General features: G+C 35.3%; 1 protein-coding gene and 1 pseudogene across 3 annotated transcripts; both read right to left on the reverse strand.

Moving 5' to 3' along the window:
* Positions 1-24,248: 24,248 nt before the first annotated feature.
* TRIM9 (tripartite motif containing 9) lies at positions 24,249-184,851 on the reverse strand. Of its 3 annotated transcripts, XM_072629826.1 has the most exons (13): positions 183,733-184,851; positions 119,759-119,854; positions 106,187-106,309; positions 89,307-89,417; positions 85,578-85,731; positions 81,515-81,672; positions 71,388-71,526; positions 35,755-35,943; positions 33,156-33,197; positions 32,613-32,636; positions 31,447-31,750; positions 28,772-28,934; positions 24,249-26,665 (listed from the first exon to the last, which is right to left on the reverse strand). In XM_072629826.1, the coding sequence occupies exons 1-13, from the start codon at positions 184,552-184,554 to the stop codon at positions 26,603-26,605; spliced, it is 2,388 nt and encodes a 795-aa protein (XP_072485927.1). In that variant the 5' UTR covers positions 184,555-184,851; the 3' UTR covers positions 24,249-26,602. The 3 variants fall into 3 exon arrangements, with proteins under 3 accessions (XP_072485927.1, XP_072485925.1, XP_072485926.1); XM_072629824.1 differs by lacking the exons at positions 32,613-32,636; positions 33,156-33,197 and having other exon boundaries at positions 183,733-184,850; XM_072629825.1 differs by lacking the exons at positions 24,249-26,665; positions 28,772-28,934; positions 31,447-31,750; positions 32,613-32,636 and having other exon boundaries at positions 33,118-33,197; positions 183,733-184,845.
* LOC140525655 (zinc finger protein 410 pseudogene) lies at positions 96,108-97,839 on the reverse strand (annotated as a pseudogene).
* Positions 184,852-275,599: the final 90,748 nt, after the last annotated feature.

Genomic DNA, 275,599 nt, shown 5'->3' on the forward strand with positions numbered 1-275,599 from the left:
GTTCATGATGTCTCTGATGGGCACAAGCAATTGTATATGTTAGGAGGCAAAGGCAATATTCTCCATTGTTACTAAGCCCAAAGGAGAGAGCCTTCCATTGTCTAGTTCTGTTCTTTCCAAGTTTCAGATAATTCAGCAGATTCATAACCCCTACAAAAGAATTACATAGATGAAGATCTAATTTGCCCTATTTCTCAAGGCTTTCTCACATGTCAGTGATACTGCTCCCACTGTGAGGACTTATCAGGACTCCAAGTCCTTCATTCTTTTGCTGTAACAGATGAAGTCACTTGGTGAACTTAAGGAACCAATTCCTTAAGAAACAAGTTATCTTAGCTGAAAGGACTCTCAGAGGAGTCAAAGCCCTAATGCTTGGACTAGAGGTTTTAACTCCCACATTGTCACAATCTTTTCATTTTTTAATATTCTGAACTTGACAAACACTAACAAAAAGAGTATTTCTACATATAAGCAATAGAAAAAAGATTTTTACATGACACTAAAAATCTATGCCATATACATCTTGCCCATGTTTCTTCTTTTTAAATGTTTTTTATTGATTGTTTCATTTTCTTATATCAATCATGACAATATCCCATGTATCCCTCTCTCTTACCTTGACTAAGAGCCATCTCATAGGATTTCTTTCATCCTCTACCATAAACCCAATCCAGGACATGCCCCTTCAGTTGCTTTGCTCAGTCTTTTAAAAATAAATCCCCAATTCTCATTTGTTACTTTTTCTCCTTCAGGGATTTGTCTGTTAGTTCCTTTCTCCTGCTTTTTTCTGGTTACATAATTTCTTTCCTCTCTTTTTTCCTCTCATTGTGCCAGGTAGATTTCCTCTTAATCTCTTCCCCTTCAGTTAGTCCTGATCATTAGTGCTCTTAAAAATTTTTTCATTTTTTGTGCCCCTTTGTTGTTTTTTTTTTTTCACTTTCTTCCTTACCCAAATTTTCTTTCTGTTTACTCTGAATCAGGGGTGGGGAAGCTGTGGCCTTGAGGCCACATGTGGTCTTCTAGGTTTTTGACCGAGCCTGGGTTTTACAGAAGAAATCCTTTTATTAAGGGAATTTGTGCTTGAAGGTTAGATTCAGTCAAAGGGGTCTATTTGAGGACCTAGTAGGCCCCTGTGACCTTATGGCTGCAGGTTACCCACCCCTGCTGGACCCTCATTCCCTGATTCATGAGCCCTATAATCACCTTATCTCTCTCTTTTCTCTTTATTATTCATGCAATCAAAGATTCCAAGTTATCCACTCTAGCCTCTACCTTTTAGGGCCTTTCCATTACTGCCTTATGGAATTTGCCCCATGGATTTCCCTTTTCCATTGTGCCTCTCTCATCATAATTCCAACTATTGGAGGTGTCAGGAGGACACTTCCCAATGGTACAACACCTCCCCACTTCCACTAATCTATACTTTCTCTTATTGACTATCCCCCCCCATGTTTGCTTGGAAATCTGCCTGGGTCCATGCTTTTCCACTTCTCAAGGGAAGGTTTTAGGGGTTTCATCTTCCCTCCTCCTAGGACAAGTAGACTTTTCAAGCACAAATTCCCTGGGCCACATCCAATGTAAGATCCTCACCTTCCTTCATGGGGAGCATAAATGTATAGGAGCAATGATTAGTGGAACCCTCGCCCATCTCCAAATTAAGACCTTCTCCCTTTCCTCCCTTTTCCAAGCTCCCTTCTCCCTTACCAAAATCCCCTGTGTCTATTCTTTTTTTCTGAGATGACAGAAGTCACTTTTTGCTAAATTTGATTTGACTCTAATAAATCACTTACTCCTCTTCATCCTCCTCTTTCATCCCCCTTCCATATACCCTCCCATGTTGTAATGTAGTCCTACAAAATAAGCATTTACCTGTGAGCAAGGTGTCACCAGATTGTGTTCATAATGTGCCCTGTCCACCTCTTCAGTTACTTCTACAAGATTTCTGAATTCACCATATGTCCTTGTTTATATTTAGAAAGAAGTCTCTCAGTGGTCTTTCTGTTGTCTCTTCTACGGTTATTGTCTACATTTATTCACTCTTCAGGCATTTCTGTTTGTTTGTTTTTTCTTTTGATGACTTGCACAATTTATTCATGAATTGAACAGTTAAATTTCAATGTATCTTGAACTTTTTTTCGTGGGTGAGAGAGACTAAGTATGAGCTTTTGAATTTGAAATTCATTTCTACTTTCATAAGTTCTTTATTTTGGTGTTTTTGAAATTTATTATTTTATTGCATTTTGAATGCTGAAATATCTTCCTTTTGCCCTCCCAACCTCTCATTAGAGACCAACATTTGACACATCTACACACATATATACGTATGTACAATGTATGTATGTTTATGTATGAAATCATATAATGCATACTTTCATATATTACCTCTTTAATTGGAGTTGAATAGTATCTTCCTTTATGTGTCCTTTGTAATTGATATGAATATTCATATTACTCAGAATAACTTGGTCATTCACAGTTACTCTTTGAACAATATTGCTGTTACTGTATACAGTGTTCCCTTGGCTCTGCTCATTTTGACCATCGCTATTTCATGTAAGTCTTTTCATGTTTTTTACTTTTCTTTTTTTGAAAAATTTTAAATTCATTTAAACTTAAATGCAAAATAAGAAAAAAAGAACATTTCCATGTACATGGTATAACACTAGAGAGGATTCATTATATAACAATAAGTTTCCATTTTAAGAAAACCTATGCGATAAGCACTACACTTTGTTTTCAAAGCTACCTAGCTTTTCTTTGCTTCCTTGTAGGTTTTTTCTCTGCTGCGTATTTATTCTATTTTCTGCTCCCCCAAAGAAGGTTACAATATGAGCATTTTATATGAATATATCCCTGATTTCTTCATCCAAAAACTGCCTGTTTTTATCCTTTGACCTTTTATCAATTGGGGAATGACTTATATTCTCATAAATTTGACAAAAGTCTGTTAATAATGCCCCCTGTCCAGCTATCCTGTCCCAAATTTCTACATTAACCTTGTCTCCCTTGTACATCTAGAAAATTCTCTTACTGGACTCTCTGTTGTCATTCTGTCACTGTCTTCATTTATTCACTTCTCTCATGTTTCTGTTGTTTGGGTTGTTAGAGATGCAAATAATCTCTTCAATTGTAATTTTCTTTCTAAAAGTGCTTCCAGCTCTTATTAACGAATGGTGATCTTTCATTCTGTTATGCTCAGATTATCACTCTGAGCTGTATCCTGAGCTCCAATGTTCATCAGAACACATGATTCCCTTCCCTTCTCCTATTTCTAGGGAGTATAGGATAATAATAGTCTTGTATTACTTAAATCTCCTTTTCTTTTTTTTTAAAGGATTTTCCCCTGGTGGATTGTTAAACTTGTTTCTGAATCGAATTGTTAAATTTTATCACTCTTTCTTTTGAATTTTGCTTCAACTTCCTCTAATAAGGCTATGTTTCTCAGAACTGAACCAAAAGTTTAAAAGCAAGAGCCATTCCTAATTAATTGCTTTAACCACCAACTAAGTGGTTAAAGGATATAAAAAGGCAGTTTTCAGAAGAAGAAATCAAAGCTATCAGTACTCAAAAAGAAATGCTCTAAATAAGCAATAATTAGAGAAATGCAAATTAAAACAACTCTGAGATACCACATCACATCTCTCAGATTGGCTAATCTGCCAGAAAATGAAAATTATGTGCTGGAAGGGATGTAAAGGAATAGGGATACTAATGTATTCTAAGTGGAGTTGTAAACTGGTACAACCATTCTGGAGAACAATTTGGAACTATGACCAAAGTGCTATAAACTGGGCATACTTTTTGATCAAAAAATATCACCTTAGGTCTGTATCCCAAAGAGGTCAAAGAAAAAGGAAAAGGACTTATATGCACAAAAATGTTTATAGCAGTTCTTTTTGTGGTGGTCAACAACTGGAAATTGAGGAGATGCCCATTAACCAGCAAATGGCTGAACAAGTTGTGTTATATTGTTGTGACAGAATACTATTATGCTATAAGAAATGATGAAGTGGGATTGTTTCAGAAAAAAAACACTAGAAAGATACATGAGCTGATGCAAAGTGAAATGAACAAAGCAGGAGAATATTGTACACAATAATAGTAACATTATAACAATCAACTGTGGAATACTTAGATACTCTAACCAATTCAATGATCCAAGACAATTCCAAATGATGAAAAATGCTATATCTTCAGAGAGAGAACTGAAGAACTCTGAGTGTAGACTGACACATTCATTTTTCACTTTAATTTTCTTCCATTTTTGCAACATGTCTAATATGAAATATGTTTTGCATGACTTCACAGGAATAATTGGTATCATATTACTTGCCTTCATAATGAATGGGGAGTATCTGGAAGGAGCAAAATAATTTAAAATTCCAATTTTTTGAAAAATGAATGTCAAAGTATAATTAAATTATAAACTTATATTAATATATTAAATGATAGATCATACACTTATAAATTAAAAAATAATTAGCACATTTTATTGATGCTATTGTAGTAACTTTTCATAAGAGAGCTAATGAGTTTTGTTTTATTTTGAGTTCATGATTTTTAGCCCACTTATCTGATGAGGAACCCCTTTGTTTGGAAAGGAGAAAGCCTTGGCTTTGGCCTTAGTCTGCATCTAGATCTCTCCCCTCTTGGAAAGAGAGGGCCTTTCAAACTTCAAAGTGCTTAAAGAACTTTGGATTTTCTATCCTCTCATCAGTATCATATCCTTCTGACACAGCAGTGTCTGCATCAGGAGCTGAGAACAGGCTAATAGTGATATGGAAACAGGTTCAAAGCTCCATAAGTAGCCCAAGAGGGAAAAAAAATCTCTTACCATTCCTAAAGGGAAATTCTTGACACTCCATGGAGGAGAGAAAAGGACTTCCAGCAATCAGGAGCTATGAGTTTTCTCTTTGTCATATGTTCTCTCTAAGCTACTTTCCTGTGGACTCTACCTTCCATAATATGTAACTTACCAGTCTTGATTTAATTTTTAAAAGTGATTATCCAATCTGATTATTTGCTTCTCATTTTTATTTTATTTATGTTTTCTATTGTTCCATTACATGTTTTTCCACATTTTATATGTATTTTCTCCTTCCTCTTCACTCCTTCCTATAAAATGCACAATAACAAAAGAAAATGAAAGCAAAACCCCATAACAAATATTTGTAATTCATTAAAACAAACCTCCACATTTTCCATGTCAAAAACATATCTATCTATGTATCTGTGTATCTATCTATGTATCTATCTATGTATCTGTCTATGTATCTATGTATCATCTATCTATGTATCTATGTATCTATGTATCTATGTATCTATGTATCTATCTATGTATCTATCTATCTATCTATCTATCTATCTATCTATCTATCTATCTATCTATCTATCTATCTATCTATCTATAATAGGGAATTGGTACATGCTCAGCTAATGCAAATAACCAACATGAGAGAAATTAAGAAGCCTGCTTGTAATGATACATAATGGAAATAAATGCCTTGGAAATAGAGTGGAACATTAGTATTCTTTAACTCCTTGTCAGCTATCTTCGTAGTGAATAGAATGCTCTTTGGCTGCAGTGGCATTAAAAAAAAAACGCTAGCAACCAGAACCTCAGCTATTTTTTTTTTTTTGATGCTATGCTCTTAGTTTTTTCTTTATTGACAATGTCTATTGAGAGATAATGCTATAAAAGAAAAGGTCATAAGCTTTCTCCCCTCTGAGGTCATGTGGTCCTGTGAAATGGACTTCATTCTTTACCCTCTGAAGGCAGGTGGCAGAGTGGATAGAGAGCCAGGTATGAAATCAGAAAGACTCATTATCATGAGTTCAAATCTAGCCTCAGATACTAAATAGCTGTGTGATCCTGGGCAAGTCACTTAACCTTGTTTGTCTCAGTTCCCTCATCTGTAAAATGAGCTAGACAAGGAAATGGCAAACTACTCCAGTGTATTTGTGAAGAAAGCCCCAAACAGGGTCACAAAGAGTCAGATATGACTGAAATGACTGAACAATACCCTTAGCCTCTACTCTTGTTCTTTTCTGTTTTAAGGTGAAGGAATTACAGAGCAACCATCCTGTAATCTAGTTGTTTTGAGATTTGAGTTTTGCAGCCACCTCAACACTGATATAGCAGGGAACCAAGAATGGCCTTTGAGATCCAGTCCATTGGTAGCTGAGATGAGCACTCATCCAGCACTCGTACTACATTTGGACATGAACATAGTAAGACTAAAGATATATGGATACTGAGTTAAGTTTGAGCCCACTTTCCTTAGAAACTAAGGGGCATGATGGAGAATATGCCCTTAAGTGTTGGGGGCAAATATTTGTGCTTTGTAATTTCTATATCTTTAAAGTAATTATCCCTTTTTCTTAGCTAATTTATGTTAAGTGGTTAAAAGGAACTAAGATGCTACTCCTGGGAATTAACAATGGGGGAAGGTGAGAGGAAAACATAGTAGGTAGGGGCATGAACCAATGTCAGTTGAGAAGAGAATACTCTAAATTTTCAAGAGTCAGATTTAAACTTCTCTGCTCTAGATAATGCACTGGATTATATTCAACTATATTGGTATGTCATCACTCTAGCAAAAAGTGGGTAGTGTACTTCAGCTTAAATTCTCTAGAATCATGGTTTGTCATTGTGTTGTTCAGAGGCTTAAATTCCTTTAAAGTTTCTTTTCTCAAAAATATTATTGTTATTGAATTTTATTAATTTTTAAATACAATTATCTTACCCACTTAAGATACCTAGAATGAAAATGTGATCAGCTGGTTATTTCTATCATTTCCTCCTCTTTTCAGCTTGTCTTTCCTTTCCATCTTCATTTTATGATTCACCCTTATAAGTGAATTTTATTTTGTTTGTGACTATTTCCTCTCCAAATCAGTCTTCCTTTTCAAGTACCCCACTCTTTTCTATTCCTGCTCATTTTCCTGTTGAATTTAATATGTTTTTTTCATCAAATGTGTTGTGCATGTTGTGTGTGTTCAATCTTCTTTTACCCCATTTAGATATAAAGTGAGATTCATGAGATGATACCCACTTCCATCATCTTACTTCCATGTTTGTATATTCTTGTAGCATACCATAATTATGAAAAATAAAGTTCTTCCCTTTTCTTCATTTCTTCTTTATTTTATTCTTTATTCCATATTTTCATTGCTCTCTAACAATCAACAAAGTAAATTAAACTGCAAGGTCTTGTCATTGTCTTTCTTTCCTCTTTGACCCTTTAAGACAGTGGGGTACTGAAGGTGCAACTCTTTCTCCCATAATTAACACTTGATCAAATTTTAATCACTCAAATTTCTCAAAAACATTTACATTTAGAGCTTTCTGTTTCTTCTTGTATTTGTATTTACATTTAGAGGTGTCTGTTTCTTCCTGTATTTGTATTTCAAATATTCTATGAAGCTCTGGTCTTTTCATCAGAAATGCTCAAGTATCTTCTGTTCTATTAAAGATCTAAATTTTCCTCTTTAGAATTACACTTGGCAATAAGCTGATGCAGGTCAGACCAGACTCAGGACCATTCCCTGATAGTTGAGAATAAATATTAGAACAAAATGAAATACTCATAGTAGATCTGAGAGTTAGCAAAGAGAGGTTTACTTAGATGTATCAAGGGAAGTATATCCAACAAATATGTTCAATGTGGACACTATGTTGATCTGGATGAGTACAAGTACTTGCCTCTGTGTTGCTCACAAATTGGCCCTCCAAAACACACCAGTTGTTAAATCATTTCATTGTGTCTTTAAGATCATGATTTCATCTCTGCCTGAATTGATATAATCACAGAAGGCACCTCCATTGAATCAGGCAACGAACGTGACTAATTTTCATTGCACATGCAAGATATACTTATATCTGACACATATGTTAGGTACAAACATGTCTTTTATTGAATCACAGAATCAGTCAGTTGAGAGATGATTGGTTAGTGTCAAAGAAAATCCTACAAATGTTTGAATAAATCCTTAATCAACTATTGAGTGCTGATAGAATCAGAGGGTTAGGGTTAGATTCAGTTAGGGTTAGAATTAGAACCCTAACCCTAAATCTGATTCTAACTCCAATAGGGTTTGCATCATCCTATGAAAATAAATGTCCTTGTTAAAAATCAACAGATAAAGTGAGGGATTTTAGGATGGTGGAGAAATGGGCATGTTTGTGTGCAGTAACAATCAATATACAGAAAGAGACTGAAGATTAGTGAGTTCAGACAGAGAGAATGTTTTTATATTTGTTCTTATGCTTTTGGCATAAATATTTCTTTGTAAAAATTAATTTGATTGTTAAATGGTCAAATAGAACTGGGTCATAGAGGACACTTAAAACTGGGGAAACAAATTGGTTGGGGTTTGATCCAGTGACAGAGGCTCCTATTTTATCCTCCCTGTGCAAGTCCTTCCATTCTGCTTTCTCCCACTCCCCCCTCTCATTAGAGATTTAAAAAATACTCTCCTTTCTCTATTTGCTTATGGAGATGGTACATCTAGTTTCTGCCTCTTATCTCTTCTCTTCCTGTTTGCTTATTTAACCCTTTGTGTTGTCCTTTCCTCACAATGTATTGATTCACATTTAGGACACCACAGGATTTAGTGTGTTGAGTATTCATTCAATTTTTCTTCATTCTCTTTTCCTAAAAAATTAATTTACCCTTAACTTTTGTCCCATGATAATCTCTCTTTCTTTCTTATTTTATTCCTTCCCTCAAAACAGCAACAATCACAAAAATTCTTAAGCACAAACGAATTGATTTCATTTATGAATGCTTTTGAGAAGAATGCGTAGGTATTGTTTTTCTGTTTAATTTCAATTTCTTATTTTTCTGGATATTTTTGCTTCAAATGTGATAAATCATTTCTTTTTATGGATGTTTTCTTATTAAGAAAATTTATTTTATTTTCTTTCTCTCAATAATCTGGATTTTCTTTTGTTTAGGTTGCTATTTTTCTAGATTTCTTTCATTCCTCTTTTTAATTGTGTTGTTTTTTTATTTTTATTACTCATGTGTCAGCTTTCACTCTGAACCAGCAGAGTTTTACAGATAACTAACAGACCTAGCTATTGTGTACTGGAGTTCAACCTGTCAACAAGTCTGGAGACTGTAAGACCTAGTACATGTTAGCAGCAATCAGATTGTGCCCCAGGGGATTAGACTGCTTGCTTTGATAGGCATGAACAATCAGAAAAGACTATACAAGGACGAAGTGGGTGCATTTTGAGAAAGGTGAGATAATATGTGTCCTATCAGAGTCCTGATGTCATCAGGTGTCATAGAGAAAGTTAAATAAAGCATAGGGCCTAAAAGTAGTTTTGTGATATTTTGACAAACCTGAATAATGATATAAGTAGTGGTGATTGCATTCTCTCTTCCTACTCCCTTGCCATCTATGGAATTAATGATCTGATTTTCTCAGCACTGGCAGCTAAGGATAGAGTGTAGATAGCAATGGTAATAGAAAAGAAATATTGGATGCTAAGTGGGGCAGGTTGACCATTGAGACAACCTCCACTTCTTAGAATGAAGAAATCAGACTAAACCTGGAGAATGTGATTGCCCCTTTAGGGACTGAGGAGAATTTTGTTATGATTTTGCTGTCTTTCTTCCCTTTCCTTCTTTCTGAAAGGACAGATATTTAAATCTTGGGTTTTCTGTTTTGTCTTTTTTTTTTTTTTTGGAAAATTTTCATTTGCTGTTTTAGATGTTAAAGCCAGCTTTATCTAAGATCAAGTTAAATTCATTTTGAGATGCGTACCTTTAATCATGTACAGGGATTGCAAATAGGTGAAGGCATTAAGACAACTAGCTTGAATATAAAAGGATGTGTGTGTGTGTGTGTGTGTGTGTGTGTGTGTGTGTGTGTGTGTGTGTGTGTGTGTATATCTTAGGGACTTACCCTATCCTACTGATGAGACCTGGATTCTTATCCACGGGCTCCTATCTATGACGATTCTTATTAATAAGCTCCTCAAAGTAGGAGAGAAAGGAGTCCACACAGAACCAAGGACTCCTAGACTTTGTGAAACTGTTTGTGGGTTGCAATATTGACAGTCATGGTATGGAATTTCTTGCCCAAGAGGGCAAGATCAATGATGATTGTCGTAGCTATAGGAACAACAACAGCGATAATGCCAATTAGGCAGAGACCAACAGAGATCTGGCAACTGACTATATGATTGGCCTTGGGCATATCATTCAAGGCCTCTGGCAGCTCTTGAAACTCTAGGTCTATGGATCAGAAAACCTCAGATAAAGGTATGATGCAGTGAGGGAAATGAGACATGAGGGTTTTTTTTTTGGTAGGGAGAGAGGGAGCCAAGGAAGCTTGCAAGGGAAATGAAAAAGAAAAGGGCAGTAAGTGTAAATACCCTACTCTTTGACTCATATTTGCTTTCATCTTCCAAGACTTGGTCTATATTGGAAAGGGAAGAAAGAGACAGAACACAGGTAACTGTCTAGATTCTCAGATTCTGGGATAGATATCTTTGGAAAGAAATTCTTTCTGGTCTTCATCCTTGTCTGAGAGGTAAGATAAGGAAAATTCTGACTAGCCAGGTCATATTATACATGGGTTCAGTCATTGTGGTTCATTTTTTTTCAGTGGTTTCTGACTCTTTGAATTGCATTTTGGGATTTTCTTAGCAAAGACACTGGAGTAGTTTGTCATTCCTTTCTCTAACTCATTTTACGGATGAGGAAACTGAGGCCAACAGGGTTAAGTGACTTGCCCAGGAACACACAGCTAGTAAATGTCTGAGACCAGATTTGAACTCAGGAAGAGAAGTCTTCCAGACTCTAAGGCCAGCACTCTATACACTGTGCTACCTAGTTTTCCCATTAAATATGGGTAATTTAGGCCAAAATCTCTAGACCCTAATACAAAGAAGAATAGGATGGAGAGGAATGGAATGGTGACCAAAGAGAAAGTTAATCTCCTCACCTAACCCATAGGTAGGAGACAGGTAAGACAGAGGAATGATCAGCACCAGCCCTTTTCTGTTGGGAGGGGATGGTGGCATTGTAGATCAAAGATTTCAAAGATATCTTTGACCTACAGTAAAAACAGTTATTTACATGTGTATTCAAAAAGTCTTGAAATTTCTTTTCTTTTTTCAATTCACATGTCAAGTATTTAGTTTTTAGATTAACCAAGGTCTTCTTGGTTACTTTTAATTCTTATTCTATGTTTGCATCCTCTGTCTTAAATACTAGCTTCTTTGGCTTATAGAGAATTATTGATATCATTTTTAAATTATTGCCTTTTACATTTCCTTAGCCAAAATTTCTCTAACTTTTGTATTTTGTGCTCCAAATCTTTTATTCTTTCTCTTGAAAGTCTGTTTCTTTAGACCAGTTATCCATCATACTTTTAAAGTTCTGCATGCTGTTTTTAATACTCTGCTTTGATGTGACTTTCTCCTTTCCAATGTCAGCTCTATAGTTAGCTAAATCAGTTGCACGCTTTACTCTTGAAACCCTTTCTCCATATATACATATAATATTACATATATACACATGTACTTATTATATGGAATATATGTCTATGTACATATATATAATATGTGTATATATGTGTGTTTATTACATGTATATGTAATATGTATATGTATGTGTGTATATGTGTCTATGTTCTTTTTTCTTTGTTTCATTCCTGTATCATGAATTTTTTTATTGGATATTTCAATCTGTGTCTCCTGGAGACATTTCAGACTCAATACATTCAAAACAAAGCTCACTGATTCCCCATCCCCCCCAAATCCACCCTTCTCTAGAAGTTCTCTCTTCTGTGGAAGATACTATTATTTCTACAGTCTCTCAAGCTCATTACCTTAGCATTGTCTTTGACTTCTCACTCTCCTCATTTTATGGCAAAAGTTTTTCCTCTTAAAGAAAAGGGAGACAGTTCCATGCAAGTATTATAGGCAGAAGCCAAAGAAGCATGTTTTCAGAAAGTAGGGGCAGAATTGTTAAACTTAATCAGAAACATGAAGATATAAGTGCTATTCATTAGCACTGAGTGCTATTATGTCATATAGAAAAAGTACTACTCAAAGAATAAAGGATGAGAAGAGGGAAGGGAAAAGGGGGAGAAGACAGAAAAGAAAAGGGAAAGAGATTGAGAATATTATCAATAATTGATTCAGGATTCAATGAAGCCTATGATATGGATATAATTCACCTCATATATTATTTATTTCTTTTACTGAAAAATGAAAGTGGCAAATACCTTTTAAGGGCATGTATCCCCCAGTTTAATGTCTCTCTTGATATTGATCACCGGAAGATTGTTGGACAAAGTTATGTTTCTTATTGTGTTTACCAAGGAATTTTGGGTCATCTTGACATGATATATCTTCTTGCTTCCAGAAAACTTTAAAGCTGTACTTTGCTCTGAATCTGGTACTATAATTAATAGACAATAGACATTTTTGTTTAGTTGTTTCAGTCATGTCTGACTCTTCCTTACCCCATTTAAGGTTTTCTTGGCAAAGATACTGGACATAGCAGAATCTCCTATCCTCAACATCTCTCTCTCTTTTTATTTATTTATTTTTATTTTTATTTTTATTTTTATTTTTTGCTGTTGTTGTGTTGTGAAAGTTAGCTCATTCTGGACCATTGCCAAAAGCTCTTGTTTTCTCTTCTGCAGCTACCATAGTAATTTTTCCACAAATGAAGTTCTGATCATGTCACCTACCTCCGCATTTAATAAATTCTGTTTTCTCTCTATTATTATTAGTTTCAAGTATAAGCTCATATGTTTTGTATTTAAAATTCTTTACAACTTGGCCCCTTCCTTACTTTCTGGCTTGTTACACATTACTCCTATACATATTATCTTCTCTTTAGCCATATCGACCTACTTACGGTTCCTCATATAGGAAATTCTATCTCCTATTGCTCAGTTTTCCACCTGGTTAAACCTCATTCCTGGAATGCTCTTAATGTTTTCCTTCACCTTTCAGAATCCCTGTTTTCTTTAAGACTTTCCCCATGAAAACCTTTCAAATTCTTCATGACTGCTATTTTGTCCCCTGAAGTCTTCTTTTCTTCAGCCATATATCCAATAGAAATTCACGTCATAAAATATTCAAGATACATACAGGATTCTTCTGGAGACAGCTCAAAGCAAATGGTCATCCAACCTTTATATAAACCCAGCTATTTCCCATGGCTGCTCACTCCCCTTTGGAGAGGGGGGTGCTATTAAGGAGAGCTGATTGTTAAATTTTAAGTGTGAAAATTTATGCCTTTGAAATTGGCAAACTACACATCAGGGCTTGATTTATTGTTTTTTTGCTTCCTAGACTTAAGAAAATGTTAATAATAGAGATTAAATAAACAGCAACAAAAAATACTTGGTTCAAGTGCCATCTTCTGTGCAGGACATTTGCTGGCCTTTACAGATGCTAGTTCCTTTTACTCCAAGGTTACTTTGACCTTTTATGTGTGTTAAATATACTTACAAGTGTATATGAAATACAGTGAACCATTTCATATTTCAATAGTATTCTGAAAGGGGAAGAAAATGAAAATTGGGGGAAGAAAATGAAAACTGTGCAAAGAAAATGGATAAAGATTCACTTGTGAAGAAACCATCTTTCAGATAAATGTTTAGCAAAGGCACAGACTGTGTAGAGCACCAGATAGAGAACTGTTTTTCAGATTAATGTATTGAGGGGACCTACCTGATGGAAGATCAATGGCTAATTATGGCTGTAGGATATTGTGGTATAACTGCTCATTTGAATATGACTACTTTTAGAGTTTCAAGGCTCACAGCTGACAAATTTACAAATCAAGTAAATTTGAAATTTACAAATCAAGTTTAGGGGGACTGTGGGAGCATTTTGTAAGGATTGCTGGGTTCATACCTAACACAAGGTCAATTTCTTAAGCTTTAATCAATAAGATAAAAATGAGTCATTGATTACCAGGCAGCTCTGCTATGAGGCATGGGAAGATATAAAAAGACAGAAGCTTTGAGAAGAAGCTATGGAAAGAGTTGGAAACAGCAAAGTGAACTGAGTGCAGGAAGAGATGTGAGAAGCTGGGATCACAGAATTTAGAATCTTACACTTCAGACAGATCATTCTTCAGTTGTTTTGTTAGGAGCTTGTTGAGGAAGAGAGTTTTTACTTTGCAAAGTTAACTGGAGAAAAGCTGTTGCATATGCTGGAAGTTCATTGAAAGACAGCTAAATCTTGCTGCTGTGTGAACAGCTAGTGGGGTTTGTTTTTCTCTAGTGTCTTCTACAACCTGAGAGAGGAGTGAGGGAATTGAGGGGATTACGACAGCAAGTGGTTAATTGTTGGTACTGGGTGAACCACATTGACTTCATCTTGTCAGTTCTGGAGTTAGTTTAGTTTCTATGAAGTTATATGCCTAGCCCAATTTCTGTCTTGTGAGAAAACTATTCAGTTGTGATAACTGGAAGTGTGAGGAATGATTAAAACTGTTATTTCCACAGAAATGATGTAATATATGACATGATATCTAGGGGATCCATGCATACCAGAAACTCTTTTGACTTGCAGCAAATGCAGGAAAATAAATTGATTGCAGAAGTCACTAACAGCATGGACTAGTACTAGATTATCTTCTAACATAAGAAGAGGGACAATCGAGAGATATAACAGAGAAATTTGTTTCCATAAATTCAAAATAACAATCAGCAGAATAGGAGACATAGTGAATTATGTCTCACACAGAAGATAACAGACAGGGCAAGGATCCAACTGATTTTTATCATGTTTTGGGGTTAGAAGTCAGCTAAGTAGAGTAAAAGTTGTCTTGCTTGGAATGCTTGTGTACAATAAGCTTATGAATATCAATTTCTCCTCTGTGAAGGTTAAAGCTTCATTTCAATGGTCATACAACGTATGTAGAAGGAGAGGGGAGAAGACATGAGTGGAAACTATGTAGTAGGTGTATTGGAAAGTTGTACTTTCTGTATTACCTAGACAATGGGGAGGCAGGGGAGGGACTTTCTGGTCAGGCATAGGTTTTAAAGACTTACCTTTGTTTCTGGAGGGTGTGTCTATCCAAGGAGACACTTGGCACTGCAGTCGCATTAATAAATTTATTTCTTTCATCTTCACCCCTCCTGAGCTTGATTTTTCTTATTTCTCACAGAAGAAAAACATATTGCATTTTTTTGAACTTTGTCCTGCATAGCTGGAAAAATGGACCACCTCTACATGCTGCTTAGAAATCCTTAACTAAGTACCTGGGTTATGCTGACCAGAAACCCACTCAGATCTGAAGATTGATACCAAGAGTTTTCTCACAGTTGTATATCTCAAGTAACCTATATGTCTTATCTGACAACTGTCATGTACTGATCAATCAGTTATTGTTTTCATGTTCCTTTGACTGTTTACAAAAGCCTGTAGGGGCAGCTAGGTGGTACAGTGGATAGAGCACCAGTGCAGGAGTCAGAAAGACCTCAGTTCAAATTTCACCTGAAGCACTTGACACTTACTAGCTGTGTGACGTTGGGCAAGTCACTTAACCCCAATTGCTTCATCCTAGGTCATCTTCAGTCATCCTGATGAATATCTGGTCACTGGATTCAGGTGGCTCTGGAGGAGAAGTGAGGCTGGTGACCTGCACAGCCCTCCCTCCCTCAAAACAAAGTCAAGTGTAAGTCTTGTCATCATTTCTCTGATGGCATGGTCTTCTTCAGCAGTGAAGGACAAACACAGAAACACCTGGGAGGAGAGGGAGGATCTGTTTATAGACACTTCTTTTCCTGATTTCTGGGAAACGTACCTGTTCACTCTTCCCCTTCCAACTTGGAAATTTCCTAATCTTTCATCCAATTAAAAATCAGATTACCGAATGTTGTATTGCTTCTTTTTAATTAATTGGCCTCATTTGATCAATTATTTTTAATGTGTAAAAGTTTGTCTCCTTCTGTATTAGGGGTCCAGGCCTAAGCTGAGAAGGTCTGGTATATTTGTTAGGCAATTGGCACGCATTGCTTAATAAATTGATAAGTTCAGAAGACAGAACCTTTGTTTTCCCATCATTTCATCTTTTACCTGCCACAAGAGAGCTTTCAGAGATCCTTGTGTTGTTCTCTGATGCTTTCTCTGGTTTGAAGAAGAGATGAAGAAGGGGGAAAGACAAACTTCATATCTATCCATTTTACTCTTTTTGAGAAGAGACCTGGATATGATTGAAAAAGCAGAATCCAGTCAGCAGATCTAAGGAGCTTAAGGGAATTGCTTATCACTAAAAGATTATAGCAGTTTTTCTCAGTACCCTGTTCATGTGTCTGTGAATGAGAAGAGTTTGTTACTAATTCCTCAATTGTAGAGTAGAAAGGAACTGTAACCTTGAAGGAGATAAAAAAGAACAGAAGGAAAGAAACAACTTCATGGGATGTAGATTGTTCCTGGAAGGATCAAGAACATAAAGACCCACGGTCCAAAGTTGTGAGTTGTCTCTAGACAATGTGTTTCCTCACTTAGGTATTTCTCTAGTAAATATTTATAGGTGTATACCCACTATCCCTTATAGATGCTGGATGGATCAGTAGGAGAATGTCACCCAGGTTTGTGGGTGGACAGTGATTTTCCTTATATTGAGATAAAGTTATGGTTGTTTCTGCTTTTGCCTTCTGAGCAAATGCTATCCTTCCATCCTTTTCCCCTTATTAATGCAGATGTGCTTATGTTCATATTTAAAATTTAATGATGTCCTGATGACTGATTTTATTTAGATGGGAGTGGCAGCAGAAGTTCTGGAGGCACAATGGTGAATAGTAAGAGTACATCTGTCCCATACCAGTGTTACCCTTAGGACTCTAAAGAGAGAGAGTAGTGAGTCATAGTGGTATGGTATACTCCCAAGCCATCCCAACAAACCCCAGATATGGCAGAATGAATTTAGGTTGGCTGAGTGAGCCAGCCCAGAGAGTAACAATGAAGAATGATCACTGAGTTACATTTACATGCTCTCTTCCTTGTTAGATTCCTGAGGGCATGACTCTTGTGGGAAAATTTTATTGCATTGTTTGAACCTAACCCTACATGACTGAGAGATCAGACATCATTTATGTGGAAATCTCTGGAAAGTATGCTGCCAAGGTAAGTGAACTTATCCAAAGCATTCAAAATTTTTCCATTTACTCTAACCAGTGGTTCCATGTATGGATGGTGTCATGCTGACTGGTAGAGAACCTGTGTTTTCTTGGTTCTAATTATTGGGTCAAAATTAGCACAAACAGCAAAGAATCAATCCATACTTCATTGCATCTCAGTCTCAGAGGCTGCATTGAATCCATGAATAAAAAGTCATGCATCAACTCTTCCTCTATTTTAGTTTTGTCTTATACACTTTTCTAGTTAATTTACTATCAGTGATGTCATTGACCTTAATTCTGTTTTCATCTTTGTTGAAGACATCTGACAACATTGCTGAAAATGTCATGCTAAAAACATGGGAGCAAGTCCACTGTCCTGCTTCACTATACTGGAGACTGGGAAAAATGTGAAACATTTTCTATTATCCAGAACCTGGGCAAGCATGCTGTCATGAAACAGTTGTACAATACTCATGAACTTCTCTGGGAAACCAAATTTTGGCATAATTTTCCACAAGGCCTCACAACTCATAAGATCAAAGGCCTTGGTCAGATTGATGAATGTTGTGTACAGATCTCTGTTCTGCTCCTGGTATTTCTCCTGGAGTTGTTAAACAGCAAACACCATAGCAACCATTCATTGACCATTTCTGAAGCCCCAGTGGCTCTTGGGTAGATGAACATCTTCCAGGTGAAGGATTAATCTATTAGAGAGTACTCTATCAATAACCTTGTTAGAGCAACCAAGCAATGACTAAGAGAGAGACCCCTTTGTGGTTGTTCCAGGAGAATGTATTTCCCTTTCCTTTCTAGAGAGGGACAATGGAGGTATCCTTGAACTCCTGGGGGATAACTTCCTCTTGGCCTATAACCTAGAAGATTTCAGTCAACTTTTGTATGAACAGTAGACACCCTGTCTTGTAAATCTCAGCTGGAGTAGGTACTTTGCCATATAAGAGCAGCCTGAAGGCATGCAAAAGATTTTCTTTAGTTGAAAGTTTGACTAAAGAGGGATTGGCTTCAACCTGAGGTGTACAGTCAATTATTTTAGCATTGATTGATCATGGTCTGTTGAGAACACTATGGAAGTATTCAGCCCATTTCCTTATCATTATCGATGTGGCTCCATCAGCAGTGTGTTATTGAGATGTACCACAGGACTTTGGCCCCATAAATAGCCTTCAGGGCATCATAAATATGCTTTGGATTGCTACTATCATGGTGACACCAAATTTCATGTATCTTCTGACTGAGCCGAGAATCCTATGTCTCTCTAAGCTTCACTTGCAGTTTACTTTCAATGGAGTTAAATGCTGCCTTCTTAGAGATGGATAAATCATCTTGCTGTAAACCCTGTGGAGTTTCATTTTTCATTTAGCAGCTTCTGAACCAGTCTTGATATTTGTGAATGTTCTGTCCCAGATGAGTAAATGTGATTCTGTACACCAAATCTCTGAAAGCCACCTACTCCTTTTCAGCTCTACTGTGGACAACCACGTGTTGACTCAGCTTTATCTCCAAGTTAGTAACAGGCTGTTCTTGCTCTAATCTGTTGACATTAAGTCATTTTGTACTTATCTTACCGTGGGGCAACTGCTTTTGTTGAATGCAAATGTTTAGATTTGAGAAGATAAATCCACGATAAGTCCAGCTCTCTGTGCTACTCATCTCTTTGTCACTTTCACATCCTGTCCATCTCTTTTTCTTACAATGACATAGTCTATTAAATATCAATGTTTGCTGTGAGGATGTATCCATGAAATTTTATTGTGTTTATGTAAACAGAAGACAGTGTTGGTGATGAGGTCATACGATGCACAGGTCTTTAGTAGTCAATGACCATTGCTGTGGATGTTTCTAACTCTGTTTCTCCCAAAGACTCCCTGCCATGTCTAATAGTATGCACCTACTCTGGTATAAAAGTCACTCAGAATTATAAGCTTGTCTTCTTTTGGCACATTAATGATGAGGGTCTCCAGGTCTTTATGAAATTTGTCTTTGACTTTTTTTCAAATTATTCCCCTTTAAGGCTTTTCTATATAATCAAAGAGCAGTTGCTTAAGTAGTCACAACTGATGTTAAATTGGGAGAGGTATTTGAGTGCATTTTAATTTTGTGGAAATCACTAGATAGAGGCAATATGGTATAGCTGATGGACAGTTGGCCCTTATGTAGGGAAGATCTGAATGCAAGTTCCATCTATAACACATAATGGTAAGGAGGGCTCCTGGCACCTCTCTAAGACTTTAATTTGCAAAATGGTTGCTGATATGAAGTCATAGAAGGAGTTTCTTCACTTATCATTAACCACCACAAAACCCCTTATAATATTGTGGTGAAAGCAACACTGTTGCAATTATTTGAAGATATGGTATTATTTGTTTGTGCTGTGTTTGTCTTTTGTTGCTGAAGAAGACCATGCCGTCAGAGAAATAATGACATGACTTGCACTTGACTTTGTTTTGAGTGAGGGAGGGCTGTGCAGGTCACCAGCCTCACTTCTCCTCCAGAGCCATCTGAATCCAGTGACCAGATATTCATCAGGATGACTGGAGATGACCCAGGATGCACTGGGAGACCTTGGGCCCTTTAGGCCAAGGTCTTTGCAGGTACCCATTTAGGGTGAGGTAATGCCCATTCATTGAATAGGCCTGTTTAAGAAGTAGCTAGGCATGGAACCTTAGCATTTAGGGGAATGACTAAACAAATTGTGATACATGAATGTAATGGGATATTAGTGAATTGTAAGAATGACAAATAGGCAGAGTTAAAAAAAATGCTAAGCCTCATATGAAATTGTGCAGAATGAAGTAGTCAGGGACAATAAAATAATATCTAGACTAAAACAACATGAGTGGATAAAATAATAAAGTGAAACTGATAGTTGGATAATTTTTATAGAAGCTTCAATAGCTTCTCTTGAAGAGTCTGCTATATACACAGATACATTTACTGTCTCTTTAAGAAGCAGAAATATTAAATACATCCTTTTTAGATCACAATGCAATAAAAATTACATTCAATAAGACACCATGGAAACACAGATTAAAACTAACTTGTGACTAAACAACCTAATCACAGAAACAATCAATAATTTCATCAGAGAATGACAATAATGAGACAACTATAGGATGCAGCAAAAACAAATTTATATTTCTAAATGATTATGTCAACAAAATAGAGAAAAAGCAGACCAATGAATTGTGCATGTAATTTTAAAAGCTAGAAAAAGAACAAATTAAAAATCCCTGATTAAACTCTAAATTGGAAATTCTAAAAATTAAAGGTGATATTAAAAAAATTGAAGGTCAGAAAGCCATTGAATTAATAAATTAAACTAGGAGTTGGTCTTATCAAAAAGAATAAAGTTAACAAATCATTGGTTAATATAATTTTTAAAAAGAGAGAAGAAAACCAAGTCACTAGTATTAAAAATGAAAAGGGTGAATATGCCCCCAGTGAAGAAGAAATCAAAACAATTGTATGAACTTATTTTAACCCAATTATATGCCAATAAATTTAACAATTTAAGTGAAATGGAAGAACATTTACAAAAATATAAATTGCTTAGATTAACAGAAGAGAAAATAGACTGTCTAAATAAACCTATTTTGGAAAAAGAAATTGAACAGGTCATTTTCCTAAGGAAAAAGTATTAGGACCAGATGAATTTATGAATGAATTCTACCAAACATTTAAAGATCAAATAATTCCAATATTAAATAATTTGAAGTAATCAGTAAAGAAGGAGTTCTATCAAACTCCTTCATGAAACAAATATGGTACTGACACCTAGACCAAGAAGACCAAAAATAAAGAAAATTGTAGACCAATCTTATTAATGAATATAGATGAAAAAACTCCTAAATAAAAAACTAGCTAGGGGACTACAACAATATATTACAATGATTATACATTGTGACCAACTCGGATTTATTCCAGGAATGCAGAAATGGCTTAACATAAGGAGAACTATTAGCATAATTGATTATATCAATAACAAAATTTTAAGGGATTATATGATTCTAGCAATAGATCCAGAAAAAGTTTTTTTTTTTTTATAAAATACAACACTCTTTTCTATTAAAAAAAAACACTTGAAAGCAAAGATATAAATGGATTTTTCCTTAAAATGATAAGAAGCATCTACCTAAAACAATCAACAAGGATTATTTGTAATGGGGATAAGCTAGAAGCTTTCCCAATAAGATCATGAGTTAAACAAGGATACTCATTGGCACCAATATCATTCAATATTGTATTAGAAATCTTGGTAAAAGCAAGAAGACAAGAACATTTCTTGAATATCATAAATACTCAAATTGACTACAAAGGATCTATGAAGGAAGATGCTATCCAGAGAAAGAACTGATAAATAGAAGTATGTAGAGTATGATTTTATAGACATATTTGCGTCTAAAGGTAGCCTTCTCTAGGGCAGGGTGGGAAGGGAGATAGAAAAAAATATAAAAAGTGTGCAGCAGAGAGCAAAAGAAATTTTAGGACACACAAAAAAGCAGTGTAGCTTTGAAAACAAAATATAGTACTTATGACATAGTTTTTTTTTAAGTAAGCATTGTGAAAGGGAAATTCATGGTTTTATAGTGAATCCTCTTTTTATGTTGTGCTGTGTACAGGAAATGTTCTTTTTTTGGCTGTATGTATTTAAGTTCAAAATGAATAAAAAAATTAAAAAGAAGGAACAGAATCTTGGATACTGCAGTTATCTTTCTATGAAGTTGAAGGAAGAGAGTTTAATCGTCATTTTAGAGAGACTGATGACTGCGATGATAGAAGAAATGACAGAGAAAAAGGACTACAAGAATTTATTTCCTAAAAGAACTGAATTCAATCCCTACCTAAGAAAAAACAAAAAGGGTTCTTGATAATAGATTTTAAGTGATATCTATCTATCTATCTAAGCTACACACACATACAAATATGTGTGTGTATAGTTATATATATATGTGTACGGGCGTCTGTGTATATATATGTATATATAGACACACATATATAACTGAATATTGACATTGTGTTTCTGTTTAAGAAGTCCACAATTGTAGTGATGATTAAAGTTGACTTCAGTTAACTTTTGTAGAACTGACATTTAAAAATTGTTATTACATTATTTATGTCTTTGCTTTTCCCCTTGTTTATTAAACTGTTAATAAATGACTGTAGTTAGAAACAGATGTTTTCCTTGGAGATTGGAGGATTTGACATAGAAAAATGAGCAAATGTTTATGGGAAATGAGTTTTGTGTAGTTTATTAAATAAATGATAATTCATAACCTGAGGTATGTTCTCAGAGCTAATTGATTAATGAGGATATTGCAATTTTAGCAATTAGTTTGGAAGTATTCAAATATCCCCTTTTGATTAGATTAGAATCCAGGACAAGAATGAATAAGGACAATTTGCAAGGAGATAGGGAGAGGAGAAAGAGAGAAGGAAATGGTAATCACTTTACCTAGTTTATCTTGATAGGATATATCTAGGATGGTAACCCCTTGTTGTGTTCATTTTCCAAGAAGACCATGACATCAGAGAAATGATGATATGACTTGCACTTGACTTTTGAGTGAGAGAGGGCTGTGCAAAATCACCAGCCTCACTTTCTCTGCCTGAGTCATCTGGATCCAGTGACCAGAAAGATATTCATCAGGATGACTGGAAATGGTCTAAGAAGCAGTGGGAGACCTTGGCCCCTTTAGGCTAAGAGCCTATTCAGGTACTCACTTAGGATGAGGTAACGCCCATTCAGTGAATAGGCCTGTTTAAGAAGGAGTGAGGGGACGGCCCCTTTAATGAGCAAAAGAAAAAATAATTAAATGAAGCGGGAAGGGATACAGCAACAGTTACTACTGATAATCACTCAAGCCAGGAGGATGGGACATATATTCATAAATTAATGTGCCACAAAAAGGCACCAATAAAAATAGATAAAATAAAAAATGAGAAAACAGAATAAAATATTTATCTTATAAAGACAGAAGTAGGCTTGAAAACTTGTCAACTGAAGTTCAGTGTAATGGACATCTGTTTTCTGAGGTGAAATGAAGTGTTCCTTAAATACAGACTCATTAGTTCATTACTGATGTCAACAGTATTTAAATAATAGAAGATAGAGGATTAGCCCTCATGTAAAGCAAAGATGTAAGGCAAAGAAAACTGGGAGTCTAAAGGTAGAAATCTGCTGTAATTTTGTGGTTACCATTTTCTTATTGGGTAAAAAACATTAGCAGGACTATTAAGGATCTTATATCACTTTAGCATAGATTTCACAGTCGATATGGAAATTAATGAGGTTAATAACAGTAGTGGGATTGCTTAAGGTAAATTGAATTTAGAAGAAGCTTGAGGGCAAGACCCATACTTTAATTGGCATGGGTTTATAAACCTGTGAAGGAAAAATGGAATTTTCCCCCTAATACAGTACACCTAGTACTGAACCTCTTATTGATGAACCTTTGATTGTATCACCTATGAGTTAGACTTGATTGTGTTTCTGGTTTTTACCTGATCCATTTTTGAACAGATTTGCTGCCTCAAGTTCCACAGCCTCAGATATGGATCTTGGCTTTCATTTGAAATATCGCTACTACATGACCCTTTGAGTTCTCAGACATATCTATTACCACAAACTCACTATGCTCATACTATGTTTATAGCTTGTGCCAGAACATGCTGAAATAGAAGATTTTTTCCCCACTGTAGCTAACCTATGCCCAGTTCCACCAAGGAAAGAGCACCAGATCAATAAAGAGAGGGCTTTATCTCATTTGGCATAAAAAAATATAATTGGAAAGTATTTTTTTTAAGGTTGTGGATGGGGTAGTCAGTGTCAGGTGCATGAGCTACAGAATTATGAATGTGTTCTATTTCTCCATACACACTGTTCCATGTGTGGGCTAGTATAAATCATAAATCAGCTGGTAGAACTTGAGATAACAACTGTTTCAAAGAATACTAGACTCTTAATGTTAGAAGGGCTCTTAGTGGCCATGTAGTTCAACCTGTACTTGAGAAAGTATCCCTGAAATAAAAATATTCATTGTTAGAGCTTTGGCATACTTCCAATGACACATTTTTCAGTTCAGATATTACTTTAAGAGAGGATAAACACAGACCAATAAACTAAATAAACATTCATTGCTCTCTCATAAAAGTTATTTATTGGAACAGTAAGTGTGATAGTTTCTTAATACAGCAGCTATGCGCAGCTACAAACACGATACAACATAAACCATGTGTTAAGTGGACTAGAAATCTAATTAGCAGAAACAATTCCATAGAGAGCTAACAGTCACTATGAGTCTATAGTGGTCCAGCCATTGAGATTCATTGGAAATTAAAACAGATATCAAACTAGTGTTGTCCTGCAACAGAGTTTTTCTGTAGCGAAGAAAAACTGAAATGGATGTAAACAAAATAGCACCCATTCAATACATTAGGTCAATTTAAACTTGAAGAACAATGTAACAGGTAAAAAGTGAATGTTAAAAGTGGTTATTTACAGCCATTTTTTCTATAACACCAATGTGTTAGCTATCTTCATTGTTGCCATTTCCCCCATTTGAATCCATTACTGACTGAATGTGATACATTGGCAAATAAATCATTGTATAACTAAACATGACTTTTTTCCTATTTCTTAAAGTTTGTCTAACGTTTTATGAAATGAAGAAAACCAAAGAAATGTCATTGCAAATATCATGCAATTAATTCTAAACAGAAATAGCTAGAGTTAACATTCTGGAGTCGTACGTAACAAGAGTCCATTTTTTTCCTCCCTAGTTAGATTCCTCCCAGAAAGTTAAGTTGTGAGCGAAAGCAAAGTAAACTAAAATTTTTATTTATAGTAGGCAAGGGAAATGGGTACAAGTATAATGTCAAAAAAGCAAATTCCTGAGAACGTGATTACCATGGATTACAATTTGAGATATTCTATGGGGAATGTGAATTTACTACGGATGGACTGTGGATGATGTTAAAAGATCCTTAACTGGCAAATTCCCACCAACAGAAACCATAAGGGGTGCCCTCACAGAGCTTTTATTTTAAGGCTGGACTTTCTTTGCCCTTTTGACATATTGGAGTACCAATATCATTTGGATCAGAGAAAGACTCCATGATACATAGTAGCACAGTTCCAGTGGGGGCATAATAAGTGACAGAAGAACTGAAAATACATGTATGACCTATCATGGTAGCAGTTATTGCTATCCTATTGTAGAGACATTAATGAAAGTTTGATTTAACTTTAGTCACATTCTGCTGATATCATGTGCCATCAACAAGAAATTAGACTGGCTTCAAAGCCTGACTAGTTGTTCTAATTACAAGGTTCTGGACCATTGTAAAGCTTAATTTTTATATGGGTGGTATTGTTGTGCTAATTTATAGCAAAATCAGTTAGTCCTGACTTTTGGAACAATCTTAGAGTTCAAGGTAAGCAGCACTAAGCGTACTCTCAAAGTAAAAGTAGGGTCAGGAGACCCTAACACTAAGCATGCTAGGGGCCCTCTCAGGGCACTGCTTTGTGAAAAGAGAGACCCTGAGAAACTATTTCCCCCAGGGTGGAGGTGAGGGTAGTTACTTCAGGAGAGAGCTTTGTGGAAAAAGAAGCCCTAGATACTATTGGAATGATGCCCTATGAAGGAGCAACAGAGCCCATATGGAGAGATACCAGGATACCACAAGGAAAATATTGGGAAGGTCATTGGACAACTGGATTATCTGGGCAGGAAGAACTTACCTTGTCTGTGTCAACCAGTGGAACAAAGCAAGCTATCTGGTAGGTTCCTAGTTTAACTACTTATTATTCCTGTATGCAGAAGGAGCAATGGTATTATTTAAAAAAAAAAATTGAAATGTAATAAATTTTAAAATTGCAACAATTGAAAATTATTTGTAATTTTTGCCCCTTCTGAATATCAAAGCCCTGGGAAAATATCCAGGTCACCCTTCATTGATTCATAGTTACCTTGTCCAAGTTAGCTCAATAGAGAACAAACTAGCCACATCTTCAAAATTTCTTTTAAAGTCATTCTTCCTTATAGTATAGCATTGCTTGAGGAAAAACTTGGGAAAAATAAACATGAACATTTCTCTCTTATCATGGCAACATTATCATGAAGAGGAAATAGCTCACCCCAATTAAAGCCCCAATGAAAGAACAAAAAACCTAAAATTAGACACAGAGTAACACTGAAGTATATCTAGGTATATTATTGATCAGTAGAGCTAAACACCAAAGCCAATGCAGACATGTTAACATTGGAGATACTGAGAGGATACATGGCAGAGTTATAGAATACAAAGAATGTAGAAGACCAGCTTTATTCTTCCAACTTCTCTCTGATATTAACAGCCTGTGAACTGTCCAGTTTTTTCCCCTTACTGTCATCAGGTCTGATCTTGAATAAATTTAGCAACTTTCAACTAAGGATGAACAAAGGCAGCTGGCTTCTGAGCAGGGCTCTTGTTATGCTATTGATGCCCTGCTGGAGTAGAAGTCAGGTACAGGCAGTCCAGTATGAAGTGTTACCTACAACAAGAATATGGTCAGCAAATTGTAACCTTCTCCCCCTTGCCTTCTCTGCCCTCTGACATAGTAAGAAACCTTGTGACTTTCTTCTTTGATGTTGGTTCTCAGGGAAACAAAAAATCATCGGATTAAGGCAAGAATTCTAAATTTTTCCCATCTGCTTCTCAACCTCCTTCCTGTTCTAAATCTTCTGGTGGAAATTTGGTTGCAGACAGTGAAAGTCAATCTGCATGTTTAATGGAAATACCCCTTAGAGTCAGGAGAATGTAGCTAAAGGCAGCTCTGAATCCTCTATTTCTTATGTCTGGAAGCTGAATGGATGGGTTGGGAAAACTTTATACTTCAGAATGTTTACTAATTTTAAATATTCCTAGAGGGTATTCTCAAGCTATGCCAAGCCTTTCTATTTACGTTTAGGTACATTAGTACACACTATTAACCTTCACATAAACTTATTTATTTAATTCTTACCCAGCTTGGTTATATTAATATTTAAGTTCCTTTTGAGGACAGCTATGTGACACAATGGATAGAGTGCTGGGCCTGGCATCAGGAAGACTTCTCTTTATGAATTCAAATTTGTCCTCAGACACTTACTAGGTGTGTGACATTTAACTCTATTTGCCTCAGTTTCCTCATTTGTAAAATGAGCTGGAGAACAAATGGCAAGAAAACTCCAAATGGGTTTTTGGAAGTGTCAGATATGACTGAAAAATGACTGAACAACCAAGTTCCTTTTTAGATCTAAAATTCTGTAAGTTAATGGGGTCATAGCCCATTGGAAATCTAGATTGAGTTTGTTCAGAACTGCTTTGTGTATTGCTCTGATTCTATTTTTCTCATCTTTGTGAAGGTTGATCTTCCTTCATTATCTTTAGGTTATAAGAAAAACTCTCATCTCAGGAAAGAATCTTGAAAACCAGAGGAGAATCACAGAACCACAGAATTTCAAACTTGGAAGGACTGTTAGCAATCATTTCAGCTAACTTAGATATTAACAACTATTCTCTCTACAAAATACCTGACAAGCGGTCAGCTGATCTTTGCTTAAAAGATCTTCAATGCAATGGGAACCCACTACTCCTAGGACAAGTCATTTTTGGATAGCCTTAATTGTTAGGACATTTTTTCATTATATCAGGTCTAAATTTGTTTCTTTATCACATCCCCCTTGCTCTTGATTATGTCTTCTAGGACCAATATTTAGCTCAGCATTTTTTCCTTTATGAACAATTAGAGGGTAAGTGGAAATTGTGGCAGGAGATCTTAGATGTGTAGTATGCTGAAGACTTGCCAAGACATTTTTTTTTCCTCATCAGGGCTATAGGAAGCAACTGGAGGTTCAGAGTAATTGAATCAGTGCATTCTCCTTGCCCCAATGTAATTAGCCAGAATATTTAGGAACACCAGAGGAAATAGAGCTGAAATATTTGCTTCAATATGATGAGATCACAAGCATAGGGATAATTCTATATATCTCTGTGGGTTTATGGTTATAATTAGCTTATGCTGCTCCAGAACCCACTCACAGCATCCAATAAAATAGAGGTATGTAAACTGTAGCTTATGGCTGAATATATGATTGTAATGTCTGTGATCACTGCTTTTCTCTTGTCCCACATGATACCCAAGGGCAGACACTAAAAAACGGTACTTCACATTAAAGAGAGTAATGAGCACATAGACCACTGGATGCTTCTTATACAATTGTTTCCATTCCTCCTAAAAATATACTCCCACTCCTTAAGAATTAGATTCAGCATCCTTCATTGACCTGATCCAGGCATCTGCCCCACCTATTTCTTTCTCTGTCTCTTTCCCATTTGACTATTTGTGATAGGGAGGGATAATATCTCTACAAAGCAACATCAGACTCTATAGTCAGAACCAACTACACTTTCAGTTCCACCACTTCACTCTACACCTCATCCATCCCCCCTGCCCTGTCTTTGTAATCCTCCTCCAGTCTTACAACCACATCCCTCTCCTCACCATCCCTCCCTGTGGTCTTTCATTTTAATGCTATGAATTTTACCCTAAGACCATGAGCCTTTGAAACTTCTACAATGAAAATATTTTGTCCATCTGTAGGGGCAAAATACTTACCTGTACATTCCTGTTCAGGCTGACAGCAGGAAAGAACAGACCCTCCATATTCTCAAAGGCAACAGGACCTTGCTGATCCTCGTTGATTGAAAATGATAAGGTTTTCCTATTTAAGTCGAGAAGGACTCCAATTGTGGCTCCCTTTGTTATCCCCCCCTCAGTTCTGTGGGAAAAGAAAATAATTGGGATGGCAGATCAAATTAAATTTTTACTCAGTTATAAATTTGAAAGACTATACCATTTCCAAACATAATTAATGAACAATGGCTTCTCTCTTTTGCTGCTTCTTAGTGTTAACAAGTAAAACAAACACCAATGGCTAAAAAAAAATATTCTGACTCACCAGAGATAAGATTCTTTTCTTATGCTGTACAATAGATTTTCTTTATTAATTTCCCTGTTTTGGTATCACACAATCATAGAAATTTTGAGCTTGACATACTTTGATAAGTATGTGGTCCAATATTTCACAGGTAAAGAAACTGAGATCTCATCAAGTCATACATTTGGTTAGCAGCACAGTCTGGATTAGAACCCATATCTCTTGACAGTAAGTCTATAGGTTTTTTCACAGTACAGTGCTGTCCTGATTTAATAACTAAAATACATATACATAAATAAAAGCGAAAACAAAATAGAAATCTAAGACAAGTCTGAAAAATATGCACAAGGAATTATGTCTTGGATCTCTTGGTGCACGTAACATTGAAAGATTCTTCTTGAAAGAGACTCAATCATTTAAAAAAAAGAATTTGAATTAAGTTGTTTTAATCAATTTATAATATCATGGACTCTCAGACTCTGATTCTCTTGTCTAAGAAAATACCTAAACTGGATGAAAATGCTTAAACTGCAGCAATCCCAGGGAACTTGGAGACAAAATAACATGTGTAAAAAAATCTGTCATGTACTTTAGTCAGTAGTCTCAAAAATAAAATTAAACAAAATTTATCATATTTGTTCCTCCCACACACACCTTTTATGGTCTGGCTATATGGAACTTCAGAAGAAAAATACAAATGTAAGAGCTATAAAAGATCCCTTTTTCTTTTCTCTCTCCTCCACATATAGAATTAAGACTGTATGGCCATTGTATAGGCAGTCATTTTTACAAAATTCAGAAATTATTAATTATACACAATTCTACAATGACAACACAAGTTAGATGTTGTTTGTGCCCAAGATATCTATTTTTTTTTAAAAAAGTTAATCTGAATGGTGTGATAGATTGTGTTATTATTTATCCCTTCACTTCTAAATAAAGAATATAAAAAGGGACGCTGAGTATGATACACATGTGATATCCTTCTGGTCTGGGCTCTGATAGTCATATGGCAGGGTCATTGCTCCAAATATAATTTGGGGCAGGGGGCTTATATCCCTGATCTGAAATCCAGTGTATATCTGGCAGAAATTATCTAAGAACTCAACCTATATGACACTGGATAATGCAAAATTGAGTTGATCAAAGTAACAGAAAATCTCTAAGGGAAAAAAAAGACTGTAAATCCAAGCTACAAGAAGAGAAGGACACACTGAACTAGGCCACTGGACGACTAATGTTTCCTACTGCAACATCCAATTAGGGAGAATGCCATCATCCTACCATTACTTAATTCTTTTCTTTTCTTAAAGATGGACTTTTTAAAAATTACCATATAAATTGATGGATATTTGCCCAAGCAGGTTCTGAATGAGATCAGAGTCTGTGAAAGTTACTTATCCATCCTAGGAAGTTTAAGAAATATAACTTTAGAAGTAAAAAGAGTTAAAAGTTAAGAAGGATGTCAGAGAAAATTAATCCTTATTGCAAAAATTGCAAAATAAATTTTTATCATATATACAATGCATTTACTTGGAAAGACTAGAAAACGCAAGAGAATTTTCTCTAAAACCTGGCAACTCTTAAACATAATATGGTGCTCAAATACAGTATTAAGAAATGACATCTATTAATTCATCATTGCCTATTTTAGTCCTATGAACAACCTGCACACCAAAGTTTCCAGCTTCTTCCTATCTGTCACAAGAAACAGTGAGATGTTTCCAGTTCTTAGCCTAATACATTAGGTATTAAAGAAAGAATTCATGGTTCCATAGATAGGTAAAAATAGGTTCACCAGGATAAACACTCCAGGACAAACCATCCAGTTTCCTATTAAATTAGTTATTTAACTTGCATTATAGTGAACTTTCAGATGGCAAAGGTGTAGTGCAGTAACTTGTATAATCACTAAGTTGCTATTTTCTTCATGAAACCTAGCTTAATGTCCTTGCACCTACAAACTGTCTCTCCTTTTCTGAATCTCTTTGCCTACTGTTTGCTTCTCATGCACATTTCCAACTTAAAGTTATTTGTGTTCATGGTTCTTTTGCTATAAGAATATAAGAGCATCAAGGGCAGAAAGTTCATTTTAATTTGTTTCACATCCCCAGGACTTAGCATATTGCCTTATATACACAAGGCATTAAGTAAATGTGTGTTGAATTAAATTAAAAAACAAGCTTTTTGTTCCAAAAGCTAAACCCTTTGTATATCCATTACACCTGTGCTGGCTTGGTTTTGCAAGAGCAAGGGGAAAGAGTGAAGAAGAACTATGACTGTGGTTCTTATTTTCTTACTAGAAGTTCAACATGAAGGCTTGACTTTCAGCAAGTTGGCTGCCAAAGGGTACCTGTTGGTATGTGAGTTGTTGTGCATGAACCAGCTCCGATTATTGTCCACATACATCGCCCAAGCCTTGTCATCCTTTCCTAGCATCATATCTTTCATAACATCAATGCAGGCCACACCAAAAGCAGGATCTGGATGGTTGTCATATCGATCAACTGTCAGCTCCCAGTAATGGACTCCCTTAGAGAAGCCGGTCTTTCCTAGCACAACCCGATCATCATAGCTACTACAGGTCACAGTCAGGTTGTCATTGGAGAAGATAATGTCAGAGTGTGCAGAGCCAGGGTCAAATGCAAACCAGGCAACTGGGAAAAAACACAAAGGGAATCTAGTTATCAAGAGTGAACCAGTGACTACAGTCTATTAAAAATGTCTAGGCAGGATGAGGACCTTTATGTCTAGGTACCTTGCCACTGGGTAGGTAGAAAGCTTCTAGGGCCAGAAAAGATAAAACACTGAATATGCCCAAGTGGTGGCCACTTGCTTCATGTAGGATAAGACTCAAAGAACCAAATAACTGTCTTAGTAGGGTATGTCTTTGGCAAAGGGTCTTCTTGCCCAGATTACACTCCCAACTTAGTGAACCAGAAGTGGAGTGGCATCAATTACAGAAAAAAATGCCTTCCTTCATCTGGAGACTGTCAAAACAATACCACCAGGAAGAAAAGGGGGTTGAACTAAGGTGATAATGTGCAAGGGAAAGTGGGAAGTCTAAAATATGGAATTCTCTATGGAGGAAGGATAATAGAAAAATGGTCAATATACTGCTCAGTATAACTGATTAAAGTTTAATTGTTTTTGGCTCTACTAAAAAACTGAAAAGTTGCTCAACAAGATCAGTGTTTATGAGTTCAATTTTCATGAATAACTAAGAATTGGCAACAGGGCAGAAATGACATGAATTTCTTCACAGCATAATTTGACAATTTGTTCTCTAAGTCTCGGACATATAATAATTTATAGAAGTACTGGCCTTTTAGACATTAAGGGTAGATAAAATAGCATGTTAGCACCAGTGATTGTGCTCCAAGTTTTAATTCCTAAATACTATCTTAAAAATAACACACTTTACACAGACTTATTCACTGATCTATTGAACCTCTTTATAGGAAACTCACATGCACTTAGATTTCTGCACTTTTTAACAGAACATAAGTTATTTCATACCTGCCACCATTTTTTTAATGTCTACTGTTGTCATTCCAAATGAGTGGCATGAAGGAAAGAAACAGGAAGTAAAATAGTCATTTGTAAGAAAAGTCATATGTTTTATGAGCATTTGCAATAATGTTGGATGATTCTTTGTTACTATAAGGCACTACACAAATTTCAGCTATTATTACTATTTCCTTTTGGTGGGACTACGTTACTTTGGAGACAAGAGAGAACATTTTTGAAAATAGTCAGTACAAAATCATACAAAACATAACTTTTGGGGTGGTTTGTGTTATCTGTAAATTTCAATAAAAAAGGATTCTGTGTTAATGTATAAGAAAACTAGAAGAAATTGGACTTTTTTTCTGGTGAAGCATAAAAAATAGAGCTGGATTATTTTCATAAAAAGAATTCGAAAGATTGGTGTAATGGAATCTTAAGAATGATTACTCAGTTCTCTTGAATTAAAGTAAGTATCCATTTACTCTGTGAAGAAAACTGATGAACACGACAAATAAACTAAAAATAAAACTTAGTTATAATAAATATACTTGCCCAGTTGAGAGTAAGGTGCTGATTGTGTCTCAAAACTGCATCCTATAAAGAAATACTATATTACATACATCAAAAATAAGAAAAACTAACCAGTCTTAAAGTTATTCATATACACTAGTGAACAACATTCCGAATAACGTTAATATGTCTGTGATTCATTCAAAATCAGAAACCTTCCCTTTCTCCACTTCTTGCACAAGTTTACTAGATAATTTTGCTCTGTGAAATCTGTGATATACTTTTGCATGATACATTCTTATCATTCAATAATCTTCTTTCAATCTTTTTGCAATTATGTAGTTAAAAACCTCATCATTCTATCCTCTACCACTTCTTTATGAATTTCCCATGTTAAGAAGCTTACCTAAATAAAAAGGGGAAAAGAAGACTATCTTGCATGAAATGGAGAAATTTTGTAGTTTACAACTATTCTGTCACAGTATGGCTCTTAACTCATGCTATGCAGATCAACATAGTTATGCTAAACTACTGCTATGATTTAGGTCTATGTTCAATTTTACTAAAATCTCTAGATAGTAATACACCTTATATTACTGTACATCCACATATCTATCATTTAAGTAATATGCTGTTTATTATTATTAAAATCATTTTAAAGTAAAGAGATATTTTGAAAGCCGCATTCTTTTTTGATGTCAAAGATATTTTATACCTAGCTATATAGAGACCTGTAGTATAGAGGGTTATCTATGAAATACACCTATGCTACTTCAATCATGAATCATTCCACTGCTTTCCAGAAAAGATTACAACACGCTTTCCTAACCTTATTCTCATTAGACCCAAAATTTGAGATGGCACCAGAAGAGCCTTGTAAATTTGGCTTTAAATTGGAATTATGAGAAAGGAAATCTAATACTTCCCCATACCTACTCAAAAAAGAGTAATAAAAACTGCTCTCTAACAACATTTTTGAAGGAAGATATATGAGGACTGAATTAATAGGAAAACATCATTAGAATATTTGTTTAAAGTACCTTGCTCTTGTTATAAACTTAAAAATTAGGAAGTTGCTTTGTCATGTATAACATTCAATGAGAGGAAGTCCAAGGCTGAGTTGCGACTAGAATTTAAAGAATGTAACCCTACTTTTGATTAGTATCTTGCTAGAATAAAATAGAAATAATCCATCCATTTATATTTCATTCTTAGTTTCAATTTAAAGCTGCCTAAATTCCTATCTGTTAATTAGGGCCCAGTGAGTGTAATAAAGCTAACTTTTTTTCGAATTGAATTTATAATTGAAATTTCTAATTTAATTCTAATTGAACTTTTTCTAATTAATTTTTTTTTTCTAATTGAACTTCTTTTTGCACTTATTTCTAGCTGTAACAGTTATGTAGGCTCTACTCAGGGTTTTTTGTGTTTGTTTTTAATTAATTATGCTTATATATATTTACTTTCAAAACAGAAGTTCTAAAAGGTATTTTATTTTAAGCACAACACAAAAGAGTTACAATTCAATTATGTAACTATTAGAGTACTATTAAATATACCCTCCGATCAACTCAAACCACAGGGCCTTTTATTCTTAAGACATATATATTATAATAACTGTGACACATGGGAAAAATTCAGTACCAAAGCATATTTAAAAGTATACAGAGAGAAACATAAAAGAAAGTAAAGGCCATGCTTAATAAAGCTTGAAGTCCTTGAATATCTTTTAGACTGACATGACATGCTCTTCTTCATTTCTCTATATGGGTGATGAAACAAAAGGAAAAGAAATCTTTGGAAATATGCAATGTGTAAAAATGTTCATCCATGATTATAAAATAACTCTGAAGAAATTAAGTATGTGTGGTGCTTGGACAAATTTTCTATTTTCTACTTGTTGGGCTGATCCCAGCAAAGTGAAAACCTACGTCTGGTAGCAATTCAAGCAAAATGAGCTTGAATCGGTCTTAACTTGCCTTGATGACATGTGAAGCAAGAGGCAGTTAGATTATTAGACTTTGTGGATTTATCTTATTCTGTTTTTTAAAGGTTCATTTCTTTAAACTGAGAAAGTACTCTCATGCTAGCAGATAATGTTTTCAAATTTTAGATCTTTTCTCCCTAATTTCCAGGATATAGTCTGCTGGTATCTCTCAAGCCTTTGTTTAAATAAGCCCATCATGGCCAGATGTGCTGATCTACTCTCAGACACAAACGTCTTCCAGGATTCAGAAGCTGCATACCTTTAGAATGTTTCCCTAGTCTTATGGAAGTAGATGGTGCTAGTGCTATGTCATGATATGCTATGACAGAATGGATAATTCATGACAGTGTTAACAAAAAGAATAATTTGTGAGCAGAAAGTGTGAATGTGAGCAAAAGGAACACTTTTATTGATGTGGAGGGCTTATTTATTAATGTCGTTCTACATGAAGAGCAGCTCAAATGACTTAGTTGTTACATCACACAGACACAACACAAAATGTTATTATCCAAATCCTCTTCACCCTAGAAGCAGCCACAGACACAGAGAATAATTACTCCCTTGTAATGTACATGTGAATGTCAAGAACTAAGTAAGATATTTCAGAATAAAGGCACAAAGATGAAGAGGAAACATCAGATGTGCTCAGCTCACCTGGTACATTCAGAGACTGTAAAGAAGAATGCAAACTCAGCTGGTGGGATGAGGATCGGATGTCAAAACAGGATCTTCCAGAAAAGTTAGGTTGTAGATTAAGGGTTGATGAGAAAGGACTCATCCTACGAAGCTGTAATCTTTCTGAAGGAGACGGAAAAGGGAGGGTCTGCTCTTCAGAATCTGTGTCTAAATGTAAATCAATGTAAAATAGATATCAGAAATCTGCCACCTATTTGCATAGTCTTACCAATGCTTTAACAATTACACTAGCACAAGGCCTGACCAATGGGAAAGGGGTGCTACATGTCCCCTCCCTAAAAAATGGGGTTTGGAACAAGAACAAAGTAGAGGAGATCTTTACAAATTGAGAGAGACAGAGAGAAAGAGAGAAAGAGAGAGGGAGGGAGGGAGAGAGAGAGAGAGAGAGAGAGAGAGAGAGAGAGAGAGAGAGAGAGAGAGAGAGAGAGAGAGAGAAACAGATTAACAGGGACAAACAGAGAGAGAGAAGATATGAAAGAAGATATGAATATATTCATGGATATATGTGTATCCTTGCTTTTTTCCTTCCTCTGACATTTCAAATAAGACGAATTTTATTCTTCCAAAATGTTAAGTAGTAATCAGTTAGTAAATTTCTCTTTTGCCATTAAATATTATTCATGTTGAAGTTTACTCTTGAAAGTAAATCTTGCTAGGTGATAAAAGGGCTATTAAAGCCTTATCCTAGATGATTGGCAGTTACTCTTAGACAATAAAATTCTTTTCATAAGTTTTTGCATAAGTGATGGTGATAATTAGGGATCATCTGCATGACCATAATTTTCCTTTTCCTTCTTAACATGTATTTCTTTTAAGAAATGATTTTCCTTGAAATATATATTCAGATTTTTTTTCTGCAACATACAGCAAAACATCCTCAAAGCTTTGGTTTTTGTGTGGGAGGGCTGATGTTAAACACAAGTGGCTCAGAGAAGAAAATACTTGGTTGACCTGCTGTTCGGTAAAGGAAACTGGATCCTTGTTTTGTCCTATAAAGTTATGTTTAGATCCTGGAAATTTCAATTAACCTCTTTATGACTATAAAAATAAATTGACCTCACAAGACATAATATGGGTCACTTATAAAATGCCTGTAAACTATATAAAGGATACGTTCAGGGGCATGCTGGCAAATGTTTAATATCTAGCTCTCTGAAAGATAAGTACGCACAACAAATTTAAGTTGAATTTACATTATAATCATTTTCCATTACTTTTTAAAATATAGACACTCAATAAAATAATAAATCAAGCCCTGATTTATAACATTTGCTTATTTTTGCGGTATAAATGATTACACAGAACATTTAACAGCTGACTCTTGTGAGATGGTACAAGTTGGCTACACACCACTGGGTATGTTATTGATTCAATGAAGAAGCATTGTAGAAGTACTAAGTCAATGTAAGGATATTCTTAATTATCTGTCCTGTGCAAATAGAACAGCTAGTGGATTGATTTTCCTAAATTTCAAAAAGAGAAATGTATCATGTTCAAACAGGCACTTATACCAGGTCATTTAATACTACTAGTTGTAGTGCAAGAAGCTGGTCATAAGTTAACTCTTCATCATGTTTGTCTTTGAATTTCATTTTAGAGGGAATAGAAATTATGGGATACAATTGGTTTCTTATACATTTTCAGTTCAAAAACTTCCATTTTGGGGGCTATGGACATTTTAATTTTTTCTGTTTAGAGTTGACATTTTCAACATTGAGATGGTCACTTTTTTCACTATGATAGTCTGTGACTGCTTGATATTTAATAGACAGAGTAGAGATGGTAAATGTGTCCATCTCTAGGAGTCATTTTGAATTAAGAACAGGCAAAAGTGCTGCTTATCAGTCTGATTCCAGCAAAGTAAAAAACCTATATCTAGAGTCATTACAGGCAAAATGACCTTAAGTCTGTCACAACTTGTATTCATGGCAAGTGAACCAAGAAACAGTTAGATTATCAGACCTTGTGGATTGTAATTCCTTAATTATTTTATCTTTTTTTAGTTTGTCATAGGATTTTTCTTTTAACTGAGAAAGTACTGTTGAATTCATTTCTGTGGAAGATTTTAAAAACTGTGATAAAATAATTTAAATGCTTACTTAAGCATTTATTTTATTTTGAACAGTTTATAGCTATATTTATCAAATGCTATATAATACTATTTTCATTATTAAATAAATTAAAAGTGTTTTTCATCTAATAAGAATCTGCTGGGCATTATAGATTTCATAATACATTGGCAGTTGATTTGTTTTTCTTAAAGGTAAAGTTGCTTTAAAATATGAGGGAAAGAACACAAGGTAGAATTCATTTTCAATAATTCTGAATTTTGGCCCAATCTTCAGAAAAATAAGTTGAATTGTTTGATGAAAAAAATTTATAGTGGTTCCATCAAACCCAATTATAATTTCACTTAACTATTTCATTCTCACCAATAGGAAAGATTTCAATGAAAAAACTTCTTTCTGGGCTAGAAAATGTAATGATGTATGGCTTGGCACTTTGCTAGTTTTGTCTATGGATTTTGCTGCCATGCTTTAGTTGTCTTCTCCCTCTGTGTGCTCCTTCTCCCACTGAGGAGTTCCTCCCAGAACCTCCATTTTTAAGAAAGTGCTGAGATCTACCATGCTTCATTTTTTGGACTTTGCCACAGTACCCCTCAGTCCCATGAACATGACACCACCCCCCCGTTGAGCTCCCTTTTATATATTGTCTTCCCCTGTAAAGATTTGAGCTTCTTGATAGCTGTTCAGTCATTTTTCAACCATGTCTGACTTTTCATGACCCCATTTAGGATTTTCTTGGCAAAGATACTACAGTAGTTTGCCATTTCCTTCTCTGCCTCATTTTACAGATAAGGAAATGGAGGCAAACAGGTTGAATGACTTGTCCAGAGTAACAAAACTGGTGTCTGGAGCCAGATTTGAACTCATGAAGATGAGTTTGTAACTCAGGTCTTTTCATTCTATCTACTTTGCCACCTGGCTCCCTTAACTGTAGGAGCTCTCTTTATTTTTACTTGGATTAGTATCTGTAGTGCCTGGTTCAGTGCCTGTCACATAGTAACATTTAATAAATGCTTGTTAACTTGAATTGACTTGCCATAATCTTACCATATAATTTTCTTGGTGGCAACCTCATTTCCCAGGTTTTAGCTCTTAAGCATCTGTTCTTCTCAGATAAACTTCTTAGTACATATCATTTTACCAACCCTTTCCCATTCTTGGGTCTTCTCTCATTGTATGCCCTATAGCTGGTACGTCATTTCCCAACAGCTTGTCAAGTTCTTGCTCATTTTTTAACTAAAGCAACAACTAAAATCGCATCTCTTCCACAAAGCCTTCATTTGCTAATTAGGAGACATGGAATGTCTAAACTAGAGTTACTTATACTAATGAAGAAACAGGACGAAACTAAAAGCATTTTTTAAAACTAATTTGATGTATGTTTTGCATAGGGATTTTTTTTAAAAATAGAAGTATTCTGATTATAATTCTCTCCACATATATCACCAAATAAACTGAAATATAGAGAAGGTACCTTCAAAATTGATAACTTCTTGGCCAAAGCTAAGCTATATGCTCTCAATTTTATGTTCCCTAGCAGAATACATTTTGAAGTAGTGCACCAACATTTCAGGTCACTGATAAACATCTAAGTTCCTTTTTCATTAGAAAATTATTGTCAATTTACTATGTTATTAGAGTTAAGGGGCAGGTAGGTGGTGCAGTGGATAGAGCACTGGGTCTAGGATCAGGAAGATCTGAGTTAAATCTAGTCTCAGGCACTTACTAGTTGTGTGACCCTAGACAAGTCACTTAACCTTTAGTTGCCTCAGTTCCTTATCTGTAAAATGAGAACACACTGGTGAAGGAAATGGCAAACCATTGTAGTATTCTTTGAGTCATGTGGAGTCAGACATGACTGAATGACTAAACAACAAGAATAAGAGACAGGAAAACAACTCCTTAAGAAGATTCTCATCATGCTGTTTGTCATGTCCTAATATGGTCCAGACTTTGTTGCACAATTCTTGAATATTCTTTTATAAATGTATGTAACATACATTCAAAAACTGTAAAATGTATTAATAATGGAAATTAATTTCCAAATTTTAAATTGTATATTTAGCTACCTAAGCACCTGATTTAGTGTTTTACACATGTCAGAGGGTTATTAAATTATTCATGATACTGGTAAATGCAATATTTTGTCAATCTGATCCTTCTTTTTATTGGGTATATAAGCTTCTGGAAGTGTGTAGTGTAGATGCAAGAGTAGTGATCAGGAGAATAAATTACTCCTTTTTGGTTGGCATCTACTCTTACATGGGCATAGCCACTTTCTCCCATCTCTTTTGTCATAAACCTTTCTTTATGGTCAATATCTTCAGTTCCACCCCTGGGTATAGGGAGAGGGATAGTTTTCCTTAAACCTGTGTGGGACTTCAGAAAATTCCTAAAGCAATTGTCCCCAGAAGAGATAACTCAGAAATTTTCTCACAGGGAAATATTTAGGTTCAGGTGCGCCTTGGTTAATTTGATCAAGAATCTCTACCTCCAGGTCCTCAGTTGAAGCCCTTTGACTGAATCCAAACTTCACAGAACAAATCCTCTTAATAAAAGGATTTGTTCTGTAAAATTTGGATTCGGTCAAAATGTTGCACCAAAGGACCTAGAAGGTCACTTGTAGCCTCAAGCCTTCAGGTTCCCCATCCCTGGCTCTAGATCCATTGGGTCAGTCTGGGCATTGGGAAGTTATAAAATATAAATCAATAGAACTATCTTAAGCAACTAGATCTATGCCTTTGTACTGGGAAAATTCCTAGCAATTAAGTCTCTCTTCTTAGGTACATAATGACTCATTTACCTCCTTCCTAACTGCATTTATTAACAAAGAGAATACATATATAAATTAGTATAGTAATGCAATTATATGGTGTTAAAGAAAGTTTCATTTAAAGTAAAAGACAAAATAGAAATCAAACAAACTCTTAATGAAGAAGAATTGGTAAAGTAGATTCATTTCTACATATGAGTGAAATAATAAGGTGTGGGGAGAAGAGTCAGGAGATGGGAGCTTTGAATTTATAGGGTTGTATCTCTATAGAATTATAACCACATGACTTATGTGAAGTTCCAATCACACAGTCCTGATAAGAATATCAATGCACTCTTCTTGCTTTCCTGCTTCATATTTCAATGTCACTGAAGGTGTGGAAGAGGCAGGTAGCAGCCCCTGCTTCCAATCATGTTGCTGGTGACCCTTTGGCACCGATGGAGTTCTTCAACTCTTCTCCTCCATGCATTTGTTCACTTATACCCTTTTACCAAGCTTCAGATCTTCCTCTTCTTTAGAATGAAAGTGAGAAAAACTGCCCTTTCAAAAACACCCTCCAAGACTGGAGTAGATGTATATTGGGGGATTCCTTTATGACAGTAAATGTTGATCTTAAATGTCCTACTCTATACCAGCATTTTTCTTGATTTTAAACCATAAGACCCCCTCCCTCCCAATTTTTATTTGAAATCCAAAGGACTGAGTTCAAGTACTAGCTCTGCTAAATTTTAATCTTGGATGATTTATTTAATTTCCCTGAGCTTTGGTTTTCCTATCTACAAAATGTAAATTTGAGAGTAGGTATACTCTAAGGTCCATGTCAAATAAAAATGACAATTCCATTTTCTATAGTTATTTGTTTGTGCTGTTCTGTCATGTCTGACTCTTCAAGACCCCATGGACTACACTGTCTATTGAGTTTTCTTGACAAAGATGTTGAAGTTGTTTGCAGTTTCCTTCTCTTGCTGATAAAGGCAAACAAAAGTTAAGTGACTTGCATGGTGACACATAGCTAGTCTGAAGTCAGATTTGAACTCAGGTCCTCTCAACTCCAGGCTCAACACTCTATCTAGTGAACTACCTAGTTGCCTCCAGCAGCTAATAACAAGATTATTATTATAAATAAATATAAATTATAAATACCAATCAATTTTTTTTCTGAGTTAAGTGAGGAAGAGCAAATATAGAAGTTGTTTTTTCTTACCAAAAATGGAATGATGATGCCCCCTCCCCCTCCTATTCTTGCACTTGAAACCAAAAACTTAATAAATTTATCAGCAGTTGGGTACTAGCCAAATGTGGAGGTTGGAATCCTGGCACAGTAAAATTAGATTTTTCAGTAAGACTTGCCCAAGTTATTTTAAAGTCCAGCTGTAGGAGAACAATTAAAGATGCTTTTGTCAGAAATTTGACAGAAAACAGGGGAACAAATAAATAAGTAGTCCTTGAAATGACTTAAAATATCCCTGAAAAGACAAAAATATACTAATGGACACACAATGTACAGCAAAAAGCATCATTTGTAAAAATAACTTTGTCAAATAGTGACAGAAATTGCAATTTGGGAAATGGCAGAAAAATGAGTATTTTGATTATTTCTTTTTTAAGCAATTAATAAAAGACCTCTTGCCAACCATGATAGAGCTTGTATTCTATCACTGAGTCCACTGAACAATATTATTTATTATTGCAGAACACATTTCCCTAGTAGCACACCTATCCCTACTTTCATTATTTTTGTTTAAAAGCACTTTTACAATCACTTAGATCTGACATCTCACATTCATCCTTAACACAATCCTGAACACTCCTACCCCCATACTAAATCAGTTTCCAAGTCCTTTACATCCATTCTCTTCTTTTCTCTTCACTTACATTGCTCCCACCCTAGTTCAGATCCTCATCACTTCTCAATTATAATGTTGCACTGGCCTCCTAAGTTGTCTCTCCTCTCCATTTTTTCCCTTCTGCAATCCAAATTGCCTAAGTAATTTTCCTAAACTTCCAGTTTGATGTTGTTTCTTAAATGTTCCCAAAGTTTCATTGGTTCTGTTGCATCTAGGGTGAAATATAAACTCCTCTGTCATTTAAAGCTTTTCACAATTTGACTCAAAAATATAGTTCCTTTTTCTCTTTCTTTGACTTTTATGGGTTGGTTATACTCCCAGTTGTGGTTTTGCTAAGTCCGAGGTTATGCACAAGTTACAGAATTTTGTGATATAGTTTCAAATGGTTTTTGAGAATAGTTTAATCAATTCATCCAATCTTTTACTTGTCATTTTCTATTGACAGTTTTAGGTGTGTAAAATAACTGGAACCTCAATGATTGTAATTCGAATTTTTCTTATTATGATTTTCATGTTTATGGATAGCTAGCCTTTCTTTTGAGAATCATTTGTCCCTATTTTTATCTGTTTGTCTACTGGAAAATAATTCTTTGTTCAGTCAAATATTTGTTGAATACCTATTATACGTTTAGCACTAAGGATACAAAGAAAGATAAAAAAAATAGAAAAAAGTCCCTGCTCGAGTTCATTTTCTAATGTGACAACTTACAAACCATTATGTAGAAACTAAATTTATACAGGTAATTTGGGGGTAAATCAACAGAGGCACGACCTTTAAGGAGGATGGGGGAATGCTTCTGATAGAAAGTGCGATGTTATCTCAGACTCAAAGGCAGCATGGGAAGCTTCCCTGGAAGTGGAGAAGGAAGAGAATTTCAGTTATATTGGATAGCTGTGGAAATGTCCAGAGTTGGAAGATGGGTTGTCTTATACAAAGAATAGCAAAGGGGCTAGTGTCAGAGTATGTGGAGGGGAGTAAGATTTAAGAAGATTGAAAAGGTAGAAACTAAGTAACTTATAAAGGGCTAAATAGAGGATCTTATATTTCATCCTAGAGGTAACATGGAGGCATTAGAGTTTGATGAATAAGGGGATATTGTACTCAGATCTTTGCTTCAGATGGCTACCCAAGAGTAGAAAGGCATGGAATGTGGAATGACTGAGACGAAAAGATCAACCAACAGGCTAGTCTAATAATTCTGGCACAATGTGATGAGGGTATGCACCAATGTAGTGGCAGTGTCCCTGGAGACAAGGGAGCATATACAAGAGATTTTAGGAAGGTAGAATAGATAGGACTTGGCAAAATATTGGATATGGGGGGGATGTGAAAGAAAGTGAGGCACTGAGAATGACATCTTGGTTGTGAGTTTGAATGACTGAGAGGATGGTAGTACATTCAGTAATACTAGGGAAATTAGGTTGTGTTTTGGGGAAAAAGATATTGAGTTCAATTTCAACATTTTCATTTTAAGATATCTAATAACATTTAATATAAACTAGATAGTAGGAGATATAAGATCATAGTTCAGGAGAGAAGTCAGTGATGAATGTGATTATAATCTGCATAGAGGTGACATTTGAAACCAAGGATGTTGCTGACATCTTCAAATAATATAGAGGGAGAAAGGCCTAGGACAGACCCCTCAAAATTAGAGGGCATGGTCTAAATGAATAGAGGGAAGAAAATAGAGAAGAGAATGACTTTCTTTTGGATCTTATGAATCGAAATATCTTGGACATGAGATAATTTGTCATAGACATATGTGCAAAGGGTGAGGCTTGGCTAGGTATATGAGAAGAGAAGAGGACCACGTGGAGCTGAATTGGTTCACCAAGGAGTCAAGATGGGGAGATGGTTTGGGAGAGAAGGGACCAAGGGGCTAAAGTTTATAGTAAGGATAATGGTAGGGTTATGTAAGGAAAGGCAGAGGAAGAGGTGAAAATTCTCTTATGGTTGGATAAGAGGTTTTAAGAATTCTTCCACACTGAGGTAGTACATTTGTGAATAAAGGCAAGATTGTAGACATAGTCCACAATTTGTGGACTGAGGTGCGAAGGAGAAGTAGCTCAAGGGAGGAGAGTAGGCTGAGGAGCTGAGTGGTTAGGGTATTTGAGGGAGAATCAATAAGTATATTAGAGTCTCCTAGTATGAGGGTATGTGGCAGAAGAGAGAAAAATTGTAGGCTAGGTATCAAACTCATTGAGGAAAGAAGGTGAATGACTCAGAAGGCTCTAGATTAAGGGGTAGATATAGATAATATGAATTTCAAAGAAAGAGCTTAGAGAGTGAAGAAGGAAAGGGGGGAACCTGGAAATGGCAACGGGGGGCAAGGACCATTCCAACTTCCTCACCTAGACCAACTGGCTGAAGAGAAAGAGTGAAGGTACAGCCAGTACAAGGATGGGTTGCCATAGTGTCTGTGTCATCAGGGGAAAGCCAGGTTTCAGTTAGAGCTAGTAAAAAGAAGTAGTGGGAGAGAAATAGATTTAAGATGAAGGGAAGTTTGTTGCTATCATAATGTTTCTATTATATTTATAGTGATTTGAGACTTCCATTACCTGCTGGGAACTGCAAGTATCCTGAGGAAAAGCTAACAGGGGCCTGGCTAGGCATCCTCAATCAGCCCCAAAGCAACCACTTCCATCAGTAGCAGCACATAACCATTTTCATCTCTTGCTGCCAGCTCAGTCTCTGAAGTGGATTGTGAGGAACCTCTGGTATATAAAAGAGCAATCCTTTGACCTCTCACATCTTGCTGTGCCTATCCTTGAAAGGTAGAAAAGTGACATCCTTCACCCAATAATGATCGTTCTCACACCTTTCATATCCCAGTGACTCTGAACTTCTATGGGTTAACATCCAAAATCTATTTCACATCCTCTACCACCTAAATCTTTATCCTCAACCCCACCTCTACTCCCATACTCCTAACCCAACATTTCATCCTAAATCCACCCAGCCCTTCTGTGTCCTCTGTAATGTTGTTCCGGAAGCAACAGATTTCTCTTCACATTAAATCCTTTTCCCTCCCTTTCCTTCTATCTACTGGAGCTTACTGAAATGTAGCTTCCCCCTTCCCCTGATGACCCAGCCTCTCTGGCCACACTTTCCAGTAGTAGTTGCACCTTTACTCATTCTCCTCAGCTCACTGGTGAAGGAAAGGAAAAAGGAGGAAAAGGAAAAGAAGGTAACACCATCCTGCCAGTTCCTCAAACTCATAATGTAGTCATCCCCTTGTATTCCTATATCTCACCTCCCATATTCAGTCTGTTGTCAAAGCTTAGATTTCACTTTTGCATCATCTCTCCTAAATACGTCCTTCTCTCCTCTGACACTGGCACCATTGTAATACAGGTCTTTATCACTTCATGGCTGGATTATTGCACTAGTTGGATCTGCCTGCCACAAGTACCATCTGACTACAATTCCAGTCTCCATTCAGCCACTAAAGTGAGGGTCTGATCACGTCAGTAAACTCCACTGGCTTCTCATTGCCTCCAGGAGTAAACACAAAATGCTGTTTGGCATTTAAAGTCCTTTATAACCTGTCCCACTCCTACCTTTCCAGTTCTCACAGACTTCATTCCCTGATAGATGTATTCACTTCAGTGACCTTGGTTTCCTTGCTGTTCCAGGACCAATTTGTGCCATCTCTGAGACCCGAGTGTTTTTTTCTAGCTATCCTCCATGCCTGGAACACTAGTCTTCTTCCATTCCAACTACTGCTCACTCCCAATTAAAATGTCACCTTCTACAAGAAGGCTTCTCAATCCCTCTTAAATCCAGTGCTGTCCCTTTTAGTTATTTCCATTTATCCTGGAGGTAGCTTCCTTTGTATATATTTGTTTGCGTGTTGTCTCCCCCGTTAGACTGTAAACTCCTTGAGGGAAGAGATGGTGTTTTGCCTCATTTTGTCTTCTCTGTGCTTAGCAATCTGTCCGGTACATAATGCTTAATAAGTGCTGATTAATTTATTAGTATGTAATAGTCATATAATATTTGTATTTTTTTTCTGATCTGCTGCTCTAGAATTTGTTTAGAGTCATTTTTTATGGACTATGGGGGGAAGGCTAGAGCAGGTTCATCCTTCTACTCTGCCATCTTGGCTCCACCCCCATATTTTCTGATCTTAATGAGCACTAAATTAAATGAGCATTTCATGGACATTGTAAGAGTATATTCTATGTCAGACTGTGAATCTCATATATAGCACTTGTTTTTCCTTTTTAAACAATTACATAATTAATCCAACATGTGACTTTCAATAATTCATCTTATATAGATAATATTTTTCAAATTGAAGGAAAACTCAATTTTTTCTTTAGCTTATTTTTTTGTATATTATAGATAGAATCATGTGATTATCATCATTGTAATTATTAATATTTTTATATTGTATTATAATTTTCCTGATATTGAACCAGTCTGCACTCTTATTATTACTCCAACATATCAATCTGTTGCCAAAGCCTAGATTTCTCCATTGCATCATCTCTCCTCAGTGCCCCCTTCTCTACTTTGACACTGACATCATTCTAATACAGATCTTCAACCCTTCATACCTGGATAATATTCTATTTAATATCTTTATATTTTATTCGTTGGAGATACTATTCTTTTAGTTTTCATTCTGTCTTTCTCTCTCCTTAGTTTAGGGATTAGGACTATATTTGCCTTGAACAATTTGTTTGGTGGAATATTTTATTTTCTTATTTTTTGCAAATAATTTCTATGTCAGAATTAATTATTATTTAAATGTTTTCTAGAATTCACTTGTAGATTCACCTGATTCTATAATCTTTTTCTCTGGGAATTGTTTTGAGTTTTCAATTTCTTTTTCTGAGACTAAGTTATTTAACATCATTGTTTTTTATTCTTTCTATTTAGAAAGAATATTTTTGAAAATATCCACTAATTTCACTTATTAGGTTTTTTTAAAGCACAAATAAAACAAATAGTTTCTAATAATTAGTTGTGAATTATTTTTAATTTTTTTGTATTTGCAATTTGATTTTCCTCTGTTTTTTCCGATCTTCTACCTCCTTCTTTTCAATCAGGTTGATTGTGAGTCTTCTCAGAGAACCAGATTTTGTTTTGATTATCATTTCTATAGTCATTTTGGATTTCAATTTGACCATTTCTCTTCTAATTTTCAATATTTCCTCTACTGTATTTTTCATTTATTTATTGGTTTTCTAAATTTTAAATGTATAATCAGTTCTCAACTCAGAGCTCTCCTTGTCTACTTTGTTGGTATATGCTTTTAAGGATTTTATTTTCTCCTGGAGAACTATTTTATCTGCATCCCAGCAATTTTGGTATCTTGTTTCATTACTATAATTTTCTTTCTCATAATTATTAATTATTTCTAAGATTTGGTCTTTACCTACTCATTATTTAGAATTTCAACGTCAAATCTCTATTTGGTCTATATTTTTATGAGCTCTTCCTTAACTGGTTACTATTTTTTATTATGTTATAGCATGCATAGAAAGCTTTTACACTTTCTGCTTTTCAAAAACAGCTTTTTGCAATATCTTTGTGCCCTAAAACACAATTCATTTTTGTAAGAGTTGTACATGGCTCTGAGAAGTACTTATATTTTTTAGTGGTTTCATTTAGATACCATTAGTCTTTTTAGCTTTTATTTCTCTAAGACTTTGTTCAATTTTTTATCTTTCCTTTTGCTTTTCTTTCTGTTCCATTTGCTCAAAGTTGTATTACTGTGTCTTCTTTTATTTAAATTACTTTTCCTTTTATGAGTTTAGATTATAAGGTACTTGAAATATATGTTGAAATTTATATTGGTTTGTTGTCTATGATCTCTTTCAGAAAAATGTATTTTTTTGTAAAGCTCTATTTTTGTTTTTTTCTCTAATAGCATTATTGCTACTCCTTTCTTTCATGCACTTGAAACATAATAAATTTTGTTTCAGACCCTCATTTTTACTTTGTTTTTAAAATGTGTTTCTTGCAATTAGATTATAAACAGGTTATTGCTCTCTTAACCCTTATTTCTTTCTTTCCCACTTAATTGGTTTACTTAATCTACTCATATTTAAAATTTTGAAATTTAGTTTTAGTTTCATTGAATTCTCTTTTCTCTCTCTGTTGATGATTAGGTTCGGGTTTGAAGGGTATCCCACTTAGAGTTACATCTTGAGCTTATGACATAGTTAGAATTCCATCCTCTTCTGTGGTTTCTGGTGAGTACCAGATTTTCTTAGGGGATACAAAATAGTCTTGTGTTATTTGAAATTTCTTTCATTTGTATTTGATGGTCTTTTCCCTGGTTGCTTAAAGAATTTCTTGCTTTTCCTTGGAATTGTTAAATTCATCCATTATATATCTTGGAGTTTGTACTGTAAGGATTACTTTTCTAGAGGCAATCAATGGATTTTTTTTATTCGATTAATTTATTTTTCAGTTACTCACTTTAATTGAAAAAGAAAAGCAAAATTTCTACCACAAATGTGTGTAATAAATTAAAACAAATTTCTTCAGTGACCATGTCCTAAAAAAAATTTCATTCTGTATTCTGAATCAATCTGCTTTCTGTCAGAGAATAAGCAGAATGCATCATTATAAGTCTTCTCAAATCATGGTTAGTCATTTTGTTGATCAGAGTTTTAAAATTCCTTCAAAGTTATTTTTCATCACAATAATGTTATTTTATAAGTTGTTTTCTTCTTTCTGTTCACTTCACTTTTTATCATTTCATATAAGAATTCTTATGTTTCTCTGAAACTATCCCCTCCATTATTTCTTTTAGCACAACACTTTTGCATCACATTCATTTAGTCTAAGTTCAACTATTCCCCTGGTGGGTAGGTACCTTCTATTTCCATTTCTTTGCCACAACAAAATGAGTTGCTATAAATATCTTTGTTCATATGTATCCTTTTCTACTGTTTTTCTGTTTCTTTGGGGAATAGACCAGGAATAGTTCAAAAATACTTTCCAGAATGAATGAACTAGTTTACAGTTCCACCAATAGTGTGTTAATGTGCCTGTTTTCCACAGCCCTTTCAAGCTTTGTTATTTTCTTTTTTTATGTCAATTGTGTGAATCTGATGGATATGAGGTAGAACCTCAGAATTTTTGAAGTTTATATTTATCTAATTATTAATGCTGTAATTATTAGAACATTTGTAAGACTATTGATACCTTGGATTTCTTCTTCTGAAAACTGCCTGTTTATATTCTTTGACCATATGCCAACTGGGAAATTACTCTTACTCTTAAAAATTTGAATCAGCTCCTCAAAGAAGCTCAAATCTAGCACACTGTATGTCTTTTAAATGAGCCCTTCACCACAGAAACTTATTGAAAAGTTTTTCCCCCCTTTACATGATTCTCATCTAAATTTAACTATATTTTATTTATACCAAAACTTTAAAAATTTTACATAATTAAATTGTCCATTTTACTTACTGTGATCTTCTCTCTCTCTCTCTCTCTCTCTCTCTCTCTCTGTATATATATATATATATATATATATATATATAGTATCCCAAAACTTTATTGCCTCTAATAAATCTTATAGGACCATAACCTTTCAACTCAGTATTGAACTCGTTTTTTCTGCTCACTTATAACATTTTGTCTTTGACTTGAAAGCTCTGGATTTTTGCTATACTGTTCCTGGGCATTTTATTCTGGAGTTTCTTTAAGGAGGTTAGTAACAATAACCAATATTTATATGGTATATATATGTATATATATATAACATTTATATAGTATATACAATATTTTTATAATATGTATATAATATTTATGTAGTACATATAGTAGATTCTTTACAAATATGGTCTCTTTTTATCCTCACAACAACACTGGGAGGCAGGTACTATTATGTTCTTCACTTTACAATTGAGGAAGCTGAAGCAAACAGAGATTAAGTGACTTGCCCAAGGTCACAAAGCTAGTAAATTTCTGAGAACAGATTTCAACTCAGATTTTTCTGACTTAGCCAAGCACTTTATTCACTATGCCACCAGATAGTCTTGCAGATATAACAGGTAAATTTGTTCTGTTTTCATTTTATCCTCAAATTTTAAGAGATCTGAATAGTTTTCTTTTATGATTTCTTGATATATGATATCTAGGTTGGTTTTTTTGGTGGGGTATTGGTAGTGGGGAAGGAATCATGCCCTTTAGGTATTTTAGCCATCTTTAATTTTTCTCTACTGGACCTGTTTCCTAGATCAGTTGGTTTCAGTGTGAGATGCCATACATATTCTGTTCCTATTTTCCCTAGGCTTTTGACTTTAATATTACTCTTCTCATGGATTCATTAGCTTCTATTTAGTTATTCCTAATTGTCAGGGAGTTTGTTTCAAGGTAAGGTATTATACCTCTTCTTTCAAGCTGCTAATTTTCATTCCAATTCTTTTTTCCATAGCTCTCACTTCTTTTTGTATTTTCCCCCTATTATCATGATTTGATTTTTAAAATAATTTTAAACTCTTAAAAAACCCTCCTCCATCTCTTATGGGAATTCTACTTAAACTTGTGTTCAATGTTTATTTTTATTGGAGACTATTTAAGATGTTTTATTATGATTCCCTTCTTCTGTTTGTGCCTTGAACATCTTTGTCACCATAATAACTCTTTATATAGGGAATTTTTATTTTTTCATTTTTTTATTCTACTTACTGACTTTAGGATAGGATCTGTGTATTTCAGGAGCCACTGGGTTAGCTTAGGCTGCTTTTTCTTTGACCTTTCTGCTGCTTTTTTGTGGGGTAGTCTTTTTTTTAAGCAGCATCTCAGGGACATATCAGGCTGGGGACCTGTAAGTTTTTACTCTTCCTAAAATGGTCTCATACAATGCAAAGTTTGATCACTGCCTTCCTAGAATTCTGTAAGTTCTTGATTTAAATTTGGATCTGAACCAAGTGGACTTTTCCCAAAGTTGGAATTCCAATAAACTTCTGCTGGTCTCAACCAACTATACAGGTTCAGAATAACAGAACTGGAGACTCATCTTTATTATGGGGTTCTTGCCTTGATTATTCTCCTGTAGGAATCATACAAAGACCTAGAACTGAGACATCACTTGCTGCTTGCTCATAAAATTGTTCCTCATGCTGTACGCAACCTGACTGCGCACTATGGAATGCTGTCCCTAAGCCTAGGTTCCTTCCTCAATCTGACGTGGATGTGTGATGCAGAAAATTGAGTCACAAAGTAGCCAGTTGGCCTCTGATTGGATCTTTTTATGCCCTGGTGTTAGCCTGTGCTGGAATACTATACTAACCCTACATAATTCACTTGACCCTGTCTTCAAAGTCTGCAGATCTCTCTGTCTCATTTTTGCCAATCTATGGCTAGAAAAATGATTTGTTGTGGTTTTTAAACTATTTTCTGTTTAGGATGTGGCCTGGTACACTTCCTGGATCTTTTTGAAAGAGGTGTGGGGGAAAACTGGATTGCATTTCTTCCTGCTAATCAGACACCTTGACTCTACCCTCTCTGCTTGTGGATTCTTTAGACTGACAGTCTTCTGTGTTCAGAAGTTCTGTGCAATTTTCCTACATTATTCCTTACTTCATGGTGTTCAGATTTTTTGACTTCAAACATTCTTTATTGGAGACCTATGGTCCCCTAAATTTTCTCTATCCTTGTTGTCATTGAGATTTATGGGTTTTTCTTCCTTAGAGAACACATTCTATTAACAGTGTTGCTTTTGGATTCTCTCCTTCCATATTGTTCTTCTCTTACATATATTTGTTTTCCCAATCATTTGTTCTTTCTTTTGCTTCTTTAGAAAGACTCACCACTACCAACTCAAGTTTACCTACTATCCCAAATATTTCTGCTGTGCAGGAAATAAATTCTGATTTCAGAATTCTTATTTGTCTCTTACACCATTTGGGTCAAGTACCAAATCACTTGAGAATCCATGGGATCATCTGCCTCATTGGGTAGTGGCTTAATTCCTTGAACTAATTTCCTTGTACCAATATTTCCCTTGAGGAAATAGGATTAATTTAAGATGCCCTTGTTTCTTCTGTTTTAATATCTTCTTTGCTTATTTTTTCCTGCTTGTATTCAATATTTTTAATGGAGTTTTTTTCTCTTTAGAACTTTGGTAATTTTATTCTACATGTTGGTCATGTATTGATTTAGAGTTTATCTTGTGTGAGATGCTTCTTTAAACCTAACTTCTGCCAGACTTCTGTTCAGTTTTCCCAGTGGTTCTTATCAAATACTAATTCCTTACTCCAGGAACTGGGTATTGGGCTTTATTGAATGCTAGACTAGAAAGTCTGCTTCTAGATGTTGAGTAACAATTCTTTCCTGCTAATTAACCAATATTTTATCTGGTACTACATTATTTTGATGATTAGTGTATTGTAGTATTGTTTTAGATCTAGATTGTCATGACATCAACAAGATGCAGGACTACAAATTTTCTCCAATCCTCACAAATCCCTAACATAAGAATTATGAGTGAGAGATAAAGTGAGTACATACTGATGACACAGCATGATAAATTACATTATATACAAATAGGAAATTACATCAGAACAATAGAAATGGGATGAGTTCATAATCAAACAAGAGATATAGGAGATTGCCAAAGATAAAATGCTTTTTCCAATGTCCTCAAGGGTCCAATAGAAAGTTAAGTAGCATACAAAAAAGTCTAGAAATGGATTTGTTCTGTTTTGTTGGTTTTAAGGGTGAAATGAAAAGGGAAGGAAAAGTGGATATATTGGAGAAGAAATGAAGAAGGGAAAGAGATTACTATTTCATATAATTTAGGTCTTCATATAATTTAAATTTACAAATATATGGAAAAGTTCAGAAGGGAGAAGGTATATCAAACATTTTTTCTGACTAAGACAAAAGTGAATTTATCGTTTATACACATTCATGAAAAAAAATTAATTTAGTTGGAATGGGAAGAGGGGGATGAGAGATTAAGAAGATAGAGTTGGGATGGAAATAGTTACAAGAAAAAGAAACTTAAACTTCAGAGAGTATATCATGAAGAGGGCTAAAAAAATTGGAGAAAGAAAGTATGAGAGCCAGGGATTTGAGTCTAGTTTTGGTGAAGGGAAGAGAGGAAGATGAATAGAAAAAGACCAATTCAAATATAACTTAATAGTATTCATCAGATTCCTTTTGTTTCATCCCTTTCATTTTCTTTCCTTTGGTTTCATCTTCTTTTCAAAAGAGTAGAGGAGAAAAGGAGGAAGGACATGCAAGATGGAAGGAAATGTGCAACTTAAAAATCACAACCATAAACATAAATGAGATGAACTCATCCAAAGATGGATGTGGATATCAGAAAGGCTTATAAGGAAATTCCAACATGTGATGTTTGGAAGAAACATTTCAAAGAAGCAAAAATTCTTGCACATAGTTAAGAGGGTTGGAGCAGCATTTATTTTGCCTCAAATAAATGCAAATTAGCAAGGGGTATCAATTAAGAGCTCCAAAAAGGAATAGTCAAACAGGATATGATTAAAAGAAAAAAGCATGGAAACTACATTATGCTTAGTAGCACCACAGATGATGAAATTACATCCATTCTCTCTCTCTCTCTCTCTTTCTCTCTCTCTCTCTCTCATCTTTATCTGTCAAAAAACATATGTACATAGAAACATCCACACATGTGCCAAATGTTGTATAGATATTAAGAAATACATAAAGGAAATACATAAAGCAAATTGAATTGAATTATAATAAAAATAACAAATTTCTAACAATTGGAGGTCTCAATTTACCCATTTTAACATAGAAAAATTCAACAAAATGTTAACATGAAGGAACTTAGGGATTGGAAGGGAATATTTTAAGAAGTTTTATGTGATAGACCTCTCAGGATTGTTGAATGGGATTAGATGATAACAAGCATATTTCTTAGTTTTTCAAGGTGAATTTTACAAAAATTGACCATGTGCCAGATTAGAAAAACTCATAAACAAATACAAAATCAAAAAATAATAATTTTTTACCAACAACATCACAATAAAAATTATAATCAACAAACACCATTTGAAGAATGCATTTAAATCCAAATAGAGATTAAATTCATCCTAAAGAATATGTAGTTCAAAGAAAAAATTCATGCAAAATAGAAATAAGTTCATCAAACAAAGTAGCAATAATGAGACAAGGCCTACCTTGCCTGTGACTTTCCATTATACATCAGGAAGATACTCTCTTGGATCATCTACAACTCCACAGGGCTTACATTACCCTGACCTGAGTACCCTCCAGGCAGCACACATTCCTTCATTCCTCAGATGCTTTCTGTCACTCACTAGTTCCTCAACTCTTATTCCATATGAATTAGTGCTTCTCATTGTCAAAGCAAACTTCTCTACATGTGTAAGTGTTCTCATTACATCCTGTCTTCTCCAGAAGATTTCCTCCTTTGTCATCCCTTGAATAGTCTGTCACTAATTTTTAATTTCTTTCTAACTACTGGCTATTTCTCTACTGCTTACAAACACACTTGTATCTACCACATCCTCAAAAAAAAAATCCCCCACAAACCTATTTGCTCTATCCAACCCCACATCTTAGATATGTATTCTGCATTTTATGTATTATAGGATGAAATTTCTTTAAAAGGCCATATACAATAGATGCTTCCATTTCCTGTCTCAATTTCTTCTTAACTCTTTGCAATCTGACTTTTGATTTCATCATTCACCCGAAATTGCTCTCTCCAAATTTACTAATGATCTCTTAATTGTCAAATATAATGACCATTTCTCTATCCTTATCCTTCTTGAACCTCTATACAACCTTTGATACTTCTGATTACCCATTCTTGTCCCTGATACTCTCCAGTAGTATTTCTTCTTTCTAGGTGTTCACCACACTGCTCCTCTCCTGGTTCTCCTCCTAACTGTGTGACCACTCCTCTGCTTCCTTTTCTCAATTTTCACGCAATCCATGCATGATGAGTCATGTCTGCTAATAGTCAGGGTCTTCTAAGGCTGTCATAAGCCCTCTTCTCTTTTCTCTCTAGAACTATTCATTTGGTGATCTCATCACCTCCTGTGATTTCAATTATCATATCTATGCATAAAATTTTCAGTTCCATTTGTCCAGTCCTTAACTGTCTCTTCATTTCAATCTTACATCTCTACCTGACTTCTATACATCTCCAAGTGGACGTTCCATAGAGATCTTAAACTGTACATGTCCAAACTGAACTCACTGTCTTTCTACCAAAACTATCTTTTCTTCCTAGCTTACACATTATTTTTGAGGATACTGCCCTTCTCCCAGTTACCCAAGATCACAATCAAAGTGTCATCATAGATTCTTCAGTCTCTTTCACCTCCCATAGTTAATCAGTGGTCACACCCTGTTTGGCTCTTTTTTTTTTTTTTTTTTAACCTTTGTAGCATCTCTTAGATATGGTCATTTCTCTTCTGTGAAACCAAAACCACCCTGGTTTAGGTCCTTATCACCTCACATCTGAACAATAGCCAGTTGGTTTCCATGCCTCAAGTCTTTGAGTCTCTACTCTAATCCAATCTCTTCTCAGCCGTCAAGCTGATCTTCCTAAAATGATAATAAATAATCAGTAAATGTAAAACCCTCTGTGATTTTCAAAGATCAAATTTGCTCTTTATTTCTTTAAGGAGCACTTTATAGTTGAATCTATGCAAATCTTTTATATATTTTGGGAGGCTGATCGCAAGTTACTTTACGGATTCTGTACTTATTTGTAGTGAGATTTTCCTTTCTGTTATTACTTCTTTTATTAGTTAACATTACATAAAAATTTGCTGACTTTTGAGGACTTATTTAGCAGCCTGAAACTTTGCTGAAGTTATTTATTGTCTTAGTATCTTTTTTTATTCTCTGGGATTTTCCAAATAACTATCATATTATCAGCAAAGATAGTGTTATCTCCTCTTAACCTATATCTAATTTTAAAATGTCTTACTCTGGTCTTATTCTATTGCTACCATTTCCAGAACTACATCAAGTAATAATGTAGAGAGCGGGTATCCTTGTTTCACTCCCCTATTCATTGGAAATGATTCCAGTGTGTCCCCATTGTAAATGGTGCTTGCTTTTTGTCTTAGATATATGCTTTTATGATATTATAAAGATCCTTCAATGCCTGTACTTTTAGGGTTTTTTTAAAAAAAATATAAAAATGTTGGGCTTTGTTAAAGGTTTATTCTAGATCTATTGAGATGACCCTGGTGTTTTGGATGTTTTAGTTTTCTAATATGATTAATTATATCGCTTGTTTTCTTAATGTTGAAGTATTCTTGCATGCCTGACATAAATCCCACTCAGTCATAAAAATGATTTCTTGGATAAATCACTGTGTGCATGTGCATTAATTATATTGTTCTATAATTTTCTTTCTGTCTTTTATCCTTCCCTGCTTTAAGTATTAGGGCTATATTTGTCTCCTAAAAGGAGTCTGGTAGGGTGCTTTATTTCTCAGTTTTTGGGAATAATTTTTTAAAGTATAGGTACTAACTGTTCTTTAAAAGTTTGATAGAATTCTCCTTTGAATCAATCAGGACCAAAGGTTCCCTCCCTTCCCCAACCCTGCCATAGTAGCTCCTTTACAGCTAAATCTACTTCCTTTTCTGGGACTAGATTTTTGAAGATATCTATCTGGTTTTCTGATTTTTGGGGTATTTTAAATTTTTGAAAGTATTCCTCTATTTCTTTCATGTTTTTTATTTTGTGAGCATATAATATTATGTCCTGATTGTTCTCTTTATTTCTTCTGGGTTTGCTAGGATTTCACTTACTTCATTTGCTGTTTTATTGACTTAATTTTATGTTTTCTTTTTAATTAGATAAGTTAAGGATTTATCAATTTTATTAGTCTTTTCACAGAACCATTTTTTAGTTTACTTATCATTTCTATGGCTTTTTTGGTCCAATTTACCTATTTTTCCTCCGGTTTTTAGTATCTTCTATCTTTGTGCTTATTTTACGTTTGCTTATTTGTTGATTTTCTAATTTAAAAATACATATTTAATTCACTAATCCTCTCTTTTTCTATTTTTTCAATACAAATTTATAAAGATATTATATCATTTTTGTTTGCAGTCCCTGAATCAATTTCTATTTTGATTGCATTATGATCTGTAAAGAATATGTTAACTATTTCTGCCTATTTACATTTGTTTGCAAAATATCTATTCTCTAATATATGATCAATTTTTATAAAAGTTTCCTGTAATGAAGAGAAATATATATATATAATATGTGTATATATACATATGTATGTATATGTATATATACAGCATGCATCTATCTATCTATCTATCTATCTATCTGTCTGTCTGTCTGTCTGTCTGTCTGTCTGTCTGTCTATCTACCTCTATTCTTTTACTGTCCTATTTAGAGGATGCCATAAATCTTTGAACTCTGCCTTCTTCAGAAACTTATTCAGTTCCATTTCCCCTCTTGTTTATCTTTCTATTAGACTTATCCTAACCTGATAGAGGAATATCAAAGTATGCCGTCTCTATTGTCTTACTCTCCATGTCTTCTTGAAACTCAGATGTTTCCCTTATAAATTTGGATGCTAAAGCATTTGAAGGGTTTAAGTATGTTACTGATTTTGGTTTATTGTTTAACATAATATGGTTTCTTTCTAATTCTGTAAATATTTGCTTTTGCTCTCCTCCTGCTTGTTTTTTATTCACTTGATGCATAGTAAAATTTTCCAGTCCTCCCAATTTTGTTGATCTCTTTGCTTTTTAAATATGTTTCTTTTATCATAAAAAGGGGAAGAATCTATGTGCACAAAAATATTTGTAACAGCTCTTTTTGTGTTGGCAAGGAATAAGAAATTGAAGGAATGCCCATCAATTGGGCAATGGCTAAACAAATTGTGGTGTATGAATGTAATAGAATACTACTGTGCTGTAAGAAATGATCAGCAGGTAGATTTCAGAAGAAACTTGGAAAGACTTACATGAAAAATGCTGAATGAATTAAGCAGAACTAAGACAACATTATAACAGTAATAGCAATACTCTATAATCTTAGCTATTTTCAGCAATATGATGATCAAGGACAATTCCAAAAGACTTATGAAGGAAAATGCTGTCTGCTTCCAAAGGAAGAACTGATGGAGTCTGAATGCAAAGCATGATATTTTCACTTTATTTTTTGTTTTTCTTTTTGTTCTGTTTCTTCTTATATAACTTGACTAATATGGAAATATGTTTTGCATGATTGCATATATATGTATACAACATATCAAATTGCTTACTGTCATAGGGAGGAGGGAAGGAAAAGAGGGAGGGAGAAAATTTGGAACTCAAAATTTTATAAAAAACAAATGTTCAAAATTTTCTTTACACATAATTGGAAAAAAATACATTTAAAATGTTTCTTTTAAGGCACAAATTGTAGAGTTTTTCCTCCTCGTATGATCTGTCACTTTTTTCTTTAATTGTATTGTTAATCCATTCACACTTAAAGTTATGTTAGATATATTTTTTCCTCCTTTTGTCTCTAACTTTTTTTTAAAGTTTTAACTCTTTTCCTCTTTTGCTATAAATTTGGTATTAAATTCCTTTCAGTTACTTTAATCTTTTTGAAGGTGGCCCTGTTTTCACTGGATTTCTTCCTCATACTTCCAATGACTTCTTGTTTTTTACTCCTTTCCCTTTAGGGCTTTGTTATGAGTTCCTTTTTCTCTTCTGCTTTTATCTGATTATATATTTCTTCTCCTTCTTAAGCCCCTCCCCAATTATTCAAATGGATTTCCCATTCCTCTTATCCCCTTCAACTATTACTCTGTGCTCTCCTCCCTTTTAATGCACCTTCCCATGTTGTAATGTAGTTTCTCCCCAAAACAACAACATTGCTTCACCTGTAGGCAAGGTGTTGCCCAGTTCTGTCTATAATGCCCCCATCTACCTCTTCACTCTTAACTTCTACCAGATTTCCAACTTCAACTCTGTCTCTTTATGTACATTTAAAAATAGGTCTCTTACTGTTCTCTATTGTCACTCTGCTGTTGTTGCTGTCTTTGTCGGCTGCATTTATTCAGACTTCATGGATTTCTGTTGTTTGGGGTGTTAGAAAAGTAAAGAATATCTTCAGTTATGGTTTTCTTTCTAGAAAAGTTTCAAGTTATTCTTATTATTGAATGTTTTTTCCATACATGGTTAAAGCTCAGCTTTGCATAACTCTGCAATACATCCTGAGCTCCATTTTTCCATTACACCTTAGAGTACATTATTCCATTCTCATCTCTTTTTTTTTGGTGTGAGCATAATAGTTTTGCATTAGTTGAATGTCTTTTCCTTTGTATGTCAAAGTTTTTCTCCTGATGCTTTGCAGAACTTGCAGTTCTACATCTATGATATCCTACCTTCTACAGAGTGATCCTTTTTCATTTTCCCAATACTTTTTTTCCCCATACCCCTGCATAATATTCAGAAAAAGAAAGAGATCATGGAAGTTTAGATATATCATTATAAAGTCTGAAGTATCATTTAAAAAAAAAACTGAAATGTACTCCTGAACCATTGTTTTTTTCAAGGTATCGTGGAACTTTCTGAAGATTATATGTACTTCTGTATTATGGACTACATTTTATCCTGTAGACCCAGGAAGCCCCTGCATAAATAAAAAAAAACCCTTCAGGATGAAGATCTACTCTAAAAATTGGTATCTCCTGGCTCTTCATACAAGATTTTTTTAAGTCTAAGCTTCCTTTTTACTGAAATAGTGTGAAATTTACTAAAGAAAAATGAATGAAGCCAATGTCTATTGGTAAGCCACTTCACTTTTTCTTCTGTAACCCTAGGTTAATGAGCACCATTATCACTGGGGTGTGAATGACCATCTGAGTCTTTGGATGACCTCCCAAGGAGCTTAGAGTCTCTTGATTGTTTCACTAGGAAAGGGAATCTTGGGGACCAGAATGCTGGCAGGCTTTGAGAGCTCAGTGACTTTTGAGGAAGACTTTTGCCCAAGTTTGAGGATGACAGACACAACACATCAACACCTCATCTAAACCAGTGAGTAAAAGAAGAGAAGACAAGTTTCTGTGACAGGAGCGGACTAGAGCAGAAATCAGGCTGAAGAGCTGTTAGCAATTACGGCAATCAATGAGAGAAATTTCAGTCACCAGCTCCTTTTCCCTCATGCATGAGATTACCTTAGGTATAAATCCCACAGTAGTCTTCCAAATAATATTTGCATGTTTATTTATGTCTTTGTATTATTTGATAATTCTAATAAACTGCATGACCACTAATAATCTTTTGTTTAAACCCATAAAGTCAAGGTTTGAGTTTGAAAAATGGAACTTCACCTATGGGAGAAGATATTTAACTGGTTGGGGTGAGGGATGAAGTTATTAATGAGTGTTTATGATATTTTGGAAATTTCAGAGGATATTCTAAGACATTTTCCCTAGAATACCTTTGAATTCTGAGAGATTAAGAATTAATGAGACAATACAGTTATACTTGTGGGGGAGACACTATTGTAGCTTTCCTTGAGAAGACATGATATATGGTGGTATCTTATACACTGATTCCACAAGGAAGGTCTGACAAATATTCTGAAAACGTAGCAAACTATATAAAGATGTATCCACTAGTAACAAACCAATTCCAAGAATTACAAATAAGTTTATATTCCTGAAGACAAGAAATAAATATGTCTTCCAAATTATCTGATGCAAATCAGTGAGGTACTAACTCTAATGCTCTAATTCATTAGAAAGAGAAGCTGCAGCTCCTCTGCCCACTGGGAACATGATTTGAATCTGAATTCCTATTGCTTTATGGAGAAGTGAGAGGGGTTTCCAGGCCAAAGAATTACCACTTCTCTGCTGGGCCAATTAACAGCTTCAATGAACTGAGCCATATAAATGGTAACATTTTTGCTCTGTTTCATTTTCTCATGGGAACTGAAATTGGAGAAAACAAGATTATACTGTTCAAGTCAGAGAGAAAGAAAAATAGAAAAATGTGGATAGCTTACAAATTCTTTTAAATAAGTTTTTGGTTTTATGAACTCACACAGATATTGAGCTCAAGAACTCTGAGTACTGACGAATTATTACAGATATTTTGTAATATAGTTTTCATAGTTGTACCTGTTTTGCAAAGAAATCTGTCCAGTGGCTACCCTTTAACCAACTCTTTCAGATGCACCAGTGTCAATGTATCTGATGACAGTGAATATATACAAAACAAAACAAAAAAGTTCAAATATTTCTGTTCCTTGTGATCATTAAGTTTTAACTCATTAAAAAAATCAAACAATGAAAAACAGTTCAGTAAAGACAACAGATATCAATCAAATCTAATATATAAATAATTTTACAAACATAATCTCACATTTTCATAAAGAAGGGAGGAAGGTACACATTCCTGTCTCTTTTGGGGGGGTCAAGCTTAGTCACTATAATCATATAGCATTTAATTGCTATTATTTTATTGATAGGGAGAAGTGATATAAAAAATAAAGGACTGCCCTGAAAGTCAAGAAAATTTTAAATATTGTCTGTGTAATCTCAGGCAAGTCACTTAACATCAGTTCCTTAGGCAACTTTACAGCCATAAATGGAAGAGACTGTACCAGTTTCCCTTATTAGAGGCAGTTTCCTAAATTAATGAAATCACAAGTCCAATCCTTCTCCCCTTTTCTTTCCATTTATATTATTGAGGTCATCGAGTATAGTTTTTCTGATTCACCTCACTTTACATGGGTTCATGTAAGTTTTTTTGTGTTTATTTATAATCATTATATATTATACAAATCTGGTATATACAGATATGCATATATGACTTATTACATGAAATAATATTTTACTATATGTACCTACCACAATTTGTTTCATCATTGATATTCACCTACATTTTCCACTTTTCGCTGCCATAAATACTTTGACTTATTTGGAGTATATGCTAAGTAGTTAAATCTTTGGGTCAGTAGTGAAAATTTCTACTTCAAAATCATCATTCTAATTTGGTTGTTGGATAGTCACAACTCTTATAAAACTGACTACTCCCATTTTTATCATCTTAATTTGATGAATGTGAGATAAAACTTCAATTATTTTAATATGGATTTCTCTTATTTTTAGTGATTCAGAACATTCTTTCCTATGGTAGTTAATAGCTTATAATTCTCTTGAAAATTATTGTTCATATTCTGTGACCACTTATCCATTGGGAAAATGACCATATTTTTATTACTTCACTTTCTAAGAGACATTTGAAAAAAATGTTTTTCCCAATTGACTACTTCCTTTGTATACTAGTTGAACTTACTTTTTCATGTGGAAGGCTTTTGGTTTCATGCAATTGAAATAATCTCTTTTATCTTTTGTGATCACTCCTATCTCTTGTTAAAGAAATAACCTTCCAGTCATAGCTGTGAAAGGTACCTGCTCTAATTCTTTTCGATTTTTCATTCTTAAGGGATATGGCATAAGCAGCTAGTCTAAACCTAATTTCTTTCAAAATGTTCTCTAGTTTTCCCAGTAACTTTTGTTAATTAGGGCGTTCTTCCACACCTCCTCTCCCACTGAAATGCCCTTCAGCAAAATCCCCCTTTCCTTTCACCTGCTAGAGTGAGAACTTCCCTTTTGTAATGTTTGATTTCAGCCCTTCCCTTTGCAAAGTCCTCCTTAATTTTTAGCTTCCCTCCTCTGTGTACAGACTGTAGGAATCATTGTACCTTTATTGCATAGCCATGGACTTTGTAGGACAGCATAATTTATACTCCTGTCTCCTATCTTCACATTTATGCAACCATCCATCTTGCAACTGTCCCACAAAGGGCAGTGAGAGCTTGTAGAGAGGTTAAGGTGTTTAATCCATTTTGATCCTTTAACAAATTTCTTTCCTTGTCCTGAAAATCTATTCATCCCTTAGCAAACTCCAACTTTTCATTACTCCCAACATGTCTTCTACTCATGTGCTGCTAAGGGGACCTGTGGGAAGTCAAACAAATATTCTGATTGGGTATACTATCCATTTATGATTTCTGATCTCAAATGGGCCTTCACTGCAGCAAGGCATTATTTTCCTCTTCCCTACTTGATTTTCTATGCCCCTCTCCACAGAATCTGTTCTCAGCTTTCTCTTTTCTCCTGAAGCTTCTCTCTCCTCCACCTTCCCCACCTTCACAGGATCTTACCTCATTACTGAGAAAAAAAATGAGGTCATTCAAAATGATTTCCTCTTCTCTCCTTATCTTCTTCATCTCAGAATCCTTTGACTTCATCTTCTACTCTCTTCTCCTTTCCTTTAGTCCATGGGGTGGGGAACCTGCAACCCCAGGCTACATGTGGCCCTTTAGGTATTCAAGTGTGGCCTTTTGACTGAATTCAAACTTCACAAGATTCAGTCAAAAGGTCACACTTGGGGACCAACAGACCACATGTGGCCTGGAGGCTGCAGGTTCCCCACCCCTGCTCTAGTCTCTGATAAGGAAGTAACCAACTTCTTTATGTTTGACCTTGCTTCCATCCCCTCCTGTCTTCTCCAGTAAACTTCATCTTTAATTATCAGTCTTTCTCTGTCTACTAATTACTACATTTCTGACTTCAGATATACCCATGTCTCCCACATCCTGAAAAAATATCAAACAACAAAATAAAACAAAAGAAACCAAAAATTAACATTTTATTACATACCAATATCCCCTCAAGCCATTGTCATATAGCACTCCTTCCCTTTTCAGCCAAACTCTTAGAGGAATTATTATTGCCTCACTTCCTCTCTTCGTACTCTCTCCTCAACTTTTGTAATATGGCTTCTGACCCTATTACTCAAATGAATTTCTCTCTCTAACTCAATGATACTTTAATTGCCCAACATATTACTTCCCCTCCTCAGTTATCATCCTTTATGACCTATTTTCTGCATTTGACTGTTGACCTCACTCTCCTAGGTATTCTCTCTTTTTGGGTTTTCATGACAGTACTCCCTCCTAAAGCAGGGTGATATGATGGATAAAGAGCTAACATTAGGCTCAGAGAGCCCCAGATCCAGTTTATGCCACTGAAACATACTGACTGTGTCACCCTAGGCAAGTCACTTAACCTTTGAATGCTCTAGGCAACTATCTAAAAGTATAAGTTGTGGAGAATTTGGCAACCTGTATTGGTAGAGGCAATTTTCTGAACCAGGAGTTCCCTTTATTAATGAAATCATAGGTCTAGTCACCATCTTGATGTCTTCTCCCTCTTGGTTCTACTAGTACAGCAGGATCACTCCTTAGTTTACCTTGTTGTCTCATCATCCATATCATGCCCTCTGTCTCCCTCATGGCCCCATTTTACTTTTCGTAATTTCTCTTAATGACCTCATCAATTTTCATATGTTTAATGACTTTATTTGTGCCTATAATTCCCACATCTAAATATTCATCCCTACTGTCTCTTCTGAGCTCTTTTCCCACATGATCTATTATACATTTTCATGTTCTAGATGTTCTAGAAATACCTCAAACTCTACATGTTCAAAACAGAATTCATTATCTTTTACACTTAATCCTTCCCTTGAATTTCCTTATTTCTATCAAGAGTGCTATAATCATTATAGTCTCCAAGGTTTCTAACTTCTGTGTTATACTTCATTTCTCTCAGTCCAAATATCCAGGCTCAAATTTTTTAATTCTACCGCAACAATATCTCTTAGATTTCATATAGTTGATAGCTAATGACCCGAAATATTGCATTTAATCTCTCTGCCTTATTTCATTCTATTCCAATTCATCCTTTATATAGACCTTGCCACACTATTTAGTAAATTTCGGTTGCTCCCTGCTATTTCTAGTACAACATATCAACCTCTCTATTTAACTTTTAATGTCTTTCACAACCTGGACCCAACCTATCATTATAGCATGATTATATATTGCTCCCCATCCTGCCCAGTATGATCCAGCCAAAATAGTCTTCTCTCTGTTTTTCACACAAAGGTCTTAATCTCTTGTCTCTATGCCAATTCCTGTGCCTGGAATGCATTCCCTTTTTATACCCATCCATACAGAATCTTTTCCTTCCTTGAAGATTTAGCTCCTACTCATGAAGCTTTTCTGGATTCCCCCAAATACAAATGTTGTCCCTCCTTGACTACTTTGTTGTTAGGCAAGCTAGATGGTACAATGAATTGAGTGGCAGACTTGGCAGCAAGAAAACCTTTGTTTAAATACTGCCTTAGACCCCATAGTGTCTAAGTCATAGTACCTTCCAGGGTTTATATAAAAAGAAATAACATATGTAAAGTATTTTGCAAACCTTAACTCACAATATAATTGCTACTTTGTTTGTTTTTATTTATTCTATATCTACTTATATGTGTATTTCTTCTTTACAATATGTCCCAAAAGTCTTAGTGTAATTAAAAAAATTTAATACATAAAATTGCCCAAAGAATTTTGGAATTATCTGAATGATACAAGATCCATGAGGAAAAAATTGTTTCACTTTTTATCTTTAAATGTATGCCAGTGGCTACCATATTTTCTCACACATAATAAGTGGTGAGTACTTATTGCTTGAGCTCAACTGCCACTTCTTATTTCTTCATACCCTCAGGTGCTAATATCCACCTCCTCCACTGGTTTCTATTTACCTTTTACATATTTATATTTCCCTATGGTGTGCATATTGTTTCAATAGAATATGAGCTTCTTGAGAGTGAGATCTATTTCATTTTTCTCTGTATCCCCAGCTTCTAGAACAATAACTGGCACAAGTATTAATAAATACTTGTTGAAGGAGTTATTTTAATCTTTGTGCATACTATCTTCAAGGTAAGCTTCTTTAGTTTACATAGTCACCCTCATGTTTCTAGATTCAATTTTTTTCTCCTAATCTATTAATTTGTGATTCTTTTAAAAAATTCTGTATTGAGAGTTCTAATTTCTGCTTTAGGCAGCTAAGTTGCACAATAAATAAGAGTGTTGAGCCTGCAATCAAGAAGACTGGAGTTCAAGTCTAGTCTAAGTCATTTAATAACTGTATGGCTAGGACAAGTAACTTAACTTCATCTATAAAATTGAAATAATAATAGTTCTTACCTACCACAGTTGTTTTGAGGATAAAATGAGAAAATATAAAATGCTTTGTAAATCTTAAAGAGTTATATAAATGCTAGCTATTACTATTAGTTAACAGTTGTAGTACAAAACAATTTCTTTTTTATAGATTTCATTTTCCTTTCAACAATTCTGGAATTTGTTCCATACACTCTATTGTTTCCGTAAGATCTTGTTTTTCATCAGGCATTCTCATTATTATATATATTCAAAGTCTTATTCTCATTGAGGTTTTATTTATTACATATTCTAGTTTTAGAATCCTTTTGTTTATATAGTTCCTTATGTGCTATCATTCACTTTCATTCCCATTCCCCTTCCCCTTTTGCTTGTAGCTAGATTCCAGAGACTTAGCTATAATCCTGACAGCCCTCTTCCCTTCAGGAATATAACCTAGGTCAGATGTAGGTCCCTGTACTTTCTAGAAGGACAAAACTGATCCTAGTTGGGTGCCAGTTCACTCTTCTTCAGCTTTGATAAAATTGCCACAGATACCCGGATTGATTCCTCCCTCTACTCTCTTTTTACATGTGGCTAGAGTCTGTGTTTCTTGTGAAATGGGAGGGGGGAGGTGATCCATGAAGAGTCACTGACATGTACCCTCTACAAGCCTGTAAGGTTTTTTTCCTACTTCTTTCAGGAGTGAATGGAGGCGGTTTGGGGATGGGTTTTGAGTGAACACCTTAAGTATTCGGATTCTCAAGTGGTAATTTGAGAAGAATTTTACCTTTTCATGAACTTGTCTACTTTTTTATATTTAGTTATAATAACTCCAGAACTTTATAATGTCCTTTTAGCTGAAAAGCTGAAGTGGTTTTTTGGGAAAGTGACTACTCTATCATTTTTCTAGTCACATGACCTTGGAGATTCTTTTTCATTTCTTGGCCTAAACTGATAACCATCTGCTACCAACAGCTTACATAATACTTACAAAATCTTTTAGGGAACCTGAGAATAGAACTTCTGTAAATGAAAAATGAAAATGTCAGTGTATATTTTAGTGAATGTTAGCACAAAATGATTTCTGTATAAAATTAAAATTATTTTCACTTGTTTTTTTTTTCAGATAACCAAAGTAGGAAGCTACTAAAAATAATATCTTAAAGACAGGCTCAGATAGGTACATAAAAATTATAGGAAAAAAATAGTGAGGATTAGAAATATAAACATGAATTCTTTTAACTTTGATTATAATTTACAACATTTTTGTAACCTTACTCATTTTTGCCTTCAAAAATCAGATTCATGATTATTTTGATAATCATATTATTAGTATTCTTTGATATTATTAGTATTATTAGTACTAATAATATTATTAGTGTTCTTTCATATCTGGCTACTTAGTCTCTCACTGCAGGGGTAGAAACCTCAAGCTAAGAAAAGGATGTTTTTTTTCTGTCTAGGCAAGTGGTAGCACTAATGGATAGAACATTGGCCCTGGAGTCATTAAGACAAATTCAAATCTGGCCTCAGACACTGGCCACCTGTGTGACACTGGATAAATCACTTCATCTCTATTTGCCTTAGTTTCATCATCTGTAGCATGAGGTTAATCATAATACCAACTTCCTAGGATTGATGTGAAGACCAAATGTAATGCTTAGCTCAGTAAAGTAAATACTACATAAATGTTGGCTATTACTATTATGTTGTTGTTATGACTAGAGTATAGTGATGACAAGTGATTAAAATTCATTTAAAATGCTTGTAAATAAAATTTAGACTTACTGTAAGTAGTATTTACAATGTAAATATCATAATTTTTGAAATCAGTTACCTATTCAGAGGAATTTGCAAGATAATATATATGTGGGGCAATGTTCATAAGCTTATAACCTACAAGAAAAGAGAAACACAAAGAAAACTAACAAGATATAAGAAAATTAATTAAAAAATATGGAACACCATTAAAATAGCAAGTCTCATCTAATAAATTTTTCTTCATTGACCTCTGAAAGTAATATTAAAAACCCAATTTTGTTGACTTTTACTTTTATAGCAATTTGTCTTTATCAAGGCTTTTTTCTAATCACTTACCAAGTATTCTCAATTCCACATTTACCTTATGATTCAAAGCCCTATCCCCTAAGTCTCCTTTCCCTGGTATGAGTCATCTTACTACTCTCTGATCTTACTGATTAAAGTCTTTCATTAAGATTCATTTGTAATGTTGCAATTACAATGTATTGCAATAAACTAATTGATTTCCCACTTCCAAATCTCTCCTAGTTCCTATCCATTTACTATTCTCTTTTGACATACTATTCTCTCATTTGACATTTGACATTCTTATATATATAATAGATATAGCCATATCTTAAGTGGTCCTCTATTTTCTAAGTAAACTTAAGTTCTTTTCCTTGGAATTCAAGACCCTTCACAATATGATGTAACTTCCCTCAGCCTTGTCTTTCCAGTCATAGCTCATATTATTCTCCTTCATGCACTGTTATGCCATGGCCAGACTTGATTAACTCTCTGTCCGCTAAACAGTCCTGACATTTTTTACCTGTGTACTCTTTATTCATGCTATTTATTATCATTATTTCTTCAATGCTACCTACTGCCTAAAGCTCAAATTAATTGCTATTTATTCCATGGAGTCTTCTCTGACACCCTTCCTCCATTATCAATGACATGGAACTCATATAGAATTTGGCATTGAACCTCCATATTGTACCTATTATGTAATATTACGCGTTATAGTTTTCTGTATTTGTTTCTTTCCCCTCAGTAAAACTGTAAGCTCCACATGTGTCAAGGACTCATGTTATTTAAAGTTCTTTATCTTCCCCAAACCTAGTTGCAGGAGGATTTTGAAATCTTACTACTGGAATTTTTCTGGTTTAATTTTTCTAAAATATGCTTTTTAAAGTTACAACTTACCTTGCTGTGAGTGTTACTATGGGAAGAGGAAAAGGGAAAAAGACACAGAACAGACCAAGATTCTCATGAAAGTATACATGTGACTTTTATTTTATTATAGGAAATATGACTTATGTGGAGTAATAACTATAGGGTTATAGAATTTTCTTTATATTTCTATAGTTGTAGAAACCGTGCAAGTTTAAAATTCAGGACATTTATTTTACTTTACAGTTCCTTCACTTCATTAGATATCTCATGGAAAGCATCCCTCTATCTGTTACTATGTTACATAATTTTAAAATCGAAATATACAGAATTAGACACATTATCATTATTATTAAAATAAAGTGAATATCTGCTTCTTGATATTATATTTTGAAAAGGGAATCTTAAGTGTTCCACCTGTCATATTAATAAAGTTTTGATATTTCTGGTGGACTTTTGGGCCATATTTTATGATGAATAGAAATAGTTTTCCAAGGAGTCTGATGGTATGTAATAGCAGCCTCATAGTAAATTCTTTCCATCATTTGTCTTTTTTTCTCTTTGCTAGTCAGTTGGTTTAAAGACATAAATTAAGGCAGCTGTTTTGAGATTCTTCAAAGGGCAGTTAGAATAACTTCTTTCAGAATTTTAAAGAATCAGACAAAACATCAATATATCTCTTTAAGAATTAAAGCATTTACTCTAAAATTAATAGCTCTGTCCAGGAGAGAAAACTATGTTTCCAAAATTGCAACTTTATCCGTGTAGAAATTATGAAAATGTGGCCCAAAGTGTTTCTAAACATCAACACAATTTACATGATATTTGCAGTTATTTCCCTACCAAATAAGCATCTTTAAAACACATAATAGGGTTATTCTTACAAACATAATTCTCAATGTTCCAGGACCATACATTACCAAATAAAATTGAGAAAAACAATGCTCTGGAAAACATAAAAAGGGAGACATGAAAGCTAAAGTGATGTTACTTCTATGCGGTAAAACTTCATTTGGATGGTTTGAAAAAATGCTTTGACATTGATGGCAGTCTCTAAACCTTCACATGAGTTTTATGACATGCTTTTAAAATAAAATGTATAACAAAATGCTTAAGATAATAGGACTGGCCATCAGATTCAAGGTTGTTTTCTGAGCTTGATATACTGTGTGGTATGAGCTATACAAGAAAGAGGAGAATGTTTCCTGGATTTGGAAGGTAGTGCAATTATCACTTTAAATCAAACAGGAGACAAAGATGGAGATGATGAGGTAATATAGCCTCACTCTTCTCTTTCTATGTGGTACTTCCAGGTAAGTCTATTTCTCATGTGAATGTGATTACTTTTACATGAGAAAGTGGAGCATCCCAGTGCTGCTACATAGAATACGAACTCTTCCTGAATGCCACGTTCTAACAAAGCATGCTTTTACCTAAAGTCCACTAAGCAAAAAACACACAACAACAACAATAATGAAAACAAAGCAACAAACAACTCCCATCCCCGTAACACTGTTGAGAATATTCTACAGGTTGTGTTAAGGAAATAGCACGAGCTACAGAGATATTTAAAAACATCTGAACACAATTTAGAAATGTGCTTGTCTTTTGGTCATGGGAGCTTGTTCCAAAGCCTAATGATGAGAGGAGCACATTTGAAAACGCATTTCTTTAGAGTATTAATCTAGAGTTCTTTGAACATATCTATCCCTATCTCTAGCTATCATCTCTCTTTCTGTCTCTATCTCTATCTACCTTTTAAAATTGATTGGAATTGTTTAAATGCAAACTCTGAGCAGCAGACTTTCACATTTTAATGCTACATATTTATTCAAAGTATCAGAAAAGTAACAACTTTGTGACAAAATATATAGGTTAAGCCAAAAAAAACCCAAACCTTTTAGTAATATGGGCAATGGTAGTGTTTGTTTAGGGGCTTTGGCAGTAATTTTAGACGCTATACAGTTCTTGTTCTGAGGGGTACTGCTGAAGTGCCTTACCCTCAGATGTCTGAAGGACCAAGGTCTTGCTGTATTGGCTGACTCCTGTTTTGTTAAAGGCTTTGACTCGAGCACTGTATGTGCTGTTGAAGTGAAGACCATCCACGGTGCACATTGTTTCCTTTCCAACATACACCTCCTGATTAAAAAAAAGAGAAAGATCATATTTTAATATATAATTCATTTTTCAGTTTTCAACATTCACTTCCACAGAAATTTGAATTCCAAATTTTCTCTCCATCTCTCCCCACTCCCCACTCCAGGACAGCACCCACCCCATTCACCCCTTCCCCCAGGCTGTCCTACCTTGTATCATCTCCCCCCCCTTCCATCTCCCTCCCCTCTGTTTTCCTGTAGGGCTAAATAGATTTCTATACCCCATTGCCTGTACAGCTTGTTTCCCAGTTGCACGCAAAAACAATTTTTAACATTCAGCATTTTAATACCAACATTTTTAGGATAAGAGTTTTGAGACTTTTAAATGAGATCTGTGATGACAGGATAAGCTTATTATTATTATTTTACTTGAAATTTTTTGAACGCTCTATAGCATCTCTTTGGAATAACACTATGCCTCTTGCATATAAGACATGGTACTGTTTCAATAGGAAGGGAAGGTTTGCATTACAATTATGACTGCTATCAATGATATTTGATAAGATGTCAATGTCTTCTAAAATATATTCTTGACTGATACAGTGGTGACCAAGAGCTCAGCATGTTATCAAGGAATAGTAATGGCTTCTGACAAAATAGAACAGGAGGACATTTGACAAAACAATTACACCATGTTAAAGGTAAAGATGAAACCCACTTGTCCAGAACATATCTTCCGGATAAAGTATGCTATTTAAAAAAAAAAACAAAACTTTACCTTGCCAGAATTCTCTTCCCATTTCATGCTTTCCTCTGTCTAGTCAAATTGAATCATTCTTTGTCCTCAGATAAATCTTGTATTTTCCCACCTCTGAATCTTTATACATACTTTATTATTCTTGATTATATCCCTTCCTATCCCTTCCTCCTAACCACAACTCCCCACTGTTAAAATGCTATTAATCCTTTAAAATCCAACTCATGACAGAGCCAGGAGAACATCACACACAGTAACAGCAATGTTGTGCGATGACCAACTTTGATAGACTTGGCTCTTCTCAGCTGTGTCCTATACAGGGTTAAAATCAGCGGGAAAACATGGTTACGGCATATAAATTTCAATGAGCAGGAATTGGGAAATTCTAAATTAAAGGCTAATCTTATGACTTATCCCCAGGAAAAAAACTACCAAAGAAAGCTCTATTTACTTCTAGCAAAATTCAGCATGTTATATCAATGTTGTCATTTTCATTAACATAGTTTTTCAGTGTTTATATGATTGTTCTTTGACATATTCATTTGTTTAGGAAATGATTATTTGGTATCCTTTGGGGTCTGAATCTTTTTTCTTATTTTTACCTATTTTCTTATATTTGATTTCTGATATGCTTAATATTTCCACCTTTCTGGATTTATCTATGAGTCCTATATGCCCTAGAACATGACAATATTTGTAAAGGTGCTCTATGATTATAAAACATAGGTATATTCTCTAAGATTCCCAATGAACAATCACCGTATGTCTAGCAAATAATTTTTCCAATATTCTATTAAAATCTATAATTCCCTTTTGTTTGATCAAGTTCTGAAAAAGAAATGTTAGTCTCCTACAATTTGACCAAACAGAAGAGAATTACACATTTTAATAGAATATTGCTATGCTATTTGATATGCTTATATTTAATAGTGATGTTTTTCATTATCTACCTTCATTTCAACTAAAAAAACATTTACTATGTGTGTATTAAGTGCTAGGCTCTGGGAATACAATGTCAAAATGAAAAGGTCTTTTCTCCTAAGGAGTTTATTTTCTAGGGACTGCGGGCAGGGATTAGGGTAGGAGTTATACAACATAAATAAATTCAAAATAAGTAAAAAATAATTATGAAGTCATTTTAAGATAGAGCACTAATGACTGAGAACATTAGAAAAGATCTCACTTGAAACGAGATTTGAGGGGATGAGGGGTTCTATGAGGAAGAAATAAGAGACATGAGACAGTATGGTAGAAAAGAGCACTACTTCTAGAGTCCAAAAACATTGGATCAAATCTCACCTCTGATAGTACTTGTGTGACATTGGCCAAACTACTTAACCTTAATGGGCCTCATTTTCCTTATCTCTAAAATGGGGGAGAAGTAAGTTGTACTAGTTGATAATTGAAGTTCCTTCTAGTTCTAAATCTATTATATTATGAACTCAAGTTGAATTGTTGTGCACAGAAAAAGAAAACCTAATAGTCCAATTTGACTGGAATAGAGTATTTTAAGGGTCTTACAAAATAAAATTATGGAGGATTTTAATGTCCTACTTTGGAATTTGTGTTGTTTAACCTAGAGGCAATAGGGAGCTAATGATTTTTTTCCAATAGGGAGATTGATGTAGCCCGGTCTGTATTATAGGAAAATCACTTTGGAGTTTAGAAGAAGAAAGGGAGAGACTGGAGTCACTGAGACCAGTTGTAAGGCTGTTGTTATTTATCTTCCATTTTTTAAAAATAACCAATGACATCATGGGGTGACTGGTGTGTGAATTGGATTTAAGTGAGTCAGAGTGGCACAAAGTCTTCTGCCTCACTCTCTCTTCTAGAATCACTGAAGTCTAGTGGCAGGACAAAAGTCAAGATGACCGGTGAAGGCCAAAGATGCAATGGAGAACCTTGGCATTTTATTATCTGACCAAACTCTAAGCACTCCACAGCACCTGTTTTAGCTGCCTCCGTAGCCAATGGAGCAGCTTGTTCTTATGTGCCCATTCGGCCAGGGAAGTCTTCATATACTTTGGGGTAGACATCCCTTAACTCATTGAAGGGTTGAGGCCTATTGGTGATCCTCAACCTGGTTTAGCCAGGGTTGTAGTCATTGTGCATGCTACAGTTTCTTGGAGCCACAGGTGAAAGTTGTGTGCTAAGTAGACACTAAAGGTGGATGAGAAGCCTTGAGAAGGGTTTGGCAAGCCCTCAAGATTCTAGTCCTCCTTGAATACCCCATAGACCACTATTACAATAGTCCAGGCAAGAGGTAATCAGAGCCTAATCTATAAAGAGGCTTTGTGAGTAGAGAACAGAGGACAGATACGAGAGATACTGAGAAAGCATCAACCATACTTGGCAACTAATTCCACGTAAACAGAATCTAATTTGCCTGGTTTTCTGTCTTGATGTTATTTATTAAATTACCCTAAAACCATGGTCACAATTTCAGCTTTTTTTCATTGTGATGAAGTATGATAAATCATAATGATCCCTTCACATATTTTGACATCTTTGAATGTTTCTTGTAAGTAATGAATTGTTAAGTTCTGTTTCCTAATTCATTTTATAATGCTTTTATATTTTATAATGACTTCAGTATATTGCTTCCAGTTTACAACTCTTGTTAGATTTTATGTCTACCAAATCTTAGAGTGTTACTATAGCATCCCCTGTGGAGTACTCCCAACTTGGTATTCACAGTCATAACATGAGTTCCCAGAGTTCAAGTGTTTCTACTATTCTAATATAACCCATGAATTTAAACTCTTGTGTCTGTGTCTAATGAACCCCTACTGGTATGCTTTCCATTATCAGTCAATAGATATAATTAACTCACAGCAAGGACATTTACTAAGATATCACAATAAATATAGTTGCCACAAAAACACCCTAACACAACACCTTGGTTTCCCAATGTCCTTGAGAAGAATGGGCATAAAGTGAGTTAAAATGGGAATAAATCACATGTGAAGGGAAAATATAGGGTTAAGGAAATTCACAAATCTAACCCTGTAGGTCCTAGAAATAATTTTGTCTACTGAGTCCCTTCTGCAGCTCAATTCAATTGTTGAGGCTAGGCTCCTTTTGAGTCTATATCTGGCTGCCTTCTCTACTATTAGAGGAGATGCTCCTTAAAACTGGTTCTGGAAGCTTTGCTGTTCTCCAACATCTGGATGAAATATCTCCTTCTAGGGAAGTAGCTCCACTATTTGATATCATGGCCAAGAAGTGGAAAGTAGGGGAAGAAATTCTCTCCTCCCCTTCTTCCAAGTGGTAAAAAACTGGGTTCTTTCTTGCCTGCTGGCTCTTTCTTTAGCTCTCTTGAACCAACAAACTGTCAAATTGTAAAATTTAAGAATCATATCAAAGGATGGTCAATTATTTTTCATTAAGTCAGAGAGGTGTCATATTGTAAACATTTATAAAAGGAAAAGATTTTTATACTTATTAACACATTGTCATTCATCTGTGAATACACTACAGCAGCTGACCAATTCCTTCCCCTAACAACTTCTATTGCATCAAAAAAAAGCTTCCTAGTGTTGAAATATCCCAAGTCCAGAAAGAGGAAATAAAAAAGAAGGTTGAAAAACCTGATCTCAAACCTGATGCAAAAACATAGTATGGTAGAGATAGGGGACGTCAATCATCCAGTTATCGGCTAGACCCTTCTCTATGTGGCATGGAGAAGCAATAATTTCTTAACATACTTTAGTGATAATTTCAACTATCAAAAGATGAAAGAATCAACAAGGAGAAATTCTATTCTGGATCAAATTCTTAGTCAAAGGAGGAAGAAACATTACTGAGATGGAAATTATGGGAGCCTTAGGAGAACTGACCACTCTATCCTAACGTTTATGATAAGAGAAGGGATAGCCCCAGCGTCGTCTGTCATACACCCTAGATTTAGGGAAAGCAGATTTAAAAGAAGTGAGAGGAAAGATATTATGGACTAAAATGCTTCAAGGGAAGTCTGCTCGGTGGGCAAGAAAGATCCACAAGAATGGTGTTCTGAAGGTGCAAAGGAAAACAATTCTAATAAAGAACAAAGTGAGATTTTTTAAAACATAGCAAGGGAATTTAACAACAAATTTAGATTTTAAAAAGAAAATTTATAGTATATACATGTAAGATCCAGTAACACAGAATGACTCTGAGGGTGGGATAGCCCTGCAAAAATAGTATATAGAAATAATAAAGCTTAGAATGGGCTAAGGCTCTTAAGGGAAGGTCAGAACAACAATGCTATTTATTTACTATACTGAGGGGGAAAGGAGAAGAGATATTTGATTGAAATAATTGCAAATGACAATAGGAAGAAGGCAGATATGTTCAATTTTTACTTTTGTTTCTCTACAAAGAAGAATGATATTTATACCTGAAATGATAGTTAGAATATGACCAAAGAGAAGTGGATAACAAAGCAAGGAAAAAACTCCATCTAACTGCCGTATTAGTCACATGGCTAAGAAAAACTTCATCCTTGGATCCAAAATGACTTGGAAATTTGGGATGGCTTGACCACTCTCAGTAATATTAGAGAGATTGTGGAAAATGGGAGAGATACAACAAGATTGAAGAAAAGCAAACATTGTTCCACTTTTCAAACAAGGAAAGAACAGAATCTGAAAACATTAAGTTGGGCAGCTTGACTTTAATTCCAGAAATAATTATAAAACAAATCATGAAAGAGATGGCAAGAGAATATATAGAAAGGGAAGCAGCTATTATAGATTTCATCAAGAACAAATCTTGCCAAATTAACATTTCCTTTTTTGGGATATACTAAATTAACAGATGAAGGAAGTGCTGTAGAAATACTTTATATAGATTTTAGCAAAGGATTTGATAAATATCTCATGTTATTTTTGGAGACAATATGAGTTAGACATGTAATACAATCATAGGGAATCAAACCTGTTAGATGGCTATACTCAAAGAGTAGTTGTTAACTGCACAATATCAATGAGTCAGTTTTCTAGTAGAGCACCCTAGGGATCTGTGCTTGGTCTTACTCAATTTAACATTTTTATCAATGACTTGGATGAAAGCCTAAATGGCATGTAAGCTCATCATATTTGAAAATAATGTAAAGCTGTGAAGGATAGATAACAGTGAATCTTAGAATTTGAATATAAAAAGATCTTGACAGTCTAGAGTATTGGGTTGAATCTAAGGAAATTGAATTAAAGATAAATATAAGACCTTGCATTTTGATACCAAAAAGAAACCAAACTTCACAAGGATAAGATAGGGGAGTCATAGATAGCAGTTTTGAAAAGGATCTGAGATTTTCCATTCACTGTAAGCTCAAGATGAGCCAGCAGTTAGATATGGCAGCCAAAAAATAAATGTAATCTTGGGCATAGAGGAGCATAACTTCCAGGAATAGGGAAGTGACAATTCCACTGTGTGTTGTCCTCATCAGACCTCATATGGAGTTTTGCGTTCAGTTAGGGACACTATAGTTTAGTTTTTGGAAGGACCCCACAGTTCATTTTTCTGGAGATTGTCCAGATGATGAAGGGACTTGAGTTCATGTCATGTAAACATCAATTAAAGAAACTGGCTGTGTTTAGCCCTCAGTAGGGAAGACTCCAGGAAAAATACAATTATTTGAAAAGATTATATTAGAAGAAGGGACTAGGCTTGTTTTATTTTCTTGTGTTGAGGGCAAAACCGATAGCAAGGAGTGGAAGCTGCTAAGATGCAAGTTTAGGTTTGATGTTTGGAAAAATTTCTTAACAACTACAGTTATCACAAAGTCAAATGGGCTACTTAGGGAGGTGTAGACTGATCCCTATTTAGAGTCTTCAATCAGAAACTAGATGATTACTTGTCCAGTGTGTTATGGGAGGGATTCCTCTTGTGTTGGGTTGCATTAGATGGCCACTAAGGTCCTTTTCAATTCTCAATATTTGTGATTCTTCTTTTGTTATAGAATAGCAATATTTTATTATATTCATTTACCATATATTTTTTTTTTTAGTAATTCATCAGTTTTTTCCACTATTTTGTTTATAGTTCTTTCCTATTACAAAACTTCTGCTATTTTGATATATAGAATTTCTTTATATCTCCAGTTTTCTTTTTAGAATATATGCCTAGCAGTAGTAGCTTTGGGTCAAAGAATATTTTAATCTTTTTTTAAAAAGCATAATTCAGGATTGTTTTCCAGAAAGTTTGGATCAATTCATTGGTCCTGCAATAGTGTGGATCATCTTTCTACAACTTTTCTAATATTAACTATTCCTATTTTTATTATCTTTGCCATTTTGTTGAGAATGAAATGAAAACTCAAAATTGTTTTGATTTTCATTTCTCCCATTATTAGTGCTTTGGAGTAGTCTTCCTAAAAATTGTTTCTAGATGGCAATTTTTCTTCTGGTAAGTTTGGATTAGAGTTGGCCTCATAGAGCATGATTAGGAATAGGGCTGCACCTTTGTTCTGGCTATCTTTTCATCAAAGTTGTATTTTGGCTTATTGTACCACCAGAAATTTCTTTTTGGTCTTCATGTACCATCTTCTCATCCTATCTGATCATTGAATACCTGCCAACTCAATAGGTTTTACATCTTTTGTTCTTCTTTCCTTTTGAATATGTGGCCTGGGATGTCTACAGATTTTCCTATATTTTGTATGGTGGGAAGAGAGGGTTTCTTCTTCTCTCCCCCTGGCAGCCATTGTTACTACCCATATATGGCAACAAGTCTGCTGACCTAGACGAGCCAGAGACTAGATTTCAAGTTTTTGGCTGCCTACTCCTCTTTGAGAGTAATCCTAAGAGATGGACTTTTCAAATATAATAGCTATCTTGGGAGATCAAGAATTCCTGAGTTTGTGCTAATTGGAAGGAAAAAGCATTTTTTTTGTAAGTATAGCCTTCTTAGAGAAGATGACCAGTAAGAGGACAATAAACCCTAGCCATGATCTGGTTTGTCTGAAGATATGGAACTGAAGTAAATGCTTTCAGTAAGTACAGAGCTGAGGTAAAGACAAGATGTCTGTTGAACAGTCCCACAAAATATATAATATTTTAGGCATCAACCTCCTAGGAAAATAGAATAAAAGTGATGGTTTACCATTTTAAATTTTTGTCAGATAAAGTGAAAATATGAATATTTTGTGTTTAGACATGTCTTTTGTGGTTAATGCAATTAATAACTCTCCTAATTCACTTATAGGTGATCTACCTATGACATTTAGTTCCTTTCTAGAGGGGATCCTGTTTTTTCTCTTTTGGGGAGGCCCTAGATGTGAGCCAAACCTAAGTTTGGTTTAAGTAATTGTCCTTAGAGTTCTGCTGTGGAGTGGGATGAGAAAGTAATTGAGTCAGGGGCACATAAGAAGAGCTTGACTCTCATTTTGTAGTCAGGCTTCCCAGGATAGAACCAAGTTGACAAGAGCCCAGAACTGGAATCTGAGAGAGTATACTTCACCCTCCCCACTACTCCCCAGTTATAACCAGAATAAATAATGAGGAACCTTGTTCTAGGTAGGGATAATTTTTGAGCAAATGCATGGAGATGGGAAGAAACAAAACATATATGGGGACAGTAAATAGGTCAGTTTGATAAGGAGGCATGAGGGTGAGAATGAGCACTCATTAAGCATCTACTATGTGCTGTACTAAGCCATGTTCTAAGTGCTTTTATAGATAGTAATACATTTGATCTTCAAAACAGTGCTGAGAGGTTCCCTTTTGATAGTTGAGGAAACAGAGGCAAATAGAATCACTTGACTATGATTACACAGCTAGTAAGCATCTGAGGCTAGATTTGATCCTAGGTCTTCCTCACTCCAGGTTCATTTCTCTGTCCTACTCTATTCTATCTCTGTGCCACCTAGCTGCCTCAGTAAAACAGAAGACTCAGAAGAAGTAAAAGAGAGGCAGGAATAAAAAATATATACTCTATAATGTTCTTTTGTAGAACTCTCAGACATCTCTTCATTTGCCACTAGCTGCTCTGCTTGATTTTGACTCTACTGTCATTTCATCACGCCCCACCCAGAATAAGCACATCACTAGGGCAAATTCATCAGCATGGACATTGATTTAGCTTTACTTCTTACGTCTAATCGGTGCCCTTATTTGTTTCTGTCTTTCTTATTAGAAGGCTGCAAGGAATAGCAAAAATCAATTCCATAGACTCCCTTTAAAAAGAACTCAAAATCCTAGACACCTCTTCATTGACTACCAGCAGCTCTGCCTCATTTTGATTCAATCATTTTCATCATGCTTTTCACCATCTCACCCCTCACAGGTTATACTTTGGCACCATTCCCTTCAGTTTTCTTTTCTCTATGTTTCCTCCCCTAAACTTAGACTGTTCCTTGAGGGCAGTTATTGTCTTTATTATTTTTGTTTATATCTCTAGTACTTAGCACAGTACTTGATACAGAGTGAATGCTTGCTAAATATTTATTTTAGTTTATAATATAGGAGTTGTAGATTATGTAGATGATTGGCAAATACTGAAAGTTTTTAAGGAGAGGAGTGGTATGATGAAATTTGTGTTTTAGAAATATTAATCTGGCAAAAAGTGTATGAGATAGACAACAGAAGACTAGACAGATGGAGACTGGCTGGGAAAATATTACATTTATTTTTCACGAGATTAAAAAGGGTCCCAGGGACATTGCGTGAAAGAAATGATAGCACTTGGTAACTGGATGTACAGGCTTAGAGAGAAGAAGAACTTGAAGATATTTTTGAGTTTCTGACTTTGAATGGAATAATAGTTGATAGAAAGCAAGAAGCTGGAGAGAAGGGTAGAGCAAGGATAATTTCCAACTTAAACATGTTGAGTTTGAAGTGATGTTCAGGATGTAGAGAAACAGAGAAAATGAGAGATGATAAATGCATACTTTAGATAATCCACCAAATTTTCTACTAGAATAGTAGTGATCACTGAGCCTTTTAGTACATAAAGATGAAAAGAGAAATTCACATTTTAAAATACTTTAAGGTTTACAAATTGTTTGCCTTTTGACAGCCTCTTAAGAATGTAGTGAAATCATTATGATGCTCATTTATTAATGAGGAGCTAAACGTTCAGCGAAGTAAAATGACTTGCCTAGGGCCCTACATTGGAGCAATGTCACATGATCTCAAATCCAGGTCCTTTGATTCCAGGACCAGTGCTCTCAGCAACAATCCACATTGCCCAATAACTGCCCAATTATTTTAAAAATAACTTTAAAAGTTATGACTTCCCTCACTTACAACATGCAATTAGAAAACCAAATAAACAAGGTAGATTCTTTACTTACTCTAAACTGACCACCATTTCCATCATCCAGTTCCAGAATATATCCTTCTGCCATCACTGGTGATAAAGGTGGCTGTTTCCATGACAATGTAGCACTGTTGTTGTGTGTGCAACAATCTTCCAACTGTAGAAGAGGCGCTGCTGGCACTGGAGAGGAAGCTAAACACAAATGAGTGTAACCCTGGCTGTTTTAATTGTCAAATAATAATTGCATTTCTTAACTTAAGTACAAACATTTCAACAAATGGTTGAATACTCCACAACTTAAAAAATAAACTAGAGAGCAACAGCAAGTTGACGCAGAATGGTGAGAGTGTTTCCTGTGTTACTATGCTCTCTTTAAGCCGTGTTCAGTAATATTAACTATATTAGAAATTAAAACTGGCAAGATAATTATTAATTCCTTAAAATGACAGTAATAAACTTATTACATGCTAATATAAATAATGTATTTTTGAAAAATAACTTTGTAGTTTCCAAAACAAAAAATTGTGAGAAAAATAACATTGTTTTACATATTTTTGCATAGTTCTTTAATGTCTGATTTAATAGAAGACATCTGAAGTCTCATACTGCAGCTGAATTCAATCTATCATAATATGTTATCTTGGTTCAAGTGTATGCAACAAATATGGTCTCACACAAATATGTAGTTGAGAAAAGGAAGAGTTTTTTTAATGGCCAACTAACTTCATGGTATTGTTTTGAAAATAGTTTTAGCCTCATAGAATCCTGAAAAAGGTCTAAGGGACCCTCCAAGGGTCTGTGGACCACACTTCAAGAAACTGTCCTAAACACATCATATCATTCATTTTAAAAAAAAGGGTATATTCTAAACTTATTATATCATTCATTAAAAGACAAAGGCCAAAGTGAAAGGATCAGAACCAGGAGACCTTTGTACACAGCAACAACCACAGTGTGCAAGGAATTTTTCTGGTAAACTTAGTACTTCATTGCAATGCAAGGACTAAAAAATTCCTGAACTACTCTTGAGGCAAAATGCCTTCCACACCCAGAGAAAGAACGATGGAATTGGATCACAGAATGAAGCAGATCATTTTCTTTTGTATTATGTTTTGTTTTGTTTTATGGTTTCTTTCATTCATTTTAATTCTTCTATGCAACATGACTAAGGTGCAAATGTATTTAATAGGAATGGATGTGTAGAATCTATATAAGATTGTACATCGTCTCAGGGAGGTAGTGGGGAGGGAGGGGTAAAGGAGAGGGAGGGAGTGGAAAAAAATCTAAGATATATGGAAGTGACTGTAGAACACTAAAAATAAATAAAATAATTTAATAAAAAAAAGACAAATGCCAATAAGACTTTAGAAAAGCATGAGAAGACTTAGATGGATTGATACAAAGTAAACAAGGAAAAATAATATACACATTGACTATAGTAGTGTGAATGGAAATAACAAGAACAAAACCCCAAACTGTAAGTAGTATGCAGAGATGGGAAACTGTGGGTGTGGAACACTGCATATACTATTGGACTCAATTTTACTGAACTGCTTTTCTCTTTCTTTCATTTTTTCTCTTGTTATAAAGAAGGGCTTGCCGATTATGTGATATGTCCATATATGCAGAAATAAAAGAGTAGGTTAAAAACAAATGACAGAAGTAGAATTTAGCAGATTTTTTTAAAAAAGAAAAATCCACCAGGAAATGATTGTTACATAATGCATGTTGAGGGACATGATCTATTTTGTAATTCAACATTTTCAACCATCTATGCATTGGGATGAAGTTTCTGGGCACATTGTTACTTGCTACTTCCACTCCCTTTCCATCCAAGTGACTTCTTTTCCCCTTGAGGGATACGATGTTTATATTGATTGCTTTTTTTTTTTTTACCTAAATAAAAGTTTATGCTGGAGCTGGACCAGTGGTAGTACGAATACTCAGGACTCTGTACTCTTCTAATGATGGAGTTAAGAAGGTCACCTATGAATACTTTGGTACAGTAATAAGGACTTGCTATGATATAAGATTCAATTTCTCAAATCTCAAAGGGGACAGCCATTCTAAGGAATTGGTAAGAAGAGCAAGATAATGACCTTAGGTAAGAAATGTCATCTTTCTGGGCCTCCATGACTTCATCTGAAACATGAAAAAGTTGGACTAGGTAATGTCTAAACTCCCAATGTTTTATCGTTTATTGGCCAGTTAAAAGTAATCTATCCCACTTGAGAAGTCTTGACACTTTGTTTAAACTTCTTTTGAACTTATCTCATTTTATTTATTATTACAGTTAATGAGTACTGTTATTAATGTTATGATTGTTTTTTTATTGCAGTAAAAATTGGTCTATTTGCTTTATATATGCTTTAATTTTTTTGTTTTTAATTTGCTTTTAATATGCTTTAGCTAAAAATAGCGTGAAATCTAATAAATTTAATAAGATGTTGAAAGCATACAGACAAAATGTATTGACAAGATGAGGATTTTCCCGAAAAACAAATGCCTTTAAATAAAAATAAACTTTTAAAAGTCTGTGATATCAAAATGATTTTGAGCACCATAATTGCTTGTAGAATTGCTAAGCCTAAAAAGACTCATTTAATAGAGAAAAGTATCAGTGCTATTTGTAGCTCTTGATGATGAAACAATGATTGGCAAGCAAAATAGCCTAAATGGTTCCACTCACAGATATTGAAATGACAAGGGGAATTGTTCATATCTGAAGACCTATGTAATTGATTAACTGACATCTTCCTTTTTTTTGCATTTCAAGTGGATAAATGAACAGATATAGGTAAAGATGAGCATTTGATTATATCCTACTATACGTTAAAGTTATTGGGGAAGATTTAATACTTAGTAAACCTATCAATAACAAAGCAACATAAAGATACATTTTATTATAATTGATGGAATTTAAAAATAAAACAATAATGTAGGAAAATTCTGTTGGTCTCTATAGTAACAGACTTTAATTAGCATTTGAATAAACTGATGGTCTACAATCACTACTTTAAAATATGTCCTTTGATGAAACTTGGAAAAATTGAATGCTTTATAATCACTTGTATTTAGAAATATTAGTGAGGAGCTATATTTAGTCTCTTAAATTGTTGCAAAAACAATCAACTTTATTAAAATATTCCAAAAAAGAAAGTCCTTTGCAAAATTTTAAGACAATATTCGTGCAGAGTCCAGACCATTTCTATATTACTGCAAAGCACATTGGTTTTCTCTTGCTCAAATGAAAATGTTCTATATTGATTGTTCTGAGAAAATCAGATAGAGGTGAGTGACATTTGGGAGGAGGGGTTAGAAAAGGGAGATGTCGTAATAAAGTCTGGAAACCATTGCCTTGTCTCAAATATCTTCTCCCCCCAAAGTTAATCATGTGTCAATTTACCTTCTATTTAGGCTATACTTTTCCTTCCATTTTTAAAAGAAGCTGTTAAAATGCCTTGCCAAACATAGCCGAGAGCTACATTTCTTTGAAACATCCATGTTACATGCTCAAAGACAGTTCTCTAAGTCTCTCTCCATTAATGAGTGTGCAGCACTTACTCTTTATCCCTGGGTTCAAGTTTTAGCCTTTTCTGCAACAAATAGGTAATTGGATTATACAGGTTTTCTGTTTTGCAATACTATGTTGCAATGCATTATCAGCCATCAAGAATATAATTCCAAAACCATTTTAGAGATTAGGAGAAAAATGTCACATGAGAGCTATCTGAGTATCAGAGAGCCAGATTAAACATATAAAACTACTCAGCTTCAATGTGCTCATCCTTCTTTTTTGGAAAGGACCATGACATCAGAGAAATGATGACATGACTTGCATTTGACTTTGTTTTGAGTGAGGGAGAGCTGTGCAAGGTCACCAGCCTCACTTTCTCCTCCTGAGCCATTTACATGACAAAAGAAGACACTGTGCAAATCTTCTTAGAAGGCTAGATTTGTAGTAGCCTACTAAATTAATTTGCATGTTTGTATTCCCTAAAATTACTTGTATTTGGGGTTCTAGACCTCAACACAATTACATAAGCAACAATATCTACATAAGATATTCTTTTACTTATTTGAATATAAATACTTACTTTTCACTTGTACAAAGTCAAGTTGATGGATGGACTGCAGCAGAGGTGTGTTGTCTAGATTCAAATCAAAGTCTGTTGTCATCCTTGGCGTAAGAGTCCCTTTTCCCCATTGATCCTCAGTCAAGTGCACTCTTCTAATGAGTGCATCAGAAATCTAATCACATTAAAGATTGTGTGAGAGATTACACTGGGAAATAGAATAGTTTCCAAATGAGTTATATCGTTACCTTGAAAAAAAGTGAGGTTGCTGAAATGGTCTTTACCCAATATCAAAGTTTCTTGATACATTTCTGAATGTCCCTATATTTAGAGCTAAATTTACATTTAGTCATAGGCAAAGTGGGTGGAAATTAATTTTGGTATAAATAATTGCTAAATTATTGGTAAATATTGGTAAATAAATAATTGGTATAAATGATGCATATGATGTATATTCAGCTCTACTTGCTGGGTTATGCAATTCTTTCTGATCTTACTATCTTAATGGAACCAGTACCACTATAATAGGTGATGTATAATCCACTGCATGTGAATGACCAGCTAGTCTCTGTCTTATATTAAGAAATGACATTGCCCTCTCTTTAGAATACTAAAATGATGGGTGTTAGAAAATGACAAGAAATCGTGAGTTAATTATATTCAGCAAAATATAATTTCTAACATCTTAAAAATAAAATCTGTGAAATGACTATCATTTAACAGACCAGAAACCAAACACTAGAAGACTTAATTCCTTGGAATCCTACCCTGGGCCCCCATTGTCCTTATTGGTCTTTGCTTTCCTTCACCCAGTACATCTAGAACTGGATTTCTTCAGGCTTCACTTTTCTTTCTGGCCATCTTCTTACCAAATGCTGTGCTGTCATGAACATATACACCCCTTGCCATGTCATGGGTCCATGATTCAAATCAATGTGTACCTTTCCTGTACCTATACTTGTACTTGTACCTCATTCCACTCATTATCCTTGTAACTTTCTAAATATTCCCTGACCAATACTCACATATATGTAGCCTGTTTTTTGAATAATGAAGGCAAGGAATTATTCAACAAACAATTATTAAATGCTTACTATGTGCTAGGTGCCTTGCTAACTGCTGAAGATACTGTTTCTGCTTTTATATTTTCATCCACAGAACTTAGCCTGGGTCTTGGAACACAGTGAGGGCTTACTAGGTGCTTTCTCTTTTATGTATTCAATACGGATCTTTCCTTTTTCCTGTATATCGTATTCATTTACTTTCCATTGTTACTCTGTTTCTTAATTTAGTATTTTTATTTGAAAATGGCTTACTTAGCAACCAACGGACTTTGGCTCTTTAAGTGTAATCAATTTTAAATTATTATATTTAATTAAAATTTGGCCTTGAGTAACAGAAAAAAAATCAAAGATATTAATGTAGGGAACAATAAACTATCAAGATATGAGTCACATTGGCCTAGTGGGAAGAACAATAAATTTAGTACTTCAAGACTCAGCTCTGATATCTAAGTCATGTGACCAGGGAAGTCACTTAATTTCCCTACATCTCATTTTACTCATCTAAAATAGTAATAATGATGTCTTTTGAGATTTTTGTGATCAGGGAAGAAACAGTCTTGGAAGGATTAGAAGAATTTCCAATAATCAGGGGCTTTCCTTGGGAGAATATGGGACCTTGAGGAGAAAGAACTCCTATACCTCTTCCCCCATTCTTCTGTAGAAATGCCAAGATTTGAAGCCACTTTCTTGGGTAAACAGAGACAGAGAGACATAGACTGACAGTCAACAAAGATCTTCTCCTCTCATAATTCTACACTCTATCTTAAGTACTTCTCTTGTGCACTTATGTATTACTGTGCATTCCTGTTCCACTATAGTACTTCCTCCTCACTTCCATTTCTAAATCTTCCTTCAAAGCTCAACTCAAATGCTACTTTGAGCTCTTTACTGATCCCCAAATGGCTAGTATTCTTGTCAGTTATCTTGTCTTTATTGTGTATGTATATATCTATATAATATGTGTGTATATATACACACATACACACAAACACACATATATAATATTTTCTTATATGTTTGAATATGTTCATTTCCACGCATGCCACCCAATCTCCTGGATCTGTACCTTGGCTGTCCTCCATAACTGCACATAGGAACAGAATTGCTAGTTTTCTTCAAAATTCATCTCAACCTCAACTTTCTATAGCAATTATCTCCAAATCATATCAAAGGCTAGTGCCTTTCCAAGATTACTTTGTATTTGTTTTGTATGGATCTTGAATGTACCTTTATATGTACATTATATCTTTTCCATCTGAATGTAAATTCCTTGAGACAAGAAACTATTTCACTTTTGTCGCTGTTTTCTCCTGTGTCTAGCACAATGTTAGCACACAGTAATAAAAGTTTGTTGTTTTAAGTGAAGGGTTTTGAAAAATGCAATAGCACTATGTACATGTGAATTATTAATAATTACTACTACTTTATACAGTTGTTTTTCTCACAGTGACCCTGATTGGGGTAGATAGCACAGATCTTAGTTGTTGTTCCCTTTTTATGAATGAGGAAAATGAAGCATAGAGGGAAAGAAAAGGAGTAAGCATTTATATAACACCTATTATATTCCAGGCACTGTATTAAAATCTTTAAAAATATTATCTCATTTTAACTTGGGAGGACAGTTGCTGTTACTGTCACCATTTGAGGGTTGAAGAAGCTAAGACAAGCAGAGATCAAGTTTCTTACCCAATACCACAAAACTGGTAAATACCTGAGGCTGTTTTGGGGCTCAAGCCTTCCTGACTCCCAGCTCAGTACTTTTCCCACTGTGCTACCTAGCTACTTCTAAATAGAAAACAGGAATTAAATAACTTCCCAAGAGTCATACAACTAGTAACTTTTAAACCTGGAACTTGAAGCCTACTTACTTATTCCCAACACTCCATTATATTTCCATTATATTATCTTTCTAATAGTTTTTTTTATTATTACTTTTCAAACTACCAAGTATTTACTGATTGGCCAGAAAATTGGCACTGAGAAAGTAAATTAATGTGCAGTTATTTTGATTTTTTCCTTTGATAAAACCATTCTAGCTAGATTCATTGATTGATATAAAAAACTCCAATTCTTCTAAAAAAGAAACCTCCCTCTTCTTATGAGCCACTGTTCAATTCTTTTATTTTTATATCAGTTCCCTGGTGTCTAAAATGAAAGGGTTAGACTAGATGACCTCTAAAATCCCTACACTTTCTGAAATACTGTAACATCAGTTTCAATAGCCAGAAACTTTCATTGATATTACTTATATTGTTATTGCTAATACAAAACTTTAAAATTCTGAACAGCGACAACTTAAAATTCATTCCTGGATAGTCTATGAAGAGAGAAGGGGTTGAAATGTTCTGGAGAGACTGTTAATAGTGATTATTGGGAAGAAATTGAAAAGACAGAGATAATGGCATAGAGAAGACTGATGTATGATGTATGATGGGCTTATGAGGTTTTTTTTTCTTTTTTCAATGAAACTCAGCAAGTATCATGCCATGTAATATTCTTTACAAGTAATAGCATTTGGTAATGATTTTCTGGTAGCTGGGTAATTTCATTGTAGGAAAATTACAAAATGAGATAGTGTGATGGTGGATTTATGTATTTCTTGGATTAGATTAGATGAAGCTTGAATTACTAGACCTAGTCCTTTGAAACATTCAGCATCTAAAAAACCAAAGAAGTCCACACTCACCTGCAAAAAGCCACTGGGGTCATTTTCCTTGATCACCTCCAGGCAGTACTCCATGAGACCAGTAGTCTGCCTCAACTTCACTGTGCAGTGAGATATCTGATCTCGTACAACCTACAAGGCAAGTTAATGTTCCCAAACAGTTAAAAACTATAGCAGATTCAGTGCTGAAGTATGAGGATTCTGGATTAGTGGTTCATTGTCGCTGACACAGTCCCTGGTGAATAGAAATATGAGGAACAATTGGTCGTCTCTGGCCACTCATTTCATTTAGCAAGAACAAGTGCACCAAAAGGACGAAGACATATTCTTTGCTCCATGGGACGTGACTCAATTAGAACTCAAGTCATAGGAAGTAGTCACGAAACTCAATTTAGCTCCACATGATGGTCCTCCCACCATTCCTACACATACTCCATGGAATATACTTTTAAAACAATCCTCTAACACCCATGGATTAGAAAAAGAAAAGCTAATGTTTATTGATTGTATTTCTACCTATACAAAATATTTTGCATCCATCTTTTTTTTCAGTTATTGTTTAACCAGAATAAAAAAAAAAGCAGAAGCTGTAATCATGTAATATCAGTTTCAATAGCCAGAAACTTTCATTGCTATTATTTACATTGTTATTCCTAATACAAAACTTTAGGATTCTGAACAGAGACAACTTAATATTCGTTCCAGGGTAGTCTGTGAAGAGAGAGGGAGGTGAACTGTTCTGGAGAAGCTTCTGATAGTGATCATTGGGAAGAAATTGAGAAGACAGAGATAAAGACACAGAGAAGACTGAATTTAACCTTTGTACTGTTAATAAGTAATGAAAAAGACAGTTGAGATACTTTGGCTACAATCTTGAGCTATGAATGGTAGGACTATTTTCCAGAAGTTGGGAGAAATCAAGAATAATAGTTACTATTCTAGGTAACTACGGCTGTGAGCTTTGTCACAGCTAAGATATTTTGAATAATTGTTTCTATTAAAAGTAATCACTACATGTTCCATTTCTCTCTTCTATGACTTATGTGTCTGTATATGTATCTGTATATGGAAATATAAATTACTTTGACACCCCTTTGGCTTCTATCTTTGGAATGTCAAATAATGAATCAGATTTTATCAGGCAATGTTAATATTAACAGAAGAGGATAGACTTTTAGTTAACTAAAATTTGCAGGAGAAATTACCCTGAGTCCTAAATAATGAAAGGAGAGAAAAAATTATTATAATAACATGATTGACTGGTTGTTATCCTTCATTTCTAAAGAAGATTAAAATAACATCACTATGTTGGAGTCAAGATACAATGTGTCCAACTGTGAGTGATCAAACCGATAGAAGCTTAGAATGCTTTATGACAGATCTGGCAGAAATAGTTCCTATGAACATTTGGAGTGAAAGTGTCCTATATCACACAGTCAATTCCAAATTTCTTCAGAAACACCTTGAGAGTGTCCTATTGTTTCTTCTGACCACTATGTGAGTGCTTGTCATGAATGAGTTCTCTGTAAAGTAGTGTTTAAGCAAATACACATTTGATATCCAAATAATATGGTCAGCTCCTCTAAGTTGTGCTTTATTCAGGAGACTTTGAATGCCTGACAGTTTAGCTAGAGAAAGGACCTCAGTGACTGGTACCTGACATTGCTAGTGATCTTCAGAATCTTCCGAAGAGAATTCAAATGAAAGTGATTTAATTTCCTAGCATGGCACTATTTCTAGATTTTACAAGCATATAACAATGAGATCAGCAGCTCTGTAGACCTTCAGTTTGGTAGGCAGTCTAATATCTCTTCTTTCCCACACTTTTCTTTGGAGTCTCCCAAACACTGAACTAGCTCTGGCAATGTGCACATCAATCACATCACCTATGTGTACATCCCTAGAAAGAATACTGCTAAGGTAACTGAATTTATCCAGCCTTCAAATTTTTCCTTTTGCTGTAACTGATAGTTCCATATATGGATGATGTGATGCTGACTGGTGAACAACCTGTGTTTTCTTGATATTAATTGTTAAGCCAAAATGAGCACAAATAGCAGAAAATCAAATCATATTTTATTGCATCTCAGCTTCAGAGGTTATACTGAGTGTGCAATCAACTGTTAACAAAAAATTCATGCACCAACTCTCCCTTCACTTTTGTCTTGGCTTGTAGCATTTTCAAATTAAATAATTTACTAGCTGACCTTTGTGTTTGTCCTCACTTAAGGTTTCTGACAACCTTGCTGAAAACATCATTTAAAAAACATTGGAGCAAACACTCCATTGGTGACTGGGAAAGCATGAGAGCATCATCCATTGTGCAGAACCCAGGCAGGCATGCTGTCATGAAATTGACATACAATACTGATGAAATTCTCTAGGCAACAAAATTCTGACATAATTTCCCACAAGCGCACATAACTGACAGTAACAAAGGCCTTGGTCAGATTAATGAATATTGAATACAGAGTTCTGTTCTGCTCCTGACATTTCTCCTGAAGTTTTTGGGCAACAAATGCTATATTGACTATTCCTCAGTCCTTTCTGAAGTCACACTGACCTTCAGGTAGATTGCTATCTTCCAGGTAAAGGATCAGCCTATTAAGGAGGACTCCAGTAACAATCTTGCCATTAGTGAGTAAGAGAGAGAACCTCTTGTGTCTGTCACAGGACAGTCTATTTCCTTTACTGTTATAGAGATGGACAATGGAGATATCCTTGAACTCCTGGGAATTACCTCCTCTTGCCATATAATCTGGAAAATTTCAGTCAGCTTTTGTATGAGCAGCAGACCTCCTGCCTTGTAAATCTCAACTGGAATACAATTAGCACCAGGTGCTTTGCCACATCAGAGGAGTCCAATGGCATTCAAAACCTCTTCTTCAGTGGCAAACTCAGCTAGAGAGGGATTGACTGTAATGTGAGGTATATGGTCAATGACTTCAGCATTGATTGATGTTAGTCTGTTGAGAACTATGAAAGTGTTAATCCCATCTCTCTAGGATCGTGGCCTTATCACTAATCAATGTGACTCCATCAACACCCAGTAGCTGAGATGCATCATATGTCGTTGGCCCATAAATATCTTTCAGGGCATCATAAAAGTACGTTGTAATATTACTATCAACGTAGAAGTGAATTTCATCTGCCTTTTTACTGAGCCAAGAATCTTATGTTTCTCTAAGCTTTCCTTGCACTTTACTTTTGATGGAGCTAAATGCAACTTTCTTGGAGATGGATGAACTATCTTGTTGGTAAACTTTGTGGAATTCTCATTTTTCATTTAGCAGCTTCTGAATTTCCCCATTTTTGTTAAATCAGTCTTAATGTTTGTGAATATTCTGATCATGATTGATAAATGTGGTGTTGTATACCAAATCTCTAAAAATTGCCCTCTCCTTTTCTGCTCCACTATTGCCAACTGTGTGTGGACTGAGCTTTTCTTCCAAATTAGCAACAAACCATGTTAGAAGATATGCTTTAGTCTGACAATATGTTTTCTAGTAATCATCTTTCCTCGGGGCCTTCACTTTTGTTCAATGCAAATATTTAGCTTGGAAAGGATAAGTCTGTGGTCAGTCCAGCATTCTGCATCACACGTTGCTTTCATCACTCTCATTCCCTGTCTGTCTCTTCTCCTCACAATGGCATAGTCTATTAAATGCCACTGTTTGCTGTGGGGGTAAATCTAGAAAGTTTTATTGCATTTAGGTGAATGGAAGGCAGTGTTGGTGATGAAAAGGTCATGAGATGCATGAGTCTTCAGTAATAAATGACCATTGCTGTTGCTGTTTCCAGTTCCATTTCTCTCAAGGACTCTCTGACATATCTGGTGATCTGTGCCTACACTTGCATTAAAATCACCCAGAATTATAAATTTGTCCTCTTTGGAAGATTGACGATGAGGTTCTCCAGTTCTTCATAAAATTTTTCTTTAACATGATCAGGGATTGTCATGGTTGGAGCATATACTCTGATGAAGGTGGTGTGATGTTTCCCTGTAAGTGACAATCATATTGTCATTCATTCCTTTTGGTAGGCATGCAAGTTTTTTGACTAGATTAGTTTTGATTGCAAAACCTATGCTAGCTTCACTGAACTCCCTTTCACTCTGGCCATTCTGGAAAAACATGAATCCAACTACAGCTTTGGTAAGAAGAGCCTTCTCTTGCCACCCTTGTTTCACTCAGGATTGCTATTTGGATGTAATATCTGCTGAGTTCTTTTGCAAAAAGAGCTGTTCTTCTTTCATGTCAACTGGATTTTGTGTTGTTAATAAGAATGCACATATTCCATGTGCTTATGGAGAGTGGAGTCATCTTTGTAGATGTTTTTGTATTTTGTGTGTGTGTGTTTCTATCACAAGATGGGATCCCTGACTGCCACAGCAAGCAAGGCAGGATTGGGTAAAGCAGACAATATTTAGCGTGCCTTTTCTAGCCCCTTTCTCACAACAGAAAGTGAGCAGTGTGGCCTTTAAAAGACTTCTTAGTTACCCAGGGGGTTCTGAATTGTACTGCTGCTTCCACTGAGAAGACAGTCCTGTGACCAGAGTCACTTGTATGGAGAGTTGTGACTACTGCTTCCAGTGTATTTACACCTGCTTCTTCATCATTTGCCTGTTGCCACAGGACTTTGTAACAGGTAAAAATTTTAAAATAGTATGGGTGATAACTTTTGTTTCATTAGATTTAGTGAGGCAGTCCTCCAGGGCCATCACAGTCCAGATTCAAGACAGAGCCAAGATGCCTGGTGACGGCTTGAGATATAGGGGATGATCTTGGTGTCTTCAATGTCTAACCAAGTTCTATATGCTCCATGGTGTCTGCTTCAGATACCTCCATGGCCAATTGGAACAAATTGTTCTCAACTGCCCATTCCACCAGGGGATGTCTTCACATTCTTTGGGTGGACACCCCCTTATCTCACTGAAGGATTTGAGACCCATTAGTTACATTCAATCTGGTTTAATCCCTCTGCCAAAAGAGTTTACTGAGGTGTGGCCACTGCTACACATGCTAAAGCTTCTTGGGGTCACAAGTGAGAGTCGGGTGGATCAGATTGACACTAAATATGAAAAGCAGTCCTCAGTGCTCACTAGGCCTCACACCAGAGGTTCTAGTCTTCCCTGAACATGCCCTACACCCCAGAGTAAGAAATAAGAAGATTTTAAGGTAGGAGGAGGCTAGGTTATGAAGTGCTTTGAATGCCAAAAAAGAGAATTTTGTATTTCTTCCTGGAAGCAACAGAAAGCCAGTCAAGTTTATTGGGGAGGGGGGAGGTGACATGATCATATTTGGTTTTAAGAAAATCACTTCAGTGACTAATAGAGAATAGATTGGAGTGAGGAAGAGAATTGAGGTAGGCAGACCTACCAGCAGGCTATCTTGATAGCCCAGACATGAGGTGACAAAGTTCTGCATCAGGGTGGTTGGCCAGGAATGAGGTAATGAGGGTTTGCAGAGGATGGAAGGGACTGTGTTGAAGATATTTTTGCAAAGGTGACAGCGTGGATATGGTGGGGGTGGGAGGGAAGGGTGATGAGAGGTATTAAGAAATCCTAGGTTGCAAGCCTGAGGGACTAGATAGTGTTGCCCTCTACACTAATAGGGAAGTTAGGAGCAGGGAAGGGTTTAGGGGAAAGATAATGATTTCTGTTTTGGATATATTGAGTTTAAGATGTTTAATGGACATCCAGTTTGAGAGGTCTGAAAGGCAGTTGGAGATGTGAGATTGAAGGTCAGGAGAAAAATTGAGGCAAGATAGGTATATCTGAGAGTCGCCAGCATAGAAACTGTAATTAAATCAATAGGAACTGATAAGATCATAAAGGGAAGGAATATAGAGAAAGAAGAGGAGAAGAACTCTGAGAGACACCTATGCTTAGAAAGCATGATCTGGAGGAGAATTCAACAAAGGAGACAGAAAGAATGGTCAGATAGGTAGGTGGAGAAGCAGGAGAGTGGAGTCTCAAAAAAGAGAAAGAAAAGAGATGATTAAAGAGGAGAGTATCAAAGAAGAGAGAGTGACCAACAGTGTCAGAGACTGCAGAGGTGGCAAGGAAAATGTGTATTGAGAAAATGACATTGGGTTTGGCAACTAAAGGTCCATTAGTAACTTTGGAGAGAGCAATTTCAGTGGAATAATAAGATCAGCGGCCAGATTGTAGGGGTTAAAGAAGAGATTGAGGGGGAAAAAATGGAAGCACCTATTGTAACCTTCCTTTGGAGGAATTTAGCTACAAAGGACAGAGAAGAAATAGGGCATTATTAACAAGGGTATTAGTAGAAAACAAGCAGGTATTTACAATTAAATATTTTTAGGCTGTTGGTTTGTTTATTTAAATATAAAACAAATGAAGCTCGTCATCTGATTTTTAAATTAAAAATCTTCTTTAACATTCTACCATAAGCTTAAAAACTAAGAAAACAGTATGGGGCTAAGTGACCAAGTGCAGGTGGGTAGGAGAAGATGGCATATCAGCCCTAGAGCCAAGGCGGATTCATGCAAACTTTATATTTGTAGCCCAGTAGAGGGAAAACTCCTGCTAAGTGACCAAAATGAAGGTCACTTAAAATTGATAACAGCCCTTCCCCCAAAGCAACAAGGTATCTTGAAATCTCAGCTTCCTGGAGTTTTGTCATCTCATAGGTGGAAGTGTATCCATCCACATGAAAAGATAGCTGAGGCAGGATGGAAAAAAAAAGTCTTCCTCCAAACAACAGTAATATCCCACGTTAGCCGATGCTTCTAAATCAAATTCGCCTTCAGAAGTCAGCCCCAAAATGCAATGGGAGAAGGAGAGACAGTTACCCAGTTCATATTCAGTGCTTTATTCCTCCTCTGCATCAGATGGTAAGTGTGAAGAAGCCCCAAAGTGATGATCACTCCCACATTCATTCTGTGTGCAAGGGGAAGATGAATGAGGGCCAAAATCATAGCCTTCATCACAATTTCATTTTGGTTCAGTCAGACCATAACTTAAAAGTTTCCTGTACTCCCATGTATGCTCTTGGGACTCCAGCATATAGCTAGTTCTTCCAAGAATCAGCACTTGTTCTGAGGTTCATTTTTCTCATATACCACCTTGCTTTAGTAACTCCTGTAGATTTACTGTAATAAGGCAGAAACCTTATATGACTGTCTCCCAGTAGACATGGGCACCAGGTGATGTGACTGTGGTAGAACCACTTCTGGTGCTGAAGACAAGGAACATGAAGCTCCTTCAACAAGCAACTCTTCCTCTACTCCCAGGGTGGTGTTAGTATCTGGTAGGTGCAAGGACTCTACCCCAAGGCTGGACTGTGAGTTTAAAGACACCATGTACTGAAGCTTCCTCAAGCAAACTGCTACCTATTAGTGGCTTAGCTGTTTGCTCTCACTCTCGATTTCCTGTTGCTCCCATCCTTGACTGATGTTTCATCACGTGCACATTCTGGTTCCCACTCTGAGGGAAGGTTCTTATACAAACTTGGCACTTATGCCTGAGTGAACCAAGAGATGCTTCTGAAGGCTGGAGTACTCAGCAAAGGAATGGCCACAGCCTTCAGCCTCACACATGAATGACTTCTCACCTGTGTAGATCCGAAGGTGGTTCTTCAGATTTCCAGTATTGGTGAACTGCTTGCCACATCCCAGCTCAGGACACACAAAGGGTTTGTGAGTTCTCATGTGTACTTTTAGTCTTTGAAGCACATAAAAGTTTTTCCTACAGCCTTCAGTAGGGCAAATAAAAAGTGTGGTCATTCCTATGGGTTTTTAGGTGGTATTTGAAATGTGCTGGCCACACAAATGTCTGATCACAGTCCTCAGCTGTGTACTGGAGCCTTTTTCTCCTCCTGAGGAAGGTGAGAGAGGGACCCAGAGTCTTTAGACTGCCCATCACCTGAACCAAGGTGAACATTTTCCCCATTGCTACTGGCTTTGGCACTCTGTGCTATCTGTGCCCAAGTAGCAGCAATCAGACTGTCATGTGCCAACTCTTGAACCTGAATGAACCATGGCATGCTGCTGTCAGCACTATCACTGGAGAGAAAGCCATTCCCAGAGTCCTCTGCTTCATCCAGGACAAATACTAAGTGCTCAGCTGAAGAGCCCAGACCTGCTCTTGTTAGGTTAAGAAGGATAAAAGAACTGCTGTTACTTGGCTGAAAGTCTTGCATCAAGCTAGGAGACTGACAAAATTTGGGGCACTTCTATACAGTGTGTCCTTATTTCCTCCCCATCAGGGCCCAGGTTCACTGGAAGGCTTCTCAACACAGTGGAGGAAGGGACCTCCTTACAGGAGTTGGAAGGATTTGGAGTATCATCTGGTAACATGAGTCAGCTGCATTCTGAGGTCTCAGTAACAGGAATCAGGGACACACAAGTGGTATCTTTAGGTTCAGACTGCACCAGACCCTGTCCCAATGGTGTGAACGTATTCTGAACAAACTGGACCAGCAGCTCTGGTTTGGTCTCTAACTCATCCGATAACATTGATTCAGCTTCCAAATTCTGTAACTGTTAAGGGGAATTATAAAGCTCAATTCAGACTGAAGGACCACCTCCTGCTATATTCATATTCCCCAGCAGAGTATAATGATCATCTCTAGCTAAGTTGCTCTGGACAGTTTATCAATTTAGCCTGGACTGGCTGCAGAAAATCCCCGTTCTCACCTTCTCATCCTGAGAGGCCAGCAGTCCCAGACCCTGAGTCGCTCTACTGGCCTGCAAATATAAAATTTACATAAATCCCCGTTGGCCCCAGGGCTGAGAAGATATCTTCTCCTACCCACCTTCACTTGGTCACTTTGCCTCATTCTGCTTTCTTAGTTTCTAAAACTTATGGTAGAATATTAAAGAAGATTTTTAATTTAAAATCAGATAAGCTTTATTTGTTTTATCTTTAAATAAACAAACCAACAGCCTAAAAAAAATTTAATTGTAAATACCTGCTTGTTCCCTACTAATACCTTGTTAATAATGCCCTCTATTAATATACAGATGACTCACATAAAAATGTAATTAAATTTTGACTGTAGATAATTTCTTTGCAATTTATGGAAAGATGTAAGAAATACAAAATTCAATTATTCTAGTTTGTTGGTTTTGATGAGGAAGAGAAAATTACTGCCTGAAATGCTCTTCTCCAATAAGAATTCTCCTTCGTCAGTCTTTGAAAATCATTCAAGACCCCTTAAAAGTTATAACAGAAATAACTGTGTTCAGTGATCCTCTGACCATAAACATCAGATGCGGTATAACACAGGGAGATAGATACATGCTTGTCACTGTGATGGAGAGGATATAGTGCAGAATCTAAGTTGAAGAATCCCCTAAAGAAGGTGAATTTCTTCAGAAGCTTCTGTGTATGAAATTGTTATGGTTTCATTATGCCCTAGAGCAATGCAAAGCATCTCCCACAATACATACCTGCTACTGCCCAGTTCTTTATTCCCATCCTCCTCAACCCACTCACAAGCACATCTCAACAAAATACAATCCGCTTATTCCTCTGTGACCTCTGGAATGCCTGTTCTATAGGCAACAAACTTATTTTCATCTTAAATCTTTTCTTTTCCCTCTCCTTCCATATTCTGTTTCTCACTGAGACCTGCCTCCTAATGACACAGATTTCCTTTTTTGTTCCACTTACCAGTATTTTATTTTTTCGAATTCCATGTAAAGGTAGTTTTCAACATTCACTTTTATAAGATTTTGATTTCGAAATTTTTTCTCCCTCCCTTTTTCCCCTTCCCCCTCCCCCAAACAAAAAGAAATCTGATATAGGCTGCACATGTACAATCATATTGAACATATTTCCATTAGTCATGTTATGAAAGCAGTATCAGAAGAAAAGGGAAAAACCACAAGAAAGAAAAACACAACAAAAAAGAGAAAATAGTCTGCTTTGATCTGCATTCAGACTTCACAGTTCTTTCTCTGGATGTGGATAGCTTTTCCTAAAATGAATCTTTTGAAATTGTCTTAGGTCATTGTACTGCTGAGAAGAGCTAAGTCTATCAAAGTTGGTCATCACACTATGTTGCTTCTACCGTGTACAATGTTCCACTGGTCCTGTTCAGTTCACTCACATCAGTTCATGTAAGTCTGTCCAGGTTGTTCTGAAATTCCCTTGCACATCATTTCTTATAGCACAATAGTATTCCATTACATTCATATACCACAAGTTGTTCAGTCATTCCTCAAATGATGAGTATCCCCTCAATTTCCAATTCTTGGCCACCACAAAAAGACTTGCTATAAATATGTTTGTACATGTGACACAGACTTCCTACCTATCCTTTTCAGCACTGGTACTTCACTTATTTCCCTCAACTCACTGATCAGTGTGGTGGAGAGTTGGAATACTCCTTTGTCCCCAATGCCTTTTTCAAGTTCTTCCCTTTACCATCAACACTCAGTTACCTTTCCTCCCTTGAAGTCCCTTTATGTCACATCTCCCACTCAATCAAAATCCTGGCAAAAGATGGGGACCTGGAGGATGATCCCCTTCTTTCCTCAATGAGTTTAGCACCTGGCTCACAATCTTTCTCTTTTTCAACTCCTGCCCTCAAACTAGGATCTACAACATACACATTGATACTTATTCAAACACTACAACTTCTCAGTTCCTCAACATACTCATTTTCCATGTTCTACAACATGCCACCTCAGTGACACATGAAATTAAGTTTTGAAATTATGGTCATATCTTTGATGTTGCCATCATTCACAAAGGTGCCACCACCATGTTTAGGAAAACTGAAATTCCCTTAACTAATCACAAACTACTGGCTTTCTGGCTTTCTATTTTCCCATATAAATCCCTATCCTTTGTCCATACCATGATTTCCATTCCACAAACTTCCAAGTCTCTTCTGAGCTATTTATTATCCCTGTGCTAGTCACATTTTCCTCCTTTCCTCATTTTGACTCATTCTCTTCTCTTGAGTCATGTGCTTCCTTACATTGTCCCAAAATGTGCCCTACTAAGCCTCAGCCTTGACTCACTCCCACCATCTGCTACCTTAACTTCTACATTCATTTTGCTAAATGAAGGGGGAGAAAATCACTCAACTGTTCTAACTGGTCCCACTCCATATTTATGTTACGTAGTCCAAATGGGCCGTCACTGTTGCTTTGCAATCCTACCCTCTCTATCTCACTATCCCACTAGCTACATCTGTTCTTCTAAACTTTTTTCAGACTTCTACAAACCTCCCATGGGTCCCCCTCCTCCCACTCTCAACAGAACCTTGACTCATATTTTACTAAGAAAAAAGACCATTTTCTGAGGGCTCCTCTCCTCCTCCTCATCTCCTATTACTCCAAAACCTTTTGTCACCAACTCTTCCTTCACCCATCTCACAAAAAGAGGCAGCCCTTCTCCTTGCCAAGACAAACTCCTTTGCCTGAACAAATGATCCTATTCCATTCCATCTTTTCCAGAAGATTGTCCCCTGTATCATCCCCATTCTCTCACTTACCTTCGATTTCTCCTGGTCTCTTGGCTACCTCTTCACTACATACATGCAAGCCCATATCTCTTCCATCCTCAACAACCCTCACTTAATCCTTTCATCCCTACTATCATTTCATTTCTCTTTTGCCTTTTGTGACTAAACTCCTTGAGAAGATTGTCTATAAGTATCTCTACTTCCTGTCTTCTTGTTCTCCTCTCTACAGTCTAACTTCTGTCCTGATGATTCAATCCAAACTTCTATTTCTAAACTTTCCAATGATCTCTTAGGTGCCAAATTCAATTGCCTTTTTTCAATATTCATCTTTCTGAACTTCTTTGCAGCTGTTAATAATAATAATGAATCAGATAACACTTATGGCTATTATGTGCCAGGCTCTCAGCTTTGCTTTACAAATATTACCTTATTTAATCCTCACAACAAACCTGGGAGGAGGGGTGCTATTATTACCCCCATTTTGTTGAGGAAACTGAGGCACACAGGTTAAGTGACTTGCCCAAGGTCATACAGCTAGTTAGTATCTGAGGCTGGATTTGAACACAAGTCTTCTTGACTTCAGCACCAGCGCTCTATCTCCTATGGCACCTCACTGCTCTTGACATTATCAATAACCTGTTTCTCCCTGATACTCTCTTTTTTATAGGTTTTTGGGACACTACCCTTTCTTAGTTCTCTTCTTACCTTCTGACTGGTAATTAATCTCCTTTGGTGGACCTTTTTCTAAGTCATACCCACTAACCATGGTTATCTTCTAGAGCTTTGATCTGGGACCTCTTCACTTCCTTCCTGTAAACAAACCTTTTAGGTGATCTCATTAAGTCCCATGACAAAAAAATATCATGTTATTATAATAGTATTAGTGAGAAGTCTTGTGGGTGAAATTTTCTGGTGGTCATGTGAGTGGAGACAAAGGGATAGATATAAATGATGTTGGGGGGGGTTAGGATGACAGAACTTGACAACAGATTGAATACTGGAGGCGAGAATGAGGGAAGACTCAAACATGACATCAAGGTCTTGAATCTGGATGATTGGATGATACCACTCTCTTCAGAAAAATAAAGAAGTTTGGGAGGAAATATTGAGTTCTGTTTGGGATATATTCAGTTTCAGATGGAGATATGCAACAGGTGATGAAAGACCAGAGAAGAGGGTTGGGATTAGGTCTGGATCTTGGGCTCACAAAGTTAGCAACTGAATTCATGGGATCGCTAGGCTAGTACACATATCCAAGGAATATCCAGTTTGAGGTGCCTAATAGAGAGTTGGAAAGTAGGAGAAGGAAAGAGGTTAGGCATGAAGAAGCAGAATTGGGAATCACTCATATAAAGATAATACTTGAATCCTTGGGAGATGATGAATCATCAAATAAAATAGTGTTATGAGAAAAGAAAGTAGAAGACAGAGCCTTGGGGGACACCCACAATTAGGAGACATGGCCTGCTAGATTCAGCAAAAGAGACAGAGAAGGAATAATCAGATAGAAACCTTGAAGATAGTGGTGTCATGAAAACCTAGAAAGAGGAGAGTATCCAGGACATGAGAGTAAAAATGTCAAAAATGCAGACAGGTCAAGATTTAGAGAAAAGGCTATTAGATCTGACAATTAACAGAATATTGGTTGTTTTGGAGACAAGAGTTTCAGTAGGATCATGAGATCAGAAGCTACACTGAAGACATAGGAAGAAAGTAGGAGGAGAGAAAGTGGAGCCACTGACTGTAGACAGATTTCTCAAAGAATTTACACATAAAAGAGAAAAGATGTGGGAGATATGCCAGCATTAGACATGGAACAATTGAAGCTAAATGAGAGAGTAGGAATTATAGCAGGGACAATCTTCTGAAGAAAGTGGGATGAAATAGGATCACTTGTGCATGTAAATGAGTTTACTTTGACAAGGAGAAGTCTCACTTCTTCATGTTAGATGAGGTGAAGGAGGAGTTAGTAGGATAAGGCAATCCCAACTAAGTTTGAAGAGAGGTACTTGTTTGTAGTCTAATTTCACCTTCTTTACAGAAAAGCATACTATGCACCTGTGTATTTAGGCATATTGTTAGGAATTACATACGCAATTTTTAAAAGTAGAAAAATGAGAGTACAAAAAATGGAATATGAACATATGTAATTCTATTAACGTTACATGTTACTACTGAGCAAGAAATTTTTCTTTAACTTCATATATCTATAAAATCCACTCCCTTCACTGAAGGGTATTGATAATAAAAGTTGAATTTGTTTTTAACTTATTCATTTTTAATGGTACTCAATCATCTCAATATTCTAATGACCACTTGTCATAATATCCTGAAAGTTGCTCACTGGTAAGAGGATTTAGCTGGGCTTTCAAATCCCTTTTCATAACAAGACTAGAGTTTTATTGTAGCCAAAAATAAGTGAATGGAATGACTTCTCTATTATATTAGAATTTTGGTTTCAGAACACTGACATAGTTCAGAGTCAACTAAGGTTGCCTTATTATTTATAATAATTTAGCAAATAATCTCCAACTAGAAGCCAGAAACAAATGGTTTTCCAGCTAATGATGATGAAGAGTTGTATCATAGTATAGGAATGGAAATAAAATAAGACTAACCATAAACCATGGCATAAAAGAATCAACTGGTAATCATTATTAGTAACTATGAACTGATTTACACTAGAACTATTTGTGGTAGTTTTCATTTCAAGCAGCAAAGATTAGAACAGAAGCATACCATTCTTCCTCCCCGACAGCTGCATTGATTGCATTACCATCACGGATGGCTAGTTTGAAAATACCCAGTTCTGTTACATTAAACTACCTTCCTAGTCAAAGGAGTTAATCAGAAATCTCTATTGCTTGTTTTCCAGATTTGTTGTTTTAAAATATTGATCCCATATTCTTCATTAGACTGAAAAGTCATTTCATAATTTCTCACTCTGACATCTATGTTAAGGAGTTTTAGGACTCTAGTTGAAAAAAACCCATCATTTCAAATGTATTTTAATGTACCTATATTTTCTGTAAAGTATCCAGTCACTGTTCCTATGAATATCTAATTTTAGAGATTTAAACATTGAAATATTGGATCATAAACCAGAAAATGGAAGCCTGAAATCAATGAAGATCTCAAAAAGTCATTGGTTCTTTCACTCTCAGCAAATTAGTCAGCCTTTAGTGCTTATAGGAACTGTGGTAATCATACAGATACAAAGAGAGGAAAAATACGGTACAGTCCACACCCTCAATAAACTCCTATTCTGTTATGTTTGTTCAACAACCATGTACAAATATATATAGTATAAATGAAAGAAGGACCACTAAGACATATGGAATAGGATTTTTAAAATTATTTTTGATTTGCAAGTCAGAGTCCTTTAGTTCTCAGGATTCTAGGGAATTACCTGTTCTATGGCTCACAAGGGATTTGACTAAAGTGAGATTATCCAGGTCCTATCCTTCAGATCACTATGAAGATATATGACAAAGTATATCCCAATGAGATCAAATAAGAAGAAAATGGCCTATATGTATAGAAATATTTGTAACAGTTTTTTTTTTTGTGGTGGCAAAGAATTAGAAATTGAAGGGATACATATCAGTGGGAATAGCTGATCAAGTTATTGCATATGATTAGGATAGAATATTATTGTACCATAAGAAATTATGAAGGAGATATTTTCACAGAAACCTGGGAAGGTTTGTATGGACTGATGAAGTGAGTTACTCTTCTGTTTCTCAGAAGAGTAACTCACATGATAATCACAGTACTGTGAAAACAAACAGCTTTGAAAGATTAAGGGACTCTGATCAGTGGAACTACCAGCCACAGTTACTAAAGACTGTGAAATATACTATCTACCATCTAAAAGAGATCAGGAAAAAAAATCAGGAAAAAAAAGATCAGGAGGACACACGATTAAGGTAATAATATGTTTTATTTGATTCTACAGGTTTATAATAAAGGTGTTTTATTTTTTTCTTTCTTACTAGAGACTAAGGGAGACTGATTCAAAAATAAAATGAAATTTAATTTATAAGGAAACGTTACTATCAACTTAGAAAATGATGAAGATTGTCATCCTTGATCTGAGCCACATACCTTTATCTGTAATCATTGGAAGACCTAATTTCTATCTTTCAAATTTCTTTCAAAATTTGGAAGCATACACTTTTACCCTCTCTTTTCAGAGATTATCTGAAATTTCTCCTGAACAATTTCTCCTGTTATTCTCTTGGACAAAATATAAAAACAGCTCAATGGAAGAGCTCAGACTGGCATGACAGGATTTTCATGTATTTGGGTGGCCTACTCACAACATCCCTAAGTAATTGACTGATATTTTCTTGGTACCATTTGTACCACATAGCCTCTAATCTACAATTCTGAATGAGCTCTCACAATGACTAAACCACAATGCATAGAAGCACATGAGTAAATTTTGTCATCACAAAATTACTTTCTTTTCATATTGCAAATGATACAAGTTCATGGATATGTTGTTCATCCTTCATTTTTGAAGGACACAATAAAGTGATGTCTTGACTCCTGCATGAATTGGATTTAAGTGAGGCAGAGTTTCACAAAGTCATCAGCCTCACTCTTTCCCAAAGTCCTTAAAGTCTAATGGCAAGACAAAAGTCAAGATGCCTGGTGATGGCCTGGGATGCAGGCGATGACCTTGGTTTCTTTAATGCCTGATCACACTCTAAACCCTCCACAGTGTCTGCTTCAGGTGCCTTTGTGGCAATTGAAACAAATTGTTCCCATCTGCCCATTCTTTTTGAGGAAGTCTTCATATGCTTGGGCTAGACACCCTCCTAACTCACATATGCATTGTTAGGCTATCTGATGAGATGGTGTACCTGGTGTGGGTACTGCACTGCTACAGCTTTTTGGAGCCACAGATGAGAGTTGGATGGCAGGTAAATAGCAAAGTGGGTGAACAGCCCTAAAAATGGCTCACCAAGCCCCCACACCAGAGGTGCTAGTCCTTGAACACCTCATGAACCCCATGGAAATTGTTGTATCTTGAAAAACTTCAGGTTTACTTTGGAGGAAAAAGTCTTAAGAAACAGAAGTGAGAAAAGTTGGAATATTATTCTCTCTGTGGATGAACCAGAGCTTATAAAAGAAATGCTTTTCTTTTCCTTTCTCTATTATTAATTCTACTGTGTAACATAAACACAAGACAAAATCAGCAGCTACTTAATTACAGATATTTATCACAAGTATTGAACTTTTCTTGGAAGCAGGAAATTCTTTTGTTCATTTTTCTTTTTTCCCAGTATGAATACAAATCACATATGTGCTTATTTTCTTTGATTCATTATTTCTGGAAACCAGAGGGTGTCCTGAAATCCTCTCAGAACAGTGATAAAATATCCCACCCATTCTGACTAGGATCCAACTTGTTTCCTTTCTTTTCTTTTCTCAGATGTCAGTACTCACCTTTAGCTTGTGTTCATGTTCCTTGTTGACTCGGGAAAGTAGCTGAGCTTTTCTTCTGTTAAGAGCATCGATGAGAGCATCACACTGGGCTACCAGGCAGGCTTCAAATTCAACACTGTTCTCCTGTACAAAAGACAAACAAATACATCACAGAAATGAGAGTCTAAAATCTCATCCATACTCTAAGAAAAGTGGCAGAAATAAAACTCTTTGATCCCTATAATTTGTCAAAATGTTTATTAAAGAGAATGAAAAAATATTTTTGAATACAATTCATTTAGATAGGTATATGTGTATATGCTTTATATATATTTTGTATATATGGCTGGTTGGTTGTTGTCCTTCATCTTCGAAGAGGTACAAAATGACATCACCACGATAAAGTGAAATTTCAGTGTGTCCGACTATGGCTGATCAGACCAATACAAGCTTGGAATGCTCTACCACAGGTTGGGCACAGATAGTCCATGTGAATATTTGGGTGGATATTCCACATTTGCACATCCTATGTTTACTTTGTGCTGTCTCAATTCTGCTTTACTCAAAGAGCACAGCACCTTTTCTGATGTGGATATGCCATGCTGAGCAGTCCTGTGCCAGTGTCTCCCATGTTGCACAGTCAAATCCGAAATTCTTGAGAGTATCTTTATATCACTTCTTCTGACCACCATGTAATCACCTGCTCCATGTGAGTTCTCTATAAAATAGTCTTTTTGGCAAGTGCACATTTTGCATTCGAACAACAAGGCCAGCCCATTGGAGTTGCACCCTCTGAAGAATAGTGTGAATACTTGTCAGTTCAGCTTACACGTAGACTTCAGTATCTGGTACCTTATCCTGCCAGGTGATCCTCAGAATCTTCCTAAAGGCAGTTCAAATGGAAGTGATTCAGTTTCCTGGCATGGTGCTGGTAAACTGTCCATGTTTCCACAACAATGAGATCAACACAATAGCTCTGTAGACCTTCAGTTTGGTAGTCAATTTAATACCTTTTCTCTCCCAAACTTTTCTTTGGATCCTTCCAAACACTGAGCTAGATCTGGCAATGCGTGCATCAACCTCATTGTCAATGTGTACATCCCTGGAAAGTATGCTACCAAGGTAAGTGAACTTATCCACAGCATTCAAAACTTCTCTATTTGTTGTAACCGATAGTTCCACTTATAGATGGTGTGGTGGTGGATGATGGAGCACCTGTGTTTTCTTGGTGTTAATTATTAGGCCAAAATTAGCACAGGCAGCAGAGAACTGATCCACACTTTGTTGCATCTCAGCTGTAGAGGTTGCATTGAGTGCACAATCATCTACAAACAGAAAATCATGCACCAACACTCACTCCTCTTTGGTCTTGGCTCGTAGCCTTTTCAAATCGAAGGACTTACCATCAGTATGGCAGTTGACCTTGATGCCATGTTTATCCTCATTGAAAGCATTTGACAACATGACTAAAAACATCATGCTGAAAAGCATGGGAGCAAGCACACAGCTCTGTTTCACTCCATTGGTGACTGGGAAGGCATGAGATAATTGTCCATTATCCAGAACCTGGGTAAACATTCCATCATGAAATTGATGTACAATATTGATGAACTTCTCCAGGAAGCCAAATTTTGACATAAAACAGTGTCAAAGGCCTCAGTCAGATCTACAAACATTGTGTACGACCTCTGTTCTGCTCCTGGCATTTCTCCTGGAGTTGTTGGGCACCACACACCATATCAACTGTTCCTCAGCCTTTTCTGAAGTCATACTGGCTCTCAGGTAGATGAACATCTTCCAGGTGAAGGATCAGCCTATTAAGAAGGACTCTAGCAAGAATTTTGTCAGCAATGACTAAGACAGAGACTCCCCCTGTGATTGTTGCAGGACAACCGATTCCCTTTACTTTTATAGAGATGGACAATGGAGACATCCTTGAACTCCATATAACCTGAAAAATTTCAGTCAGCTTTTGTATGAGCAATGGTCCCCCTACCTTGTAAATCTCAATTGGAATATAATCAGCACCAGGTGTTTTGCCACATGAAAGGAGCCTAATGACCCGCAAAGCGTCTTCTTCAGTTGGAATTTGAGCTAAGGAGGGATTGATATCAACCTGAGGTAAATGCTCAATGGCCTCAGAATTGATTGATGATGGTCTGTTGAGAACACTATGGAATTGTTCAGTCCATCTCTCTAGGATCATGTCCTTATCACTAATCAATGTGACTCCATCAGCAATGAGTTGTTGTGATGCACCACAGGGTTTTGGTCCATAAGTAGCTTTCAGGGAATCATAAAAGAGCTTTGCGTTGTTACTATCAGCATATGTGCATATATACACACATATGTGTACATATGTATACACACACAAATATATCTCTCTACTACACATGTTTTAAGATCTTTCAGTCTATAAAAAAACCTTCACCTAAAGTCAATTATTGAGGTAATTAATTGGTATTAATATCAGCAACAAAATACTGGCATATAGATTTGGGGGGGTTGAAAATGGAAATAGATATTACAATGGGAACTAATGGGGATTTGAAATGTCACCCCAGAGAAAAGCAATAATTTCAAATTTCTTCCTCACTTTGAAATCATACCCCAGGCAATGGCCTCCTAATTTGTGATTCACAATGCAGGCACTGATTTGAAAAGAATAGAATGTTCTCAGGAAAAGAAGCTCCATTTATTGACAAATACATAAGTAACAAGTTGGGAAGGTTAGGTACTTCTCACAGACTAGAAAATTGCCAGAAAATTGAGAGGAAGTGGCTTATCTTAACAGTATTGATAGCTGACACATAATGCTTTAGGATTTTCAAAGATCTTTACATATATTTTCTTATTTGGTATTCAAAAATACCATTTGAAGTGGGTACTATGGATATTATTATCCCCATTTTACAGAGGAAGAAGCCTAGCTTAAGTGATTTGTTCAGGATCACACAGTAAATGTAAAGAGTGGAATTCAAATGTAAATCTTGACTCCAAGTCCGAGATTCCATCCACCTTACCTTATGAGAAATCCAGTTATCAGATACTGGGAGAACAAAAACAAAGAAACAATAATTCCAGACTTCAAGCTTAGTTATCATAGTTAATTGACATGTAAAAAATGGCCATTCTATAGATATTTAGAACTGCCCTCAATGTCACGAATGCCTGTGTTCAACTCCTGCCTTTAACATATACTGGCCAAGGGACTCTCGACAATGACAATCTTTTAGTGCTCTGGGCAATTCTCTAGTCTAAGACATAGAGGTGCCAACTTGTGTTGGTAGTAGGAATTTATTTATCTGGGCATAACCTCAAAAAATGAAATCATGGATATTATCCTTGTAGTCCATATCTGTATCTTGATTGACATTTAAATTAATTTTTCTTAGTAATAAATATCAGTGGACAGTTAAAAGCCATTTAATATAAATAATTCTATTTTTAATATTAACAGCTTCTACCTATGCAAAAATTATATGTGAAATATGAAAGGGCAATAACTGATATAAAGTTCTGAAACATGCTTTTCCCGTGACATTTACATTTTATATATAAAATTTTATATCAGAGTAAAAATTTGGACATATCAGTGCATCTTTCTTTTTCAACAACTCCCTTACATAGAACAATATCATTTGTTCTAGATATCTTTATTTTTTTTCTTTTGGATAATAATTTAGTTTTTCCAATTGCATGTAAAGACATTTTTTAGCATTCTTTTGAAACATTTTAAATTCCAAATTCTCAAAAAAGGAACAATACATCAAAAAATAAAGAATATGAAAAATAGGATACTTTGATCTGCATTCTGATTCTATTAGTTCTTTCTCTGGAAGTGGATAGGATTCTTCAATCATCAGTTCTATGGAATTGTCTTGGATGATTGTATTGCTGAAAATAACTAATTCATTCAGAGTTGATCATTGCACAGTGTTGCTGTTACTGGGTACAATGTTTCCTGGTTTTACTCACTTCACTCTGCATCAATACATGTAAGTCTTTCCAGGATTTTCTGAAACCATCAAGTTCATCATTTCCTATAGTACATGGAATTCAACTGCAATCATTTAACAAAACTTATTCATTCATTCTCCAACTGATGATCAGTCTCTCAATTTCCTTTTTTTTTTTTGCTACCACAAAAAAAAGCTGCTATAAATATTTTTTTTAAATAGGTCATTAAGCTTTAGAACATTTTTATGTAACTATAGATGGCTTTTATTTCTAAATCAAGAACCTGCCTGTTCATACCCTTTGACCATTCATCAATTGGGGGATGACTTGCATTCTTGCAAATTTGACTCCATTCTCTAAAGGAAACCTTTATCAGAGACACTTGATGTGAAATTTTCCCCCAGCTTTCTGCTTTCCTTCTGAAATCTTGGCTGTATTAGTTTTGTTTGTGTAAAACCTTTTAAATGTGATATAATCAAAATTACTCATTTACATTTCTTAAACCTCTATGTCTCTTGTTTCATCCTAAATCCTTTGCTTATCCATTGATCTGACAGTTAAATTATTCCACATTCCTCTAATTTGCTTATGATGTCATTCTTTATTTCTAAATCATGTGCCCATTTTGACATTATCTAGGCATACAGTGTGAGATACTGATCTATACTTAATTTCTACCAAGCTATTTTTTTTTGTTTGTTTTCCTAGTGGTTTTTGTCAGATAGTAAGTTCTTGTCCCCAGTGCTTGAATATTTGGATTCATCAAACACTAAATTACCATGGTCATTTACTACCGTGTATTGTGTGCCTAGTTCACTGGTTCACTACTCTATTTCTTGTCCAGGACCAGGTTGTTTTGATGATTACCACTTTGTAATACAGTTTGAGACTGGGTACATGTAGGCCACCTTCCTTCACATTTTTCTTTAATTAATTCCTTTGATATTTTTGACCTTTTGTTCTTCCAGATGAATTTTGTTATTTTTTCTAGTTCTATAAAATAATTTTTGGGGCAATTTACTTGGTGTGGCACTGGATAACTAAACTAATTTAAGTATAATTATCATTTTTATTATATTGGCTCAACCTACACATGAAGCAATTAATTTTTTTCCAGTTATTCCAAACCAACTTTAAAAGTGTTTTGTAACAATGTTCATATAGTTCCTAGGTTTGTCTTGGCAGGTAGAGTTCTAAGTGTTTTGTATTGTGTACAGTTAGTTAAAATGGAATTTCTATCTCTTTCATCTGCGTTTTGTTGGTTATATAAAGAAATGCTGATAATTATGTGGATGTACTTTGTATCATGCAACTTTGCTAAAATTATTACTTCAACTAGTTTTTAAATTGATTTTCCAGAATTCTCTAAGTAAACTATCCTTATCATCTGCAAAGAGTTATGGTTTTGTTTCCTCATTGCCTATTCTATTTCCTTCAATTTCTCTTTTTGGCTTATTGTTACAATGAGAATTTCTGGTACAATATAAAATAATAGTGGTCATAATGGGCATCCTTACTTCATTCCAATCTTACTATGAAGGCATCTATCTCATTCTCATTAGAAACATTGCTTGCTGATGGCTTTAAATAGATACTATGTATTAATTTAGTGTTTTTTAAAATAGGAATGTGTGTTGTGTTTGGTCAAAAGCTTTATCTGCATCTATTGAAATAATTTTATTATTTCTGTTGGTTTGTTATTAACAGGGTCAGTTATTCTGATAGTTTTCCTAAGAGTGAACCAGGCCTACATTCTTGGTAAAATACCACCTGGTCATGGTGCATGATCTTTGTGATATATTGCTATAATCTCCTTGCTAATATTTTATTTAAAATTTTTGATCAATAATCATGAGGGAAATTGTTATATAATTTTTTCTCTTTCTTTCTCTTTCTGACTTAAGTATCTGCACCATATTTCTGTCCTTAAAGGACTTGGAAAGGACTCCACCTATTTTTCCAAAAAGTTTATATAGTATTGGAATTAGTTGTTTTTTAAATGTTTGGTACCCATCTGGTCTTGTGAACCCATCTGGTCTTGGGGAGCTCATTGAAGTTTTGTTCAAATTCTTTTTCTAAGATGGGGTTATGTAGGCATTCTATTTCAACATCTGTTAATCTGTGAAATATGTATTTTTATAAATATCTATTTCACTTAGCTTGTCAAGTTTACTGGCATATAATTGAACAAAATAGCTCCTAATAATTACTTTAATTTCATCTTCATTGCAGATGAATTTTCACTTTTTTGAGATTTGATACTGGTAATTTGGTTTGCTTCTTTCTTTTTCTAATCAAACTAGCTCACAGTTTATCTATTTTATGGCTTTTCGTGCAAACAGCTCCTAGCTTTATTTCTTAATTCAATTGTTTTGCTTTCAATTTTATTCATTTTTCTTTTAATTTTCATGACTTCTAATTTAGTATTTAATTGGGAATTTTTTTTTACATTGTATGACCATTACATTGATTTGATCTTTCTCTATTTAATTGTTGTAAATATTTAGAGATATGTTTTTTCCCATAACTACTATTTGGGGTGCATCCCATAAATTTTGATATGTTATCTCACTGTTGTCATTCTCTTTAATGAATTTTACTGTTTCTATGATTTGTTCTTTGACCCACTTATCTTTTAGGATTAGATTATCTAGTTTCCAATTAATTTTTAATATATAAATCCACATTCCTTTATTGAATGTAATTTTTATTGTATTATGATCTAAAAAGGATATTTTTGATATTCCTGCTTTCTGCATTTGGTTTTGAGATTTTTATATCCTACTACGTGGTTAATTTTTGTGTAGATGCTATTTTCCACTGAAATTAAGCTTTTTTATTCCTGTTCAATTTTCTTCAGAGGTTTCTCATATCTAACTTTTCTAAAATTCTAGTTACTTCCTTAATTTCTTTCCTTTCTTTGTTATTGTTGTTAGACTTACCTAATTCTTAAAGAGACGAGTTGAGGTCTTCCAGTCATATTGTTTTACTGTTTACTTTCTCCTGTACCTCATTTAACTTTTCCTTTAAGAATTTGGATGCTATACCATTTGGTGCATATATATTTAGTATTGTTTAATATTGATATTACTTTTAGCAAAATGTAGTTTCCTTGCTTATCTCTTTTAATTATCTCTTTTTTGCTTTTATGTTGTCTGATATCATAATTGATACCCCTGCTTTTCCCTCCCACTTCAGTGGAAGCATAATAGATTTTCCTCCAGTCCTTTACCCTTACTCTGTGTGTCTCTCTGTTTCAGGTGTGTTTCTTGTAAAAGAAACATATTGTAGTATTCTGGTTTTTAATCCACTCTGCTATCCACTTCCATTTTATGCGAGAATTCATCCCATTCACATTTACAGTCATGGTTATTAAATAATACTATTATTATTACTATCTAAATATTGTTACTAATTAATAATTATCTTAATCCTATTTCCCTCCCATTTATACTTATCTATTTCTCTTCTTTCACCCTGTCCCTCCCCACCAGTGTTTTATTTCTGACCATTACCTTTCCCAAAGCACCCTCCATTTTATCAGCCTCTGCTTTTTTATGCTCTTCCCTATATGGTATGATTGATTTCTATACCCAACTGAGTGTGTTTGTTATTCCCTCTCTGAGCCAATTCTAATGAGAGAAAGGTTCAAGCACTGTTCCCCTCATCTCCCTTCCAAATCATAAGAGCTCTTTTGTACCTTTATACATGAGAAAATTTATTCCATTCTTCCTCTCCCTTCCCTTTTTTCCAAGTGCAACATTTTTTCTTATTTTTTGATTTTTTTTTTGGATATCCCCTTATAGTCAACTCACACCTGTGCTCTCTATGCCCACTCCTTTTAACTCCCCTAACTTGTAACTCCAAAGTTTTTAGGACTTATAAGTATCATTTTTGCATTTAGGTTGTAAACAGTTTAATCTTATTGAATCTCTTATGATTTCTCTTTCCTGTTTACTTTTGTATGCTTCTTTTCAGTCTTGTGTTGGAATGTTAAATTTTCTATTCAGCTCTGATCTTTCCATCAGGTACACTTGAAAGTCCTCTATTTCATTAAATATCAACCACCACCACCCCAAGATTATATTCAGTTTTACTGGATAGGTGACTCTCACTTGTAATCCTAGCTCCTTTGACTTTTGGAATATCATATTCCAAGTCCTCCTTCCTTTAATGTAGAAGCTGCTTAATCTTATGTAATCCTGACTGTGGTTCCATGATATTTGAATTATTTCTTTCAGGTACTTGAAATATTTTCTCCTTGACCTGGGAGCTGTGAAATTTAGCTATAATATTCCCAAGAGTTTGCATTTTGGGATCTCTTTCAGGAGGTGACAGGTGTATTCTTTCAATTTCTATTCTACCCTCTGGTTCTATTACATTAACGTAGTTTTCCTTGATTATTTCTCAAAGTATGATGTCTAGCACTAATGTTTTATTGATGGAGTTGTGAACTGATCCAGGGGCGGGGAACCAGAAGTCTTGAGGTCACATATGTCTTACTACATCCTGTGAATAAAAAAATTTATTTTGTGAAGTTTGGATTCAGTCAAAGGGCCACACTTGAGGACCCAGTGTGAGTCTTTTGACTACTGTCTACATATAGAGAAAGAACTGATGAAATCTGAATGCAGGTCAAAGCATTCTATTTTCACTTTCTTCATTTTTTGTGTTTTTTTCCCTGTTGCAAAGTGTTTCTTCCTTCACAACATGATTAATATGGAAATACACTTTCCATGATTGCACATATAACCTGTAACAATTTGGTTACCATCTTGCTGGGGGGTGGGGAATAAAGAGCAGGAGGGAGAAAATTTGGAATTAAAATTTTTATAAAAATTCATGTTAAAAGTTTTCTTTAAGTGAAATTGGAAAAAAATAAAATAATATTAGAAATTCTATAAAAAAGAATGAAAGATGACCAACAACATATTTCCCAGAACTTAGATTTTCAAACTTTCTTTTCTTGCATTTACCTTGAGTTTCATCGGGTTTTATTTTGCTTCTTAGCTATTTTTACTTTAATGCTGAATTCATTACTCTGTTGTTGCATTAGCAAAATGTTTAGAAATACACATTTTCGGATAAGGATTTATTTCATTGCATTCAAAAAAAGAAAGAACAAAAAAGAAAAAAAATGGAATATCTAGCCTCTTTTTTTTTTTTTTTGGTCATTGTTTTCAGATAGTTTAATAATCCTTAAATCATTCTCTCTCTGATCTATTTTCCAGGTCAGTTGTTTTTTCAATGAGATATTTCATATTTTCTTCTTTTTTTCTTTCTTTTGATTTTGTTTTTATCATTTCTTGATGTCCCATGGAGTCATTAGCTTCTAGTTGTCCAATTCTAATTTTCAAGGAATTATTTTCTTCGGTGAACTTTTCTACCTCTTTTTCCATTTGGCTGATGCTTCTGTTTAAGAAGTTCTTCTCTTCAATGGATTTTTGTGCCTCCTTTAATGTTTGATCCATTATGTTTTTTTAGGTGTTATTTTCTTTAGTGTTTTTGTGACCCCTTTACCAGATATTTACTCTTTCTTCCATCACTCATTTTTTCTTCATTTTCCTCTGCTTCTTATTTGATTTAAAAAAGAATCCTTTTTTATTTCTTCCAGGGACTGAGATTGGTTTACCATTTTCTGAGGCTCTGTCTATGTTTTGATCTCATTGTCTTCTTCTGAGTTTGTGTTTTCATATTCCCTGTCACCATAGTAACTTTCTAGGTCAGGTTCTTTTTATATATATATTTGTTCATTTTATAGCTTTTTTTTTAACATTTAACTTCATGTTAAAGTTGGACTCTGTTCCAGGTTGAAGTGGGCACTGTCTCAAGCATCAGATTTTTTGTTCTGCAGTGTTCAGAGCTAGTCCTGCGGGTTCCTAAGTTTCAGCTCTTCTAAGGTGGTGTGATCTAAGGAGAGGTGTGGTCATTGCTCTCCCGACCTGTGCTCTGATCTGTGAGTTACACAAGCAATCATTTCTGTTCTGTAACTGTGACCAGCATCCCTGTTCCTCACAGTCCTCCTCCTCATCCTGAGAATGCAACCTAAAATTGCAAATGTGTAATGCAACAGATTCCTTCACCCAATTCCAGCAAAAGGCTTCTTGTCATCTCTTTCTGACTAGCTTTCTAGCCCCGTTACCATCTATGGCCCATGAGTTTCTAAAATCATCATCACTGGTACTGATTCAGTAGCCTCCAAGACTTGCTGCTAGTTTCCTCGGGTTCAGTCTGGCCTAGAGCATCCTATATTGGACTGCACTATACCCTCACTCCTGTGAGACAGATCTTTCTTTTCAACCTTCTAAGTTGTCTTGGGATGGAAAATTGTTTCATTCCCTTCTTTTGTTGGTTTTGTCACTCTAGAATTCTTTTGAGGCATTATTACAATATTGTTTAAAGGGTAATTTGGGAGACTTTCAGTAAGTCCCTGTCTTTACTCCACTATCTTGACTCTGTCCCCTAATGGGTCTGTAGACATTGTTCTTAATATCTTTACTTTTAAAAGTAGCAATTTAAAACCTCACTAGCTACACCTATATGTTATTTTAAACCATTACACGATAAAATAATTAGGTAGCATTTAGCTACAAAGTAATGCAGTAAACTTATATGCCTGTCTTTTAAAAAGATGAACCACATCCAGGTCTTTTGTTGAATAATGAGAATGGAATTTGAAATGGGAGAAGGAATAACTTGGCCTGCCAAATACAAATTTGTTCCCAAAGTTATTAGGAGAAATGTACTGAGGTCATCCTACTGGAGTATATGAACAAGAACCTCTGCCCTGGAACTCTGCTAAAATATACACATCATCAGAGACCCTTTTTGGTCTTTGTAATGTTAATTGCATATAAGATCTTCCCTGACCCTTAATAGGCCTCATGTGAAGCCCATTAAGGGAAGCTTGTTTAGGCGAGGCTTGCTTATAGGAAGGCTTGCGCACTTTTTGGTACTAAGTTGATTAGTCACTGAGTCACAAGGGTTGTGATGACTTCTGGCTCAGAGAAGTGTATATATATTCTGAGTTGGTATTTTGCTTTGGGGGCTCACTTATGAGAAGCACCTTGTGATTCTCTGGTTGAGACTCTGAGTAGCCATATGTTCAGACCCCTTGACTGCTCAGGTGTAAAGGCTCTCTCAATTCAGCGGTATATGTAAAGTGTATAGCAACATTGCTTCAATCCAAGCAGTCAGAACCCTGTCTATTGGTCTTTATGCTAATTTCTCTGTATTTTCTCTCTTTGTATTTTCTCTGCTTGTATTTTCTCTGACATTCAGGGTGCTGACTTTTCCCCTGAACTAGTAAATATAATTGAAGAAGATTATTGACTCCTTAAAAGTTGCTTTCCTTTAAGAAAAGCAGATCCAAAACCCCATGCTAGCATATCATCCTAGGTGTACCAGGGTGCTTGCTGTTACAGTCCCTAATTGTGTCAAAGAAGATGGATCTTCTGATAAGTGTGCTTGGGATCCAGGAAGTGTCTTCCTCATATGTCTCCCAGAGGAGATTGGTGGGGGGTGGGGTGGAGGGAGATTTTGCCTCTCCTCTCAACCCAGCTGCAATGGCAACTGCATACTTGACAACAAGAATATATGCTTGCCTGGATGAATATAAGATTGGATCTCAAGTCTATTGCTTCCTCTTCTGCTTTGGGTTTGTTTCACTGAGAACAGCAATATTGACATGGGTATTTCTCACCTTGGTGGGAACTTTGTGTGTTTGAGAGGTTCAGATCTTCTTGATGTAGGTTTTAGTTGCCTAGCAGAAAGTGATTTCAACAACAATATCTCAAGAGAAGAAGGTGGATAATACCAGGATGCTATTAGAGACTAAGAAATCTCATACCATGCTATGACTTGCCAGGAGATATGGACTTGTAAGTTGGAAACAGAATGAGTCAGAAATTGTCAACAGGTGAACAAGTATCCTGAGAGACTTTATCTGCAAGAAGTATATAATAGGAGTAATAGGCTTCATGTTTTAAGTATTTATTGATACATACTTATAAATCTTTAGTGCTTTTTGCATTTATTGGAAATAGCTTAAAAGAAATAAATCACTGTCCTATAATTATTCTACTTTGTGCAGTACCTTTCTAAAAGGGATTTTCTTCTTTTTTATGTGTAGATCTTGGATATTAAGCAAATCTCTTTGCTTAAGAGATTTCCCCAGAGTTCTCCTCTGGTTTGAAGGTATAAGGAGAATGTAAGAGAAAAGTCAGTTATCCTTTCTTTGACTGAATCCCTTCCAAAGGAGTTCAGAATCAAGAAACCTCTAGAGGAAGGACTTCACTCCTTCAACCTCAGGTCATGGATAATTAATCAGATTATAAGTATCACATTGCACAATGTGCATGAGTTTCCTCAGAAAATATGCACAAAGCAAAATATTTTATAGTTGCATTAATAGTATCATTTCCATTAATGTTGAATTTGTCAATTATTTCTGAGTCACATTTAGTGATAAAATACATTTTAGGTGGCATCTACATCCAGTACAGAACAAAGTGAGGACATGAATTCTCTACGGAATGAAGCTATTACTAATACTATTATTTTTAGAAGAAAATAGAAAGGATTCTAATTGGGGAAGCAAGAGGAGAAGGAATTGAACATTTTATCTGGGCAGCAGCAAGAACTGACCTATGAATTAGCCTTTGGTGCACTGGAAGAGAATAGAAAGTGTTTCCTTGTAATTTTGCTAGGGGAATGGGATTTCTGAAAATAGGAAATCAAAGAGGAGGATATGGCAAGTTCTCAACCACTTATGATTTAAAAAGATATTTCTACATACATACATAAACCAAGGCAGCAAATTTAGGAGAGGAGCTAACTAGGGGTGGGGAGGGAGGGAGGGAGGGAGGAAGGGAGGAAGTAAGGGAGAGAGAGAGAGAGAGCGAGAATCACTATTTTAACATTTCATGCAATATGCAGCTGGAGTGGAGACATGAACTGATGAATTCATGAGTTCTAAAATATTAAAGGGGACTTCATTGACTTGGATCATTGCGATTATTCATGTTACACTAACTTGGAGATTCCTGAATGAACGAATGGAGAAAAAAAACCTACTCTAAATGAAAAAAAAATCACTTAATTCACTGGAGAAAAAGAAAAAGAATTATCATTAAAATAAGAACAGGAAGTTTAGCTATGTGTAATTAAGAATAAACTATTGTGAAACACTTTGAAAACTAACTTAAAGGAGCTATAAAAATTGAATGCACTAATAGCTCCCAAAGAAATAGGCCTGAGTTATTTGTTACATGTGACTTTGTTTCTAAGACATCAGAGTGAATTTTCCCCCAGAATAAGGACTTGAGAGTGGAGAGCTACTTGAATAGGAGACAATCCTTTGAATCAGTTTGCCCAAATAAGAACGGAAGTTTACAGCTTGGGTTTCCTTGTCTGAAAAGCAAAATACTTTGTTGGGTTTTTTGTGAAGTAAGTGCTTTTTCTAAGCATTGAAGTGTGAATAATGACTGTAATGGTGTATGCATATGTAAGTTGATGACTAGACAGAGAAGGAAAGGAGGATTTTAAGAACAGATGATAAGAAATGGACTAATTTTGTTTTTAACATGATCACTTATAAAGCTTTTGGGAATCATTTTCCATATCTAGTCATACCTGGATTTGCTGGACCATATTTCTCAGTTGCACCAAAAATTCTTTTGCTTCTTTGGCTCTGTCTGATAATCCATTCAGAGCCTGGGAGAGTTGACTCTGCAAAGAGAAAGAGAAAATGCAGCACTTGCAATCACATGAAATAAATACTTAGCAAACTAAATCAAAATTCCTAAATTTGTCCATGAGAATGAGAGAATTTCAATCAAAAGTTTCCCCTCTCCCACCCAAGGAGTTTACTCTGTTTCTAATATTTTAGAGATATTATCCTGACCACAGGCAAACTGATATCTCATTCCTACTGCCAACCAGTAAGATTTATCCAGCGGTCATTTTAAAGATATAATTATGAATAAAACAATATACACCATGAGTACAATGTAAATGGAAAGAACAACCACAAATTTAAAAAAACACAAATGAAAGTACATATTGCAAAATTTCAAAGAACGAGCTTGGGTCCAAAGAAAAGATATGAGAAAAACATCATCCCTTACTTATTTACAGGGTTGAGGAGTCTACAAGTGTGGAACACTGCATATATTGTCAAGTTTTTGATGTATTATTCTGCTTGACTATTTTTTCTCTCTTTTAAAATTCCTTATTGTATGGGATCATTCTCTCAGAGGAGAAAGCAGAAGTGATGTCAGATCTGAGGGAGTTTAGGTTATATAAAAACAAAATTGATCACTATAATTATTTTAAAAATTCTAGTCATTGTAATAACACTACCCTATGGCCATGTTACATAGAATTTTAGAAGTGGAGGAAACTTCAGCAACCATCTAGTCCAAACTGTATCCCAAAAGGAATTGCCACTATAATGTACTAAATAAGAGATTGTTCAGTCCTTCCTTGAAAATGTCTAATGAGGGATAATCACTACCTCCTAAGGTAGTCTGTTCCACTTTTGGGTAGGTCTGGTTATTAGGAAGTTTTCACTAACATTTGAAAAGTAATTCAAGTCACTTTATTTTCTAAGATTCTATCTTGAAATCAAAGAATACATTTTGAATTTGAATTATTTGAAAAATAATTCAAGTCACTTTATTTTCTAAAATTCTATCTTGAAATCAAGGAATACATTTTGAATTTGCCTCTTTGCAACTTCCACCCATGACAACCCTCCAAATACTGAAGATGGCCTCATGTCTAATCTTCTCTAAGCTAAATATCAGCAGTTTCTTCATTGTTATAAATAGAAACTGAATATATTAAGGGCATGAACTCAAGACTCTTCAACATCCTGGTTACTCCCTCAAGTCCTCCTTAAACTGGGGCACTAAGAACTGAATATAGAGCTCTGCATGTAGTCTGACCAGGACAGAGAACAAAAGGATTATAACCACTGTATCCATGAAAATTCTTTTAAAAATATATTTATTTATTTTAGTTTTCATTTTCATAAGATTTTGAGTTCTAAATTTTCTCCCTATCTCTGCTCTCCCCACACTCTAAGACAGCATGCAATTTGATATAGGCTCTACATATACATTCATATTAAACCTAGTTTCAAACAAGCTGCATTTTTTGCAGGGGGGAAGCTAGGCAATTGGGGTTAAGTTAGTTGCCCAAGGTCACATAACTAGTAAATGTCAAGTGTCTGGGGTCAGATTTGAACTCAGGTCTTCCTGACTTCATGTCTGGTGCTCTATTCACTATGTCACCTATCTGCAGCAATCTGCATTTTTGACGATTATATCTTACTACTGACTTGTATGGAGCTTGCAATCCTTTTACCTTACCCCCTCAAGGTTTCTTTCAGAGAATTTGTCTAACCATGCCTTCAAAAATATAGTCATCTGATAGTTTCTCTCTTAGTCCAATATAAATTTCTGCACCTTTGTCTGTAAAAACTTCAATAAACTACTCATACCATATCTGTCATAGTCTTGTACAACCAGTTTTTGAAATAGATTTTAAAAAAATAACCCAGATATTTTTAGCAATATCTATATTCCTTTCTTACTTTAACTAACACCATATTTTCACTTTCATTTTATCTTACATTCCACTACCTTCAATTACTGATCATCATCAATAGTTGATAAAAGTGGAGATTTGTTAGTGTTGAAGGAGTAATGGAAGGGAAAGTTTTTAATACATTGTAGCTGGAGATGAAAATTATTCTGATCTTTGTGGAATACAATTTGGAATTTAAAAAGTGAACAAAATGTCTACACTCTTGGACCCAAAGATCTCAGTGCTAGATTAATATACCACCAAGACAAAACATAAAAAGAAAAGCCTCATATATAACAAAATACTTCTTGTGGTACTTTTTTTGTACTAGCAAGGAACTGGAAACAAAATAAATGCCCATTGGTTGGTGAATGACTCAACAATTTGTGGTACATGACCATAATATAATATTCTTGCTCTGGAAGAAACTATAAATAGACAAATATAGAGAACTATGGGAATACCTGTATGCATTTAGGCAGAATGAAGTAATTATAATCATGAAAACTATATATAATAGTTGTTACAACAAAAAAAAATCTTATTCTGTAAGACTGAATATAATTCTATGGGGAGAAATGGATCTTTTAAGTTATTATTTCATCAATACAAATTATAGAAATAATTATGGATTTAATATACTTAATAAAGGCATTTTATTCTTGAAAAACATTCTAGATCAGAACAACAAAGAGATGCTAGTAAATATCTAAAAAGACAGCCAGCATAAAGAACAAGTCCTACCTTCCTAACTTCATTTCCTTTTTTGACAGAATAACTACACTTGTTGATGAAATGAATGCTTTGGAAATCGTTTAGGTTTTAGTAAAGGTTTTGATAAAATATCGTACTCTGACAGTGGAGAAGATTCAATTATAACACAATTGGGTCAATTCAGAACTGATTGAATGGCTGTGCTAATACAATAGTTGGTAATGATTCAATAGGAATGTGGCAAGAGGTCTCCAGGGAATTTCTCCCAGGTGACCTTGTGATGTTTAATATTTTCATTATTGACTTGGATATAGGCATGGTATGATCATGAAATTTGAAGATGACACAAAAGTAAGGGGGAAAGCTAACACAATGGATGACCGAGTAAGAATCCAAAAGGATCTTGAAAACATTGGAACTAATCTAATACAATGAAATTCAGTAGGGACTAAAATAACATCTTGCACTTGAGCACAGAAAAATCAGCTTGATGAGTATAAAATGGGGAAAAGGCATGTGTAGATAGCATTTGTCCTGAAAAAGATTTGGGAATTTGAATGGGCTTCAAGTTTAATAAGTAAACAGTTTGATGCAACAGCCAAGAAGAGAATTCAATCTTGGATTGCTCTAAGAAGGGGAAAGATCCATGAAACTATGAGCTATTACCCAAGATGGGCAGATTATAGTAGAGAGTTCTGACAAAAGGTGTTGTGCTGGAGAAGAGAATGGTAAACCACTCCAGTGTCTTCGCCAGGAAAACCTCATCAACAATACTAAAATTATAAAAAAGATGACATCAAAAGATGAGACTCTTAGATCAGAGGTTATCCAATACTGAGAAAGAATGGAGGACAACTATAACGAACTCTTGTACTAATGAAGTCAAAGTCAAAAGGAAGCTCACTTGTGTATGTATTTGGTGACAAAAGAAAGGTCTGATGATGTCAAGATCAATATTGCATAGGAATCTGGAATGTAAGATCTATGAACCAAGATAAGACAGGGTAGCTATGGTGTGGATAGAGCTCTGGTCCTGATGTCAGGAAGACGAGTTCAAATCTAGTTTCAGACATTTACTCTGTGTGACTCTGAGCAAGTCACTTAACCCCTTTGCCTCAGTTTATTCTTCTGTAAGATGAGTTGAAGAAGAAATGGCAAACCACTCCAGTATCTTTGCCAAGAAAATTTCAAACAGGGTCATGAAGAGTCAGATGCAACTGAAAATAAATGAATGATCTGGATGAGGTTAAACAGGAGATAGAAAGATTCAACCCCAACATCTTGGGTGTCAGTAAATTTAAATGGATAAGAAGGGGTGAATTTAATTCAGGTTGTCACTACATATAGTACTGTGGGTAAGAATTCCTTAGAAGAAATGGAGTAGCCTTCATAGTCAAAAGAGTGAGAAAAAGCAGTCGGGGGTATAATTTCAAAAATGATAGAAAGAAATCAGTTCAAATCCAAGGCACACTGTTTGACATCACAGTAATACAAGTCTATGCTCCAATTACTGATGCTGAAAAGACCAAAGTTATCAGTTCTATGAAGACCTACAGCATCTAGAAATAGCATCCCCAAAAGAGGTCACATTCATCATAGAGGACTGGAATACTAAAGCAGGAAATCCAGAAGATAAATGGAGTAACAGACATGTTTGGCCTTGGAGTACAAAATGAAGTAGGGTAGAAACCAATAGAGTTTTGTCAAAATAACTCACTGATCATAGCAAATACTCCTCTTCAACAACCCAAATGGGAACTAGACACATAGGCATCACTAGATGATCAATATCAAAATGAAATTGATTGTATGCTATATAGCCAAAGTTGGAGAAACTATACAGTCAGGTAAAACAAGACCTGGAACTGACTATGGCTTAGATATAAATTGAAGGATTTTCAGAGGAAGAAATTAAAGCTATCTATAATCATATGAAAAAATGCTCTAAATCACTATTGGTTAGAGAGATGCAAATCAAAACAACTCTGAGGTACCACATCACACCTATAAGATTGGCAAACATGACAGAACAAGAAAATGATAAATGCTGGAGAGGATGTGAGAGAGTTGGAACACTAATTCATTGTTGGTGGAGCTGTGAGCACATCCAACCATTCTGGAGAGCAATTTGGAACTATGCCCAAAGGGCTACAAAAATGTGCATACCCTTTGACCCAGCAATATCGCTACTAGGACTATATCCCCAAGAGATCATAAAAATGGGAAAGGGTCCCACATGTACAAAAATATTTATAGCAGCACTCTGTGTAGTTGCCAAAAACTGGAAGTCAGGGGGATGTCCATCAATTGGGGAATGGCTGAATAAATTATGGTATATGAATGTAATGGAGTACTATTGTGCCATAAGAAATGATGAACAAGAAGACTTCAGAGAGGCCTGGAAGGACTTATATGACCTGATGCTGAGTGAAAGGAGCAGAACCAGGAGAACTTTATGCACAGCAACAACCACAGTGTGTGAGAGTTTTTTCTGGTAGACTTAGATTTTTGTAATAACACAAGAACTTCTGAAAAAAAAAAAAATCCCAATGGTGGACCTCAAGGCAAAATACCTTCCACACTCAGAGAGAGAAATATGGAAGTCACTCACATAATGTAGCAGATCATGTTTGTGTATGTGTATCTGTTTGTGTATCATGTTCTGATTTGTTATACGGATTCTTTCATTTATCTTAGTCTGACTACATAGCATGACTATAGTGAAAATATACTCAATAGGAAAGTATATGTAGAATCTATACAGAATTGTATGCAGTCGTGGGGAGGGAGGGAGGTAGTGGGGGGTGGGTGGGGAGGGATAAAATCGCAATTGTATGGCAGTGATTGTTAAACATTAAAAAAATAAAAAAAATAAAAAATTAAAAAAAAACCACAAAAAAAAAAAGATATAAATTGAAGGAAGCAGGGAAAGTCATCAGACTGTACTGACTTAAATAACATCCCTTATGAACAGGAATTGAAGTGATGAAAACATTTAAGGGATTAGATTTGGTCGAGGACCTGAGGAACTATGGACAAAGTTTTGCAATACGAACAGGAGGCAGCAATAAAAAGCACTCCAAAGAAAAAGAACAAGAAAGCAAAATGACTTTCCGATGAGGCTTTACAAATTGGAGAGGAAGGAAAATGAAAAGTAAAAGAGAAAGGGAAAAATATACTCAGGTGAATGCAGAATTCCAGAGAATAGCAATAAGAAGAAAGTGTTTTAATGACTAATGCAAAGAAGTAGAAGAAAATAATAGAACAAGAAAGAAAAGAGATCTCTTTTAAAAAAATTAGAGATATCACGCAATGTTTGATGCAAAAATGGGCATGATAAAAGACAAAAATGGTAGAGACTTAATAACAGAAGTAGTTAACAGAGTAAAAAGAGGTGGCAAAAATACACAAAAGACCTATATAAGAAAGATTTTAGCATTCCTGATAACCATGATGGCATGGTTACTGAACTAGAGTCAGACATCCTAGGGAATGAAGTTAAGTGGGCCTTAGAAACTATTGCCAACTAGAAGGCTAATTATAGCCTTATAGTCCATCTTTTTTATTTAAAATTGAAAACATGATGTTGTTTAAAGTGCTGCACTCCATGTGCCAGCAAATTTGGAAAGCCCAATAGTGGACACTGGATTGAAAAAGATCAGTTTATGTCCCAACCCTAAAGAAAGATGATGTCAAGGACAGTTCAAATTACTGAATGATCATGCTTATTTCACATGCTAAAAAGGTCATGCTTAAGATTCTGCAAGCTAGACTTTCACAATATGTGAACTGAGAAATTCCAGAAGAACAAGCTGGTTTTCAAAGAGGCAAAAGAACTACAGACCAAAGTACCATCATTTGCTGGATTATGGAGAAAGCAAGGGAGTTTCAGGGGAAAAAAATCTACTTCTGCTTCATTGACTACACTAAAGCCTTTAACTGTGTAGATCACGATAAAATATGGCAAGTTCTCAAAGGGATTGGAATACCAGATCATCTTACTTGTCTCCTGAGGAACCTGTATGCAGGCTAACAAGTAACAGTTAGAAACAAACATGGAACAACTAATTGGTTTAAGATTAGAAAGGTAGTATGACAAGACTGCATACTGTAAACTTAATTATTTAACTTATATCAGAATACATAATGCAAAATGCCAATCTGGATGAATGAAATGCCAGAATCAAGGATGCTGGGAGAAATATGAAAAATCTCAGACATGTAGATGACACCACTCTGATAGCAGAAAGTGAAGAACTATTAAGAACCATCTTGATGAGCATAAAAGAGGAAAGTGTAAGAGCTAGCTTGAAGCTTAACACAAAAAAAAATTCTAAAGATCTTGGCAACTGCTCCCATTGCTTCCTGGCAAATAGAGGGAGAAGAAATGGAAGCAGCATCACATTTTATATTCTTGTGCTGAAATATCACAGCAACTGCAGCCATGAAATTAAAAGATTCTTGCTCCTTAGAAGGAAAGTTATGGCAAATCCGGACACCATACTAAAAAGCAGAGACATCACCTTACTGACAAAGGTCTATATGGTCAAATCTATAGTTTCTCCAGTAGCAACACATGGCTGTAAAAGTTGTACTATAAGGAAAGCTGAACCCTATTGAGTTGATGCTTTTGAATTATGGTGCTGGAGAAGACTTTCGAGAGTCCCTTGAACAACAAGGAGATCAAAACAGTCATTACTTCAAGAAATTAATAGAGACTATTCACTGAAAGGTTAGATACAGAAGCTTAAATACTTTGGCCACATAATGAGAAGACATAACTCATTGGAAAAGGCTGTGAAGTAGGTAAGGATTGAAGGCAAAAGGAAAAGGGGACAGTGGAGGATGAGATGGATAGTGCCATGGAAACAATGAACATGAACTTGGATAGACTTCAAGAGATAGTGGAGTACAGAAGGACCTGGAGTGCGATGGTCCATAGGATTATGAAGAGTTAAATATGAATGAGTGACTGAACAACAACAAAATTCTTTTACATCTCAGTTTTGGACATGTGAATTTGTCTTTCTACCTATCATCTTTCCCTTTTCAAACTTCCCTGTTACTGTTGAGGGCACCACTGTCTTACTATTCCACCAGCTTCACAACCTAGATATCATCTTCAATTCCTCACTATCTCTCACCTTCCATATGCAATTTGTTGCCAAGGCCTGCTGATTTCTTCTTTTCAGCTTCTCTTGAATATGGTCTCTCCTCTCCTCTGATACTGTCATCATTCTGATGCAATCATTCTTGAGCTACTGTAATAGCCTACTGATTGGTCTACCTGCATGCTAATCCTTCCACCATGCAATTGCCAATGTGATTTTCCTAAAGTGTAGATCCACTCATGTCACCTCTTTACTCAATAAAATCTAGTCAGTCCCTATCATCTGCAGGATCAAATGCAATATCCTCCATTTAGTAGTCAAAGCCCTATGTTAACTAAGATCTATCCACCTTTTCCATTCTTCTTACATCTTATTCATTGAAGTATAGTTTTTGATCTAGTGATCCAGTGATCCAGTTTTTGATCTATTTCCTCAGTCTACCCCTCTACTTTTTAGCCAGTACCAGATTGCTTTGAAGATGGCCACTTTGTAGAATTGTTTAAAATCTGGTACTTCTAAGCTGCCTTCACATTTTTTAAAATTGATTCTTGACTTTTTGTTCTTCCAGAATGAATTTTGTTATTATTTTTTCTAGCTCTATATACTAATTTGTTGGTGGTTTGACTATTATGCCACTGAATAAATAAATTAATTTAGGGAGATTGTCATTTTATTATATTGGCTGGGCTTACCCATGAGCAATTAATGTTTCTCCAATTGTTTAGATTTGTCTTTATTTGTGTGAAAAGATGTTTTTTTTAAAATTGTGTTCATACAGTTACTGGGTTTGTCTTGGCAAGTAGACTCCAAAGTATTTTATATTGTCAACAGTTATTTTAAATGGAATTTCTCTTTCTATCTCTTCCTACTGACTCTTGTTGGTAATAATTAAAAATGATGATTATTTCTGTGGATAACGCTTTTATCCTGCAATTGAAAAATAGGGATTATATTAATTGCAATATTTATTGCACAGAACAATTATAGATCTTAAAGTAACAAATGGTATCCCTATAATTCTTGCTATAAATATTCCCTGCTCCTTGGGTCTCTCTCCCACTCTGAATGAAGAGAGTGGAGCGTGGTCAGTAAAGAACTGCTCATAGATCCTCCATTTAAGATGGAGAGCAATCTTTTCCCATTTGACTGTACTCCTCTAGCTTTCATCATACCCCTTGGCTGAGTGACCTCCTCCTGCCTCCAACTTTCCAGCTTCTTTTCATGAATTATCTTCCCACATGTGAAATTGTGAACTCCTTGACACTCCAATTTCCTACTCTGTGCCTTTACACTGCTTTTTTTTCCATTTCTAGAATCCATCCCCTTCAAAACTTCCCTTAAATTGCACCTTCTATAGGACAACTTTTCTTATCTGCCCTCTCCCCCAGTTGCTTGTACCCTCTTCCAAACAATTTACAATGTTCTCATTTTGTATACTTTTTTTCAGTTTACAAGTTGTTTTCTGGAGAAAAATGTTCAATGTCCTTTGATAATTTCTGTTGTCTCATAAAGTATTTTTATGTTTTTCATAAAGTATTACTTGGGAAAGGTTTCCTACCTTCTGTTTTAAGCTCATTTCAAATCAAATCTCATTTGATTTTTTTCCTCCCAAATACCCATTTCTTCTGGTCACTCTTTGTCATTATGGTCTAAGCATTTTTCCCATTGAGTTCTCTTTAGATTTTAGAAGGTGACCTTTTCTTCTGAGTTTATACTTTGGAATTCCCTTAATCCATATTATTTCTTAATTTTTGTTCATTGTTTTACTCTGTTTACTTATTTTTAAATTGTATGTCATTTTATTCAATCAACAAAAATTCATCTTTTTCTCTACGCATTAGTCCTCTGGAATTGACATTGATCAGAATTCTTAATTATTTCAAAGTTGTTTGTCTTTATTACTGTATTGTTGTTATTGTATAAATAATTCTCCTGATTCTGTTCACTTCATTCTGTATCAGTTCATCAGATATCCTGAGGTTTCTTCAAAGCTATTCCCTTCATTTTTTAGAGCATGATACGATTCTATTAGATTTATATACTATAACTTATTTAGCCATTCCTCCAAATGATGGGCACTCCTCAGATTCCCATTCTTTGACACTTCATTTGACATACATTGAAACTATATTTTTTGTACCTCCATAGTTGAAGTCTGTTTTATTTGAGATAATTCCTCCTTAATCTGAACTTCCTTTAATACCCCCTTGAGTCTTCCATTTCCTGCTAGGTATAGCATTTTCCCTAAGGAAAGGCTATTAGGGACCAGTACTGGCATGTTTCATCTGCACTTAGAGTCTTCCACTTCCTGTTGCCACCTCATGGCCAGCTTCTTCATATGAGAAGTCTTTAGACTTCATGCACAAGCTAGGACACTGAGACTCTCATCTCCTGATGGTCCTAGTGTGACTCCTGAGGAAAGGCTGCTGGACATCTTCCATTTACCCCTAAGCAATCACTTCTATCCATACCAGCACAAGGCATTTTTTTCCCTCCTATGTCCAGTACAATCTCCCAACTAGAGTGTGGAGAATGTACACACAAAAGAAGAGTAATTCCGCCTTTGATTTCAGGCCTCCCATTTTATCTTGTGTCTGTCCTTTGAGGGTAGAGTAGTGGTGTCCTCCACTCATTAATGAACATTTTCACACCTGTTCATATCCTACACATCCCAGTGTCTCAGAACTCCTATAAATCATCATCCAAATCCCATGCCTTACTCTCTAGCACCTGATTCCTCATTCTCATCCTTCTCAACCCTTCAGTCCCAAAGTTTTAACCTAACTTTCTCAGCCCTTCCATTGATCCCTCTGGAATGTCTATTCCATTGGCAAAATATTCTTCATCTAAATTTTTTTCCTCCCACTCTTTCCACCCTCTAGTTTTTACTGAAACCTGTTTTTGTTGATGGCACAACCTCCCTGGTCACCTTTTCCAGTACTAGCTGTATCTTCATTCATTCTTCTTGGCTTAAGGTCAGGAAGTTAGAATACTACTTGCTGCCCATTGCCACTTTCAGGTTCTGTCCTTGGAGAGCCCTCTGTTCTCCTCCCTTGCCATCACTCAGTAACCTCTCTTGTTTTGAGATTCATGCTATTCATATCTACTATCCAATCAAAATCTGGTAGGTATTGTCTATAGGCTGCCTGATCACCCTTCCTTCCTCAATGAATCAGATATCTGGCTTACAATTTTTCTCTCCTCCACAAATCTTACCATATTTCTTTTCTCCCAAATACCCTTACCACTAAATTTCTCAATCCTCTCATCTCCCATGAACTACTCCTCAATCCAATCACAGACACACACAAAATTAGTCATATCCTTGATCTTGGCATCACACACAAATGAACCACCTCTATGTTCAAGAATTCAGAAATCCCTGTATCTAACCATAATCTATTGGCTTTTGATCTCTCTTTCTGCTTCCCTTTGCACAATCCTATTCTTTATCCACACCATGACCACCAATTCCCTAATCCTTCAATTATCTCCCAATCTATGTCCCCTATAGTACCCACTCTCTGCTCTTCTCTCCACCTTGGCTCCTTTGTGAACCAATTCAACTGTGCATTGCCTTTCTTTATTAAATCTCTTGAATTCCTTATTGTATTGTCACTTATGACTAGTCAGACTTCAACCTTGGATCACTCCCACCATTCATTGCCTTTGTTCCTACACATATGTTGCTGAGTGAGATTGAAGAAAATCATGCAACCATACGCTGACTGGGTTGACTACAAATTTATGTTACATTACCTCAACTGGGCCCTCACTGCTACTAGACAATCCTAATGTACTTCTCTTATCAACTTACTATGTCATTCTCTATAGCAGCTTTCTTTTTTTAAATTCTGAACTTAAGAAATAATACAATCATTTCCATAACATAATGGAATAGAAAAAAAAGATGATTGCACCTGAAATTACAAATCTATTATTTACAACTTGCCATTCCTTTTAAATATATAATAAAGGTATCATGTAACTGTCTTTTTTTACACTCTTCCCCCTCTCTCAGAGATGGCTACCATTATACATAAATATGCACTGATTTATCAGTTCTTTTTTTGGATGCAGCTGGCATCTTCCTTTATGTGTCTGTTGTACTTAATTTGGATGTATATAATAGTCAAAATGACGTAGTCGCTCAAAGTTGTTTTTAATGCAATAGTACTGTTGTGTTGCTAGATTTTATTAGTCACATAGAAAAATGCTAATGAGAGAATCCTGAAGCTTCATTAACATTGTTGATTATTTCATCTAGTTTTTTAGTTGATTCTCTAGGTATAAGTCATGATTCTCTATATATGATTCTCTTAGCATACCATCATATCATCTACAAAGAGTGATAGTTTTGTTTCTTCATTGCCTGTTCTAATTCTTTCAATTTCTTTTTCTTCAGTTATTGTTATAGTTCACATTTCTGGTACAATACTGAATAATAGTGGTGATAATGAGCATCCTTGCTTCACCTTGATCTTATTGGGAAAGCTTCTAGCTTATTTCCATTATAGATAATACTTGATGGTGCTTTTATATAGATTCTGCTTATCATTTTAAGGAAAGTTCCATTTAGTCCTATGCTCTCCAGTGTTTTTAATAGGAAAGAGTGCTATATTTTTTTCAATATCTTTTTTTTGCATCTACTGAAATAATCATATGACTCATGTTGATTTTGTTATTTATGTGGTCAATTATGCTGATAATTTTCCAAATATTGAACTAGTCCTACATTCCTGTCATAAATCCCACCTGTTTGTAGTGTTTGATTCATTTGAAATGTTGCTGTAATCTCCTTAGTAATGATTTATTTAAAATTTTTACATCAATATTCATTAGGAAAATTGGTTTATAATTTTCTTTCACTGTTGTATTTTTCTGGTTTAGATATCAGCACTATATTTGTGTCAAAATAAATATGTCAAAATAAAAATTTAGGACTACTTCTTCTCCCATTTTTCCAAATGGTTTATACAGTATTGGAATTAATTGACCTTTAAAGGTTTAGAAAAATTCACTTGTGAGTTCATTTGACACTGTAGATTTTCTTCCTTGGGAATTCATTGATAGCTTGTTCAATTTCTTATTCTACAATTATTTAAGTATCATACTTGCTTTTATGTTAACCTAAACAATTTATATTTTGTAAATATTCACTTTCACTTAGATTGTCAGATTTATTGGAATAGAATTAGGCAAAATAACTCTTAATTATTGCTTTAATTTTCTCTTCTTTGGTGATGAATTCACCCCTTTCATTTTTGATATTGGCAATTTGGCTTTCTTCTTTACTTTTTAAAATCAAAATAGCCAACAGTTTGTCTATTTTATTATTTTTAATTATAAAATCAGCTCTTAGTTTTATTTATTAGTTCAATTGTTTTCTAACTTTCCATTTAATAATCTCTCCTTTGATTTTCAGGATTTCCAATTTGTGTTTATTCAGGAATTTTTCATTTGTTCTTTTGCTTTTTTAAAAAAAATTGCATGCCCAATTCACTGACCTCCTTTGCTCCTCTATTTTATTGATGCAAGCATTTAGAGATGTAATTTTTTCCCCTAAGTACTGTTTTGACTGCATCCATAAATTGTGGCATGTTTTCTCATTGTTTTAATTCTCTTTGATGGAATTATTGATTGTTTCTCTGGTTTACTCATCAACCCACTCTTTTTTTAATTAGATTATTTAGTTTCCAATTAATTTTGAATCTATCTTTCCATGGGTCTTTATGAAATATAATTTTAATTGTATCATGATCTAAAAAGGATGAATTTAATATTTCCACATTTTTGCATGTGACTATGAAGTTTTTATGCCCAAATATATGGTCAGTTTTTGTGTAAGTGCTACATACCATGGAGGAAAAGGAATGTTCCTTTCTTTCTCCATTCAATTTTCTCCAGATCTACATATGTAACTTTTCTAAAATTTTATTCACCACCTTAACTTTTTTGTTTATTTTGTTGTTAGAGTTATCTAGTTCTGAAATGAAAAAATTGAGGTCTCCCACTAGTATAGTTTTACTATCTAATTCCTCCTGTAACTCATTTAACTTCTTAAAAAATTTAGATATTATTTGCTAATAAGGGTGCATTTGCACCATTTGGTGTCAATATATTTAGTATTGATATTACTTTATTGTCTAAGGTACCCTGTTAGCAAGATGTAATTTCCTTCCTTTTCTCCTTTAATTAGATCTATTTTTACTTTTGTTTTGTTTGAAATCATGATTGCTATCCCTGTTTTTTGTTTAACTTCAGCTGAAGCATAATATATTCTGCTCCAGTCTTGTTTTTGTTTTGTTTTTTTTTTTGTAAACAACACATTGTAGGACTCTGGTTTTTAATCCACTCTGCTATTCATTTCTGTTTTAAGGGTGAGTTCATCCTATTCTCATTCTCAGTCACCATTAACTCTCTCTCTCTCTCTCTCTCTCTCTCTCTCTCTCTCTCTCTCTGCCTTTCTCTCTGTCTCTGTCTGTCTGTCCATCCTCACCAGTGTTTTGCTTCTGAATATTGTCTCCTTCAATGTGCCCTCCTTTCTACTAACACCTCCTCTTTCTTGTCCCCCTCCCCTCCTACTCCCTTATAGAGTAAAATAGATTTTTATACTCAATTGAGTGTGTATGTTTTCTCCTCCTTGAGCCAAATACGATGAGAGTAAGGTTCAAACAATGCTCATCTACATCCTTTCTTTCCCTCCTCTGTAATGTATCGTTTATGCCTCTACATGTGAGATAATTTACCTCATTCTAACTTTCCCTTCCATCTTCCCTCAGCACAATTCTCCTTCTCACCCCTCCATTTTTTATATCATCTCAACAAAGTCATTACATACATGAACATTCTGTCTATATATACTCCTTCTAACTGCCCCAGTAGTGATACAATATTTCAGAGTTATGAGTATCATCTTTCCATGTAGTGATGTATACAGTTTAACTTTATTTGAATAACTTATATTTTTCTCTTTCCTGTTTAACTTTTTATGTTTCCCTTGAATCTTATATTTGAAAACCGAATTTTCTGTTTAGCTCTTGTCTTTTCATCAGGAATGTTTGAGATTCCTCTATGTAATGGCATATCCATTTATTCTCCTGGAGGATTATGCTCAGTTTTGCTAGGCTGATGATTTTTTGTTATAATCCAACTTCTTTTACTTTCTAAAATATCATGCACCTAGGCCTTCAATCCTTAATGTAGAAGATGCTAGATCCTGTGTAATTCTGAATGTGGCTTCTCAATATTTGAATTGGTTTTTTTCTGTCTCTTGCAATATTTTCTTCTTGATCTGAGAGTTCTGAAATTTGACTATAATATTCCCAAGAGTTTTCATTTTGGAACCCCTTTCTGGAGGTGATTTCTGGATTCATTCAGTTCCTGTTTTACCCTCTGGCTCTAGGATATCAGGGCAGTTTTCCTTCATAACTTTTTGAAAGATATTGTATAGCATCTTTTTTAGATTGTATCTTTAAAGTAGTCCAATGATAATTAAATTATTTCTCCTCGACCTATTTTCCAGGTCAGTTGTCTTTCCAGTGAGATATTTTGCATTTTCTTCCACTTTTTCTCATTTTTAGTTTTGTTTGAATGATCGTGATGTTTCATAGAGTCATTACTTCCACTTGCCTAATTTTAATTTTTAAGGAATTATTTTCCTCAATTAGCTTTTATATCTCCTTTTCTTTTTGAATTCTTTTTAAGTAATTTTTTTCTTCAATAGATTTTAGTACCTCCTTTCCCATTTGATCCATTTTCCTTTTAAGGAGTTCTTTTCCTCAGTGAATTCTTGCGTATCTTTCTCCATTTTTTCTGCTTCCCTTACCAAGTGTTTGACTTTTCATTATTCTCTTGTATAATTCTCTTTTCCCAATTTTTCTTCCATCTCTCTTATTTGTTTTTTTTTAATCTTTTTTGAGCTCTCTCAGTAGTTCTTTTTGGGCTTGAGACAGATTTATATTTCTCTTTAAGGCTTTACATTTAGTCATTTTGACATAGTTGTCCTTTTCTGAGTTTGTGTTTTGATCTTCCCTGTCACCCAAGCAGCTTTCTATGATTAGAGGGTTTTTTGGTTGTTGTTTTATGCTCATTTCCTAGCCTATTTTGTAACTTCTAAAGTTCAGTTCTGCTCCTGGGTTCTGGGGGGCATTGTCTCAAGCTTCTTGTGCTAGGACTGGAGACCTGGCCACTGGCCAGCTGTATTGGGCTCTCTTGGCCCAATAACTTCTTGCTGTGTCAGGGCCTCAGGCCTGGCCTCTTGCCTACTGCACAAGGGTCACCAGGCCTGGTCATACCTACTGTTCCATGGGTTGGTCTCACCGCTGGCCCACTTTGCTGCTAGCCTGCTGTGGTGGGACCATAGAGTCTTGGTTGATCATTTGTGCTAAGGTCTCCAGCTGGTTTGCCTAGATACCACATATGGTGAGCTGTATTCTCCTTCTTCCTGACTGAGATAGATCTTTTCTATGGTCCTTCTAAATTATCTTAGGCAGGAAAATGTTTCACCCTGTCTGTGTGGGTTCTTCTACTGCAGAATTGATTTTGAGGTATAGTTCAAAGTTATTTGGAGGGGAATTTGGGAAAACTCAGTCAAATTCTTGCCTTTCCTCTGCCATCTTGGTTCTGCTTCCTAGTCTATGTTTTCTTTTACAACATGACTAATATTGAAATATGTTTTGAATGACTATACATGTATAATCTATATCAAATTATCCACCTTGTTAAGGAGGAGAAAGAGAGAGAATTTGGAAACCAAATTTTAAAAAATCCAAATGTTAAAAAAATGTTTTGCAAGTAATTGGATATATATATGTATGTATGTATATGTATATACATATACATACATACATATATATATCCAGTATACATACATACATACATACATATATATATATGTATATATATATTTGTAACTAATAGGGTTATTTGGTGCCAAGTGGGGTTTTTTAATATTTTTTCTGAAAAAAAGTTTATTTGTGATGTAATAATATAATGCTTCTTTTTAATCCATAAATCTTTAATCTTTCTCATTAGTTTCTCCTGAAAAATCTTTTCCCAAATACTTTTCTTCATCTTTAATTTTCCCCATTTTAAAAAAAAATTAAAGTCACCAAATTGTAAACTGATTTGATTTAGAGCATCTTATTAAATTATTTTTGGAATTTCTCTATCACTTCATCCCCAGCATCTGATGTTGGTGTATTAGTTACAATTATTTTCATAGTTGTCTTTTTCAAATTTTTCAGTAGTACTGCAGTACAATAACCTAGTATCCAATGATATAATGTTTCTTATATAAAATTATATAACGATATAACATAATATAATGTACTTCCTGGCATATGGTAAGTCTCCTCCATTGGCTGCTTTTATTTTGCCTCTCCACAGAGAACAATCTTTCCATTTGGCTTTTACTTTCTTAATTCTTCTAGCTTTTTATAGCAAAAAATGTCAATATTAATACAATTCAATGTATCCTCTTATGGATCACTGGATAAGGATTTCATATTTAGAGTATCACAGAGTACAGTAGACGAGTTAATCCAGTTTTCTTCCACAAAGGTCAAGCATGAGTACTAGACAGAGTATTGATAAGGAAATCTAGGGAGAAATCACAGTGGGTTATTTTTCAAACACAGGTTGGCATAGGGAAACAACCAGGGACCTACAGGCACTCAGAGGTAAGGGAAGTGTAAGGAAAGTTTATGAAGAGGCTTGAAACACATTGACCAGACTGGGGCCTATGAGTATATACCAAGGTAAAAAATCATCTTGGGTTCAGAACAGAAAATACAAAAGAGTTGGAAGCAGTGTTGTCCAGACTTCAGAGTGTGGTTATAGATCTAGAGCAGATTTAATCTGAGATATAGAGCAGCTATGTGCCAGGGCAAGAAATAGAACCATGAATCTAGGGAGGAAATAGAAATAGGAGGAAGCATGGAGTTCTGGTCCTATGACCCCAGATCAGCATTTCAAATTCTGTTTATAGCCCCAGTATAAGGTCTGCAGTTAAAAAACTAGGACAGAGAGCTCATACTAAAAGGAAGCCTGAAATTGTGTTGCTCTGAATATACAGAGCTTCCAGCTGCCTGACCGGGCCTGGGGCCAGAGGCTGTCTGTTGGAACTTCAACTATAGTCTAACCTGCAGCTTAATCAAGTCAACACAAACCAGGGTGCACAGCCTGCAAAGCTCTGGGTAATGATCAAACTTTGCCCTAGATCAGACTACTTGGGGTCATAGAGGGATAAATATATCAAAGTGCTTATAAATGGCTTTCATTATATTTAGATTATCTTAAATGGAGAAATGAAGTGGAGGGGGAAAGGAATACACTAGAAGAAAAAGAAGGAAGCAAGGGGAGGACGTATTTCTCACATAAAATAAGTAGGAAGGACTTTGGTGATCAATCAAAGATGAGTAGAACGTTCACAAAGAATTTGACTTGAGACTGAATTGACCTCAATGTACCTCTTTTCAAACATAAACAAAAATAAGCAAAAAATTAGCAAGGATCTCAATAGATGTTTTAAAAGTTGTATATAGTAAATCACTGGTAATTACAGAATGGAATAGAATAAAGATTATATATTTCTTAGTTATTCACGACACCTTTATAAAAAATTGATCATGTATAAGGGCATAAAATTTATAAAATACAGAAATATTAAATCTGTCTATATTTCTTATATATGTCCTATACTGCCTGGAATGCAATTATATCAAATGAAACATTATTGAGAAAAGAATTAGGGGCGGAGCCAAGATGGTGGAGTAGACAGACACACATACGCTAGCTCCGAACCCACTGCCCATAAAATATCTGTAAAAAAAGAACCACCAGCGAATTCTGGAGCAACAGAAGCCACAGAACAATGGAGCGGAGGAAATTTCTGCTCCAGAGAGCCTGACAACCTCTCACAAAAGGTCCCTCATGCCCCGGACCCAGAGCAGAGCCCAACCCTGTCTCGGCGGCAAGGCGCCGAAAGGAGCAGATCTGAGCAGGCTTCAGGGACAGAATCTCCAGCGGCCACATGGGTCCCCCACTCACAGGTGACAGGGAACAATGAGAGGGTCTCTTTGGCGGGTTGAGAGGGGAGTGGGGTGCCCCCATAACTCAGGCCCCCTCAGGAGGCAGCAGCAGAGGTGGGAGCAGACCAGGGCTCCCCAAGCAGGCAGGAGCCCCGATCCGTTGATGAAGGTCTCTGCATAAACCCCCTGAGGGAACTGAGCCCAAGAGGCAGCCCTGCCCTCGCCTGAGCAGCTGAACTTAATCTCACACTGAATAGCAGCCCTGCCCCAACCCAAAGCCCTGAGGCTGGGGAGCAGCATTTGAATCTCAGACCCCAAGTGCTGGCTGGGTAGATCTGGAGGTGAGGTGGGGGTGGAAAGGACACTCAGAAGTCAAGTCACTGGCTGGGAAAATGCCTAGAAAAGGGAAAAAAAAATAAGACTATAGAAGGTTACTTTCTTGGTGAACAGGCATTTCCTCCCTTCCTTTCTGATGAGGAAGAACAATGCTTACTATCAGGGATAGACACAGAAGTCAAGGCTTCTATATCCTAGCCCACTCAATGGGCTCAGGCCATGGAAGAGCTCAAAAAGAATTTTGAAAATCAAGTTAGAGAGGTGAAGGAAAAACTGGGAAGAGAAATGAATGACATGCAAGCAAAGCATGAAAAACAAGTAAACACCCTGCTAAAAGAGACCCAAAAAAATGTTGAAGAAAATAACATCTTGAAAAATAGGCTAACTCAATTGGCAAAAGAGGGACAAAAAGCCAATGAGGAGAAGAATGCTTTAAAAAGCAGAATTAGCCAAATGGAAAAGGAGGTTCAAAAGCTCACTGAAGAAAATAGTTCTTTCAAAATTAGAGTGGAACAGATGGAGGCTAATGACTTTATGGGAAACCAAGAAATCACAAAACAAAACCAAAAGAATGAAAAAATGGAAGATAATGTGAAATATCTCATTGGAAAAACAACTGACCTGGAAAATAGATCCAGGAGAGACGATTTAAAAATTATCAGCCTCCCTGAAAGCCATGATCAAAAAAAGAGCCTAGACATTATCTTTCATGAGATTATCAAGGAAAACTGCCCTGAGATTCTAGAACCAGAGGGCAAAGTAAGTATTCAAGGAATCCACAGATCACCTCCTGAAAGAGATCCAAAAAGAGAAACTCCTAGGAACATTGTGGCCAAATTCCAGAGTTCCCAGGTCAAGGAGAAAATATTGCAAGCAGCTAGAAAGAAACAATTCAAGTATTGTGGAAATACAATCAGGATAACACAAGATCTAGCAGCTTCTACATTAAGGGATCGAAGGACGTGGAATAGGATATTCCAGAAGTCAAAGGAACTAGGACTAAAACCAAGAATCACCTACCCAGCAAAACTGAGTATAATACTTCAGGGGAAAAATTGGTCTTTCAATGAAATAGAGGACTTTCAAGCATTCTTGATGAAAAGACCAGAGCTGAAAAGAAAATTTGACTTTCAAACACAAGAATCAAGAGAAGCATGAAAAAGTAAATAGCAAAGAGAAGTCATAAGGGACTTTACTAAAGTTGAACTGTTTACGTTCCTACATGGTAAGACAATATTTGTAACTCTTGAAACTATTCAGTATCTGGGTACTGGGTGGGATAACACACACACACATGCACACGCACATGCACACACACATAGAGACAGAGTGCACAGAGTGAATTGAAGAGGATGGGATCATATCTTAAAAAAATGAAATCAAGCAGTGAGAGAGAAATATATTGCGAGGAGAAAAGGAGAAATGGAATGGGGCAAATTATCTCTCATAAAAGAGGCAAGCAAAAGACTTATTAGTGGAGGGATAAAGAGGGGAGGTGAGAGAAAAACATGAAGTTTACTCTCATCACATTCCACTAAAGGAAGGAATAAAATGCACACTCATTTTGATATGAAAACTTATCTTACAATACAAGAAAGTGGGGGATAAGGGGATAAGCAGGGTGGGGGGGGATGATGGAAGGGAGGGCATGGGGAGGAGGGAGCAATTTGAGGTTAACACTCATGGGAAGGGCCAGGATCAAAAGAGAGAACAGAAATAATGGGGGACAGGATAGGACGGAGGGAAATATAATTAGTTCTTACACAACACTACTATTATGGAAGTCATTTGCAAAACTACACAGATTTGGCCTATATTGAATTGCTTGCCTTCCAAAGGGAAGGGGTGGGGAGGGAGGGAGGAAGAGAAGTTGGAACTCAAAGTTTTAGGAACAACTGTCGAGTACTGTTCTTGCCACTAGGAAATAAGAAATACAGGTAAAAGAGTATAGGATGGAGACAAGGGCAGAGAGGGATGATAGAAGAGAGGGCAGATTGGCAGATAGGGACAATTAGAACGCTCGGTGTTTTGGGGTGGAGGGAGGGGACAAAAGGGGAGAAAATTTGGAACCCAAAATTTTGTGAAAATGAATGTTAAAAGTTAACTAAATAAATAAATAAAGAAGAAAATAAAAAGAAGCCTACACACACACACACAAAAAGAAAAGAATTAAAAATTAGCTGGAAAATAAATAAGCAATTCCAAAGAATTGGTGGATCAAAGAATGAATCAGAAAATAGATAATTTCTTCAAAAAAATGGCAAAAATAAGGAAAAATTTTTAGTAATGCAAACAAAACTATCTTTAGGAGGAAATTTTTTTATCTCCACAATTTTATCAACAATACAGAGAAAAAACAGATTAGTGCAGCAGCAACTCAAAAAAACTAGAAAAATGTAATCATTTCAATTAAAGAGCAAAATGGAAATTCTAAAAATATAGAAGAGATTAACAACATTGAAAATACAAAAATATCATTGAATTAATAAAAGTAGGAGAAAAATAGATAAACCATTAATTGATTTGAATTTTTTAAAGAAAAAGGAAAATGAAATTACCACTATCAAAAATTGAAATGTACAAAAATGAAATGAAACAGATTATTAAAACTAATTTGCCCCACTATATTCCAATGAAACCAACAACTTAAATTAAGTGGATGAATATTTACATAACTAAGAAATGACTAGAGTAAAAAAATAGAAATCTCAAGTAACCCAACCTTAGAAAAAGAAAGTGAACAAGTCATAAGTGAATTCTCAAAGAAAAAGTCCCTAGGAGGAGATGGATTTACAAGAGAATTTTATCAAATATTCAAAGACGAACTAATTCCAACATTGGATCAACTAGTTACAAAAAAGGCAAAAGAAGGAATTCTACCAAATTGTTTCTATAACAGAAATATCATTGGCATATCAATACCAGGGAGAGGCAAAACAGGAAAGGAAAGTCTTATAGATACACTATCCCAAATGAATATCAACACAAAAGTTTTAAATAAAAATTTAACAAAGAGGGTATTGAACAGAATTCTAAAAGATTATCTCCAGTTTGAATGTACGTCAGGAAAGCAAGGATGATTCAATATAAGGAAAACTATAAACCTAATAGTCCATATCAATGGTCAGCAAGCTATGCCTTGTGGTTTAAATCTGGCTTGTCACCTGTTTTCCTATGACCTGTGAGCTAAAAATGGTATTTATATTTTAAGTAAAATTTAATTGTAAAACAACTATGGTCATTTGTTTACGTGCTATCTATGACTACTTTGATTCTATAAAGGTAGAGTTGATGAAACAGAGACCATACTTAGTGGAGCACTCTCATCTTTTTGCTCTTATGCTCAATGCACTAAAAATTCAAGTAATGCAGTTATAACCTAACATTGTTTCAAATGCCAGGCATATCACCACACTGCAATAATTTAAAAAAACAATTCATACCAATGTGTCAAGGCAAGAATAAGGGAAAAGTTTTATTACATTTCTTAAAGTGTAGCTCTTAGAATGAAATTTTTCTAGGTTAGTACTGCTCTCAACCAGTATTATCAAACACCAAATGGTTTTGGAAATTAGCTTTTGCTACAAACTTAAAATATTTCATACGAAATTCAACTGAAATAATATGGCAAAATAGTGCTTATATGAAAATATATATATATTTCAGTAAAATTTGATAATGTGTGTTTGAATCACAAATAATTCCAAGCTGCATTCTATATTTCCTATGCTCTCAAAAGTTAAAACAAGCAAAATCTTCATTCCCATAAATTTGTTGTGATTATATTTTCAGTAGATATATTTTAGCTCCAGTAGCATTTTTCATATCTCAAAGCAAGTGCAATTTTTTTCATATTTCATAATTCATTTAATTGTACAATTTAGGAATTTCCACCTAATCTTCATTTGAAACTGATTGATCTATAATGTAATGGCGTACTAGAAGGTAGGCATCAAGAGAAGAATCTAATAGAATTCTACAAATGTCTTCTAAGTGATGAATAGTTTCAATTAAAATCACATTCTCCTTGGTATCAGTATTTCATAGTACCTGTCCACATGAAAAAGATATTTTCAAGGATCAAATATACAAAATCTCAGTACTTATTTGACAGATGAGCATTTGCAATTGATTTTGATGATATGGAACACTGTCTTTAAACCCTAATTAGGTGAAATGTTGTCCCATCCTTCTCATCAGTAGATCTGTATTGAAAAAATTGTACTTTATGTTATTATTGTTATTATTGCATTTTGAATTTTCGTCAGTGAAAAAATTCAAGGAAATTTGTTTTCTTTTTCTATTAATGCCTACATAATAACTTTGATTTTGTCTTTTGGCAAAACCTAAAAGATGTACTACCTGATCTTTTACACAAAAATTTTGCCAATCCTTGGACTAAATTAAGAATAAAAATATATAATTCTCTCAATAAATGGGGAGAGAAACCTACAAAATTAAATAAAGCACAAGAATAAATGGAGCTTTCCTTAATGTGGTATATGGTATCTATCTAAAACCAATTAAATGCTAGTATCATTCATAATAGAAATAAGTTACATACCTTTCCAATAAGATCAAGGGTAAAAAAAAATGTTTGTTATCACCACCATTATTTGACATATGTATAAAAATGAGATAAGAAAAATATATTGGAGGAATAAGAATATGCAAAGAGGAAACTATATTGTGATTTTTATCAGAGGAAATAATTGTTTACATCAAGAATACTAAGTAGAACACTAAAGTTATTGTTTCAATAAATAATTTTAAAGTAACCAGGAAATTTGCAGAATATTAAATAAATTTACATATCTATCTATCTTTCTATCTATTTACCTGTCTATAAACCAGCAGGAAAAAAGAGAAAGAGAAATTTCATTTAAAAGAAAAATAGAATATAAAAAATATTGAAAGTCTGCCTATCTAGATGCAAACAGGAATTTTATGAGTAGAACCACAAAACATTCTTTACAGAAATAAGGCAAATTTAAATGAATACAGAATTATTAATTGCTCGTAGATAGATTGTCAGTATATTAAAATGACAATAATATCTAAATTATTATACTAACTTAGTACTATATTAATTAAACCACCAAAGATTACTTTACAGAAATATATATAAATGTTATAGTAAAACAATAATGAAAGTCATCTAGAGAAACAAAAATTCTAGAATCTCAAGAGAAATAATGGAAAAAAGATGATGAGAGTATCTATTAGTGTTATATCTCAAACCATATGATAAAAAAAGTAATTACCAAATGTATTCAGTACTGATTAAATATTAATAGGTCAATCAGTGAAATAGATTGGCTATACAACATAGGGAAGGAAGCAAACTTAGTAGTCAGTCATTTGATAAACTAAAAGTCTCCACTTATTGGAGTAGAGTCTTAACTAGTCACCAAAACCACTAGGAAAACTGTGCAGCAGTCTGACAGAAATTAGGTGTAGAACAATACTTCATACCATATACCAAGATAATCCAAATGTATGTATGATCGTGATATGAAAACTGTCCCATGATTAAAAAAGAAATTAGAGAAACAAGAAAAATGTTTTCTTTGGGAACTATGTGTAGGAGAAGAGTCCAAGAACAAACAAAGGGATAGAAAGAATTGAGAAGATAAAGTAGACAATTTTTATTATATAAAATAAAAAACTCTTTATACAAGCATGAATTAATTAAATGAAAAACAGTTAACTGCAAAAAAAATCTTTATATAAGGTTTTTCTGATAAAGGTCTCATTTCTTAGATAAATAAAGAATTGATTCAAATTTAAAAGAACAAAATCGTTAGCCAATTGAAAAATTATCAAATTATATGAAAGGTAGTTTTCAAAGAAAAAAATCTCAGTTATCCATATGCATATTTAAAAGATGTTCCAAATCACTAATAATTAAAGAATTACAAATTAAAGCAAATCTGAGATTCCAACTCATACATATCACATTAGCCAAGTTGGCTAAAAAACTGGAAAATAAAGATTGGAAAAAACTTAGAATCAGTAAAGTCATTCTGAAAAGCAACTTGGAACTATGCCTAAATCTGAGAATGCTAAACTGGAAATACCTTTTGACCTAGTGATATTACTACTAACCCTACACCCCAACAAGATTAAAGAAAAGGAAAAGGGACCCACCTGCACACCAAAAAATATTTATAGTATCTCTTCTTACAATGTCAAAGAGCTGGAAACAAAGAGAATCTCCATTAATTAGAGAATGGCTGAATAATTTTTATATGAATGTAATGGCAGCTGAGATAACATGTCCTGTAGCAAGGAACTATCTCATCCAATGAATATACCACATATGGAAGTGAACTTGATGGGATAAATGCTTTTAGCAAATGATTTAAATTTGAGCACACTCTGCTACTGAATATTAGAAGGGAAAGTATGACTCTGGTTTGGGAGGGGAGATGTTTTCGTTCTTTGGTTCTTGTTACAATCTTTTCAGATCCATGGGTTTGGTTACTAACCAAATAGTCATGGTATTTTTAGCAACATATGTTTCTTAATTTATATGACATTCTGATATAATGAAAGACAACTCTACGTGAAGAAGTATTAGATGCTTTTACTAACGTTAAATTTACCTTTTCACACTATTTTCCCTGAGAAGCTGCTCAAAATATAATAAAAGTAAACCACTCTTGCCTGCAAAAGTCTGTTGAGGCAGAACAGAGCTACAAATTTTCCAGACTGAATACTGATGGGAAAATCCAAGAAATTAAAAAAAAAAAAAGTCACAGAGAATTATTTTTTTTCCAGCCAAGGTAGGCACAGGGAGATGGACAAAGAGGTCTTTGGATATGGGATTGAGTCTGGCCAGGTTGAGTTGTGCTCACAGGAAAGACAATTCTCAGCCTCACAACAAGGAATCTGGATGTACTGCAAGGAGTTAAAGAGGTATCATTTGGTAGCTTTTTTGGCCCCTATCCAGTCATGATCACAGATTAATAGAGGACTGAAGAAGTGACTTAAGCTATGGGATGACATTCAAGATTGAGGAATGAATATAGGCTGTAGCCTGTCTACCCAAAAAGGAATACGTTCAGAGGCAAGCAACAGTGGTATGACTCTGACAACCCATAAGCAGTTTCCTAACTGTCTGAGAATGCTTGAGTCTAGCAGCAATCTATTTTTGCTCAGATACAAACCCAGGTTAGAAGCTTGCAGAACTCAGACTACGGGGACAACAATTAGACTTTGCCCTGCATCAAACAACTTTGGGAGCATTGAAATCTTGCAGGACACCAGAATGAGTTGTCAATGAATGCCTAGAATAATGCAACATTCAATACCTTAAGAAAGCATTCAATACCAACAGGGTCAGCTCAGATCTTCCCTCCAAAGGTTCTCAGAGCCTGAAGCTAAAATAAAGCTGTATGCAGGGTAGAAGAATGTGTAAAATCAAAAAACAGAAATTTACAATTAAAAGTTATTCTAGTGACAGGGATGCTCAAGACACAAACCCAGAAGAGAATGATTCTAAAACATCGACAACAAAGCCACAAAGTGAAATAAAACTTGGACATAAATTTAGTTGGAATTCCTAGAAGAGATGAAGCAAAAGTTGTAAATAAAACTAAAAGATAGCTTTTTATCAAGGAAATGAGAACAATTGAGAAAAACAAAGCTGGGGAAAATAACTTATGGAAGAACCAAATGAAAAGGAAATTAACACCTTTGCACAAGAAGAACAAAACCTTGGTGAAAAGAAACAGACTCCCTGAAAATTTGAATGGACCAATTAGAAGTTAATGAATCCATGAGCCAAAAGAAATATGAAACAAAGTCAAAAGACTGGAAAAAATAAAAGAAAATGCCTTATTTTTGGAACATCCAGTAAGTCTGTGTCACTAGATGTGTTTGTGGAGTAAGTGGCTAAGAAGACTGGAAATGTAGAAGTGGGCAAACAGATCATTTTGTATTTTGCTCTTGGAGGCAATAGGAAGCCACTGGAATTTTAAGTAGGATCAAACCTGGACTCCATACATTCTCTCTTGCTGTCCACCATGCCTGGAATACTTTCCCTCCTCTACTCTGGCTACTGACCTTCCTAGCTTCCTTTAAGTTCCAACTAAAATCCTACCTTCTACAAGAAGACCTGACTAACCTCTTCTAATTCTATTGATAATAGGGTATGCGTGTGAGATAATCATGTTGGGATGCTCTCAAAATAAGAAAGGAACAGTAAGAAATAGGGATGCACTGGGGGAAGGGAGAATGGGACAAATGATCTCACATAAAAGAGTAATGCAAAGAAGAATTTTTATAATGGAGGAGAAAATGAAGAAGGGGGTCAGGAGGTGCTTGAACTTTACTCTCATCTAAACTGGTTCAAAGAGGGAAGAGTATACAAACACAGGTAAAACATTCATCTGCCCCCAGTGGAAATAGTAAAGGAATAGACTAAGACAAAAGAGAGGATGGGTATAAGACAGAGCATAGATTAAGGGAGGCAGAGGTCAGAATCAAAACAGACTTTTGAGAAGTAGACAGGGTAAAAAAGAAAGAGAATAATAAGTAGAAGAGACTAGGATAGAGGGAAATTCAATCAGCAATCATAATTGTAAATGTGAATGAAAACAACTCACTCATAAAATTTACTAGGATAACAGAATGGATTGGAAACAGAATCCAGAAATATGTTTATAAGAGATTCAATTGCAACATAAAGACACACAGAGTTGAAGTAAGGGACTGTATCATGCTTCAACTGAAGTAAAGAAATCAAGGATAGTAATTTTGATCTCAGACAAAACAAAAGCAATAATGGATCTAATTAAAAAATATATTCAGGGAAACTACATTTTGCTAAAAGTTTCTATAGGCAATATTGAACATACATGTACCAAATATCAAAGCATCTAAATTCTTGAAGGGAAAGTTAAATGAACTACAGGAAGAGATAGCAAAACTATATAAGTGGGGGCCCTCAATTTATCCCTCTCATGCCTAGGTCAATCTAACCAATAAATAAACAAGAAAGAAGATAATTAGGTGAATAGAATTTAGAAAAATTAGATATGATAGACCTCTGGAAAATATTGAGTGGAATAGAAAAGAATATGCCTTATTCTCAATTGTAATTGCATCTTCACAAAAATTGACCACATATCAGGGCATAAAAACTTCATATACAGATGCAGAAAATCAGAAATTTTAAATGCACTCTTTTTAATCATAGTGCAATAAAAATCACATGAAGCACAGATTAAAAATTAATGGACAATGAAATAATTTTATCATAAAGAAACAAATCATAGAAACATTCAATAGCTTAACTAAAGATAATCGTAACAAATGAGATGAAATTCTGAAATTTGTGGGATGCAGCCAAAGTAGTAACTTAGCTGAAATTTTATATCCATAAACATTTGCACCAATAAAAGAAAGGATAGAACAATGAATTGGGCATATAACTAAAAACCTAAGAAAACAAGTTTAAAATATCCAAAATAAAAATTCTGAAAATCAAAGAACAGATTAATAAAATTAAAAGTCAAAAAAACATATTGAATTAATAAGCAAAATTATATGGTTTCATAAAAATAAGCTATTGAATAATTTGATTTACAAAAAAATAAAGAACCCTAAATTACCAATATAAAAAATGAAAAAAGAGTGAATGACAACCAACAAAGATGAAATTAAAGCAATTATTAGGAGCTATTTTGCCCAACTATATTCCAATAAAACTGATAATATGAATAAAATTGACAAATATTTACAAAAATATAAATTGTCCAGTTTATTAGAAGAGGAAATAAAATACTTCAGTAACTCTCTCTTACGAAAAGAAATTGAACAAATTGTAAGTGAACTTTCAAAGAGGGTGAGGATAGGAGCAGATAGTTTCGTGATCAAATTCTACCGAACATTAAGATAACCATTTATTCCAATATTATGTGAATCCTTAGAAAATTGGCAGACAAGGAACCCTACTAGGTTGTTCTATGCTGCAAATACGGTTTTGATACCAAGACAAGGAAGAGCAAAAGTAGAGAAAGAAAATTATAGTCCAATTTCTTTAATATTGATGCAACAATTTTAAGTAAAAGGCTAGTGAAAAGATTATGTATATCACAAAGATCATACACCATGACCAAGTCAGATTTATCTCAGGGATGTGGGGATGGATAAATACTAGGCAAATTAATCATAAACATAACATAAGCAATCATATCAATAACAAAATAAAATCGTGATTATATTAGTAGTTCAAGAAAAAGCTTTTGACAAAATACAATACACATTCCTATTAAAATCTCTAGAAAGTATAGAAATAAATCAAGCTTTTCTTAAAATGATAAACAGTACCTATCCAAGGACAAGCATCCACTGTAATAGGAATACACTAGAAACTTTTCCAATAAGATCAGGAGTGATGCAAGGATGTACATTATCACCATCATCATTCAATATTGTACTAGAAATGCTAGGTATAGCAATGAGGTATGAAAAATAAATTGAAGCAATAAGCACAGGCAATGGGGAAAGAAAATGATCACTTTTTGCACATGATATGGTGGTATAACTAGAGAATCTTAGAGGCATAACCTAAAAATTAGTCAAAATAATGAACAACTTTAGCAAAACCGCAGCATATAAAGTAAATCCACACAAATCACCAGTATTTCTAAACCAACAAAACCTAGCAAGAAAAGACAGAAGAAGAAATTCCATTTAAAAATAACTCCAGACAGTAAAAATACTGGGAGTCTACTTACCAACACATAAACGCATGTGCACACACACACACACAGGAACTATATGAATACTGTTAGAAAACACTCTTCAAAAAAATAAAGGCAAACAGAGAAATATTAGTTGTTCATGAGTAAGCTGAATCAATATATTAAAAAGGACTACATTATTTAAATTAATTTACTCATTTAGTGCCAGACTGATAAAAATATCAAAGAATTACTTTTTGCATCTAGAAAAATTAACAACCAAAATGAATTCTGTTTAGAAGAAGAGAAAGTTAAGAAAATTGGAAAAATCAAAGAAAAAAATGTAAAGGAAGAGGGCCTTGGAATGTTAGATCTCATACTATACTACAAAGTATTAATCCTCAAAACAATCAGATAATAGACAAGAAATGAAATGATTGATCAGTGGAATAGATTAAGTACACCATATCCAGAAGTAAATCACATAAATCCAGAGATACCAGCTATTGGTGCAAGAACTTATTATTTAATTCAAACTGCTGGGAAAACTGGAAAGTATTCTGTCAGGAACTAGGTGTTGTCCTTGTTTTGTTCTTCAGTCATGTCTGACTCTTTGTGATCCCATGGAACATAGCATGCCAGGCTTTTCCATCTTCCACTATCTCTCAGAGTGTGTCCAATTTCATGTTTGTGGTTTCTATGATAATACCATCCCAGTTTTGTTTTGCCTTCAATCTTTCCCAACATCAGGATCTTTTCCAACGACTCCTGTCTTCTTATTATGTGGGTCAGACAGCTAGTAAGTGTTTGGTGCCATATTTGAACTCAGGTCTTTCTGACTTAGGCCATGGCTGTATCCACTATGCCAACTTAGATGACCGAGAAACTAGGCAATGGAACATGGCAAATCACATTCTAGAGTGGCAGAGCTAACAAAAGTTAAGGATGAGAGACAATTCTGGGAAGATGGAGTAGGTGAGAAAATTCCAAGGTGTCCATATTTCTTCCACAAATAAGATAAAATAGTTTTTCAGGGCAAATGTAGATTGGTAAAAAATAAACAAGAGTTAGAACAAAACAGTAGTTCTCCTGGGACAACCAGAGAAGATCTGAGGTGTGGTCCCTGTGAAGTGTAGACACCTCCAGGCTAGTTCCACTGAAATAGCAGGCAGGGGGCCCGAGGGCTAGCTGGGTTAGGAAGTAGCCTTGGCCCCAGCCATAGGAATTTTCACCTCCCCAACAGTGTGAGGAGCTGGACATCTGAGCAGAAGATTGAAAGAACCTCTGTCTATAAGGGATATTAGGCCCAGCTGTGCTGCCAAGACACAATCCTGGATGAGACGCAAGCCCAGTGAGTGCAGAAGCAGTGAAGCAGGGATGCCACTGGCTGTAGGCACTTACAGGACATTGGAGTTCTTAGTTTCAGGTCCAGGCCAGAGGAGAGAACTGAAGAAGGATCTGAGGCCAGAGATGTCATCTCCCCATGGGCTAGAAATGATTACAATAGCAAACTGTTATAAATTTTTAAAAATGAGCAGGAAAAAGAAAGTTACCATGGAAATAAAGACAAGTTTTTCTCAGAAGAAGATATTGAAGCAAAAAAATCCTCTCCTACCCAAAAGAGTAACATCAAATGGTCACCTGCCCAAAAAGAATTCATAGAAGAACTTTTAAAAAACTTGAAAAATCAAATGAGAGAGACTGAAGAAAAAATTTTGTAAATAAGAATAATCCAAGAAAAACAGGAAGATTATGAAAAGAAAGTCAATCAACTAGAAAAGGAGACCCAGAATCTTAAGGAAGAAAATGACTCCTTAAAAATTAGAATTGTTCAAGGGGAAACCAGTGAAGTTATAAGAGACCAAAAGTAATGACAGTAATGAAAAAAGTAATAAGTAATGAAAAAATATAAGAGAAAGTGAAACATCTCATAAGAAAAACAACTGATCTGCAGAAAAAAACAAGAAGAGAAAACATACATAATAAGACTGTGAAAGCTGTGATTGAAAAGAATCTTGATGCAATAATACAATAAATAATGAAAGAAAATTGTCCTGAAGTGTTAGAACAAGAATGGAAAATAGAAATAGAAAAAAATCCACTGAACAGCACCTGAAAGAGATTCCAGGAGGAAAGCCTACAGGGATATCATAGTTAGATTCTGAAACCCTCAACTCAAGGAGAAAATATTAAGAACAAGAAGAAAAAAACAATTCAAATATAGTGGAGAATCACATAAGACCTAGCAGTGGCTACACTAAAAGACCACAGGTCTTGGAACATTATATATCTATGAGAGAAAGGACTGGGGATTTTGCCAAAAATATCACACCCAGTAAATTTAAGCATAATTCTGAATGAAAACCAAAAATGGACATTCAATAAATTGCCAGACTTTCATGATTTTGTTGCAAAAAGACCTAAAATCCATAGAAAATTTAACATACAAGATCCAAGAGAAAAATAAGGTAAACATCAAAAATTAATTACAAGAAACTCAATCATGAAATGTAAAACATACATTTAAGATTGTTACATCTAAGGAGAGAGGATAAAGGAGGGATCTTTAGTGAGGGATAGGTTAATGGGGGACAAGGTAATGGGTAGAAACAAAATAGAGGAGTCAGAAAGGATGGGAAATAAGAGACATACACAAACATAAAATAAAGATCAGGAGCTAAATTTATTATGGCAAAAGTAGGAGTAGTAATTGTGATCTCAGACAAAGTTAAAGCTAAAATAGATTTAATCAAAGAATAAAAATGGAGAAGCTGCACTATATATCCAACATATTAATAAATACTGTTTTAGACTATTAAAAATAGACAGTATCAGGTTGAAATATTGCTATGGTATAGGAAATGATGAGTGGGTGGACTTAAAAAATATGGAAAGACTTTGAGCTGGGAAGGAACATATTATCTACCCTCAGAGAAATAACAAAGAAGTATGGTATAGTCTTACATAAATGCATATGAATGTATATGTCTATATGTGAATATGATAATAGATATTTGTGTATGTATGTATCTCTCTATAGAGATATTTATATGTGTGTATTATCTATATGTATGTATGTATGCATGCATGTGTGTATGAGTGTGTGTGTGTATGTGTATGTATCTCCATGCTTAATTGTAGCTTGTGGGGGAGAGGGTGAGGAATGGGGGAAAAAAGAAAAAAGTAAAAAGCCCACAGCAGAGAACAAAAGAAAACTTACAAGGAGACAAAGAAAAGATGGACATCTCTGGACATAATATGTAGTATTTATTATATAGGCCTTCTTGAAATTGAAATTTATTACTGTATATTTTGAATCCTCTCATATTCTGCTGAACACATGGCAATATTTTTTCTCTTCTTATTTTGTATTTAAGTTTTAGTGTTTAAGTTCATATGTGTCTTTTTTTCTTATTGTACATTTAAGTTAAAGTACTTAAATTTAAACTAAATTAATTTTAAGAAAGAAAATTCATGGTGAGTTATTTTTGTAGTGTGACAACTTAGAAGATTGGATGGAGAGATTTGTGACACAGGGGTGGAGATTAGTACACACCCCACCTGGTTGAAACAATAGTGGTGGGACTAGATGGTGGCAACAGGAACAGCAGCACCTTCAGGAATTCTCAAGTCAGAAATGGTAAGGGGACCTGGCAATGAGTCATAAAAAGATTAGAGAGAATGAACCCTACACTAGCATTGCACTCAGGTCCAGATGCTGTGCAGCAACTCCGTTGTTTATACACATTTCTGAGTCATAGTTGAAGGGTAGAGAGAAGCACTTTCAGTCAACCTTGGGGAATGGTATTGTTTCTGGTTCCAAGGGAGCAGGTGCCCTGAGGATCAGCATTGATTGAAATCCGAAAAGATCAGGGGTCTTTCCTGGGTAAGGATCAGCATGCAAACCAGAAGAGTGATAAAAAATCTCCCTAGATCACACTTTCTTAGGAGCACCAAAAACTTCTAAATTCTCAGAAGTAGCTCTGCAGACAGCAGTGCAGAAAAGCCAAAAGCTTGAGACAGTGACCCTCCCCTCCCATGCTGAGAACAGAGCTCAATTTTAAAATAAAGTTTAAATTAAGAAATAGGGTGGAAAAGAGACACAAAAACTCACTGAAGAAAATAACTCCTTAAAATGCAGAAGTAGACAAATTGGGGGTGGGGGGAGAAGAGGTACTGAAGAGATTTACTGAAGAAAAAAATTAAAATTGGGCAAGTGAAAGCTAATGACTCCATAAGACTTCAAGAAACAATAAAACAAAATCAAACAAATGAAAAAATAGAAGAAAATGTGAAATATCTAACCTAAAAAAATCACTAACATGGCAAACAGATTAAAGAGAGATAATTTAAGAATTATTGGACTATCTGAAAGCCATGATCAAAGAAAGAATTTAAACATCATATTTCAAGAGATCATCAAGGAAAATTGCCCCAATATCCTAGAAGCAGAGGGTAAAAAGAAATCAAAAGAATCCACTGATCACCACCTGAGACTCCAAAATGAAAACTCCCAGGAATATTATAGCCAGAGAGTTTAGAGCTACTAGGTCAAAGACAAAATACTTCAAGTGGCCAGAAAGATACCATTTAAATTCCATAGAGGCACAGTCAGGCTCACACTAGATTTGGCAGCTACCACAATTAAGGAGCTGAGGGCTTAAAACATGATATTCTGGAAGATAAAACCCTGGGCTTACAACAAAAAATAAGCTATCCAGTAAAGCTGAGTATAATACTCCAAAAGAAATTTTTTTAATGAAATGGAAAACTTTGAAGCATTCCTGAAGGAAAGATCAGAACTGACTAGCTAATTTCACTTAAAAAACACAAGACTCAAGGGAAACATATAAAGGTAAACAGAAAAGAGAAATAATAAGGGACTCAAAGTTAAACTCTATACATTTCTATATGGGAAGATAATGCATATAACTTCTAAGAACTTTATCATTATTAGGGAAGCTAGCTATGGCAATAAGAGAAGAAAATGAAATTGGAGAAATTAGAATAGGCAATGAGGGAACAAAGCTGTCACTCTTTGCAGGTGATATGATGGTATACTTGCAGATCCCTAGAGAATCAACTAAAAAACTCTGGAAACAATTAAACTTCAGCAAAGTTGGAAGATATAAAATGAATTTCCATTAGACACCAGCATTTCCATTTACTACCAACAAAATCTAGTAGCAAGTGAGAGAAAAGAAATTCCATTTAAAACAATTACAGACACTATAAAATATTTGGGAATCTGACTGCCAAGAAAAATCCAGTGTTGCTATGAGCACAATTACCACACTCTTCACACAAATAAAAATCTAAACAATTGAAGAAACAATAATTGCTTATTGACAGAACAAGCCAATATAAGAAAAATGACAGTTAGTTAATATAGTTACTCAGTGCCATATTGATGAAACCATCAAAGAATATCAAAGGAATCATTGAAAAAAATGTGAAGAATGGTAGTCTAGCAATACTAGATTTTGAATTAAATTACAAAGCAGTAATCATTAGTACAATCTGGTCCTGGGTAAGAAAGAGACTGGTAGAGCAGTGGAACAGATTATAAAAATGAGTGTGATTCTCCAGTTGATAAATCATCAAAGGTTATGAAGAGTTAGTTTTCAGAAGAAGAAATCAAAACTATAATAATCACCTGGAAAAAATGCTCTAAATCACTGATGATTAGAGAAATGAAAATTAAAAGAATTCTAAGGTACAAACTGACACTTATCACATCGATTAAAAAGATTGAAAAAGATAAAGACAAATGTTGGAAGGGAATGTGGAAAAATAGGGACACTAATACATTGTTGGTGGAATTGTGCACTGGTCCAATCATTCTGAAGAACAATTGGAACTATGTCCAAAGGGCTATAAACCCTTTGACCCAGCAAAACCACTACCAGGTCTATATATTAAAGAGTTCAAAGAAAAGGGGAAAGGGTCTATTTGTACAAAATATAGTAGCTTTTTTGTGGAAGCAAAGGTTTGGAAATTGAGGGGATGCCCATCAATTGGGAAATGGCTGAACAAGTTGAGGTATATGATTGTGATGAGATTTTATTGTGCCATAAAAAATGATGAGCAAAATAGTTTCAGAGAAACTTGTGAAAATTTATATGAACTCATGCAAAGTGATGTAAGCAGAACCAGGAGGACATTGTCCACAGCGACAGCAATAATATAAGGATGATGAACTGTGAGAGACTTTACTTTGATTAGACAATGATCTAAGACAACTCCAAAAGACCTGTAATGAAAAATTATTTTTACCTCCAGAGAGAGAACTGAGGAACTCTGAATGCAGATTGAAGACTTTCTTTGTTTTTCTTTTTTAGTCTGTGTTTTCTTTTGCAATATGACTATTATTGAAATGTTTTCCATGCCTTCACATATATAATCTATATCAAATTGTTTGCCTTCTCAGTGAGGAGGGAGGGTTGGGAGAGAGTATTTAGAACTCAAAGTGTTAAAAAAATGAATGTTAAGATATTTTTACATGTAATTGGGAAAATTTAATAAAATAAATTAAAAAATATAAACTAGTCATAGATCCATATCTGACACTGTATACCAAGATAAGCTCAAAAAGGGTAAATAATTTAAGCACAAAATTTGATGCAACAAGCACATTGTGGAGAAAGGAAGAAAATCCCCTTTAGGTCTATGGAGAAAGGAAAACTTCGTGATAAAATAAGAGATAGAGATGATCATGGGAGGCAAAATGAATCATTTTAATTCCATTAAATGAAACTTTTTCAACAACTTTTTCACACAAATTCAATGCAGTCAAAATTAGAGGGAAGACAGGAAACTGGGGGGGAAATTACAGAAAGTTTCTTTGGGTCTCATCACTCAAATATATAGAGGAGGGAAATTAATTTATAAAAATAGATAATTGATAAGTGGCTAAAGGATATGAATAGGCAGTTTTGAGAGAAAGAAATCAAATCTGTCAATAGTCATACGAAAATGTTCTAAATTATTCATAATTAGAGAAATAAGTTTAAAAAAAAACTCTGAGGTACCACCTCATACCTATCATATTGGTTAATATGACAGGAAAGGAAAATAACAAGTAACAGAGAGGTTGTAGCAGACTAATGTGTAAAACTAATTAGTTATACTAATGCACTATTGGTGGAGCTGTGAACTCTGTAAACTCTAGAGAACAATTTGAAACTATGTCCAAAGGTCTATAAAATTTACTACTTGGTCTGTACTTCTAAGAAAAAGGAAAAGGACTCATGTACAAAAATATTTATGATAGTTATCTTTCTGATGATAAGAAATTAGAAACTAAATGGATATTTATTAATTGAAGAATGGCTGAACAAATTTTGGTACATGAACACAATAGGAAATATTGGAAATAATAATATGATGGAAAGTGAGGTGAGAAAAACCAGGAGAATAATCTACAAAGAAACGGCAATATTGTAAAGATTATCACCTATGAAAGGCTTAGTAACACTAATCAGTACAGTGATCCATGACAATTTCAAAGGACTAAGGATATAAAACTCTCTCAATCTCCAGATAGAGAACTAAGAGAATCAGGGTGCAGATGGAAATATTTCTTCCTTTTCTTTCTTTATTTTTTTAAATTTTTTTATTGCATGGTTAAGGCAGAAATAAATTTTGCATAATTTCAGAAGCATGATGAACACTGTATTTCTTGCTTTTTCAGTGGGTGAGGAAAGGGTGGAAGGAGGGAGTGAATTTTGAATTGAAAATAAAAATGTAACTTTTTTGAAAGAGTATGTGTAAGATGTTTAATTTTTATGATAAAAAGGAAAAAGTGGGTCTCTGAACTGGGGAGGAACTTGGTATCAGTGAAAGCACTGTGTAGTTTCCAAATGCCATCCAGCCTGCCCTTTCTTCTACTCAGTTTTGATCCTAACTCATTTTTTCATCTGTATTGTCTCTCCTATACATTTAAATAATACACCAATTCAATGGCCTTATGACTTCATGTCATATTCATATTTATGTGTTTTTCCCACTCTATGTACTGTTTAGCTTCTTTTGGTTAATTATGGATCTAACTAGTAAGGCTCTATAATGTTCTGGGGCTTTATACAATCAACACAGTTTTGTCTACAGGCAAGAGCATCTTGCACTATCTATAGAGGTCTTTTTTTTTTTTTGGATCTTATATTCTCTACAACATTGTGGAAAACTTTGGATACGAAGATATCTTCTCATTTTATGCCCTATTTGTCAAAATCATATCTGCTGGTGCATTCATCAAGTAGTCTCATATCAGTTGAATATGTGCATAAGAATCTTCTTGTCCCAAATCAAAAACCTTTATTTTTCTAGTGATATTATGTTACTTTAGCTCTTGGGATATCATGATTTCAGAAGAACTAGAATCACAAATTACTAAAAGAGCAATGAAATTTGTATGGCAAACACAAACTTTCCATAAGCTGCCAATGACAATTATGAATGAAAAGTGGCATAAAATCAATTACTGAGATACATAAAATAGAAATGAATATGGGATGGTCATATAGTAAAAATAAGAAATCAATATAGATAACCTAGTTTTGTTATAGTGCTGCCCTTAAAATAATAAAAAGAGAAGGGGAGGGCTCTATTTACCAGTTAGCTCCTTTGTCAGAGATTTATGGTATCTTAATCATCAAAACATCAGCAAGAACTACACAGGACAAAAACAAGAAGAGTTTTTATGATCTGCATTGATGGAAGGAATCACAGATGAAGGAATGAATCTTTCAAAAGAAGTATAAATTAATTATATTGATTATAATTAATTGAAATTAATTATATATAATTATAATGAAAATGTGCTTCAAATGTTGGAGAGAACATAAATTAATTTCACAAGTTTGGGAATGCAAACTAAATGTATTTTTATGTTCACCTCACATTCAGCAAATTAGCAAAAATGACCCAAAAACTAGAATAGTAAATGTTGAAGGGACTAAGCAAAGAGAGATACACTATTGGTGCAGCTATGAATTTGTTCAAGCATTCTGGAAAGCAATTTGGAATTATGTTAAGAAAAGTAGCTTAACTCTTTATACCTCTGATCCTCCTGTTGGACCAAAGGGGATCAAAGACAATACATGGCAAATCTGGTGATTAAATTTTCAAGAGCAAATAAATGGACAGAGGAAAGTGGGCACTAATCAACTGATGAGTGACTGGGAAAAACCAATAATTGTGGTATAGAAATGTAAAGGAAAGGGATATTATCACATAATAAGTTATTAATACGAGGAACACAGAGAGCAGTGGTAAGATTTGTAGTGGAAAATATTGGCTATGGTTAATAGCCAATAATAATCCAGTGGTTAATGGATTTAAATGCTGGTCCTTTCATTTCTTTAGTTGGCAAGTCATAACCTTTATATTCTTAATTGTAAAATAAGGAGGTTTAATTAAATGGCCTCAGAGTGCACAACTGGGCCTGGTATCCAGAGCCAGGGAAAGACTCTACAATCTTCCCCTGACTGGCTATCAGACTCTCACATTATCTGTAAGGCGAAGTTCCTGAAGCTAAAAGTCTTGTTGTTTGTTGATTTAGTGGCATCTGCCCGGAAGTATTTGCTCTTCCTTCAGAGCAAACCACCACCTGGGAGGTTAGGTCTTTCCTAACATCCTCCCCAAGATGTCTCAGACCAACAGCTGCTTGACCCTGATTTTAAATTATTTCTGCAGCTCAAAGTTCAGCATTATTTTATATTGTTTGGGTGGTTTAGGAGAGCCAGGTAATATCCTGACTTATTTCTCCATCTTCCCAGAATCCTCATCAGCTATATTTTTAGCAATCCACATAATAGATATACAGAGTAAATCCATTTCATATGGTATATCTGTTCGGAATAATGTGAAGGAAAAGGGTCTCACCAATGTTAAGTTTGCATAGCCTACATTTAACATGCTAGAGATTTTTTTTAAATCCACTGAAGATTTACTCAATTGTCTTTTTTGTCTTAAAAGAAAAAGACATGAAATGTGTTCTTATGTTTCCAGAGGATAAACCCATGAGTGAAAAAGATAATTGTTGAGAAGCTTCAAAGTAGTAAACTCCGTCTTTGAATCTAGAGCTATTTTTCTGCAGTGATATTTTTCATAGGTTACAAATTGTTTATTCCTCTCTCCCATGCTGAATTTCATGCTGTAGAATAATATTATTTTAGAGTTGGAGGGGACAATCAAGGTCATCTGGTTCAGTTTTCCCTCCAACGTAGAAGCTGTTCCTACAAAGTCTGTAATAGAAAGGCATTCAGACTTTGCTATGATAATTCTAGTGATTACTTACTACTTTGTGTGGCAATCCATTCCATTATTGGAAAGTTCTAATTTTTTGAAGATTCTTTTTTTGTGCTCACCCTAAATCTGTCTCCATATAATATCTGGCTTTTGGTTTTTTGTCCTCTGTGGTTTTGCAGAACAATTCGTCTTTCACATGACAAGGAACTACTATACCCATACCACAACCACCACTACCACCACCCTATCAACTAATACTGACAGGGCCAACTTAAGTAGAGCATCAAGATACTTTGAGGGAGAAAAAGGAGGTATTATATGTCAGACAGGTCAAAGGACCACCATCTCCTGCTCACACTCTAGGGAAAACTGTTCAGGACCATGAATCCTCCAAATAGCAGCATCCCCCAGACCACTGACTCTGCTTCTGACCCAACTTGTAGAACATTCTTGGATAGCATCTTGTACAGGAGGGACACAATATCTCCATAAACAGCAAGTGACCTACTGCCACTGCCAGGAGGTAAGTTTAAAGTCATGTAGCATCTCTGACACCACTAGCCCTGCTTCTAGTATAGTCCCTCCAGTCATCATCCAGGAATGACACTCTTATGGAAATAAATCCTAGCAAATACCTCTGCAGATACTGCAACGTCTTCTTCATAGAGCAATATATAGCTACTTGAAGATCTAAAAATGAAAATTCACCACCAAAGTCTTTGGTACTGTCAAATGGCTCAGCATTAGAAGCAATATGGTTTTATTGTAGAAATGACATTAAAGAAGATTCATTAACATTTCCTTTCACACTGTACCCTGAGGACAATTAGGTATTTCCAAGCACAGTGGAAACCCTCCACATATATTATCTTCTCTATAAGAATGCAATCTTGAAAAAACTTCCAGGAGCCAAGACTGTAGAGGAAACAGTAAGGCATTCTCACCCTCCTTTGTTAACCTTGAAGAACACAGAGAATACTGCACCAGGAAAAATCTTGGAATAACAGAATCAGCAGAAAAATGACATGGCAATCTTTTAGCTTGGGAAGCTAGGGGGATTAACAGGAAAGGTCCCTCTTGTTGTGGCTGAAGGGAACCAATACAGGATGGGAGACATGATGGCAAAACAACAACAAGCTCTACCTACAGCAATATATAGTTTACATCTGCCAGAACCAGAAGACACTGCACACAAAGCCAGCACCCAGACCACTAACACCCAGCGCAAGAAGCATGGGATAGAGCCCCCTTGCACTAGAAGCAGAGATCCACTTTAAAAGCCAGAAAAAGACAATCACAATGAACAAAAAAACTAATTAGAAAAGCAAAGTCCATGGAGTCTTACTATGAGGACAGATAAAATCAAAATGTGAATTCAGAAAAGAATACTGTATATGCACACACACTATCTATCTATCTATATGTATACACACACACACTATACACACACACACACACACACACACACACACACACACACACACACACACACACATACTATAACCACATCTGAAACTTCAAAAGGGAATGTGAACTGGTCTCAAGCCCAAAAAGCATTCTTAGAAGAGCTTAGGAAGAATTTTAAAAGTTAGAGGTAGAAGAAAAATTGATCAATTATTTTTAAAATACAATTTAAAAAATGGACAAAGTTCACTGAAGAAAACAACTCCTTCAAAAAGAAAAATTGGCCAAAAGAATAAGGAGGTACAAAAGCTAACTGAAGAAAACAATTCATTAAAAATTAGAATTGGGCAAGTAGAAGCTAATGACTCTATGAGGCATCAAGAATCAGTAAAACGAAATCAAAAGATGAAAATAAAGAATAAAACATGGAATGTCTCATTGGAAAAACAACTGACCTGGAAAAATAGATTCAGGAGATATAATTTAAGAATTATTGGTTACAAAAAAGGCCCTGGACAGTATCTTCCAAGGAAAGCTGTCCTGAAATCCTAGAATCGGAGGGTAAAATAGTCATCAAAATGATCCACCCATCAGCTCCTGAAAGAGATGCCAAATTGAAAATGCCAAGGAATATTGTAGCCAAATTCCAGAATTGTCAAATCAAGGAGAAAATACTGCAAGGAGCCACAAAGAAAGACTTCAAATATCATGAAATTACAGTCAGGATCACATAGAACTTTTCAATTTCTTCATTAAAAGATCAGGGTGATTGGAATATGATGCTCTGTAAGGCAAAGGACCTTGGACTACAACCAAGGATCAACTACACAACAAAGCTCAGCATGATCTTTCATGAAAGATATGGACATTCAATGAAATAAGGGAATTCCAGACCTTTCTGATGAAAAAGTCAGAGCTCAATGGAAAATTTGATCTGTAAATACAAGACTCAAGAGAAGCATAAAAAGGTATACAGGAATTTTAAAAATGTTATTCAATAAAGGCAAATTGTATCCACACATGGGAGGATTATTATTGTAATTCTTGAGAATTGTATCTTTATTACCACATTTTAAAATATACATAGACATTGAATGTGGGTATAAATTAAATGATGTGATAGTAAAAAACTAATTAAGGGGTACAAAGGGATTTTAATGGGAGAAGAGGAAATGAGGAAACAGAAAAGGGTAACTTACATCTCATGAAGAAGCACAAAACCATTATAGCAGAGGGAAAGAAGGGAGGGAGATGAGTATTGTTTGAACTTTACTCTCATTGGATTTGATGCAAGGAGAGAATAACATACTCAGTTAAGTATAGAAATCTAACTTGCCCTACATGTAGTAGGAGGGGAAAGGGGAAAGAAAAGGGAAGAGGGCTGATAGGAGAGGGGAGGTTGGGGGGGCAGTGGTGAAAAGCAAAACTCTTTTGAGGAGGTTAAAGGACAAGGGAGAAATAAAAGCATGAAAGGTGTGTGTGTGTGTGTGTGTGTGTGTGTGTGTGTGTGTGTGTGTGTGTGATAGGATGGAAAGAAAAACACAGATAGTAATCATTACTGTGATTGTGAATGGAATGAACTCTCCCATAAAACAAAAGTGGATAGCAGAATTGATTAAAAATCATAATTCTATAATATGTTGTTTACCAGAAACACATGTGAAACACATTTACACAGGGCAAAGGTAAAAGGTTGGATTAGAATATATTATGTTTCAGCTGAAGTAAAAAAAAGCAGGGGTAGCAATCCTAATCTCAGACAAAGCAAAAGGAAAAATAGATCTAATCAAAAGAGATAGGGAAGGAAGCCATATCCTGCTAAAAGGCACCAGAGACAATGAAGTAATAATAATATATAATAATGTCATATTAAATAATAAACATATACACACCAAGTGATATAGAATCCAAATTCTTAAAGGAGAAGTTAAGGGAGTCACAGGAAGAAATAGAAAGCAAAATTACACTAGTGGTGGACCTTCACCTCCCCCTCTCTGAACCTGATAAATCTAACCTCAAAATAAACAAGAAAAAAGTTAAGGAGGTGAATAGAACTTTAGAAAAGATAGATATGGTAGACCTCTGGTGAAAACTGAATGGGAATAGAAAGGTATATACCTTTTTCTCAGTGGTACATGGCACATAAACAAAAATTGATCAAGTATTAGGAAATAAAAACCTCACAATCTAGAGCTGAAAGGCAGAGATATTAAATGTATTCTTTTCAGATCATGATGAAAACTATATGTAATAAAGGGCCATGGAAAGATAAACTAAAAATTAATTGGAAACTAAATAATCTAATCCTAAAGAATGAGTGGGTCAAACAGTCAGTCATAGAAACAATCAATAACTTCATTCAAGAGAATGACAATAGCAAGGCAACTTACCAAAACTTATAGGATGCAATAAAAGCAGTTCTAAGGGGAAGTTTTATTTTTTTATGAATTAATTTATTTGTTTTTGGTTTTCAGCAATTACTTCCATAAGTCTTAAATTTTTCTCCCCCTTCCTCAATCTTCCCTCCCTGAGACAGTATGCAGTCTTATGTGGGTTCTACACAAACATCCTTATTAAACACATTTTCACATTAGTCATGTTGCATAGAAGAATTAAAAAGAATGGGAGAAACCATGAGAGAAATCAAACCAAAACAAAGCATAACAGAAGAGAAAATAGTCTGTTTCATTCTGCATTCTGATTCCATAGTTCTGCAGAATAAAGCAGACTACTTTAATTTTTGTTTTGTTTTTCTTTCTCATGGTTTCTCTCATTTGCTACAATTCTTCTATGTAATATAACTAATGGAAAAATGTGGATGTGGATGGCATTTTACCTCAAGAGTCCTTTGGGAATGTTTTAGGTTCTTGCATTGCTGTGAAGGGTTATGTCTATCAGAAACAGTCCTTGCACATTGTGGCTGTTGATGTGTACAATGTATTATATCTCTGAATGCTTACATGAATAAAATAGAGGAAGAGGAGATCAATGGATTGGGCAACTTAAAAAAACTAGAAAAAGAACAAATTAAAAATTCCCAATTAAACACCAAATTAGAAATACCGAAAACTGAAGGAGAGATTAATAAAATTGAAATTAAGAAAACTATTGAACTAATAAATAGAGTTGGTTTTATGAAAAAATCAATAAAACAAACCTTTGTTAAATTAGATTTAAAAAAAGAAAGAGGAAATCCAAATTACCAGTATCAAAAATGAAAAGGATAAATTCACCTCCAATGAAGAGGAAATTAAAACAATAATTAGGAATTATTTTGTCCAATTATATGTCCATAAATTTGACAATAATAGTGAAATGGATGAATATTTACAAAAATATAAATTGCCCAGATTAATAGAAGAGGAAATAAAATATTTAAATAACCCCCACTCAGAGAAAGAAATTGAACAAGTCATCAATGAACTACTTAAGAAAAACATCTCCAGGGCCAGAAAGATTTACAATTTCATTTTATCAAACATTTAAAGAACAACTGATTCCAATACTATAAAGAATATTTGGGAGAATAGTCCTACCAAATTCTTTTTAAGACACAAATATGGTAGTGATACCTTAACCAGGAAGAATTAAACCAGAGAATGAAAATTATCTATCCATTTCCCTAATGAATATAGATGCAAAAAATTTAAATAAAATATTAGTAAAAAGATTGCAACAATTCATCATGAAAATGAGACACTTTGATCAGGTAGGATTTATATCAGGAATGCAGAACTGGTTCAATATTAGAAAAGCTATCAGCATAATTGTTCATATCAACAAATCTAACAGAAACCATATGATTATGTTAATAGATGCAGAAAAAGTTTTTGGCAAAGTACAACAGCCATTTCTATTAAAAATACTAGAGAGAATAAGAATAAATGGAGCCTTCCTTAAAATGTAAGTAGTATGTACCTAAAATCTTCAGCAAGCCTTATATGTAATGGGGATAAGATAGATGTATTTCCAGTAAGATCAGGAATGAAGCAAGGATGTCCATTATCATTACTGTTATTCAATATGATATGATACTATAAACATTAACTTTAGCAGTAATGAAGAAAAAGAAATTGAAGGAATTAGAATGGGCATAGAAGAAACTAAGTTATCACTCTCTGCAGATGACATAATGATATACTTAGAGAATCAAGTGAAAAACTACTTGAAATAATAAACAACTCTAGCAAAGTTTCAAGATATAAAATAAACCTGCATAAATCATCTACATTTAATAACAAAGTCCAACAGCAAAAGACAGAGAAATTCCTTTTAAAGTTACTGTGGACCTTAAGAAATATTTGGAAGACTACCTTCCAAAACAAGCCCAGAAACTATATGAACACAATTACAAAACAATTTTCACACAAATAAAGTCAGATCTAAATTATTTGGAAAAACATCAGTTGTTCATGGATAGACTGAGCTAACATAATAAAAATGACTATTCTACCTAAATTAATTTACTTATTCAGTGTCATATCAATCAACCTACCAAAAAATTAATTTCTAGAGCTTGAAAAAATAATATCAAAATTCATCTGGAAGGACAAAAGGTCCAGAATATCAAGGGAATTAATGAAAAGAAATGCTAGGGAAGATGGTCTACCCATAGCAGATCTTAAATTGTATTATAAAGTAGGAATCATCAAAACTACTTGGTACTGGCTAAGAAATAAAGGGATAGATCAGTGGAATAGGTTAGGCACACAAGACACAGTAGTCAATGATTTTAGCAGTCTACTATTTGATAAACCCAAAGACCCCAGTTTCTGGGATAAGAATTCACTATTTCACAAAAACTTCTTGGAGAACTGGAAAATAGTATGGCAGAAACTGGGCATAGACCAATATCTGACACCAAAATAAAGTCCAAATAAGTACACAATTTAGATATAAAGGTTGATACTATAAAGAAATTAGGGGAGGAAGGAATTAATTATCTGTCAGATTTATAGAGAAAGAAGAAATTTATGAGTAAGCAAGAGGTAGAGAACAACATGAAATGCAAAATGGATAATTTTGATTACATTAAATTGAAATACTTTTGCACAAACAAAACCAATTGCAACCAAGATTAGGAGAGAGGCAGAAAACTGGGAAAGGATTGTTACAACTAGTGTCTCTGCTAAAGACCTCATTTCTAAAATATATAGAGAACTCAGTCAAATTTACAAGAATAGAAGTCATTCCCCAATTGACAGATGGTCAAAGGATGTAAAGAGTCAGTTTTCAAAGGAAGAAATTAAAGCTTTCTGTAGTCATATGAAAAAATGCTCTAAATAACTATTGATTAGAGAGATGCAAATCAAAACAACTCCGAGATATCACATCACATTCATCAGAATGGCTAACATGGCAAAACAAGAAAATGATAAATGTTGGAGAAGATGTGGGGAAGTTGGTACATTAATTCATTATTGCTGGAGCTGTGAATTGATCCAGACATTCTGGAGAGCAATTTGGAACTATGCCCAAAGGGCTATAAAAATGAACATACCCTTTGTCACAGCAATACTGCTTCTAAGACTATATCCTGAAGAGAGCATAAAAATGGGGAAAGGACCCACATGTACAAAAATATTTGTAGCAGCTATTTTTGTGGTGGCAAAGAATTGGAAATTGAGGGGATTGCCCATCAATTGGGGAATGGCTGACCAAGTTGTAGTATACAAACGTAATGGTATAGTATTATGCTACAAGAAATGGGGCAGCTAGGTGGTGCAGTGGATAGAGCACCAGTGCAGGAGTCAGGAGGACCTGAGTTCAAATCTCTCCTCAGACACTTGACACTCACTAGCTGTGTGACCTTGGGCAAGTCACTTAACCCCAATTGCCTCATCCTGAGTCATCTCCAGTCATCCTGATGTATATCTGGTCACTGGATTCAGATGGCTCTGGAGAAGAAGTAAAGCTGGTGACCTGCACAGCCCTCACTCACTCAAAGAAAAAAAGCCAGTCAAGTGTAAGTCATGTCATTAATTCTCTGATGGCACAGTCTTATTCGGCAATGAAGGACGAACACACGCTATAAGAAATGATGAACAGGCAGACTTTAGAAAAACCTGGAAAGATTTGTATGAACTGATGCTTAGTGAATTGAGCAGAACTGGAACATTGCACACAGTAACAGCCACAGAATGTGATGACTGATTTTGACAGATTTAGGCCTTCTCAGCATTGCAAGGGCCTAAAACAATTCCAAAGAATTCAAAATGGAAAATGTCATCCACAGCCAGAGAAAGAGCTATGGAGTCTGAACACACTCTCATTTGCTATAATTCTTCTATGTAACATAACTAATGTGAAAGTGTGTTTAATAGAAATGCACGTGAAGTACCTATATCAGATTGCATGCCATCTTGGGAAGGGAAGAGGAGAAAATTTAAAACTTATGGAAGTGAATGTTGAATGCTAAAAAATAAATTAATAATTTTTAAAAAGAATGTGATCTCCTTAAGAAAATATATCTGGTTTTTCTGTTTGAAAAGCTTTCTGTGTTTTTCTTAGCACTTTAGTGCTAAGTATAATATTTTATGCATAGTATATGTACAATATTTGTGCATAGTATATGTATAATATTTAATTAATTTAGTTTAATTAATTCATTTTCATTCATTCACCTTAAGTATTATTCCCTTCCCCATGAAGTCTTATTTTCTTCAGATTAAATCCATTCATATAATTGTTGCTATCATATAGTGGCTTGTACACATAGAAAAGTGCCTTCTTTCATAGAGCAATGCCCCTATTTTATGTCATTTTATGTTTTTTCAATAAAATAATTTTAAAGGCATACTGTATTTATGTAACTATAGGTAAACAAGTCAAGCCTTGAGAGAGAATCATCATACCATTTGAGAGCTTGTTTGTGATATGTAAGGAGGGAACAAATACACAATATTTGTTCCAAACTTTGGAAGGACAAATTTCAAAGAATTTAGGAAAGGCTAGGTAAAATTACACTACAACAGATTCCATGAAGGAATTTGACTCCAATGAGATGTGGAGCAACAGATTATGAAAAGCCCAGATCTCCAAACTACATTCTTTCTGGCACAATTATATAAGAATGCCTCCTTCAATAAATTAAGTAAAAGGGGGAAGGAGACAAAAGAAGGAGAGCAACTAAAGATTCTCAAAATAAAATAACCTTTTTTGGATAAGGAAAAGAAAAGGACAAGGGAGTGAACAAGCAGCAGAACAAAAACACCAAAAGCCACCCAATATGTTCATCTGTAAAGAAAATACCAGGAAAGTATATAAAGCATTTTTAATTTTGTCCATATTGAGAATGTTACTTCTACCAATTCAGACTGCAACAAATATATGACTCAGTAGATAAACCCCAGACAGCTGCTTCAGACACATAAAGGTTAAGTGATATTCAGGATCATGGTACCAATGGTGACAAAGGGGGAAACTGCACCCAGGGACTTCCTGCTCCAAGCCTAGCACTCTGTTTACTGGACAGCAATTACTCCAATTGCAGGAAATAAAAATAATAATAAACTAACCTTAACAAAAACTTAAGCAACAATACTGGACCTAACACAATGCATATCAAATAGAACAATAAATACTTTAAAGGAAATGATGGAAGATTTTGTCTGTGAAAAAAACAAAGTTCTGATAAATTTCCTCAAGATAGTAGCCAATAGAAGCATAACAATCCAGTTCTCTCACTATTCTAGGGGAAAAATTAATTGGACAAAGAAATGATAACAAAACAAAAAAAAACCCAGGAACTACAGTAAGTACATTTTGCCTGCCCAAATCAGCATAGAGGAGAGCCTATTGGCATTAGGAAAGAGGTACAAATATAAAAGTATAGCTCATGGATATCTTTCAGCTAAGGAATTAGAGGTTGTAGAGAGGAAGCAAGTTATAGAGAGGGGAAGGGAATCAGGAAGTGAATCAGAGTTTAGCCAAAGATGTTTGGAACCTACAGCTGTGTTGCTCTGACCTTCATCCAGGGTTAGAAACCTAATGGTATTTAGCCAAGGAGGGCAACAATCAATGCAGAAGACTCCATATACTTCTCTGTTGCAGACTATAAATTACCCAAAGCAGAACATCAGCCATTTGAATCAGGCTGGCACTGAAAAATGACTTCCAAAATTCCTGAATAGCATTTCTTATTTATTAAATTGATTCATTATCCAATGAATTGATGTAATTCATTATCCAAACCCCAGATAATAGATTAGTACTAAAGGACCACCATTCTTTTTAGAGGAGGGAAGGCAAGGCAACTGGGGTTAAGTAACTTGCCTAAGATACCACAATTAAGTGTCTAAGTGCCAAGTGTTTGAGGCCAGATTTGAACTCAGGTCCTCCTGACTCCAGGTCCAGTGCTCTATTCACTGCTCCACCTAGCTGCCTCAGGACCACCATTCTTTCTAGAAAAGTTCATAGAGCCCCATAAAGTCCCAATTCTGGAAGTAAGGTTGAAAAAAAATGAGAAAACATTGATCATAAAGAAACATTATGGAGCCAGGGATGTTCAAGACACAAACCCAGAAAAAGATAATAGTTCCACATTATCTACAAGAAAAGCTTAAAAGAAAATCATGTTTGCCAGAGTTTCTAACAAAATTCCTGGAACAGATGAAAAAATAGCTTTAAAATGATCATACACATGAAATGAGAGGAAAGAATTGAACAAGAAATACAGCTTTAGATGAAACAATTGGAGGGAGAATAAATAGCTTAGTATAGGAGGTACAAATGACCAAGAGATAGAACATATCACTAACAAAGTAGAAGAACAAGATAAAAATACCTTATTGAAATTTCAATAAACCAAGATTCCATGAATAAAATATAGAGAGTATCACCAAGGATAAAATGGACAATTTGATTGCATAAAAATTTTTAAGGAGTTATTGCATAAATCAAAACGAAAGTGCAGTTACAGTTAGAAGGGTAAAAGTTAATTGGAAAAAAGAAACCTTTGCATCCAGCATCCTTGATAAAAGTCTCATATTCAACATGTATAAGGAATTTATTTAAATTTATAAGAGATAATTGTCAATAAATAAATGTTTAAAAATATGAACAGGAAGTCTTAAAAGGAAGAATTCCCATCCCTCAAGAATCATATGGTTTAAATCAGTAAAAAAAAAAAAAATTAGATAAGTTAACTGAGAAATTCTATTTCATACCCACCATTCAAGTCAAGCAGACAAACATTTATGTGACAAGTCCTATCCTGAATTCTGGGAGAAAAAGGACAAAAAAAGTCCCCGTGCTCAAGAATTTTTAAATCTATTTTTATTTATTTCATTACTCAATTATATTTTAAATAAATTTTTATTTATATCTTCTGTTCTTTGCAACTTAGTTATCCCCAATAACCTTCTCCTTATCCTTCCTAGATTTTTATCCCACATAGCAATATTTTTAAAGAGGTTAATATATCAATACATCTGATTGATTGAAAAAGTCCAAAAAATATGCAATGGGCAACACTTGTGGAGTTATCGTTTCCATTAATGGAGAGGTGGACTGTCTTCTTCTATCTTTTTATTCAAGCCCTGCTTTAACTTTATAATTTGCTACATTCACTTTTGACTTTTTGGGGTGAGTTGTTCTTTCCATTTATGTTGCCATTTTTGTGTATGTTGCTTTCTTGGTTCTGATTGCTTCACTCTATGTCAGTCATGTATATCTTTCTATTATTCTCTGTTTTCATCATATACATCATTTCTTACATCACAGTACACTCCATTACAATCATAGACCACAATTTGTTCAGCCTTTCCCCAAATGATGGGTATCTACTTTGTTTCTAATTCTTTGGTAACCCAAAAAGGTGTTGCTACAAATACTTCATATAGGCACACTTTTTTGTTATTGACAGTTTCCTTGAACTACCTTCCTTGATCGTCTTACTCACTTGATTTGCATAATTACAAATTGCTTTCAAAAAATCAATGCGCCATTTTACAGCTCCACTAACAATGCATAAGTGCCCCATCACTCCACAACCCCTTTGAGCATTACCATTTTTGTCTTCTTTGCCAATTGGCAGGGTGTGAGGTTTTTTTAATTTTCATTTCTTATGTTATTAGTTATATGGACCATTTGTTTCATATGGCTGTGAATAAGTTGCAATTCTTTTTGAGAACTAATTGTTAATATTCTTTGACCTGTTATCTGTATCTATTGTGAAATAGCTATTAGTTATGGGTGTGTATGTGTGTACACACCCATATATAATTGTTGCAATGCACTCTGACAAACATTTAAAGGTATGATCTTTCTCCTTAATAAATTGTTGTTGACTTGCAATATTTATTTTGCTAATAAAGTTTAATATTTACATTGAAAAATTTCTAAAGATCTCAAAAAATTATCATTCAACTAAATAAAATAAATAAATAAGTAAATATTTGGTCTTATCAATCTGAACATTCTTTCCAAGGATTCAAGATTGCAACCCATCTTGTATGACTCTTGCCCACATACTTCCATATTTTTCCTGGAGGGAAAACAAAAACATGCTAGAGGCCTTCCTCAACTATTCATGACATAATAGGAGCACTTGGGCAGTCTGTCTGGCATAATTTGCTTTCATTGTGTGATTAGGCCAACTTTTTTATGAATACATTACCTTGCTGACTTCACTTCTTTGAAGTTCCTTATGTGTTGCCTGTAGTAGGCTGCTCAAACTCTGACATGTATCTACATTTCACTCTCTGCGGTCCCCATTTTTAATTCTTTGGATACTATAGTACTTAATGACTCAAAAGCATTGAATAACACTGGTAGAATATTGGTATCAAAAAAGGTAAGCTTTTTTTTTCTTGGGAGAAATTTGTTATCATTAAAAGAACTTTGAAATTTTTTGAAGGAAATATAGCCCAATCTTCTTCTCATATTTAATTCTGAGCCTACCTCACTATTAATTTGTATCTTCTTCCCTATGCATATATAACTGCATATATGCTTATACATAAGTTTTAAAATATTTATACACATACACCAGTATCCATACATACACATAGGCACACAAATACATATATGACTCTACATTTCATAATCTGATCAATTGACACTCTTTATCCACTTATTTCTTCTAGTATGGATGATTATGACAAACTTTTTTCAGTTAATCCATCAGTCAACAAGTATTTATTAAGTGCTTACTATATGCCAGGAACTAAATGTTGGGTGTATGAAGAGGCTTATGTTCTTTTGAATTGTATCAGATATTTTTGAGAGGGTTTGGAATATTTGGGGGATTGTAATACTTAATAAAACTGCAACTACAAGTAAAAACATATGGAGTACCTTACCAACTATATATGAAACTTTTTTTCAACTTGAACTCTCTGCTAGATCTCCCCCATCACTGTGGCAAACAACTCTGAGAAGCATAAATGTCTGTTTTATACCTCATCTGATATGTATCATTAAGGTTATTGAAGAAAATAATCTCCGTTGTTAAGAAATGTTTTAAGAAATCTTCAAAAACTGTTGACATTTGAAAGACAGACATCTTGTTGAAAAGGGTCAACATCATTATATATAAACCTGAAAAAAGACTCAATAAAGTACAGGAATCAGAAATCAGTGCTCAAAATATTATACTTGAGGGTTTGGATTTCAGAATGCACATGTATATTTTCTATTACACTTTATTGAGGAGAAAAAAGAGAAGGAGGAGGAGAATGAAGAGTAGCAAAAGAAAGAGGAGGACAAAGAGGAGAAGAAAGAGGAAGAAAAGAAGGAGAAAGATGTGGAGGAAGAGGAGGAGAAGGAGAATAATAATAATAATAATAAGATGATGATGATGGTGGTGGTGGTGGTAGTGATGGTGGTGATGGTGATGACGATGATGATGATAGCAGTGGTGGTGATGGTAGTGATGATATGTCTCTGCACCATAACCAGATATCACGAGAACTCTTGCAGCATTCAGGGACAGGTACCAAGTGGTAGCTATTGGGAAAATCCAAGAACAAGTCACAGTGAGTCATTTTCCACCAAGATTAGAAAAGGCAGATAGAGGAGTCTAAGGATACTGGAAAATGGATCTAGTCAGGAACAACAATGTGCAATACTCCAGCAGCCAGAGAGAGGGTGTACAGTAAGAAGTTCCAAACCCATTACAGTACACCTTGACATCTAACAGTTTTGTCACCCACTTCCCTATTCTAGGTCACAGATCCAGACTGAGGGGAAGACATGCATCCAGGTGCCCAGGAATAGGGAAGAGCTATAGGCCCTAGGCTGAATACCAAGAGAGGAGTTAAGTTCGAAAGCAGAGAGTCACTGTATGGCTGGACCCAGGAGCAGAACATATCAGTTCCAGCTTCTCTCCCAGACTAAATCTGATAAAGTTAAACCAGAACAGAACTACCAGATGGTAATCTTCAGTTTTGTTGCTCTGAAACAACAATTTCCCAGTTGGCTGATAATGGCTGAGTCCAGCAGCAGTCTACTATTGCTCAGACCAAACCCAGATCAGGAATTTGCAGAGAAAAGACAATAGGTGGCAATAAAGCTTTACCTTACATCAGGCTACTTTGTGAGCTCTGAAAGTTTACAGATCTCCTCCCCGAGTTATCCCTAAGATCCTAAAATAATCCAAAATTCAATAGTCAAGGAAAGGCCCACATCTTTCCCTCAAAAGCCCTACATGTGTCAACCCTAGAATCAAGTGTGGAGTCAGAATGTAGGCTAAAAGAACATGCATGTGCACACACACACACACACACACACACACACACACACACACACACAAAACTACCACCACCAACACCATCACCACCACCACCATGAAAAGTTGTAGTGGTGACACTCAAGACACAAACCTAGAAAGAGAGAATGACTCCAAAATACCTACATGTAAAGTCTCAAAGAAAAGCAAAATATGAGCACAAATTCAAACAGAATTCCATGGAAGAGATGAAGCAAGAGTTTAAAGAAATTTAAATGTTTTCATAAATGGAATGAGAGTAGTGGAAGGAAAATGTTGAAAAGCAATAAGATCAAGAGGATTATAGGAAGATAGTTGAGTAGGTCAGAAAATTTTCTGCTCTCTAAGTTTCCTCCACAAAAAAGAACATCACTTCAGAGCAACAGAAATAAACACAGCATAAAGCAGTTATCCTACTAAGACAATTTGAAAAGACACCTTGAAAGACCCGACCTCCAGGGGCAAAGGTTTGGCTTCAGTGAAGTGCAAACACCTCCAGGCTCCCTCTCCAAAATCAACAAACAATAAGCACTGGGGGAAGCTGAGTTGAGAGGCAGTCTTAACTTTAGAAACTTTCATCTCAAAGACAGTGTGGGGGTCTGATGGATGACTAGAAGATTGAAAGACCTTCCACTGAGGAGGGATGCTAAGTACAACTGTGCCAAACAGATGAGTCTTGGGCTGGAGTGCAGGTGTAGGGGAGATGAAGCTAGCACACACATGGTGAGTACAGTAGCAGAGGGGCAGGGACCCTGCTGCCTATGGGCACTATCAGGAGAACAGAGTCCCTGGTTTCAGTTCCAGGGCAAAGAGGATAGCTGTATTTTGAAGCCATGAGAGGAACTACAGGGAAGAAGATAATTTGTGGAACACCATGACTAGGGGTTACAGCTTAAGATTGGAGAGAAGAGCCCGAGATTAGGCCCTGAAATAGACCTCAGGAAATAACAGTAAGAAGACCTTAGGCTTAGGACTTCGTTTCCCATACTTCAGGATTACAATTTGATTACACTAATACTCGCTAAAAACAAGATAAAACAATAAATAAACGAATAAAAATGAGTAAGCAGAGGAGAAAGCACACAACCATAGATAGTTACTATGGAGATAGAGAAAATTTAGGTTCATATTCAGAGGAAGATAATGGAGCTAAAAAAAGCTGCTCCTTTTTCAGTGAGAAATGTGAAATGGTCCTAAGCACAAAGAGTTCTTGAAAGAACTTAAAAAGGACTTTAAAAATCAAATGAAAGGGGATGGAGCCAAGATGGTGGAGTAAAAGCATGGACTTGCTATAACTCTCTCCCCAAACCCAGCCAAATACCTGTAAAAAAAATACTCTAAACAAATTCTGGAGGTGCAGAACCCACACAATAATGGAGTAAAGCAAATCTCCCACCCCAGACAGCCTGGAAGGTTGATGGGAAGTGTCTATCATGCTAGACTGGGAGAACAGTACAGTCCAGAGCAGGCCATTCCAGCACAGACAGGACCTGAGCAGGTCTTGGGGGGACTGAAACACTGGCACCTGCGGCGGTTTCCAGACTTTACAACCTCAAAACACAGATGACAGATCAGTAGAAAAAAACATGTGGAACCTGTGTGAGAGAGCAGAGTGGTCTGACCCCAGCCTCAGGGAGGCAGAGGGGGTAGAGGAGCCCATGGCAGTTTCAGCAGCAGCAGCAGGGGCAGTAGCAGGGGTGGTTTCTGGAGCTCTAGGCCCACAGATTGTGGGGGGATGGAGCAACTGACAGTACACTCTCCCACCCCCACTGGAAGCAGAGAATTACCTTGCCAAAGAGCTCAAAAGTCAAGTAAATGGCTGGGGAAATGAGCAAAAACCAGAAAAAAGAATCAGACTATAGAATCTTACTTTGGTAATAAGAAAGACAAAAATATACAAACAGAAGACAACAAAGTCAAAGCTCCTATGTCCAAAGACTCAAAGAAAAATATGAATTGGGCTAAGGCTATGGAAGAACTCAAAAATGACTTTGAAAATCAAGTAAGAGAAGTAGAGGAAAAATTGGCAAGAAAAATGAGAGTGATACAGAGTGAATTGAATATGAAAGGATGATATCTAAAAAATAAAATTAATAGGTAAGAGGAATTTATTGTGATGAAAAAGGGAGAAATAGAATGGGGGTAAATTATTTCTCACATAAAAGAGGCAAGGAAAAGCTCTTTAAGTGGAGGGCAGGGGGTGGAAGATGTGAGAGGGAAAGAGTGAACCTTACTATCATAGAATTTGGCTTAAGCAGGGAATAACATGCACACTGAATTTGGTATGAAAATCTATCTTACACTACAGGAAAGTAGAGGGGAAGGGGATAAGCTGAGGTGAGGGGGATGATAGAAGGGAGGGCATGGGAGGAGAGGGTAATTAGTAACTCTCAAAAGAGAGAATAGAATAAAGGAGACAGGGTAGGATGGAGGGAAATACAGATAGTCTTTGACATGACTGTTATGGAAGTATTTTGCAAGACCACACATGTATAACCGATATCAAACTGCTTGCTTCTCAATGGAGGTGGATGGGAAGGGAGGAAGGAAGAGAAGTTGGAATTCAAAGTTTTAAAAATGAATGTTAAAAACTGTTTTTACATGCAACTGGGAAATAAGACATAAAAGCGATGGGGTATAGAAATCTATCTTGCCCTATATGAAAATAGAGGAGAAGGGGATAAGAGAAGGGAGGGATGTGATAGAAGGAAAGGTAGATTGGGGTAATCAGAATGCATGCTGTCTTGGAGTGAGCAGAGGGGTGAGAAGGGCAGAAAATTTGGAACTCAAAATCTTGTGGAATTGAATGTTGAAAACTAAAAATTAATTAATTAATCAAAACAAAAAAATAAAATAATAGAGTGAGGAAAAATTAGAAAAAAATAAGAGCAATCCAAGAAAATTATGAAAAGAAAGTCACCAAACTGGAAATAGAGAATCAAAAACTTAAGGAAGTAATTCCTTGAAAACTAGAATTGGGCAAGAGGAAGCTCTAAAACATCAAGGAATCATGAAACAAAATCAAAAGAATGAAAAAGAAGATAAAGTGGAATATCTCATCAGAAAAACAACAGATCTAGAAATCAAGGGAAAATAATATAAGAATAACCAGACTACCTGAAAATCATTATTAAAAAAAAATTTATACCATATTACAAGAAATCATCAAGGAAAATTCCCCTGAAGCTCTATAACAAAGTAAAGATAGAAAAAAATTCACTGCTCACCACCTAAAAGAGATCCCCCAGAAAAAATTTACAGGAATATTATAGCTAAGTTTCATAGCTGCCAGGTTAAGGAAAAATATTACAAGCAACAAGAAAAAAGTTTTAAATATCATGGAGCTACCATAAGGATTACATAAAACCTAACAGGTACTACTTTGAAGGACTGTAGATCTTGGAATACTACATTTCATATAGCAAAAGAGTTGGGCTTACAATCAAGGGTGATTTGACAGCAAAGTTAAATCCTGAATGAAAAAAAAAAAAGTACAGTTAGTGAACTGAAGGACTTTCAGGTTTTTGTGATCAAAAAACCTCCAGAACTTAAGGGAAAATTCAACACCAAACATCCAGAAGAAATATAAGGTAAACATTAAAGACCAATTATAAAGGACTCAATAAGGTAAAATTCTTTACTTTATAGATGTGAAAATATTAGCAGTACTTTTATGATTATTATCATTATTTGGGAAGTTTGAAAGATAGATGTGGGCTAAGCCGAGCATGATGGGTTGATTCTTAAAAATAAAGCCATATAGGGAGAGATAAAAATGAATGAATGAAACAAATGAACAAATGAAACATAAAAGGAGAAATTGATAAAAAGAAGCTAGTATGGTGGAGGGTGTGAAGTACTAGAACCTTACTCTCTTTGGGAAAGGGTTAAAGAGGGAATATTGTGTGTGTGTGAGTGTGTGTGTGTGTGTGTGTATGTATATATGCATGTATTATAAAAGTCTTCTAAATTTAGATAGAAATAAGGGGCAAGAAGTTAGGGTGGGGAGGAGGATAAAGAAGGGATCCTGAGAGGGGTGGGTAAGTTAGGAATAAGAAGGTAAGGTAGTGGGTAGAAGTAAAGCAGAGGAATGAAGAAGGATAGAGTAAATAGGGTGAGAAGGATACTGAGGAAATATAGGAAGGAGGAAAATACACAGGTAATTGTGATTTAGAATGTGAATGTGTTGCATTTATCTATAAACAGAAATGCATAGTAGATTAAAAATTTGAGTTCAACAATATGTTGCTTTCAGGAAACATCTTAAAAATGAGAGACGTACACAAAGATAAAGGGCAGCAGTGGGATTTAGTATGTAAAAAAAGCAGGAATCGTAAGCATGATGTCAGACAAAGTTAAAATAGATTTAATCAGAAGTGAAAAACAGAGAAAATACACTGTGTCTCAACAATGTCATTCTATATTATTTTAGACCATTTAAAACACTTAGTATAAAATTGCTGAGCATTTACCTGCAGAAACTATATGAACATAAATATAAAGCATTTTATACAAATAAACTCAGCTCTAAATAACTGAGGTAATATTTATTGTTCTTGGTGGGTATTTTTAAATGATTATTTTATCTAATTATTTTTTCAATGTCATCCCAATTAAATTACTAAAAATTATTTTACTGAGTTAGAAAAAAATAACAAGGTTCATTTGGAAGAAAAAATGGTCAGAAACTTCAAAGAAACTGGAGGGAAAAAAGATGTAAAGGAAGTAGATTCAGAAATATCATACCTTAAACTATATTTTGAGGTGATAACATTGTTGAAGTGTAAAAAGGATAATTTTGATTATTTAAATTAAATATTTCTTGTATAAATAGAACATATGTAGCTAAGAATAGAAGAAATGCAGAAAATTTAAGGGGGGATACTTTCACAAACAAACAATCTCTTAGATAGAATGTGATTGGGCTGGAATATTGCTGTGGTGTAGGAAATGATGAGCTTGTTGATTTAGGAAAAAAAAGGAAAGACTTGGACTTATGAAGGAAGATGCTATCCACCTTTAGAGAAACAAATAATAGGAGGAAATAAGCATAGTACAATCTTACGTAGGAATATATATATGAACACATATGTGTTTTTAGAGGGAGGAAATAAAGCAAAAAGTACATAGCAGAGAATAAAAGAAACCAACAAGGAAGCAAAGAAAAGCCGGTCAGCTTTGAAAACAATGTATAGTATTAATTATATAGGGTTTTTTGAAATAGAAATATATTATTTTATATTGAATCCTCCCTTATGCTCGACTGTGTACCTGGTAATGTTTTTCTTTTCTTTTATCATTTTGTATTTAATTTTAAAATAAAAAAATTATCAAAAAGAAAAAAAATAAGAACGTTAGAAGAAAGAACTGGAAAGGAAATTAATAGCTTTGTAAATGAGGTACAAAAATCATGCCCAAGAAAATAACTTTCTGGAAATTAGAATGAACCACATAGAAACTGATGACTCCAGGAGGCAGCCATAAATATATTTTTAAAAATCAAAAGACTGAAAAAAAGAAGAAAAATTGTATGTTATCTTATGGCAAAAACAGCTGACCCAGAAAACAGATTGAGAGATAATTTAAGCATCATTGGACTACCTGAGAACCATCACCATAAAAAGAGCTTAGAAATCGTGTTTCAAGAAAACTACCCAGATTTCTCAGAACTGGAAGATAAAATAGAAATAGGGAGAAGGCACTGATCATCTCCTGAAATAAACCTCAAAATGAAAACTCCTAGGAAATTCATAGCCAAAACTCAGAGCTTATAGGTCAAAGAAGAAATAAAGCAAGCAGCCAGAAAGAGAGAATTCAGATACCAAGGAGCTACAGTAAGGATCACACATAACAGCTACCACTGTAAAAAAAAAGACTAGAAAGCTTAGAATACAGTATTCTAGAAGGCAAAAGTATATAGGATAACAGCCAAGAATAACTTATCCAGCAAAACTGGGTATAATTCTACTAGGTAAAAATAAACCTTTAATGAAATAGAAGACTTTCAAGTATTCCTAATGAAAAGACAAGAACAACATAACAGCTTTGAAGTTCAAACACAAAAGTTCAGAGAAATATAAAAAGGTAAACACAAATGCACAATTATAGATAAACTCCTTGCATTCCTCTTGTTCTTGTGAGGCACTTGTTGTTAAGTGACTTACCCAGGGTCACACAGGTAGTGTCAAGTATCTGTGGCTGGATTTGAACTTAGATTCTCCTGACTCCAGGGTTAGTGCTGTATCCATTGTACCATCTAGCTCCCTCAAGTCCTTATATTCCAATATGGGAAAAATGATTCTCTGAACCTTATCAACACTAGTGGTCACAGAGGTCATTTAATTGGACAGGTAGTCTTGGAATGGTTATCTTATGTTTTACTTAAGAAGAATAGAAAGACAGAGGAAAAAGAATATACCAGCAAAATATGGAAGAGGAAGGTTAAGGAAAACTCTCACATAATTAGGGTGCATAAGTCTATACAAACAAAGAAGGACAGGTGGGAATGTAATATTTAAACTGACATTCGCTCAGTATGCTCATCTGAAAAGGTCAAAAGAAGGAAGAATATGCACACATACACACAACTGAGTAGAGAAATGAATTTCACTTGACATGGAAATAGAAAGAAAGGGGAGAGTAAGAGGGAGGGCCAGTTAAAGCATGATAAGGAAAAGCAACTTTAACTATGGATGTATAAAATTGTGTGATAGAATATTAATACACTGTAAAAAAAATGATAAAAAGGATAGTTTCAAAGAAAATTGGGGAGACTCACATGAACTGATGTAAAATGAAGTGAACAGAAACAAGAGAACCATTTATACAATGACAATAAAGACAAATAACTTTTTTTATAAAGACAAATAACTTTGAAAAACTTAGGAAGTCTTATCAGCATAATGACCAACCACAACTTCAGAGGAATAATGATGAAACATGCTGCCCACTTCCTCATACCTGAAAGACTCAGAATGCAGAACAAAACATACACACACAAATCTATATATAGATGTGCCTAATGAAATACATAAACAGAGAGATATAAATAGATAGATAGATATATGTATATGCATTCTTTTCCTTGACTGTGTATAACTATATGTTTCTAAGAGGAATTTTATTCTTTTATTCTCAAGTGGTAGGTAAGAGGGACTTTTTGCTGTTGGAAAAAAATTAATTTTAATAATTCTAAGAAAACAGAAACTCCACTAACTAGCCTTATTTGACAAACAGAAAAACCTAGTTTCTAATATCAAAAAATTAAAATGGAGAAACCATATCCAATGAAAAAATAAACCACTAGAAAAGATTTTCCCAATCATATACCAATCAAACTGGTAATTTAAAAAATCAGTATTTACAGAAACATAAAATATCCAGATTAGCAAAACAAGAAATCAAATTTTAAATAATCCCATCTCAGAAAAATAAATTGAACAATAAATCTGAAAGAAAAAAAGATCAGATGAATTTACAAGTAAATTCTATCAAACATTCAAAAAATAATTAATTCCATCATTACAAAATATGTTTTCTAACTTATGAAAAGAAGGGATTCCATCAAATTCCTTCAGTGCTAGAAATATGATCTTTAGATCTAAACTATGGAAAGAAAGTTATTCACCATTATCCCTAATGAATATTGACGCAGATATTAAGTATTCAAAATACAGTGAATAAAATATTAGCAAAGAGGTATGGCAACATATTGCAAAATTATATACTGTAACTAAGTTAAATTTATACCACTAATCTGTGATTAGTGCAATAGAAAACCTAAACACACTGTGCTAAAATAATTCTTTTATAGTTTAGAAAGATATACAGAAAGTGCTTTTGAAAAGTAATTGTTTCTTTTCAAATTTTAGACATCACTGGAAAGCTTGGATACAAATCTTTCCTTAACATTTCCAAACTAAGCACCAATGCTATAGGTATAGAAAAAATGTTAGAGACCTTTCCAGAAGCCTAACAAAGTCATTCTAAATCAAGTGGTTTTTACCACAATAAGCTACAAATTGATGCATGACATATACTATCACGTATACACATATGATAGGTCAGTATAGTCATGCCATAAACAAATTAAAGGACCTAGGGAGGAGACACCTTTCACAATTAGGGATTACTAGGAATAGGGGATGAGTTCAAGTTCCTGATGACACAGGCCACAGGAGATAAAATGGATAATTTTGATTACTTGAAATTCAACATTTTCTGGACAAATGAAATCAAGGCAAGTAAAATCTGAAGGGAAATAGTTTTGTGGAAAAAAATCTTTGTAACAAATTTCTTTAATATAAGTGTTCTATTGGAGATATATAAGGAATTGATTCAAATATATGAGAACAAGAGGCATTCTCCAATATATAAATTGTGAAAATGCAAGAATGGTTTTTTAAAAAAGAAATACAAGCTATTAACAGATATGTGAAAAAATACTCCAAATCACTAATAATTATAGAAAATAAATTAAAACAAGCTCAGAACTAGTAGATTGACAACTATGACAAAAAAAGGAAAATGGCAATTGTTGGAGTATCTGTGGCAGGACAAACACACCAATTCACTCTTGTGAATTATACAAATACAAAGCAATTAAATACAAAGCAATTGGAAGTATGCCCTCAAATTCACTAAAGTTAATCCTGTGTTTGCTTTCTCCTTAACATCTCCCATAATGTAAATTTTAAAAATAAAATTAAAGCACAAGTTTATGCTGATTTTCTTGGAAGATACTGACAGCAGTGTCCCCTCCAACATCAACAAATGAGATTTTCAGTCTTCAGACACTGGAAAGATTAAACATGTTAAAAGGTGACTTTTACAAGGAGTTTCTAGGGGCTTTTGTTGAAGTACATTAGCAAGATGTACAGTACTCAGCAGTTCCCAGGTTGAGGCAGATCCCCAGGGTAAGCCAAATTGAAGTTACTTCTGCCTTAGTTCCCTCCACGCAGGCAGGAGGGGATATCCACCTACGCAACATCTGTTCCTAAGGCAACAGCAGTTTTACCACCTATGCAATGACTCTGGTTGTTACACTGAGATGAGGTGACACACAGGGATGAGGTGATGTGGTTAGAAGCTAATTCTAGTTCATCAATATTCCATTTACACTAGACATATTTGCAGCAACCACCCACCCAAAAAAAGATTCCAGGATCTAGGGAGCTCTAACCCCAGCTGATCTTTCTAAGCCAACCGCATGCGCGGTCACATTTTCCTCTGCTTGGCGGATTTACACTGCCACTTCCCAATGGGTCTGTGTGAGCATAAAGTCTTGCATCTAGTGCATCCACCAAATTAAAACAAACATCTCATCCTTGCAGATGTTTTTCACCATTGGCTAGGAGCACTGATTCTACCTGCAACTAAGCGCGTTCCACTGGAAAACTGACCACAGCCCTAATCTGCAGGCCAACTTGTGCAGGTAGTGAGATGACCTTGAACATTATTGTCCCTCAGACCATCCACTTAGTTTTCCCAGTCCCTCTTCTGAAGCATTCAGTTCCCTACTGAATTTTAAAGGGCACCATATCTCCTGCAATGCACCAGACAAAGCAAGAAAATAGTCCCCCGCACTGCCCCTCCTGACCATAAGGTCTGAATGAGGTGTATTATGTCTGAAAGAGGGGAACACCCTAGTGTAAACAGACACCCTAGTACAGATGGAAGGAGTGCAATTGTGGCTCGGGACGGGGAAGGAGTACTGGGGGAGGGGGGGGGGGCGGTGTGATGGAGGAGATTTAGTAAGACTCACCTTGTGCAGTTTCCACATAGCCCCCAAAGCCTTGACTTCATGACTAGAGTGTTTTCCCTCTTCTAAACACTGGTAACACACGGGTATCTTGCACTGGACGCAATACATACTGTGGTTTTCCAGCTCGTGATCTGTGCAGGTGGAAATTTTGCGGGGACTCAGCCTCCGACTAACTCGGCCTTGGGCTGGGGGCACCAGTCGGTGTTTAGCCAGAGGTCCCCTAGGCGGGTGGCATCTGAGCCGACATGGGTCGCAATAGAAAACATCGCACTGTTCGCACATTACTGTAGCCTCCTTGGGCGCCTTTTCACAGAGCTGGCACTTGAGGGCCGCAGCTTTACTCTGCTGATAGCGATCGATGACCCCTTCCAGAACGCGGTTTTTAGGAAAGCCGCGCAAGCCCCGGTCATCTAGGATCAGACTACGGTGGCACTGTGGACAAGTGATGCAGGAGTTGCGAGGCACTGGGGCCAGAGATGCTGACAAGTGGGCCGCAGGGGGTGGCATGGCCGGGGGAAACACTCGGACTCCATTCGGAGACTTCTGGCAGGGAGTGGTGGGGGCACTGGCGAAACCTGCATAGGAGCCGTAGCCGCTGTCCGCTTCGCTGTACAGACTCATCTTATCCATGTCCAGATAGTCATAATCAGAGACCCCAGAACCCGAGGCCCGACGGCTCTGGGGTGACTCAGACTCCGGGGTCTGAACTAGGATATTGCGGGCACACGCTTGGCACAAATTGTGAGAGCAAGGCAGAATGATAGGCTCTCGATAGAAAGAACCGCACACCGGACATTTTAACTCCTCTTCCATTTCTTCCATAGGAGGGCTGGGCTGATAAACCAAGCGGCGACAGACTGGTGCCTCAAACCTGTAGTCCCCGCTAGTTAACAGGCTAGATTTGGCCAGCACCTTGGCCTGCAGCAACAGCAGTAACAGCGGTAAAAGCAGAGAGTTGCCTTCCGATTTCCCTGGTTACAGCAGTCTGTCACTCTGGCTAGCAGAAAACTGAGCCAGACAGCCTGGACCTCCTCTCCTCCGGCCAATTGGGGGAATGAGAGTGGGTCGAGACCTACCATTGGCTCCGGTCCCTTTCAGTCAACTTGCCTCCGCAGATAGCAAGGGATTGGGGGAGCAGGCAGGGAGGTGGGGGTTGGGGGATGTTGATGAACTAAGGAGTCTGCGCTTCAGCACCCTATAGAGTACGGTAGTGTTGGGAAACAATTCGCTATTCTTGCGTTCCAGTCTTCCCTACCGTCTACATGGGCAAGGGGTGTGAGAAAACACTTCCAGATGACAGGTGACTTTCTCCAAAGGTTATTCTGACAAAAGATTCTCCCTCGACCCATTCTCCCCTTTCCCCTTACCAAGAATGCTTCCTTTCTATGACCTTTCCACTGTAGCAGCTCTCCAAGAATACTATGTAAGCCATTTCTTCCCTGTCTTCTGCCCATAACCAAGCTGCTCATTTCCCAGCAGGGGCAGAAGTGAACTGAGCTTTGGATTTTTTTTTTTTTTTACCTTAGGTCTTAAACTTTCCGTTTCAGTCCTTAAAAGGTTTCTGGTTCGTCTTTCTCAATTCCATTTTTCATTCAATCAATTTGAAAGGGTCCTCTGTTTCTCCACACTGCATTATGTAGCATGATGGTCTCATAGGAACATGAGGTCTTTAAGTTCAATGAGGGAGAAAAGTGAAGTCAACAGAGACCAAGGACAGACAAAAATAAGTGGTTGTTTGAGGAGCAGCATACCAGGGAGACAGAGGGACACTTTTTAATATCACTCTTCTTATCAATGCACATTTTTATTTTTATAGTTTATTTGTAATATTTTACATTTTGAGCTCCAAATTCTCTCCCTCTCTCCAAATCCTCTCATCCACTGAGAAGGCAAGCAATATATCCATGTGAGGTCATGCAAAACATTTCCATATTAGCTATGTTGGGGAAAAAAAATATAAAGTGAAAAATATATACTTCAGTCTGTATTCAGAGTTCATGAGGATTCTTTGAAACTCGATAGCTTTTTTCAACATGAGTCCTTTGGAATTGTCTTGCATCATTACATTCATGAGAGTAATTATATTTCACAGTTGCTCATCCTTAAAATAGTGTTGTTACTATATGCAACGTTCTCCTGATTTTGCTCACTTCACTTTGCATCATTCCATATAAGACTTCTTAGTTTTTTCTCAAATCATTCTGCATCTCATAATACAATAGCTTTCCATCACAATCATATACCCTTACTTGTTTAGCCATTCCCCAAATGATGGACCTCCTCTCAATTTCTAATTGTTTGCCAGCACCAAGGGAGCTGCCATAAACATTTTGTACATATGAGTCATTTTCCTTTTTCTGTGATCTCTTTGGGATATAGGTCTAAAAGTAGTATTGCTGAGTCAAATGGTATGCACAGATTTATTACCCATTAGGCATAGTTCCAAATTATTCTCCAAAACACAACTCCATCAGTTCCCTATTTTTCCATATCCTCACCAGTATTTATCATTTTCCTTTTCAGTCATGTTAGCTGATCTGATAGATGTGAGGCAAACTTTGGAGTTATTTTAATTTGTATTTCTCTAAAATTTCTCAATAGTGATTTGGATCATTTTTATGTGACTATGAAGAGCTTTGATTTTTTTCTGAAAACTACCTATTCATATCCTTTAACCATTTATCAATTAGATAATAGCTTATTTTTATAAATATGTGTTAGTTCCATATACATTTGAGAATTGAGATCTTTACTAGAGAAACTTGCTGTAAAAATTCCACCCTTCCCTAGTTTCCTGCTTTCTTTCTAATTTTGTTTCCATTGGTTTTCTTTGTACAAAACCTTTTTTATTTCATGTAATCAAAATTATTCATTTTACTTTTTTGTGATCCTCTTTATCTCTTTTTTGTTCCTAAACTTTTCCCTTAGCCATAGAACTGACAGGTAAATTTCTCCATGTTCCCTAATTTATTTATGATATCACTCTTTAGCCTAAATCATGTACCCATTTTCACCTTTTCTTGGTATGCTGTGTAAGATGTTGGCCTATGTCTACTTTCTTCCAAACTACTTTCCATTTTCCCCAGCAATTTTTGTCGAATAGTTTCATAGAGCTTGGATCTTTGGGTTGGCTTATCAAACACTAGATTATTATGATCATTTACTACTGTATATTGTATACCTAAACAATTCCACTCATCCAGCAGTCTATTTCTTAGCCAGTACCAGATTATTTTCATGGTTATTGTTCTGTTAAATAGTTTGAAACCTACTATGGCTGGGCTACCTTCCTTAACATTTTTCATTGATCTTCTTTCATGATCTTTTGTTCTTCCAGGTGAATTGTTACTATTTTTTCTAGCTCTATAAAATAATTTTTGGTAGCTTGGTTGGTATGCCACTGAATGAGCAAATTAATTTAGGTAGAATTGTCATTTTCATTATATTGACTTGGTCTGCCCATGAGCAATTAATATTTCTCTAATTGTTTAGATATCTCTCCTTGTCTAAAAAGTATTTTTTGTTCTTATATTCATTGCATATGCTTTGGCAGGTAGACTCCCAATCATTATTATTTTATGTAGAATTATAATTATATTTTTATTTTTTATTATATATTATATTACATTTTATTATATATTATATTGCATTACATATTATGACACAATATATAATATAGTTATATATTATATTATTTTACATATAATTTCTCTTTTTATCTCCTCCTGCTGGGTAATACATAGAAATGTAGATGATTTAGGTGGGTTTATTTTATATCCTGCAAATTTCTTAAAGTTGTTCATTCTTTCAACTAGCTTTTTCATTGATTTTTTAGGATTCACTAAGTATCCCGTTGTACCATCTGCAAAGAGTAGAAGTTTTGTTTCTGCATTACCGACTACTATTCCTGAAATTTCTTTTTCTTTTCTTATTGCGATAATTGTGATTTCTAGTACAATATTGTAAGGTAGTAATAATGAATATCCTTGTTTCACCCTTAATCTTATTGGGGAGGCTCCTACCTGATTGCAATTACAAATAATGTTTGCTCTTAGTTTTATATTTTTAAGAAAAGCTCTGTTTATTTCTGAGTTTTCTTGTGTTTCTCATAGGAATGAATATTGTATTTTGTCAAAATTTTTCTGCATCTATTCATATGGTTTTTGTTGTTGATATGGTCAGCTTATAGTTTTTCTATTTTGAATGAGTCCTGCATTCCTGGTATAAATCCCACATTGTCATCATTTATCATCTTTCAGCTATGTTGCTTTAATTTCTTTGTTAGTATTTTATTCAATTTTTTTTGTATCAAAATTCATTAGGGAAATCAGCCTATATTTTCTTTCTTTGTTTCTGCTTTCCCTGGTTTAGGTATCATAACCATATTTGTGTCTTAAAAATAATTTGGTAAGACTCCTTTTTTAATCTCTTTTGTCAAAAAGTTCATGTAGCATTGGCATTAATTGTTCCTTAAATGTTTGGTAAAATTCACTTGTAAATTCATCTGGTCCTGGGAATCTTTTCTTAGAGAGTTTATTGATGTTCAATTTCTTTTTCTAAGATAGGGTTATTTAGGGTTATTTAAGAACTTATTCCTCTTCTATTAATCTAGGCAATGTATATTTTTTGTAAATATTCATCCATCTCACATAGATTGTCAGTTTTATTGGCATATAATTGGGCAAAATAACTCCTAATAATTGTTTTGATTTCATCTTCATTGGTGGTGCATTCACCCTTTTCATTTTTGATACTGGTGATTTGGTTGTCTTCTTTCTTTTTTTAAGTTAAATTAATTGATTGTTTTATTGGGTTTTCTCCTAAAACTAGCTCCTCATTTTATTTATTAGTTTAATATTTTTAAATTTCATTTTTATTCATCTCTCCTTTGACTGTCAGAATTTCCATTTTGGTTTTTAATTGGGGATTTCTAATTTGTTGGGGGCTTTAGTTGTCCTTTTCATTAATCTGATCTTTATCTCTTTTATTGATATACACATTTAGAGATTGGTTTTCTCCTAAGCATTGCTTCAGCTGTATCCCACAAATATTGGTATATGAGTTCATTTTTGTCATTATCTTTCATGATATTATTATTTCTATGATTTTTTCTTTAACTCAGTCATTCTTTAGGATTATCCTATTTGCTTTCCAATTAATTTTTAATTTGCACTTCCATGCTTTTTAATGAATATAATTTTGATTGTATTGTGGTTTGAAAGAGGTGCATTTAATATTTTCTGCTTTTCTGCATTTGTACATGAAGTTTTTATGCCTCTTACCCAGTTAATTTTCATGAAGGTTCCATGTATACCATTTGACCAATTCTGTTTTTTAAGACATTATTTTCTTCAGTATTTTTATATCTCTTTTACCAAGCTATTATCTTTTTGTAGGGATTATTTTTTTTTGAATTTTCCTCATTTCTTCTCCCAGTTGCCCACTAATACTCTTATTTGATTTCCAAAATAACTTTTAACTCTTCCAGGAATTTTTATTGAATTCATGTCCAATTTGCATTTTTTTCCTTTGAGGCTTTGCTTGTAGTTGTTTTGACATAGTTGTCTTCTTCTGAGTTTGTGTCTTTTTATGATTAGGTTCTTTTTTGTTTGTTTACTTACTTTCCCAGCCTATTTCTTGATTTTACACTTCATATTAAAGTTGGACTCCTCACCTAGGGATAAATGGAGGCACTATCTCAAACTTCAGGCATTTTCACGCTACTGGTTTTAGAGCAATTTTGGGGAGTTTGGAAGTTTTCAGTGCTCCCAAGGTGGTATGATCTGGGGAGAGGTATGGTCCGCTGGTCTTTGCTCTAGTACTTACAGAAGTAGAGTCTCTAATCAATCCTTTGTAGTTAGAAATGCTGTCACTGTTCAAGGCCCCTGCTCTCTTTTGACTAAAAGTGCTAGTATTTCTCTCCACCTTGAAACTGCAACCCAGAAATGGAGTTGGACAATGGAATTGCCAAATAGTGTCCCATGCTGTGTCCAGTGCTAGCACACAGGGGTTACCTACAATCTCTTTCTGACTAGCTGACCAATTCCTTTACCATTTCTGGGCTGAGAGCTCTGGACACTGCTGCTGCTGGTCTTGTTGCCACCACCAAGTTCCACAGCTGGTGTGCTGCTATAGGTGTTCCAGACAACCCCAGTGTTCCTCCTGAACTTCCTCAGTTGTCTTGTGTTGGGGAAAAGAGTCTCACCCTGACCTTTTGTTAGCTCTGCTGCTCCAGAATTCAATTTGAAATGTTATTTTAGAGTTGTTTGGAGAGGAATGTTGAGAATTCTTCTGTAGTGCTTCTTCTGCTCTGCCATCTTTACTCTGCCTACACTTTCTTAATGCATGTTTTTAATATCAAGTTATCTCATCTTCCAAGATGTGGAGTGATAGATCAAGTCATTCTTTTCTTCATACCAATTGTTGCTCTTGACAGCCATATCTGTTTCAGTGGGGAAAATTCATGGTTCTTAGTAGTTGTCTTGTTAAATTAAAAAAAGGGAAGCACATAATAGCTGTCTCATTGAAAATTAGAAAATTATACTTTTTATAATATTAACATCAAAGTAATCATTGAGAAAAAGAGTCTATCTTTCTGTTTCAGTCTGAACATTTAACACAATGTTATTGATTACTATATGTAGGAAAAAATCTCCATCTAATAGTGTGACAATTTATAAGGAAAATTGAATCCATATCTTTATGTATATAAATATGAACATTCATTATCATGTTTTAACTCATAAGTGTAAAAAGTTGATGAGTTTTAATTCATTGACACATGATAGTGATTTGAAATAAACTATATGGCTGTACTAATATTTGTAGATAGATTAATTTATAGCAACTAACACAAAGGAAAAACAGACATGGTTATACCTAATAAACGCAGAAAAGATCAATCCTTATAATCATTTTCTTTATAATAAAATTTTCATTTTCTTAAGTCAAGTTAGACAAAAACAAGTGAAGCAGACATGTATAATCCAGTATCTTCATTTCCTGAAATTCATTTCAGTGAAATCCAGTTCAGTGGAGAGTAGAAGCAAATCAATATTTCCAAAACATCTTACACTCTGGAGCAGTTCTCTAAATAGCCCTAGCACTGGGTCACCCAGTACCTGAATTGTCATTGCTATGCAATAAAGGTAGCTAACTGATTAAGCTGCTCATGGAACCTAGTTACATCTATGAAATGAAGTTTAAACAGCATTAGGATACATTCTGTTTGTAGCCTACTTTTTCTTTGAAAATTTATTGATAACTAGCAGCTTAACAAAGAAAAAAAATGGAAAGAAGTGGTAACACAATCCAAAATGTTTTAGAAATGCTAATTTCTTATAGGAACCATATGAGACAAATGCTCCAATTAATTTTTTAACAGTTTCCTTGGTCATGATATACTTATATTCAGAGCAGTTATGAGAGCAGGGTAATTGGAGTTTTTATCTAGGGTAGTAACATCTGGAATGGGGGGGAGCAGGGAGGGCTGGTAAATGTTTCGCAATTGAAGTATAACACACTTTTAAGTCTAATTTGCTTATTAACTTTTTAAAATTTATTTTCTTAAGTCTAGACAATCAACAAAACAAAACAAATCAAGCCCTGATTTGTAGCATTTGTTCCTTTGTGAGGTATAATTGTGTGAATACTGAAAATTTAACGATAGCTCTAGGGAACCAGTAGACCTGGCTCCAGCGTACCCCTAAATAAGGGCATACTTCTACCCCACAATGGTCTTCTGGCCCTCCATCCCCTCATCTATCTTTTTGCTGACCTGGACTTGAGCCACCAACCCTGGGGTCATATCATCCCTCTCCTAGGGCCTGCTTTCCTCTCCTGCTGCCTCTTTCTGGGAATTTTGGAGTCAAAGATCATTCAATATACCATAAATTTTCTTACCACTCACCAGGCCTCCTCTCCTGACACAACTGCATCTGTACTGTTTTCTTCTCTCTTCTCCCTGTCCTGCCTTTAGCTGAAATGGTCCCACAAGCAAGAATTCCTAGCCAGAGTTCTGGTTTTCATTAATTCTTTCAAGATGAAAAATGATTTTATCCTCTATAGTTTTAAGATGTGTTGGTATATGACCATTCTGACATTTAAATTTTATTAAGGGGAACATTTGAAAGAAAATACATTGTCTATAGTGGATCCTAATGGGGAAAGTAATATAGACTAGTGCCCTCTTATTTCTGAAGGGTCCAATATAGCTTAATATTGCTGTGTCAAGTAATACACTATTTTTTTTCTGTTATGAAATGTTCCTTGATAGTGTTAAGTTCTGAACATGTAATTTCATTGGTACTGAAAAGTACCAGATTAGAAAACTCCCTCTACTCATGTCAGTTGATACTACTCTGAAATTTATAGTTTTAGAGAGTTGACAAGCACCAGGAGGTTTAGTGATCACACAACCAGTATGTATAAAAAGTGATACCCAGGTCTTCCTGACTTTGAGGTTCATTTCTAATCACTACAGGAAGCTTTGATTCGTTCTCATTCGTTGATACACTCTTAAATTCCAATTAATTAATTTGTTCTAGAATTGGATAATTAGACTAATTCAAAGATAGTTATTAATGGGAATTTCACAAGGTCCTTCTGATATTTGTTTATTTGTACTAATTTCCTAAAATGCAGTGGTAAACCCTTGAAGATTTTTCCACCAATATAAACTGCTGGAAGCTAGATTGTTTTGATCATCTCTCCAAAAATGCCTTCTGATTTGTGTTTAATAAGAAATAAAAATCAAAATGCAATTTATGGATTATAGCAAAGTGTTGAATCACTATCATGTCATGTGGAAATCTCTTCTTTATTCCATCTAGTGATTAACATAAGCCCCAAGGGTGTGTGGATAGATAACTGTAATTTCAAGTAATTTCAAGGAATCATATGTATCTGTAAATGTCTGGTTGTTCTCTGAAATTTACGCTGCTATTCACCTAAATAATGTCCTTCAACAGTGAATCACACATTAAAATATACCATGTGCTTTTTCATGATTTACAAAGACAAAAATTTTCCAATGGAAAAATTTAGTTTTCTCTTTATTTGCTTCTGAGTATAATGAAAGATAATTTCATTCCATTCTTCTTACCACAATAAGGAATGAAAACATAGTGAATTATAAATTTCTCCTTCACTTTCTCTTTTATTCTAATCTAAAGTGAGGCCTAATCTAGGTTCCAGTGGATAATCACTGACCTATAACTGGCAACTTAATGTGACCAATGATTTTGTCCCTTTTGTGCATCTCTGAGAACCACTTTGAAAAATGCTATACTTTAGGGGAAATCACTGCACATAATGAGAGCTTTTGTTTCAAAAATTGCTATTATAATATTTGAGATTTTGGGTAGAAATTAGAAACCTTAAAAACTTCTAGGAAATGTGTAATTTAAAAGGGAAAAGAATAATCCATCAATAGGACAAAGCCCTAACTCTTTTTTAAATTATAGATTAGCTTATGTAGTCTTCCGCTATGGAGCTTGTGAGGCCTGGTTGCAAAGAAGGCCTGATTATCCCATTGGAATTACTATATAAAATTCTCCTGACTTCCTGACAATGGTATTTCCTGGCTATATGACTTCACAGAAACATTTCGCATTTGAAGCCAGCTTTCCTTTTATGATCTCAAAAAATAGAAACAGCATTGCATTCAGAGCATAGGCCTAAGTTTTAGTCCTATCTTTGACAATTTCTAACTATGTGGTTGGACATATCATTTAATATTTCTAAGCTCAAGTTTGATCATTTATAAAATGGAACTAATAATACTTAACGGTATATATATCTCACAAGGATGGGAGTAAAGCATTTTGTAAATCATAAAGTGTTATACAAATGTGAACAAGAATCCTGGAAAAAGGGTATGTAAGAAGTAGAAATGACAGAGGTCAAGTAGACCTGGGAGGTAATGTGGAGTATGCTAAAGCTTGCGAAGTGCTTTATATACACCATCTCATTTAAGCCTCACTATAACACCTGTGAGGCAAGCCAGCCTAACTGAAGCAAAAAGGAACCTAGGCATTGTACTAAACACTGGGGATGTAGAAAGAGACAAAAGGAAGTTCCTGCCCTCAAGGAGTTTACTATCCAATGGGGGAAACAAATATATATCAACAAGGTAGATAAAAAGGAAATAATTAAAAGAGGGAAGGCATGAGAATTAAGAAAGGTTAGCGAAGACCTACAGTAAAAAGATAGAGGTTGGGTTAAAGAGAGAGAGAGAGAGAGAGAGAGAGAGAGACCCTTGTAAGTAGATGGAAAAGTACACATCAGGAAGTAAGGTATAAGGCAACTGAAAAATTAAGAGGAGGCTAGGTTATGAAAAGGAATATTTTGTGCTTTATCCTGGAAGTAATAGGAAGCCAGTGGAATTTATTAAGTAAGGAGTGATATAATTGCACCTGTGCTTGAGGAATATCACTTTACTGTCTGAATAGAGGATGGATTAAAGTACTAAAAGAATTGGGGTAAGCAGATCTAGCAGCAGGTTATTGTGGTAGGCCATATATGAGGTGATAAAAGTCTCTATTTCAGTAGTTACAATTTCAGAGGAGAGAGGTGGGTATATTCAAGAGACATTCCAAAAGGTGAAATTGACAGGCCTGGGCAACAAATTGTATGTGAGGGGAGGGAAGGGTGAAATAAAAGTTAGGAGTTCAGGATGACGCCTAGGTTGCAAGTGTTAGGGACTGGGAGGATAGTATTTTCCTCTACCATAATAGGAAGATGAGGAGAGGAAGGTTCAGGGGAAAAGACAGTAAGTTTCATTTTGGGCATGTTGAGTTTAAAAAGTCTACTGGACATCCAATTTAAGATGTCTGAAAGACATTTGATGATATGAAATTGGAGGTCAGGAGATGTTGGGGCAGAATAGGTAGATTTGTGAACAAACAATTTAGAGGTGGTAATTAAATCCATGGGAGCTGATGAGATCATCAAGAGAAGCAGTAAGAAGTGAGAAGAGAGTTTAGATCAGAACCCAGAGGAACACTGTAATGGTAACTTAAATGGGAAAATCTTTCCCATCCATTAATAGCCCTATGTGACCTGTCTAAATCACATGAAAGCCTAAGTCACATGTGGTGGGAGGAGCTTGCTGAATGGGTAGAACAGGAAAGGTGGAGCAGAGCTAGGAGGAATTTGGTCAGGCTAGTCAGAGCTGGGAAGGACACAGGTAAGCAGACAGCTAGGCTCCTGAGTGTTTGTTTGTGGAAAGGCCCCAGTGGGGGAAGGAGGAGGGAAAGGCTTAGAAATGCCTTTGTCCCCTGTAGTGCTAATATATGTTAACTTCTTGGTTACTATGACTGATTTGGTTTTCTGGTTTGAGGATTTGACTTTCTGGTGTCTGAATAAATGTTTCTCTTCTGCCTTTTATATGGAGAGACTGTTATACTTTGCAGTTGAGAACTATGCCAGCATATTCATAGTCACCACCAGTGCTGTGAATGTTGCTTTGGCAATACAGACACGCACTCAGAGGGCATGATCTAATTATTCAGTGCCTGATATGCCATTTATGGAACTAGAAATGGCATGTAGGAAAATGAAGTTTGAAGGAAATTCTGAATCATGCCAAGAACAGATATTAAGAAATTCATTTTATCAGCAGCATAATGTTGAAGTCAACGAGTGATTGAGAATGATATAGGCTGACTCTACAAGAAAACCCAGAGGTTTATTAGACTCAGGATGGGTTTGACCTAGGGATGCTTCACACATGAGTGGAGGGTCAGTCTTCAGTGAACCTTTGATATATTTCCCATGGTTTAGCTCATATTGGTTATGTTAGAATGCAATGATTATATAATACAATAGATGTGTGTGGTATAGATATATAACACAGAAGGCGACTTCTATGAAAGTTTCTAGGTTTTAAAATTTGTTATAAAATTAGAGAACTGTATAGTTTAGGAAACAGTCAAATTCTCATGGTCACATAACTTGTTTCAGTATAGTTCTTTTACTACCTTTGTGATTCTGAGCAAATCATTTTATCTTATTTAACTTCAGATTCCTCATCTGTTACTGTGGGCATTGTAAAAAAAGACGAGTTCAAAAAAACCTGAGACACATACTAGCTGAGTGATCCTGGGCAAGTCACTTAATCCTGTTTTCCTCAAGTCCTTCATCTATAAAATGAACTGAAAAAGGAAATGCAAAACCATTCCAGTATCTTTGCTAAGAAAACTCCCCCAAAAGGGTTTACAAAGAGTCAAACATGACTGAAATGACTAAACAACAACCACAAAGATCTCTTCTAACTTTAAATTTATGAAGCTATGATCTCAAATTAGTTTACTCATGGAATTCAGAGACATAGAATTCCATCTATTCCAGAGGATATTTTGTCTTTCAGTAAAGTCATACTGCTGGTCCTGATAGGTGTATGAACTTTTAGCTCCCCTTCTTTTACAGATAATAGAAACCTATTTCTCTTGAATTAGTTAGTTATTATTAATTGTTCAGTGCCACACAAAGATGCTCTGTAACTTGTATATAGATTCTGATGCTTTATTGTTCCAGTGAAGTGAATGAATGCTTAGCAATCTCTCCTTTTACATGGTATCAGCAATAGCATATTTCATCATTTATATATTTACTGAGAAATAACTCATGCTTAATTGCTTAGAATACTCATGCTAGGCCTATAGCCCCTTTTGATAATCAACAATAATTTTTATTAATTATTCAAGTACTTAAATATGTCTATGATCTCACTGAATTAGGAGTTCTCTCAGATACTGATTATAAGTTGTCCATGCCTGAACATTTTCTTTCTGACACATAATAATAAATAGCTAGCACTTACATATCCTTTAAGATTTTCAAAACTATATATGTATGTATATGTATGAAATCATTCCATTTGGCTCTGGTTCCTTGACTAAATGCAAACACCTTTTTGATTGAATCAGTAGTTAAATACAAGGGAATTAGAGAAGGACTAGAAAATGGGGGGAAAGCTTGTGTTGAGGTGGTGCTTGAGCCAACTCCTAAAGCCAGTAAGCGATTCAATGTGAAGAGGGAGAGTATTGCAGGTATGGGCAATATTGAGTTAACCTTTCTTGGTTTCAGTTTCCTCATCTATAAAGTTAGGGAATTCGACTTGATGACCTTTAAGGTCTCTTCCCATGAGATAGACTGTCATTTTTAAGGACCAGAGAGAATAGTAGTTTGGTAGAATTATAGAATGTTAGGAGGTGAGCAATGTATAATAAGACTGGAAATATAGCCTACTATCAGGTTGTGAAGGGACTTAAAACCCAAACACAGAAGTTTTATTTTATCTTAGAAGAAGAAAGAAGCTGCTGGAGTTTTTTGAGTAAGATCATACCAGCAATTACAGAAATCACTTTACTAGTTATATAGAGTATGACTTGGAGTGAGGAAAGATTTGAGGTGGAAAGACCAATTAGGATGCCCTTGTAATAATCCCTGTAAGAAGGGATGATAGCCCAAGTGAAGGTGGTGTCTTTGTAAGTACTGAGAATAGGTCAGATATGAGAGATGTTGTGGAGGTAAACACTTTCAGATTTGGCATCTGATTTGATACGTGGTCTAAGAAAAAATAAAGGAGGTTACTAACAATAAGACTGGTAGTACTTTTGACAGATTTAGGAAAATTTGGTAGAAGTGTTAGTTTGGGGAAGAAGATAATGAATTCTGTTTTGCACATGTTGAGTTTGAAATGTCAATGGGACATCCAATTGGAAAATTTCCAATAAATCATTGGGTATATGTACCTGAAGTTCAGGGGAGTGATTAAGTCTTAGTGCATAGATATGAGAGCTTTAGAGAAGATAATAGAATCATGGCATTTGAGCGAACCTGATGGGGTCACCCAGTAAGATAGTATATACAGAGAAAAGTATCCAAAGAGATTTTTGAGGAATGCTCACAAAGGGAGCATGATATGGATGATGAGCCAGCAAAGAAGAATAAGAAAGAACCTTAAGAGCATGGGAGGAGAGGAAGGAAAGAGTAGTGTCATGAAAAATCAGAGAAGAGAAGTTATCCAGGAGGAGAGTGTTGTCAATAGTGTCAAATGCTTCAGATATGCATGAGAATCATGAGAACTAAGAAAAAAACATAAGACTGAGCAATTAAGACATGGTTGGTAACTTTGTAAAGAGCAGTTTCTGTTAAATGATGAGAAAGAAAGCCAGATTGTAAAGGGTTAAGATGTGAGAGAGAGGAGAAAAAGTGAAGGCAATAAATATTTTTTCTAATACCTAGTTAGGTTGAGTCATGGAGGAGAACTATAAAAAACCAGCTTGAGGGGATGATAGTATCTAGTGAAGATTTTTTTTAAAATAGGTTGACTTGACTTGGGTCAAGTCTTGGGTATGTTTGAAGATAGTAGGAAAGATATTGGCATGGGGAGATATTGAAGATTAGTGGAGAAGATGACAATGGTAGTAAATCTGATGAAGAAGATAGTAGGGGAGAGGGGCTATTTTGACAGGCAAGGGCAATAATCGCTTTGGCCAAAAGTTAGCCTCATCAGAGAGTGGAGTAAATGACGAGAGAGTAGATGTCAAGGGCTTTTGAGACAAAAAAAGAAAAGAGGGAGTTCACAATGAATGGTCTAAATTTACTCAATAAAGTAAGGAGTAAATCCTCATGGTGAGGTTGAGGGAAGGTAGAAGAGTAGGAGGCTTGAGGAGAGAAAAAATATGGAACAACCTCTGAGAAGAGAATAGGAAACCAATTAGACAAGAGTAAAACACAAGTCTTTTACACTACTCTCTGTGATATGAAAAAATATAAATAATAATAATTACAACAATAGCATTTATATAGCACTTTAAAGTTTACAGATCACTTAAAAATATTTTATCATTTGATCCTCCTAATAGAGAGGTAGGTGCTGTTACTAATCCCAATTTTACAAATGAGAAAACAGACATAGATTAAATTACTTGTCCTGGGTCACAGAGTTAATAAGTATCTGTAGCTGTGTTGAACTTATATCTTCCTTTAGGTTCAGTGCTCTATCCAATGCACCCTTTAACTGGAACATTGTCAATTCACCAAACATGTATTAAGCATTTACAATATGCCAGGCACTATGTTCAACGTTAGAAATACACAGAAAGGCAAAAGGCAGTCTCTGTCAGTCTAATGAGGGAGATAGCTGAGCACATAACAACGTATAAGCAAGATATATATGGGGTAAATTGACGATAATCTCAGAGGAAAATCACTAACATTATTAGGATATTGGCAAAAGCTTCTTGTACAAGGCAGTATTTTACTTAGGATTTGAAGAAAGCCAGGGAAGTCAGGAATTAAAAATCAGAAGAAAGGAATTCTACTCACAGAGGACAGCTGGTGCCCAGAGTTGGGAGATGGAGTGTCTTATTTCAGGAATAGCAAAGAAGCCAGTATTATTGAACTGCAGAGTATGTGAGTGGAGGAAGGTATAAGACTGGAAAGGTGAAAAAGAATCAGGATTTGATGGGATTTAAAAGACAAACAATGTATTTCATATTTGATCCTGGAGGGTCACTGGAGTTTACTGAGTGAGTGAGTGAGTGTGTGTGTATGTGTGTGTGTGTGTGTGTGTGCGCGTGCGTGCATGCGTGTGTGTGGTGTATGTGTATGTGTGTGTGGGGGTGGGTGGGTGGGTGTGTGGTTAAACCAATTAACAAATGAGTAAAGGATGGGCTGCAATAGAAAAGAGTTGATGAAAGAAGACCAATGAAAAAGCTATTGCAACAGATGATGAAGGCCTTCATTAGGTTGGTGAAAGGTTCAGAGAAGGGAGTCTCTACAAAGGAAGATACCGAGAAGGTAGAACAGTTCTTGGCAACAATTTGGATATGGAAGGTGAGAGAAAGTAGTGAGTCAAGGATGGCATTTAAGTTGTGAGCCTGGGGGACTGGGAGAACAGTAATATTTTAGACAATAATAGAGAAGCTAGAAGAAAAGATTTGGGGGGGGGTATGATCAGTTCAGTTCTGGAAATATTGTGTTTTAAGATGTGTATAGGACATCTAGTTTGAGGTATATAATAGGAAGTTGGAGATGTGAGGTCAGGAGAAAGGTTAGGGCTGAACAAGTAAATCTGAGGTCAGGAGAAAGGTTAAATCTGGACAAGTAGATCTGAGAGTCACCTAGGTAGAAATGATCATTGAAATTATGGGAGCAGGTGATATCACTGAGTGAAATGGAATAGAGAGAGCAGAGGACCCAGGACAGAACCCTCAGGAATGTCTATGATTAGAAAATGTGATCTGGAGGAGGATTCAGCAAAGGAGATACAGAAAGAGTGGTCAGTGAAGTAGGAGGAGAACCAGGAGAAAGTGGTATCCTGAAAACCTAAAAAGAGGAGAGAATATCAAAGAGGAGAGAATGAACAGCAGTGTCAGAGGCTGCAGAAAGGTTAGTTAGGAAGTCTGCCTCACGGGTACACTCTCAAGACCCATATCTTCTGCTGTGTGCTGTTGTCTTATATACACTTCGGAGCCTTTCTAGTTATACCTCTATCCCCTGCTGAATTCTTGAGATTCCTGGTCTTTCCATAGTAGGCCTTACCATGTGTTTAAAAGCTAAAATGTCTTCCCATCAAACATATGAGCTCTTTGAGAAGATACTTTGTTATTTTTTTTCTATTCTTCCGGAGTATAACACATGGCTTGTCACATAGTATCATTTCTAGATGATGTTGTAAGTCTTCATAGAACTGATCCAGTTTGATCTCTTTGGCATCAGTGGTTGGAGCATAGACTTGTATTATTGTGGTGTTGAACAGTTTGCCTTAGATTGGAACAGATATTGTCATTTTCGAGATTATAGCCCAGTGTTGCATTTCTCACCCTTTTATTGACTATGAGGGCTACTGTATTTCTTCTAAGGGATTCTTGGCCACAGTAGTGTATGTAGTGATCAGCTGAATTAAATTCACTCATTTCCATCCATTTAAGTTCACTAACACCCAAGATGTTGATGTTTAATCTTTCCATCTCCTGTTTGACAGGTTCATAGATCTTACATTCTAGATTTCTGGGCAATATTGATCTCTACCTACAGCAAATTTAGGCAGCATACAAAGAAGCAGAGCCATCACCTTGCTGACAAAGGTCAGAATAGTCAAAGCCAAGGTTTTTCTAGTAGCAACATATGACTCTTGGACTATAAGTAAAGCTGAGCCTAGAATCAATGCTTTCCAGTTGTGGTGTTGGAAAAGATTTTTGAGAGTTCCTTAGACCGCAAGGAGAGCAAATCGGTCAATACTTAAAGAAATTAATTCATGCTATTCACTTATCTATTGGACCAGAACTGGTCTCTAACCTGTGGGTGGCTAGAGCCAAACATAGCAGGCTAGAGACAGGAGAGTCAGGACACAAATACAAATTTAATTTCAAAATGAGAAAATGCTTACAAGTAGAAGTCATCCTGAGGGCTTTACATACTGAGGCAAAGGCAGTGCTGTATATGCATAAGTGGACTGGACCATGACATAATTATTCTTAACAGTTCCTACAGTAAGGTCATGTGTAGACAATGCAGGTGTTCCAGGATCCTGTGGGAACAGTCTCCAAGTTGATTGTCCCACAGACACAAAAAGAACCAGATTTAGAATGGCGAGAACAGGAGTACAGTACCTGGTTTGGTTCACTTTGCTATTACAAGAAGCAGGGATTGTGAGCATGTTAAGAGGTGTGATGGATGACTCTCAGGTCCCTGGGATATAGGGAGCTGTGAAAATCATGTGCTGGTCAAAGCAATACACTTTGCCAGAGTGTGAGATCATACAGATCACAATGCATTGTTGTTATGCCAAGCTCAGGGCGCAGTCTACTTTCTAGACCTTAGCTCTGAGAAACATGGTGTCCCCAAATATCTTGACAACTAGAAGGTTGTCTGAAATAAAATTGAATACTGAAACTGAAATACTTTGGCCACATATGAGAAGACAGGTCTTGTTGGAAAATGATGTTGGGAAAGATTGAAGGTAAAAGGAAAGGGGGCAGCAAAAGATGAGATGGCTAGATAGTGTCATGGAAACAACGAATATGAACTTGGAAAGACTTTCAGAGATAGTGGAGGATAGAAGGATCTGGCATTCATGGGGTCACAAAGAAGTGGACATGACTAAACAACTAAGCAACAACCACAAAACCTGAATCAGGCATGAAATGCACTTTTATTCTCACACATAAAAAAGAGAATGTTAAGCAATAAAGAATTAAAGAATAATTTAAATCATTTGAGTCATTAGCATTCAAGCCTCCTTGGGACATTGGTATTAGGGCTGCTCATTAGTTATTTGGCATTTCACCTATTTTGAATATGGAACAATCTGAGTGGGCTCTTTTCTTTCTGGTCATTTCTCTCTCTGCAGGTGACTCTTTCTCTCTCACCCATTCTGCTGCTGCTCTTGCTGTTTCATCTGTTCTAATAGGTGACACCCAACTGCTTAGACACCCGGGAAGGTGGGAAGAGACCAGTTGCCTTTCAGCATCTCACATGGTTTTATACAAAAAGGAAAAAGAAACCAACAGGAGGTTGTTCCAACACAGTCTTGCCTAGAAAACTAAGTGCCCATGGGCCAGGCCAGTGGAGGAAAGAGCATCCTGCAGTTCAAAGTCTTGCCAGGAAAGAGAAGTTAGAGGGAGTGGGGTTATCCTTTAAGTATATCCATGGAGATCCAATTTAGTAGTAAGTTCAAAGTGTCATCATAGCTGATGGGTAGGGTGAAAGGCTCTTTTATCATGCATCCCCAAGGAAGGGCTGTGATTTTGTGATATGAAAATGTGTTTACTAAACTTAAAAGTATATACTTTAATATGTAATACCTTGTTAAAACAATTAGCTTAGTTTCAGTGAAGGGGGTAATATAATGTGCCCTAAAGTTCACAGTTCTCTGCACTTCAGATTTAGAGAAACTATTTTAGAACATATATATACATATATGTGTTTCCTAAAATTGATTTGGCACAAGCAGCAGTAGAGATTGGGATGATGCAGTTGAGGATAAAGGTGAAGAACATACACGTAAATATATGTATGTAGGTGTGTGTGTATATATATATATATATATATGAGTTCAGTTCACATTTAGACAGAGGTGAAGGACTGTGCCTAACTTTACATTTATGAATGTTTCTAGAGGTAACCACTGGTCTGTTTGTGGAAAAATTCAATTTACCAGAGTTTGGGTAACAAATCAACAGGTTATGTATGTAGATAGATACCTGTCTGTAGATAGATAAATGTCAAGAGGAGATATTATGGAAAGATTTGACCTTTTCTTAGAAGTTTCTTTAGCCTGGGTCATCTGCTCCCATATGCTGACAGAGCAAAAAATTTTCCTTGATATTACCTTCCTTTTCTGACACAGCTCAGTCTAACCTTTGTTACTCAGAAGTGTGCTAGAATGCCATACTTGCTCTGTTCTCTTGAATTCAAGCCCTCAGAATTCCTCTCTGGTTCTGAGATAACTCCTTCCTCTCCTCTAAATTCTCTAGGCCTGACTAAGGCTGTAGCCACTTTGGATTCCTCATGGTATTCTCAGTCTCAATTTGTCAAATATTCTTAGAGAACTTTGAGCTCTACTTGTCTCCTTCACTTCTATAGATGGATCCCACTCATTCCCCTCCCCCTCATGATGTATATTCCTTGACGTCAGGGACAATATTTTTCTTTTAGTTCTCAGGGTCTAAAAGAATGCCTTGCACAGAGTAGGAAATGAATAAATGTTTGTTATATTGAATCAAAGTTGCAGAGTTATTTCAGTTCGATTTAAGACAAAATGCTTCTTGGCATTAAAACTACCTTATAGATAATGAAGACACTTTAAATGGAAACTAGATAACCACTTGTCAGTGATGATACAAAGGGGATTTGGACTGAAATTGATAATTTCTGATATCCTTTCCAAATCTGAAACAATATAATTCTGAGTTTGTTTTCAAAGAAAATAGTTCAGTGAATGACGAAATCTTATAGGAATATTTCCCAATACTTTTTAATGATAATATCTGAGACTAACAATTTTGCTACCCCTATATCTTGTCCATATCCTATATGAGTCAAGGCTTGACCAAAATTGAGTTCCAAGCTGTTATGGTGACTAGTAAGATTATTTTTGTTACCTAGCAGCTAGATGGTGCAATAGATAGATTGCTCTTCCTGGAGTCAGGAAGACTCACCTTCCTGAGTTCAAATCTGCCCTCAGACACTTACTAGTTATGTGACCTGGGCAAATCACTCAACCCCATTTATGTCAGTTCCTCATCAGTAAAATGAGAGAAGGAAATAGCAACCTACTCCAATATCTTTGCCAAGAACACCGCAATGGAGTCATGAAGAGTCAGACATAACTGAAAACAACTGAACAACCACAGTTTTTCAACCTAGTCTTATTGTTAAAAGCATGCAATTTAGCCCTTTTTCTCTGGCTTCTCCTCATACCTAAGATCTATACACATCTCCCCTCTGCCTTTTAGACTCCCTTGTTTTTGTTGTTCAATATTCAGTTCAGGAACTACCTTCTACATGGAACATTTCCTAATCTACCATGTCCCCCAACATTTCTCCAGTACCCTACTTCCCAAAACTACCTGGTATTTATAGTGTGTCTATAGTGTGAAAACTTCCTGAGCGGGGGAAAGCTGTTTCTTCTTTGTCCATTTATCTCCAACACCTATAACATTACATGGCATGTAGTAAGCATTTAATGTCACTTGTCTATTGAAGAGCTTTTTATATATCATTATTGTCAGTAATAGTTAAACCTACCACTTTGTTCTTCATAGGATCAAGAACTCAAAAGAATCTTAGAGATCATCCAATCTCACCCTCTTATTTTATAGATGAGGAAACTATGGCTCAGAAATGTTAAATGATTTGCCCACATTCATACAGGTTCATACAGGAAATAGAAGAACAAATTTTCAGAATCTAATTCTTTGACTCTAAATTCAGAGTGCTTTTCACTATCATTATTATGTCATCATTCTCTCATTATCAGTGTGTTGAAATTGGACAGATGATTACTTCTGAAGTACATTGTTGAAAAGAAAATTCCTTGTTTGATATTTCACCCTAATTAATATGGCAAAACCCAGAACAAAGAGAATTAGAAGGAGTTTATTATAAGTATGTTAAGGCAGCAATACATTGACAGACTGATCACTGGAGATCAGCAATGGCTTTAAGGAAGGGCAAGTTTTTATTGGTACCTTTCATAATAAGATAATGACAATTCAGAAAGGTCAACAACAGCAAAAGAAGTTAGGCCCCTGTATCTCAAGTCCTCCCCAAGGTAGCAAGTACATGACAATTTCCAGGTACATACAAGTAGGGCATGACTTGACTACATGACAAATATCAGAGGACTGAGTGACCCCTCCCCCCAACCCTAACTGACAAGGAGGTCAAGAACAATAGGCCACTGAGTCAGTATGACTTCCCAAATTCCCCAATTGGTACTAACCATATATACTGAAACAACTAAACAGCAAAACAGACTATGTATGGTTTAGCATCACATTCATTCTTCACCTTTATCCTCAACTGCATCACCCTAATCTCTACTGCTGCTTGCGCCAAATCAATGTTAGCAAACATTAGTAGCTATAAGTTAGGGAACTTAAACTTACAACAGGAAATATGTGTCATAAATCATAATCCCATGTATCTAATTATAAGTTTAGATACATAGAGTCCCAATCCCATGTATCCCCAAAGAGACAAACCTTGTTAAATATATAAATTAAGGTATGGTACAGATCAAACCACTTAGAGGGAACACCATGTACTAATTTTAGAGGGGAAATGCGCTTATAAGTAAGGTCACCAAGAAAACTCAGTAAACATAAATACCATAAACCAAAAGACCAAAACAATATAATGATGAGCATCAATATTAAATGACATCAGTCTTTCTCATAACCTGGTAATCCACTCCCAATATTAAATTAATCATTATTGCATCTTGAGTCCAGATATCTTGTGCAGTTGTCTGGTCCCTGGAAACATCTTCCCCTGGACATTCTGGAATAAGCTTAATTTTTAGGCAGCTCTGCAGTGATCTCTGTGTAATAGACATGCTTCTCTGGTTGCAAGTCACCTGCAGAGTGCAAGGTAATTCTGTGGAAAATCTTTTGGAATCTCTATACAATTTGTACAAATTTATAAAAATCTCTATACAATTATCAATACTGTCCAAAATTTGTTTTTCCAATAACCAGGTCATGTGGTGAAAATTAGCTCAAACTTTATGATTGATCTCATTAGCAATAGAGTCAGAAGAATATTAAATTAGGAACTCATAATGTACCTGAAGCTTCAGAAAATTTCAGTTATCCCTACAACTGGCTGTTTCTATGTCTCTTCTTTACAATTGTCAATGCAATTTTATATGTAAAATCCTGAACCCAATTTCTAGAATTTATTATTGTAACATGTGCAAGGCCATACATGCTCAAGGCCTGTATATATAATCATTCATGGGAGACATATATAAACATCTGATCTTGCTACTTTCTCAAAAATTTCCACTCTTGCTAAAGTAGAGTAGCAGGAGATACTTAAAGGATCTAATTAATCCTATTCGTGAATACATAGCTACCAGTGCCCATGGTAAGTAGAAACTTTTCATCCCTAGGTTCAACATTATTAAGCAAATGAATTTGCTTTAAGATGCTTAATAACAAACAAATGTGCAAATATAACAATACCAAATTGTATAGAGGGAACAGTTTATATGAAATGAGTTATCTATGGTAAAATACATTGAATCATCAAGCATTTCAAAAAGACCTAGCATATACACTACTGCTCCCAGAAGTCTTTTAAGCAATGGAAATATCTTTATGATAACTCCTGAGTAATTTGCATGCATTTCAGGACATTATCTATACACAGGTTCTAATCCCAAATTAAATAACAAACCTAAGTAAAATCAAATTTCCCATTAAGGTAACACAAGCTAGCTCATAAATTACTCTCCACTAAGAAAATTCATTGCACTGAACTTCTATTTCTTAAATCAAATATTTTTTAAAACAAAAACAGAAGAGGTTCCTGACATTAACCCCACGAATTAATAGATTCATCTTTGTTTCACAAGCTTATGACAAGTTCTGCTTAGATCATGGAATGACTACAAATTCAGATAGAAACAGTCATCTCTTTCCCACTTAAAGCTTATTATAGTAATTCAGATGTCTTAGTATTACTGTAATGACTAATAGATTCAGTATTGTAATGACAAACTTCCACTGTTCACTTGCCTTGATAATAGAAATTTGCTATGAGAGGAAGAAACAGAGACATGGTTATAACAGGGTCAAAACTGGTCCTCCAGGCCCCAAAAGCCTAAGGGCACAGAATGACTCAACACAGGTATACCAGGAGAAAGAATCCTCAGCTTTGTTTGAGTTCAGTTAAGAATCATAGTTAAGTTTTAGATAACATCCTACTTCATCTACAGGCTGCCAAAGCCAGACTCAGGATTTTAAAAGGTGGGAAACATTCCTGTTTAAAAGGAAGTAAACTGAGTCAAGAGGATCTTACTGTCAGCCATGCCAAAGTTGTCCTTTCAACTTATCCAGACAGACATTTCATCTCATATTTCCCAAATGCACCCTTTCTAGGCATTACATGGCATTGCCCCTTGAATGGTGGACTATTGGTCTCTCTACCAATGCAGACAATCATCTGAAATCCAAACAGAATAATTTCAGATTACAGTCTCATGAGATTTTACCTCCAATAGCAAGAATCATTAAACACAGCTTAGAGCTATTACTATTGTTCTCATGGTGTAGAAATAATAAAGTTTATCAGGCCTTTAAAATGTACTTGATATCCTTTTCTTCCTTTTTTTAATTGTCCTAGAATCTAAACTCAACCTGGCATAAAATATTTCAAGAAAATGTAGAGACCAAGAAAAGAATTACATTATGGAATTTTACAGAGATAGTGAATGTGAAAGTTTACTCAAAACCCTAGAAAAATGGCACTGGCCAATTGCTAGAAACCTCCAGACTAATGGCTATCCATTTCTTTGTTTTATTTTTATTTTGTTTAATGATTTATTAATTGATTTGTTTTCAGTTTTCAACAATTACTTCCATAAGTTTTAAATTTTCTCCCCACCCCCACTCCTTCCCCAAGACAGCATGCAAACTTATATGGGCTCTACACATACATTCTTATTAAATACATTTTCACATTAGTCATGCTGTACAGAAGAATTAAAATGAATGGGAGAAAGCATGAGAAAAACTAAACAAAACTAAACATAACAAAAGAGAAAATAGTCTGCTTCATTCTGCATTCTGATTCTATAGTTCTTTCTCTGGATTTGGGTGGCATTTTTCATCCAGTTCTTTGGAAATGTTTTAAGTCCTTGTATTGCTGTGAAGGGTTAAGTCTATCGGAAAAAGTTCTTGCACACTGTGGCTGTTACTGTGCATAATGTTCTCCTGGTTCTGCTCATGTCACTGAGTATCAGTTCATATAAGTATTTCCAGGTTTTTCTGAAGTCTGCCTGTCTGTAATTTATTATAGCACAATAGTATTCTATTACATTCATATACCACAACTTGTTCAGTCATTCCTCAACTTATGGGCATTCCCTCAAATTCTAGTTCTTGGTCACCACAAAAAGAGCCACTATACATTTTTTTTTTTTTGTATATGTGGGTCCTTTTCACATTTTTGTGATTGCTTTGGGATATAGCCTTAGAAGCAGTATTGCTGGGTCAAAGGGTATGCACATTATTGTAGCATTTTAAGTATAGTTCCAAATTGCTCTCCAGAATGGTTGGATCAGCTCACAACTTTACCGACTGTGAATTAGTGTTCCAACTCTCCCACATCTTCTCCAATATTTATCATCTCCTGTTTTGATATGTGAGCCAATCTGATAGGTGTGGTGAGGTACCTCAGAGTTGTTTCGATTTGCATCTCTCTAATCAGTAGGGAGTTAGAGCATTTTTTCATATGAGTATAGATAACTTCAATTTCTTCCTCTGAAAACTGACTTTTCACATCTTTTGACCATTTATCAATTGGGAAATGACTTATATTCTTGTAAATTTGACTCAGTTCTCTACATATTTTAGAAATGAGGCCTTTATCAGAGACACTAGTTGTACAAATTCTTTCCCAGTTTTCTACTTTCCTCCTAATTATGGTTGCTTTGGCTTTATTTACCCCAAAATTTTTCAATTGAATGTAGCCAAAATTATCCATTTTGCATTTCAGAATGTTCTCTGTCTCTTGTTTGGTCATAAACTTCTCCATTTTCCATATATCTGACAAATAAATTATTCCTTGCTCCCCTATAGACTTTATACTTAGATTGTGTACCCATCTGGATTATATTGTAGCAAATGATATCAGGCATTAGTCTATGCCCAATTTTTACCACATTATTATCTAGTTTTCCCAGCAGTTTTTGCCAATGAGTTCTTATCCCAGAAGCTGGGGTCCTTGGGTTTATCAAACAGTAGACTGCTATAATCATTGACTACTGTGTCTTGTGTACCTAACCGATTCCACTCACCTTCTCCTCTATTTCTTAGCCAGTACAAAGTGGTTTTAATGATTGCTGCTTTATAATACAATTTGAGATCTGGCATGTCTGGACCATCTTTCCTAGCATTTCTTTTCATTAATTCCTTGATACTCTTGCCTTTTTTCTGATAGATGAATTTTGGTATTATTTTTTTTCTAGTTCTAGAACATAATTTTCTGGTAGTTTGATTGGTATGGTACTGAATACGTAAATTAATTCAGGTAGAATTGTCATTTTTATTATATTAGCTTAGCCTACCCATGAGCAGCTGATGTTTTTCCAATTAGTTAGATCTGACTTTATTTGTGTGAAAAGTGTTTTGTAATTGTGATCATATAGTCCCTGGGTTTGTTTTGGCAGGTAGACTCCCAAATATTTTATAGTGTCTACCATAACTTTAAATGGAATTTCTCTTTCTATTTCTTGCTGTTGGGCTTTAATACTAATATATAAAAATGCAGATGATTTATGTGGGTTTATTTTGCATCCTGCAAATTTGCCAAATTTGTTTATTAATTCAAGTAGTTTTTTTACTTGATTCTCCAGGATTCTCTAAGTATATCATCACATCATCTGATAAGAGTGATAACTTAGGGTCTTCTTTGCCCATTCTAATTCCTTCAATTTCTTTTTCTTCTTTTATTGCTTAAGCTAACATTTCCAGTACCGCATTGAAAAACAGTGGTGATAATGGACATCCTTGTTTCACCCATGATCTCAATGGAAATGCATCTAGCTTATCCCCATTACTTATAATGCTTGCTGCTAGTTTTAGGTAGATACTACTTATCATTTTAAGAAATGTTCCATTTATTCCTGTGCTCTCTAGTATTTTCAATAGGAATGGGCGTTGTATTTTGTCAAAAGCTGTTTCTGCATCTATTGAGATAATCATATGGTTTCTATTAGTTTTGTTGTTGATATGATCAATAATGCTAATAGTTTTCCTAGTGTTGAACCAGCCGTGCATTCCTGATATAAATCCTATCTGATTGTAGTGTATTATTCTTATGATAAGTTGCTGTGATCTTTTTGCTAATAACTTATTTAAAACTTTTGCTTCTATATTCATTAGGCAAATTGATCTATAATTTTCTTTCTCTGTTTTGACTCTTCCCGGTTTAGGTATCAGCACCATATTTGTATCATAAAAAGAATTTGATAGGACTCCTTCACCAGTTTTCCCAAGTAGTCTATATAGTATTGGAATTAACTGTTCTTTAAATGTTTGATAGAATTCACTTATAAATCCATCTGGCCTTGAGGATTTTTTCCTAGGGAGTTCATTGATGGCTTGTTCAATTTCTTTTTCTGAGATGGGGTTATTTAAGCATTTTATTTCCTTTTCCATTAATCTGGGCAATTTATATTTTTCAAAATATTTATTCATTTCACTTAGATTGTCAAATTTACAGGCATACAGTTGGGCAAAGTAACTTCTAACTATTGATGTGATTTTCTCTTCATTGGAGGTGAGTTTACTCTTTTCTTTTTTGATATTGGTAATTCAGTTTTCTTCTTTCTCTTTTTTATATCAAATTGACCAAAGGTTTATCAATTTTGTTGATTTTTTCATAAAACCAACTCAATTTTATTTATTGATTCCATAGTTTTCTTAATTTCAATTATATTAATCTCTCATTTGTTTTGTAGTATTTCTAATTTGGTATTTACCTGGGGATTTTCAATTTGTTTTTTTTCTAGCTTTTTCAGTTGCATGCCCAAGTCATTGATCTCCTCTTTCTCTATTTTATTCAAGTAAGCATTCAGAGGTATAAAACTTCCCCTAAAAACTGCTTTACCTGCATCTCATAAGTTTTGGTAGGTTGTCTCATTATTGTCATTCTCTTGAATGAAATTATTGATTGTTTCTATGATTTGTTGTTTAACCTACTCCTTCTTTAGGATTAGATTATTTGGTTTCCAATTAATTTTTGTCTATATTTCCATGGTCTTTTGTTACATGTAATTTTTATTACATCATGATCTGAAATGGATACCTTTCTGCACTGGATTATGAGGTTTTTATGTCCTAGTACATGTTCAATTTTTATGTATATGCCGTGTACCACAGAGATAAAGGTATATTCCTTTCCATCCTGACTCAGTTTTCTCTAGAGGTCTGTCATTTGGGTCTTTTCTAGAATTCTATTCACCTCCTTAACTTCTTTCTTGCTTGTTTTGAGGTAAGATTTATCAAGTTTAGAGAGGGAGAGGTTGAGGTCCTCCACTAGTATAGTTTTGCTGTCTATTTCTTCCTATAACTTCCTTAACTTCTCCTCTAAGAATTTGGATGCTATACGGCTTAGTGCATATGGAATGATGTTATTTCTTTGTCTTTGCTGCCTTTTAGAAGGTTATAGTTGCTTTCTTTATCTCTTTTGATTTGATCTATTTCTGTTTTTGCTTTGTCTGAGACTAGGATTGTTACCTGTGGGGGGTTTTTTTTTTTACATCGGTTGAAGAATAATATATTCTGCTCCAGCCTTTTACATTTACCCTGTGTGTATCTCACTGTTTCAAAGGTAGTTATCCATTTCTTAAGGTACTCTATATTCATCCCTTAAAGCAAAAATAAAACTTTAAGATTGGAGGTTGTTAACAGTAATTTAATTCAAGATATAACTTCAATGTGTACTATTCCAGGTATAACTTCGTAACCTCCACAAGGATAGACAAAGAGACAAATAACCTTAGATGAAACTCACTCTACATTATAAGCAGGCTTGAAAATTTCAACTGTTTTGTACCAGGAGTATTTGTATCTGATTTGCTTAGCAGGAGTTCCACAATACAGAAAGTTCTTGCACATGATTATAAGAGTTTATGACTAAATGTGTCCCTAGAAACCTTGTATATTTACAAATAAGGAGATTGTACAAGGTTTTTTTCCTTTATATCTTTTCCCACACAGTAATCAATGATCAATTTTCCTTTTTAAAATATACCCTTGTAAATACTTAATAGGTTTTTAGCATTATAATAACCCCTATTAATTAACTTAATTAACAATTTCATTCAATCAGTCTATTAAATTCAACCAAACAATCAATTTTTGTAAATGATAACTAAATAATTTTAGGCTAAGCTTCCTCTTAAATGTAGGTAAACCTGGACATTTCCAGTTTCTTAAGTTGCAGTACTTCAGTGTCTACAATAGATTTCTAGCAGGGTGTATAAAATACATAACACTTTTGAAACATTTTCCCACTTTCTTTTAATAGCTCAGTTCGTAATATAACATACAAATTATAAGAGAAGTTGCTTTTCTAGCAGCATTTCTCATACAATAATTTACCAAATTTCACAAGATCATAAATAGTACTATGGATTTGAAACATGAAACAAAACTCATTACCATTCTGGTGACTTCAATTCAGTTGAATATATTTCCAAATTATCTTCCACAAGAAATCACTCATCTGATCACCATTGACATTGTACACTGATCACAACAAAGACCACATATAAAGTCATCAGGTGTGAAGCAATTACATGAAAATAAAGAAATAATAATGATGATTAACATTTATATAGTGCATGCCATATGTTAGGTACCATGTTAAGTATTCTATAATCATGTAATCCTCATAACAACCCTGGGAGGTGGGTGCTATTATTTCATTTCCCCCTTTAAACAGAAGATGAAAGATAAATTTTTCAGACTGGATTTTAACTCAGATTTACCTAATCCATGCATTTCCCAGAAATCTCATGCATTTATGCCAAATAGCAAATAAATTTTTGCATTGAGTTATGCTTTATCACAACTGTCCTGGTAGGAGAACACATTGAGATTCCATTCTGATTTCCTTCAGGACAAATTTAAACCAAGTCAAATCTGGATTTATAATCAATAATGGTAACATTTAATTTCAATTCATCTAAGAGTCATTTACTGTTAGGACTTCAAAAAGGGAGGGCCCATTATTAGAAATGAACTAATTTTTTTTTTTGAGAGATACGTTGTGGCAATTGCCAGCTGCTTATAACTTTTCCTCAATTTCCTCAAATAGCTGGATCAGTTCTTAGTCCCAGCCTCTCTTACCTGTCCTGAAAGCTTTTCCAAATAAGGATAAGCAGCAGCTTCCCACTCCCATCTGCCAGGATAGAGCCTGGGAATTTCAAGCTGCATATCACAGAGAATAACCACATAAATTTTTGCATATTCTCATCTGAATGAGATCAAAACACTTCCTCACATCTCTTTCCAAATCTCCAAAACTTTTTATTTAAACCACATAATTTTCCGTAGCTTTCTCCTTATTTCCTCTTCTAACTCCCCTTCTTTTAAACTTGGCCTAAAAAAACTCCCATACCTGTCTTTTACCTTTCACATCATGATTGGACACTTCCCTTACCAATCACATCCCTGACCACACCTTACTGTACAGAATTTCTCCCAGATCCTACTTACTTACTTCTCTTCTCCCCTCATTGTGAATATCAGTCCCCATTATCCACTATGGATCTAGGCCCAGGTGGTGATGGGATTGGCAGTGGAATAGGTGATCCCACAGGTTGGGTGGTGGGGTTGGTTGGTCCCTCCCTTCAGTCAACCAACCCCTGTTTCAAATCTGCTTTTTCATTCCATTTTTAACCTAGCGGGCATTCTGTTCTTTTTCCTAAGATGAGGACAATTGTCTATCTCCCTAATGCAGAAAATCCTAAACTTGTCTAGGCCATATACCTTTTAATTAAATTTAAAATCTGTATCTGATTAAAATACCAAAGGTCCCATCCCTTATCTGGCCAAAATATATTTTTTCTTTTACCTATAATTTTCCTAGTTCCTACTGAGCCTCATATCCCAGTTGTGAATTTCTCTTGCAGGATTTTACCAAGTTCTTACCATCTGATTCCTTGGAAGTCCTGTTCTCTCCATCACCATTGATAGTCCCATCATAATGTGTGCAAAATCTTTACGTACCACAAACCTGTTGTCTTCTTTTTCTTCAGGCAGAAGTAAAAACAAAATCAAAATTTCATTGTGAGACCTATTTTTCCTTCCCAACCTGGGTCTTGGGGAACTAAACTGTCTGCCACTTCATTGCTAAACTAACCAGTGGCTGTGGGGGAAGGAGTGGGGTGGGGGGATGGGAGGAGAAGGTGCAGTGTTATTTATAACCCAGAAGTGAAAAAGCCCTCAAAACTAGGCAGGCTTCGCCCTTTTTTGAAAAGAAAATTTTTCATTTTGACTTTCATCTTGATTAATGAGGCAAAACTCAAGGCAAAGAGAATTAAGTGGAGTTTATTATAAATATGTCAAAGTAACAAACATGCTGACATGTTACTGGTCACTGGAAATCAGTGAGGGCTTCAAGGTGGGGCCAACTTTTATTTGTAGCTTTCAATAATAAAACAAAGACGATTCAGTTAGATCAATCTCAATAACAGGGGTTAGGCTTGTCAAAACATTACTTGAAGTGCGGGGTGCTGTGAATAACTCAGGTCCAGTCTGGAGTAATGCACAATACAAGATATTTATTTAAAGTGAAAAATGCCTAGGGCCAGGGTTGGTGTTGGACAAGACTGATTGGAGCTGTGTGTCTAGAATGATCTGCACTTACAGGGGTACAGGATTGCCCCATGAAGGCCATTGTATCATGACTCCTCTTGGGCAGAGTCAGATGGGCTTCCCCCATTCCTCTATCGAGTCAGCTGGTCTGTATTGGCTTAGGTGTCTAACCAGTGATCAAAGCTATGTTTTTTTAATACAGTTTTTAGAAGGGTGTATCTAGATTTGTAAGGGGAGGTTTTAAAGCTTTACCTAGGGTACACAGTATGAGTTCAGACCATTCCTTGGGGCCACCTGAGTTTTCTCTATGAAATTTGTGCTGAGAAGGGGTAACCAGTGACTGTGACTCTGACAATACTAAACTTTATAATAAGAAAGGAGCTATTTTGCTAAGCATCATGGAGGGGAAGAGGGGGCATGGCACATGCCAGTTATATTCACGTATAACATGAGTACTTTAGGGTCTGCTCTCCATCTCCATGGTCCAGGTTTTTTACAAGAGGGAGTCATAGGTTTCACAGGCCCTTGCATCTCAGTTCCTCTATAGGGTATCAAGTATGTGACAATTTCGGGGTGGGGGGAGGAATTTGACTACATGACAAATATTATGGTGATACCCCCCAACATTGATTGACAAGCAGGTTTAGAAATAATGGATCACTGACTCAACATAACTTTCAATACTATTATAGCTTGTTTCCTTGCTTGTAATACCTCTTAGCTAAAGACAGGAAAATAAGTTTAAAAAGATATGAAACCAGAGGAGGAAGAAAGGTAGCAGCAGGTAACTTTCCAAATTTAGACAACTCCCTAAAATTTATGGAAAGAATCACCACCATTCAGAATTAAGGGTAATGTTGCTAAAAGATACTTATATGAAATAACTCAAAGATGACTCACAGAGATGACTGCTGCAGATAACCCATCCCACAGCATCCTCAAATATGGAAAGCTAATCTGGCAGTTATGTGTGGGGAGTTGGTGTTGCTATGCTGGTGAGGAAGTCTTAATTATTCCTTTATGTGGGTTGGCTTAACTACTCCATATCTACTCCCTTGGTTATCTCCTTATGTGTGGCTTTCTCTCCTGGAACTCCTCCTTTATATTTTCCTCCCAAACTAAATCCAGGAAAAGAGAAGAACTAACTTATGCCTTAATTCTCAGACATTCTCAGATCATGACATTTTTCGCTTGTAACAAGAGACAATAAGAAGTAAGGGTGAATTCCATTCAGATTTCATTTGTCTTACAAAAGGTAAGCTCCTTAATATTTGAGTGGATCGTTAATTATTTGCACCAGGCAAAGAATGTGAGGCCTTGAGCAACTCATTTACATATAAAAAGGCTGCTGAAAGTAAGCAAGGGGCTAGAAGAGATAATGAATTTAGCCTCATCTTCTCTCCACTTGTTTACATAGGTCAACTGGAAAGGCTTAGAGCAGACCTGTTCAACTTGGCAGGAGGTAGGGGCCAAAATTGAAATGGGCTGAACTTCTTTGGGCTGCAGATAGATTGTTAGCAAATCACTTTCCATGTAAAGGTAACTAAAACAGTAACTAAAACTAAAAAAGTAATTAAAACAGACTGAGGATGGTTGGTTGCTGCGGGTCATGTGACAAACAGGGGAGAGTGTGCAGTGGCAATCCACCGAAGTTACATTATGGGCACAATAATGACTAGTAAGGTGGGTCAGGGCACAGACAAAGCACTCATTACATCTTTATTTTCTTTTATATCCTCTACATTTTTCATGGGCTGCCCAAAATCCTTTGACAGCCTGCAAGTGGCGTGCAGCCCCATATGTTGTGCAGACCTGGCTTAGAGTTTAAAAAAGTGAGAAATCTGGAACCTCAGACAAGCAGCCATTACCTGCTTATAGTCTAGGCCAGGCCTGCATAGCATTGCTGCTTACAGACCATAAGTCCTTCATGGCCCACTGAAGGATTTCAGGCGGGCCATGGAAAATGCAAATGCCTCAGTAGAATTGACTATGTAAAGTTCCCTTAGGGTAGGCATGTGCTACATACTGCCTGATGGCCACTTACAGCCCACCAAGGGATTTTGGGGGGACCAGGAAAAACATAGAGAATGTAAAACAGGCCTACACAACATCTGGCCCATGAGCCGTTTTGGCAGGCCACAAGTAGCCCACAGATTGTATGTTGTGCTGGTCTGGTCTAGGCTGAAGAGATGAAGATTTGGGAAATGTAATGAATAGTCAACAAAAGTTAGGGTAAAGTAGGGTAAAGTAGCTCAGCAAGGGCTTTTCTTTTTCTTTTTCCTTTCCTCTCCTGGGGTGTTCTACCCAGATGAAGGTACACTTCCATGGCCATTGCAGAAGACATGAAAAAGTTAGAAAAAGTTGCAGGTGAGTGGGGTAATTAGGGAGATGTAAAAGAATTGCTTTGCTTCAGTGAGGGCCCAGCTGAGATTATGTACCATATATATTTTAGTGGACTCAGATATGCATGGCTCTACGATTTTCTCCATCTTTGTTCAACATCAAATGAATAGAAATGAAGACAGTGGGAATAATCCAAATGAATTTAAAGTTTAGGCTTTCCAGGGCAAGATCCTAGATAAGACCAGGAGAAAACGAACTCAAAAGAAGAGGACAGAGAAGAGCTGAACTGGTTCACCCAGAAGTCAAGATAGGGAAGGGAAGAAAGATTAGTCAATACTGGGGTAATGTGGGCTGTGAAAGAACTGAGTGTTGGAGTGAATAGAGGTCATGGTGTAATGAGTTCCAAAGTAGAGGGAGATGTGGACTGACTAGAGACTAAGATCAGCTAAGAGTTCTTGAATGTAGAAGTGGTGAGTCATTGTTTGCAAGAACTAATATATGGCCATCTCTGTGTGGATCTGTGGTTAGATGGGGATCATGTAAAGTTAGTAAATTGAGGCACTGGAAGGTTAAGGTGTTTGAGGTAATCTCAATATTTATGATGCAATCTTTTAGTCTGAGGGTAGTCATTGGGAAGGAGAGAGACTGTGATCCAGGCACTGATCTCGTTAAGGAAGAAAAGAGGGTGTCCTGGAGATTAGTGAACACCCCTAGAATCTTGATTGGGTGATAAATATGGATTGAATGAATTCCAAATAAAGAGAGGTTACTGAGTGGGTGGTAGAAGGAGAGTCTTGAGGTACCAATGGAGAGAAAAGAATATTCCAATTTCACCTCCTCCTCCAAAAGACCAATGAGTCAGGAGATATGTATGAAAGGGCAACCAGTGAAGGCATTAATTAAACTGGCATAGTAAGAACAGTAGCTACAAAACATTTTTCCTATAAATAGTCTTGTACAAGTACATTCAGTGTCACTGAGAAGAGGGAACACCTACATAAAGTACACTGGTGCTGCAGTATATAATATGTAGGAAATACTTGTGGCCTAGGCAACTTATGCTCAGAGGTCTTTCCACTTCTCTTAATTTCCTCCCACTGATCCTTCCTAGGCAGGGCATCTGCTAGGCTTGTGAACCAATATAACCAAAAAGTAACAAAGCTTAAAGCATCTTCAGAAATTTCATCAGTGGTGGGGTACTTGGTTGCATGTACTTGGCCTCAATTCTAAAATCACATTACTCTTTAAAAATCCCATTTCTCCCTAGCCTCAAAATACTATCTCAGGCAGTTTCTCCCCAGCCCAAGGACACAGCCTGCCCTAGCAACAACCGTTATCTCCCTTCCTGCTATGGTAGCCAGCTGCACCTATAGAACCCATTAGTTTGAACCAGCTGTGTACTGGGTCATAACGACACTTACTATTCACTGACCAATCATATGTATTCTAGACTTAGACGTACCTATACTCCCTTACATTTATCTTGTCTAACAAGACATCGACGAGAGAAGCCTGGTTTTTCCTGGTCAGCCCTGACTGTTGGTTGACTTAGTGATGTTTCAGGCCTAAAACCACACCTCCAGGTAGCCCCCACCTTGGGCTATTTCCTGATGAATTTTGGGTAAAATACCTGCTCAGTAGATACCAAAAGTGCATGTTCCTTTAAGAACTAACCACTCCTTAACTACTCCCTAATCCCACCCCAAAACACCTAGTTGGCATATTTGGCACAAGTGATATTATAGAATATCCCATATAAACTTTCCCTGTACCCCTTTAAGGTTGTAGGTTCCCTAAGAACTCTTGCCCAGTGAAAAGCATAATAAATCTTTACCTTGACCTCAACAATACTTGAGTTCATGAATTCTTCTCCAGACGACCTGCCCCTGGTACCCCGGTCTTTGTGGGGATCTCACAGTCCCTTTCCAGCCCTCATCCATCAGTAGCTTTTAGTTATGGCAAATCATTACTTATGATGCATGTATATGCATATATTCGTATTATCTTGGACAACAAAAGTCAAATATGGAATGTTGAATAGATTGAATAGATACTATGGATGTATTTATCACTATTTCCTGTATAAAAGTGGTGAGTGGTCTGAGGTTTATTTTTAAAGACTGCTGAATACTCAAGATCAGAAAATTTATCTACCTTATCTATCCTGTTTTTTTACTGGATAGTCTTTAAGGTATATTCAAACTATCTAGGATAGTTAGAAGACACACTAAAGTATTCTTAATTTTCATAGCTAACAGAAATTATATTTTTATAGCCTTTTGTTATATGCTTGTGGTTACCATTCCAGATCCTTCTGCTGCCATGACAACCTATATAAATTCTGGTTTGGGTTTGGTCCTTCTTTCTGAACTTAAACATAGAATCAGAAGCTATAGTCGAGCCCTTTAGCAAAGCAAACTGAAGAACATTCTAAAGCATTAAAAAAAAAACTTTTACTGCTCAGAACAAGTTTCTTATTTTGGATCTAAAACCATCTCTGTGTGGGTGCAGCTCAGAGACTGCAAACTCAGAGACTTCTATCCTTGTGGGATGGAATGATTACATAAGCTGGAAGTGCGTTGAGATTTGTTACTGAATCCATTGTGGAACACCTACACAGAGAGAAATAAATGGGTAGTGAGTAAACAAAAAATAAGCCAAGACTTCAATTCCAGTTACTTTCTGGGATGGCCTCAAACTTGACTTCAATTTCTGGTAATTTGGTATCCAGAAGATACAGTGGTATGTAAATAAATAGGGACAAAGTAAAATAATTAAATTTATTGACATCCAATGAACCCTACAAATTCTTTTTCATCTTTAAAAAACTTCTAACCTGTAATATGTCCTTTTTTTTTGGCAGTCTCTTCTTTTACACAATTTGGCACTGAGTTAACAAGATTTTGACAGATATTATTTAATTCTTCCTCATATCACTTTGCATATTAAGAATATCTTTGACTACTATATCTGTATCCCAAAAAGATCATAAAAAAGGGAAAAGGACCCACATGTACAAAATATTTATAGCAGCTGTTTTTGTGGTGGCAAAGAATTGTGTTTGCACTTGACTTTGATTTGAGTGAGGGAGGACTGCTAGTCATGTCGTCATCTTGATGTCATGGTCCTCTTCAAGACTGAAAGACAAACACAACCTATGAGTGAATAGTCTCTTCTTCTCCCCTCCCTTCCCCTCTCCCTTCCCCTTCCCTCCCTTCTCCTCCCCTGCCCTCCCCTCCCCTCTCCTCTCCTCTCCTTACTTCTTCTGGGGTGCTCCAGCCAGGTGAAGGTACACTGCCATGGCCAAAAACTGCCTTTCCTCCTTTGGGTTCACTGGCTACATTTCTTGTTCAAAGAACAAGCCTTAAGCCCAGTTCACTCTGGAGCTCATACAATGGACACCAGTAAATGTAATTGCTCAATAGTAACTGTTTCTCTTTTACCCAGGAACTCTGAGGGTCTTCCCCTCCTAATCTGATCTTTTGGTTATTATTTTTTTTTTTATTTAAAGGGGCCATCCCTTGAGTAACTACTTAAAGAGGCCTATTCATTGAATGGGTGCATCTCACTGAAAGTGAGAATCTGATAAGACCCTAGCCTAAAATGACCAAGGTGCTGCATTGAGTCCTGGGCCATCTCCAGTCATCCTGATGAATATCAGGTCACTGAACCCAGATGACTCTGGAGGAGAAAGTGAGGGCAAAGAATTAGAAATTTAGGAGATATACATCAGTTGGGAGATGACTGAACAAGTTGTGTTATATAAATGTAATGGAATACTATCATGATATAAGAAATGATGAGTAGGTAGATTTCAGAAAAAACTGTAGAGACTTACAAGAACTGATGCTGAATGAAGTGAGAACATATCAGGAGAACATTGTACACAGGAACAACAACATTGTACCATGACCAACTTTGATAGACTTAGCAATACAATGATCTAAGATAATTCCAAAAGACTCATGATGGAAAAAGCTATCCACATCCAAAGAATGAAATATGGAGTCTGAATGCAGGTTGAAGCATGCTATTTTCTCTTCTTTTGTTCTTCTTCTGGTTTTTCCCTTTTATTCTAATTCTTTTTTCACAACATAGCTAATGTGGAAATATATTTAACATGATTATACATGTATAGCCTATATCAGATTGCTTGCCATCTTGGGGAGGGGGGAGGGAAAGGAAGGAAGGAGAAAAAAATTTGGGAACTCAAAATCTCATAGAAGTGAATGTTGAAAATACTTTACTTTCTGTTTTTCCTCTTGGATCTTGTCATTATTATAATATAGAAATGCTATCATTTTTTGAGAGTTTGTTTTGTAACCTGAAATTCTGTAGTAAACTTTGCTGCAGTGAGTGTCTCAATTAATATCTTGGCTTATTCACTAGGATTTTCCAATTATACTAACATATCATGAGCAAATGGGGATCGTTTTATCTCTTCCTTACCTTGATGCCTCCAATTTATTTTGCTTGACTCATTGCTATTGCTAGCATTTTCAGAATTATGTGAAAAAGTAGCGTGAAGAGTGGACATCCTTGCTTTACTTCTATATTTATTCAAAAATTTTGTGTGTGTCTCCATTGACTATGTCATTTGTTTTTCATTTTATGTAGATGATTTTCATGATATTAAATAAAGGACCCTCTGTGTGTGTGTGTGTGTGTGTGTGTGTATGTGTAGCGCTTTTAGCATAAAAGAATGTTGCACATTTTCAAAGGCTTTTCTGCATCTACTACTTTGATCATATAATTTTGGATGTTTTGGTTTCTAATATGGTTATGCTGTTTATTTTCATGCTATTGAGCCATCTTTGCATCTACGTTATAAATCCACTTGGTCATAATGTATGATTTCTTGGACAATTTGCTGTAGTGTGACAAAATTTTGTTTATAATTTTAAGTAAATACTCATTAATGAGATTACCCTATAGTTTTCTTCTGTGATTTATGTTTCCTTAATTTGGATAGTAAGCCTATCATTATCTCATAAAAAGGATTTTGCATTCTTTCTTTTTTTTATAAAGAATAATTTGTGAAGTATCAATACTATTGTTCATACATTATGACTAAGTGGATTTATAACCGAGAAGAAAAGATGGTTCAATAGCATTCATTTACTATTTTATTGATTTGAGTTTCTGCCCTCTTAATCAGATTAGCTAAATGTATATCAAATTTATTGGTCTTTTCAATGAAACAGTGTTTGGTTCTACGGACTTTTGTTTCCAATTTATCTATTTCTCTTCCAACTTTTAAAATTTTCTCTTTTGTGCTTTCTTTGGGATTGTTTATTCATTTTTTTTTCATTTTTAAAAATGCATATGCAGTTTATTATTCCTCCTTTTTCTATTTTGTGGATGTATATTTATAGAAATATAATCTTTCCCCTGAAACCTGCTTTAGATGCATCCCAGAGAGAATGGAAAAAGTGAAGGGCAGTGTAGGACAGAGGGAAATGTGGTTAGTCTTTTACAACCTGACTGTTATGGAAGTGTTTTGCAGGACTCCACATGTATGACCTTTATCAAATTGCTCACTTTCTCAATGAAGAAGGGTAGAGAGAGAGAAAGGGAGAGAATATGGAACTCAAAATTTTAAAAATGAATGTTAAAATTTTTTTTTGCATGCAACTGGGATGGGGTATAGAAATCTATTTTGCCCTACAGGAAAATAAAGGGGAGGGAGATGGGAGAAGGGGGTGATAGAAGGGAAGGCAGACTGGGGAAAGGGGTAGATGGGGTGCATGCTGTCCTGGCATAGGGGTGGAGAGAGATGGGGAGAAAATTTGGAATTCAAATTTCTGTGGAAGGCAATGTTGAAAACTGAAAAATAAATAAATCATAGATTTTTTTAAAAAGCAAAAGTAGTGAGAGAACCTTGATTTTCCCATCTCCGAATGAGATAAATCTAACTATTAAAGGAACAAGAAAGAAGTTAAGGAAACGGATAGAACCTTAGAAAAGTTAGACTTCTGGAGAAAACTGAATGGGGTAGAAAGGAAAATCCCCTTTTCTCAGGACATGGCACATACACAAAAACTGACCACATATTTGGGTAAAAAAAATGTAACAATAAAATGTAGAACTAGGAAATAAGATATACAGGCAATGTGGTATAGAAATCTATCTTGCCCTACAAGAAAATAGAGAGTATGGGGATAAGAGAAGGGAGGGGTGTGCTAGAAAGGAGTGCAAATTGGGGGAAGGGGTAATAACAATGCACATTGTCTTGGAGTGGGCAGAGGGGAGCGATGGGGAGAAAATTTGGAACTCAAAATCTTGTGAAAGTGTCTGCTGAAAATTAAAAATAAACAAATTAATTTTTTAAATTAAAAAAGCAATCAAATGTAGGAAGGTAGAAATATAATTTAAAAGAATGACAATGATACAACATACCAAAATGTATGGGATCCTGCCAAAGCAATACTTAGGGGAAATTTTATATCTCTAAATACTTACATCAATTAAAAAAAGAGTAGATCAATGAATTGGGCATACAATTTTAAAAAACTGGGAAAAGAACGAATTAAAAATCTTCAATTAAACATCACAATGGAAATATTGAAAATAAAAAAAACTGATGAAATAAGAAAGTAAAAAAACTGACAAAACTAGGAGCTGGTTTTATGAAAAAATGAATAAAATAGATAAACCTTTAATTAATTTGATTTTTAAAAAGATTAAAAAATGAAAGCCAAATTATCAGTATCAAAAATGGAAAAGGTAAGTGCACACCAATGAAGATGAAAGTAAAGCAATTATTAGGAGTGATTTTGCCCAATTATATGACAATAAATCTGATAATCTAAGTGAAATGGATGAATAGTTACAGAAATATTATCAGATTGTCATCCTGAAAATGATTTTCTACTAGTTAAAAAAAGATGTCAATCAGTGCAACAGATTAAATAGGACATACAGATGGAAATGAACAAGTCATCATACTCTTTGATAAATTCAAAATTCCAAGTTACTATGGTAAGTACTCTTTAGAAGGCAAAAACCACTGGAAAAACTGAGAAGCTGTCTAGGAGAAATTAGGTGTAGCAGGATAAACTCCAAAAAATAAAAAGGGAAATAAGAAACAAATTAGAAAGGTAAGGAATTCTCTTTCAAATCTATGGATAGGGGATTTGTTGTCAAATAGGGATACAGAGAATCACAAAAGATAAAATCAACAATTTTGACTGTAAAGAAATTTAAGAGTTTTTTTTCAACTCATAAGAGTTGAAACTATTTCAGTTAATATCAGAAGGGAAATAACAATATTTGAAACAAGTTTTTCTGCTAAAGATATTTTATCAGTAATATGTGAGAAACGTTCAAATTTATAAGAATCAATTTTGTCAAAGGATTTGAACAAGTAGTTTTAAAAAGAAGAAGCTATCTAAGATATATGAAATAATACTACAAAATATTATATATAAGAAAATACAAATAAAAACAAGTCTGAAATTCTACCTCATATCCATGTGATCGAAAAATATAACAAAAGATGAAAATCGCAAATGTCAAAAGAGCTATGGGAAAATAGGCAAAATAATGCACTCTTAGTGGAACTAAGTCAACTTAGTTGACTTAGTGGAAGTCAACTCTTTTGGAAGATAATTTGGAACTGTGTCCCCCAAAGGCATTACCCCAATTTTGCATGCCCTTTAACCTAGCTATCCTAGCATTAGACCTATACTCGAAAGAAATCAGTGAAAGAAGAAAAAGACTGTATGTGATGAAAGACTTATTGCATCCCTTCTCATTGCGGCAACAATGGGAAACTAAACTGGTGTACAAATTGGATTTTGGCTAAACAAATTATGGTCTATGAATGTAATAGATTATTTTTGCCATAAGTAATGATAAAATGGACAGTTTCAGTGAAACTTGGGAAGTTCTCTATTTACTGATGCAGAATGAACTAAGTAAAGCTAGGAAAATTTGTATGATGACAATAACTGTAAAGGCAACCAACTCTGAAAAAATTTTAAGTTTTCATCAGTTCAGTAAGAACACAGAAACTTTGTGTTCAGTTTTATGTATTACCTTTTAAGTAGAATTAATATTCCAAGTTCAAAACGGATGTTGCTCTTCTTTTCAAATTTGGGTACAATGGAGAAGGGAATTGTCCCTGAATGGGTGCTGGGATACACATTAGCAAAGTTCCTCTTGTCTGCAGCAACAACAGTAGTTGTTGCAAATCCTGGTGTCTCTCAAGAAAGGAAGAATTAATGAGGACAACCCCACACACCCAGAGGAATTTTCAACCTGAGAATGTTCATAGTCCCTCCCAAATGGAGGGAACGGAACCTTAAATTCCAATTCCCTACTAAGTTTCAGTCCTATTCTTCCAGAAATGTACTGAAGTGTCTTATCTCAATGGCAACTTGAGTTACAACTGCATATGTACAGGATGAGGGATGTGTAGCCAGACAATAATTCTTTGGAAAAAACTGAAGATTTTACTGGATTGTTAACTCAATAATGGAGGGGGTCTAGATTTGATCCCAGAGTTCTAGTCTTGACATTTACTAGCTATGTGATTATGGTCGATTTTCTTTATTTAAGCTTCAATTGCCTCATCTGCAACACTGTGATAATAAATATCCTACTGTTCTCAAAGGATTGTCTTGAGGAACTTTGTAAAAAACTATGTGAGCTATTATTAATCAAGAGCATCATCTGGCATCCAAAACTAATGTAATTTTAGGCTGCATTAATAGAATCATTGTGTGAGGAACAAGGAAATTGGTAGTTCTACTGTATTCTGTTCCAGTCAAACAACATGAGAAATATTGTGTTTAGTTCTATGTATCACATTTTAGATGGAATTGATATTCTAAGTTAGGACATGTGTGGGGGGAAAAAGGGTGGATGATGATGTCACCTTAAAAATGTCATCAGAGGATTAATGGAAGGAACTAGGGATATTTAACTGAGAGGAGATTTGTAAGTATAATATAGCTGCATTTCAAGGGGCTTGAATGTGAAAGGGAATTAGACTTATGCTTGGCTGTAGGAAGAAGACCTAAAGTCAGGGGGTAGAATTACAAAGAGGTATACTTTGACTAAATCTAAAGAAAACTATACTAAGTAGTGCGGTCCAAAAGTGGAAGGGGTGGTCTTGGAATATAATGAATTTCCAAGCGAAGTACTTGTCAGGGATATTGTAGAGCAAGTCTCTTTTTAAGAATAGACTGCTTAAGAATAAGGGAGATGGCCTCTGAAGAGGCTAAAACGTTTGAGTATATTATTTGGTCACACCAGCTTTAATCATCTACTCCAACTCTATGTTGTTAATGTTGTTTTATGTATATTATTTAAAATTAGATTTCTGTTTTACTTTTTTCAACTTGAATTCTATATGTGTACTTACAAGGCAGAACATTATATGTGAAAATTTAAACTCAAGACATTTCTGCTTATGATTTCTGAATTGCTGAGAATTTGTGTAAGCATCACAGCTAACACAGCAATAATTTAGTATTTAATGTTGAATAATTTATCCTTTTTGCTATAAGTATCTGGAAGCAATGTGGGCAGAGCTTTCTTTTTAAAAAAAAATAAACTTATTATTTTAAACATCTATTTTTAAACTTTGAATTCCAAATTCTTTCCCTTTCTCATACCCCCTACCCCAACTATAGAAAAGGTAAAAATTGGACTCATTTTCCTATATATTTGATAAATGAGACCTTTATTGGAGAAACTTGTAAATTTTTTCACTATCTATGATGCCTTTTAGCAAAATGTAGTTTCCTAGCTAATCTCTTTTAATTGGGTCTATTTTTGCTTTTTGCTTTGTCTAACACAATTGTTATACCTGCCTTTTTTTGTTTCAGCAGATTCAGAACAGATTCTGCTCTCGACCCTTATTTTAACTCTCTCTATGTGCCTCTCAGTTTCAAGTATGTTTCTGGTAGGCATCATATTTTTTGCATTCTGGTTTCTAATCCTTTTTGCTAACAACTTCCATTTTATCAGTGAACTCATGCCTTTCACATTCACAATTATATTACTAATTGCATGTTTCCTTTTATGCAGTTTTCTTCTATTTGTCCTTCTATCTCTATTTTTATCCTGTCCCTCCTCAAAAGTATGTTTTGCTTCTGACCACTGCTTCCTTTAATCCACCATCACTTTAATCTTCTCCACCTCACCTCCACATTTTGTATCCCCTTCTCCTCCTATTTCTCTGTTGTGTAAGAGATTTCTACACCCAAATAAGCATGTTAGCTATGTATGTATGTGTGTGTGTATACACATTTGTGGATGGAGGGATGAATGTATTCTCTCTTTAAAACAATTCTGATGAAAATAAGGATTAAACATTGCTTGCTCCGCATTCTCTGCTCCACTGTAAAAGTTCTTCCTTGTGTGCCTCTTTTATGTAAGAAAAAAATTCTCCATTCTACCTCTCCATTCTCCATTCTCCTAGTGCATTCCTCTTTCTCATCCCTTCATTTTATTTTTGAGATCATCTCAACATAATCAACTCACACTCTTGCCTTCTCCTTGTTTAGACTCCTAATTGCAGTAATAATGAAAACGTTCTTAGGAAGTACATATATCATGTTCCCATATGGGAATGTAAATAGTTTAACTATACTGAGTCCCTTATGATTCCATTTTGATACTTACATTTTTCAGCTATTCCTGGATGTTGTTTTTGAATGTCAAATTTTCTACTCAGCTTTGGTCTTTACATCAGGAATGCTTGAAAGTCCTCAATTTCATTAAACATCAATTTTCCTCCTGGAGGATTACTCAGTTTTTGCTGGATAGGTGATTCTTTGTTGTAATTCTGGCTCTTTTGCCTTCCAGAAAATCATATTCTGAGCCCTCTATTTCTTTAATATGGAGGTTACTAAGTTTTGTGTGATCCTGGCTCTGACTCCACAATATTTGCATTGTTTCTTTCTGCTTACTTACAGTATTTTCTCTTTAACCTTGGAGCTTTGGAATTTAATTGTAATACCCCTGAAAGTTTTCATTTTGAGATTTCTTTATGAGGTGATAGGTGGATTCTTCCAATTTCATTTTTACCCTCTGGGTTTGAGATATTAGGACAGATTTTCTTGGTAATTTCTCAAAATGTGATGTCTAGACTTTTTATCATGACTTTAAGATACTCCAATAATTCTTAAATTATCTCTTCTCAATCGATTTTCCAGGTCAGTTGTTTTTCCAGTGAGATATTTCACATTTTCTTCTATTTATTCATTCTCTTGTTTTTGTTTTATTGTTTCTTGATGTCTAATGGAGTCCTTTGAGTTTGCTTTTTTGGTATTTATTTAACATTTAATTTTTCACCAATTACATACAAAAATAATTTTTAACATTTGCTTTTGAAACTTTGAGTACCAGATTCTCTCCCCTCCTCTCCTTCCCTCCCCCCATAGAGAAAGCAAGCAATCTGATATAGGCTATAATGTGTAGTCATGCAAAACAAATCCATAATAGTAGTGTTGTCAAAGAAAACATAGAACAAAAAAAACTCTAGAAAAATAAAGTTTAAAAAAAAAGTGTGCTTCAATCTATATTCAGACACCATCAATTCTTTTCCGGGAAATGGATAGCATTTTTCATGATAAGTTCTTCAGAGTTCTCATGGATCTTTGTATTGCTGAAAATAGTTAAGTCACAGCTAATCATCTTACAATATTGCTGTTACTTTGTACCCAGTACATTTCACTTTGCATCAACCCATGCAAATCTTTCCAGATTTTTCTGAGAGTACCCTGCTCATCATTTCTTATAGTACAACAGTATCCCATCATAATTACATGCCACAACTTGTTCAGCTATTCCCCAATTGATGGGCATCCTCTAAACTTCTAATCTTTACCCCACCTCCAAAAGAGCTGCTATAAATATTTTTGGACATATGGGTGCTTTTCCTTTTCTTAAAAAAATATCTTTGGGGATATAGATCTAAGAGTGGTATTGCTTGGTTTCATAGCCCTTTGGGTATATTTCTAAATTGCTCTATAGAATAGTTTAATCAATTCACAACACCATAAACAGTACTACCATCCTCTTCCTCTCCACTGTAAAAACTTTTTCTTGTCTCTTTTATGTGAGATAATTTATGCCATTCTACCTCTCCATTTCTTTCTCCCAGTACATTCCTCTCTCACACCTTAATTTTATTTTTTACATATCATCTCTTCATACTCAACTCACACCTATGCCCTCTGTCTGTATATACTCCTTCTAACTACCCTAATAATGACATAGGTCTTATGAATTACAAATATCATCTTCCCATGTAGGAATGTAAAAGTTTAAACTCATTAAATCTCTTATGAGTTCCCTTTTCTGTTTACTTTTTAATGCTTTTCTTGAGTCTTGTATTTAAAAGTTTATTTTCTATTCAGCTTTGGTCTTTTTATCAAGAATGCTTGAAAGTCTTCTATCTCACTGAATGATCTTTTTTTCCTCTGAAGGACTATACTGAGTAGATGATTCTCGGTTATAATACAAGCTCCCTTGCCCTTCAGAATATCATATTCCAAGCCCTTTGATTCTTTAATATAGAAGTTACTAAATCTTGTCTGATCCTGACTGTGGCTCCACAGTATTGAGTTACTTCTTTCTGGCTGCTTGTAATATTTTCTCCTTGATCAGGGAACTCTGGAATTTGACTATAATATTCCTGGGTGTTTTCATTTGAGGATCTTTTTCAGGAAGTGAAGGGTAGATTCTTTCAATTTCTATTTTACCCTCAGGTTCTAAAATATCAGGGCAGTTTTCCCTGATAATTTCTTGAAAGATCACACATAGGCTCTTATTTTGATCATTGATTTCAGGAAATCCAATCATTTTAAAACTATCTCTCCTGGATCTATTTTCCATATCAGTTGTTTTTCCAGTGAGATAGTTCACATTTTCTTTTATCTTTCCCTTCTTTTGGCTTTGTTTTATTGCTTTTTGATTTCTCATAAAATCATTAACTTCCATTTGTTCCATTCTAATTTTAAAGAAATTATTTTCTTCAGGAATATTTTGTATCTCCTTTTCTATTTGGTAAATTCTTTTCTTTTTTTTTTAAGGCATTCTCTCCCCATTGGCTTTTTGGATCTCTTTTGCCATTTGGCCTAGTCTGTTTTTTAAGGTGTTATTTTCTTCAATGTGTTTTTGTCTCCTTTACCAAACTGTTAACTTGTTTTTCATGATCTTCTTGCATCACTCTCATTTCTCTTCCCAATTTTTCCTCCACCTCTCTTACTTGATTTTTAAAATCCATTTTGAGCTCTTCCATGACCTGAGACCAATTCATATTTTTCTTGAAGGCTTTTGGTATGGGACCTTTGACTTTGTTGTCTTCTTTTGAGTGTGCTTTGATCTTCTTTATCATCATAATAAGTTTTTATAGTCAGTTTTTTCCTGTTGTTTGCTCATTTTCTCAGCCTATTACTTGACTCTGAAATGTTTGTTAAAGTAGGACTCTGCTTCCAGAGTGGAAGGTGCACTATCCCAAGCTTCAGGGATTTTGTGTAGCTGTTTTCAGAGATACTTCTAGGGACTTGTTAGTTTTCTGCTCTTCCAAAGTAGTATGATCGAAGGAGAGACCTTTTGTACTCTCCTGGTATGTGCTCTGGTCAGTGAGTGACCACAAGCACTCTTTTGTGCCCCAGAACTATATGGAGAATCCCCCCTTCCACTGCTGCCAAAAGCTCTTCTATGATAGTGCTCCTCCTATTCCTGGGACTGACCCTCAGGACTGGGATCCAAATATGGGCAAAGCAATAGAGCACAGTCTCAGTGCTAGCAAAAAGATACCTATAATCTTCTCACCAGTTGTTCAATCCCCTTCCCATCTGTGGACTGGGGGGCTCTAGAAGCAGCTGCTGCTGCTTGATTCAGTCACTCCAAAAACTGCTCCTGGCCTGCTGGAATTATTAATTAATTATTTATAATTATTAATTATTAATTAATTATTTCTGGGGGTAGGGGGGATGTCATGATGTAAACAATTATTACATCTATTGTTATTAGAAAATAAAATATACTAAGCAGGCAAGCCTAGGAACATTAAAGGAGAAAAATTATGAAGTAGGAAAGAAAAAAAGGCAAGGAAGTAAAGAACAACAAATTAGAACAAATTAATTATAGACTTTGAAATTTTCCTACAGGATTTAACTCCATATGTGGATAATCAGGCATCTGCTTGGTGGCCTGTACAGGTGCATAATGAAAAAATAATGTTTACCTAATGTGATTTAATGAGATAATGAATCAAATGAGATAATGAATGTTAAAGTATTCTCAAAAGCATATAAAGTTATACAATGAATTTCCTGTGCATCTAGTATATATTATACTGGTGGGACCTATACTGGACTATACTCCAGTCCTACTATGGCATGACAGACTCTTTCTGCTGACCTTCTATGTTGTCTCTGGTATCTATGGACTTAGAGGTTAGGAAACCACCACAGCTAGTAGAAATTCAATCACCCCAGGTCTTCTCTGGACTTGCTGGAGCCCAGTCTGCATTGGCACAGCCTGTGCTGCACTGTACTCCTCTCCCAGCTCAGTGCAACAGACCTTTCCTGCTGACCTTGTAAGTTGTCTTGGGCTGGAAATTTGTTTCACTACATCTTCTTATGGGTTCTACTACTTTAGAATTTGTTTAGAATCATTTTTAAAGGTATTTGGGGGTTTTAGAGAAGAGCTTAGATGAGTCCCTGCCTTTACTCCACCATCTTGGTTCCTTCTTCTGAGCTTTCTTGTCAACATAGAAACTCAGTCAGAAGTGTAAGAGTGAAGAGGAAGATGAAGATAAAGGCCTTTGTGAAGATGAAATCTCTTTAGCAAAGGAACCCATACAAATGTGCAAGTCAGGCTTATTTCTGAGCTCAGTTTCTTTTTGCTGAGGTCTTGGCTATCTTTGTGGACTGAACCAGTACCTCAACTTTATGTTTATTTATTAATAATGTAGGACTAATTTTGATGTTGCCTTTATTCAAGCTCTTTTGTTAGACTTTTGAATTGACTAGGATGTTACCCATGAAAATGTGCTACTTTTTGGAAGCCTAGGGTCAATTTGATTCACTTTGCTTTTTTATTAGCTTTTTTTTTTCTTTGTCTGGCTGAAATAATTATCTTGGTCCCAGCTCACTCTCATTTTGGGAGATCTATCACCTAAAATGCTTATTATACCTTTTTTATATTTAGAAATCTTTTATTATATTGAATATTAATAATAATAGCTAACATTTATAAAGAGCTTTAAGATTAGCAAAGCACTATACATATACTATCTCATTTGAGATTCACAACAACCCTATGATATAGGTGCTTTTGTTATCTGCATTATGTAGCTGAGGAAACTGAAGCTGACAAAGGTTAAGTAACTTGACCAGAGTCATACAGCTAGTACCTGAGGGGAGATTTGAATCTGGAATCTTCCTGACTTCAGGTCCAGTACTCTTTACCCTTGCACTGCCTAACAACCACATTGACATAGTGGGAGAAAGTGAAATAATCACATTTGTGCCTTTTGTTCATGCCTTGTGTTGCCTGATTATATTTTTTTTACATTACTTAGAGGCAGTCATTTAGCATTAAAAACTGGGTAGTTATTATCTGTTGAGCTGGATCAACAAATAACAGTAGGAATGTGCCCATGCACTGGGCTTCATGCTGCCTTGAGTACTCTCCCACTCACCAGGTTCATCCTCGTTTTGCAAAGCCAGCAATTTGGCAAAGAGTTCATGCCAATGCTTTAATTTTTAATGGTTCAAAATTCAACACATTAAGACAGCTCTTTATCTAAACACACCAAAAGAATCTATTCTTTTGGAGCCCTAAAATATGACACCAGGGAAAGCTTATAATCTCTGTTGCCTTGAACAAAAATAAATATAGATCATTATTCAAGATCATGACCATTGAAATTACTGACACTATTACCAAGGCTCCTAAACTTGTTCCCTTAATTTCTTTAAGTTAAAGACTATTCTTATTTCTGTTAGGATCTGTGTTTTATGTATAGCATGTTCAGAACCTTAACGAGCATAATTTGTTTTGCATTGAACCTATAAATATCTTTGGCCATATGTCTTTATTCATGGCTATCTTGCAATGGAGGTTAGACTTACAATAATATGTTTTCTTAGGTGAGTCAGCATTGAAATATACATGCTAAAAAGGAGTAAGTGATAACTCATTCTCTAAGTTTTTTTTCATTCCATTGGCATGAAGTATTCTAATTTTTTCTAGATTAAATAGACTCCCAAATTCCCATGCTTCTTGAAAGCATCATGCCTCTCCTGTGTAGGAAGGTGTAGGAAGTATTTTTAAGATTTCTTTTATTAACAGTTTTGCATTTTGATACATGACATAAGTTGCAGTGTGTAGGTGGAAGTTTTCTAGAATATAAAAATAAAGGAGAATAGTGGGTGATTGAAGAGGCAATAGTATTTTAAAAGAAGAGATTAATATTTAACAGTCTCAAAAAGTTACAAAGATTTCATATTCCCATCCAAAAACATTGAACATAATCCTGTAATATAAAGGAATAAAGCATTCATCTCTAATTATAGAAAACTTTTTGCAAAGACAAAGACCATCACTTAATTTAGTCTCATATATTTTATACATCCTTGCCACTTTCTCATTTGTTAATTTCTCACTTAAAGTTTAAAAATTTATAAATGTACTGTTTTACGCAAAACTGATATATAAAAATCAAATTTACCAAAGAGATTAATTAAGGAATAATATTAGCTTTACAAAAAAAAAGAAATTTTCACTTTGAAAAATAATTCACTATAAGGTGTTTTTAAATAACGGAATTTGATAATTGGAAGGAATCTCAATCTTTCTCCTCTAACCCCTCCCTGATAGGAATCTTTACTATAATATATCTAACAAGTGTTTTCCTAATCTTTACTTGAAAACCTCCAATACCAAAAGAATGTAGAACTGTCAGGAGATTCTAACATAAAGGAAAATTATTTTCTTTATCATTTTTCAGATATCTCTGTATCTTTCTTTGGTCCTAATCCTACCTGTTTGACCATTCCTTCTCAATCTCCTTTTTGAGATCTTCATATAAGTGTTATAGTGAAATAAAGAAACTGAATAGTTACATCCTGACAATTTATTTAGCAATGTATGCAATTGGAAAAATAAATATAAAAGCTCTACACAGTTAATATATAATTTGGAGGGGGTGAAAAACAGGATTATAGGAACTGAGACAACTGGTTTCTCATAAGCAGGGAGAATTGGAAGACACTGAGGTAAGAGAGAGAATGGTAGTTTTTTGGTATTTCTTAAGTCAGATGATGTTTGGTTGGGGGGAGTAATCTGACAACTTTTCCAAAATCAAGTGACTTCCAAGAAGTTGAAGCTTCACAAAATGGTGGATAAGGGCAAAATGGAGTCACTAATTCTATTCTAATGTAACACATTTAAAATAAAATTTAAAATTTTATTTTTAATTTTATGGTGGTTGTCCCCTAAAGCTTAATCCTGGGTTCCCTATCTTATTCCAGTGAGCTATCTCATTTGGTGATCTTAGCAGCATCAATTATCACTTCTATGAAAATGATTTTCAGATTTAATTGCCTATTAGATATCTTGAATTGAATGTAAGACATTTTATATACATTTTATACTCAACATACCCCAAACTAAATTCATTCTTTAAACCCAAACCCTCCTCTTTTCTTAACTTCACTATTACTGTGCCTTTCATAGGGCATCATTATTCTCCCAGTCACACAGGCTTGCAACCTAGGTGACATCTTTGACATCTAACTCTCTTTCACCTCTCCTTGTCCTGTCACACATCCAATCTATTGCAATGCAATGTATCAATAATTCTGCTTTTGCAACATCTCCCATATGTATCCCCTTTTCTCCTCTTACACTGCTACTACCCTGATCTGGGCCCTATCATCTCCAACCTGAAATATTTGAATAGTGTTTTCACTGATCTACTTGTATATCTCCCATCCTAATGCTTCCTTATTCATTTATCAAAGTGATTTTCATGAAGTCCAGGTCTGGCTATGTCCTCTTTCACTTGTTCAATAAACTCCAGACACTCTAGAACCTATTATTTTCAGGATCAAATATTAAATCCTCTTCCTGGCTTTTAAGTCTTTCACAGCCCTACTCCTCCCTACCTTTCCAGTCTTCTTACACCTTGTTCCCTCCATGTCCTCTATGATTCAATGATATTGGCCTCACTGTTCATCAATATCATCATCATCATTATCATCATCATCTTTATCATCATCAATAATAATAGTAATAAAATTAATGAAATGCCTACTATGTGGCAGACCCTATGCTAAGAGGATAAATGAATTGGACTTGCAACTAAAATAACCCCCCACAAAACTAGAAGGACAAATTTAAAATCCCCAATTAAACACCAAATTAGAAATCCTGAAAATCAAAGGAGAGATTAACAAAACTGAAAGTAAGAAAATCATTTAACTAACAAATGAAACTAGGAGCTGGTTTCTTAGAAGGGGGAAGAGAACCAACAAAAAAGACAAACCAATGGCTAATTTGATGTTTTAAAAAAGAAAGAAGAAAAGAAAATTGGCAGCATCAAAAAGGAAAAGAGGGAATGTACCATCGATGAAAAAGAAATTAAAGCAATTATCAAAAGCTATTTCTCCCAATTATATACCAATAAATCTAATAATCTCAGTGAAATGGATGAATATATACAAAAATATAAATTGGTCAGATTAACAGAAGAGGAGATAGGATATATCCTAGAAAAAAAGAAATTGAATTAACCGTCATTGAGCTCCCTAGGAAAAAAATCCCCCAGGACCAGATGGATTCACCTTAAATTCCTCTAAACATTTAAACTATTATTAATAATACTATATAAACTATTTGGTAAAATAGGCAAAGAAATCCTACCAAATTCCTATCATGACACAAAATATGATGCTTATACCTAAACCAGGAAGAGCAAAAGCACAGAAAGAAAAGTATAGACCAATTTTCTTTTTTTTTTTTATTTTTTTTTATTTTTTTATTATTAAATTTATTTATTTAACTTTTAACATTCATTTTCACAAAATTTTGGGTTACAAATTTTCTCCCCTTTTATCCCCTCCCCCCCCAAACACCAAGCATTCTAATTGCCCCTATGACCAATCTGCTCTCTCTTCTATCATCCCTCTCTGCCCTTGTCTCCATCTTCTCTTTTGTCCTGTAGGGGCAGATAGCTTTCTATACCCCTTTACCTGTTTTTCTTATTTCCTAGTGGCAAGAACATTACTCGACAGTTGATCCTAACACTTTGAGTTCCAACTTCTCTTCCTCCCTCCCTCCCCACCCCTTCCCTTTGGAAGGCAAGCAATTCAATATAGGCCATATCTGTGTAGTTTTGCAAATGACTTCCATAATAGTTGTGTTGTATAGGACTAACTATATTTCCCTCCATCCTATCCTGTCCCCCATTACTTTAGACCAATTTTCTTAATGAATATTGATGCAAAAATTTTACATGAAACACTGGAAAGGAGATTACAGCAAGATGTGACAAAGATCATCAATTATGACCAGGTGGAATTTACACCAGGAATGCAGGGCTGATTCAATATTAAGAAAGCTATCAGTACAATTAACCATGTCAATAACAAGATCAACAAAAATAATTTGATTATCACAATAGATATAGAAAAAGCTTTTGACAAAACATAACTTATTCCTGTTAAAAAACTCAAGAAACTACAGGAATAAATGGAGGTTTCCTTAGAATTATGATTAGTATCTAACTAAAATCATCAGTAAACATTATCTGTAATGGGGATGTTAGAAGCCTTCCCAATAAGATGAGGGGTGAAACAAGTATGCTTATTATCACCACTACTATTCAATACTGTATTAGGAATACTAGGTACACCTATTAAAGAAGATTTTTAAAAAATGAAAGGATCAGAATAGGCAATGAGGAAATGAAACCATTATTTTTTACAGATGATATCATGGCATACTTGGCAAATCCTAGAGAATCAACTGGAAAACTAGTTGAAATAGTCAATAACATTAGCAAAGTTGTAGGATATAAAGTAAATCCACATACTCAGCATTTCTCTTTATTACCAACAATGTTCAGCAGCTTGAAATAGAAAGAGAAATTCCATTTAAAATTATTGTAGACAATATAAAATACTTGGAAATCTACCTGCCAAGACAAACCCACGAATACAATTACAAAACACTTTTCCCCCAAATAAAATGAGATCTAAAAAAGTTGGAAAAATGTTAAAAATTCGTGGGTTAGCCAAGCTAATATAATAAAAATGACAATTTTACCTAAATTAATTTAATTATTCAGTGCCATGGCAATCAAAGTACCAAAAAAATTTTAGATTTAGAAAAAATAGCAAAATTCAACTGGAAGAACAAAAGATCAAGAATATCAAAGGAATTAATGAAAAAAATGGGAAGGAATATGGCTTAGCCATACCAGCTCTCAAACCGTATTACAAAGTGGTAATCATTAAAACAATCCAGTATTGGCTGACACATAGAGGGGTGTACCAATGGAATACATTAGGTACACCACACTCAGTAGAAAATCACCATAGTAATTTAGTGTTTGATAAACTCAATGATACCAGCTTTTGGGACAAGGACATACTCTGAAAAAAACAGTTGGGAAAAGTGGAAAGTAGTTTGGTAGAGACTAAGTATAGACCAAAATCTCCCACTGTATACCAAGATAAGGTTAAAATGCATGCATGTTTTAGACAGAAGGGGCAATACCATAAGTAAATTGGGGAAGCATGGAATAATTTATGTGTCATGCAATAAATTACTTGTCTATGAATAGGCAAGGAATTTATGACCAAACAAGAAATAGAGAGCATTAAAAGCTGTAAAATAGATAGTGTTAATTATATTAAAAGGTTTTGCACATGCAAAACCAATGCAGACAAGATTAAAAGGAAAGTAGAAAGCTGGGGAAATTTCTTTTATAGAAAGTGTCTCTCATGAAGGCCTCTTCTCTCATTGAAATAGAAAACTGAATCATATTCATAAAAATGCAAGTCATTTTCCATTTGATAAATGGTCAAAGGATATGAACAGGCAGTTTTCTGATGAAAAAATCTAAGCTATCTCTAGTTATATGAAAAAAATGCTCTGTCACTATTAATTAGAGAAATACACATTAAAACATAGAGAAATAAACATTAAAACAACCCTGAGGTACCACCTCTTGCCTATCAGGTTGGAGAGGATATAGGAAAATTGGGTCATTAATGCACTGTTGTTGAAATTGTAATTTAATCCATTCTTTCTGGAGAGCAATTTGGAGATGTGCAACAAAGCCTATAAAACTGTACATATCCTTTGTCCAGCAATACCATTACTAGTACTATATCCCTAAGAGATTTTTTAGAAAAAGAAAAAGACTATATGCACAAATTGTATTTGTAGCAGCCCTTTTTGAGGTGGCAAAGAATGGAAATCGAGGTGATACACATCAATTCAGGAATGGTTGAAAAAATTGTGGTATATTATTCTGATGGAATACCATTGTGGTAGGAGAAATGATAAGCATTACACTTTCAGAAAAACCTAGGCTCACATGAACTGATGCAAAGGGAAGTAAGGAAAACCAAAGACACATTGTACACAATAGAAGCAATACTATGTGATAGTCAGCTGTGAATGACTTAGCTATTCTCAATGATACAGTGATTTAAGATATTTCAGAAGGACTCATGATGAAAAATGCTATCCACTCTTAGAGAGAGAAATGAAGTAGTCTGAATGCAGATCAAAGCCTACTTTTTTAAACTTTATTTTGGGGTTTTGTTTTTCAATCTATGTTTTCCTTCACAACAGGAGTAATATGAAAACAAGTTTTGCATGACTGCACATGTATAATCTATATCAAATTGCTGTACCTTCTTAATGAGGGGGGAAGGGAAGGAGGTAGTACATTTGGAACTCAATTTTTTAAAAATGAATGTTGAAGATTTTTACATATAATTAGGGAAATAAAATCTTTTTTTAAAAATAGAATTGGCAGTATTCTAATTCACAATTATGTAAAATATGATCATTGTTTCCAGTCCAGTGTAACACGATATGAATTCAAATAATACAATCACTTTGGGGATTCATTATTCAAATTAATTAAGTTCTAGCTTTATTTGGTGTAAAGTATCAAGGTATATTCAAGACTTACATAAATACAATATCAAAAATCTCCTTAATGCTAATGTCTTCAACCTATAGATTATCTTCAATTTATCCTACATATTTCCTACTTATACATAGTTGTGTTTGTATTGTTTCATCTATTATACTGTACACTCTTTGAGAGCAAGGATTGTCTTTTGCCTATCTTTATATCCCTAACATTGAGCATATTGTAGACACTTAGTTTCTCTTAACTGACTGACTGGTCTCCTGAGCAACCTATTCCAGTTTTGGACAGCTCTAATTATTAAGAAGTTTTCCCAGACATCAGTCCTAAATTTGCCTTTCATAACTTCCAAACTTTGTTTATTATTCTGCCCTCTGGAACCAAATAGAATGCATCTAATCTGTTGTCATCATGACAGGGCTTCAAAATAGCAACTACCATAGCTACTATAATTCTGAATCTTCTACAGACTAAACATTCTTAAGTCTTTCAAACAATCTGCACATGGTGTAGACTCATGTCTTTTATCTTAATTGCCCTGCTATCAACACTTCCCAGCTTATAAATATCTTTCTTAATTTGTCCTACTCAGAAATGTACAAAATATCCCAGCTATTTTTTGGACTAGGACAGAGTACAATGCAATGAGTACCTCTTTCTTCTTGTCAGCATCCCATCTCAAGATAGTGTACGATCATATTGTTTTCTGTTTTTTTTTTTAATTTAATATTTTATTTTTCTCCAATTACATGCAAAAACAATTTTGAACATTTGGGGGTTTTTTTTAATTTTTGAGTTCCAAATTCTCTCCCTTCCTTTTCATCCCCCATCAATAAGAAGGCATTACTTTTTGATTATTGCATGATATTGCTAACTCATACTAAGTTTGCAGTCAACTAAACCTCCAGATATTTTATTCAGATAATTCATATCTCCCCATAGTGTACTTATCATTTGATTTTTGGAACCCAGGTGAAAAGTTTACATGTATCCCGTATAAGATTCAACCCATTGCTGACGAAACTTTATATGGCAGAACACAGACGCCAGAACACAGAAACAGGCTGGCATGCACTTAGTAAAAGTTACACCCACCATTCAATTAATAGTAAGTAATAAGAACTTATGATCAAGTATGAAAAGACAGGATAAGAATGAAAGTATAGGATTTTAGTGGTATCTACTATGACAGCACACATGAGTTTTAGCCTTGCATCAACTTTGAACATAGAGCCACATGGCATTGTGGTAAAAAGTAAGAGATTTGGAGTTAGAAGATCTAAAAGCATCTCTTCACTCTGGCACTTACTAGTTTTTTTTTAAAGATTTTTTTAATTATCATGGACAATTCAAATAATTATGAACATCAGTTTCCTTATCTGTAAAAGGGAGGCAATAATATTTCCTGCACAATGTTGTCATGAAGAAAGATTCTTAAGCCTTAAAATTATATATAAATATGGGTGCTTATTAACCTATGTGGCATTTACAAGCTCTGGGAATCCTTATTCCAATTCTTACTCTAACAATTCAGGTCCCTCAAACACCTAGCTAAAGTCTCCCCCTCACAAGGATTTTAGGGAACCCCTAAGGAGTCATGGGGGTCTTCTTGAGATTCCATTATGGTATGTTCTCCCCAATATCAACTGCCAATTAAAGTTGGTATCTCCCCCACATCACTGATTGATTTTTTGATTTAACCCATCAATTAGTTTTTACAAACTGATATCTACTGAACAGGTACATGGCACATAGTAGACAGTCAATAAATGTGTGTTCCCTTCCTCTGTTCTTCCTTCTCCTCAAATGTCATTTTCTTTTAGTTTCACTTGTTGAAATGCCTTTGTAAAAGACTTAAGTGTGAGTATCAGTGCTAGAATTAAAAGAGAAAATGAGTTTTCTGGGTCACATGAACAAGATGAAGGACTAGACATTTTCACCACTTCTCACCAACTCTAAAATATTCTCCAAAATAGAAATTATGTGCAAGAAGTCAGAAAATATAGGGTAACAGTCATATAAATTTATAGTAAAGACTGCTAAATTCGAACATGCTCAATAGGCACATCGTCTCCTATCAACCTCTCTTGGCAACCACATGTATTACTTTATGTTCTTTGATCCACCCAGAAATTTTCTTGTTTCTGCTACAGTCTCTTCTAACATATCATGTTCTTGACTTTATCTCATCATTCTATAGGAATAAGATGAAGATCTCAATTCATCTGGCAATAAGAGAGTGCCCTATGTTCTGTCTGAGGAGCAGCATACTACAGCTGAAGAACAGAGGGAACTGGAGCAGAGCATTCAGCTTGCTTCTGGTGCTACACCAGGACCAAAGGGAAACTAGCATCCAGTTGAGACTAGTCCTGCCCATTCTTCTCACCCTTCACCTTCTAGAGGATGAAGGCTACTAAAAAGTGAATTCTTGAACTTGGGAGAAGTCTAAGGAAGCCTTGAGACACAGCTTCTAAGAGACTTACTATCAATGGGGAAGGAGTTGGAAATAGAATGACAGGGGACTATAAAGGGAGGAAAATAAGAATAAAACTACTCAACATAATCTTCCTATATTTCCAGGAGGAAAATTTAGTTTAAAACCTGAACACAAGCAGGTAAACTAATAGAGATGGTATTAAAACAGAACAGAAGGATGTCACCAAGACATCTAAACATCTGCAAATGCCTTTAAATAAATGTTGCAAGACAAAGAAAATTGAAATAATACCTGAGGAGATGGTGGACCATTTGGATTCCCAAAAGAGTATAGGTAGGCCTAACATTCCCAAATAATTAAAAAGATTAAATGGGATATTTATAAAGTAATAATTAGCAAAATGGATAGCTTACACAGTAGAAATAATTAATAGAATAGACAAATTTGAATTCATAGGGTGTTTCACGAAATACATAACATAGAGAACAATATTGAAATGAATGACAATCTGGAAGAAAAGAAAAAAAGCAATAATGCTAAAAGAACTTCAGATAAAAGAATACATGATTCTGTCAAGAAAACAGTATAGAAAGACCCAACTTGATTATCATGAAGATTTCCAGAAGAACATGAGAAGTAAAAACAAATTAAACAATATAATGCAAAAAACCCCCACAAATAATACTAGAAAACTCCCCAGAACTACTACTAAATAGATAAAACTAAATACATAAAGTAAAGCACCAACCCAAAGAATCCATAGATCACCTCCAGAAAACAAAACAAACCAAAATGCCTGGCCTGCAAACTCAATTACATACTGTGGTCAAATTTAATAATTCCAATGACAAAAACAAATTCAATAAGAATCCAGGAGATAGACCTTAACACATAAAAGAGAGATAATTTGAATGACACAGGGCTGTTCTGTAAGCACCAGAAACAGAAAGGAATGGAATATTATATTTTGAAAATAAAATAAGATCAAATACAACTCAAAATGACATAACCTGTAAATCCGAGTCTAATCTTTAATGAAAAAGTGATTAACATTCCATAAAAGGCATTTGAAGTATCTTTATTTTAAAAAATAGCTGTGGACCAATTCATAAATACCTCAAAGCACACAAAAAAAGACATTACTTCTACAGCCTACTAAAAGGGAAAAAAAGCTAGAAAAAGAAAGATACTTTTGAGGTTAAAAAGGAAATAACAACAGAGGGAATATTAAGATATTTCTATACAAAAGTTCACAAGATGAAAACAGAAACTGGAGAAAAAGGTGAAGTAATTGTAGAGGAACAGGACTGAAATAATACTGGACTAAACCTTACAGTCACCATCCCCACTGAGCTTGCCTAATGTATTTTGTGGACTAAACTGCAGATTTGGGAAGAATATAAAAAGGGAAAGGGGTACAAAAGTAGAGAGGAGCTTGTGATTTATCCTCAACAAAGCAATGTTAAACAATAAAGTGAAAGTAATTCTTATAGATTCTCAGAAATAAAAGGAACTAAATATGAATATGTGAGGTGAGAAAGGAGGGGATTGAAACAGGGAAGTAAATGGGGAAAACCTGAAATCAGTGGTGGGAGGATTTCCCAATGAAGAACATTTCCAAAAGAGATAGAGATAATATATTGAGAGATGAGATCTTACTATGGGTATCATCTGCAGGGATTTGGTATTCAGAGAGAACACTTCTGAGAGTGTTGTGCATCCCTACACAACATCTCACCTCAAGAGAAAGAATGTTGAAAACTAAAAATAAATTTCCATTTGGCCAATTCTACTTTTCAAAGCATTCTTCTCCTAATTAGACTTTTGTACCTCTTTTACTATTTGATCTATTCTTTTTTTTAATGTGTTAACTTCTTAAGCATTTTTTGTGCTTCCTTTACCAAACTATTGACTCATTTTTCTTGATTTTCTTGCATCATTCTCATTTCTTTTCCAAATTTTTCCTCTATATCTCTTACTTAATTTTTAAAATTCTTTTTGACCTCTTCCATGGCCTGAGATCGATTCATATTTTTCTTGGAGGCTTTGGATATAGGAGTTTTTACTTTGCTGACTTTTGAGTGTGTGTTTTGATCTTCTCTGTCATCATAGTAACTTTCTATAATCACTTTTTTTTCTGCTGTTTGCTCATTTTTCCAGATTATTTCTTGACTTTTAACTCTTTGACAAAGTGAGGCTCTGCTTCCAAAGTGAAGGGTGCACTGTCTTGAACGTCAGGGAGTTTGTGCAACTGTTTTCAGAGATGCTTCTAGGAACCTGGAAGTTTTCAGTTCTTTCAAGGTGGTATGATCTGAGGAAAGGTATATTTACTCTCCTGGCAAGTACTCTGGTCTGAGCCACCACAAGCACTCTTTTCTGCCCTGGAATTATAAGAAGTGTCCCCACTCCACTCCACTTCATCTACAAGTTCTGGTGTGCTAGTGTTCCTTCTTGCCTTAGGAATGCCACCCAGGACTGCTACCTGGATCCATGTATGGGCAAAATAACAGAGTCCTACCCCCAGTACCAGCAAAGAGATCCCTGTAATTTTCTTCTGATCAGTTGTTCAACCTCCTTACCATCTATAGGCTGAGCACTCTGGAAGCAACTGTTACTGATTCAGTTACTCCCAAGGCCTGCTCTTGGTTTGCTGGGGATGGTGTCTGCACAGGCACAACCTGCACTGAACTGAATACCACTCCCACTCCAATTCAATAGACCTTTCCTGTCAAACTTCCAAGTTGTCTTGGGCTGGACCTATTTCTCCCTGTCCTTTTGTGAGTTCTGCCACTCCAGAATTTGTTTTAGGGCATTATTTAAATGTCTTTGGAAGGGTTTGGGGGATAGCTTAGGTGAGTTCCTGCATTCTCTCTGCCTTCTTGGCTCTGCCCCCTTGAAGTTGTTATATACTTAAAAAGAAAAACATATTATACATAATGCATGCCTGCAATTTCATGTATAAGTTTTTTTGTTCTACTATGTATATGAGGGAAGTTATTTGGTGTTTGTTAAATTCAAAATTAAAATAAATTTCAAAAAGTAAAAAAGCATCGAAAATAGAAGAAACATGAATCTCAGCTTTGTATCTTTGGTTCTTTTGGGAGCTAGAAGCAGAAATTTACTCGTCTTAGGGGACTGGATTATGTTGTGTACACTGTTATCTTTCCTATTGTTTTCCTAGAAACATGCATATAAGTCTGGCTTTAAGGATAGAGTAAAGAGATGAAATTATATCTGGTTTAAGAAGAGGAGTCTTGGGACAAGGTTGACAATATCCACATTCCAAAGGTAGAGGCCAGATGAAAGAAATCAAATTTTTTCTCCTTCTTCTTGCAGTAGCTCAAAAGCTGAACTTTTTCCCATGTTATACAAGTAACCCTCAAAAAGACCTGGCTCCAATATTGATACCTTTTTTATCATTTGCATTATGAACATATCTCTTCCCTTGCTCCTTACCCAGTGTATCAACAAGGACCCTGTCATACACAGAAGGGCCTGCCATACAGGTTCTTAGATCTGCATTTCTAAAAGGAAAGCAACTTTTGAGGGGTCAACAATCACTTTAATGAAGTACGCATATCATTCACTTAGTTCAGGGGAAAGGTCAATACCCTGAACTTCAGAGAAAATACAAACGGAGAAATAAAGATCAACAGACAGGGCTTGCAACTGTCTAGCCATAAGCAATACATACATAGTTACCAGAGAAAGAAATGCCAACATCTGGTTTTTCAAAGCTGGGGGGCTCCTTAGCAGCTGCCCAGAATCTCCTCTGACCAAACAAACACTTCCAATGAGTAAGCCCCAAAGGAAAACCTCACTTCTGAGTACTACACACTTTTCAAAACCAGAGGGTATCACAACCTTTGAAATCCAGTGCCTCATTAGAAATTAATGAGAGGTGTGGGTCTTCCTACAAAACAAATCTCCCCTAATCAAACATCCCTTAATGAGCAGATCCATTAATGAGTGGGGAAGATCTTTAACTCTTATAATTACCATTACACCTAGGTAACAAAAGTTAAAAAAAAAAAAAAAAAAGAAAGAAAAGTTCAATAAAACTCTTCAGAATTTCAAACATGTCTAACAGTATTTGGGGGATGGAGTGGGAAGATCTTAATTTTTGATAGTTAAAGCAACACGTTTACTTTAGCTGGACAAAATTCCTCATGGCTCAATAAAAAGAATTTTAAAATAATTATTTTTCATTTAGATGGAAAATAATGTGGCAAGTCTCTTCAAAGTATTTTTAAAAGGATGATAGAATGAATTAATGAAGTTGCCCAAGCTATTAGGAGACTTGAAACTATAACTCACTTTATTCAATGGAGACACCAGTCCTTCTAAATGTCATAATGTGGCAAAACTTTTTAATGACAGATCTTAAAAAAATGAAAACCATCTAGTAATTCTAGTGCTGACCATTTCACTCTAGAATACTATTGTACAAAGTGAAGTGGCTTTTTCAAAATTCAGTCAGGTGTATGTACAGCCTATTGATATCCAACTTTAATATTTGTCTGTTCCCATAAGTTCCATGTCTCACCACCATACCTATTGTCAACCCATTTCTGTAAAGAAGGAAAGGCTCACCTATTCTCTTTAGAGCAAACTTGGTTGTTTTAATTACACAGCATTCATTTTCTTAAAATGCTCATATTATAAATTGTACATATTGTTTTTCTAGTTCTACTTACTTCTCTTTTCCTTCTCTGAATCTTTCACATTCCTAAAAAAAACCAAAAACCAAAACTTTTTTACACAATAGTAATATGTTCATGTATGTTCCCTTATCCCAAATCTATGGGAATCTACGCAGTTTTTTTCTTCACTACCACAGAAAGTGGAACCTTTCTTTTCTTATCAGATCTGATTTAATTATTACTCCTAGGAGTAGGACTCATTACTGCCAGAAATTTACTAACAGGAAACAACTCCTAGTTGTTAGTTCTTAGTGATTAGTGCTTAGTTCACTATAGATTTAAAGTGACCCCCTTGGAGAGATGAACAGAAGATAGAAGAAGAAAAAGGAAAAGCAGGAGAAAAAAACTGAACATAAGAGGAATCAGAAGCTTTGTTTTCTAGTTTTCACATCTCTCCTTCTGAGTTAAGCTATTCTTAGGCCATTGAAATAGTGTCAAGTTCTTTTAACACACAGCCACCACTGGCAGGGAACTGAGCGATGCACACACATACACACACACACACACACACACACACACACACTCATATAGACATATATATTAGCAAAAACATATCTGTAGATATATTGTATACGTGTGTATACATAAACATACAAGACAGAATATTCAGAAAGTAAAGAAATAGGCTTCTTAGTAAAGTAGCTGCAAAAGTGTATTGTAGTTGAATACAATTGATAGGTTGATTTTGTAGCTAATGTAATAAACTGTTTGACTACTAGAAGAAAGCTCTTCTTCTAGTAGGCTGGTTGAAGGCTGGTTGAAGGAAAGCAGAATCCTCCCCACATGTGAAGTTGATTGGGTTTATTGACTTTTAGTGCCATCTACAGCCTAAAAGAGAAACCTCTCTTTTCAGATGATTGTCCATATTGCTCTTCACTGCCCTCTATGACTTGAGGGAAAAACTAAGGAGGACTGATAAGTTGTGCATCTCCTTTGCTTTGAGCTATTCAAATATATTTTTACTTAAAAAAAAAAAGCATAACCCTTTCTTAGTTCTCTGACAATGGTAGCTGTATGTTAAAAAAAAAAAATGAGTTAGTAGCCCAAGGGTAACAGAACAGTACCTTTGCCCAGAGAGCTATAAAGACCAGAAGGCAAGCATATAGTGGAGAAACAGCTTTGTCAAGCCTATAATATACGGTGCAAATATATGGTGCAAATTATTCCCTAAAGAGTACAAGGACATGAGGAACTATAGCATGGAATTATGGGTTGTCCTGAGCATATGGAGACCCTGTATCTCCTTGCTTTCTAGTGTCGTGTTTGTTTATTTGTCTGTTCTTGCAGAAACAGGTGTTGGATTTTTATCAAAAGCCATTTCCATAACTATTGATAGATAAAATCACATAGTTTTATTATTTGTATTATTAACAAGATTAATTATATTTGTAATCTTCCATATATTGAGCAAACCCTTTCTTCCTGATATAAATCCAAACTTGTCATAAGATGTTCTCTTCCTAATGTTTTATTTTACTTGCTAATATTTTATTTAAAATTCTTATAACAGTGTTCAATGAGATATTGCTCTACAGTTTTCTTTCTCTGCATTGCCTCTCTCTGGTTTAGGTTTTTAAATAATGTTTTAAATTATACTATCTGTTCATTTTATTTTTTTAAAAAAACTGTGAATTGCATTATCAATTTAATTTTTATTCAATATTATTAATCCCTTGAATTTTCAGAATTTCTACTTTATTGAGAGGCTAAGACTTTTAATTTGTTTTTCCATTTTTTAGCTGTATACCCAATTTATTTGTTCTCTTCTTTTTGTTGATGAATTGTTTAAAGATAAACATTTTTCCTCAAATCTGTGCTATCTACATCATGTGTTTGTATATAGTCTTATTTTGTAATTCTCTTTAAGAAAATTGTCTGTTGTTTCTATAATTTATTTCTTTAGGTAAACCTTTAAAATTCTTTCTTCAAAATTTCTTTATTAGGTATAATTTTTATTTTGCTGGGATCCGTAAATTATGTCTTTAGTGTTTCTGCTTTCCTGTATTTTTCAGGAAACCTTTATATCTCAAAAAATCAGATGTCATCTCTATAATTTTTAAAGTTCTATGTCGATCTTTTACTTTTTCTTGATTATCTTTTGGTCAAATTTGTCTATGTCTGGAAATATCATGTTGAGATGCCCCAATATTATAGTTTTATTGTCTATTTCTGCGTGTAATTTGGTTACCTTTTCCCTTAATAATTATTACATACGATGCTATTCAGTGCATATGTGCATATACATGTATTTTTAAATAATAATATTGATCCATTATTTAGGAAGCCTTCATTTATTATGTAGTTTTCTCATTTATCTATGTCATATCTATATCTAATATAGCCTTATTGAAAATCATAATTGCTACCCTTACTTTTTTGAGCTCACCAGAAGCATAACAGATCTTGCTCCAGAAGCTCATTTTAATTTTATGTGAATCTTCATATCAAATGTTTCTTTTAAACAATCTATTATTGGATTCTATTTTCTAATGTATTCTGCTATCCTCTTCTTTTGGGGGAGAAATTCATCTTAATCATGTTTATAGTAATGATCATCAATAGTGTATTTTCCTTCATCTTGTCCTCTTGTACATTTTTCCTCTCAGCTCCCATCCCTCTCTCCAAAAAAAGAAGATGGTAAACTATGGGGAGATTACTTGACACTTGACATCTATAAAAGAAATGACCTGTTTACGTTATGTTGCATCTCTTCTTTTCTGCTAGCTCCACTGCTATTCTCAGATTTTTATTTTTTTACTTCCTTCACATTCCATCTTTGATAGTTGAGTTTGTTTTGCTTATAATTATTCCTTTACCAGTTCTGCCCTCTAAAGCCCTTCCTGTCCTCTCTTTTCTCTGTTCCCTCCTTTTTCTTTTTTGAGTTTAATGTATTTCTATCCACAGATGGGGGGGGGGGGAGGTTGGAGTTGTAGGACAATGTAATTGTGTTCAATAATCCTTAATCCAGTTCCTATGAAAGAGAGTTTCACAAGTTTGTCATTCTTAACGCCCTTTCTTCAATGATTTACCACTCTTTATCTTATGTATTTCTCTTATGGAATAATGATTTCTCTCCCTTCCTTCCTCCTTGTTTCAGCTAGGTCACATAGTGGATAGAGTTATGGGCCTGGAGTCAGGAGAATCATTTTTGCAAGTTCAAATCTGACCTCAGACACTTACTAGCTATATGATCCTGAGCAAGTCACTTAACTGTTTACCTCAGTTCCCCATCTGTAAAATTAGCTGGAGAAGAAAATGGCAAACCTCTTTCTTATTTTAGTCCCTCTCATTTTTGGATTCTTCTGAGGCAATCAAACCAAATAAAACCATTCATAGGTTCTACACTATCCTTCACTATTGTCCTTAAAGATATAAATGATAATAGCTAATAACAATAGTCACAATAAAATGATAATATCTAGCATTAATAATTTTTTTCTCATTTCATCATAACAACCTTAGGAGGTAGCTGCTATTATCATCCCCATTTTACCAATGAGGATACTGCGGCTGAAAGAGGTTAAATGACTTATGGAAAGTCAGACAGCTACTAAGTTGCTGAGGGGAGATTTGAATTCAGATCTTCCTGCCTTCAGGTTCAGCACCCTATCATTTATTTCTTATCCCCCATTAACATATAAAATATTCATTCCCACATAGTCTTTTCCATTTGAACAACTGTATGCACCTTTCTATGTTTCTCTTGGCTCCTGAATTTCCATTTCAAAAGGTTTACAACCTCTTCGTTTGGAATGATTGGAAATGCTCTGTATTATTGATGATTTAATATATTGTTAATCATATAGAATTATGTTTTGCCAGAAAGGTTGTTACTGATTTTAAGCCTTTAGCTTTTGCTTTTTGAAATATCATTCTCTCCTCTCACAGCTGCTAAGTTTTTTGGGATCTTAACTATTGCTCCTTGTTACTTAAACTGTTTTTCATACTGCTTGTAATATTTTTTTCCTTTGATCTGAAAGCTCAGGGTTTTGGCTCTTATGATGCTTCTAGATGGTTCTAAAGGTAAGCAGCAGATTCTTTCAATTTCTAATTTATCTTCTGTTCCCATGAGTTCTAGGTAGCTTTCATTCATAGTTTCTTGAAATATGGCATTGTGAATTTTATTTTTGCTCATGGTTTTCAAATACTTCCTTAATTCTTAGATTCTCCTTAGCCCTTTTCCAGGTATACTTATTAATTAGGGAATTATGAAATGGGAATAGATATGCCTGGTTCTTTGTGTACTCACCAGGAAAGACCATGATGGCATTGGGGAGTAAGGTTTCAATCAAACTTGAATAAAGTACAGAGGGTGCAGGAGCAGATGGCACAAACAATTCCAAGACAAATGGTACAAAAGGGGTGGAATACAGAGGCAGATGGCACGTAGAAAGGAATGGGGTTGTGAAGGAAGGTGGGAATCATGGAGAAAGGAATGGGGAAGGGAAGAGTGACTTACATAACGATGGGATCACTTGAGTAACATGGACCCTTAGGAAATGAAGAGTTCTCAAGGAACAGGAATTTGGAGTCTCATTTTTATTGTTTTAGCAGGGAATGGGCTAACTTTTATCTGTGCCACCTTGGGGTTAGTTTATTAACACACAGTATCATCTCAAAATTATTAGCAACATTTGATGATCTTCTGGTCTTACTGCAGAGGTTTGGAGCTTATCTGAGGTTTATAGGTTAAAGGGTCAAAAGACCTTGATTTTGCATATTTAAGGATGTGATTTTTAGTTAATATATGATAGTTGGCAAATTATGCTCCTCTGATCTTTGGTGCAGTCTGTAAATGACTAGGTTATCCTTTGAAATCTTACTTCCTGCTATTGTTACTTTATACTTCTATTTATAAACTTACTATGCAAACAAGAAAGGGGTGATCAGGAACATCAGAACCAGACACAATTTTGACACCATTTGCCCTCTTGGCCCCCTGACCACCTACTCTGGTCACACACTGCCATATCTACATAGTAATCTAAGCAAAATCACAAGTGCAATAATCACTATAATTTCAAAGGATCCTTGCAGGAATTCTGCCCATTTGCCCGAAAAATCCAACAGAAAAGATCAGCAAAAACACTGGCAAGATGTTCTTGATATCTTCAATATTGGCATCAATAGTCTTTACTCTGCCTCTCTGAGGCCTATTTCTCCTTCGATATCAATCCATATTCAACAGAAATATAGTCTATTCTGATTCCCAAATGAAGGAGTTAGGCTTGCAGGTTACTGAATAAAGGATCCAAGGGAGGGATATAAAATTTCAGAACCTGATAAGTACAACATTCTCTTTTAGATTATATCCAGTTATGTGGGTTCTCTGTGATCAATCAATCAATCTGTACATATTAAGAATCTACTACATATACCCATAATGTTCCCCAAAACTTGACTAATCATGCTGGAATTTTGATTTTCTTAGGGTTGACTTCTCAACCATCTGATCTAGGGTCTTAGTGACCATGGCTTCATGTGGCCAGATTAGCATTGTCATTCCTACCCACAACAGTCACAGGAAGGAAAATCTTTTTCAAGGCTATGCCACTCAGAATGTGGCAATATGATGCATAGTTCAGGTAGATGTGGGGAAGGAGGATGAAGGCATACTAACTCCTTCCAAGATAAAAGAAAACTGCTCTTGACTAGTCCCATTTATAGGAAGAGAGAAAAAGCACATTGGTGAAGTCAGTAACCCCATACCACTCACTCTGGGCTCAGGCTAGCTAGTTTAACATCTTAGTGAGGTCAAGAACAGCTAAAGTGATGGGCATGATGACTTGTGTCCCAGTCATCCAACATAAGCCAATCAGTATCATCCTTCTTCACAGAGTGCACAAAGTTGATGTAAGGAGAGGTGGTATAGCAGAGTTTTTCTTCATCTCCATCACTGAAAAGAAAAATATCTTAATCTTACTTGGGGGATGGGAGGAGTGCTCAAACCGTTGTTGCTCAAACCTCCTACTATTCTTTTGTTCTAACAATAAGAAATTGGTTAGGCAACTCCAAAGGTTTCCATTTTGCCCTGCCCTCTAACTATATATTAATCAGCACAATGGGTACTGAAAGGGCCTACATTTATATCTTTCCCCAAGATGTCACGATATCTATACATTCATTTTTACTTTTTTCTTGTGTCATTTTTTTTTTTATCATGTTCAACTCTTTGTGACCCCATTTGGGATTTTCTTGAAAAAGATACTGAAGTGCTTTGGCACTTCCTTCTTCAACTCTTACAGATGAGGAACTGAGGCCCACAGGGTTAAATGACTTGCTCAGGATCACACAACTAGTAAGTGTCTGAGGCCAGGTTTGAACTCATGAAGATGAGTCTTCCTCACTCCAAACTCAGCAGTCTATGAACTGTAATGCCTAGCTGGTTAGTCATCCCAATTGTGTCCTAGATGCAAGATGGCAGATCAGAGGGTATCTTCCACCCACTTAACCCTGATGAAGGATGTCCATTTTCTCAGTGGTCTGTCCTCTGTGGAGGGAAAGCAAGTTATATATAGTTGTGGAGGGAATTCTGATTTTTACAATAATCAATATGAAATAGGTACTGAATATACTAAAAGATTTGATTTTTCAGAATTGCCTTTTCCAGCTTGTGAGTCAGATTCACAATGTAACTTGAACTGATCAGTCAAACCTTAACAAGGTTCACAATCACTGGCATCCTTCTGACTAGAAACCTGAAGTGAAACCAAAGATGTAGAACCTGTTCTGTCACATAACTCTGGTCCTATAACCTACCAAGTAACAATCCCCAAGGACTTGAGCAGTATTGCTCCCACAGGACTCCAGAATTGTTCTATTTCTTCCATTTGTGGATTTGTCATGGGAAACCATTCTGGCCTTGGGAATAATTGTTATGTAATTCACCTTCCCACTTGCTACTTACATATATACTCTCTGTCTTCACTTCAGCAAGGCAGAATTCTGATCCAGAGAATCTGATTTGAAAATCTGTTCCTCATAATGAAACTTATTAACTGAATGGCTACCTGATTACTGGTACTTTGTTTCTGGCCTGCTGTTTCATTATTCTCAGGTTAGAGGCTGGCTCAGTAAAACCCTGTTAATAGTCTCTATTTGCTGAATGTCTTGAGCCAGTTTACTTATAGTTTTCTTGTACCAGCACTCCAGCTTCTCAAAGTAGTTAATAATAATCAGGGAATATTAGTGTTGACTTTGTCCTCCCTAACAGTTTCTTCTATTACACGTTAATCAAATTTCCCCAAATCAGTGGAGATCTTTCCTGTATTCCATATGACTCTCCAAATGCCAACAATATGACATTTGCCACATTTCCCTATCTCACAATACAATCAGCCTGGCAGATATGATTTAAGATGCAACATACAACAAATAAGGAACTATGAAGAATAAAGGATGCCATCCAAGGAAAATATAATTGGTCAGATGGCAAAAACAAGGGATAACTATTGGTATCCTTGTGCTATAAAGGGAAGTGAAGTGTAGATCTCCTCAGGTGAACTCCTGGGATAACATCAACAAGAGTCACACAGGAAGGGGAGGTGTGAATGAGACTAGCATCACTGGAGTAAATACAAACTTCAATTACATTACAGATCCTTTTCAACATCTGAGTACATTTCTAAGTTATTGATGAGGCTGTGAATTTCCTCAGGCATTTCTGTCCTCTCTCCAGTTGTGGAGAATTCTCCCATTATTTGGGGAATGGAAAGACTGTCTTTTAAAATGCTACACTAAACATATAATCAATACATCTTGTAGCTTATTTTTAGAATAAAAAATTTAAGAAACTCTAGCACTAAACAACAGTTTCTATTGTAGCTATCACTGCCTCCTGGTTTGTCTAGCTTTGCTAAGTTAAATTCTAAAAGGTGCCACTTTGTATTATTTAAGGGAGATTTAAAGGAAAATTCTTTTTAAAGGAAAATTTACATGTAAGATGGTGAGCTCAAGAGGATACAAAGTCAGTATGCTAATTTCATCTTTGAAATTAAAAGCCCAAGTGTTCCTAGTCATAAGAGTTACCCAAAATTCTTTCACAATACACGATTTCACAAGCTATACACAGGATTAATAGGGATTAATTAAGAGAAGGAAAACACTGAAATTTAGATGTGTTAGAGAAGGCTTCCTGTAGAAGGTAGGACTTTAGTTGGAACTTAAAGGAAGCCAGGGAGATCAGAATTCTGAGCAGAAGAGGGAAAGCATTCCAGACATGTGAGACACCCAGAGAACATACCCAGAGATGAGAGATGGGGTATCTTGTTTGTGTAAGAGTCAGGAGGCAAGTGTCACTGTATTGAAGAGTATATTTTAGGGAGTAAGGTATAAGAAGACTGTAAAGGCAAAAGGGAATAGGTCTTGAATGCCAAACAGAGCATGTTATATTTGCTCCTGAAAGCAATAGGAAGCCACTGGAGTTGGCTGAAGTGAATGAGGTTGACATGATCAGACCCATGTTTTAGGAAAATCCCTTTAGTGGCTAAATGTCTCCATTGTATTGGAGTGGAGGGAGACTTAAGGCAGGCATATTCACCAGCATGCTATTTCAGTTCAAAACGTCTGACCGGCATTTGGAACTGCAAGATTGGAGATCAACAGAGAGACTAGTTCCAGAAAAGTAGATTTGAGATTCATCAGCATAAGAATGGTAATTGAATCCATGAAAGCTGATGAGATTACCAAGTGAAGTAGTATATAAAGAGATGTGAAAAGGGGCCACAAGAATTGATTAGAGGGCATGATTTATGTCTTGCTACTGGACTCCCATGACTCTGGAAGAAAGAATGATGCTGGTGACTTTGCACAGCCCTGCCTCACTTAAATCTGAATCAATCTCCTGGTGTCATTGATCCTCTTCAAGAATGAAGGACAAACAACAATGTGAGTAATAGTAGCTCCCTCTTCCTCCTCCTCCTCTTCCTATATTTTGGAGTTGGGGGCCTAGATTCCCCTCCCTCCATTTATCTGTTTATTCTTTTTTTAAAGAAAAACTGGGACAATTAACTCTTTCTTGTCATGTAGTTTTCATTCATGATTTCTTGAAATATAGTTCTGATAAAACAGGCTTTGATAAAGCCCATTGGAATTCAAATAGGGCTACCTGCCTATGGCTTTAAACCCAAATCACTCTGGCTCTCAATGATTTGCCAATAATAGATCTCAATGCAGCCCTCACGTACTCATTGTTTGGGTTTTGATGGCTCACAGTGAGTGTAAATAGCAGTAGTTTCTGGCCAGAAACTCTGAGGGTCTTCCCCTCTCAGATTAATTCTTCTTTAAAGTCAAACTAGGCTATCTTTTGCCTCAATTCTTACCTAGCCTTTAATCACTGAATGGATATTGCCTCAGACAAACTGACTTGGGAAAGAATTTAACTTAAAAAGGTCAGGATCTCCCACTGCATCTTAAGTCCACTGCCAGTCATCCTGGCACTGAACTCTGATGACTTTGGAAAAGAGAGTGAGGCATCTGATGACTTTGCACAGCCCTGCCAAACTGAAATACAAATCATTGGCAAATCAAAACACCCTCCTGATGTCATTGATCATCTTCAAGAATGAAGGACAAACACTATTTTTTTCCCCTTATGATTATGTTTAGCTGTAATAGATATAGGTTATTCCTGGTTGTTATCCTAGAATATCATATTCCAAACCCTTCTTTTCTTTATTGTGGTAGCTGCTAAAGCTTGTGTGATCTTGACGGTGGGTTCCTGGTACTTGAATTCTTTCCTACTGGCTACTTGTAGTATTTTCTCCATAATTTGGACACTAGATTTTGGCTATAATATTCCTGGGAGTTTTCATTTTGAGTTTTCTTTTAGGAAGTGACCAGGGATTTCTTTCAATTTCTGCTTTGCTCTTTGGTTCTAAGATATCTGAGCAGTTTTCCTTTATAATTTTTTGCAATGTGATATCTCTGATTTTTAAATTATTTCTCCTTGATTCATTTTCTAGGACAGTTATTTTTCGAGATATTTCATATTTTCTTCCAATGTTTCAGTCTTTCAATTTTGCTTTATTGTTTCTTGATGTCTTATGTAATCATTTGCTTCCATTTGGCCAATTCAAATTTTCAAGGTGCTATTTTCTTCAATAAAATTTTGTATTTTTCCCCAAACTGCTAATTATTTTTTCATGTCTTTCTTCCCTAGCTCTTGTTTCTTTTTGCTGTTTTTTCCTCCATTACTTTCAGTTGATTTGAAAAAAAATCACTTTAGCCCCTTTTTTAACTTTTTCTTAGCATCATTTTATATCTTTTACTAAGCTGTCATCTTTTTATAATTTCTTGTTTTATTTCCTCAATTTTTCATCTATCTCTCTGATTTTATTTTTACAATATTCTTTTTTGCTTTTTAAAAATATTGTTCCTTAACTTCTCAGAATTTTTATTTGAGTTTGTGTTCAATGTGCATTTTTCTTTGAGGCTTGCTTGTAGATTTTTGTTGTTGTTGCCTTCTGTGTTCAAATCTTGACCTTCCTTGTTATAGGCAGGCTCATTTTGTTGTTGTTGCTTGTTTGCTTTGATTTTTGCCTTTATGTTAGTAGTGTACACTGCTCACTTTGGAGATCAGGAGAGACGGGGGAGGAGTGACCTGAGCATCTGTGCTTTTATATCCTTCTGCTGTTTGTGAACATTAGTCTGAAAGCCTGAATGTTTTTAGTGCTCTCAAAGTGGCATGTTCCAGAGGAAGAAAGGTCTATTCTCTTCCCTCCTGATCTCAGTTCTGTAAGTTGAGTCTTTTTGCTTGTGTATAGTTTAGTTTAAGGAGACTGTTGCTGGACTCAGTCACTGTTAGCCTACTGGGAGTTTCCACAGGTTCAGAATGACTGACCTAATACCTCCCCTTTGGTCTTGGTCTTTTGCTCTTGCTATTCCACTGCAGGCTTATATGCTGGGCTAAAGGTTAGAACTGAGTCAATACTCTGCTCCTAGGCTCAGAGTTGCATAGCTAAGTTTCTGGAATTTTTCTGTAGTTAGTACTCACTTGGATCCTATTCTTACTCACACTATTTTTCTTTACCTTGGATCTGTGGCTGGAAATTTGTAATGGGCAACAGAGCTGTCAAATGGTGCTCCTTCTTGCTCTCAGTAGAAGGTCAGGGATCTCCTAGTTTCTCTTTCTATAGTGGTGCTTCCTGCCTTGGAATTCTACCTTAGTCACTTATTATCCCTGGGTACTGAAATGTTCACTACCACTAGCACAGCTATTGCCACAGCTCTTGGCTGACCCTCATCCTAGTGTCTGTAAATGTCTCTGTATATTTTTCTAAGCTGCCTAGGGCTGCAAAAGTGTTTTACTGTGGCTTTTTTCTTGATTTTCTCAAGGTTCATTCTGGGATGTTTTCTAGGTTGTTGTGGAGGAGGTATGCTGGGGAGCTGAGGCAAAAATGCTTTCTCGCCTCTCATCTTGACTCTAGTCCTCAAAGCTATGGGTCTCAATGCAGTCCAAAATCATACTAAACTTTTTTATTAAGGGAACTAGAATATCATACTGTTGAGGCACATTGACTATAGTCAAAACTTCCAGATATTTGTCAAACTGCTATTTAATTATATCTCACCTATCTTGCTTGTACTTGTGAAGTAGATTTCCTGAACCCAACTATAAGATGTTACATTTGTTACTATTAACTTTAATCTTATTAGATTAACCCAAAGAACTTTTCATAGCAAATTTTCATAGAGTAAATCAATGTGTGCAATAAAGAATTTCTAGAAATCATAACTAAATTTTCTAAAATGAAAAATAGATGGGACAATGCAAATACCCAATATTTTTGGCATGTCAAACCATAAAGGGAAAAGGAATACAATTAGTTATATCACCTCTAAGAATTAAACAAATGTAATTATCTTAAATTCCTGATCTGTTCTTCTATTTTTGGAATTCACTAATGGACATTGTCAACTTCACCATCAATCTTTCAAATAAATTAACCCTTCTCCCTCTGCAATAATAATAACAGTAATCAGTGTAGGGTATTTTAGTGTGGCTCTTCCTTTCCCAGCTTTCATGAAGCTTTCTTGAAAAAGGAATGCAGCCATTAAATCCAAAATTCCTAGATGCTTTCATATGATCCATAGCACTAATTCCAGTAAAAGCCACACAAAAATCAGTCATAAAAATGTCTCTTGTAGAAATCTGAGAAAGAGGTACTAACCACTGGCTTTCAGTCTGAAACTTATAACACTGTTTCAAACAAGGTGCTAAATATAACACATACACAATAAAAGCTCAAACTTCTAACTTTAAAGTTTAACTAGAAAGTTTAAACTTTCTAATGACTAAGAACTACTTTTATATAATTTACCTTAATATGCCTCAACACTCTTCTGAGTATAATAAACTATACTACCCATTTGCTTCCTTTTTACTTGCATGTTGGTAGATATAGAACTGCTTTTAAAGCTTGGTCCCTTCTCCCAAATAACATTCATTCATTACAACTATCAGGATGGATTTCATAATATATAAAATTAAGACATTATCCTGTGAGAACTATCCATTTTAAAGCTTCAATAAAAGAACTTGAAATGAGCTCATCAAGTGACATCAGTGATCATTTTCAGTGAAGGTGTACCACAATAACACTAAGAAAAAGAAAGATGCTTTAAGTTTGACTGTAGATGGATACACAATTATAAAAGATGCTAACTTCTGAAAAATCTATATATTCACACCTTAATGATAAATAATAAACTTAATATAAAGACTAAGTATCTTTGGAGAACAGTATGTCATATTGCAATACAAAAATCTGTAAACAGGAAGATAGTTACAAATATTTTATGTGGTCTTACTGGAAATTCTTAACAAATTCTAGTCTCTTCTCAAATAAAATTTCAAAATGCATTGTCTCCTTTTAGCACATCACTGCATTTCTATAACAAGGTAATTAAGGCATAACTAGTGCAAGCATATTTAAAGTTATTCAACTACTGGGCTAAAAAAATATATTTTGGTTGGTTCTCCCAAAGGATTTCTCTTTTTTAAACAAATATTGGTCTCAGTTAACAGTCTGGATGATTTTCACAGCTGCAACATAATAACTACCTGACAAAAGACTTCTGAAAAACTTAACTATGTAACAATTAACATGTTTTAAGTGTTTCACTGCATTCTACATATCTGAGAACAGTACACTGTGAACAAGCCAAGTAGAATTTAGCTATAGTTTAAACTGGTTCTTAAATGCTCATTTTTTTCTTTTCTCTTTTTTTAAACAAAAAATGTTTACTTGATTCTTCCAAAAACATAAGTTTGTAAGTAACTAGTAGTTTTTAGGCTGTTGCATTGCAGGTGCCAATTAAGGCCACATACAAACTTTTTCACTGATGTTTACTCTCTGGAGGATCTTTCAGTCATATTCTGGATCCTTTTCTTCATCAATTCCTTTCCCTTTTTCCTCACAGCCTCTTCACCTTCTTTATTATAATCATCATTGTAGCTCCTCCTGAAAAAGTATAATAATGATCTTGGGACTATACACTCACCTAAATGTGATTTGGCAGTAAGGATAGTTTCCCCATCATCATTCAGGTCTACATTTTCAGGAATTTCAGTATTAGAAAAGAAATTGATGCAAGAATAATTGAAAACTATTTTTATCATGATATAAACTGTCTCTAATCCTTGTTTCTGTTTCTTCTTAAAGCTATAGCTTTCAAAGTGACATTTTTTTTCCCCAATGTGCCTAACACCTCATACAATTCATAAATTCTGATCCATCAAAGAAGAAGGGATCTGAATCATTCTGCTCTGACTACATATGCTATGTCTTTGTCAACATTTCATTTGTGAAATATTTGTTGGGTTCAAAGTGAAATTCTCACATAGGGATGGCCTGCATCTGAGAACTTCCCTTTAATATATTCAAGTACTTCAGAATAGTTTCATTATGTTCCTGAACCATTTCACTGAACAGAAGAACATTTTTAAAAAGTCAGACAAAATTCAGGAATTCTTTTAGGATCTTCTCTTTATCTTTTTTTCTTCTCTTCAAACTTAACCTCTTTCATTTCTTTTGAAATGTCTTTAACATCATCTGGCATCCACTCAACAGTAGGAGGAGACAAAGTAAGAGGAGCTGGAAGAGAAAAAGGAGTCAGTGTTCTGAGAAGATGACATGAAAACCCTAAGATCTCACCACTCACACTCACACTTCTTACTTTTTTCCCCCATTCTCTAACACTGGGAATCAGAGGCACAGCTCTAAGGTTAGGCTTTTCTTGGTTCAAATTCAATGTTGGGGCCAAATAACCCACTCACAATTGAATAAATAGATAAATGAATAAATAAATAAGCAAATGAGTAGAAGAATAAATAAATAAACAACCAAACAAACAAATGAATGAATAAATAAATAAATAAATGGACGGATGGATGAATGGGTAAATAAATAAATGGGTGAATAAATGAATGCATGAATAAATAAATGAATGAATGAATAAATAGTTAGCAAAAGGAAGTTTACTTTGCCTAAATTTAGCAAGGATATACTACAAGGATACAGTGGCATTTAGCCTTTTTAGACATAGGGCCCCTCATCTCCTTGTGGAAATGTATCTAATCATCAGCATAGGATGGGGGAAGAGGGAAGACATATGGTTACTCTTAATTTTATTTAATTTTTAATTTATGGAATAAAACAAGCATTTCCATAACATAGTATAATAAAAAGATGATTGTACCTAAAACTGCAAATCTATGAACCACTTTCCTTTCAAATATACAACAAAATTATCATGTAAATTTATTTTTTTCTTCCCTCCCTGCCCTTGCTATACAGACAGTTACCATTAGACCGAAACAGGTATACACACACACACACACACACACACATATGTAAAATTATTCTGCACACACTTTTATTTATCAGTTTAAGAATAGCTAAATAAGTTGTGGTATATGATTGTGATAGAATACTGCTGGGCTATAGGAAATAGTGAGCTCAATGATTTTTAGAAAAATATGGAAAGACTTGCATGAAATAATGAAGAGTGAAATAAGCAGAACCAAGAGAACATTGTGTATGGAAATAGCAATATTGTTTAAGAAATACTTTGGATGGATAAATCATTTTGAGCATTGTAAATACTCAAATTGCCTACAAAGGATATATGTAGAAAGATGAAAAAGTTGGAGAACCCTAAGGTTAGACATGCACTGTGATTAGCAGAAGGAGCCCAGTTAAACAGAAATAGATATCTTGTCCTCTACCCATTTTACTAGGTGTACCATCTCGTATCATCCAAGTCATAATTGGCAATTCTGGACAAAGAGTGATTTATACAATCCTCTGTCACCAGTTCTGCAGTAACTAGGGTCTAATAAGAGTAAGCAACTGCTCTTCAAAAGCAGGATAGTGAATGGCTATTCTGGGGAACTGGCAGCTCTGGAAGGGCAACAGTTACCTTTTTTTGATTGATACACCACTACATTCTGGGTATGAAAGGCTATACTTACAAGGTTCTAAGAACTCAAGGGGAAAGAATTAACTTACATTGGATTGGATTTACATCTTCTGGGCCCCACTTGAAAGAGGTTGATTTATGGTAACTAGGTAGATCAGGGCCATTATTATTCTCAGACTGGGATTATGGGTTCTCCAAAGCCTGAAGAGTCCATCAAGTCTTTGGGCTTCACTCTTAGATCATAGGGAAGCAAGCATCAGTAGCTTAATCTAGGTCATGCCTGGAATCCTCTGGGTTTTTCTTGTCCACTCATGACCCAAATGTTGACTCAGCAGGCTGAATGCTGGATTTTCTTAGGACTGATTTCCCCTACCACGTCCCTTATATAAACTATCTTCTGATCTAGGGCCTCTGTCACTATATTCTCAACTGACCTAATCAATATCATATCATCAATGTAGTGGCACAATCAATGCCTGCAAGAAGAAAAGCCCCTTTCAGGACTTGGCCAGCTCTAACATGGCAGTATTGAGGAGAGTTAGGAGATGAAGAAGAATGGTAAAGGATGGTAAACTCATTCCTAGGTGAAAGCAAACTGCTCCTCACTAGTCTTAATCATAGAAATAGAGGGAAGAAAATACATTGACAAGGCTGATACCTCCAAGCTACTTATCCTTGACTTGAGCTATCCGGTATGCAATATTGTCCATTTCAGGAATAGCTGTGGTGATTGTCACTGTAAGGTTGCTGATATCATCTGCCTTCCTGTAAGTACAGAGCTATAAGGAGTTCTGGTATAATCAAATACTCTAGCATCCTTCATCTCTATCACTAGAAAACAATTCAACCCAATAAACATTTACAGGCATTTACAGGCATTACCTTGTTTTATTGTGGTTCCCCTTATTGTGTTTTGCAGATATTGACATTTTTTTATATAAGTTGAAGACTTGTGGCAACCCTGCATTGAGCTAGTCTATCAACGTTTTTCCAAAAGCATGTGCTCATATCATGTCTCTGTGTCACATTTTGGTAATTCTTACAACATTTCTAACTTTTTCATTATTATTACATCTTTTATAGTGATCTGTTATAAGTGACCTTTAATGTTACTGCTGTAATTGTTTTGGGATGTCACAAATCACACCCATATAAAACGGTAAAAATAGATAAATATAATATGTGTTCTGAATGTTCCACTCACAAATCATTCCTCTGTCTCCCTCCCTCTCTGTGGGCCTCCCTATTACCTGGAACACAACAATATTGAAAGGAAGAGTCAATCAACATGGCAAACATTCCTCATCTGGAAGATCTAATAAATTTAGTTAACTCTGTAACTTCCTCAGAGACCTCACAAAGATATAGAAGTCAGCTATTGTAAGTGATTTAGCAATGACTCTATTAGACCATGACTTTAGGAGCCATTGATCCAGATTTTTGTTTGAACTTCTGCAATCCCCAGTTTCTTGGTGGAGAAGATCCACCTATCCCTTACTTCCTGCTCTGGGGAACAGTGATAAGATAAAGCTGAAGTCTTATTACTAACAAAGGGAGTTCTCATATGTCTAGGCCAAATGTGCTCCATTTCTCCTGTCTCGGGAGTCTGATGTCTACTGACACTGATCTCACCAAGACCCATAATCTCTAAGTTAGAGACCAAAGGATGGCTCCCTGGCAGAGAAAGGACATGTAAATTCTCATCCCTATCAGTAGAGTTTCTTTCACTTTCTTTTTTAAAAATGTCTTAATTTTTCCATAATTACATGTAAAAATAATTTTAACATTCATTTTTTAAAACTTTGAGTTCCAAATTCTCTCCCTCCCTTTCAGTCCCTCACTCCAATGAGATGGTAAGCAAATTTATATGGGTTATACATGCACAATCATGCAAAACATATTTTTATAGTAGTCATATTGTGAAAGAAAACACAGATCCTGCCAAAGAAAAATATGGAAAAAATAAACAAGGTGAAAAATAACCATTCCCCAACTGATGGACATCCCCCCAATTTCCAATTCATTGTCAACACACAAAAAAATGTTGCTATAAGAATTTTTGTACAAATAAGTCCCTTTCCCTTCTAAAAAATCTCTTTGTGTATACAGACCTAGTAATGGTATTGCTGGGCAAAAGAGTATGCACATTTTTCTAGCCTTTTGGGCTTAGTTCCAAATTGCTCTCCAGAATGCTTGGTTCAATTTGCAACTCCAACAATAGTATATTAGTGTACATTAGTGTAGTCATTTTCCCATATCACCTCCAACATTTATCCTTTTCCTTTTCTGTCATATTAGTCAACCTGAGAGGCATCAAGTGGTACTTCAGATTTGCTTTAATTTGCATTTTCTAGTCAATAGTGATTTATAGAATTTTTTCATGACCTAAATAGCTTTGATTTCTTTGTCTGAAAACTGCCTATTCATATAGTTTGACCATTTATCAATTGCAGACTGACATGTATTCTTATAAATTTGACTTAGTTCTCTATGTATTTGAGAAATGAGACTTTTATCAGAGACAATTGCTGTAAAAATTTTCCCCAGCTTTCTGCTTTTCTTCTAAACTTGGATGCATTGGTTTTGTTTGTACAAAAATTTTTAAAATCTAATATAATTAAAATTACACATTTTACATTTTGTAATGTTCTCTGTCTCTTGTTTGATCTTAAATTCTTCTCTTATCCATAGATGTTACAGGTAAATTATTGCTTGCTCTCCTAATTTGTTTATGGTGTCACTCTTTATGTCTAAATCATATACACAATTTGACTTTATCTTGATATGCAGTGTAAGATGTTGGTCCATATTTAGTTTCCGCTGTACTATTTTCTGGTTTTCCCATAAAACCAGCTCCTAGTTTTATTAGTTCAATAGTTTTCTTGCTTTCAGTTACATTAATCTCTCCTTTGATTTTCAGGATTTCCATTTTGGTACTTAATTAGGGATTTTAAATTTGTCCTTTTCATAGTTTTTCTTTTAGTTGTATGCCAAATTCATTCATCTGCTCTTTCTCTATGTTATTGATGCAAGTGTCTAGAAATCTAAAATTTCCCCTAAGTACTGCTTTGGCAGCATCCCAAACATTTTGATATGTTGTTTCATGGGTGTCATTCTCTTTAGTGAAATTTTAGATTATTCCTATGACTTGGTTTTTTTGGACACATTCATTCTTTAGGATTAGATTGTTTAGTTTCAATTAACTTTTATTCTATCTTTCCATGACTCTCTATTGACTGCAATTTTATTGCATCATGATCCAAAAAGGATGCATTTAGTATTTCTGCCTTTCTGTATTTGATTGTGAGGTTCTTATACCCAAATGCAGGGTCAATTTTTGTGTAAGTGTCATGTGCCATTGAGAAAACAGTATATTTCTTTCTACCACATTCAGTTTTCTATAGAAGTCTATCATATCTAACTTTTCTAAAATTCTATTCACCTTCTTAACTTCTTCTTTGTTTATTTTGTAGTTAGATTTAATTTGAGAGGGGAAGGTTAAGCTCTCCCACTAGTGTAGGTTTACTATCTATTTTCTCCTGTAACTCGTTTAACTTCTTCAAAAATTTGAATGTTATACCATCTGGTACATATATGTTTAGTGTTGATATTACTTTTTTGTCTAGCAAGATATAGTTTCCTTCCTTGTCTCTTACAGTTAAATCTATTTTTTGCTTTTGCTTTATCTGAGATCATGATTGCTTCTCCTTTTTTTTTTTTAAAACTTCAAATAAAACATCATTGATACAGCTCCAGCCCCTTACGTCTGTATGTATTTCTCTGCTTCAGATATGTGGTATTCAGATTGTGTATGTATTGTATCAATATATTGTAGGATTCTGTTTTTAATCCACTCTTGTTTGCTTTCATTTTATGGATGAGTTCACTCCATTCACATTTACAGTTATGATTACTAACTCAAAATTTCCCTTCATCCTATTTTTCCATTGTTTCCATCCTATTTTCTATCTTTCTCCCTTCTCCATGTTCCTCCTCACCAGTGTTTTACTTCTGATCACTACCTCCCCCATTCTACCCTCCCTTTTATCAGTCCCTCCTCTTCTCTTATCATCTACACTCCTACTTCCCTATAGGATAAGATAGATTTCTGTATTCAACTGAGTATGTATGAAATTCCCTCTTACAACCAATTTTGAGATTAAGTTTCAAGTGATACCATCCCCTCATCTTTCCCTCCAGTCTAATAGGTCTTTTGTACCATTTCATATAAGACAATTTATCACTCTCTCTCTCCCTTCCCTCTCCTCCCAATGCAATCCTCTTTCTCATGCCTTAATTTTTTATTGTATATTATCCAAGCAAAGTGAACTTAAGCCCACATCCTTTGTCTATGCATATATCTTCTAACTGCTCTAATAATGATAAAGCTTAAGAGTTATAAGTATCATCTTCCCATGTAGGAATGTAAACAGTTTAACCTTATTTAATCTCTTATGTTTTCTCTTTTTTATTTATATTTTTATGGTTTTTTTTCAATCTTGTATTTGAAAATCAAATTTTCTCTTCAGCTGATTTGCTGTGGTAGGAGTCTGCTGTGCTGGGGGCCAGTGTCTGGCTACTGACCTACTGCACTAGAGTTACAGGGCCTTGTTGATTGGCTGGAGTGCAGCTGCCTTCTGACTTGCCCTGAAGCCACCTGCTCTGGACTCCATTCCCATTTTACCTGAGACAGACCTTTCCTTCTAGAAAATTGTTTCTCCCCATCCTTTTGTTGGTTCCGCCACTTTAGAATTTGTTTTGAAGCATTATTTTCTAGTTGTTTGGCAGTGAATTTGGGAAAGTTCAGGTGAATTCCTGCCTTACTCCACCATCTTGACTCCACCCTCCTTGACTTTTCTTCGCTTTCAAGGTTACCAGCTTCCTTAGCTGCCACTTGGCTTTCATTACCTTTTTTTCTTTTTAAAAAATTAATTAATTCTTAATGTTCAACATTCACTTTCACAAGATTTTGAGTTCGAATAGGGTCACCTTCAGAATAACAATTAAGTGGCATTGTCACAGTGTATTCACAGTTATATGCCTACCTTTCCTGAAGGCCACAGAACCTTCACTGATCTTCAGAGATAGTTAGATGATTTAGCAAATAGAGTGTTAGACTTGGAATGAGGAAAGCCCAAGTTCAAATACATAATTTACCACTTTCAGTGTTCATATCTGGGTCAGAAAGTCTTTCCATGGTCTCTTTTTCTTAGCCTTGAGATATCTATTTGTTTATTCAATGTGTTCATTAGAAAGTCCAGCTTTCTCTCCTATGGACAACAGGTGGTTTTAATGAATAGTCCTGATAGAATTTATTCCATTCCCTGGGGTTATTTTGTAAAACAGACAAGTTGCTAATTTCCTCAAGTTTTGTATGAGTTAGCTTTCCATGGGACAGATAAATTTGCAAGTCTCCTGGATGCCAAAGTTTATCAAAAGAACTCTATCTCCTTGTTGAAGGTCTTGATACCATACTCTAGAATAATAGTATCTGTGTGTGTGTGCTTGTGTGTGTGTGTGTGTGTGTGTGTGTGTATGTGGCATCTCTTTGAACTAAAGTCAGGGTAATTTGGTGCCATCCTTTAATTTCTCCTACACTTGAAAAGATACTGAATCTAGATAGTTGCATCATCTCTTTCATCTGAGGTACCAAAACATAAGTCAATAGGCAAGCATAGCTCTTGCCAAACATGAGCAAGTACAGCATAAATCCTGTAGCACCATTCCCACTGAAATTGGATGCATCTCCCAGAAATGTTACATGCTGATTCCATTGATCTTTCTGTTCAGATCTCAACAATGTGTGGTTAAAAAATTCAATAATGTATAGTTAAAATGTTCAGATTGTCAGTTTCTTTGAGGATGGTAAAGAGTGGTCCTAGATTTTTAAAATACCTGCCAAGACCATCCTTTCCTTCAGCAACTTGCACTTAAAGTTTCTCTCTTAAGTGGATCCTAGCAAGGAATCCATATATATTGAAAAATAGTTTTTCCATAATATTTTACAAGAGTAGATGCTTTTTGGTATCTGGTTATGTATACTTATGTATACCTGGTGAAATGATCAGTCACTATAAAGATATGATCCATACTTTTATCATCTCCTTCTAGATATAGAAGGTTAATAAAGACAATATACAGCATAAATTACTAATGTTATTCTTTGTTCATCTGGCATAAGTTCAAACTTCTTAGTGATTCCCACAGTTATTTTTATGTACACCAAAGATATTCTTTTTTATTTTTTGCTAATTTAATATTTTATTTTCCCCCAATTACATGTAAAAACAATTTTAACATTTGTTTTTTTTTTAATTCTCAGACCCAAATTCTCTCCCTCTCTTTTCCCTTCTTCATTGAAAAGGCAAGCAATTTGATATAGATTATACGTGTAGTCATGAGAAATATATTTCCACATTAGTCATATTGTAAAAGAATACACAGAAAAAAAAAACCAAGAACAATTTTAAAAGTAAAGAAAAAGTATGCTTCCATCTATATGCAGATGCTATCAATTCTTTCTGTGGAAACGGATAGCACTTTTCATCATAAGTCCTTCAGAATTTTTTTGGATCATTGTAGTACTAAGAATAGCTAAGTCACTGTAATAGTAATTTAAATAGAAAGATCTTTCTCATTAATTAATAGGTCCATATGATCTGCTTAAATCACCTGGAAACCTTAGTCACATGTGGGGGGAAGAGCTTGCTGAAGAGGCAGAACAGGAAGGGTGGAGCGGAACCAGGAGGAAGTGAGTGAGTGGGGTCAGGTCAGGAGAAAGAGCAGAGCAACTGACACAGGCCAACCGACACATTATGACAGTGGATGGCAAGAAGGCCCTGACTGAGGGAGAGTTTATTCCATTCACATTCACAGTTATGATTACTATCTGTGTCTTTTTCTCCATCCTCTTTTCCACCATTTGTGCTTTTAGTTCTCCTGTCTCCCTTCCGCTCCTCAATAGAGTTTTCACTTTTGACCACCACCTCCCGCAGTCTTCCCTTCCTTCTTTCAACCCTGCTCCCTTTTACTCCCCTTTACCCTTATTACTTCTTCCCTCCCTTTTAACTTCCCCTCCCTTTTCTTCGCCCTTCCTCTCCTACTGCCTATAGAGCTAGTTAGATTTGTATACTTAAGTTTATTGTTCCCTCCTTGAACCAAATCAGAGAGAGTATCTCTTAAACAATACTCATCTCCCTCCCTTCTTTCCCTCCACTATAACTTAATTTTGTACTTCTTCCTGTGAGGTAATTTATCATTTTCTGCTTCCTCCTTTTCACATCTCTTGTTACAATCCCTTCGCATGCTTGAATCACATTTTTATCATCACATCACTTACTTTATACCCATTCCTTCTATCTATGTATATCCCTTTTATATTTCATAATAGCTGTATAAATCTCAAGATTAACAAGTATAATCTTCCCTCATGGGGGGAATTGAGTAACAAGTTTTTCTTTTCCACTGTTTACCTTTTTATGCCTCTCTTGAGACCCGTGTTTGAGGATTGAATTTTCTGTTAAGTTCTGCCCTTTTTGTTAGGAAGGTCTGGAAATCCCTTATTTCTTTGAATGCCCATCTCCTTGCTTGAAATATTATGCTCCACCTCCCTGGAGCTCTGGCTGTCTGGGACAGCTCTATTCCTCTGCCACAGTAAGGGGAATATTCTTTGGCGATTTTCCTAGCCTCAGGTGCTATGAGACTGTTTGCCACTTCTGTTGATCCCATTGATTCATGATTTTTGTGGGGAAATATTTTACGGTTCTTTGTCACTTGCTGGGCTCTGCTGGTCTCCAACCCTGTTGTTCCTCTGTACTGCTCCTGCCTTAGGCCACCCTGGGGCTTTCCTGCTTGGCTGTGCCATGGCAGGATGTGCCGTGCTGTATGCTGTGGGCTCTTCCATGCCATGGAACAGATCCTTCCTCTTGACCTTCCAGTCTGTCCTGGTCTGTGAATCTGCCACAGTCTGTCTCCTATTGAATTCTGTACCTCCAAAATTTGGTCAGACTCTCTTTTTAGGAGGAGTTTATCTAGGAGCTTAGGTTAGTAGTAGTTGCTCTCACTCCACCATCTTGGCTCTGCCCCTTGCCTTTTCTTTCTCCAGATCCTTTTACAGGTGAGAAAATTGAGGCAAATAGGGTTAAGTGACTTGTTCAGGGTCACACAGCTAGTGTCTGAGGCCAGACTTGAACTCAGGAAGATTAGTCTTCCTGATCCCAAGTCCAATGCTCTAGCCACTGCTCCAGATAGCTCTTCTAAAGACCTGGAGTAGTAGGTAATAGTGAACTTAGCAAACACATTCTTTTCAGTGTCTCTTAGAGAGGAAGACTAGGATCAATTTACTTTCCCTTGGCAAGGAAGGCAATACATTTTTACTTTGTACGCCAAGGTACTGAAACAATCTTGCAATATGTAACCAATTGTTAGATGGGTAGACTCTGAGAACACCTTGCCCCTTGGGGTTACAGCTCCACTTTATATAGATGACATTGTACTGGCAATTTCAGTAGAATAAGAGCTGCAGCTAGTAAAGATAACCCTTTTAAAACTTTGAAAGGGAATGATTGTGTTACTAACCCTGGTAAAATCCAGGGACCAGAGCATAGTGGGATATACTTTGGCCAATAACAGACAAACTGGCCTCCTCCAGAAACAAAAAAGAGACCCAGGAATTGATAGGACTACTTTCCAGCATTTGAGCATGCTAAGTTTGTCTAATGCAGAGCCTAATGAGTTCTTACCACATGGATGGGGGAATCGAACTTGATTGACTTGCATGCAACTCTTAAAGTAGTTTATCTTTTTTGCTCTCCTATCTTTGTTCCTAGTTGCTTCTTCCAGCCTGGAATTTGCCATGAGCTGAACCTGTGAGAGGAGGAAGAGATTTGCCCTTCCCCTGTTCTCCCTCTTTTACCTAGTTCCAAGAAATGAGCCTCGACATGTTTACGCTTTGTGTTGTTTTCTCTCAGTTTCAGGTGTTGGAGGTGATCCCTACAGATTGGGAGTTGGAGCCATGGTGACCTTAGAGTCAGGATTACAGGAGATGGCAGCAGCCATCTCAGCATGAAACCCTGAGAAGTCCAAGGGCCTGGAACTTGAATCCCAGTGTTCAATTCCCTTAGAGCAGAGTCCTGCATCCAAATTCAAGTACACTAACACCATCCCCCAATACTGAGAGACATAATCCTCCTTACACCTGCGCTCGGATCCTAATCTGCTTCCCCTCCCCAAGGCTTGAGGTGGTTCAGGTGGAAGGAGGATTATGTCTCTCACTGTTGGGGGATGTGTATATTTATGATTATCTTGGAAGCAAATAGTCCTCAGAAGTTTGCAGCTTTACAGGACTCTGACTACTGTTGGTTACATAACCTTAACTTTAACTTTTTGCCTAGATCTCTACATTGGGCACCTGAACAGCCAATTCTTTTTTCCTGGGAATCTGAATAGCAACAGTTCCTTGAATAGGTCTATGAAGTCATTAAACAGGTCTTGCTGCTGGAATCTTTTCATGCCTGGGACTATAATGAATTACAAATGTACATCACCAATAGCACCTGTGGCAACAAGACTCCCTATGTATATGAAAGTTCCTAGAATTCTGTACTCAAACCCTAACAGAATCCATGGTAAACTATATATCATTTGAAAAGCATCTCCTAGTTTGCTCCTGGGCCCTGGTAGAGATTGAGAGACTTATAGGGAATGTGACTGTGGTGCTACAAACAGATATCCATTGTTCATTGGGTACAAAATGAAAGTGGTAGATTCAGTTTTGAGGATTCCCAGAATTATATAGTGTACAATCTATATGTAAATGACACCCATACCAGATCAATCTCTCAAGACCAACCTTTATTGGAAGTTTGCATCTCCAAATTACATCTCAGTTGTCAAAAGGACCTTATTTTTCACTGTCTTTACTCAGCAATGGGGCCCAAAATAAAACATCCACATGATGCCTACATGATCTATAATATCATTAGGCATCTAGGATAACTGGACAATGGAATGTCCAATTAAAAGCCCAATTCAAAGACTCTACTTCCAGCTACCCTTCCCTTCCCCAAGAAGTCTTCTTTTTAAATTCCACCATGTCCCCAAATGGGTTTTCTCCCTATCTACTGGACACTTATTTATCAGTGGGTAGAGATAAGGGATTGAGACTAACTTTGACAGTGACTAATGCTGTTTATAGCAGGACTCCATTTGATTCCCTCATCCATCTATTTGCAACTCCTATGATTAAAATCATGTGGAAAGTTTTGGTATAGATATCCAAGGGATGATAAACAGCCCTACAAATATCACTACAGTAGATACAGGGAACATGATGTAGATTCCAGAAGTGAAGATAAGTTTTTAATGGGGCATGAACACACAACATAGGGAGGAAATGAGAAGGGAAACCTAACATGTCCATTATAAACTTTAGATGACCTTCAGAACTTCTTCCTGATCAATTCAGTCCTGATAGCTAATGTTCTCTAGCTTGTTTGCCATCATGACCCCCTAAAAGAAAGAGAAACAGAGAGACAGAGATTATACATTCATTCTTCGTGAATATCTTTCTGGAATAACTCATTCTGACATTGTCTCTCCTGGATCTATTTTCCAGGTCAGTTGCTTTTCCAATGCAGTATTTTACATTTTCCTCTATTTTTTTCATTCTTTTGAATTTATTTGGGTGATTCTTTATGTCTCATAGTCATTAGCTTCCATTTGCCCAATTCTAACTTTTAAGAAGTTATTTCCCTCAGATAGCTTTTGTACTTCCTTTTATATTTGGTCAATTTTACTTTTTAAGGAGTTTTTTCGTATAGATTTTTGTATGTCCTCCATTCTACCTTCTACCTTGTAAGCAGTTTTCTTTTTTCAAGCTATTGACTTTTTTTTGATCATTCTCTTACATCATTCTCATTTCTTTTCCCAATTTTTCTTCAACTTCTATATTATTTTTAAGCTCCTTTTTGAGCTCTTCCATGAGTTCTTTCTGGCCTTGAGATGATTTCCCATTTTTCTTTAGGGTTTTACCCATAAGTGTTTTAATACTTGTTCTCTTCTGATTTTGTGTCTTGATCTTTCTTGTCACCATAATAGTTTTCTATGGTCAGATTCTTTTGTTATTCGTTTTTTTTGCTCATCTTTTTTGGCCTTTTTCCTTTCTTTTGAATTTGAACTCTGCTCCTGGGGTGGAAGTGGCAGGGGCTGCAAGTTCTGGCTGTTTCCTGGTGCTGTGTTGATGTTGTTCAGGATCTCAGGATCTCCCACTGATTTGCTGGGATGCTTCCTATCCTGGACTATGCTCCTGAGTGAGTTACCTGAGTGAGATAGACCTTTCTTGCCAATCTTCTAAGTATATTGGGCTAAAAGATTGTTTTACCCCATCTTTTTGCTGGTTCTGCTATTCCAGAATTTGTTTGGGGCACTCTTTTACGGTTGTTGTATCACCAAAGTGATATTCACAGTACTGGTGGTAACTATGAATATGCCGGCATAGTTCTCAATTGCAAAGTATAACACTCTCCATATAGAAGGCAGAAGAAAAAAACATTAATTCAGACACCAGAAAGCCCAATCCCAGAACCAGAAAGCAAAATCAGTGACAGTAACCAAGAAGTCAACACACATTAGCTCTGCTGTGGAGAAAGGCATTCTCAAACCTCAAACCCTCCCCTCCCCCCCCCCCCCCCCCCCACACACAACCCTCACCTCCTCACAAGCAAACACTCAAGAACCTTGCTTAGCCTACTGGCCTGAGTTCTCTCTCCCAAACACTCTCAATAACTTCCTCCTGGTTCTGCTCCACCCTTCCTGTTCCACCCATTCAGCAATCTTCTCCCACCACGTGACATAGACTTCCAGGTGATTTAAACAGGTCACATGGGCCTATTAATGAATGGGAAAGATCTTTCCATTTAAATTGCTATTACAGTTGTTTGGAGGTGAATATGGGAGTGTTATGGCGATTTACTGCTTTCTCTGTCATCTTGGCCACAAGAAGTCTATCAATGATGTTAACTAAATTTTATTACAAACAAACCAAAAAAATCAAACAATTGAAAATCTATGCAATAATACGTAGTCTTTAGCCTTTTTGCTGAAAGAAGAGACGTTTCATTACCTGTTCTTTGACCATTACTATATTTTCAATTATTCAGTTTGACTTTCATTTGTGGATCTTATCATTTTTATATAAAACATGATTTTTAAAGGAAAAAGCAACTTCAACTTCACACATTACTCCTGGCCAATGGCAGCTTCTGATTAATGAGTTGGGCACCTTCAAGTATTGGAGAGATTTCACTTCAACAGTAATTTAAGTGCAGAGCCCTATGTATACAAAGATAACACAGAGACCCTCAAAGAGTTTATTTCACAAGATGACTTGTTCTTTAACATGGTGTGCCTTCATTGTTTACATTATTGCTATTTGGCTACCATGTTCTAGTTGCTATATTCTTCAAAATCACCTTTTCTTCAGGCTGACCATAATATGGAGGAAAGGTGGGTAGTTGAGAAGGCCTTCAGGATTCCCCAGGGAATTGCTTTTCCCTGAAGCAATGGACAGAATTACTATGGGGTTTAGGTACCCAGTACATGCCTATTGACTTATATTTCAGATCCCAGACTTACACAGTGGTTCCACTCTCATTTTTTCCATTAGTTCACCAAGGATAGGAAGCTCCTTCATTAGTAAGTCTTCTGCTTCTTGCCTTCTCTAAAGCATAAAGCATGGTGATTTTAAGTCAATTTTCCTTCAGAGTAGAGGAAAGGTTGATAGAATAGAGAAGATGATGGGGGTTAGAGGAAAATGGACGTTAGAGGAGGTGGAGAAGAATGAGATGAGTGGTGAAGAATCGTAGGGTTGTAGATTTAAAGTTGGAAGGAAACTTAGAAGTAATTTAATCTGACTCCTTAACTATACGTCAAATGTCAGTTATTCTAATGGGATACAAAGACCTTGAGTATGTTATAGTAGTAAATTCTAAAATTTATGTTCAGAATTTTATATACACAGTTGTATTGTTCACCTTCTGAACAAATCAGGCAGTCTAAGAGGCTTAGTTAGGTTCTGATTTCTCAGCTGTCATTTAAATTTCCCAATTATATCAACATAATAATTTGCTAAATTCTGTTACAGTGAAGTTATAGGTAATAAAATTGAAGTTTTCCCTTTTGTGGGACTTGAATCCTAAGAGAAGAATGAAATAAATGAATTCTTATCTTAAGAATTTAAATGATGGTGAAGTCAATGCCAATTTAGAAAAACACTCCTAACTTTAGTTTATAAGTCCATGTTGGTAAATATAAAATCATTAACCAGAAGGACTCATTTTACAAGTCAGCTCCTCATGGGATTTTTTTTAGATCCTCCCTTCAGCCTGTTGTTGGCCGTGTCTAAATCAAGTAAAAGATTTTGGTAAAGATAGAAACAACAAAAACAGAAGCACTCTAAAAACTTAAATTCTCCAAAGTATCAAGTAAACTATGGGTTAATAGGATCAGAGCCATAAGGTTTGAGCTAATTTTCACCACATGTTGGCAAAGCAAAGTTAAATTGACCACATTAAATTGCATTGACATCTGTTTTGCAAAAGATTTAACAGAAACATCTAAGAATTTCTACAAGAGATCTGAACCAGAGAAGCAGATCTACTAAGAGAAACTGCTTTGAGAATAGGCCCATTCCAGAATGCTTAAGATGAGAAGCTTCCAGAAAAACCTGATGATTATATTACAT

Source organism: Notamacropus eugenii, chromosome 1 (assembly GCF_028372415.1).
Source record: "Notamacropus eugenii isolate mMacEug1 chromosome 1, mMacEug1.pri_v2, whole genome shotgun sequence".
Taxonomy (NCBI): domain Eukaryota; kingdom Metazoa; phylum Chordata; class Mammalia; order Diprotodontia; family Macropodidae; genus Notamacropus; species Notamacropus eugenii.

Coding starts and splice junctions, on each gene's coding strand:
- TRIM9 (XM_072629826.1), bottom strand. CDS start 184,554: ATGGAAGAAATGGAAGAGGAGTTAAAATGTCCGGTGTGCGGTTCTTTC. Junction 89,418..106,186: donor AACATGAACACAAGCTAAAG/GTGAGTACTGAC, acceptor CTTGCCTTGTAG/GTTGTACGAGATCAGATATC. Junction 26,666..28,771: donor GCCTGAACAGGAATGTACAG/GTAAGTATTTTG, acceptor TTCTTGTTGTAG/GTAACACTTCATACTGGACT.